This window comes from Diadema antillarum, unplaced genomic scaffold (assembly GCF_040938485.1).
Source record: "Diadema antillarum isolate AM-2024a unplaced genomic scaffold, OU_Dant_1.0 seq00000889_RagTag, whole genome shotgun sequence".
Taxonomy (NCBI): Eukaryota; Metazoa; Echinodermata; class Echinoidea; order Diadematoida; family Diadematidae; genus Diadema; species Diadema antillarum.
Genome location: NW_027271753.1, coordinates 915,751 through 1,163,068, shown reverse-complemented (window position 1 = coordinate 1,163,068; position 247,318 = coordinate 915,751). Strand labels below are relative to the sequence as shown.

At 36.6% G+C, this 247,318-nt stretch overlaps 3 protein-coding genes and 2 non-coding genes across 6 annotated transcripts; 3 read left to right on the top strand and 2 right to left on the bottom strand.

The window, feature by feature from the left end:
* Nucleotides 1-7,236: 7,236 nt before the first annotated feature.
* On the bottom strand, nucleotides 7,237-137,313 carry LOC139740857 (uncharacterized). 2 transcript variants are annotated; one of them, XM_071651437.1, is made up of 12 exons: nucleotides 135,578-137,313; nucleotides 100,389-100,445; nucleotides 64,012-64,277; nucleotides 60,966-61,048; nucleotides 59,570-59,659; nucleotides 48,342-48,531; nucleotides 28,833-28,945; nucleotides 25,854-26,047; nucleotides 24,906-25,012; nucleotides 15,371-15,515; nucleotides 13,153-13,277; nucleotides 7,237-9,308 (listed from the first exon to the last, which is right to left on the bottom strand). In XM_071651437.1, exons 1-12 carry the CDS (start codon nucleotides 135,691-135,693, stop codon nucleotides 7,921-7,923), a joined length of 2,874 nt encoding a protein of 957 aa, XP_071507538.1. In that variant the 5' UTR covers nucleotides 135,694-137,313; the 3' UTR covers nucleotides 7,237-7,920. The 2 variants fall into 2 exon arrangements, with proteins under 2 accessions (XP_071507538.1, XP_071507539.1); XM_071651438.1 differs by lacking the exon at nucleotides 135,578-137,313 and adding an exon at nucleotides 100,975-101,271.
* Nucleotides 137,314-170,613: 33,300 nt separating this feature from the next.
* On the top strand, nucleotides 170,614-171,093 carry LOC139740891 (uncharacterized). The gene has a single exon (XM_071651476.1). It carries the CDS (start codon nucleotides 170,614-170,616, stop codon nucleotides 171,091-171,093), a length of 480 nt encoding a protein of 159 aa, XP_071507577.1.
* A 9,935-nt stretch (nucleotides 171,094-181,028) lies between these two features.
* Trnam-cau (transfer RNA methionine (anticodon CAU)) lies at nucleotides 181,029-181,101 on the top strand. Its single transcript has one exon. It is a non-coding gene; the product is annotated as a tRNA-Met (tRNA).
* A 3,449-nt stretch (nucleotides 181,102-184,550) lies between these two features.
* Nucleotides 184,551-184,623, top strand: Trnam-cau (transfer RNA methionine (anticodon CAU)). The gene has a single exon. It is a non-coding gene; the product is annotated as a tRNA-Met (tRNA).
* An 8,649-nt stretch (nucleotides 184,624-193,272) lies between these two features.
* On the bottom strand, nucleotides 193,273-246,833 carry LOC139740855 (uncharacterized). The gene is made up of 11 exons (XM_071651436.1): nucleotides 246,678-246,833; nucleotides 230,714-231,083; nucleotides 225,055-225,177; nucleotides 219,392-219,619; nucleotides 213,169-213,329; nucleotides 212,126-212,285; nucleotides 204,598-204,794; nucleotides 203,459-203,633; nucleotides 201,655-201,873; nucleotides 196,375-199,155; nucleotides 193,273-195,334 (listed from the first exon to the last, which is right to left on the bottom strand). Exons 2-11 carry the CDS (start codon nucleotides 230,993-230,995, stop codon nucleotides 194,924-194,926), a joined length of 4,737 nt encoding a protein of 1,578 aa, XP_071507537.1. The 5' UTR covers nucleotides 230,996-231,083; nucleotides 246,678-246,833; the 3' UTR covers nucleotides 193,273-194,923.
* Nucleotides 246,834-247,318: the final 485 nt, after the last annotated feature.

Sequence of the window (247,318 nt, the reverse complement as noted above, 5' to 3'; positions counted from 1 at the left end):
TATCAATTTACTTTTGTCTCAGCAAACTATACACACTCCTTTGATCCTCTCCTTCCAAGCGAAAACACAATGGTCTAACATTCTCAATATTCCCCTCAAATAGAAGCATGATATAAAAGTATCAGCATTTAGAATATCATGCCAAAAAATGGGGGAAAAAAGAAGGAACCTCACATGCTACATTTTCACAAGAATTTCAGTTTAATGCTACGGGCAAACCCTTACCTACTACATAACCCTAAAGGGAATCACACACTGGTCTCTCAACAGTTACAGAGTAATTCTGCATACTGCAACTCTGATGACACTGATTCAAAATGTATTCTTGATGAGACAAAAACAACTGAGATATGCAGACAAAATCATGGAAATTTCAGTTTATAACAAAGTAACTTTGGCACCCAAGTAGAGACTTGAGACCATGAAAATCATTGAAAAGGATAAAGGAATATGAGATGAGAATTAACCTCCTTTATTATCCTATATTTTGTTTCTTTTGATTGTCGTTCTGCTGCCATCCCCCCCCCCCCAAAAAAAAGAGTGGTTCATATACCTTTTGGTTTAAGTGACAGTACAACAGTCATTGGTGTAGCTATTAGCTCAATATACCAACAAATTCAAATTCAACAATTATGATTGTGATATCATCAAATACTTAAGTGCAGTTAAAAAAGATGAAATGGCAGCCTTATGTGAATCTAATTTAGTCTGTGTTCTTTGACATTCAGCATGATGTAAAACACATTCAAATGAGATGAGGTACATACATGTCTATTTTAATAATCACATCCTCAAATTGGCAACAACCACTTGACATTATCACTCTTTCATTCAAAATATCATCCGAGGACCAGAAGGGCGATTGTTCCTCTTTGGAGCCAACTTCTTGAGCCCCTTCTGATCATAATCATGTACACACAATGTCAAGCAAAATGGTAGATGTTTGTGTATGTGGTAAGCAAGTATTTCAGACGCACTCATATTTCAGGAACAGTTCTGGTAAACTTATAAACAAGGCATCACACCTTTTCAAGTTCAGATACTTAAAAATGCAAATATACACTGCTCTCTTGTGACAAATGGTGTATAGCCACACCAAGCTACTTCTCTACAGTGAATAAATGAAAATCTGACAGGCAAGGGCAATTAACTGATCCAGGGTTGCCCCTGACCTCTAATAAAATCCCTTACTTTTATTACCTCATGAACAAAATGGGTTAAAAAGCAAATTTGTCTAAAATGAATACAATCAATTCATTTGTTATTTCAGTGTCTGATATTTCTTTCATATGCCATCCAGCAGCTTAATATCCCCCTTGACACAAAGTCACTGCCATACATGGTAGAAACTTTTACTGTGACTTCAATGGTTCAAAATGATCATTTCTGAATCCACTCATAACTAACACTATGCATTTTTTGTTTGTATTTGATAACCCTTTTCCATCTCATGGAAACAACAGAAAATTTGAAAACAATTTGAATGCTCCCATCTTTTTGAGGTTTCCATTATGTTACAGGTACAATTCCATTTCAGTCTTACTCACAGCAAAGTTTGATAGGATCAGTTCAGCAATTGACTATCATCACATATTCAGACCTTAGCATTGAAGATCGCATTTCAGCGCAATATGTTCATTCATTCAAGTGTATGGCACAATATGCCTAGCTGATACAGTTTGCTAACTATATTGCTACATTATGTTGAAACACAAGACTGTAAAATACAGCCTCATTAATGAAGAGGAAAAAGAATTCAGTCACAAACAAAAGTTACATGCAAAATAACAACAGTTTCAGCAGAAGGAGACAGTTCAAACAGCTATATGATCTTTGACAGTTTGATTTAAAACCTATGACATGAGTAATGTACAGAGAAACTACAAAAAATGAAGTCACCTTCACAAACACACACAAAATCTTGACATGAAAGTCGCTAAGAATAGAAATGAGACTGGTATTAGATATACTGCCTTCTACTCACACACTGTTCCTAAGAAGCGGCATTAGGAGGGTTTGATAGGGGACAGCATGGTATTCATAACTCAAATATCACTGTCAGAAGTGGAAACGATATTGTGATGTTTCATTGATGAAATAATATATCACATCAACAAACATATCATTTCTGAATATACTTCTAAATAATATAACAAAAGTCATTCAATGTTGGAAAAGTGAAAAACAAAAATTGATGTATCCAAGTGCTAGAAATGATAGCCCAGCTGATGTTTGATAAACAGTTACCATGGCAAGACATTATGAGTTTAAACTATTAGACATAAATTAGGCTTAAAGTAGGCATAAAACTGATCATGCCAGTAATTCAAATTTGTCATACTTTTTAGTTAACAGAAAGGTGCATCTTGTATAACATCATCTACAATTCATTGTTGAATTATTGCATTTAGAATAAAAAGAAAAAAAGCACCTAAATCTTGAAACAGGCCATAGATTTAGATGAATCAAATGTTAACATGGAAATAGTGTCGTAGCAAAGGCTGCTTTGAGCAAAATTAAAATAATCAAAGCAGTAATTGAAGAAAGTTAAGACAATTCAGTGATCAGTAAATCATCTGATCTGGTGTCCTATATTAACTATGAGAAAACCATCTGCACCATGAGATCATTGAATTTCCTGAAGAGAAATTTTCATTCATTCCACAATCAAAAGACAAAACACACTATTTCTTTTAAATTATGCAACTTAACTGTTCTCTAAAGAGGGTATTTCCAGCAAGGGTGACAACTTTTTCTTTCTTCTGTGAAACATTATGAGACAACCAGGTCCCTGATTCAAAGAATAATCAAACATTTAAATGAATAATGAGTCCTATCAGTAATTTAACTCTTTGTGGGCCATGGTGGAAACCCCCTGTGTGCCACATTATTCTGAGAATGCAACATAGGCATGCTTTGAGAAAACATTCAATTTTCAATCTTTTTAAATATTTTGGTTATGGTGGAAATGTAAAGAGTATGAAGTTGTAGAGAAAATACCAGATTTGCTTTGATATAAATTCTATGCCAAATCTTTCATTATTTTTTTATTTCAAATGACCAGTAGCTATTGTCAAGGCATGACTTTTGCACACAAAATAATGCCAGAAACTTAGAAATCACTCGCAAATCGAATAGGTAACACTGTTTGATTTTCAATCACCACATGATGCAAGCTACATGTGACTGGAATGGAGTCACAAACGATGCTTTCATTGCACTGTGGCATTTGGCAATTTATCGATTGGTTTGGGTAGGTTTGTGCTTTTGAGCAAAATATGTGAACTTGGCAAGCCGTCGACTGAGTCAGGCGTGCGACCATGACACACAAAGAGTCAATGAACAAAAATCAAATTCTGATATCTCGATGACCTAGCTTGGAAAAAGGTTATGTTGGTAAGTTTTTGAGCTAAATAAGTTATACATATTTATTGGATTCTATCGGGTCATATCATTCTAGGATAATTTTTTTTTTAAATTATAACACCATGAAAAACCTCAACTGGCTCTTGGTTCGAAAACAAAAATGCAGTGGAGTATGCAATGGACAGTTTGTCATGAATGTATAGAATCACTCCATATTGCACAAAATATACAAGTGGGTAGAATAACACACTGGGAAGAAAAACACACCAACAACCATTAATTACCATGGTAACAAATTAACTCAAAGAGGAAAGACAGAATACTGTAAAAAAGTCTTTGGTCGAATGGAAATGAAATTCTTTAAACACAAAGATTCCCCAAAATACATAGGAACAGACAGTGCGAGAAGCGCAATGATGAAATTTTTCGATATAAACTTGAATGCATAAGCAGAATACACAAACACACATTTTTGTTCCGTCGCTGCGTAAATGTATGTGCATTGTTACAATAGAATATCTATGAAGAGACTGGTGTCCAAGCATGTTTCTCGATATCTCAATGGTCATGCTTCTAAATCCTTCACCATGAAGATATCTTATCATGGTAAGAAGACAATGACACCATTAACTGCCTCCTTTTCTTTTGGGACATTGAAAAGAATTATCATTTTCAAAAGGAAAATATTCTGTGTGTGATAATTTATCTTGTGTTAGTACGCTTTGCTCGATGAACAAGACGTACCATACTTTGCCTCATCTGAGTATGGCACAACAGAACCAAATACATACATTTTGCAATAATTGAGACAAAAGTAGCAATTCTGAGCAATAAACACAGCAAACGTAAGGTTGACTATTTATACTGACATTCTAGAAATGGACTCCTTATGTTAACCCATTGAGAACGAGTTGATTTTGATACAACATTTCCCATGGGCACCTCGCAAAGTATACTCGGGACTAGTCTTTAATGGGTTAAAGAAATACCTGTGGATGTGTTGAGAGTATATCATCAGTTTAGAGATAGAAGGGCTTAAGCTCAGCAGTGTTTGAATGGCATTAATGTCTGTCTGTCTCTAAAGTGACAGTACAGCAATTGTCAATAGTGCCAAGAACAAAAGTCCCCCAAAAAACATAAAAACAGTGAAATGAAATGTCATACGACATTTTGGTAAATAATTGCCAAATTTAGATTCATACTTCCTTACCCATTTTCTTCTCTGATTACAAGTCATACAGAAGATAAAATATCTGCAGGAAGCCGCTACTAAGCCTTTGAGCAGGCATTCCAACCAGGAAACTCGCTGTAATACACACAGCCTCTGGCAAAATGTGCCACACAGAGCAAAGTGAAAGAGCGCCACCTAGAGTGGACTGTATGCGCAACAAAATAAGAGCCAAGTGAAAAATTATTCAAGCAGACTTTAAAAGCTAGACTATCTGTCATACATAGTCAGTCAAGTTGCTGCAAAACTCAGTTCTTCTAAAGGGCAAAGCTATGCAAATATACAGGTATCAAATATGATAATTGAATCATGAAACTGAATGACTTTTGACTGACAGTGAAAAATAAGGCCGAAATTTTCATTTATGCAGCTTGTTAACATAGGCAATAGCACCTGCCCTTCATTATTATTTCTTTTGTTTCGGGCTTAAATTCTTGCCTGAGAATGAAAGAAAAAATAAAATCATATCTTAGGCAGCTGCTCAGCTACATGCATCAGTTTTTCAATCTCTGATTCCCATGGCGATAGATTCTATTGGCAGTCTTGTGGGCCTATTCATCTGTCGTTTCTCTCAATACTATTTTGAAATTATAGGTACACCACATTTAAATTAGAGGAGTGGTTTCAAAATTGTCGCCATCAACGCTGTACCGATGATATCTTATGAATAATAAATGGACGTAAAAGCAGTGACGATTCTCTAAATCCACAGCCTAGTCACATGTCACATGACCTTCGAGGGTCTTTAAACAATACAATGTATACAATGGAGTATTTTGAAACGCACATAGATATTTCAGGTTGTGAGATTAGAATCAAAATAGAACGCTCACAATATCCCAAATTCATTACTCCATAAACTTGAAATAGGAATAAGTAGAGGGATAGGGGAGGAAGGGTCTGGACAGAAAGAGAGAGAGAGAGAGAGAGAGAGAAAAGAATGTTACAATGACCTCTAGTCCATCAATGCAGAGCCCCTATGTCTGGCAGTATGAATAGTGCCCTCTAGTGGCAGGGAAGGCAAAATGCATCAATAAAACATATGTGACCGTGCACCTCAAAACGAACATAAAGTCGCACACACTGATTTTGCGTGAGGACTGATAATAAGTGAAATGGGTCAACCTAGCCGAACTTGACTTTTTCATATTTTCTGAAAGAGCAGGTCTTCTTTTACATTATGCTAAAATTTGGTATCATAAAACGGGCAGGAAAATGTGTTTTTTAGCAGTTTATCTCGAACATTTTTGATAGAATAGTGTGATTAGGTGTGTCTTCAGAATCCCTTTTTCATTTCTGAAAAACCTTGTCCACACTCTTCACTTTCAACTCTAATAACTTTTGCAAGGATAGTGTATACTGCTTTGAAAGTTGGCATTAATTACGGACAGAATGTGTTAATGAGACATGCTTAATTTCAGTTTAATCTGATAGTCCCTTCATTGTTGCTACTCCAGTGGTTTACTTCCTGTTTTTTGTCCCATTCATCGCACAGCCAGCACGGTTTGGTAAAGATTAAGCGCTTGAATAGACACTGTACTTCAGAGCCTCTTTTCTCAGTTCACACTTTTCCCGAGTTTGTGCTTTCTTTCCAATATTTAGATAGGTTAGGAGAGTCCATTTGATTTGAGTTATACATCATTTTAAAGCTTAAAGTCTGCTCTTTCAGAATATGGTCTTAACTAAAAATTAATGTCTGGCGACTTTTTGTTTGTTTTGAGGTGCAGGGTCACATATTGGCACGAATAGAATTACATTTCTGTTTTTGTGGGGATTTTTTTTTTCAACCACATTTTTTTTTTAGTTACAGTGCTTTACATAACAATTTTTCTACAGTTCATAGGTTAGCTTGTTTTATCTAATATTAAGAGAAAGAGAGAGAGAGAAAAAAAAAAGAAAAGAATTGCTAGTTAAAGAAAAAACAAACAAACAAACAATAATCATAAGAGCAATTCCTTAAGCTCAATGAATAACAATGTGCAGTCTATGAGTGCTTAGGGTACTATGCAATATCTTTTCCTTCAATTTTGTGCATAGATTATTACATGTCATTTCCTGACAGAGAGCAGATGCAATAAACAATGCTTGCCAATGACATCAGTGGCACAAACACCACTTTATAAAGCTAGAATCTTTTAAGGTTTCATACTGGGTCAAATTCAGTCGTCTTTCCCTGGTTAAAATTTTGTAGATAAGAGCATATTGTTTGTACATACTCTACTGTCACCCCAAAATATTCACTTTTTTTATGCCATACCTCTGTGGAGCAAAAAAATTCATGGAAATTTTTCCAATGTGAAATATTTGTTTCCTATACTAAGGGACATCAACTGCATTGAAGCATTCCGAGGCCTGAAAAGTCATAATTTTGGTGGGAAAACAGTATTTTTACCTTTCTTGCAGTAGACATGTGTAGTGATACAACTTGAGAAAAACAGTATTTTCCATAAACCTACAGTATTTTTAGAAAAAAAAAAAATGTACAAAATACTGCCAAAACAAAACAGTTGGCATGTCTGAATATTTGAGATGAAAAAAAAAAGGCGAGTATCACACACCAACTGTAACAGACAAGGGAAAAACTGAGATATCATCTTTCCCCCATGCAAATCTTTCTGCAATATTCTATTTCACACTGTAAGAACATCTTATGTCATTTATCATTCAAGTCAAAACTGAGAGCTCTTTATATTCATGTCTTTTATCTATTGAAAGAACTGAAGATTGACGATGACTAATGAATGGCCAGTCAAATGATTGACAACATGTCACTACAGTCCCTGGTTTTAGCGCTGATCAAAAAAGGACAAATCTAATTTTACAGTGCTGAGAAACTTAAGAACAAATGTTTTTTATGAGCAGGGTTTGGGACAAAAATAACCACTACCTATCATATTTTCTCCCAAATTTGATGACATTCATTATATATGTACCTTGGCTCTTTATTTTTTCTTCACAATAATAACTCCAAATGATTTTCACTCATCACAGCTGTTTAGAGTGATTTATGAATGAGACAAAATTGATATTATTAGGTTTACTGTAAACTAAAATTATTTAGAAATCAAACAGTGTTCCAAAAGCATGCTAAATTGTGCAACAGACTTCAAAATCCAGTTGTGAGTCCGTGGGAGGTAATCACGATATGAATGTAGCAGTGACTCGTTGGCACCATTTCAGAACAGAAACGATGACACAAGATGAATTCTTTAGTCCCATTTCCGAATCTCTTTAAATTGTGTTGTAATACTGCTTTGACTTGAATAGCTTGTGAACACACACATACACATATATAGAGAGCCTTGTTTTTCATTACCAATCACTGCCTATACTGACGTCGTCTTAGATTTTTCCTGAACTGACTTGTCTCCGTTCAGACTCAACTGTCCGTCTGTGATATTGTATTGCAGTCGCGATGTGGGAAAATACGAGGCATTGGCTGCCGACATGCCTGTGTGCATGATGGGAAACCCCGTCACACCGTTGTACGACAGGTCCATGGGTATTTCGGGGGCAGCGTGATAGTTCTTGTACATGGAGGCAGCCTCTCCGTAGCCTGCAGCTGCGGCTGCCTGGTACGCCCTCGTGGTGAGATTGACAGCAGCGCCGTAGTGCTGCAAGTTGTTGTACTGTCCGTAGTTGGCGTAGGCCGCCATTCCGGCGTACGGTGAGGAGACAGATCCAAGCATGCGGGTATGAGAGTTGTACAGGCTTGGCTCCTGTTTGACCATGTTGCGCATTGAGTCCAAACTTTCCATCGACGGGCTCTGGGTAAGAGGGGATGGGATGGGGTACACCGTCTCGTGTTTATTGGAGGAGGGGGTGACAAAGCGGCTCCCCGTTGAGGGGACATCGGTGGTATAAAGGGGGGCGATACTGTCAGTGTTTGTTGGCCTGGCTTTGGGTGATGTTAATGAGCTGACTGGAGGCAGTGAGAATTGATTCTTAGCAGAGTCTGAGAGAGGAGGCGTGAGGAGGGACTCGGGGGTTTTGGGACTGGGAGTAGTGAACACCCCTTTGGCTACTGAAGTTAGAGAGCTAGCCATGCCGAGTCGCGAGTGACTGCTGTCTGGTGATGGGATCATTCCATTGTGATCAGGGGGGAGTTCTCTGTTGGGAGGATTCTCCCAACCAGCTGATGACACCCTGATGATATCCTCTCCGTCGTGCTTATCCGTGTGTCTGACACTGAGAGCTAGTAATGAGGATGAGGCTTGTAAACGGTTGCTAGGAGACACCGGTGCTACCGATTGATGCAGTCCTGGTTTGTTGGTGGTCATCTCCCTCGAAGATTTCTCACAAATCTTTAATCTCTCCTGATTCCCTTTATGAAAGCTGTCTGACTCACCATAGTCCCTCTTTTCTCCTAGGACAGTTAGAGTCTTTTCACTGGGACTGTCGGCCCGGATGATGACCTGCTTAGGGCTCGTTGCTATGACAGGTTTGGTCTTTTGACCTTCCACTCTTGCCTGAGCTCTCCTCTTGCTCTCTCTTCCTCCTGCATCTGATCTACTTTCCATGTTGCCATGGTTACCTGAAGACTCATTACGCACGATCTGAGCCCCTCGCTGCTTTTTGTTTTTCCTCCGTTCTGGGCTCTGGGTCCTCTTTCTGGACTTACTGGATCCCAGAGTTTCATGACCTTTATGGTTGTTATTGTTGTTGTCACCTTCTTCTGCAAGGCTAGGATCTGCTATGCCATCCCTTTCATCTCCTGAGAAAAAACAACAACAACAAAATGTCAACACTTTTAGCATGAGTTCATCTGCAGGTGTGGTTGTAGAAAATCAGTACAATGTTTTTAAATTTTAAATCAAATTACATGTCTCAGTAAGAAATCAAAACTGCATTCATTCTGTTGGGTTTCATTCTTACACATAATCATGAGATTAGTTGAAAAAAAATGAAAATACATTTTCTCTGGCACTCAAGATATGATACAGAGTTTATAATGCAATCACAGTATTTGCATCTTATCATAACTCTTCAGTAAAGAGTGATTTATGCCAAATTATATATAATTCTCCAGAAAATATTGGCAATCAGCTAGCAACTAATTCTGGCTTGCAGCCTTTCTAGAGCTCCATGTATAAGAATATCGGTTTAGACAGGGTCGATTTGATTGATATAGAATGTTGGCAAGATGGTTCTAGGCTGACACATGTTACAATCAATTTCATTCACAACTTAACTCAGATGGTGATGATGTTAACCTCAAATGCTGCATTCAAACATATAATAGATTCACATCTTGTGAAGAAAGGCACAACAAATATTACAATATCACAATGAAGAGGGGTTCTTTACAGAGAGATTTTCAAATAAGACATAATATCATACTTCTTTTTTCTTTTGTGTCATATCTTTAAGTATTCTTTTGAACATTAATGTTTTCATACAAAAAGTGAAGAAACATACCTCTTGGTGCTCTAGAAACTTTGTAATGATTGACATGATCTAGCTTCAGCTCTTTCAAAGCCATGCGCAAGATTATCACGTAAAATAACCATGGGAACTTAAAGGACAAGTTCACCTTCATAAACATAAGGATTGAGAGAATGTAGCAATATTAGTAGAACACATCATTGAAAGTTTGAGGAAAATCAGACAATCCGTTCAAAAGTTATGAATTTTTGAAGTTTTTGTGCAGTACCCGCTGGATGAGAAGACTACTGCAGTGTATGAATAACTTAGATGTCACATGCGTACAACTATATAAAGAAAATATAAAGAGAATTTCACAAAATTCCATCTGTTGAAAAAAGTATACATTCCCCTGACTTGTTACCGACAAATGTTATGGGTAATATTATTCCCCCTGCCTTTAGAAAGAGGCAAGTCAAGTGCTCTTTTATTATGCGAAAAAAGTGAAAATATGTTGAATTTTCTTTTACATTTTCTTTATACTGTTGTACGCATATGACTCACAAGCTGTAGTAGTCTCCTCATCCAGCGGTTCCAACACAAAAATTTAAAAAAATCATAACTTTTGTATCGATTGTCCACTTTTCCTCAAACTTTCACTGATGTGTTCTGCTAATATTGTTCATGACGAGAACACCTCGTCTAAATTGAACTCACCGTTTTGAATGTTTACACAAGAGAAGCTGCTATCCTAATCCTATTAGGATTTAACTGCCATACCCAGCATTACCAACGGTTAGCTCTCTCATGACAGAGACCCCCCCCCCCCCCCTCCTTTGTTTTTATCTCAGTCTGGCAAGTGTAAAATGACTGCATGCATGGGTGCACGCACACATCAGAGTGCTTTGCCGGACATTGCTGTTGCTATGTTGTCATGAGTATTCTCTCTGCCATTTCTACATGCAGGGGAGGTTGGAAGGGACTTCCCCACCTCTCAGAATATGATTTCTTCATACAATTCAGGTTTTAGACCTTGCAATCCCCTAAAACAGTGTTGAATCAATCCCTAGACTAGAGTGGTAAAGAACTCTTGCAGAGAAAAAAAAAATTCCTGCACAAATAAAGATTGCACTTTCTTTAATACGTAATAAAAAAAAATCGTGCAGCTTGTGTTTGGTAGAAAATTAACACAAAATTACGATGCCCACATCACAATCATGCAACAAGAAGTAATTTGGTCATCAGCAATGCATTTCCACTGCCGCAAATGTATAAGTGTCTTTGATGTAGACTACACATCTACAAACTGGTGCTGAAATAATCCTCAAACCCGAGTTGGAGGAGGAGTTGCACGTCTAAAATCTCTCCTAACTCGGGTCTGGGGATTATTTCGACAGCGTTTTCTAGATAAGGGTAGTCTGAATTCCAGACCCTTTGCCAATTAGATCAATTTTGCCACTCGTGTATGGATTCAAAGGAGTACTTTCTTCTGTTACAGGTCAATGTTTGTACAAGGGATTAACTGTGTAGATAAGAAGCTTGGCTGGTGAGACAAAACGGTGTCGAAAACCCTAGCTAAGCATTGTTTTACTCGGGTTGCTTTAGGCCGCGTTCATGCGAATTTCGTAGCCAGAATCACAAACATGAATCATGATTCAAAACGGCGTTTCAAATCACGGTCTCAGCGGAAGAGCGTTCATGCGGGCTTTCGCAATGCTGATTCTGGCTCAGCTCATCATTTGCCATTGCGCAGCGCACTGCGCAGTTTGACCTTGTCTCTGCAACTCGAGCCAGACCTCCTTATTCCAGCTGTACAGGCCTTTACGTTTTTATTTCGGTGAATACTTTCCGATTAGCTGTGGCATTCAGGCTCTGCCCACAGATCGAGGAACAGATCGAGGAATAATCCTAATTCTTCGTCTCTCCAATTGTTTCCCTTGGTAGACACAGCGCTGCAGCTATTACTTTTATCAACTCAATCGGAGAGTAATTATATGTATTATTATGTTAAACAGTTAACGTTAGATACTAGCATAGAATCGGTGTTGATGTAAACAAACAAGTGCAAGTATGGTACCAAAACACATGATTCATAAGACGTACACAAGCGCGCGAACAGAACTAGAAGCTGTGCATGGGATACCCCATGAGACACGCATGCGCACAGCGCACAATGACGTCATAGAATCATGATTGAAATCACGGTTGCGTTCATGCGGTTTCTGCGATCGTGATTCTGGCAGAATCATGATTCAAAACGCCCTTTTTTCAGCGTTTCAGATCGGCGTTTTGAAACGCGTTTAAATGGAAAAATCGCATGAACGCAACGCAACTAAACACGTTTAGCGACTAAACGTGTTTAGAAACGCAATTCTAGTTTCGCATGAACGCAGCCTTAGACGGACTGTATTCCTAATGTGCATTTTCTCAATCCTTATGTTTATGAAGGTGAACTTGTCCTTTAAGACGCCAGTAGCATAAGGGTTGAATGGAAGAATTATACTCTATTCTTAAAATGACTTTATGAAGAAAGTAAAATTAAACGGCCAGAATGGTAGATGTCTCATTAACCCATCGGAAAACTAGTGGTGAGAATACTCAGGCAGATGTGTATGGGAAATGTGCGTTATAGCAAAATCAGCTGGTTTCTATGGGTTAAGTTGGATATAATGTTAGAAAGTTTTGACTTTCAGACTTTGGCTTTCATGAAAGAGTGATAGAAGTAACACTCACATATGAAAATTATCAAGTTGATGACATTGATCTGTAACACTTCCATTGATTTGTACATTAAAAAAGAATGATATAGAAACTGTAATAACATCTCTCCAGAAAGAAGGCTTTATTGCTAAATCATTAGTACTGTAGAATATAGTTCCTTCAGAGATGTAAACATATAGTTTCATGTTAGATCTGCACAGAAAAGGGAAATATAATTATATTAATATTAATATAATTCCTCATGCAAGTAACTATACGACAAATGACAGGCCATTACCCATCTCATTTGCATATGTTATGTTATTGTGACAGATATCACTGTTTTGTGCACCTATAACAAACTTTCTAATTCATGTTTCCATTTTATGTCTAATTTTATGTATTGTCACTATTCTGTATGCCTGATTCTGATATATTCACATCAATCATCTTGAGTGGAATTTTCCTTTCAGACCAGAGAAAGATGGACAAACCTGAGCCGTGCCGTGGAGAGGTTTTTGGTCTCGGCGTGGCTGAATTGAGGAGAAGGAGACCATCTTCAGAGGGCAGATTGGTCACCTGACTAATGTCCATGATCACATTGTCGAACTCCACACGGCTGAAGGAAACAAGAGAAATCAGGGGCAAACTTGAATTTCTATGTCTTTTTCATGGCTCAAAACCCACAAAAAGGCACAGATTAGGATTCTCTATGATAAACCAAAATATGTCATTTTGGTTGACCGACTCAAATTTTTAAAGTTTGTCTTACCTGGGAGAGTAATCTTTTCTCTACCTGCTGTCAAAATTTGCCAGCTTAAGACAAAACTGAAATTAAAATTTCAATCATTTTTCTTTACCATGTTTTAGGGGATGGGCACTGCTTTACAGAGAAATTGGCCTAAGTGACCCTAATCTTTCAATTTTCTCTTCTCCATTTTCTATGAAACTGCACCTCCTACCTCTCTCTTCTTTCCATCAGTTTTTGAATGCTTAAAGATGATTCAACTTTAACAAGCTATATATCATTTTAAAGCGTATCGTAGAGCTTGCTCTTTTAAAGTACAAAGATTCCCGATCATTTGCTGAGAGAGATGGATGCACTCGTGTCTGGAATGGGGTGGAATTGACCTGCCACCCTTACAATCAGACCCAGTAACACTCCCGCAGCCTTGGGGGAAAAGTGGAAATTAATTTTGGCCTTCTTTTTCTGGGTTTTGAGCTGGGTGGTCATATTTGTCCTGTTATATGCAATTTGCACTGATTTATTCAAACTTTTGCCATGTAAGTCATTTAAAAGGAGAGCTTGGTTTCCTTCAATTTCAACTCATATGAGACAAACCTCACTAGGTACAGTTTTGTCTAGATATAGAAATTCAAATAGAATTATAACAGCTAGGAGGCACCTGCTGCCTAATGTCTTGAATCTCCTTATGTTTACAGAAATCAAAATGACTTTAGATTCATACAAGACATCCATATATCTCACATATTAATACTACTTGAAATCAATTTGGAGAAGGTGGTCGTCAAGTGATGCTGAAATCAGTGAATTACCCATGCACTACCTATTGAAATACATGTGGAAAATATTGACATTTTGTGCGAATGAAAGGCAAGTCTTGCAGAGGAAGCACAGGCAAGCAAGAAGAAAGAACAAAAAGTTTCTCGTGAATTATTCAAATTTCCACGACTGTTTGCCAAGTCCTTGACCAAGGTTCTTGACCAAGGTCCTTGACCTTATGGAGGGGACTAGAGCAGCCAGCCTGAGACACATTCATCCGAGGAGTGAGGTAGCACAGAATAGGCAGACACGTGTTATTCTATAGACCACAGAACAGTGAAACATTCGGCAGGAAACATACATAATATACCTCTGTTTTTTTTCAGAAATGGGAGCAAGGGGGGGGGGGGCATATTATCTGAAAATGATGGCCTGGTGTTAAATCATGTTGCCTTGGTAGGTTGAAAGTCAACATCTGAACTTAGGCACTGATTTTTTTCAGTTGTCAATGGGAAGGACAGTACTGTAATATCAGATAAATAAATAACAGATGAATGAAAGTCAAACTGACAACTTGTACCACTTTGAATCATGTTTTTTTTTTTCTTTGATGGAAATGAATAAACTATTGAATTGAATATTAATCATTCAACCTGCTACCAACATATATCAACTCTTTATATGCAAAGGTACTTAGTTTAACTTGCCAGGCTGCTTGTTCTGTGCAGAAGAACCACATTATATTGTTCTAACAGTATTCACCTGACAAATTTTGGTACATTAACACATTGAAGTCTAGTCCTGAGTATACTCAGGTAGGTGTCCTTTTGAAATATGTATTATAGCAAAATCAGCTTGTTTGCAAGGATTAAAAACAAAACCCAGTTTCCTTCATATTTTTATATGATACATAGAAAGGGAAGAGATTTTGAGGAATACAGAATCATACATTATATATAATATATACTTTATACATAATATAGCTATAATATACTATCTATATAAGTTTTGGCTTGAATATATCTTTCTCCTTACAGGCAAAAATGAGAGAAATATATATTATATATAATATATGCTTTGTACATAATATAACTATAATATACTATCTATATAAGTTTTGGCTTGAATATATCTTTCTCCTTACTGGTAAAGATGAGAGAAATATATAAATCTGTATATGACAGGTAGAGATTCAAGGACAACTTTACCTGATCACCTGATTGATGAAGATGAAGGAGCTATCGGTCGAGTTCTTGGCATAGCAGAGTGTAGCTGTCGTCTGCAGCCAGATGTAACCTCCTGCTTTCAGCATCCAGCGGAAGTACCTGGTGATCGTCTGTCCTTTGCTCAACACTGAGGGAGAGAATAATAGGCACGGGGGTAGGGTGGTATTCAAAGTATATTATCTATATATTTATAGAGAACACTGGCAAGTGAAATTTGAATGACTGGAGCTCAAATTTGATATGACATGAGGTTGATTAGAAGAAATGAAAGAAAATGCTCATAGGTGTTTCTTTCCTTGTGAATACATCAACTATCATGTGACTGCCCAGCTCAAAACTCATAAAAAGTTGCATATTAGGGTTCACTGTAGTGGACCTAAGTATGTCCTTTGGCTTGAATGACTCAAATTTTGTTAGTTTGTTGTCACTGGGAGAGTAATTTTTCTCTACCTACTCTTAAAATTTGGTGTCTTAAAGCAAAACCAGAACTGAGATAACAGCAGGGGCTTTTTTTCACCATTTTTTTTTTTTTTTTTTGGACAGGCGATGCTTTCACTAGGGAAATAGAAAATGTCTTCACATATACTTCTGCACAGCATGTCTTAAGTGACTCTAATCTTAAAATTCTTTTTCTCCCTTTTCTATGAAACTGCACCTCCTAAACTCCCACTTATTTCAATCACTTTTTGGATTAGTTTGGATGGTTCAATTTTAACATTTCATGCATTATTTCAAAGCTTAGAGCTTACTCTTTTAAACATTTTAGAAAAGTTGAAATTCATTGCAGCCTACTTTCTGTGGATTTTGAGCTGAGCGGTCACATATATTGATGTTACACACTCACTCACTTGCATTGTAGAAGGCAACAATGGTGATGATAGTCATTAAAATGATCTTTCTCTCTTAAAATATTTACATAAAATTTGATTAAAACTGCCAGAATGTTACAGCAGCCATGAACTGCGGAAATGAACCAGACATTTCTCCTCAAAAAATCCTCATCATTGACTAATGAACCAAAATAGTGCTCATTATTCTTTAAAATGAAATGAAACGTACCAGTCTAATTGAGGCAAAGCTAGCTCCAAACACTGATCTTTAATTTACGTGTTTTTTGTCATGCTGGTACTCTAGATTCTTAGACTGAAAACAACAGAGATATGAAAAGGAATTCCAATCAAATGATACATGGGAAATAAACTCTATTGGAAAAAGAAAAGGGCAAAACAAGGCAGGAAATTTGATATTTCTTCTCATATCAAAATGTTTACATCCATCATGTAACTTCTTCCTGTTTGAATTCAAAAGTACACGAACTTGTTACCTCCGCCAAGGGAGGAGGTTATGTTTTCATTACAGTTTGTTTGTTTGTTGGTTAGTTGGTTTGTTTGTCTTTGTGCAAAATAACTCAAAAAGTCGCCAACGGATTTGGATGAAACTTGCAGAAAGGGTTGAGAATGACACAAGAAACAAATGACTACATTTTGGTTGCAATCCAGAAATTGTTACAGATTTTATGAAGAATTTTCCACATTTTGGCAGGTATGGTCAATTTTTTAGGTTTTCATACGCACACTAAAGTGCACAGTCAGACTGCAGCACTCAATAATTCAACTCGTATGCAAGCCCGTTCTAGGCTTGCATACGTAATGAGCTGCGGAAGGGGATTTTGTCCTTGGGCTTTCGGCAACAAAAATACACCCTGTATTCACAAATTTGGTATCAAATCCAAGGAAAATATGTAAGCTATCGTCACGTGTTACTCAAATTACTGTAAATGAAAAATATCATGGCGTAATTTGAGCTTGAAAAATGATGAAAAAAGTAATTCGTGTAGTGCACGTTCAAGACATCAAAAGAATACCAAATTCACCTTGCGTCTCAATGAAAATGCATTATTTGGTAGCCCATCTCTTAATCTTTGTATCCATGTAAATATCTTGACAATTTGTTGCTTAATCCGGTCAGGAACCAGTAAAATATACATCAATGTCAGTGCTGGTCAGCTTGAAACCATGCAATCTCAAGAGTAAGCTCTCTCATTGGACAGCGCTAGCATTCAGCGCTTGCATTACGTCATTACGCTGCTACGCTTTCATGCTACGTGCGTGCAGAGCGCATGCTTGCATAGGCACGTGTGTAGATTTCTGTGCTTTGGACAGAAGCTAGAAGCTAGAAGCTAGAAGCTTGGTACAGCACGGGCGAATGCAAGCACTGTCCAATGAGAGAGCTCTTTCGCGCCACTGTACACTTTGTGTGGAGCATATTTCCGGCTTAGGAGTGAATTTTACAGACATTTCAAAACGGAAAAACTAGTATAAATCATGCTTGCGCCTCCTTGACTCCAATATATGATGAGCATCTAAGTTTCCTCTCTACGAAAAAGCCAAAATCAGAAACAACTGTTTCCTAATCCTGTCAGGAACCAAAAACGAACTTTAGATAACAAAATCTTCCATGAAAGGCAGGTGAAATTTACGTAAATTCAACTGATTATAACGTCATGACAAGAACCGATATTACACGCAAATTTGGTATCAAAATAAAAATCAAAGTCTGGGGAATAACTTATCATGACTTGTAACCATAATGAATGCATGTAAAAGTCGTTGCACTGTGAAAACCAAAGCCCTGTCAAACTCTCGCAAAATCTCGCACTCAAGAGACACCTTCGGAACGCAAAGATCGTCAACGAGAGTGCTGAATAAATCTTGCTGGATCGGCTCATTAGCATACGTGCTGCGGACTGACTGTGCATGCTCTAGTTTCTGCTAGGGCAAGGCGCGCCGCGCAGCTGAGGGTTGATGACGTAACGAAACGCTTCTATATTGGGAAATTGGGCCATTTTCAGTATGCATACATATGGGTGGAAATCATTGATCTCTATGGAAGAACAAGATCATTGGTGAAAAGTAGCTGCTTGGTGAGGTCTTCGCTCTGAGAGTGTTTCTCTAGTTTGATATGCAAAATTTCTTGGTTCTCAAAAAGCATGTTACTGAGGAATTTTAATTGGACTAGTGCAAGCTTCTTATCTCCAACACAATTGACTTTTCTAACCTTCCAAACTATTTTTTTCTTCAAAAGTGTGTTTATTTGAGACAGCTGCATTTCTCATTGTTTTTGAATAATTTTGAAACAAAATGGGACACAATAAATCACTGTTAAATCAAAAATCTAGAAATTTTAGAAATACTAAGTGAAGAAATGTCTGACACGTTTATCAGTTTTTATATTGAGATAAGTCACTTGTACTTACTTGATAAGAAAATAAAGGTACTGCTTTTAGTACGGTTCTGTATGCAGTGTATCAGGATTGTCACATCATGTTAATAACTTCTGCAACACATGCTTACAATCTTTGAAGCTGTCTTACGACAGAAATTAACGATAAACAATGATGACAGTCATAACTTGTCTTCTTACAACAGGCTTCATGACTGAAAATAAAATGAAGCCACTGTACAATATCAAAATTTGTGATGAAAGAAAATGATATTGATTTTTTTCACTTGAAAACTGAAGTTATCACTAATTGTGAGGATATTTGGACATGATGTTGAAGAATATGTCTCCTTGAAGACTTTTGTTCAGTCTGATCTGGAGGGTGTTTCATAAAGCTGTTCTTAAAGTTACGAATGACTTAAGAACGACTGGTGATCAGTTCTGATGCGCTGTACTTATCAGAATTTCAATAATTCAGCACAAGAACTGATCACCAGTCATTCTTAAGTCATTCATAACTTTAAGAAAAGCTTTATGAAACACCACCTGATCTGTTCTTTATAGGCATGAGATATTATCTGCAAGTCCTCAAAAAAAGTGTATTTTGCTTTCATGTAAAGCATACTACAGACGTCTCGGTTACAATATTCCCCATCCACAATGAGGTTTGGATTTCAATGATTTATTTTTTCACCCACATTTGCACCATGACCTTGTGAAGAGTACCAAACAATACTTATTCTCTTGTCTACTGTTGCATCATCCATGGTAATCTATATCGCAGTTTTGCAGTTTGTAGCTTCCGTTTCCCCTACCATGTCATTTAGAGTCGCCATGGAGTCATTTTGTGACCCTACATCAATGTAGCGGTTCCTGTGACTCAGAAGAGTGTGACAAAGCAGCGGCACTCATCGCCCCTCAGGAGCTGAATTCCTCTTTCCTCACCCCAGGATTCAGCCGCATTAATGTTGCCATTAGGTCCAATCATAACAAAATTTGCCAGAAGTGTGCATCATTCTGACTTTCCTGCTTAAAAGTAGCCCCAATCAACTCTTGCCTGCTTATCTCAAAGCCCATGCTTCTTGTTTTGCACAATTTAGAGCCATTATGATTTAGACAAGGCCTGACTTTTACAATGGTATCCCTGCCACTTTGTATCCAAGCAGAAGCTTGTAGAGAACCTCATTGTTAGAGTGTGATGTCACTTGGGGAATCCCCCAGGGAGCAATACTATCTGAGAGATGGCAGTCACAGGAACTGTCCTTCAGTTTGGGTGTGCCAGGGACAGGGTTGGGAATGAGGAGTGGCTGATGTTTTTCTTCGCTTCAGAACCAGAAGGGTATTGCTGCAAAACTGTGATTTCCTGCAAATTGTGTCTGATGTCTGGCTGGCTTACACATGGCATGCATTAGTGCCCTTTTCGCATGACAAGATTTTGATATTTTTGAATGTTGTGCACCAAGCGATGGAACATTTTGTCTTTACATCCTTCAGCTTAATACCATGCCCTGAAGGTCATCAACTGAAACGTAAGGAAGTACCCATTTGTTATTTTATTGCAGCCAAACTCCAAATTCCTCGGCCCCAAAGGGGACCACAACGGGCCAATATTAAGTGACAGTCATGACCATCTCCTGTTTATGAAGACACATAATCTACAAACTTGACTCTATCATATTAGCACTGGGAAAAGAGGGAACCTGATAACGATGACAAATTATTTTGCCAACATTGGCCCTCACAGAAACATGATGAATTCATAACACCATCAATGAGTAAAAGTTTAAAACTCATCTAGGATTTTCTTGTTACACAAATTGAGATCTGATAGTTGGAAAGTATAGAAGAAGAATTCTGAAATCAATTAAGTTATAATTGCATATTCCTTTTTGTTGGTCAAAAGGGACAGGGTGACTTTACAAATAACGTAAAGGGGGAGTGTTGAGGTTCCTTCATGAACACCCATAGATTCTCATTCCCGCAGCAATGATTCAAATAAAGTTATGTTAATGCCTAGATGCATTTCTCATTATGTGATGGAAATATGAAAACGCAATTATCTGCAAATATACTGTAAACAAAAAATGTTAGTGTGAATTTTGCGAGAGCCAAGATTGGCACAATCAAAATGAATGCATAAGTTCTCGTCTACGCTTTACGCATTGAATGTCAGTGGCAATTCAGTGGCAATCAAAAAAGGCTATACCTTTTTGCTTTAGAGTAATATAATTACACATCTATATATTATTGTGTATAATAGGTGTCCTACATTAAAGTTCCTGTGTACCTTTGGGAGCAGTGATTTAAAAAATGTTCAAGATATCACATTTGATGCATATGTGTAAAAATATCCTACCATATAAAATTTTTGCAATAAAGCCCAAAATATAAGGAGATATGTGTTTTTCTCAATAAACCGTAACTGTAGATGGTTTTGTCTAGAAACATCTTTATCATAACTATTGTTCACATTTTGTGTATTTAACAACACTTAACATTGATTATACAGATTCAAATTTTTACAGTGGTTTTTCTATCCCAAACTCACATTTTAGAACTATTATAAAGCACTAATGCTGGGTTTCTGTTTCATCTGCAAATGGTAAATTATGCCTTTAACATACATATATTGCATCCATATAATAATCAACCTATAATCTTCTCTGCCAGCTAACATGAGTGCCTCTGCAAAACAACAATTGGCAGGACATATAATATGTTTAGTATAAGTGATAAGTAACACATTTATATTAAAGAACGTTTTTGTTTCTTGAATACATCCTCTATTGATGCTGTTTGTGTACCTGACATAAGAATCTAAAGAGGACACTCTAATATACCTTAAACAGGTATATAATATTAAACAGACACTTACTGGACAGGTGTCTGGATATGTTAACTACTGCTATTTCATGACAAATACTCCAAAATCTCTCCCTGAGAAAAAATAATTGCATCATCACATTTGTCCCAAGCTTAACCTCTCCTGCTTCTTAACCCGTTGAGGACGGACTGATTTTGCTACAACACGCATTTCCCATAGACACCTGCCCGACTTGGGCTCGTCCTCAACGGGTTAAAGTAGACTTAAACTCAGTTTTATCCTCTATTCCCAGGTCTTTTGTTTTTTCTCATGTCTTGTTGCAATCATTATATGACTTTACCACTGAAGATTTATTTCAAAAGACAGACTCATAAAAATGATATACTTGGCCTTTTATGACAGCAATATTTGTTAACTTATACACACTTCTACAAAGGTCACACAGCATGCAGTACACCTTCTGGGTACACCTGAATAATACACTCAAGCGACCATTAAATCAAATTTCCCTCTCCTGACACTGAAATCAACCCATTTGTAGCTCTTCTGAATCCACCAGCTAATCCAGGCATCTACCCATGTGTGACATACAGCTGTAACATGTGTTAATATTTGAATTCATCTTAATCTAAAAACACTTCAGATTTTAAAGCCAATAATTTCTACGTTTCAATTTCTCACAAGAATGCATGTTGGACCGTTAAGGCAGTTTAAATCATCTTTCCAATTTTTCTTTCCCCTTTTGTTTAAAGCTTTTCAAGGCCTAGGATAAATCACTTACACAGACAGTCCAGAATGCCCTGATGGTTACTATTCTTGATATCAAACAAATTAATCGAAGCAGTACATATCTACTTTTATCTGCTGTTACTACAACCACAGGAAAGTTTGTTACAAGCTTCTTGTGCTACTTTACTGAGCATAAATCAAACATCAATTGAATTGTAAAACACACACATACACACACAGAAAGAACAAAAAAGAACTAAAAATCTGGTTTATAGGCAGAAATAAACTGCAAATGCAATAATCTATCCATCTTTCATCTTAATGATTAATTGAATTGTTCGTGAAATTATTTTTTCTTCGAAAATGTAATCATACCCAAATCTTTATATTACTGCTGTATTCTCATTCGTATATCGTTTTTTTTAAGAGTTGCAAAAATAAATTGAATTGAATTGAATTGAATTGATTTGATTTGAATTGAATTGAACTTAGATCCCTCTGTTGAAATGTGTTTAAATTCCTTGGACTACATATACCTCTGTAAATTCAGTTTGCACCAGAATAAGAGGGAGGTCAAATCTATGACTGAAATATTGATTTTTTTTTTCTCAAAGAAAAGTTTCAAAAGAAAGTTTGTCTTCCTTACAATATCTGTTTATTCTCAGAGGAACGTAATGATGTCATCATGGTATGATGGTAAAAAGCCTGTTTGTCAAAACTACTCCAGTTACAACCTGTCTACAGCAACCACCTGCCCATAGCAACCACATGGTAATCTTCCAAAAACACGTAGGTAAGAACCTGTATGTGTATGGCCACCACCTGCTTTACACAACTAGCAACCACAGATTTGGTTTCCGCTAGACAACTTTACACAATGACCCCTTCAGTGCGAGTGTAGCAATGCAACCAGCTGCAGTTGAAAGCTTTGATGGTCTTTGAATCAACTGAAACGCAACGCTGAAACTTATTCATGGCTCATGAAATCAGTGATCATTTCAAGAGGGAGGGCAATAAGTATATATAAATAACTTTGCATACTTATCACACATAAAAAAGCATGTCAGTGCATAGTTGAATATATACTGCATATGCAGTTGACCTGCTTTAGTGGCCACCTGTTTTGTACGGCCACTAAAAAAATTCCCCCATGAGAAAAGTCACATCAAAGACCCTGTCAGAGGGTTTTATCATCCCCTCCCCTTCCCCCTCTCTTTCTCTCTCTCTCTCTTTCTAACCCTTATTCCATGAGCATCATGTTGGACCCCCTTGGTTTTCTTCACTGCATTAATGTTATTCATTATCAGTTGCCAAACAGTCAACCTTTGTTCTTATTCTTGGCAATCGTTCTGTATGCAAAGATTAATGCATGTGATTATATTACAGTTGTATATGTATGATGATAACTGTTGAAAATAGTCATATTACTCTTATTTTGTACAATGTTAATGAGATTGCAGAGAATTGATGTACTTGTAAAGAAAATGGCATGCTGAGAATAAATGAAGAGTTTGTTTGCAAAAACCGATAAGTCCATATTTGCCAAATGGAGACATTTGCCATTAAAGGTCAAGAAAAATAAAGAGAATAATAAGAAAATTTTTGCTTCTTTTGACCATAACTTCAAAAATGTACCTTTATATGTAGTGACCGATATATCATTTAAAAGGTATCATTTTGTACTTTATGATAGAGACCGTACTTCAAAATCTTCAAAAATGGACTTTATCGGTTTTTGCGAACAAACTCTTCAAATCAAATCAAATTATATCAAATCTATTGCGACCACCTGTCTATGACAGTTTTCTGTCTCCCTCGCTATAGACAGGTTTGACAGTAGCACTGTCTTGGTGTATGTGTAATCGTTATGGGACACTGGAAATATCACGAATGCTACCCCTATTGAACCAGTCTACAATAACCACCTGCCTACTAGAACCACATCTTGTGTTTTCATTGAGCAATCATTATCAAAATAGACAGTTTTGACTATGTTTGATATGCATTTAATGTCTTGCTATGTTAGACCTGCTGCAGTGAATTAAAGTAAACTTTTCTTTAAGTTATTACCAGATGCCATGCAAATAAGAGTTGGTTTTGTTTTATTTTATTTTTCTTTTCTTTTATCCAAGAAGAATCCAATCTCAGGTCTCTTTATTCATTTAAACATAAACTTAAACTAGTTTTTCTGAATTCATATCTATAGCTATTCTTCAATCCTCCTCGATATTCTCTGTTCATGCTTCACATTACTGACATTATCGATTATGTAACATGTGCCTCGCTCGTGATTTCTGTATTATCTCCTGAACCTCCTTTGTACACATTTGGTATCTCTGCTATTGTACACTGCATCTGACTTGTACCTCGCTCGGGTGATCACGCAACACTCAAGAAGTCTGTGCCGCGGACATTGTTTTCATTGTTTTCTTTTTTCTTTTTCTTTTTACTTTTGGCGTTTATATTTCTCCAATTCAGAAATTGTCATTCCTTTAATTACATACCCAAGTAAGAAATAATCTCACATCCGCATCTGGGAATCTACACCCTACAAGCAATGCTTCTATGTAGATTCCTCATATTTCACATGTTTTATTGTCTTATAAGCTGTACGTGACAATTCATCCAGGCTTTTGTATTGTGATGTTTATGTTTTATGTATTTGTTGAAATGTGGAATATGGAACAATTAAAAAAAAAAAAAAAAAAAAAAAAAAGGGAATAACTTCCATGAGTGACTTACGGTCCTGGTGACTACTCCTAATGTGGCTGATGTCCTGAGCATGGAGGAAACCGTAGAAACTCTTCCCGATTACAGAGTCTGCTGAATGGTCCAGGAACTCACTGATCCTATACGGATGGAAACAATGTCACGAAGAATAAAGTCACTGATGAAATAGATCTTTGTCCACTCAAACTGCTAAATATATCATATTCACTTCACACATCTCATCACAATGCATACACAGGGTTCTAGAAATGACTATTTGTTTCATATGGGCTTGAAATTCAAACACAATTTTTTTCTTCTCTCTATGATATCATATCAAAGCTAGCTATTGCATAGCTCCAGCAGTTACAGAGTAATTATTTTGAGCAATTTCCTTATTTCTCTGAAAAGCCTGTAACAAGGCACATTCTTTAACAAGCTGATTACATTGTTTCCAAGATACACTGAAACTAACACCACACTGCATCCACAATGAAACCTCAATGTATTTCCTTTTACATGAAAACAAACATGAGTTTATTCAATGTTACATGTATGTGACAACAGTTTTTATGGCAGAGTTCAACTTCTATCATCAAATTCTATTTTTGTCAAGCCACCTGTCTTAATATATTGTGGAACCTGGTATATCTATGAGAGGAGATATGTATGACTGGTAGAGATAAGGGTATAAATAAGTGATGGTGCAGGTAGTTTCGTCTCCTAGCACAATATGTTGAATATGAAATGACAATGGTATGATATTACATTACTTGCTTAAATGACATATGACACTTTTATAGATTTTGATAATGCAGTAATTACTGTTTTTATTGATGGAATTCCTATTGAATATTTATGAATTACAGCTAGACAGACAGACAGCTAGACAGCTAGACAGACAGACAGACAGACACACAGACAGACAGACACACACACACACACACGCACACACACACAATCAAGAGGCAGGTGTCTTACTTGGCTTCACAGAAGGTGATTGTCAGGTCCAGATCCACCTTGCACATAAACATGGTAGGGTCCAGCCGCACCTCACTGATGGTGGGCGGGGGCAGTGAGTAACCCATGGCAACGAAGCCCATGACGGTTGGTGTGTGGTGGTTGTACTGTGAAACAACCAGCTCCGGCCTCATCGCTCCAGTAACCTGAATCACCTGGAATCAAAAAAACAAACAAACAAACAGACAAACAAAAACAAAAACAGTAAAAGGACAAAGTTACATCTTTTGCGGACAGTATAGTACTCAGATACTTCATTTAGAATTCATTCATTGTTGATAATTATGTGAGGGGATGATATACATTGTACCTGCTATCATCAAACATTAGTTTAAATCTTGCATTGTTTTTTGACATGCAACTTATCACATTACTAATATCACATACAGACATCATTGCCAAGAAATATGCAAAATAAGGCATTTTGTTTGGAATATGGAAACTGAAACAGTCGTTAAAGAGTCAAGAGTTTGAGAATGAATGATATAAAGAAGGCCTATGTGAGTATTGTGGTATTCTGCAATACCTTGCTCGCTATTTTTGAATGCTATGTCTCCAGCACTCTAGACTCATCTTTCTGTCACAGTTTATTTTCTAACACCTCCATTTGGAATTGGCGAGCCTTCTTATTATTATTTGACAGATTGTTGTATATATAGTAGGCCTATTGCAAATAATGCCACCTGAAAGCTTAAAGTCTGAAAAACAGAAATATACTGGAATAAGACATTCATGTTTTGCAACTTTATCATGCCTTGATGATGTGACAAGTCTCATACTTTATCAAGTTTTTAAAAAAAAGAGAGAAATCTTCAAATCTTCTTGCCAAGCAAATATATGCGTCATGCTGAGTAATACCAAAATACTACTAAGTTTGAAGGTACACACTTAGGCCCGAAGTCACGAAGGTGGTACAATTGAAACCATGGTTTATGAAAATTTCTTCTTCGTAAATACGATTGACAAATTGCGTACGCCAACAGACGTCTAGTAGCAAACACGCATTGGTACGCACATGTCAAAGGTACGCCTATTTCACGCTTTATTGTACCATGGTCTACGTTTATACCACCTTCGTGAATTCAGGCCTTTATGTCCCGTCAATGGATGAGCTCACACAAGGGAGGTTTTTCTCTGTCTACTATTAGGAATACACATTATGTTGTGGACCTGAGGCATTAGAGCTTTAGATATTTGTAACGTGACTGTTAAGATGATGCTACTTAAAGGACAAGTTCACCTTCATAGACATGTGGGTTGAGTGAATGCAGCAATATTAGTAGAACACATCAGTGAGAGTTTGAAGAAAATCGGACAATCCGTTAAAAAGTTATGACTTTTGGAAGTTTCTGCTCAGTCACGGCTGGATGAAAAGACTACTACAGCTTGTGATGTCACATGAGTACAACGATATAAAGAAAGAATAAAGAAAATTCAACATATTTCCATTTTTCTCGTGTAACAAAAGAACACTTGACTTCTCTCTTTCAGAATGCAGGGGGAATAATATTACCCTTAACATACGTCAGTAGCAAGTCGAAGAAATGTGCACTTTATTCGAAAAGTAAAGTTTTGTGAAATTCTCTTTTAATTTTCCTTGTATAGTTGTACGCATGTGACATCATACACTGTAGTAGTCTTCTCTTCCAGCAGTGACTGTGCAGATACTTAAAATATTCGTAACTTTTGAACGGATTGTCCAATTTTCCTCAAACTTTCACTGATGTGTTCTACTAATATTGCTGCATTCTCTCAATCCTTATGTATATGAAGGTGGACTTGTCCTTTAAGCGAAATTATAGTGTTCTGCACATGCATGTGTTTATATTGTATAACCTGGCTGCATCTTCTAAGCGTTCGTGTTGCAAATGTAAAGCTTGCTATTTATAAAAAAAGGGGGGGGGGAAGAGAGAAGCTCAACTTGGTTTTATGCCAATGAAATTTCCGCCCACGATGTTATCTATTCCAAATGTTTTGGATACTCTAAAAGATTTTTTTTTTAATCATCCCTTTCAACTTTTAACCTCAAATAAAAGTCTTGAAAAATATAATTTGTGCTCTGATGGTTTCCTGTCAGGGGAAAATCATGATGACTTTATCACATATCCTGAAAAGTGTACGGAAATAAAAACTCACACAGCATTTGGGAAGGAGTCAGAACAAAAGGAATGGTGCAGTGTAGTTTGTATGGTAATGTGAGCCAACTTTACTCACTGTGATTGTAACTGCTTCCAGAACTTTCATTCATTCTGAACAAAGGGATTGACTTGGCCATAAACCCTAACTAACCGTAGCTTACCCTAACCCTAAACCTAGCTTTCAGCAAAGTCCTTACAGTTCACCAGGTTGGACTATCACACTTACTGTTTGTTAGTTGGGTTAAACTATTTATCTCTACTGTGTTTGATTTCAATATTCCTTATGTGAGGAGAAAAAAAAGCACCACAGTGAAAATGGTCATAATTGACACAGGAAGTGCAAGGATGAGGGCAAGAAGGATTTAACTTTGAACATGACTGTACTGCCCATGTAACCTTCAGGCTCTAAAATGGTTCTATACAGATTGTGCACTTTCGTTGTCCTTATACTTCACCTTTTCAATACTTCTCTGAAAAAAAGAAAGAAATGTGAATGACCTCATAAGTAGTGCTGGTATGCAGTCTTGCCTAGTCTCGTTCGTTCAGTAATTAGATATCATCGGGTGAGATTGATGAGGACAACTTAACGCCCTTCTCATTCTCAACCGACGATATTATTGTCTATGAGGGGACCACGAACTACAAGCTCTGCATTTTAGCAGTCCTGTCCATTTCTAATCAATGTTGACTTTTTTTTTAATGTAGTCATGTAAGAGCAACAAGGGTATAGATTTCATGTCTGTCTATCCTACAGAGAGATGAGACCTTCTGGTTGTAACATAACTCTTATGGGTGACTCTACCTTGTAACCTGAAGACTTGAAATGGACACCTCTCTTGGTCAGAGTGGACTTCATGCGGATCAGAAATGACCTCTCCATCTTTCCAGACGTTGCCGTCATGTTGAGGGCGACGTCTGAATGAGTGTAATAGACAAAACAAAAGAAAGAAATTAGATTTCATGTCTTCTGAAATGATTACATCAATAAATGATACTAGAAATACTGCACGATGTTTGTACGGTTCACACCCAAGTGAGAAAATCCACTTACCATTTATATAAGCTCTGGTGTTGTATATGATCACACCTGTCATCAACACAGACAAATGTCAGCATGATACAATAACAAGTGTTTGAGATTTATAGCAGATACTGGCATATCTGTAATACCATGCTGCAGCAAAGTAGATTAACAGTTTGAGTTCTGCATATTGACCGATTCGGGTTCGTTGAGGGCAGCAGACATTTCATGGCACTGGGCGCAGCCATAGTGGGTGTCTCAGCCGACCCCCCCTGCTCTCCTCCACCCCGGGCAACATGTTTATCACGCACTTGTAACAAAGGTTCGCGCACTAAGCAAGCATTCGCGCACTCAGTACGAGACGCGCATTGGCTAAAGCAGTTTTTCATTCTGCGCGCGTGCTAATGTAGGGAGAGGGGTGGGAGGTGGGAAGGGGGGGTCGGCTGAGACACCGAGTAATGGCGCTGCCCATGCCAAAAATACACATAGCGCGTCACAGAATCGGTCAATAGATTCTTCAACTTTCATATTTTTGGTTTGATGAATGAAAAATGAACTATAAATTTCCAAGAATTCAACATGATGTGATGGAGAAGTCTGTTTTAAGCTCAATAAAGGGTGAAATCTCACATCACTTTTCATTTCACTTCATTTATTAGGTTTCCACACAAATCATACAATGTTGTGTTTACAACATCCATCAATGACCATGTAAAGTGACACATAAACTAAAAGTTATAAGTTCAGTATATACAAAAGCATTTACATAGCACAAAATAAAATGAAATTATTCTCAAGGGTACATTCATGACGGATAAATAAAATTGTGTGAGGAGGGAACCTACATAGAAGCAGATGCTTGTAGGAGTAGGTTCCCCGAAAGAAAATCAACACAGGCTGTTACACTCACGCACACACACACACACACACACACACACACACACACAAACACACGGAACAAGGAGAAGAGAATGAGAAAGAGGAAGAGGACAAAACACCAACTAGACCGTCATAGAGACATAAATGATGGTACCTGCAGCTGCAAGAGGAAAGAACAATGAAAGAAAAGAATTAAAAATAAAACCATGTTTGGACCTGTTCTACAATCATGCCAAATAATCTATACCTGTATCTATCACTGAAGACCAGTCCAGAGAATACCCAGGCAGATGACTATAGGGAAAATGTGTTCTAACATTATCAAATTGTCCTCAACAGATTAATGATAATCGTATTTGCATATTGTCCATGCATGATATTATGTCAATGCTTAATAAGATTTTGATAGGTATTGTTGCCATGATTTTTACTGAATTCCAGCCAACACCTTTGTGAGTTAAGATTCATCAACACACAAGGCAATCATAGGGATGATTACAACAAATAATGATAAAATTATTGTAATGTTATTATACAAAATAAGACATAATCATTATGAAAGTGATGTCAAATGCATATATACAATTGTATTACTGGTCCATCCCATTGGCATCAAAGAAATGCCAAGTTTGTCAAGAAAAGATGGAAATATTTCAAATGTGTATATATAACATTTCTCTTCATGACTCTTTAAACGTCAAGTCACTGCTTAGGTAAGGGCAATTATTCTTGCATAAAAAAAGGATATATCACTATCAGACTGACACCTTGTAATAAAGAAGACAGTCTGTCTTGAAGACTAACTGCTCTATAGATGAATTCATCTCCCTTGTCACGGAGTACAGGTCTGTTTGTGTATCATTCCAATGAATGATCAATTCTTTCTTTGAATAAAGTGAGCAGTATTTCTCATCACCTTCCAGGTGAATTCGTTGGCCTGAATATCACATCCAGACCACAGTTATTTTAGGCAAGCAGCCGTGCACCTTCTCCAACACATTGCAGGGGCGGATCCAGGAAATCCTTAAACAGGGGGCACCTTTACAAAATTAAAGGGGGGGGGGGGAGCACACACATCCCTCCCCCATTTTTTTCTTTTTATTTCTTTTGTTTTTACAACAAAATAAAGCTGGGGGGGGGGGGGGGGGCACCCGGTGCGGTAGTCCCTGGATCCAACACTGCATTCTTTCCCTCCTACCATTCTTAAACAAACTCCCCGAATCCCACCCATCATCACAGGAATTTTCCATCCCACCTAATCCAATTAATGGCTACATTAGGGTGTTGCCCAGCTGTAGGAGGTTATACCATTAGACATCATTTATACATGAAGAAGACATTTCATTTTTCTTCATTGGCATAACATATCTGTGTCATGACCCCTCAAAAGTGCATTGCTATCATAAACGGTCACCATGCCAATACAGTATTAACCTCATTCTAATTCTACCCTTTATTCTATCTTTCTCCATATCTACCTCTCTTTACATATACACATATATATATACATATAAATACACATGTATATGATATATATATACACACACACATTTGACATAAAAGTTACATAATCATAATCACATGATTGTGTCATACTGTCTTTGAACTGTCTGATCTGTGAACACACAGCTGTGCAATGGTGCATTACATTATTAATTAAATCAAGATTCCATGATATCATTTATCTTAAAAGTCATTAATATGTCTTTTATACTAGCTGGCATAAAAGAGTGGAACAAAAATACGTGGTCACATTTAAGCTGAAGTCACCTGAATATAAGTATAAGCTTAACCCGTTGAGGACGAGTCCAGAGTATACTCGGGCAGGTGTCTATGGGAAATGCATGATAGAGCAAGATAAGTCTGTCCTCAGTGGGTTAACTAACTAATGGTGAGAAGAATACCTCCATGACCTGAAATTAACAGGGGTAAGCATAATATTCATTGTGAAACCAGCATCCATAGCCATAACTGCGGGGGTATCACGCACAATGGATAAGACTTTCAACATTAAAACATTCCGTGTGTGAGTCCTGAATGGGGCTAACGTCCTTGTACAGCATGTTTTTACCCACAATGCACTTCTAGACCCTGGTGTAAAGATGGGTACCAGCCAATCCTGGGGTAGCAATATAGTCATGTCCTTCAGGAAGAGAAGTATTAACCCATTGAGGACAGGCTGATTTTGCTTTAACATGCATTTCCCATACACACCTGCCCAAGTATACTAAGGACTCATCTTCAACGGGTTAACACTGCAGCAGCTACCCTGGGTGAATGAGACCATAATATCTTTTATCATTAAGAACTATCTGAAGAAAAAAATCAAGAAGTCATCTGCAAGAAGTTTATAGAAAGTTTTTATTACTTTTTTAAAGTAAAATCGTGACCCTGTGAGTGAGTTGACCCAGTTCTGAAGGTGGAGTTTTACTGTTCTAACTTAAATCAATTTTGGTGCAGGGGGCTGATCACATTAAAGTGAGGATGATATACCAGCACAAATACCTTACGAATCATTGCGGGATAAATGCTCACGTACTGTGACGTTGATAATGTGTAGTTTGCTTCCATTGAACCAGTTTATTTATGGAAATAACAATAAACTTTCACTCACCATTCACTCTATCATTTTCAAACATTTGAAGTTCTCTCTTAATCTTTTAATACTCTGTTTGAAATTTCTACAGGTATCAAATGAAAGCCAATCATATAACACAAAACAATTGCTGACCCACCTTTAGATGCACTCTCAAGAATGGGAAGTTAATGACTCACCATTAATAGAAGGGATAAACTTAAAAGAAAAGAATTAAAGGCTAAAATATGACAACCTCATATGTGAAGTAATCCTTGGACTTTGAGTTTGAAATAAAATCTAAAACTCATTAACCACTAAGTCTAGAAATTGTACATAGTGTTCAATAGAATTCAGAGGCTGTATTATCTTTTCTATACAATATAAAGCCATCCAGCTAAAAAAAAAAATCAGTTATCATTTATATTTTGACCTTCATATGTTAGTACATAGAAGTTAGTCCAGCATAATGTACATTAACCCCAAAATTTAGATTTTGGCATAAATTCTAATATATTGCTTGCTTGAAGAATTTTCGGGGCAAAGTTGTCTCTCATTAAAGTGTTCTCAAAGATTATTTTTGTCTTGGAAGATAATGCACATTGGAAACAGAAAATAACCTGACATCCGTAATATGTACCCTTTTACCTTGTAAAAGCCCAAATGCTGTTTTTCTTTTGTGCTGATATATTTCTGCAGTCATGAACACAAATGAATAGTTATTGGACAATTCACACATATTACTGCTCCAATTATTTCCTCATTGCCAGGTTTACAGTGTAGAGAAGAGCTTCTGTGATTTTCTTCCTTCACCAAAAACAAACAAATGATGAAAATGTCATGAATGACTTTAACATTGTTTCACATTGTCTTAAACAGCTAATATTTCTAGTTTGCACGCTAAGACCATTTTCATATCTCATTAAGATAGTAGTAATGTTCTTTTTACTGGAAATCCTTTTAATACATAGGAGCTCTAGTTGTTTTTATGTGTGTGTGTGTGGATTATACATTTAATGCAATGTAAAGAATGCCACCATATTCAACTGATTTCATTATCGAATGAAATATATCATAAATTTTTATTTGCTTTCTTATTTCAGGAAGGACTTTATTTCTTTGCTTTCAGTAAAGGATGCAGTATTTGATATTTTACAACATTTACAGCATAAAGTTCATTAATTACAGAAGACAGAAAGAGGCCATGTAGTAAGGTACAGAAATGATGAATAATAACTGAAAAAATATATGAATAGACTTAAGATAATCTTGAAATATAAGGAATTAGAGAGTACAGTAAATAACAGTACAACAGCAATAATACCTGCAGAAAGTGCAGATGGCTTTCATATCAAGATGGCCGCCATATTGAATGATAATGTTTTATTGATATGATTATACAGTCAAACCTGTCTTAGTGGCCACCTGTCTATTGCCGCCAACTTCAGTACACAGCCATTAAACACAATTTCCCCTGAGAGAAAAGCCATGTTGAAGTACCCTGTCTATAGTGACCACCTGGCTCAAATGACCACTTTTTTTTTTCATCTCCCTTGGGTGGCCGCTATAGACAGGTTTGACTGTATTTATACAGTACATAATCGTGTTCATATATCTGATATACCTCTGATGATAAAATAGGGCTTCATGATCAGCTGTCAGTGAACAAATCACTGTGAAAGCAAAAATACAAAGCTGTGACATCTACCCAAACAGAATGACCTGTTAGTGTCTAAACAATAAAGAAATTAAGAGAGCAATAAATGAATAATTTCATATCTATTATGTTCTTAGTTGAAAACTCAAAATGCCCATCTGGCAATTAAATGTGACCTTCTTCCTCAGGGATATATGGATGAAGAACTTTGCAGGCAGCAACCTTCTTGCATGACCTGAATCCAGGTGACTTGTAATTCAATAATGAGTTTCTCATGTCTCATAACAAAGTTATTCCTCAGAACTTTCTTTGGACAAAATAACAAGATATTCAAGTATGATGATTAATCCAGCATCTCGGCCAGAAATGTGACTTTAGCAAAGAAGGCGATATTAATGACCATGTTTGCTACAGACATTAACATTAAATACTCTGTAGGACTAAGCAAGATCAATTCATTTATGAGGAGTATTTGTATCAAAATTTTGATTGCCAGAATCTATGTTATGTGTATTCAACAGTTCGTCTTCAGTTTCATCTTTTGGGGGTTAATAATTGTATTGTAGTATCATCTGTTCATCTACCATATTGACAATATCTCTAGACTTCAGTATCATCTTGCAAACAGGTTCTAATTTGAATGAACCCAGCACTGTTCCATGAGGCTCTTTTTAAGATTATTACTGAATGAAATGCTTTGAGTCACTATACGCAGTCAGAGCTATGTGAATAGGTTTCAATCAAGCACTTCACAAAAAGACCACTTAAAAATGACCACTTAAAAAATGACCACTAACCACTGTATGAGCGCCAATCACATGATTCTAAAAGAAAAGGGGTCACAAACAAATTACTTGTAAGGTGTAGACTGCTGCATACCGCATGGGCTTCTTTCATACCACACACCACTTACACGATGTACTCCAAATACACCACCAATATATCCCTATATAACATCAACAAACCTATTTAATCTTTCACCCATTCATCCATTGATGGTTTTCCTTAATTCCGATACACATAGATTCATTTTGTTGAGCAAGAACCATAAAGGGAAAAAAAAAAAGCCATCAAGAAGCTTGCTTCATACAATGTCATGATGCTGTTCATCTCAACCACACACCAGCACTGTCTCCCAGGCAGTACATCTGAGATGTGGGGGTTCCTATTGGTCACACTCTAATAACTCATCTCTACCAGGCCAGAGACAGACAGACAGACAGACAGACAGGGATAGGAGTGTAAGAAAGAGACAGTGAGAGGATGAAAGAGGGGCAAGCCCTGGTAATATATCCATAGCACCCGGCATGACTCCCCTGGTGGTCATTTGTGTTAGTCCCTCCCTCCCCCGTGTCATTATCCCATCCTACCAACCTCCCACTCTTAATCAACATGCAAACAAAAATCCACACCCCTAGAAATTAATCTATCACTTCACCTCCTCAACCTCATATGAAGAGCTTTTTTTTTCTTTAGCATCTCCCTCACACATCCTTTTATCTCTTTATTTTCCTCCCTCCTGTGGACACACTGTGCCTTTCCTGTTTTGTACAATCACACATAATTGGAATACTATTATCAGAGTAAGAATAATGCAATTTGGCATAGCTCTACGAGGTACAAGGATATCAATGAGTGGAAAAAAAAAAATGTGTGCAGTTAAATGTAAGTCATCTGAAATGAAATTATGTTTGTTTTTGTTGATTTTTTTTAGGGGGAGGTTTAGTACACTGGAAATTCTGGAAGGAAAAAAAAGTATTTTATAAGAATCAAAGTGCCACTTCACTAACTTCACCTAGAAACAACACTAAAAAAGAAATGGTAGTGTAAAACATTTAGTGTAAAATATTTTCTCGGCATTAAATTTTTGCGAATTGGAGCCAACAGCCTTCTTCGCGGCATGAAATTTTCGCGAGTTACCTCTAACATTCAATGCGTATAGTGTAGACAAGAACTTTCACATGCATTTTAATTTCGCAAATCTTGGCTCTCGTGAAATTCGCCAAATTAAAATGCACGCGAGCATTCCTCATTTTACAGTATGTGAAACATGATAGCACTTTTGGCATTTCCAATATCTATTCCAACAAAATGATACACTGTAAGTACTCAAGCTATTGAGGCACAATCATCCTTTTCATTAAGTACTGTATAACTTCACACAATTTACTGTAAAAAGAGGAATCTTTGCATGCATTTTAATTTCGCGAATTTCGCAAGAGCCAAGATTTGCGAAATTAAAATGCACATGAAAGTTCTTGTCTACACTATAAGCATTGAATGTTAAATTAAATTTCATGCCGCAAAAAAGGCTGTCTGCTCCAATTCGTGAAAATTTCATGCCGCAAAAATATCATATTTTACAGTATTGTCAGATGTTGCTCTAGTTACATGAAATTAGTTTTACAACTTAATGTGAATTTCTATTGCAAAGATGAAACCCTGTTCCTATGTTTCACATAAACTGCTCAATGTTTTACATGAACTCTCTATGTACTTTATACCTAAAAATTTTGTGAATAAGGGCAAATATATATTAACAGGCTTGTTTTGTCTGAATTTCAAGCACATAAAATAAATATATAAATAGATTTAGATGAAAGGAGGGTGATTCAACTGTATTACACTTCTGTGTTATGATCTCACAGCTACAACTTGGGACCTCACATGCTTACTGCAGTTATGTATAGAATTACCATTTTATGTCTAAAATGCCTTTGATGATTTATGTCAATATTAGCTGAACAGAGGCAAAAGCACTTTGACAGTGAAAAACAAAATCTGTTTAAGCTCACCAAAGAGAGTTCCTTTGATGTCTGTATGTAAAGGGTCTAGAAAGTTCATTTTCATTAACAGAATGCAAAATATAGAGAGTTCCCCATCTTATGTAACATATAGTCCATGCTTCATTACCAAATCCATCACATTAGAATTAGGTAAACATCAATGTATGAGCAAAATAGGACCAGAGACTCCAACCCCAAGCACCTTCTGATCTGGAGATTCTCTCGCCTGAAACCCCTAGCAAACGGGAGACTCCCACTTGACATGCTTGATGTGCGCAAAGCGCACATCACGAGCGCAAAGTCCCTTGCGGTCTAGGGTTCTAGATGCTCTCTCGCACTATTTAAGGCTTATTTTTCAACATACAATGAAATTAAGTATTAAAGAAATCATTTCAAGCGGGACAAATCAAATCTCAAGCGTGAGAAAGGGAGATTCTGCAAAAATGGGCTTTCGGCGGGAGATCTCCCGTCAAAAGCGGGAGATCTCCCGTCAAAAGCGGGAGAGTTGGAGTCTCTGTAGGACTCAAATTAAAGAGAAGATTTTTTTCTACTGTATGTAATACTAGAAGATGAAGAGCAGTTTTGTGATAACACAATACAAATTCAAACTACAGAAATTGTAGATTCTGGGAGTCAACAGATTAAAGCAGGATCCACCCTTATCATATCAGCAGATTGTGTGAATACAGAAAGAGTGGAGGACACATAAGCAAAATTTGAGGAAAATTGGACTACCAAAGTTTTGATTAAATCAATGTGACATCATCATAGAATAAGAAAGCAACATCAAATCGTGATGTCATACTAGAAGAATGATACAAAGCAACTACAAAAAGTTTTCCAAGAAATGTGATTTTTTTTTTTTAAAGTACACATTCCCTGGACTTACTTTTGATGTATGGTAAGGGTTATGTTACACCCCCTACCTTCTAAAGGAGATCCGTACTCTTTCATTTTGCTGATAAAAGGGATATTTGTGGAATTCTCTTCATTTTTGTTTATATTTGTCTACTACTTTGACATAAGCAAACTGTTTTTTCTTTTTCTTTTCCTTTTTTTCTTTATATGTGTGAATGAGAGTGTAGTTCTATTTATCTGTTTAGGTATATGTGTGTGTGTGTGTGTATGCAGGAATGTTGGGTAGTGGCACAACAGTGTGTGTGCATGTGTGTGTATGTGTGTGTGTATGTGTGTCTTTACACGATATGAAAATGGGCATAAAACAGGGACGTCCACTGTCTGTGTTACTCTATATATATGTAAATGTACTAGTATGTATTACCCAAAAAAAATGCAAAACTCAAATTCGACAAACCAAGAGCAAGGTGATTTTGCCAACATTTTGACAAAATTGGAAAATTGAAAACAGAAGATTAAGAATATCTGAGGAAGGCTTGTTTTGCTGAACAAAGTAGCTTGATGCAATAATGATCAAAACTCATGCACAATGCAGATGAAATTCCAATTTTCTCCAGATAAAATCATATGTATTCCCCCTCCCCACATTTTAGAGGAAGAAGTCCGTATGTCTCTTTGAATCTTATATGTGGCAACATAGATGGAAGACTGGGGGGACAATTTAAACTCCAACGACTATGTTTGTTCCAAAGTGATAATGAAATGGCATCAAGTCTTCAATTCATCATTTTTACAAGATTGGCATGACTGTCTGTGAGTATATGGGTGAAAAAAAAAACCCAACAACAAACAAACACCTGATGTGGGCAAGGAAGAGTTTGACACAGGGCCGGGGTGGGCATATATTTATGAATGGTAGTCAGTCCGGATGGAGAAGAATGAAATTAATGTATCCAGGTGTAAGTAGGCAGGTTATCAAAGAATAATGAAATCCAACTCATGAAATTGAGGAAAAGAAATCTGGTCATAGCGGTGACAGGTGTTATACATCATGCCTCTTCTTTCTATCTAACACCAGGCTCCATTATGATGATTGAATTTGGTTTGCGCCTCATAACATGGTCCAGTGCAATCATTTGACAGCCTGTCTCTGATGTCATTCATCCAAAAGTAACAAAATAAATGCAGAATTGCACCTACCTTTTATGATTCAAGTAACCAAATGCACCAAATGTAGGATTCATTGAAAATGGGGTGTTTTTTTCACAGATATCTAAGATTATAAAAATCATAGCTTCAGGTTGATTCAATCTCTAATTCCACCATATTCTCCACTTCTGGTAAGTGACAGAGAAAAATATGCATAATTTGATGATAGGGAATTACGTATCTATTGCTGGAAGTTACTGGTTGGATGACCAAGAAAGAAAGAAAGAATAGAAACAACACAATAGTATGCCCTCTGTGCACACCAACCTCAACTTTGATGACACATACTTTGCCACACATACATAACTTTGGCATATGACACATCTTTGGCATAGAGATTGTTATACTATTAACAAGTTGAGGACAAGCCCTGAGTATTCTCGGGCAGGTGTCTTTGGGAAATGCATATTGTAGCAAAATCAGCCCGTCCTCAATGGATTAAAAGGCTACTGACATGCACTGTGGCTTGATTCCACCAAATTAAACCTGTTTCATTTTGCTCTTCTTATCTGATGTTTTATGTTGCTATTCTCGGTAAATGTTTGATTGTCATTTTGGAAACAAATATCTGCTTAGGAGGCACATCTATAATGCAAATAATGAAAGAAAAATATAGTTGCTGATTTCAAATGAAGACAAAAATGATTATTATGATGACAAACACACACACACACACACACAAACACACATGTGATGAATGATAATAAAATGAAAATTGTATTTAACTTCCATCATATGTCCTCATCAATCTTGGGGTATGTCCAGTTGATCTGCATAAGAAGCATCCCAAATGCAGCATTATTTTTCATTTATCAAAATATATTTATTCATGCCTATTAATGAAAAGAAATACTATTTCCACACAGACAGGAAATTATTCAGTCTATGATTTGAAAAGACCAACAAGCCCTTCTTTGTTCATTCAAACTTCCTCAATGTGGATTACTGATGCACCTCAACAAAAGAGATAGATTTGGAAGAAGACATAAGGCATTAACTGCCTTGTAAGAAAAAAATTTAGAACTTTTTTTTTTTTTCAATAGAAAAGTTAGTTTGGGTAATTTTTGTATCCATAAGAATCAATACAGAAACAGAATGTAACTTTTAGTGGTATCAGGATTTGACAAAGAGACAATTGGGGAACACTCTGTTATCTGTTCTAGCATTTACTCAAACGTCAATTTTTTTTGTTAGTTTTTTTTTTTGGTCATACATGTGTCATCATACACTTCCTGCAAACAAGTATTTTCTGTACATTGTATAATGACTGCAGTTCACCACAATTTGATCAACTAGAAAGTTTTTGCCAATATCGATTCTTGGTTGCTGCAAAAACTCAATAAATGCTAATCAAATTCACCACAACTTTACTGCATTTGGTTCTCCTCCCCTCACCCCCTAATATTCTTTCCCTTTTTGTAAGCAAGGATGTGGTATGGCATTAGCCATGTTCGATTTTTCATGCGGATAAAACCTTATTCAATAATTTCAAGCACGTATCAGTCGTTATGTCTCCCCAGAGTGTCACAAGGCGGTAGTCTGGAGGTGGCTGGGACTCTCAGTTCGGGAGTTATCAAAGCCGCTGCCACGGTGTCATCCTTCATCCCTCCAAGCAGGACTAAAATCTGAATTGTCACTTTTGACTTATAACTGAAAGTGATCTGGGTGGAAGGAAAGAATAGAGGGTATTCATATTCGGTTTCTCCCAAAAGTGCAAAATATTCACCCATTTCTTCAGAGCTGTCTCTATAGTGAAAACATGAAGGATCATATGGATCCTAGTTTGAAAGTGGCAAAATAAAAGACAGAATACACTCAGATGCTTTCAAATTTCTTAGATTCTCTGAAACTTTGAGTGCATCTTTAACCAACAAATGTCTTTTTCCAGTAAGTTCTGCATTGCTTGAATTCTGCTTTTCCCTAACATACATCTGGTATGACAACAATAATGCCTGGAATCCAATTCAGAACTGTGTACGTTCACATGATATGCCAGAATTAACTAAAATGCAGAATGCACACTAAGTCCTCTACAACAAAAGAAATTATCATGTTATTATTGTGATATCTAGCTGATAAATAGATTTTATTTAGGAGAATACATAAAAACTGAAACAAAAGGACAAAAATATATGTACTTGGGAAAGAGAGAAAGAGTTAGAGTCAAATTCTTGACCTGTGACAGTAGTATGTGCCAATCATGAATTGAACCTTGAACCTTCGGCTTGACAGAGGAGAAGAATCATCCCCCCGTCGTGCTCAAGCTTGGTCGCCCTGTCACGACAGCAACACTATCTACAATGTGAATAAGATGAAAATCTCTGAAGTGTCAACTCCAGGAGGAGAACTATAGCCATGAGACTTGTGGAGGAGAGAGTCGGCAGATGGAGAGGGATGGGAGGAACGGCGCGGTCTCCGTTTCCCCCGGAGACCAAACCACAGAGGTGCTTTTGGATGCATTCACGACTTCAACCAGACTCACCGGGACTGAGGGACAGTGTGAAGAGGTGAGAAGGGGAAGAGAAGACAAACAGAAGATAACAGGAAGATCGGGAGGGAGAGAGAGAGGGAGAGTGAGAAGGAGGAGAGATGAGTGCGTCACCGGAGTGGTGCTGGCCAGCGTGAAAGACCGCCCAATATAAATTCATGAACGCTTTACAGCGTGGTTCCTCAAGTACCGTACAAATACCCATCCCATCTCACCGCTAATTACTACACTCTAGTACGGCCCACTCATGATGGCTGCAACGAGAGAAGGATAGGGAGTGAGTGAAAGAAAAGAAGAGAGGAAGATGGGGAGAAGGAGACTGAGATTCTGAGACAGGAAGGTCTGAAGAGACGGAGAGGGTAGAGAGAGAGAGACGATATCGGAGATGAAGGTTAGCCACAAAGAAAAAAAAATATGAAGCTGTAGCTCTGCCCAGCCAGGGATGCTTGACAAGACAAGATTGCACTCCAGCGCACATCTTGAGTTGGCGGGCGAAGCTGGCATCGCGGCCGAGTAGCATGTCAACACGCGGCCAGCCTCCTGCCAGTGAAGTCTGTTTGCCGTGGAAGAGACGGCCGCTCCTGAGCAGTTTGCTTACGACTATTTTCTCTCGTGGTGTTGGTTCTGGAAGCACGCTACCAGGGAATTGGCAGGCGTTTACACAGCAAATTGACCTGAAAGCATTGCATGCAAAAGCCAACTAGTAAAGAAATGAAAGAGGTGTCAGAATAAGGAGGCTGGATGTGTATTTATCTCTGTTAGACATTTTGTGAATGATACAAAGAACACTCATCTCAAACATGACATGCTCACTTGTGGTGGTGCAGCACCCCCAACAAGACTTTCTGTTGACACAGGATCATCTTTTGAGGTGAATGACAAAGCAGCAATCCGTTAAATGTTAATTACTACTCATTTGCCCTTTTATGGAGTGATGCAATTTGAGGCAGACAGACAGACAGTCCTCCAGCTGCCTGGCTGCCTGCAGTCACCAGAGACATGGCAGTACTCATTGGATGTGGTGGGTGCTTTAATGGGCAAACACACGATCACTCTCAATATCAGATGACATGATAAAACTGATTGCATCACTTAGCTTGAAAAAAAGGTTTCTATCTTAACTCAAATGATCAACATCAAGTTAGATTGTGTCTTGAAATGTTAAGCATATCATATCACATTAATATTACTTATATCTTCTTTATTATTATTATTATTATTATTATTATTATTATTATTATTATTATTATTATTACCATTGTTATTACTACTATTACTACTACCACTACTATTATTATTATTATTATTATTATCAGTGTTATTATTACCATTACCATTTCAAAGAGCCTGTTGTGATTTCCAGGATTTGATTCTCACATTTTATATTTGAATGAAATTTACAGTATAACTCAGTTAGAGAAGTGAAGTAAATCAACTTACACGAGCAAAAGTGTGTACAAAACATCTACAAACTTAATTTCTATTTTATGACTGCTGGGCCTTGTTTTATGAAGAGTTATAATCTATTATATAGTTGATTTCTATTATAAGTTTATGACAGCCTGTGTGGTAAGGGAATTTACAATCAATTTTATCTTTCGATAAAATGGGGCCCAGATTTGTGATATTGTTCAGTGGAAGTGTGTTGTAAGAATATGAAATGCGCTCAAAGAGCAGCTTGGAAATAAACTCAAAAGAAGCTCTAGATAATTGTGAGCATACACCCCCTTCAATCTCCGTAATGCATGATCTTATTTTGCATTTCTCTTTTTACATCAAACCAAAATAACACAGCATGCCCATATAGACATTTGAATATACACTGTAAAAGAGAAGCACATGCCTAAAATGAGTGAAGTACATGTATATATCAAAATTATTTTCATTCCTCATAGTAGGCTACATCTGACACCATAAGATGAAGAGCCATATTTTGTCACGATAAGTCCAAATATTCATGTGTTCCGACTGCATACTTCTTTTCCCCTACTACAACTGAAGAGTTTGTTTGCAAAAACCGATAAGTCCATATTTGCCAAGTGCAGATATTTGCGATTAAAGATGAAGAAAAATAAAGAGAATAATAAGAAAATTTTTGCTTCTTTTGACCATAACTTCAATAATATATCTTTATATGTAGTGACCAATATATCATTTAAAAGGTATTATTTTGTACTTTATGACAGAGACCGTACTTCAAAATCTTCAAAAATGGACTTATCGGTTTTTGCAAACAAACTCTTCAACTATTCATTACCTTTTCTTTAAACTGACAAGTTCTATTTGCAGCACATAAACCATAGTACCAGCATATAAATTTTCACACAAAGATTTGATACTATTCAAATCACATACGTACTGCATACGCTGAATATTTTGCACGGTTTTTATTTTCGCGAATTTTGGGAGTCAGGTGGTATTTGCGAAATTAAAGACACACGAAGATATTGACTCTGATCACACTATGAATGTGATGTACGCGTATACATTTCTCCATTCAGTAAACGACTCCACGGTCGCGAATTTAACCACTTGCGAAATCGTCGGGCAGTTCCGATTCGCAAAAATTTAGACTCGCTAAATATGTGGCATATACAGTACGCATTAATATTGTGAGAGATATTTCATCTTCAGAATTGCTCAAATCACCTCAGTCATGGCAGCCAAAGGAGAGGAATTCTCAACACCACACCTCTCGGAGTAAATTCCAAAGTCTGAAGGCATTGAATAATAACAATTGTAGGGGTGGGGGTGGGGTAGGTGAAGTGGCAATACTTTCCTGATTACCCTACCAAACTGTAATAGTAATAATGTTTGAATTTGTTTGTATTTTTGTATTTGAGTATTTGAGGTTGATTTGTAGTGTAGGTTATTTCATTGTTTGTACAATTGTTTTGATGTTCATGACATTTAATCTGTACATGCAATGTAATGTGAGCAGGGCCTCTTGGTAGAATAGTTAACCAACTGACAGGGCTACCCTGCTAAAAGAATACTGAAATAAATATATAAATAAATGATGATGCTGAAGACCCCATTCCTAAGAAATATGAATCATATATACAACAGATTAAAAAAAATGCATCCATGAAACATTTGCTGAGATTTCATAAATGGATGATAAATCATTACGTTTCTAAAATGAGCGAGATAAAGTGTTGAAGGGTCAAAATATCAAATGATACCACCGTGCTTTCAATTATTTGTCAAAATTGGGGCAAAAAAGTTCAGACACAACCTTGTTTCAGATACACTCAATTTCCCTCGTTACCTGCAAACATGTTGATACATTTCCCACCCCATAATTGCTCCCATTTTGATCAAATCGTCACCCCCACCCGGCTTTCTGATATTCATGTATTCCTCTTCATGAAGCCATCATCAGGAATGGATGTTCCCTTTCTAGAGTAACACTCGGAAGACACCCAAACTTTTTAACAAATTTTTATGGTAATGAAGGGCTCCAAATTCTGGAGGTGGAGAAGGCGTCCCGCTGCATTAAGGGGAGGAGGAGCGAGGGCCGTTGAGAGATGGGGGTACAAGAAGGCAGCAAAGCAAACGAGTGTTTAGGAGCAGTCTGAACCCGCTTGTGATTTTCTCCTGCCCTTTGTTGACACATGCATCCAAAAAACCTCAAGTTTGCCTGCAAAGCCTTTATTGATTTCTCTCGCAACCGGTACACATCCGAAATTGTCGGCTGGAAAATGCATGTTTGAAACACATCGAAGTGCAGTACACATATTTGATCTTGGAGCAGAGGAACGATTTGTTTGGCAGTCTCAACAGATTAAAGGGAGAAGGACTCAATGAGAGACAGTGGAGGGAGGTAGCACAAGAGAAAACTACACAGAATGTGAGCGAGGCTCATGAATTTTTCATCAGCATATCGTATTCTCTGGTGAAGATGTGCTCAGTCCCTCTTGTCCGTGCAATCTTACGCATCTTGAGTTTCCGGCGGACCTTTTTCTGCACAGCTCGACCTTGACGAGCTAATTTGTCCTAGACATTTGAGAGATCTCAAAAATTGGACAATTTGCTGGTCACACTTTTTCTTTCAAATATCACCACTGAATTATCAGATTTTCTTAAAGCGAAATGCAAAGACAGGTTAAATCAATATTCAAATATTGACTATTAAAATTGGGAAAACACTAGGAGAGGAAATTGTACCCTAGACATTTGCATGGCACAGTTATTGCACTTTTCTCTGCAGAAACAGGTGGATTTTGCTCAAGATATAAGCAGTTCAAAGTCTTTTATCCTACTTACAGTGCCTGTGGCTACCAGCTCTACCCAAAACACCAGTAGGGAAGGGTTGGCCACAGACAAGTATAAATGAGGGATGGAATGCCTCAGGCGGTCTTTTCTCAATACCGAGGATTATCAACAAAGAAATGTGGCGCACAGCTAAAACCACAATGGGCATCCTTCAGCACCATAGGCAGCAATACTGGAGTTTGAGTCAATGTTTACTACGGTGGCAACAATTGTTACACTCGAACAACTGCATTTGAACAGTTTAACCCATTTAAGACTGGTCCTACATTTTCTCAGGCAGGTGTCTATGGGAAATGAGCATCGTAACAAATTCAACTCATCCTCAACGGGTTAAGATAGGAGTGTAAGTGAAATCACAGACTGGAACAAATCTTTGAAATAGAACCTGACCTCGAAATAGATTTCAGCTCGCAGAAGACAAACAATTTCCTCTATCACAATGACAGAAATAAGATAAATACCATGATGATATTGACCCATAGTGATGGTCCAATAAGTGTGCATGTGCTATGATGTGCAAAGATGATTTTAAAAAGGAAACTATGGAAGGGCAGTTACACATGTCCAGCACTGTGAATGTTACTGTAAAAGTGGATATTTTCGCGCGATTAATTTTTCGCGCTTGGCCGGGTAAGAATGGTTGTGCGTGTTTTTAATTCCGCGCAATCAAGACATCAAGTACTGGGAGATATGGCACGCAAAAATTTTCGCGTGTTTTTATTTACGCGCTAGTTTCTGGTTGCGCGAAATGCGCGAAAATTTCAACACCCCGAAAATGTCCACTTTTACAGTAACTAATATATCTATATTCATTACTGTTAAACTAGTAAAGACAGGTGTTCTAAAACAGAAAACTGAATAAAACAGAAAACTGAAAGTTTAAGCTGAACACAAACAGATGAGATACACTATACATAGAAGTCAGTGACAAAAGAGTATGTAGGAATTAGTTTGTTGAGATGAATGAAAGAGATTTAGATTAGACAATCAGGTAAAATTGACGCACTATGAAAGAATAAAAACCCTCTAGGCACTTTAGGAAGGAAATAGTATGTGTGATATACATTTACCACAAGTTTGCTAAGGGTTAGCATGACTTGGAAAGAGCAACTTCAGGTGAATTCAGAATAAATGATGAAATTCACTAAAGTCCCCATCTACTCATATCAGCATGGACACATCCATTGTACATCATGAAACGGCTGTGTAAGCTTATTATAACACAACTACTGTCATAGGCTGTAGACATTTTGCGCTTGTTGGTAGACGCTCGATTTGTCTTGCATTCATTAATAATCTAAAACTAATTGACTGCACTGTAAAAGATCACATTCCAATCTTTTTCACTACCTTTACAGGTTAAACCACTCCTACATTTTCTGCTAGCTTTATCGTTACACCATGCGTATAGCATTACTACAATATGAATTATAATGGATATGACCACAGAATTTAACCATAATGACAATGATTATCAAAATTGATTCAACAATAACAATCACAATGATGATGGACCACCTTTATTTAGATGTTTTTTAGGAATGGGAAAACAGGAATCATTTCTGATGCTTCCACTGTAATTTTCTCATTTTTTAAATAGATGCAAATTTGCTGAATGGGATTCAAAATGAATGTTCAATATGTTTCACATAGAAGCATAAAGTACCTCAGTATTCTTAAATTTTACTGCTATGCTGTGAGGAAAAATTAGTTTATTTACGTTATCGTTACTCTATCTTCTATCTTCATCCTTGCTTATTCAATGTTTCTTTATTCATAAAACTGTGGTATTCAGTTTCTTTCCCTATGTATGGTTTTTCAAGTTTTTTCTTTAGACTGTTACCATATAACCCTTTATGAGCTTCTTATTCTGTTTTTGCAATTTATGCTTCCCTTTGCAAATTCCGTTCATCTTTTGCACATGTCCCATTGCTTCTCTTCCCCCAATTTGTCTATTTTTCTTTGTATTTTCTTCTAGTAGTCTCCTGATTTTTTTTTCTCTGCTACCCTTTTTTATTAGTAATCTTATTTCATAAAAATCTTCATTTCTTTTGTCTACTCTTTATATCCTGTCACACACATTCTTACAGATTTTTTTTTCTCATTTCCATTTACATGTCCTAATTAGCATACTTGTGTTCACCTTTTCTTCTCTATCCATCTTTCCTCTCTGATATCTTCTCTTTGTACATTCTTTCCCCACTTCTCTCTTTTCTCATATTCTTCAGTTGCATTCTTTTTTTATTGCATGGCATTCATAAATCATGTCCTGTGACTGTTCCCTTCTTTTATTAGAGTATATCCATTTTAGTGTACTTACATATCTATATTTCATCAATGATATTACTCAGTGGAAAAAAAGGTGAAAATTACATCTATATTGATAACAGAATAACTAAAAATTATGGTATCATCTAATCATGCCTTTAGTTTCTGGTAAGAAAATGGAGAAAGAAGGCACACTCTCAGGTTATTAAGCATGCAATCATGCATCCTCATTTTCTTCTCAGCACAAGAGAGAGACGGGGGGATGATGGAGGGGAAACCAGCCGTTACTTACCCTGTGGCGAGGAGGAAGCAGTGATACCGGGGCTGCCAGCAGCCGAGCTGTTTGAATTGCCGTCGGCATTGGTACTGGACGGAGATGATGCTGGTTTACTCGGCGGCAGCTTCATGCCAAGCTGGTCAGCTAGCTCCATGTGATCCCCCGGGTGAACATAGTCAAAGATGGAGCAACCTGTTAGCTCCACCTGGGTGGGAAGTGAGTAGCAATGGGTTAATTTGATGATACCACACTAACTCTTACAATGTATCCTCAGAAAATGGGTGCTGTATTAACCCTTGGGATACCACATACAAAGTTTTTAATCTGATCTGGTATTCACACACACACTCCCACAACCACCATGCTCTCATATACACTAAAATGAGGAATGTTCACATGCATTTTAATTTCGTGAGACCAAGATTCATGACATCAAAATGCACATGAAAGTTCTTGTCTAAACTATATCGTCTTGTTATGAATTGTCTTGTTATGAATATCAAAAAAACGAAAGTTATGTTAATTGGATCGAAAGGGAGGATAAAGAAGAATAAGTTGCATATTGTGTATAAAGGTTGTAGTATTGGACATGTTGATTCATTCAAATATTTAGGTGTGATTATTGATAGTAATCTCAGATGGGATAAGCATATCAATGCAGTATTTAGTAAGATTTCTCGGATAATTGGATACATTCGTAGAATTAAATATTATTTGCCTGAAAGTATAATGCATTTGTTATATAATAGTTTGATATTGCCACGAATAGATTATTGTACTGTTGTTTGGGGTAGAAGTGCACATTGTCATTTGGATAAACTCCAAAAACTTCAAAATCGGTACGCAAGAATCGTTCTGAAAGCCAGTATATTAATGCCACATAAGCAAATACTCTCCAAATTACAATGGCAATCAATACATCAACGAGTTCAGTATCAGAGTTGCATATACTTGTATAAGATAATCAATGGGATGAGCCCACGTTTTCTCAGACAATTAATTGTTGTAAGACACACACCATTTCATACACGATATGCCATTAATTGTCCCTTATTTATGATTGTCCCCAAAACAGATTATTTTAAGAACTCTTTTCATCATCAAGCTTCAAATATGTGGAATAATTTGCCAAATTTTATTCGAAATGCGCAGTCATTGTCTGTTTTCAAAAAAATATGCAGGGAACTCAGCATGATTGAACAGTTATGAAAGTATGCATATGGAAAATCTATTAAAATCAACTGAGATTTTATGTTATTTTGTGTTATATATATCACTAAGTTAATTAAGTTTGTGTAGTTTTTTTTTTTTGGTATGAAGTAATGATAATGAAGACCGAAATTTGATGATATTGTATGATATTGATTGTAAGGGGGGGGGGGGTAGGTGAAGTGGCAATACTTTCTGATTGCCCTATCAAGCTGTTATTAAGCTGTAATTGTATTAATGTTTGAGTTTGTTTATATATTTGTTTTGGTGTAGTGGTTGATTTGTAGTATAAGTTATTTCATTGTTTGTACTCTGTTTTGATGTTCATGACATTTTTATCTGTACATAATGTGAGCAGGGCCCCTTGGTAGAACAGTTAACCAACTGAAAGGGCTACCCTGCTAAAAGAATATTGAAATAAATAAATAAATAAATAAATATATGCATTGAATGCCAGAGGCAATTGGAGAAAATTGCATGCCAGGAAAAAAGGCCATTGGCTGCAATTTGCGAAAATTTCATGCTGCGATAAGATCTTGCTTTTCAGTACTTAGGCAAGTAAACATTAATGGACTTGAGTGCGTTATTATTATTATTTTTTTTTTATGCCAATACTAAATTGTGAGACTAAAAAGGAAAAATAATCTGTGTAAGAGCTCACTGTATGGCATCATCACAAGAATTGGTATTGTCATAAATGGAAAACTCTTTCTGCTACTGACTGCATTGTTACTTTGTCGGCCATTGTTCAATGTAGTAAGTATGTTGAGTAGGATTGAAACTCTTGGCTATACCAATGAATGCTGATGAAAATAACTTGATATATTTAATCAAATTCTGAAATCTCCGTCTACATGATGTATTTATATGATGATTCAGCTAAATGTTCTAAGAATAAACTATGTTGTCATATTTACCATGTTCATAGCTGCTTCACTCATTACAAACAATACTCAACTCTCAGTCCGAAATTTCCAATTACAGCTAAATTGGATGAAAGTATGTCAGAATAACGATTGAAAGGTGTTGTCAGGAAAAGGAATTCGCTTACTATGTGCTTGATAAGTTATCTTTTAAGGAAATTTCAAAAACATATAAAAGACCAACCATTCAGTCATGAAATGCTCAAACACTACTTTGCCAAAAGGTCCTTAAGGGCTAAATAACTAAGCTGTAGTCTTGCATTGCAAGAATTATCAGAAATTTTCAGCATAAGGAAAGTACTTATTAACCCATTGAGGATGAGCAGATTTAGCTATAAAACAGATTTCCCATTGACACCAGCCTGAGTGTGCTCAGGACTAGTCTTTAACAAGTTAAAACAGTCACTAATATTGCTCCATTTTTGCATTTGCTGTTGAATAGTGGTTGAACAAATTTCAATGTAAATAATGTGAAGAAAAGAACTTGTCTTCCTTCTTCAACATCTTCTAAAGAAAGCAACCGTTGTGCAATCAAATGTGGCATTTTCATCTGTACCTGAAGTACACTGTATCTTTGTAATGCAGTAGATATGAATGCCTTCTAAAGTGCCAATTTCCTTTGAAATGCTAATTATTTCTCAATTCAGTATGAAGCACTTGTAAATCTAGCCCCAAAATAGTTTGGGTTATTAAAAGACAGACTTTTAACAAGAAAACAAATATGGGAATTTCACCTGTCCAAGACTGATGTTCATGATTGGTCCAAAATAATTTGGACTGGTGCAGCTCACATAGATATTAAACTTTTTCTTTTTTTACTGCACAGGTATTCACGAATTGATGTAGAAATAAATTTTCATTTCTGTGACTAGAAAGTCTGAAGAATAGAGGAGACACCTTCTTTTTTTGTGTCAGGGTAGACATAGCCAAGACATTTTTTTTTTAAACCTCTTTTCTATTACTTAAATCTCTTCATTTATGTACCATTATACTACAAGTACGATAATTTTCCATTCTTACAGTGAAACAGCGCCACTCTGATGGAAGATTAAATATCATTAGTCAAAGATCTAAACAGAGTGTTAGCATTAACATTACAAAGCAGATACATGGCACTAGATAAATTTCCTAATTTAGCTTAGAGCTGGATCTTAACATTTCTGGTAACATAAATGGGAGAGCTGTCACAAGGATTTCAGTGCCAGGGCTTTGCAGACTTGAACTGGGGCATTCATCGGTGGAGGCATCCCTAAGATACTGGGAGCAGCCTCCCAAAGGATGTTAAACCCACCCCTCATGACAGCGACCACAATGAAGGGACAGGACCATCGACTGCTGCATTATGGATTTGGACATGTGCCTACTCAAAGAGACATCGAATGGGAACCATAGTCAGATTAATAAGAAAACACACAATGATTTATGGTAATGATGTTCCATTAGACACCACAGATCTTTAATGGCCTACAAGTCTGTGGGGGCAGTCTGCACAGCAGGGCTTTGTCCTGGCGATAGTGCAGAAGAATGTACCACGGGGTCAGCAGACTATATGTACTCCAAAATCCCGTAGGACTCCGTTGAATTTTTCACAAATGATCATTAGTCATGATATAACCTCAACCTAAATGCTTAATCCCCTGTCAAAAGGTGTTAAGTTCACACCCCTCCCCCTTGTCGAACTTGGAGTACAAATTGTAATGAATGATGAGAATCTATAAGTGCCTCTTTCTGAAGATTTTCTTAGTTTAAAATATTTGCTAAATAAGACTCCCTTGCCAATATCTTTGCAGTTAATGAGCGAGCAAGTTTGCTACCTGCATACCAAATGAAGCAGACATAAATTTCTTCCAAAGTACAGAAAAGTACAGTCTGCCTGCAGGGGATTTTGAACAGCAATGCCCTTTATATCAGAGTGAAACAAACTTTCACATTTACATTTTCAACCAATCTCTTAACACACCATTCTTTAACATTTATCTAAACTTCAGTATAATCTCACATTATGGATTCACAACTTTGATGATATTATTCTCCGTGTGTGTTTCTTAGTTGGGTGTTTGTTATTTTTTGTTTCAGTCAAAAATTTCAGCAAAGATGTATTAATGCTCAATTTTTTTTTCATTGCTGATCAGAATATTTACTCTGTGACAATATAATGCAAAGACAAAATGGAACAGTGGTGGGCAAAGCACTTTGTTCAGCTTTTTTTCTTTTTTTTTCTGTCACATGGTGGGATGGGGATATGTTGACTTCTCAATTACAACGAGAAAAAAAAAATCAGTGCTTTTTGCTACATTAAGACATGAGTTTGAATGATTCAGCCCTACAGAAACATGCATTGGTTCTCTCTCACACAAAGAGAATATGCCTTAATAGCAAAAATCCGACAATAAAAACCATTTTTTAACAGCAATTTGTCTGCAAATATCCATATACAATCAGACCATGTTACAGAAAAGCAAACTTAATTTCTGTACAGACAGACAGGCAGTTTTTGCAAACAAGTGATCACCAATGAAGGAGATTATATTGTGACTATCAAACTATATTTGAAGATATTTAAAAACTTTCAGTCTCAGAGTAAAACATCTGTTCCACCAAGAGCATATCAGACAGCAGAGTTTGCTAATAATCTATATTTTTAAAAATTTTCTTATGAGAAATTACATTTTGTCACATATACAAATCAATTATGCAATCAATCAATTATCATAATACTGTAAAAGTGGAAATTTTCGCGATGTTGAAATTTTCACTCATTTCGGGCAACCAGAAACTAGCGTGAAAATAAAGGCACATGAATATTTTTGCCTGCCATATGTTCTAGTAGTTGAGGTCTTGATTCCGTGGAATCAAAAAGATGCAAAACTTTTCTTACCCCGCTCAGCGCGAAAAATTAGTCGTGCGAAAATATCCACCTTTACAGTAATCAATTGGATAGAGGAAAATCTGACTCCATTAAGCATGAGGAAACTTTTATCAAAGAGGAAATGCAGTATGCAGGGAGTAAAAGTTGAATATTCTCCGCTAATGATGGCGAGCACAAAAAAATTGCAGGCATCAGGACATAGTGAAAGATAATCTGATGCATACTTATCAAACCAAGTGTAAAAGAATATGAACTTTGAGTGATGTTCTTTGTGAATACAAATAAACAAGCCATAGAGAAAAAGACGGCACCCAAATTTATCAATGTATTTCTTGGTTAGCAACTAAAATGGAGAGACCTTATTCTTTTCAACCTGCACTTTTCTTTGACCTATTCATTCCGCCATTCTCCTTGGACACAAGAAACAAGGGATGAGGGGTTCTTTTTCTCCCAAGGCGACTTGAAGTCAGGGGAAAGGGGTGACAAAATCCAATGAATTTTCCTCCTCACTTTCTGATGCTTGCTCGATTGAACGAAAAGTCAGAAAGAAAGGAAGCAAAAGAGAGAGAGAGAGAAAAAAAGTATTTTATTTTCTTCCAACATGGGAGGCCATAAAAATGGGCAAGAGAATTCCCCTGGCCCACATCCCCATCAACTAAGAGACATAATACTCTCATCTAGCACACAAACAGAACCGCCCCCTCTCCACAACCCGTGATGGTAATTAGGTATCAATTCATTATGTCTTCCGCTCACACAAATGATGCTCATACATCCCTCCTCCATCCCAGCCACTATTTTTTTTTCTGTTCTCAATTGTCCAGGGTGCCTTCTAGAAAAAAAAGGGGAGCATCACAATTATGGGCTATATTGTGGTGATAATGGGCTTTTGATTCATGGAATTTTGTATGGATTCGGCTTCACATCATTAAGTTCAAATTACCTAGCTATGAAAGCATGTTTTACAAACAGGAGGTAACAAGGCATGCAGTTGGGACGAAATCTTTGCAGAGAAAGAGGAAAAATTAGCATGAGAAGGTACTTAACACTGATTTACTGTCATGTTAGCTGTGAGAAAATAAATACTACTCGGTGAAATAAACCTTCTGTCTCTCTAAGAATATAATAGTACCGCCCAGTGTACTTTTCCAAACAAGACTTGACACAGAATATGGATAATTATTCTCAAATTGGAAGAAGGTGACACAAAGTGGGATTAGTGCCTCAAGTCATGAGCAGTCTGGACCGAGAGCCATCTAAACCAATTCTCTGACAGAAGAAGATTTTTCTAATCTCCTTTAAGTAGTTCAGTTCATTAAATGGCTCAGCTCTTTGTATATGAAAGAGAGAATCCTGTGCGTGGCTCATTACCCTAATGTGTGGATTGAGGACATCATAACTTGGGATCTTTTAGCTAAGCAATGTAACTTATCACATAACAATTATGACACAAATGGCAAGATTTGTGACAGCCTTACATTATGTGTCCAACACACTGCCTTCTTTTATCAAAAAGTAATGGCCTGTATATCACTGCAGTCATGTTTGGGGTAATTAAAAGGATATCTACCTCAAATATATAATACACGGGTTTAATAAATGCAGAAATGTTAGAGCACATCAATTTGGTCAGAGGAAAAATTGACAATATGTTCAAAAGTTATGAATTTTAACAGTTTTGCTTGGATCAAAGACACATCATTTGTGGATAAGAAGAGTACAATGATCCGTAATGTCACTGCAAAGGAACAATACAAAGAAACTACAAAGAAAATTCAACTTATTTTCTCTTTTCTAGCATTTGGAAGAGTACTTGACTAACTTTCTTCAGAAATTAGTGGGAATAATATCACCCTTACCATTATGTCAGTTACAAATGGTGCAAATGTTTACTTTTCATTTAACAAGATAAAGTTTGTGAAATTCTCTTCATATTATCTTCACAAACTTACTGAAGCTTTAAATAGATTTGGGCTAAAATCCCTTTTAATTGACATTAACCTAGCACAAAGTGAAAGAGGTGAGCAAGCAAGCTACCATAGTTTCTGAAATGCTACAGCAATCCAATTTTGGATCTTACTTAATTCACGTGGACTGGACCATTGCAGGTAGCTTTGAATGAAATGACGTACTAGTCCTAATAAGTTCATTGGTGCATATTTCCATAAAGCCTGCGGCATAACTGAATTCACTCAAGCTCATCTACTAATGGAAATAATTGGACATTGAACTAGTATGATTTTCCTTAATCTGTACCTCTCTGTCATCAGTTTCCATTCTTTTTTTTGAAAAATAAATCATGCATTACCTCAGAAACACACCCTCTACAAATGCTTTTCCACTTGAATGAATATTCACAGAAAGCATTTGTCAAACAATTTCATATCGTACTAGCACTAGTCTAGCATTTGTTTTTGACAATTTTTATCTTATGTAAGGTCTCATATTTGATCAGAAGCGGATAAAAAAAATCTTCTTACATTTATTTTTTATTTATTTATTTATCTATTTTTATCTGTTTTGTTGTTGTTGTTGTTGTTGTTTTTTTTTTTGGGGGGGGGGGCAGGGTAAGAATGGTCTTCTTTCTGGTAGATTGAGAGAGGTGGATGGGGAATGGAAATGCCCCTTGGTGTAAGGCACCAACCTCAAGCAACCTCAACCGGCTCACAGGCACAAGGGATGATAAACGAGGCTGGCCCATCAATATGGAGGAGGGGATAATTCTTGTTTCAATTCAGCTCAGCCCCCATCCCCTTCTCCTCCAGGGAATCGGCCGGATGGGGGAAGCAAGGAGCGCTCCTCCTCCCTGACAGGGTCATCGTGTTTCCATGGTTCCCAAAGGACCGTGATGCTGAGTTGCATTTTCACACCTATTGTAAGCCAATTATTCAATTGACCAATTGCTACAGTCCGGATGAGGAGAAAGGTCAGAAATCTCGATCAAAGGTACCCCAGTGATCAGAACCTTGCTCACACTTCAAAATTATGGCATTTACCAGCTGGCACAAAGAGTGAATATTGAATGCATCAAAATATGAAAGGTACTTGACTTCATTCACAATGCACTGTGGGGGTTAAACAGAAGACCTGACTCTGGCATACTAACCACTCGAGTAAACTGAATCATGATGCTGTAAAACCTCATTGTGCAAAGCAGGTCGTTACACAGGTCAACTCTTGTAATAAACCACAGGTTTTCCAAGGCGGTCACTAAATTGCTTTTCTTTCCTTGCTCAGGATTTATTTTGGAATCACAGATAAGACACTGTTTAACTATTGGTGACATTCTTACAAATTTTATGTTGACAGGGAGCATGCTCTTAATAGGCTTGTTAACGTATTGAGTGTCATCCATGCTTTCAATAATTTATAAAGATTTAACATTTATTTCGCCATGACAGGAAATACTGCCTATGGGTTGCCTATGGCAACCACGAATTAGGTTTCAGGTTATCATTCCAAAGGCTCTTTATTCCAAAGGGTTGCTAATCCAAAAATGAAATAAGGTTCATTATTCTGAAGGTTCATTTATCCAAAATTCAATAAGGTTCATTATTCCGAAGGTTCATTTATCTGAAAATTAAATAACGTTCGTAATTCCGAAGGTTCATCATTACCCACCGTCTTTGCATTTTTGGTAGACAAACCTTATTTTATTTTTGGACAATCAAACCTTTGGATTAACTAACCCTATTTCAATTTCAGATCAACGAACACCTAGGTACAGGGAATTTGTGTATTTTGGAACAAAAAACCTTTGAAATAATAAACTATACTTCATTTTTTAATTAACGAACCATCGGAATAAAGAACATCAACCCACGGATTACGATGTCAGTTCTTAGGTAAAGAACTGAGAGGCGTCATGGACATCATTAAACTTTAGCATCTATAGCAGGGCTTGACACTAACGGTGGCCCGGGGCCACCAAAAATGAAAGTCGGGCCACCAAATTTCAAAAAAGGGCAAATTTGGTGGTCCGCCTCGTGCCACCAAAATTTTTTGAAAAGTGTCATTTATCTATGTTAAGATGTTGCATCCCATGTGCCTGTCAATGAATATTCATACTTAGTCTTACCACCGATTCAGCAGTCAAATTTGTTTAAAGGATGGATGAAAAGGACTGAATGAGTGCCTGAGAGTGAGTGTTGCGAGTTTGTTGAGGTTTATTTATGAGTAGACATGTCCAGCTTCCAATTCTTACTATGATAAAACGTAAATATTTGACTATCAAAAAAAAAAGGAATTTTAATGTTTTTTATTGTTTTTGGGGGGCCACCAAATTTTTCTCTCGGGCCACCAAAAATTTGAAATTGATGATTCTGGTGGCCCCATCGGGCCATCAAATAAAAAAGTTAGTGTGGAGCCCTGTCTATAGCATTCATGTTTACCTGTGACTCAAATTAATTCTTTTCTCATCCATGTATCTGTTCACAGCAGCACACAAGTCAACCCTCGTGATGTGTTTTGTTTGTACTACCTTAGTAAAAAGTTCTCATGACTAAAGTTATGAAGAAGTACTTCAGATATGATGCCGATTATATTATAATATATGATTATATTATGATATAATATCTCAGTATATTGTGCTGGGATAGGACTGTATCTACCCCCTGGTAATATCTTTGCACTTATAAATGAGAAGGAGATATGCAAGACTTGAATCTATGTAGCTTCGAGGAAGACCAAATCAACTTGATCAGCCTCTGTATGTAGTTCATCTATTATGGACAGTAAAAGGCTTTTATACCATCTAATGCATATGCTGAAATTGTCGCATTGGTTTTATTTCACATGAATTTTGCTAATAGGTTCTCAATCATAATAATCACAACATACAAAAATTTTGACAAAAGTGAAAACAAAAATTTGCCCGACACGCACTGTCCCAGCCCCAGCACAGCAGCACTGCAATATCAAATGACTACCAGGAGTAGTGTACTGATGCCATAGACACATCAATAGCAGTCCCTGGAATAGTCTAATATACTAGTAGTAAAGGATAGCACATTTCAACAATGGTTGAACAAAACAAATTTGTTTGAGAAGTTACACTTTCTTCATATCATTTGTGCTTTTTTTTTTTACAATTATCATGATGAGAACATCACACAGCATGAAATTAACAACTCACAAATATTTCTCATCAACTGCCATTAGATCTCAGTTTAAGATATTGACAGGTACTCAAGAATTGCTTCAATTTCTGAGTCTACATCCATTGGCAATCTGAGATAAAATCATCAACTATTATCTTAATGCAAATCATATTCATATATCTATAAAAGTAAAATACACAGTATTTGCACTTGTCACTGCTGGCCATGCAGTCTATAAAAAAAATGAAAAGAATATTTTGTGGAGTTAAGTTGATTTAATTTTCTAATGTGGAGGTATGATGAATTTGATTTTGTACATGCTGATGCCATCCTCCAGTGAATGTACTGACAACGCAAGAGACTGAAAGTGACCTTCACAGTGACATATGAGTAGTGATCAAGTTTAGTACATTGTTCGAAACTATTCAAATTAATGAATTATTGCATTGAGTTGTTTTTATTGCAACTGATTGACATATTACCCTTCATTGATGTAAATAAGCAACAATTACTCAGCCTTTTGATAGAAGCCATGATAACAAACAAAACCATGGGCATACATTCATTAGTTCAGATCCGACGCGAGTATATATGCCCATGATTTTTTATCATGGCTACTACTTAAACACTGAGTAAATGGTGCTTATTTATGTCGATGAAGAGCACTTGGTCAATCAGTTGCATTAATACAAACAAATTACCTCCGCCAAGGAAGTTACATTTTTTTTCAGTGTTTGTTTGTTTGCCTGTTTACAAAATAACTCAAAAAGTTGTGAGCGGATTGTCATAAAACTTTTGGGAGAAGTTGATAATGATACAAGAAACAGGTGATTAAATTTTGGTAGTGATGCAGAAATTTATGTGAAGTTTTTGAAGAATTTTGTATATTTTACCATATAGGGTCAATGCACTTGGGAGTTCAAGCTGTGCATATTTGAGGTTTGCATATTATGCATATTAAAGCATGTGCTCTGCGCAAGGAACCATGCAGCAGGAGGCTGACGAAGTAAACACTTCTTAGCTTTTTTCGTTTTTTTTAAAGCTATCATTGGGAAATTGGGCGATTTTTTATCATGCGTGTATGGGTAGAAATGAGCTGCTTGGCGGAGGTCTGCACTCTCGGAGTGCTTTTCTAGTTCTTACCTGTGAAAGTCCCAAATAGATTGACACTGTCTCGGAGATGTAAAGAAAGCGACCGTCTCTGAACAACACAAACAGAAAGCCATCAAGACTCTGCAATATTCAGAAATGAAGAAATAATGTTATTTACATAGGGAAACAATCCATTCCTTATCATTTAAACACTCTTCTATAATTCAGTCTTATAATTGTTTATTCTGCTATCCTAAACAGCTCTAAGTCAACATATCTTTTTATTCTGTTATCAGTCTATTGTACATATAATTTTAGTTATGTTTGAATGTACCAGAGTATGTCTCATTGTTTTAAAGGGGATGGCTAGTAACTGATCAGTGGGAATCAGTGGGAATGCTGAGGGATGATTGTTCAAATCCTTGTGGGATTCATTTAAGAGTACATTATATATCTATTCTTGTGTTAAAATTATTTGCTTCAGAATGGTCTCATATTCAAGTAATGTGCAGTTTAATGTTTCCAGGTAAGCGTCCCTGGTCAGTGACGGGGCATTAATCTGCACATTACTTGAATATGAGACCGTTCTGAAGCAAATCATTTTCACACAACAGTAGATATACAATGAACTCTTGAATGAATCCCACAAGGATTGGAACAATCATCTTCCAGCATTCCCACTGATTCCCACTGATCAGTTACTAGCCATCCCCTTTAAAGAATGACTGGATTTCATCTGTGATGTGTTCAATGCAGAAAGCATTGAATAAATTTCAATTTCAATTTCAACCTAGACCAGACAGAGATGGTGTGGAACTGTTACCTTAAAGAAATTGATTTGTTAACTGCTGCTGTTGAAAAAATACACCACTGCAATTGCCAACATATGCCTTGAATGCCCAAATTTCCATTATTTACTCAAAATTCAAACTAATCAAACTAATTCAAATTAAAATTTGTCAAATCATGGATGTAAATCTGACTGCATCCACTTGATTTTGATATGAGATAAAATGACGATCACAGGAGATAAAAATTGTTTGTTGCTTAAGAGAAAAAAAAAATGACTAATGAATGTGCAGGATGATTGTAGCACAACCTCACTGCTCTCTGTAGATGACTAGATATCATATTCACAAAAGAGACAGATGTAATAATTCTGTGGAACAGACAAGAAAGATGAAGCAGTCACGTTTGTCAACCTGAATGTTCATATATTATTGACTCTGTAAAATCTGGAGTTCTTATTGACTTTAGGTTAGTTATGATACAAGATTTACAATCACTGGGTTGCAAGAGATAACAATTATTTTTATAAAACAAATGCAGCATGTTTGAAATACCAGGGTTGGATGTGATTCACTTGTCATCCAATTGGACTTCATCTAGCCTCCAATCAAGTCTTGTCACTGTGTCTCTGTACCTGCCAAAATATCCCTTTACTCACCTGTAATATGTGGCTACCGAGGTGGTGTTCATAGACTTCTCTGGCTATGGCATTAACCCCTGACTGGACATGAGCGTAGCGTCCTGCAAGAAGAAGAAGAAAAAAAAACCCACTAATTTATCAAGACTTTGTATACAAATGTAGAAGCAGAACAATAATGAGACAAACTAAGGAATTATTTGAAAGGAGGCAGGGTCTTCAAGGAGTTGAATCGTAGAAAATGTTCGAAGGATAAGATTGCTCTGAACTTTAATACTCCATTTTTTGACAGTGGACTTTTGATCCCTGTCATCATAGGTAACGAAGGCAATAGTACATTGGCAAGCACTTGATGATTCTCTGGAAATATAAAAGTACTTGAAACACATTAAAAACACTTAATGGTTCCTTCAAATCTCTTTTATTGAAATGGAAATTCATGACAGTGTACTAAAGATGAAGTAAAAAAAAGCATTGAATATAATCAAGTAGTCTTTTACATTTTTGTTTCAAGTTGTTTTGATATTTAATTTGAATCAACTTGTACAACCAAGTATTATTCAAAAACTAAGCACTCTGTCTTGTTCGATTAAATGAAATATATGCTCCTTTACTTGATGATTTAATGAAATACATACTCTTTCAAGTGATAATAAAGTTCTTGTCAAATCAATGTATTGTTAAACCTTCTTTCAGGACTGTACATTGTAGTTATTTAAGATGTTCTTGCACAAATGTGTAAGAGCACACAAAATCCACTCTCAATACAAAATGTCTTTCTGCACTGAAGTGAGCTTCAAACAGTGTGAGTGAAAAGGCACTGACAGAGGTGTTAATCTAATCAGTAGGCTCATATCCTAGTCTATTATCCCTCACCACTCCATTCAGGGAGGGTGTTAGACTCCCTGTCTAAGGCACAGCGAATAAAAAACTCAAGTGTTTCTGTAATTAACAATGTAAGAGATGTAGATTCCATACGCCAACTGCTGAATGACTGAGCTAGGAATGTCTGAATGTAGTCCCTGCTTCTGGTGACTTCAGACTAATGAAATGTCACACACAGGTGGTAGACAGATTATCTGTTCATTTTTGTCTTTGTCTATCACTGCAAGGTACATGAACTAAAGTCTCCTTGTTTCAATTTCAGACGCTGGTTCACACTTATAATATATTTCGTGTGTTCATCTAATTGTGCACTTTGCAGATTATCATGTGATATTCTCCTCTCTTTCTGTGTGATAATATGCCAGCAAGGATGTCTTCTTGGAACCATGATTGATGCTGATTCGATGCCTTCTTGGAAACATGATTGATGCTGAAATAATGAATAATCACAAGTGTCTTTCACCAAGTGTCACACTCAGACAGTATTTATAGGTACATTATGCCATAAACATATGTCACACTGAATACCAAAAAATGGGGAAATAATGGGTAATTTTGGATATTGTGGTGGCAAAAGCACTTCCTTCAAGCATCAAACCACAGTAATGACCTTTGACCTATACTTGATCATGGAATGTAAGCCACATTGTCTGAGTATGATGGCCTGTATAGTCTGATTGGTAACCTCCACATTTCCATTTTAATCTGCCTGTAAATCAGCTTCACTAAAGACAAATGGCTTAATATCAATTTTAGATTTATTCTACATTTTCAAAAATCCAATTCTGAAATAAAAATTTGCAAATATACTATTGCTTTCATTGAAGTAATCATATAAAAACATATCTAGTTCATTGTTTAATTTACACTTTCTTGTGACTAGGAAAAGCAGATGTCAATAATACATTATGTTTAATTTCATAATCTTACTAGAAATTGATGGAAAATTAAAAAGAATTAATATGAAAGAAATCATATCAGGTCCTCTATATTCATGGTTAGACATGGCAGGATTCAAATGAGTAAATTTGATTGATTGATTGATTTGATTTGATTTGATTTGATTTGATTTGATTTGATTTGATATCATTGATATGATATGATTTGATTTGATGGTTTCATATAGTGGCACAAATTGTCAAAGCTAAAAATATTCATGCTCTTTTAGTGTCTATACAGTTTTTGCGCTGAAGCTTCTCCTATTGTATGCTTTAGTTGAAGCTACATTAAGTTCCATCAATACTGTAATCCTTTTATGTTTACAATACTAATGAGCATTAACATAAAAATAATGATGATAATGATAATTATAATGATAATAATGATAATAATAATAATAACAATGATAACAATAATAATAGTGATAATAATGATAATGATGATGGCAATCATGAAGATGATGATGTTGATCAAATTCATATAACTCCTTTCAGTTGTTCATTTTGACTACTGATTATAATATACAATTACCTACTGATTATGATATACAATTACCTACTGATTATAATATACAATTACCTACTGATTACATTTATAATACATTTTTTCTATTCATAGTTGTAATTCTATCTGAAAGAGAAACATCCGTTATCAACACAAAATGACAAATACAGAAATGATAATAACAATCTGGCAATATAATAAAAGCAATAATTATTATCAAACCTACAATTCTATGGTGATATCAAAGATTAAAGAAGGTTTTCATACATCAAGACAAATGCCACCAGCTTACAAACAATGAGAAAATACATAAAATGCATTTTATCAAATTTTTGTCAATACAGTAAGTTTACCATTTCACTGTTTTCTTAATTTGTTGGCAATGAAGTGAAATCAACTTGAACAACTTGAACCTGAACCAGGATAAATTGATACCACAGCAAGTAAGAAAAGCAAGAAAAGAAAATATGTGTAGAAAATGAAAATTAGTACATCATAATATGATGTTATAATTTCTATTCCATAATGTTATCATCACAACTGTTTGAAAGACATGAACAGAAATTGTCAGATTATTTTGATAAATGATCTCAGGTGAAGAGAGACAATTACTGCTGAAAGCCAAAAGAGAATTCACATTCATTCTTTAATTATTTCCATTTCTGCTTGGGTGGAGGAGAAGAAATGAAATGTAAGTGTATCAAACTTGATTGAGTGATGTCTCAATTGTAATATTCACCTTGAAGTACTGGGAGGTGTCTGGAAGAATTGGTAGGGGTGGGGACAGTGTCTGGGTAATTGTGCCACGGTGGGTCACCCTGGATACAAAAGTGGCGCATGTGAAGGTAGCTGATGGTCAGTCGGATTATCGAGGCCTTGTCGAGCTGGCTTGTGATGGCCGCTGGGAGGGGTAGCAGCTTGGCCAGCTCGTAGAACTCATAGTTCTCCTTCCCGCGGCGCGACCGGGCGGCATCCCGTGAGCGCTCTTTGCGGATGGCAGCAATTCTGTGGGCATGATAGGGTGGCACATAAAAAGAAAAAAATCTGTTAGTCGCAGCTACTGGTAGAATGGCATGGTTGTGACTATTAAGATTATGCATGGTATATAATTCATGAACTTATGAACATATCACAGGTTTGTTGTGCTTGCTACAGAGTCACTAAAGAATGAGTGTTTGTGCATAATTGCACATCTCATATGTGATAATGTGCCAAGATTGAAGGTAATTTGTAAAAAAGAGCTCTTTTTTTCATAAGTACTGCAGCCTTACATAACAAAATCAGATATACATACATATATGATGGATTACATTGTATACGTTCAGAACTGTCAATCAACAGACAATAGAAGCTGTGTCTTTTACTATTTATGACCTCATCTCACTGGTCAAAATGATGAGGTTTTTTTGGAGAAAAAATGACACTTTTCAAAAATTGTCAGCATCCCACAGAGCAATTGTAAAAGCCACAATGAGATGCAAATACTGCTACACTATCTGGTTCTAGCGTCAAAGGGCCCCCCAGACGCGACCCGCTCTCAAGTAGTCGGCCCCTTCATTTGGAATGCAATGAGGAGAATAGGTCCCTACAGACTTAACACTCCTTTATCGCCCAGTCTCATTATATTTCTTCTCATTTGAACTCTACCATATCTAGAGAAGAAATGAGCAGGCAGCAAAAAGACAGGAAAAGACGGAAACCTGGCACTCCTTTACCAGAAGTCGCCCGCTTCCAATCGTCATAGCGATGGAGAGGGGATGGGGGAGCTCGAGCAACGGCTCTTCTGCTGCTCCCAGGTGTACTTCAGTGCTTTAACCCATAAAAGAGGCTTCCCTTCTTCTTTCCTTTGTAGGACAGACTTGTCAGCTATATCCTTCCCTAAGTTAGCAACTTCTTCCCAGCAAAGTCTGTTTCTTCTTTTCCATCTTCCCAAAAAGACTCCACAGAGCTCTGCGAGGAATATTTTCATGTAGGAGCTCATTTTTTCCCCTCAAAGGAGGTTGCATTAATACAGCCTCTCTCAAATTACAAAGGAATTGGTTGCTTTAAAAACTGTCCTTGATGATCAGCACATCCTTTTCTAAGAACATTTAAAAACAGGAAAACCTGCAAAGAACTTCATTCCATCCGGACAATTATTATTTCCGATATAGAAGCACTAGTATTTCAAACAAATAGGACAAGATTCTATACATTCTTTAAGATGTTACACAGGCCTTTTCCCATTTTCTTCTATTCTAAAAAAAAAATACTCACATCCCAAAATAAGTAACACAGAAATGAGTTTTCACATGCTTACTAAAAAATAATTACTTCCGAGATGCCACTGTAAATGCACAGGTATGACACTAAAAACAGGAGGAAATCCAAAAAGCTTTTACGTCAAGGATACATATTTATAATAAAAAAAAACATGCTACTATAGTGTCCTGCATTGCAATAAAGGTATTTAAAGGCACCAATATTCACACATTTATTTTCACAAATTAAAAAGGTGTGAATGTTATGATACTTCAACTCCAGATGACATTGCATCCCCTAAATCTTCCAAGTTTTTCTCAAGTATCCCCTTGATAGACAATAAGATTTGAATTAAGTACAACCAAGTCTACTCTTAAGCTAAATCATAACAGTTTTCAGTCATCATTTAGCTGTGTTTATCGTTTAATGTAATGATTCCATATTTGACAAGATATTGATCAAAAAGTAATTACCACATTACCAATGGTTACACAAGCAAAGATATTACCTGTTAAATGCACGGCACTTAAGAATATTATATTGCATTTGACACTAGAATTTCATCTCCTGAAATTTTTCAATATGAGCAGAAAATGATGTTCATTCTTTACAGAAAGATACTCTACCACTCAGTATGATTTCATAGGGGAAAAAACAACTCTGATTTGCAATTTTCATGCACAAAAATGAAATCAATACATATATTGCTAAATCTTTAGTCAATTTTCATTATGAGTGAAATAAAGCTTATTCTTGGCTATGTACATTTCAGAATCACCACTCACTCTACGAGACAAAATTCTTCTTTTATGGAATACCAACTGTGTCATCATATGCCTTGAATTCTGATCAATATTATTGACACATTTTCGTTCTTTGTACAGATACATTATTTTCACATATATGAAATGACATCGTTTCACAATAACATTTGATATGAAGAAAGCACACACTGTTAGACTTGATACCCCCAAGACAAAAAAAATGCATACACTGAAAAATGGATTGTAATGGTAATAATTCATTCGGCGTAGTACACAACTTGCTTATGAATCAAAGAATGTTCTTTTTTTTTTGTAGATTCTCAAGACCAAAACTTTTTTTTTTCAGGTATCCTTCTCTGTCTCACAAACAAATATTTATTCATGAAGGTTTTCACATAGGTATATGAATTTATTCTGTACAGGCCAAACCAGGACCAAGAAATATCCACTGAATCATGATTTGATGGGGCAAAAGTATGTAACCATCTGCGGGTGCAATACAAACAGTATGTTTTGCAATATTTTTTTCTCAAAGGATTAATATTCTGGCCCGCTTTAAAAACAAAATAATAAATGTCACAAGAAAATTGAAGGTTATCAAGTAATACTGCTCAAATAAAATGAAAGGTGTAGAGTTTATGTAACAAAGTACAGAGCAACCTGTGTGTTGAACTTTCCTTGCCCGCTCCCCATCGTCTTCCAATATCTGACAAATCTAAATCGCAATTTCTCCAAGTCCAGAAACTGTTGAGGAGAATGAATCAAGGAGGTTGCTCCTAAGACAATAGTCAAACAAATTGAACTATATACCAGAAATCTTAATCAATGTTTTCACAAATTTATGCAAACATTAACCTTTGCCTTTGAAATGGGGTTATTAATATAATTTCCTAGTCAATGAATAAAACCATCCCGAGGAGGACTTTAATACTTTCAGCCAAATTAGCCTGCATATTTATAGGCTTTGTGTTGCCATGCTTCATACATTTAATCTTATGTTTGAACAATGCCGATGCCCAGGACTCCAGAATCAATGAGAGAGCGATGGCTGGTATCGGGGGGAAAGGGTGTTTGATGCCTATACATACTTACATGCCTACACATGGCATGCAGGGAGGGAAAAAAAATCTCAAAGAGTGGTGGAGATACAGATCCCTCCTACTTTATCTCATTGAGAGGATGAAATACTTAATTTGGAAGATTTGCCAAGAAATGTCACATGTTCTTTTCTGTGCCTCCTTCTCCCGACTTCATCCAATAGTACCAGGTGCACTTTCCCTTAAGATGTTGTCCTTTCTTTCATTTTCTGCATCTCTTCTGTATCTCTCCTCAAGAAAGAACCTTTCCATTTCTCTCTTCCCCTCACTTCGACCGGTGTCTGGCCGAAGCTATTCACCAGAATTACACACAATTGCTGAGTCACTATAGGAGTGCTGTAGCCTTGCTATGGAGATGGGGACAAGACAATTGCCGGGGTGTATCTGGGTATAATAGGGCGGGATAAATGACGGATCTTAAGATCCTTTCTAACCCAGGCTAGGATTGCTCTTTGATCATTAGACCAGCATCTTTGCCCTACCTTATTGATGCCACTCGATAACAAGATGCTTAGAGTATCTTCTCCACATATTTCTTCATCTGTTAAATTCTAAAATTGCTGACTCAGTCAACCAACCTGACTGAATCTACATCTATTATATAGTACAAAGTGAAAAAAACCCAAAACATTACACAGGTATTGGCATTTGTGAAATTTGATAGACTAGATGTCACAAGTATTTGTAAAATCTTAATATTGTTAGTTAATTGATAAGAACAATGAAAATATACACATAATTTCAGCCAGCTCGTAGGCATCATTACTCAGTGACAATAATAAACTTAAGAAAACAACAACACATAGAATGATGTCCATAATGTATTCATATGAATGATGACTTGAATGGTGCACAAATTTTGATTGATCATATGATTCATTCCACTTTCACCATCTGCTTCTATCAAATGCACAAGACACAATTTAAAGGCTGTTCAAGAGATTATCTCACTCACAAGATACTTATTATCAATGTCCCTCAAAGGGTGTGAACGAAAACTCTGAAATCCCTGCATTCTATATTCCAATCTAAGTGCAAGGCCAGTATTAGTTCATTTGGAGGTTTATCTTTAACCATCCCTGAATCTTGGGGATTTAGACAATCTGATCAAAGACAGTAAAACATGAGACATTGATACATAGATACACTCACTTCAGATCCGATGTCTATTCCATCTTAAAATTTTGCAGTTAAAACATGATAACTTACTACTAATAATATAGCCTTAGTTTGGTGAATATTCTTACACACTTTTTCACAAAATTCAAAAGTTGTCTACAGTATTGTCTATTGTTGGCACTACTCTTTCAGAGGCCCGTTTTATTATGTCTGTTTTACCATCACCGAATTTAACATGTACAATGTATGTTTGAAGAAGGCCACGTTTGATAGACATCATGGTCATGGATTTCAGCACCAGACAAGATTTGAACTTGGGGCCTCCTGTAAGGTCTAGGGATTACTAAACATATACCACAATTTTTCTTATGCAGTGAACCCATTTAATGACAGCACAGAATTAAGAATAAATAGTCTTATTCACCAATGAAGATTTTAGTCTATGATAGGATGTCAGTCATACGCATGGATATGATTCTTCAATCGTTATGAAAGCCAGTTAAAGCCAACAAGCATCAGCTTTCTTAACTTTCATGTGTTTGGATTCTTTAGATTATATAAACTTTAATAAGCTGTATGTTGTGTCTTTAACTTTATTTGTCAAATATTACAACAGAAACAATGAAAAAGCCAACCATACTATGTGCATGAAAGTATTGAGAAAATGAATATGGTCTTTAAATTCAGATGCAGTCAAGCATGTGGCAGGAAAATTCCAAAGGCAGAAAAAGTAGACATGTGAGCAATGTTTTTAATTGCATTAATACCATGAGGCAATTATCATCACAATGCATGCACACAGACATTCATTTTTCACCTGCACAAGAACTTGTTAAAAGGTATAACCTGGGATTTATTTGGAGTATACTCCCTGCAATTCAACATGATGTAACCTACATTAATTTCCTCTAACCTCACAGCTCAAATTTCTGATAAATCCCAAAAAGTGTGTTTCTGAGGGGTTTTTTTTTCCTCAAGTCATAACATCTTAAGACTCTTCAATTCAACTCCAAATTCTCATAGCTTTTTACCTACATTACCCCATTTTGGATTTTATCAAGCTCTTCAAATTTATCGGGATGACACGGTGGCAGGTTATGTATGCATATCAACATTTTCAACCATGCATCATTAGAAATCATGATTCACATCATCTTTGCGTATTTCTTCAAAAGTATTCTTCCTTTCTTTGCATGTACACAAACAAGACATAACAACCTGAAATTGAAATATTGAATGTAATAACAACTTAGCACATACACACATACATCGCTACAATAAAAAACTAAAAATTTTGCCCAACACCATAAAGAATAATATTCTACATAAAAGTTGCCCCCCCCCCAAAAAAAAGAAGCTATTTAGTTTTTGTGAAACAAGTATATGCCAGACTAAAGCCAATGAAATTTTGTTTTGAATGGTCGAGTAATTTCATTCACGATATCATATATTTTTGGTTTCTTTGGAAATCAGGTATGACTTTTAAAACTGCAAGATAAAACTATTGAAAGCAATCCACACTTGAAGAAACCAACAATGACTATTGACATGGGACTTTTTTTATGGGGGGATGGGGGAATGCAGAAATCTTAAGATACGATAGTAACTGAAATAAATAACTAAATAGACAATTACTTTGTGTATGGTAGTTCCTTCTCTAGATTTCAGCCATTCCATCATAACATGATATCTTCAATTATGTTTTTGGAATTTACCACTGATTTCTTGCAAATAATCATATGGTTTTTTTCAATATTTGTACACATAACCAATGATTCTTGACTAACTACTAAAAGTACCTTCAAGGAGTGGTGAAGAAAAACATATAAAGGAGTATATCCACTATGAATCAAGCTCACACAACCAAACTTAATGTAATCCTAGAAGAAATTTTCAAAGTGTGCCAACCAGTTCAGATGTTTACTGCTTTTAATGCCTGGACAAAAGTGGATTGATGAATGTCACACCTGACAAATGTGGTCCTTCTGCCATTTCTACAATCAGTCACAATCGAGGCACTTAAGAAATATGGTTTCCCATTCAAACCACACTCAATCAGATCAATTTCCACTGCACCACTTGACCATAAAAAAGTCAGGACATGAGGACAGAGTGAATAGATAGCTAACCTGCAGATTTTAAAAAGGCAGTCTTGCGCATGCAGGAATCAACTTGCATTTTCATTACCATTCTTGCCAGATTTTTTTTTTTCCCTTCTCATCTTCTCTGTCACATTTTCCGCCATCTCTGACACGGGCACTTACGGATCATTGGAGATTGAAGGAGTGATGTGTGGTCTGACCGATGCTTGTGGCATAGTCTTCAATCAGGGAGCTTAATTTGCTCTCCCACCCTGATTGATATGATATCGTGGAGTGGATAAACTTTTTCACGCTCATGTAAGCGTCGATGGAGACGGATCACTTTGTAAGACATCCCTGATAAGGCGTCTTTTCCAACACAAGAGGATTTATCTACAATGAGTATTGTAATGCGTTTGTGACTTGACTCCAAAGTGAGGAGAACTGCTATTTGCACATGTAAATTTCAGCATTGCATACATCAATCACACAAAGTGATGAAGAAATTGGAAAATTTTACACGAGGTGTGGGATTGCGTCAATGAAGGCAAGCTAAAATAAAATCAATTTCAGTAAAATGTGGTTGAGGTATTATATGTACTGATCTTTTTGTTTTGTTTTTCAGTCTGGTGTCATTGGTTGATTCAGAGGGCATTAAAGTTGTACTGATATGGGAGATGGAGGAAATTGACCATGACAGTGAGTTACTGCCAAAAGCCTCGAGCTTTTAGTATTTCTAAGACCATATCATATTAACTTCCATATTGAATGCATTGATGAATCAAATGGAGAGGACCTAATATTTTCGAGGAAGAAGTGTGGTTCAAAAGAGGGCAGGCTCCTAGCAATTAAAGATAATTCAATATTGAAGATGAAATTCGGGCAACTTCCAAGAATTTAAAGTAAGTTCCTTATTCAAGTAATAGGTCCACTACTAGCTGAGGAGGGTAAATGGAATATTTGAATACACAAAATCTGTTGAAGTTTTAATCTTAATAGTTATCATTATTATAGGGGACCTATTGATGATGAAACATACCTCAAATTTAAAACATAGAAAAAAATACATAAATTTGGCATTGCAATCATCACCATTGACCCTTTAAGTGTATTGGCACATAGGAACATTTTCAAATGTAATTTATTCAATTATGAAAATTGTAAACTTTATATTCTTACATTTCCAGGTTGGTTTTGTAGACAGGTGATATATTTGGAGAAATGATTTTAAAGTTTGAAGTACAGGTAACTATTTAAAAAAAATCAGTTTTATACCATCTTATTGTAAAAAGAAGAAGAAGATATCAATAAACTTGCATCTAGTGTCTGGTCTGATTTGAAATAGTTGTGAACAAAATAATCAGTATGATTTCATCAAAATGAAAACTTGTTTTAACATTTCCTGGGATTCACACACTAATCTTTGTGAACAATTTCAAATGAGGGAGATTATAGGTTCTCTAAATAATCATAGCTACCAATCAAATTTCACTTGAAATATGTCATATGCAAAGGAATATGAAAATTGCATTGTGTAACATATAGACAAAACTATAATGATAATACAATACAAGACTATTCTTTGCAGGCAAACCTCTTTTTTTTACAGAGAAGTCATTATTAGAAAAATTATATATATATTTGACAATATTAACATTAATTTTACAATGATAGCTACAAAATTGCATCCAACATTAGCCAACATATTAGGCATTCTGATTGGAAATTACTAAGGTGCAAATGACATGACATAGGATATGGATTTCATAGTAAGGTGCACATGTCATAGAAAATGAATACAAGGAGTGTATGAACAAGAAACAGGTGGAAACTCACACGCTGGTATCAAGAGCTGGGGAGAAGAGAGCCCTGGGGATATCACAGTATAGACAGTCCATGATCCTTACTACCAGCAGACGCTAGATGTCGCACGGACCAACCTCTGCCTACAACAACCTTCAAGCACAAACTCAGAAGTGTGGCCCCCTTTATGTATGAGACTGATAAGATCTCTCATTTCATGACTAGTGTGGAAGAGGATGCCCTTTTTTATATCCGAGGGAAGGGAAACTCTATCAAGACTCCAGCCTAGCTTGCCCCGCCAATAATGCATCCATTACAATGCAATAGGAGGTTCATTAAAAATGCAAACCATGCCGAGATACGAACCCAAAACAGACTCTGCGTGATAGATGCCCCTTTCGGCGGAGCCTGACGTCTTATTTTGGACAAAACACTCCCCGGAGACTACGAATCTTCTTTGATATGTCTCAGAAATAAAGGAAGACTATTTAATATGCAGATAGTTTTGCGAGGGAAAACCATTTACGCTGGACATAGGATTAATAGCCAGTAGGGAGGGAATCTTCCAAACCTTATGGCAAATCATTACTTTGTTCCTAATCGGGTCGGTAACAATTGAGGTGTAACCGATTCTAACGAAACTAGATGCTTACCGGCGCCCCCCTACGTTGTAAAGGACCGCCTATCTTACTGGTCCTGCGTCACTGTGGGATTCCTGAGAGACATGCCTCCAATACAGATTTGACGCTGCCTCGGTGGCGCTACATGCATATTGATTTGGGATGGTGTCGCGAAGAGTATTGCGCGGGGAGGGAAGTGGTGATGGGGGTAATGTCACTATGTATGGAGTTGACACCAGTACGACGATATTCTCAACACCACCTCATCATTGCCCAATACCCAGAGGTGAGCGCTTGATGCGCTACAAAATTAACCATTACTGTAATCAGGTAATTATGCTAATTAAAACGAGCTTGGGGCCAAACTTCTTGGGGGATGGTATTTGGCCACTTTCATATTTTCTCAGCCTATATCTTTGTAACCTTAAGCCTACTTGCACCGAGGGTATCACCATTCAGATGAAGGGTTGTATTTCATTGCACTGGGAATTAACTTCACATTTCATCCTCTAAATCTGCATACCTCATTTTTTTTATACTCTCAGTTCTTAATCATACCTTTTTTTCTTGCATCTAATCATATCATAGTATAGAAATATGATTCATTTATTCAGTTTGTATTGCATATTATGTTGTCTTATAGTGACTTCAAGGATATATGTATATATATATATATATATATAAAGAATATATAATCAGTCATGAATTCCTTCATTGTACTTAAAAGACAAAAACACAAATTAACATGAAGCAAAGGATTTGGAGAATTTCACTAACTTATCCTATTCCACTGGTGGGAAAAAGTGTTTTGCATAAGTTGCTACAAGACCACAACTTACAAGTCAAACAATCATCTCAACAAACTTTTACTAAGCATAGAGAAAGAATGAAGCAGTTACGAACAGTGGGTTCTGATTATCCCCCTCCCCCCCCCCCATTCATACACTGCCAAAATAATGACAACTGTTCAATCCTTCCAATAGGAAAGGTTTCCATATAAATATATATATACATTTATTTCTGAAGACAGCAATATGTCAAAGTTTAAAGCATAATGCATGATGGATAATAGTTACTACAGCTCATCCTTGCTTTTAATTGGCTCAGGTTAGATGTTGAAGATAAAATGACGGTCAGTTCTATAATTCTATTAAGTGGTAAACGTACCAAATAAGATATCACAAATTACTGCACGAGCTGGAATTTTTGCGTACAGATATTTTCGCGAATTGCTACTTGGAGGACATTTTCGCGTGTTGTTAATTTCGCGGTTGCGAGGGTCTAACTGAACTTACTTATTTGCGTGTTGTTATTTTCGCGTGTTGTTATTTTCATGGTTCAAAGGCGATTCGCGAAAATAAAACCACCTCAAAAATTTCAGCTCGTACAGTACCAAATGAAATGTGCAAATATCATTCAGTCATTGAATGCATCATACAATCCACATATTAAGTGAAAAAATTGTACTCATTGTAATATTTACATGACACAAGCATTTTGACAATATTCAGTCATCTGTATTTGTCTCAGACACATTTTTATAATCAAAATAGGTATATTTTTCAACTCAGCTTTTTCAATTTAATTGGTGAAGCTAGCATACAGCTTAAGTGAAAGCTGTTCATTGTGTGTGTGTGTGTGTGTGTGTGTGTGTGTGTGTGTGTGTGTGTGTGTGTGTGTGTGTGTGTAAACACACAGCTTCATATCCTTACCCAAACCCCATTACACCTTGCACCTACCTACTGTATATGGTGTTTTGTACTCATACTTGGTTTTGAGCTTACACCAGATTTCTTGCAGAAATGTGAAATGGAAAAATTTTTTGACTGACTGAGTAAAAATACAATGGCAAACTTCATGATTCAAACATTTTATGTGTTTTGCTTTTGTTTGTTTTTTGTTGCTGTTGTTTGTGTTTTGCATTTGTTTGGTTTTTTTCTGTTTTGTGAGTTTGTTCGTCTGCTTGTTTTTGCTTTTAACACATTTGCCATGCACTGTGTAGTTGTATTTTACAAAAATGACATTTTTCATGTCAAATGGAAGATGCAGATTACAGAAAAGATGGCCTAAAAATTATTCCTGATGTCTGCACACTCAAAGTATCTCCCTGTTATCACAGAAAGACATCTTACTTTAGCAGATATACTGATCCAACTACGGTAGCATCCTTTTAGCCAGTCATATCTCCACTATCCCTTTTCAACCTATGATTCTTGACATTGCACACTTACAAACAACTTTGTCACCCTGTGAGCAAGTTGAGCTCTGCTGAGGTTTTGTGTTGTTATTGTTGTTGTTGTCATTATTGTTCTGTGTGGCCGTGTGTATATAATTTTGGTCACATTTTCCTGGCATGCATGGCAAAATGTAGTGTCTTTGCCATAAATTTGCTATGTTGTACATTTTATATGTTTGCCTTTTAAAATCATAGTAAGTTCTGTTTACAGTATAAGCATCATATATCAATGAGCAAATGTACAATGGTATATAGATGAATTTGATATGAATATATTCTATTGGCATAACAAATTGGTGCTTTCATTGTTTTGTTCCCAGTGCGCCACATCTTACAAGTTTGGCTTTTTAGTGGAACACTGTTTTCTGTCGTGATGAATACTTACAAGTACTTCTTTTTTTTTTGTTACCATGACAAAGTGTGCACTGTTTTTTTTTTAATGACATCATTCGTGCATATACTTTATATTGTATTAAAAAAATATTTCCTTATCAGATGAATGAAAGACAAATCAACAACTTGTATTGCTTTGAATCATGTTTTCTTGTTCTTTTTTCTTGATGAAAATAAACAAACTATTGAACTATTGAATCGAAAAAAAATTGATCATCTATACTCCAGTGTCATTGGATACAGCCAACAGCAAGATATTTCTTAGTATTGGTATCTATTGCTGAGGCATAATGATGGGTGATCTTGGGGTCTCGTGAGGGAAAACATATTAAAGTTGGTGGCTTAATTTGCATTTTCTTCAATCTAATTTCATCATTTTTTTTTCTCTCATCACATCACCTATCACACGTAAAATGTGTTTGAAGAAGTATGTTAATGCAACCAACTTTCTTTAATTTTCATCTCACTCTCTCCCATCTTACATATCTCTCCTCCCCACATCCCCATTAGATGGGTGCCGTAGCAACGCATCATGCGTGTTTGCATTTGTGCTCACCAGAGAGCACAATATGCTACATTTCCCCCCGATTCGGTTACGCGCCCTGATCAATGCAGCCTCCACTGCCGAACACTATTGCGTTTCGTTTCACGACGAGCTGCGACTCGCATCGAGTGTATTATTGATTTTGTGGCGTTGCGGTCATGGACTCAGAGGCAGGGGTTTCTCGGTCAGAGAATTCATTCTTGTGGTTTTGTTCTCCGGGCGATGGAGGTTTCTGACCTTCACCTTTCAAGAGACTCATGACATGATGAAGCAAAATGAAACAAGATAAAAAATGGATTGGTGGCAAAAAAAGGCCTGGGAACAGAATGTTGACCAGTGAGTGATTACACAACGAGATGTACTCGATGATTAATGCAGAGATGACTGGGAGACAGAAGGGAATATCTACCAGTAAGAATTTTTTATTGCATTAAATTTGGATGAAGGAAGATAGTGAAGACGTGAATGTGTGTATCAAATGTGTGTGAAGCTGATAACAATGTACAGCTGTGGTATGAAAATCACCATTTATTTGTAAGTAGCAACATATTGTGGTGAAGTCATCAAGACAAATAAAAAAGAAAATACTGTATCTTTTTTCTTTCATTAAACTAAAAATCCTGAAAATGATCTTGGATTTCTCAGGGTGCATAATTCTTTTTGTATCTTTAATACCTTTCTTTGAATACCTTAATATCTTTTCATATCAAGTGTGTGTTTTGTATCAATTTATCTTTATATGAAGAGAATTTGTTTCTAAGTGCCAAGAGAATGCAACTGTAGATGTTTCTTTTCCTGTTTCTCTCCATTAGTGAGAATGGGTAAGAGTATCAAATCATCCATTATGTTGTTATTTCCTTTCTTTGTAATTCACTTTGTGTTTGTTGAAACACCTTTTGGTGACTATGGTATTCTATGTGTATTGTTCTTCTAGTTTGTACATTCCAATTGATGTTCATTATATCACATTTTATGTATTATTTGTATCCTTTTAATGATTATGTGGAAATAAAGTTGAATTAAATTGAATTGAATATAATCACATATTATCTAACTTTGATAAACTTCCAGGCAAGACACAAACTTTATGAAACCAAGAATACAAAAGCATACCTTGTTGCCTGCCCAGCAGAGGGGTCCTTGCATGAAATTTCAACTCAATTTTGGTTTGTGACATAATCAGATACAGTTTTCAAAACTCTTTCATATGATGTAGGGCCCCTAGTAATTATAATTTTTTTTTTTTGTGATTTTCACACATGAAAACCTTAAGTCCTTCTGTTGGGCTGATGACAACCTGTATATTTCCATCATTCAAGTCATTCAACGTCGCCGTTGTGCTGGTACTGTACTGTAGATACAGGTAAGTCTAAAAAAAGGGTCATTACACTCTTAGTGTTACTAACCTTTCAACATGAATGTGCATTGAAAATCATTAACAATAGGAAGAATTCAAACCCTATTGACGAAATACCAATGATGCATGTCTAGTCATGAAATACAATTCATGAATATATAATTTTCTTCCAAACACACTTTTTTTTTCACAGCATTTCCAAACGTGGCACAAACACAGTGAGAAATGCAGCTTGTCGCTGAAGTTGATGATTTCTTTTTTCTCACGGGAGCAGAAAAGCCCCTATTGTGTGACATGATTTCAATAGAGGTGTTGTCTGATGTCAGTATGAACAATTCACAAGGACACACACACAAAAAATGCCCCCAGAGAGAAAAACCATGCTAAAGACCCTGTCCATATCGGCCTACTGTCTATAATGGCCACTTTTTCTGTCTCCCTTGGGTGGTCACTATAGACAGGTTTGACTGTAGGCCTACATACGTAGAGGCATCATTCCAGGATGAAAAACCCTGGCTAGTTACTTGCCATCAAAGTTCAAATTGTAGAGTAAATATTTTGTATAACCTTTTTGATTTTCCTTTTTATTATCTGGAGATGAACAACAAAATCTAATCAATATATGAAATCATGAAATTGTCTATCCTTTCTTGTGAACCAATCCTTTTTTTTGTGACTGCACCCTTTTGGGAAAAAATTGTTATAGTCATAGCCATTAACCAAAATCAAAGAGTGCAAATCTATTATTACTGAAGTTAAACCAAGCAGTTCATTGTTAAATATTGAAACATGAACTCCTCAAACCCAAGGGTAGTTACAACAGTGCAACATGCACGACGTTGTGAATACATATGAGTGTGTCCTGCAGCTCCAATAATCACAAACTCGATTCTGAGCATTATATGTTTTTAAAATTGGTTTAGAACTATCAGCTGGTAAAACTTGGTACTTCAATAGAATGGGGCTGCTCTTCAATCAGATATGCAGACGGCCGTGTGTATTTCAGTGATTGCTTGGGTTTGTGCCACGTGTACAGCTAGCTGCACTGCACAGAGCAATTGGTAATCTGCTGTAAGATAACACATGCAGTGTAGAACATATTTACGCTTTTTGCTGCACACTTTTTGCATTCTCATGCATTAGCGAAAAAATTAAGAGAGCACACGTAACTCACCTCAGTGCTTGTGATTGGCTACATTTCTAAACCCATTTTGCAAAAGGTACTAACGTGAGTGTGGATGCACTGTATGCCAATGACAACTAAGCTCTTATCAAATGATGGGTGCATTGTGAAATTGTACACGAAGTGCATGTACACAGTACAAAAAGGACTGAGCCATGTACACTCAGAAAGACAATCGAGCCAATAAAATACTATTTTATTGAATACAAATTCACATCAACACAGAATAAAAATAAATATGAAAAGCCTGCATATCAAAATACTAACAGACAGGAAAGGGGGACTGGGGAATAAACAGATAGCTAGCTCTGTGACTGATGAATAGGGTAAAGATTAGGCGCTCACTCAGCTGTTTGGAGTATGTGGTGCTAACATACACACATGATCACACTAGCAGCCACCCAGTGTGCAATATTCAAAGCTTGATAATAATACGGGCATTTTTATTGAAAGAAAACAATATTGAATATGAGCCGGTGTAGCCCGGGGGCACCCTCTGCTCAGCCATGCTGCCATTATTACATGTTATGCGGGCCTACACCAATTCAGGGCCATGTCAAAAAATTAAAGCCTAATTTAGCCCTGTGAGAAACAACCATCGAAGAAGACAGCCTCTTGTCTAGACGCACAAAGCTGCATATGATTCTAATTTTTTGCTCATTAAGCTTTCGAAGGGAGATTCTCAAGACAGAAAGAGGAAAACAGACATGGTTACACTGCTTCCTATGATGAAGCGAGAAGAATTCACCTCTAAACTGGTCTTGAATATGCTGAATAACATTTTACTAGTAATAATCAAAGACACACACAAGCAGCAAATGTTGGTAGCACTGACTCACAATGTTTGGTAGCATCAGTGTATATGTTGCTTGCTGCCAAAGATATTGCATGCATATTAAATCAATACTTTTTCATCACAAACAATTCTTGGACAGTGATCCCTTTGCTCCTAGCAAACCCACTTTGGCCCTTCACAATACGAAATAGAAAAAACATTACGTTGGTGATCATGCAGGCTAGCTATATAGATAAGCACAAGAAAGTTGCCAGTAAGACAATGTAGGAAAAAGACAAAGTGGGTCACATGACAAAATGTTCCCGACCTTTGACCCTTTGTCAGGCTGGATTATTTGCCATGGCGGCGCAGGGTTTGATGGGATCAGGGCTGCTGCGGTGAACTTTTAACCTGAATGTAGTCCACTAAAACCAGCTCTTCCCCAGGCAACACACATTTTAAGGCTGCGCTTACAAAGTCATGGAACTCACATGTTTCGTACCACCAGACTACACACTAAAATCTCCTATAATGTGTTGCACCCTTCCTAGTACCCTAGGACCATGATGGGTCTCAAAGTCCTTTGGCTTCGCAAACAATGAAAACAAAAGCAACCTATAAGTATATGAATATGAACCTGAGTATGGCCTATCAAAGTAAGATTGTGCTACTGAATGTTCATGATGTACACACAGACATCCAAATGAAGATATCTTTTATTGCATTTTGTTTGAAGTATAGAGATAACTCTGTTTATACCACAGAAGAGCACAGAAGACCTGATGCCTACGTGCTCTGAGCCATAATGAAAACACTTAATGAGCAAGCAGTAAATCAGTCTTCAAATCCTTATCTGTAACAAGGATGATTTTGGGTCATGGTTTGGACATTTCACCCACATTTCATTATCACCACTTTTGATTACTCCCTGATAAAGAGTTGAAACTAAGATGAGGTCATGTTAAGGATAAATATAATACTGTTTTGAGTTAGTTAATTTCTTTTAATGTCATAACAGCGAACATTTTTCAAACTGACATTCTATGGCATTATCTTAATAATACAGAATGATAGTAAATATGATAATATTAATAATGATGAATACAGCACTTAAAATGTGCCATTAAATCTAGTGACCTATTAGAAAAGGATATCAATATCAAAATTGAAGTTACAATGATTTCATAAATAAGACAATAGTACAATAGCGCATAATAGTGACTTAAATTTTTTATACGATATTTTCATTCAACAAATCCTACTCAGTGAAAAATATAGGACTTTTTTTTATCTTCCTCACCTTTCTCAATAAGGCTGCTAGTCATAACAATTTACATCTTACAAGCAATTCTTGTACGTAAATTCCTAATGGTTCACATATTAATTCTCTTATTTGTTGCATTTGAAAGTTTTACACTTTTAATTCTTGATATGTTCATGATTTGATAGTAATAATATGAACAACGTAGAGTGCTCGCGACCAAAATGTTTCTAAGCACTTTACAATTAACTAAAGAAACAAACATACAAATCAACCATAATTACACAATATTGTTCTTCAAACTGCAACTACTTACTTACTTGTAAAATATTGAATATGGGATGAAATAAAATTAAAATTTTTTGCTTACAACAGTATCCTCGTATTTGTTTTCAGTTTATATGTTTATAATATACTGCACAATTTTGTGTTACACAAAACTATTGTCAGATAAGATATTTAGATACTCTGGGAAAAATGAGAAACACCAAAAAAAAAAATATGATCTCAAATTCAATGTCAATATGGAAAACTTTACCACAGCAGAGTATGAATAAACAAGGGTGATCACTGGAGTAACTATTCCTTTTTGATTGAAAAGATTTAAACACCGGCAACTTTTGGTGGTGCTCCTCTGTGTGTTAAGGTGACAGTCAAACCATGACAATCCGCATGAAAAATATTTTTGAAGTTGAAATGATCACGAAGTAGATGAGGAAACATAGGTTGGAGTGAGATTGCATAACAGATTATGAATATCTGCTGTCCTTATTCATGAGGCCTTCAGACTTACTGATTTCAAAGTTTGTTAGTTAAGATATTTGTCTGTACTTTCTTGGGTACAGAGAAATAATCGCTCAATACCCTCATGAAGCAGGATATTAGTTTTGAATAATTTGATTTGACATTGTAAACACTTTTATTTGTAATATTGTGTCAGAAAAGGAATTTACTAGAAATGTTTTGTGTCAGTCAATGGAGAAATTTGATTTAATGACATCATACATTGTTTTTGTAAGCTACATACTGTACATTCATGCATACAGTTTATGTTTTGTGTTGAATGCTTATTTGTTATTTTGAATGTAATGTGCCAAATAAGTTTTTGTGATAATGTGATTTTAAAATGGACAAGATTTATTGTGAAACGCAAAGGGAACATTGATTTGTTATATTGTTAAATGCACTATAGAAGCTTAAAGGACAAATCCACCTTCATATACATGTGGATTGAGTGAATGCAACAATATTAGTAAAACACATCAGTGAAAGTTTGGGGAAAATCGGACAATCCGTTCAAAAGCTATGAATTTTTAAAATATCTGCGCAGTCACTGCTGGATGAGAGAAGACTACTACAGTGTATGATGTCATGTGTGTACAATGATATAAAGAAAATAAAAAGAGAATTTCACTAAACTTCACTTTTTGGATAACGTGCACATGCATTCCTTCGACTTGTTACTGACATATGTTAAGGGTAATATTATTCCCCCTGCCTTGTGAAAGAGAGAAGTCAAGTGTTCTGTTTTTTATGCGAGAAAAGTGAAAATATGTTGAATTTTCTTTATTCTTGCTTTATATCGTTGTACACATGTGGCATCACAAGCTATACTAGTCTTCTCATCCAGCCTTGAGTGAGCAGAAAATTCAAAAATTAATTACTTTTGAACGGATTGTCTGATTTTGCTCAAACTCTCACTGATGTGTTCTACTAATATTGCTGCATTCACTCAACCCACATGTCTATGAAGGTGAACTTGTCCTTTAATCATTAATCGATTACATTGTATGTATGTGGCTGTGACTATTACTGTATGATGAAAACTTTAGTTCTATATCATTGTAATTTCATGGGTTTTTTTATGGAATGTCTGTCATTTTCTTACTTTTTTCTAGTAGAGCAAAGTTGAACATGAATTGGAATTGCATATAATTCCATTCAAATGAAATAGAACAGCAGCTGTACAAGAAGTTAAAACAGCCTCATGATATTCATGGAGTATATCATTAATCAATGATTGTATTGAGGACTATTATGATTGGTATATCACAGTCTTAACTCATATCCTATAATAGATCAGACCTTTGGGTAACTGTAGCATACTCTCAAACAGTCTGTAGTGACCATGAAGTTTTGTTTCATTCATCATATGCAATTGTTGTGATCAACTCTTGTAGGAAGGGGCGTAAAATGGATAAATCCTTAATCCCCCCCCCCCCCATCACAATGGTTTACAAAGTTCTGCTCAATTAACATACACTTCATGTCTTTCAATCTCATGGGTGTGTGTGGGGAGGGGAAAGGGGGAGCTAGGGCAGAGGGGGGGGGGGGTAAAACTTTGGAGAGGGGTAGGGGAAGGGTCATGACTACAGTTTTTTATCACAACTAAAGTGTCTACCCTTTAGCCTTATGGTGTTATACAAAGCTGTATGGTAACTTGACAATCTGCACAGTAAAACAAATTCCCTGTCTGCTGAAAGCAAACTGTTTGAGAAAGAGGAAAGAAATAATTTATCTCTCAGAGTTCCACTGGTGTTCTCCCCTAGCTGTTCCAGGAACTGGTGTGAAGACTCCTTACAGAAAAAATAAACAGCCATCAGCTACTGAAACCAGCCATACAAGCAACTCTGAAGGCACTGCCATTGCTTGACAATGATTAATCGCCTATTGTGAAACCTAGACACAACACACACAGGGCTAGACAAAGCCTTAGCCCTATCACCAGTCTACTACCATGACAACTGGTCCTTAAACTTGGAACCATTCACAGACTGTCTGCTTTTCCAGACCCGATATGACAGTTACATTCCAAGGAATAGACAGTGCAATGTGAAAACATTCTAATCAGCTGAAATTACTTCCATTCCAGGGTCTCCCTTTGTCAGTTCTATTGTCACTCTTTGACGATAAAACTTTTTGCAAGGGTCTCTGAAAATCATTGAGGTCTATTTATGGTACAACAAACCTCAATGCTCTAGACAGGGAGACTAGGTCAATATGACTGTAATAAGTAGGCCACAGATCTGGTTGGCCTTAAATGAACTCTGGGCATCATTTGGTTTGATGGATGTCTGCATGGCCAGCACAGACAAGACTATCCAAGCAGCAAAATACCTAGTTAAGCCTTTCATAGCCACTGCATGGAGACACCACTGGTTTATTGCATGTATTTGAGTTACTGGTGGCAAAGGAAGGGTTAACCAGCCCAGTCTGGTCCCTCTGGTCAAGAGATGTGACGCTTCCTCCTGCAAGAATGGAATGTGCTGGTGAATAAAACGGGAATACCCTATAGGTCTAGAAGAGAAGATTACCTGAATAATACAGATGGTTTTTAGTTTGTTTGATTTCAGCAAACTAGAACTCTACAGCTCACATGAACATATTTTGAAAACAGCATTTCTCAAAATATTTTTGTACAAGTTGAAGCACACTGAAATGGCACCAGTCCAACACAACAAATAGTGCAGAGTGGTACAAAGTAATCAGATATATACAACTTACTGGCACTTTTCTATCACTGCGTTCAGGCTTTAATTTGTCCATAGAAATATTGCCCTTTATTTGGCTTTAAAAGTATTTGAACTTATTTTCACTAGAACAGGACAAAATCATACAAAGATATATTTGCTAATAAATTTCAACATCCATTTTGCTAATCATATGATATGTTGCTTTCAATTCAAACATTCATGACTTCTCAAGACATCTTTCAAACATTGATATCGCACACTCAAACTGCTTACCAAAATTTAGTTTATTTCAGAGGATACATGCTGTATTTTAAGCATTGACAAACTATCACAAGCCATTGACCAAGTGTTTCTAGGAGCCATATTATGATTAAATGCATTCTGTCATACTCTAGATTGAGATTTGTAATGGAGGCGTAGTTCAGATGGGTGATCAACAAAACCAGGTCATCATTGCGATGGGTCGCCAACGAAACGGAGCAATTGCATTGGTAGTTAAGCCTGTCTTAACCATAGACAACCTAATTGTACATCATGTCAATGGCATATGGTTATGATGGGACGAAGAGAGTTAATGTGGGTGGAGAGATTACGTTGATGAGATGAGTAGTTATTGCTGATGGAACTCATCAATTCTGATTCGACATTCATCCATTTATTGGAATATATATATAAAGATATTCTTTAAAAGCAAAAGAACCATAAGAATAATAGGTATGTGGAAAAAGTAAAGAACATTCACATCTAGTGCATGGTTTAACCCGTTGAAGACTAGTCACCAGTGTACTTAGGCAGTTGTCTATGGGAAATGCATGCTACAGCAAAAATCAGCTTGTCCTCTATGGGTTTAAAAGCAGTCCAAAATCACATTTCATCACCAGAAATTTATATGATACTGCTGTATTCAAATGCTCAGTAATAGGTATAGAATACATGTCTTACAGCAAATTTGATATCACAGAAATGCTTAAAATCCACCTCTACGTTGGTTACTTTTTTTAATACAGTAGCGTCATTATCAAGCAATAAATAAAATACAAAGTCCTGTCTGAAATATATTTGTCCTACCTCAATACTTTCCATCTGATTAAAAATAAAAGAATATAGAATATAGAACACCTAGAGCTACTGTGTTGTAGTTTTGATTGATAGCTTAAAGACAATTTGAATTTTACTCAAACTACACTTGAAATCTCTGTTGTGTATCCTCTTTTCCAGTCCCTTATAATGGAAAAGAAATGAAAAAAAGGGACAATATGCCACACAGGGAAGTATGTTCAAATTCAGCCTAACTTTGGCAATAAAAAGGACAAATCATTTCTTCAATGAGTACTTTTTGCTCTTATTATGTGGAAAAATGTAATTTCATGTATGTGTCATGCAAATAGTTTGCTCTTGTGACTTTTTGCTGCGGGACTATTTTATTCCAAAACAAAGGAAAATATGCTTGAAAAAATGCATGATGTTTGCAAATTGGATCTCATTGCCACTGTGGAGAGTTAATATAGTTTAGAAGAAAGTTTTGATGAAATGAACAGAAACATAAATAGATTTATGATAAGAATCAAATGAAGAAATGTCAAGGAATAATATAAAAAGATATTGATATTGGGAGCTTTGACAGTAATAGCTGCTTTTGCCGTCACTCTAGCCATTTAGCCAGATAGGAATGATGACTTGATTGGCTCATCCGTCATGATTCCACCTCCAGACTGTGAAGAGAGCCTTGAGATGTCCTATCTGCCAGGTTTAGCCAATTGTCGTCTGCTCGTTACAGTGCGGCTTCACTTCTTGTCACCCAAGGATTATGAGATCACTTGGCATGGTGCGATGTGTAAAACAAAACACCAAAGTCTCCTACGAAAGGTGAATGAAACTTACACACATGCAACACTAGCAGCTGTTGGCAGTTTATAACATGGATCATGCAACATTAATGATTATTGATGGATAAGGCAACATGACAGTTCAACAGTGCCTATCATTCAATTCTTCTCCACAGTTCATGGACTAAAGTGAGTAATTTCATTAATGCCATGGTCTGTTATTTGCAAATGGTGAGAAAGGGTTATAGATCCAAAAGCCAACCTTCATATACGGCACCCTTCCTGCATGCATTTTCCTGATGTAACCTCACATATCTCTACATGACAATTTATCTGTCACAATGTTTCTGTATGTATGTGTATAAGAATCACATTTCTATCAAAGAAAAGTAACATTTTGTGAATGTGTTTTCGACATTTTCCAACTTTGATTTCATCAGATGGTCATTCACTATCAGTACATAGACATGACTTGGGCTGAGGATTTTTGCAACATCCCCCACCCCACCCACCCCCCCCCCCAAACTTACCAATAAAGTTGAAAATGACAAAGATCACAAAAATAATGAAATTTGACCAATATATCACATTTTCTAGAGATCAATGTTCCCCACCTTTTGAATGTCAATGTGCAAGCTGCTACTGTACTCTTTATAAAAAATATATATATTTTTTAATTTTGAGTTTGAAGCATGTCATGACTGTGAAAAACAATGCTATTTATATCAAACAAAAAGTGCAATGACTCATGAAGAATGTCAAGTTGTTTGAGATGACATGTCAACTTTCAAAGCCACATAATGCCAAAAAAGAATGCCTGTTTCCTCAAACTTAGTGTCAAAGGATACCTGTGTCACGAGATTTCTTCTAATAATCAGGATTTCATGTCTGGTTCCTATAGGACTGGATTAAATCCAGCCCCGACCCCCTTCCCTTCTCCATTTTTGTCTTGTCGTCAAGAACATGTTTAGATGCACAATGGGTATTCTTTAGAAAATGAAAAAAGTACATCCATTTATTTTGAATATTCCTTGGACAATGTGCTATACACTTGGTATACTTTCAAAATTGTAAATGTTTTCATGAACCAATGATATTTGTGGTAACTACATATGCAAATTAAAGCTAATGACCTCACAAGTATCCCATCAACATGCACAGAAGTCTTTACTAAAACTTCTTTTCTTTTTGACATTAAATACAATAATAATATTAATAATAATAATAATAATAATAGTAAAAATAATGATAATAATAACAGTAACAATAATGATAATAATAATAATAATAATAATAGTAAAAATAATGATAATAATAACAGTAACAATAATGATAATAATAATAATAATAATAATAATAATAATAATAATAATAATAATAATAATAATAATAATAATAATAATAATATGTTGTACAGGCTTCACATGAAATCTTTTATTTACTTTCCAAATATGACCCATAGGTAAAATGGGTTGTTGAATTATTATTCCAAACATGATTTGTTCATCTCTCTCTGTACCAGCTATTGAAAAATTTTAGAATTGCATAACTCTTAAATTCAATGTCACATTTTGATGAAACTTCTTCCATTCTGGAATTGTACTTTTTAACCTTTAGTCTTCTTACAAAGACATTGGTTCAAGATTGCTATGGGGAATATAAGTTTTATGATTAACAGATACAGCTTTAATGAACAGCTTATCCTACACTGATTACAATATAGAGCATTGTCATAGCCAATGAGTCAGAGTGTTTTTTGTATGTTCCTAGACAGGGATTTGCACCTTGATCTGATACAGCAATGTCTTACAACCAGGTGTCATGTGCCTGTAAAGCTGTTAATGATTAGCTAGCAATTTTGAAGATCTGATTATTGCCACATTGTTGAAACATGTCAAAGTCACATCATCCATTTTTAAAATCTCAGTCCTTTTTCATGTTCATGTATAAAGTCCATCAGTCCACTCCAGAAGGAGCTCATACAGACATTAATGTTGATTTAGTCTGTCATTTACTTTGAGCAATATGTAAACAACTCAATGATACAGATACCAACTCCTTTCTATCAACCCATAAAAACATAAACATATAAGCCTCACTTACAAGGACTTGTATGTATGAAGTTACATTTTACTATACATGTTTATTACAAATATATATCAATTAAATCAAGTATCAAGCAGCACACATACAAAAGGTTACGATGTAGGGAAATATTTCCCCTCAACTGTTTTTTTTTTCCTCAGTAATTTGGAACCAAGATTTGTTAGAGGGGAGAGCTGCATAATTTGAGGGTAGGAATAGTGATCTAGCCATGTCCCTCCACGACTGAAATACAAGCTGCCTAGAGTGGGCGGGGACCAGTGCTGTCTTACACTGCCTGGAGCTGGGTAATATTTCTCCAGCTTTTTCAGGGAAATCACCCTTTTCTGATATGTAATATGATCATGGGAAGATTCAATCAAAAGACAGGGCAGCTTCATACTTGTTTAATAATAGATTAAGCACTTGCAATCTTTTGACCTTTTTTTTTGTGTTCTGTCACTGGCATTAGACATTTTTTTCCTTCACATGGTTAGTATGAAGAGTATAATTCCAAAGACAATCAGCATATATATAACTGATGGTATTGTCTGCTTTGTGAATATGGATAAATATTAAGCATAATTTCTATCAGAAATATTTTAATGGAATAGCAAATGATTCATACATGATTTGTTAGATAGGAAGCCTAGAGAAACTAACAGTGGAGAGAGTGTATGATGGCACTTTGATATTCAAGTGGTATCTGAAGTCTGTATCTGTCTTGCTGTATATGTGATTAATTCCAGGCAGTTGTGTACAAACAACTGAAAAGAGATTTGGGTCAACAGCCAAATAAACATTTGCTGGGAGATGCTCACATCAGTAAATACAGCTTGTCACTCGCTGCCATGAACCTTTGATTCTTTAAAGGAAAAGAGTCCCTTCACACTTCTCTGGTCACATACCAACCATATCACACAGACAGACAGTATCCCACAGTAAAAGCATGATTGATAATTACACCGAGGAGAGAATGCAGGGATAGGCATAGAAGTCTCAAAGTGGCATAAGGCATAATCTTTCTCTTCCACTCCCTCACTTGACTCCTCTCCTCATTAAGATTAGAATCCCAAGATGAGTCACAAGCGACGATCTCATCTTCAATGGCCGAGGATCCACCAGACATTTATGGCTAATGTAAATTAAGAGGGTAATTCCCTGTCATAGACATGACAATTTCTGCTGTGTATGAGAACGCTCCTCCTCATACTCTCCCTGACTGACAAGTCAGTCATTCTGTTCAAGAATCCTTCAAAACCAAACAATTTGTTCTGGAGACATTATCCTCGAATCCTACCCCCCCCCCCCCCCCACTACCACTACCACTACCACCACCACCATCACCATCATCATCCAATGAGATGATCATGTAAATTTGCACATCCCAGAAAAAGAGAGTTTATGTTTGTTTGTTTGTTTGGCAATGAAACCATGTCCTCAAATTTCAGCATTTATTCTATTAAAATGTTAATATCTGTTGGATTATATGTCATTTAATTACAGTTGACTTAAAAGGGAATGATACAGAAAAATCTATGTGGATTGACTGAATGCAGCAATATTAGGATAATACATCACTGAAGTTTGAAGAAAATCAGACAATCCATTCAAAAGTTATGAAGATTTAAAATTTTGATGCTGCCATGGCTGGATGAGAAGACCACAACAGTTTGTGATGGTTCTGAAAGATGGCAATATATTTAAAAAAATGTCAAGAGAATTCCAGAAAGTTTTGATTTGTATGAAAAGTACACATTTCCTCAACTTGTTAATGACATAATATGTCATGAACATAATCATGTTCAGTGATATATTACTTCCCATGCTTTCTGAAAGATGTAATAAGTCAAGTACTCTTTAATTATGCTAGAAAAATTAAAACCATGTCAAAATCTCTCTACATTTTCTTTATGTTGGCCTGCAGTGACATCATGAACAAGTGTAGTCTTCTCATACAGCAATGGCAGCACCATAACTTTTACAAATTCATAACTTTTGAGTGGATTATCCTATTTTCCTCAAACTTAACTGATGTGTGAACTACTAATTTGATTTGATTTGATTTGATTTGATTTATTTCTGCATTTCTCACAGAGTATAAACAATATAACTATTTTCCATTATATATACACATTATATCCAACACAAAATGAATATAAATATAGTCATAATGTACCAATAATGAAATATTGTATAGGTGAATCATAATCATACAAAAACAATTGGAAAATCATTGATTATTCAATAGAGTTAATGCATACAAAATGCAGGAGACCATCATCCTAAGTTAAAGCTTGAGTTTGATGGCGGCCTTTGGAAAAGCATATGGCTTATACTACTTTACAAATCATTTAATATATATCAAATTGTGTAACCAAATAGTGTAGCTACAAAATGCATAATTTCGCTGCACTGACGGTATCCACATATATTTGGGTGAGCTATCATTCCTCCTTAACATTCTCAATGTATAACAGAGATTAAAGCATGGGTTGTGTAATCAAATACCAAAAAAAAATATATTTTGGACAGTAATTACTGAAACATGTGATTAGATTACTGAATCCAAATCTACTGCTCAACAAAATGAATGTTCATATATATATATATATATATATATATATATATATATATATATATATAAACTAGTTTTTCACGTTTCCAAAATCACCAAGCATGTCATCATAAATATTACTTTTAAAAGAAAACAGACATAAAACAAGACATTGCCTGTTCACAAGTGCAAAAGGCTTTAACTCTACTGTAACATGTCAATTACACCCTTCTGCCTCTCAACTGGTATAAATCGTATACTACAGTGAAAAAAAAATATCATTAACTGGGGTTAGGATTTTGGAAAGGAAACATTACTCTAAAACTTGACAATTGATCCAAGCTTTGAAATTAATTTCTTTCATAAGTAAACCCTCATTTTGCCTTATTCTAAGATTCTATCAGGACAAATGAAGGCAAAAGCACTCTTAGCTTGTATACCCAGCTGATCAACGTGAACCCATACTTTTGTTTTGTAGCTAATTTTTTTGCATGTTTTTAGAAAAAAAATTATGTTAGCTAATTAGACATGACTAAGGATGCTACAAAGAATGTCAATAGTTGCCATCTTGGTTTCAAAAAGTGGTATCTTTTAAGTTTTCTTTCATTTCAACTTAGACATTCCTTTTTCCTTTTTTACCAATATTCTCTGTCCTAGACAAAACAGGAAAATAAAAGTCACTTGTCATACTGAAACTACGTCAAAACAAATCTTAATGGCATGAAAACCTCAACCTAACCTACACTCTGTAAGAAAAAAAGAGAAAAAAAAGAGGAAAACTCAAACAGAGACAGTGCATAGTGTTGAGTTCAATTTGAAGTTACTGTGGAGGTGGAGCAATTGAGATTACAAGTTAATCTAGGGGTCTCACCAGAGACATTATGCTGGGCGATACAGACACTGCTAGTCACACATGACTACCCAGAGATATCTTGAAGTCAAAGCCATTTTCAAATCCAGACAGATCTTGCAAGTTTGCCACATATGGGGTCAGCTAGATTGACACTTGCCCCAGTCACAAATCATTTCTGGTGCTGAAACACCAGAAAAACCACTTCATCTCACGATTGAAACGTCAGGCCAGGGACCCAGGGTTCGTTAATCCGCCTTTCGCTACCCCCGTAGTGTAAGACCCTAGTGGCAGTGGGTCCTCGGTATCGTGGGAGCGAGGGCGGTTCAGTTTCGCTGGCCTCCCCCTTGTATGCAGGCGGTTTTATGCAGGGAAGCCCAGATGCAGCTCAGTGAGGGGAGAGAAAGATATCAACTGGGCCTTTGAGGAGTATATTTGTCCGAGGTGCATGAAATCAGCCACATGGCACATAGGTCATAGATATAGGACACATGACAATGGACATGGATACTGTTTAAAGATATCACATGACTTAATGTTCTACTTGACATGGTTCAAAATTGACTGCCAATACCTATCTACTTGAAACATTTAACTCCATGGTTATCAGCAAGTTTTTGCAAAAGAAATGGTGAGAAGAAAAAAAAATCATGTACCTAAGAAAATACCATTGTGAGAAAACAAATTTTCCCCAACTCTATATATAGTTGATTTAAGCATATGTATTTTGTTAGTAATATACCAATAAGATTTAATCAAAAGTTTAATGACTTTAGCTCTATTGAAAACATAATGAAGATATGTGTGGAGAATAAAGTGAGGGCAAGAGAAAGAGATGGATTTAAGGACCAAACAGATTGGTGTTAACCCATTGAAGACTAGCATGACTAGTCTGGGGTATACTCAGGCAGGCGTCTATGGGAAATGCACATTAGAGCAAAATCAGCTTATCCTCAACTGCTTAAAGAGGGTATCCAACTCATCATCAAGTAAGAAGTTTGCTTGCTGACTACAGAGTCATATCAAACAAACATAATAGTGTAGAAAATTAATGTGTGCCATGTTTTATATAAGTATGGTCCAAGCATCTTTCTGGAATAACAATAAATAATGAATAATGAATAAACGCATGCTAATATTTTTCCACGAAATGTGCAAATTCCTTTCAGATTTGACATACCATGACACTTATCCAATATACATAGCTCTTTCTATTTTGTTTTATGTCTGATGATAATGATAAAATCTAAATTCCATATCAAAATAAGTACATTTTGCACTGCAGCTACAGCAGACTTGAAACTGATCAGGGAGTGTGACGACATGTCATATAAATGCCTAAATATATCCATGTGATATGTCACAGGTTTTGATAATGAATGTAGCAATACAGCTTTCCAGGTTTCACAAACAGATTGATTCCTTGTGGTCAATATTTGGTTATTTTCTTGCCAAACATTATTCAAACATAGTTGGGAATTACAAGTCTTCTCTTTGAATGTTATCCTCTTAAGTAAACTTCCCACAGTGTGGGAGGAAACATATCTGTAGTGAGTGCCACTGCAGTACCAACTGGTACATCACACTGAAAAAAAATCCCAGCTCCAACATTGAAATATGTAACAAGTGTTGACTAAAGTCCAGTTGACTTGTCTGTCACAATGAAAAAAAAAATCAGATAAGCTATATATAGTAAATTCAGCAAAGTGGAAGACAGTTTTTTAGGGTTTGCTCACTCATACTTCAGGACACTTGATTATGATACATTTCACCCTCAAACAATTTAAGATAATTTACTTCCAGGTGGCAACAAATAGGGGCATCTTTACATTCAATCTGATAAAAAAATTCTACTCATAGCTTGAGAAGACTAACATCTTAAACACTTAAAACCTTAAATTATAAAAAGTCTGATAAAACATCAAAGAGACATTTTGTTTTGACAGTGGTGGCCAAATAATTCTGTTTTCTGTGAGATTAGCAGTGAGAGAAGCTTTACAGAACAGAAGAGGCTTTCAAACATTTTTTTTTTAATTGCTGCATTCAACATAATTATGAATTTCCTGTATCAAGACAGGAAGCAGTATACCGTCATCTACTCATACACATTCCAAATTTGTATCATACAGACCACTTCAGTCTAAAGAGTGAAAATCTGAGTTAGAAAATTCAGAGAAATTCATTATCATACACCATACAGGTGAATTGTGTACTGATTTATTATGGAAAAAAAAAAGATAAAAAGAGAACACTTGCAATTTAGTACAAGAGTATTCATAATGGAACAGAAACTTATCCTTAGTGTTTCTCTTCCCAATTAGCTGTGGACCAAAACCTAAATTTTATTTCCTCTCATTAACCCATCCATATCAAACATGGCCAAAAAAAGAGAAAAGATACATACATTTGCTTTCCTTAAAGGAATGGCATAGTTTTGGTTTAGATGGGGCTTCAGATTTTAATTATTTTGTGAGATATTGAGAAATCACTTATGAAATACAAAAGAGCATACAATTTTAAGAGGAATTCAAAGTTTATTTGATTACAAAAAAAGATCAGTTTTGAAATGGCTGAACCAAAAACATAATTAAAGTTGGGCCCAACTTTTCTTGGAACCACTTTGTTTTTGGATAAGTATCTCATCCTTTTCAAAACTAATTTTTATCAAATGAACATTTACTTTCTTGTAGAATGACATGCTCTTTTTTTCATAAGTGGTTTCTCATCATCTCACACAAAAGTTTAAAATAGGAAGCCCCACCTCGACCAGAACTATACCTACCATCCCTTAGACTTTCATCTTCTTATCCTACATGTAGTCTGTCCGACCAAATAAACATCTGACACCAGTCCAGTGTCTGAAGTCACATTAACTCGTTAAGGAATTTGGTGTGACCTGTTAAAGTCTATAAACGTTCTACACAAATTGTTACAACCCTAAAAACAGGCTCACACTGGTACACATGGGTTCAGTGAAAATTGCTTCTCAAATCTTCAGCCTGCACAAATTTCTGTTCTGTCAACAAAATCAGATAACTACATGGAATGCTACCTTTTTTATGAGAATACAACAGAAACAAATCCTATGTAAATCATTTAGATGTCATATTTATACTGATATTACAATGGCTAATATCTTTATTGTGTATAATGAAAAGATATTATGTGAAAATACTAATACAGACAACAAGGCCAGGGATGTACCAAGCTTTTATTATAATCAAAGAAGTTATACATGTCAAGAGGTGTGCTGGTCCAATTGATGATAGACCAGAAATAACAGATAACTATCCAGCATGAAAATTATACTTATAATATTTCTCCTTAGTGGAATGAGGTCCAAAACTAGCACAAGTGTTGTTTTTCTTTCATTTCCCTTTGTGACTGCTGAGTACCCTTTAAAAGGTCCGTGCTTCAGTACTTGTGAAAACTTACTTCAATGACAACATAGATTGTAATACATCACTGGATAGCACCTCTTTTTATTTTGTGGTATCATACCCTGATATCAAAACAGATCTCTTTCATCATTTCCTTTCTGCTGCATTGGGTTTTGTATATAATTATTTATAGGCTTTTCAAGCCTTATCTGTGTTTATCTAGGCTGAATTATCACTATATCACTGCCTCCTACACACATTTAGCTATCAAAGGATTTCTATTCCGGAATGGGTGCTCAGACATAAACTCCTCGCTCAATTAACTTTTTTAATTAATCTTATAGAATCTTAGACAAAGAACTACATCAAACCTTTTCTCATTTGTACATGTTACATGTTGAATAAATAAAAACACACCCCTTCTGATGTGTGCATGCTGGATTACTTTTAACAGCTAACCTTGTGGTTGCTGTTTTGAATGTCAATGATCATACCACATCACAACAAATTTTTCAAGAAGTATGGAATGTGCCTCTCTCATGAGGGATATGTATTATAGGTATTCACAAATCCAGTTGATTTTTCAAAATTAGATACTTGACTCTCAGAAATTAGATACTTACAACTGAGTTCATACACATGAAATATGATTCATTTGAACATTTTCATAACAGGATCATTTACATATTTTGAAATTAAGGATATCCACTATATCATGCATAATAAATCTTGAACTGATTAAAAACTGAAAGAAATTGACATTTTGTGTCTCCTATATATGATTCTTACTGTGTGTTTGTTTGTTTGTTTGTTTGTTTGTTTGTTTGTTTGTTTGTTTGTTGTTTTTTTTTTTTTGGGGGGGGGGTGTAGAATTCAAGCTGAGCCAGGGAAAGAACTGTTTTGATATCTTATACCACAAATCTTTATCATCGATGATTTTATGAGATAAGTATACTGATGTTCACATTAGCTTTTCCTACCCTGTAGTGGTGACTTTGTGACTGAAATGCAGACATGTGCTGCTCCATACTGATGAAGAATGTTGATACTCGTTGCATAAGTAAGAAAGCTGTTAAGCCCATAGCACATAACACAGTGTGTTGTTGCTTGGGTATCCTGCAACCCCTCTACTTTACATTGACTTGTGTGCCAACAGGAAACTTGAAGAATTAGGTCATGGAATACCCAATCTGCTTCCTCCCATACTCATTCCCTGAGTCATGTACCTAAAATACCTGGTCTGCTGGAATTACTGGGAAACAATGCTCCACCATGCTCACAACATTGTTTTTAAGGCACATTCTTTCCCCTTTTCTGAGACTCTAGAATCTAAAGCAAACATCATCAAATTATGACAACCATTGCCATTAACTAATGATGATAGTTACCATGCTGAGTTTTTTAGCCCTGGGGAAAGATCAAAGATATGAAAATGGAAGTACATTACAGTCTCTTCTGTAGTAAGTTATTGTAACACACCTGCATGTAAAGTGTCCCTCGTATAGGACATAAAATGGAGGTCCCGTGTGTATGAGAGAGTATAACTCATGCGCGTAAAAGATCCCGCTTCATTCATTCATCGCAAAGAGCAGGGGTTTAACCCGGTAAAGTGGTCCCACCTCACATCCAACTGGACCCCATGGAAGACCAGCTTAACGTAGCTGAATATGGGCTATCCAGCTATCTCTCAGATGGAAAATGAACAAACAAACAAACAAACAAACAAATCTTCTTCTCAAATGAACTATACCTTCACTGAAATGGATAGTAAGGAAAGAATAGGCATCTTCATACATGTCTTCAATTTGATATCAAGCCCCATTTTTTTCCTCTTCTGCATGTCAGTATGTGCAAGCTTTTACATATCTTACATTGCAGTTAGGTTCGTAGACTCTTTCTTTATGAAGACCCTTTTTCTTTCTACGGCAGATCTGAAATGAACTGAAAATGACAAAAATTCAGGTTTGTGATTTAGTTGTTTCTTTGATAAGCAAAAGTATCTATGCTTTGATAAATCATCCTTTTGACATTATCATACAAAGTGCTTAATTACTGCATGTAAAATTCCATAGTCTAAATCTTATTTAACTCTTCCAGCATATATAATATCTTTTAACAATGCCAAAGATATGTAATTTTGCAACCAGAGAATCAGTTTCTAGTTCTGTCCAAGCTACCATTCAGCATTATTTCTACATCTTGCTTGCTATTCACCTTATGTGTGTCACTTTTATGTTCACCCAATAGAAGGATTTGTTGAGGAATAATCATAAAAGTCTGTGCAAATGAGATGCTGAGATGAAAACTGCAGAAAGGAAGACTAAAAAAGGAGCAAAAGCACTGAAGAAAACAACTGCAAATAATGTATGCGACTTTTCATTCACATGGTTGTCTCACATTGAACTAAAAAAAAAAGGACCAGTGTAGATATTTATGACGTATATGACAAAAGGAAACATGCCATGTGTACAATACAGTAGATGTCTCAGCACTGCAAACTGCAGACAGACGTAGAGCCTACACTGTGAATATGTCATGTTGCACAGAATGCTGTCGAGAGCACATAGGTCACAGAACAGTGACCTCGTGAAACTGACTTGAATCAGACTACTGGTATCAACAAATTTCTCGGCGCTTACCCCGGAAGAGAAGACATCTTGGATGTCAGAGGGGCGTGTGCAATGGATTCGACGCAAGTCGCTCCAAGCATATAATATAGTATTTTTGCCACAGACCTGATTTGATTGAGAGACTGTTGAAATACATAAGCTTGGCTTACATTGTTATCCGACACATTGAGAGATTCTCACAACTTTTTTGGATACATTGGAAAATTTTTTAACAAATCAAAGGAAGACAAATCAAACCATCATGGAACTTTCAAAACTCTGGGCAAACTAATACACCATACCATATAGGCTGCAATTTTTTCTGATAACACCAGGCCTATAACTTTGCCCATATTCCATTATTTCTGAAAAGTACTGAACCAGTAAATATGCAGCATGGCACAGCAGTCATTTGAAAGTGATGTGAGAGACACCCAAGGTACTTAAGAAAACAAACTCTGAAGAAATGCATAGCTTGTTATCTCTACCTCACTAAATCATGTTATGAAAGTAGCTTTGCATTAGACTGGAAATAAAAATGCCCCAGTAAAATTGAAAAGAACAGCTACCACAGTATTTTTATGTTTAATATATCATTTTATATCTTTTTCATCATACCAGTATTTACACTCATCTGACACTTTCCTGGATATATTTCCTTTGGTAGTCACTATAATAGGTTAAGTATTAGATTAGGTTTAGCATCAATTTATGACCATGAAGTTTCACATTAGTATGATTATTATTATCATTATTGCTCCTATATAGTGCATAATACCTTTGGCAAGGTCTCTATGCACTTTAAAGGGGAAAAAGATAAACAGGACAAGATATTTACAGAAACAATAAAATACTGCATAAATCATCATCTAACAATCATTTTAAGCTTTTAAAAACATTTTGAACTTATTGATGGAACTTGCATGTTTTATATCGCTTGGGATGCTGTTCCAGAGTTCTGGAGCAGCATGCCTGAAACTACGTTTACCATAGTAGTTTGTTGAAATGGAGGGTATCATTAATCCATAGTGCACGGAATTAATGAAGAAAATGATTTGATCTTATGAATATGTGCATTTATCTTATGTTTATCCATGGAAAATATCAAATGTGGATAGAAACCAGAGAAATGCTGAATGATGAGCTACAGTAAAGTGAATAGGCAAATAAATCATGAGTATAATGACCTGTTTCAGAGAGCACTTGTTAAATGAAGTCACAAACCTACCAAGTGGTACATATAGACATATTCACATCCTAATATAATGCTAAAAACATACATAAATATAACACAAATAATATTGACGAAATGTTATATTTTTGCAATGCTTAGGGTGTGAGAATTGATACTTCTTCATCCACATTGAAAACAGTAGGACTTCAATCCACATTGAAAACAGTAGGATCTCAGCAAACATTTCTTGGAAATATTCCGATGATATCACTTTCAATATCTTACAGCCATGATACTAGTTAACATCTATGTTTGATTGTTGAGTGCACATGACACAGAAAAAAAAAAACCCAACTATGATACCACTGTTTTCTAAGATATATTACATCATGCAAAATGATACAAAACAACTTAAAAACTCAATAATAAACCACATGGCAAAGTATTCAGGTTGAGTGATACTTCAACAATCACCATCTTTAAGAATATAAGTTTCTGATAAATGCTTATCAGTATGTTTATTAATGATGGGGTTATACTTTGATAAAGATAAATATAGAATTTGGTTAAAATTTGTTTCATTTTGTGAGGCAGCTTGTGAAAAGTGATGTGATTGACAGCAGTCAAACAGAGCTCTGTCTTATTGTGCTCTTCTTGACAAACCTGCCTTATGTGGCAAACTAAGATGGTGGAGCTTTAATCTGTCAGAAAACCATCAATGGTTTTGACAATATTTCTGTTGCAAAACTCACTTGGCACTTCTAAGATCCATTCACTTCTCCCATCCCCCCCCCCAAAAAAAAAAAACACTCAAACTCAAAATGCACTCATTGATAGATGAACATTAATGAATTTAAACATTCCTTGGTTCAAATAGTTCAGTCTACTTTGAAGATTGGTGGGAAAGTGTAACTATACAGGTAGAGGAAGATTTTGCATTATTTCAATCTTATCTGCCCCTTTCTTTAGAATTATTCTGTATAACTGCAACTATATAACAACTTCATGACAACATTAACATAAAGTCAGCCTGTAAAATATCTGCAAGCCTCATACTTTGATAAAGCTAGAAAGAATTAATAGACTTTACAGAGGTATTTCATAATTTTTCTTTCCTCTCTCTTCCCTTTCTCTCTCTCTCTCTCTCTATATATATAGATGTATATGAATTATTATATATACATATATATGAAATATATTACTCAAAAATCATAAAAATAAGAAAAACAAATAATTGGTTTAATTTCATACTTTTGCACATGAGATCTGTAATCATTATACAACAATTCTAATCAAAATGGAAGTAGTAGAAGTAGTGAAAAAGAGTTGGTTGTTGCTATGATACCTGGAGTTATTTCAAAGTTCTTTATTTTACTTATTTTCACATGAATGGGGTTAGGGCCTTCAACGAATTTGTACTGAAGAGGTAAAGGAGACAGTTTGGTGACAAGGAATGAAATCCAGAGACGTGCGCGTCGGGTTCATAGCAGTACATCTCAAGACGCTGACAAGTAGCAGAAATCAAGGCTGCCTTTTTCACATTTCAGCTGATTTGAAGAGGCTGCTAATATCAATTTTGAGTAGTTTGTTACACTGTGGACTGTGCATACTGTCTTATGACACGATACAAAATGAAGGCAATGAAAACTGAATCACAAATTTCGGTGAATATTTTGGTGTTTCTCACTCACCTCGCATTCTTCTCACTCCACGACTCGATGTCGTACCCGGGATCAGCTTGAGAAATGCTGCAAAGTGAATGAGAAAAACGCAAGACAGGAAGGTTAGTGACAAGGACGTGTTTTAGTGCTTTTGTGAAGGCATATGAAGTGGGTCTATGATGATGAGCCTCTTCTAACGAGACAGCCGCCTGGGAATAGGGGTTTGTATTTACAGGCACGTATGAAAACATTTTCAGGGGACATAGTACGCGAAGACGCGACCCGAGTACGTGTCGAAATCTCGTGTCGCATGCGGATGATTAGCCAGGGCGACCGCCCGCGCCGTTGTCTACCTGTGGCCCGTTCTTTCCAGCCACTGCTAAAATCACTGCGACGTTTGATCACGTACGAAATGAGATGTCTTCGGTTGAGGAGTAGAGTGGGGGAGGGAGAGAGACGGAGAAAGGAAATTATGAATGGGATGGTTTGGAGGTAGGTGTATGGTCATGCACATTCGATATTACACAGCTTGCACGTGTCGGCTAGATGCAGACGACACAATTACGTGCACGAATGCTAGATTTTAGAATGTGGATACGGGACTTGGCAGCCGTACCTTGCCGGCGCCACGGGGTGAAGTAGGGTGAAATTCAACAGCGAGTGCGTAGTCATCGGGGCTCTCTCTCGCCTTTCCTCGTCCAACAAAAATTGTTTTGATTACGGTTGCCGGCTCGAATCGGTGAAGAAGGCGTGTTGGACATTCTGTTGTCGGATGCAAAAAGGATAACGAGGCCAGTGCTTACGATCGCCGATGGTATCGGGGCTCGCAAACTCCTTGGTATATCTCTGCGAGCCCGCCAACCTAAACGTCAGATGTCAAAGCGCAGAATATATTCCCGATTGCCCGTATACCGTTGTAGCACCGTAGTATGTGCACATGTGTATTGTTATCAATATATTGCGCTACGTTGGTCTGCTGGGCAACATTGAACACATGCATCCATGTGTCGCATACGTTTAGATTTGAACGTGACGTCACGCACCAGACCATGCCTTCGCGTGACCTTAACCGTGACCCGACGCACAGAAATTCGGATGGTTTGACAGGGTCCCAGTCTACATTCTCATCATCCATGTTATTTAGCTGTAACATAACTTCCATGTCCGCTCACATGCACGAAATAAGCATGTTGGGGCTCTACATCATACTGGTAGTGGTGCATGGTGCACATAATCACAATCTGCGTGGAATCTCGGTCAATGTCATCACCGTAAGGTGAACACACAGAACAGAAGGTAGACGAGACAGATTTTAAGACTGCCATGGGGAATTATTTTAAAGATAGTGATTAGCTGGATGTCATCGCAGAAATTGTCTGCAGTGGAGTCGTCATTGGTTCAATTTACTGCATATAATACATGAAGGGGGGTAAATAAAACAAAAATATGTACAGTAATATAGAAAATAAGGTCAACCAGAGATGGCTCAAAATTAGATATTTTTTACAGGACACAAATTCTATAGAAATGTTTGCTGTAAATATACTTGAAAACGCTATGTATAGACAATGTATCAATACATAAATCAGTCATTTCACACAGGACAAGCAGGTTGTATGATTCGTTGTTTTATTTATGTGTAACAGATTTGAACCATGTGTGAAAGATACAAGAGAGTTCGGTTTAGAAGAATGAAATGCATGAGGGGAAAAGTGAGAGAAATCAGAGAAAACTAAAAAAAAAGATAAAGAGTATGAAGCGGAAGAAGAAGAAGAGAAGGAGAACGGAGTGATGCAGAGAAGGAAAAAATGAGAAAGAAAACTAAGTATATGACAATGACAGCACAACATATGATTTGTTGGGGATTTCCCCTAGAATTGCTGTACAGTATACTCATGTACATAGTCGTAAGAGTTGAAAAACAAGGCATAGGGGAGATCTAACAGCACTGATATTTTGTTTTGCTTTGTTTTTTATTATGTTGATTGAAGAAACAAATCCTGCAAAATGACATGTCTATAAGGGTTTCATGGTTGAGCAAGATGCTTACATCATGTAGAAAGTTGGAACAATTTCATTAAAAAAAAATATCACGGTGAAACTTCATTTCATTTGTCTGTTACACAGCTTTTTACATCGCAGTGGCCTTTAGACCCGTATTACATGCATAAAGTTTCACAATTTTTGTGTACTCTGATATCAATCATGACTCAAGAGCTATCTAGATATGTGGTGAAAAGACCGACAATTGGCTCCTTATATTAGCTGTGAAGCTTAACACACTCGACAACTTCCATGTTTTATAGAATGTCTATAATTTTAAAACTCTACTATAACAGAGCTTTCTAATTTCTTGCATCTCGCTTCTAGAATCAGCTCCATGCACTAACAGGTGTTTTCCACACCCCCACCAGTGATGATACCAGAAGACATACACAATAATTGCCTTTCCTTCCACACTGTTCTCTTTAAATCGCTCTGGAACCAATATCGATGAATACACGTACCAGTCAGTATAGGCCTTTATTTCAAAGTCATTTTGTTTTATAATGGCATTATCAATATGTATGTTTGTTTTGGCAACAAAAATGATAATGAAAGATATCTTCTGTATATCATCTAAGGTTCCTTAAAACTCGTCTTATGAATTTATGGATTGCTGAGATGACTGACGAATGGCTCCACCTCGCTACAGCGTTTATGCTGGTACAGTGCACTCCCGTTATAGCGAGGTTCTCGGGACCGGTGGATTTTTTTTCGTTATATCGAAATTTCGTTATAGCCGAACAGTAAAGTATACGTATATGTATGTAGATGATAATCTTTTGACCTGATTTTTTACTTCGTTATAACGAGCATTTCGTTATAACCGTGTTCGTTATAACTAGAGCCCACTAGCCAGAAAATCACCAAAGTCTACTGTTATTACAACAGCTTTTTGATCCCCTATGTTATCATACTTTCAACGTGAACTGACACAAACGCTTAGCTAGTTTGGATTGCCTAAACACTGCAATCGGCTGCATTCTATAGTCAGTGGTTACCATGGAAACACGCAAACAGTCCTATCAGAATTTGAGTGTATCACTCTCCTTGCCAGCTAGAAATGCACCGATCTACTGTTCTCCATACAGACAACAGAGTTTTCAACTCGACATCTGAGGATCACATGACATGTCCCAATTTTAGACCGTGGTGGAAATGATAAAAGGGAATAAGTGCCTATGACTGCCAGTTCTGCTATCCGATGGGGTAATAAAAACATATGGACGAACATCGGTCATTCAGTTGTCTCTCGTCATAATGATTGATAGCCTTGAGAACTTGATTTTCACACTGACATAAGATAGGTGACGATATGCAGTAATTTGGCAGTCACTTTACACTTCCAAGGGAATTGATAGGTCGTCACTCCGACTGCCATTTTTATTTGGGACCCATTTACGGATCAAAAGGATGACAACATGTACTGCGAAGAAGGAAATTATTAACCTGCTTAGAGTGTTATTCCTCCGTGTTCAAGTTGCCTTTTACAAAGAATAAAATCAGGCAAACAGAATTGTTAAGATTTCATCAAAATCAGACTTAAAAAGAATGTCATTGTATTTTTTTTTAGTATTAGGCCTATTATGTTTTCACGAAATAGGAGTATAACCACATACAGTAGTCATGTCTATAATTTAGAGGGGGCATTCTTTTCACCGTCTCACCAGTGTTCCATTGTATACTGTACAAAAATCTTCACTATCTTTTATATATGAAAGCACTAAAAGTAATTGTATATTTCGCTTCAAGTTACTGAAGTCTTGTGATAATCTAGCAAAAATTATACCTTTAGATGGAGAGTGGCTGTAGGCCTATCGCTAACGAACCAAATACATAATTGTTATCATCATCATCATTTTTATTTTATTTATCTTTATATTTATTTATTCATTTATTTTTATTCATTCATTTTTATTCATTTATTCATTTTTTTTTATTTTTTTTTTTTGCTCAGCAAAACATTTGGAGAGTTGTTTTGGTAATGACATCGTCGCCCTTCACTTTATTTTTTGAAATCATTTAAAACTTGAAAATGTCATACTTCATGTCCGACTCCGATGAAACGTCTATATTCTCTTTTGTCTGATTTTACTCTATCTTTTCAAATCAACTTAATAGGCCTACCTGGTGTGGAATGGCACTTTTTGTGATAGTGGACAATATCTCAAATCACTTTAAACCTTCATGCACCTGCCTATACCAAGCTATCACGCATCAACCCACCCTTCCGTAGAGATTTTAGACCAAATGTGCGGAGAGCCAATCCAAGTGCTTTACTTTGGAATTTCGCCTGACATGCTCTGTCTCCCACTACTCCTGATGCAACGGAACAGAAATAGAGATTTCAACAGGAGCCTATCTTCTGACATTGATGTAATGCAAAAGCGACAGCGACTTTTACCGCATGTATAACAATCCCTAAAATGAAACAAAACAAAACAAAACAAAAAAATTGAAAAATCCCTATGGTTCAACACGAGTGGTGGGAGCAGGGCCGATCGAATCCAGTTCGTAAAGTCCACGTGTTGTAGTTAGTATATTGGCCAAAAGTATCTTGACATCAAATTCCCAACAGAATGTATATCCTAGTAGACAAGAGTACGTGACTGCCACTCCCGGGCTTAACCGAAAAAGCCCCCCCCCCCCCCCCCCCCCCCAAAAAAAAAAAAAAAAGTTTATCTTTTCTTTTAAGGGGATGGAAGTAGGCCTAAAGTCTAATTGATTGGCTGGTTGGTTAGCGATAGCTCATTGCAGTGTAAGTAATTTTTCAATGTAAGAAATCACCGTCTTTTCCACGTCATGTAAGACTTTATCCTACATAATTATCTTCTCTCTCTCTCTCTCTTTTCTTTTCTTTTTTTTTCTCTATTGGCTCGCCACTATTGGATAAGCAGTTTTCAGCAGCTTTTTTTCTACACTTTTTTTTTTTTTGGTGACAAATATTATTAAAAAAAGTATTTCCATACAGCGAACGAAGGATAGCATCCGATTAGCTGCAAACAGGGAAGTTTTCCTGTGAAACTTTAGTTCCTTTTCCAAGCATACACCGTTAATAGAGTAGTAAGTGAAAGAAGAAGTTAAAATGTGATCATAACTTAAATGACAGTCGCTAAGAGCAGGAAGTGACTCCATTTCTAAGTGAAGAGTGCTAAGCTACTTGCACTACTCGCAACAAGAGCGAATTGCGTTCTCGTGTTGGTAAGTGTGCGTCGAATTGCTGCCGCCATTTCGCGCTCTTCTTTCTACAGGACGGCGCGGCGAGGCCGGTGAAAGCCCGCCGACCTTCGTTCGCGGGAAGCAAGACCGTGGAAGGCACGTCGCTTCCCTTCATTCACTAGGAGATCATGTTACGCCGTAGAACACAGCTGGAAACGCATTAGGTACTACGCATTGAAATCAATTATTTGCTATTGCTCCTTGATGGCAGTAGCCTACTTGACTTTGACTCTGCTTGTGCATCGGTATTTGCGTGTGTGTGTGCCTGTGTGTGTGTGTATGTGCGCGAAACGTGCGTGCCTGTACATCACGCATGATTCGCGAAATGCTTCTCTGTGAGTTTTTTTTTCTTCATTTCTCCTCCCCTTTCAAAATGTTAGTATTTATGCCACAAAGAAACTTTCATTGCCATCTATTCCTGTTATCATGATTATTTCCTTGATAATCATTATTACTTCAACTTGTTCTTTTATTTTCTTTTAAGTAATCATAATCATCATTCTACTATCATTCCCTTTTGCGGATGACTCCTCCTGTTGAAGGCCTTTAAATCATTATTATTCCTCGATCACGGAGATATTTTTTTTTCCACTCCACAGATTTCGCATTGGAAACTGACTTTATTATTCGTTTTCTTTGTACTTTTCATATGATTTCTTTGTTGATTGAGATTATAGTAGTATTAGTCAAGTATATTTTGTTAATGATCATGATTTATAACCTGTTCGTGACAACATGTATAGGGCCTAGCGCCAAAACATGCGTGCGGGTAGATGGTTTCCCCATTGACTATAAGCAAAGAGGGGCCATACAAAGTGGGAGAGTTATTACAACCAAACATGAGCTATAAGCATCGTTATAAATAAATGGTCACGTGATGTTTTCTTAACTTGTGCTTTCCAAGAAGAAAGGAAGCAGTTTTATTTTATCTTTTTACATTAAAGTTCAATACTGATGTTTTTGAAAAGTACATAAAATTCACTGATACTCTTACAATATACTGAATTATCATGGTATACTTTGTTGTTAAAATCAGTGGTTTATGAACAATGATCATAAACTAACGGCTTTACCTCGTAAACATGATGCAAGTATGCTGTGTATTCCAAATCATTGTATTGTTCCTTATTCTGAATTACGTTTGATCTATTTGTAAGTTGGAATAGAAAGGAATTGCCTTGCATGATAATTTGTAATATTTCTCTCGACATTTCACATAGTTACCTTCCTCATTTCAATATTCAGTCATGTACATTGATATTTATCTATAATGATAATTTTTAAGTTAAAAGCAAAACCTTTTGTTTTTGAAGGATCTTGATAATAATTTGAAGGATTTCAATAATAATTTGATTCAGGTGCGAGTTTCTTCACTTTGTCTCCCTCTACAAATTAAATTTGTTAAGATCGCAACTGCTGATCTGTAAATTAACAAACATGTCGGCCTTCACCCCTCTGAAAAATATCTTTCTTTCATTTATTAATTTGATTATTTGTATCTGCCGACATTTTATGCACATATAAACCCTGAGAATGTCAGAACGTGCTTCACTGTGTTGACTTATTATGTGCTCTGGTGGACCTATAGTATACCAGGATAAATGTGAATGTTTTATTGACTTCAGAGTTAAAAAAAAAAACCCGATAATGGTTCAAGCATCTGAATTTGCAATATATGCAAGTAGATTAAGGTTAGTAGACTGAAATGAATATGATTTGGATTCAAAGTGACTGTTATCATTATAGTTTTCCATTTTCTTGAGCGGTCTTCTCAAACGCAAATTAAGCATGCATAGGTAATTTACCTAGTAGAATAAGTTTTGTAGAGGTTATCGTTTAAGACATGTTTTAGAATACTATTTATGAGCACTTCCTAAATTCTTGTTTTTATTTTGTTGTATTTGTATTTGTGGTTCTAATGTGAACAGCTCCCAGTGGGAGAACAGTACTCAGATCACTGAAGTGGCTACCCTGTATATACGACTAAATGATAATGATGATAATCATAACAGTATCATAAGATCAAACAAACAATGCCGAAATTTCGTTAAAATTGGAACAAGTACTGGAAAAGTTATGGAAACTTCGTTCGTGATATACAGCATAGCAATGAACTGAAGATGACATCACCTTACACCTCTCATATTAGTCTGTGAACTATAACATAATGAAAATAAAGTTAATTCCATCAATTTCATTTCCCTCACTTGTCAGAAGTCATTAACTACAGGTATACTTAAATACAACGCTGTTTTTCTGATATACAATAATTTATTTTGGAGGATCCGTGGGGGGGGGGGGGGAGTATTATTCTTTAAAAAAAGAAGATAAGATCTCGTAAATGTCAGTGGGAGATCAGTAAAACTCTTTTGCATGCGTCATATTAAATCAAAATGAATATAAAGATAAATTTACGTGATTAGATGTGATTTTAGGTGACAAAACTGCTTTGATGTTTTAAGCTCTTTAATTCCACCGTGAATAAACATTTTGGGACATTATCTTCAACCCGCGTTCTGATAGTCTTCGATCAAGACGCTGTCAGTTTCAGTCCTCATTGAATAGAAGACTTCCAATGCACGCAGTTTTCACATGCCGCTCGGCTCGGGGCACGCGTACTCTCAGAGGACAGACTTTGCATCTTGACGGCTGTCGTAGCCGAAAACGCCTTGATGAAACGCTAAAGCACTTTCATCTACTAGGTAAGTATTTGTCTACGCGTTCATTGAATCATAACGTTGTTTTGATGTCTGCGACAAATATATCTAAAACTGCGGGAGGTCATTCATACGTTTACGACTTTATAGCACTCTACACCCAAACAGAACTTTTTTTTCTTTTGTCAAGAATGCATTCATGCATTCATGATTCCTTTTTTCGGTCGGCGCTGAATCTAATATTTCTAACGCAAGACATATCAATCAAACAGAGAACAAAAACATGTCACAACAATTGGATTAAAAGAAAATTGACCCTCAAGAAAGAATTCAATTCCGCGAAGCGACCATAAATTGAAAGGAACAGATTAGTAAAACATGAGCAAAATATGACAAAAGAGAGTTAGAAACAACACAGTGTTAAACTTAGTCGTCTGTTTACTTGAAATATCGAAAGGAGCTCATCATGATCTTTAGAAGGTCTGATACTTCTCGTTTGCTACGTGAGCAGAATTATCTTACTCCGCATTTCCTTAATATAAATCTCTCTGCAAAACATAATGTGAACATATTGAATGAAGTTGATTTCATCGTATCAATTGATGAAGAAAATCCCTGCTGTCGTTTTTGTTCGCATTAAGAAAAAGTGACGTCAGAGGAAGTGACGTCATGGACTGATGCCAATTACAGCTGTAAACAAAGGTTTCAATAGGACCTCGTGCAACATGACTTCGTGACACTGTTCCCTTCATTTATAATTTTCTCTCCCCCTTAATTTGAGTTTGATGTTCTGTGAATCGATGTGATATGTTCACTGGTATCTATAGATCTATAAGAGGGCTCTAAGTATCGATAATGTATTGTATGTTTGTGGTATTGTATCGTATGACAAGCAGATGTTACAACGCCCTAATGACTGGTCCTGTATCATTACATTACTGTAATGTGATATGTAGGTCTATACGTACACTGTATGTATGTATGTATGTGTGTATGTATGTACGTATATACGGCGAGTTGATCTGGCAGGACTTAGTTGTAGTATTGGGAGGTTGCTACCACCACCCTACCCCCCCCCCCCTCTCTCTCTCTATCTCTCCTTAATCTTCTGTTCCACGAGTATATGTTCGACCCCTTGTTTTCTGGTATTAATGCTATAAAATTGTATCATCGGTTACCCAACAGTTAAGCTTTAAGCTTATTGTTGGCAACCTTTCTCTGTGGAAACTGATATAACGCATGTAATTATATTGTAGATACTGTATGTGTCATGAAAATTGTTGAGGTTGTACAAAATAACCACATTGTGTCGTATCATGTATATGTTATAACGCTTGATGGTATTGCTTAGAGTATGGAACAGCATAGCAATGCCATACGGAGAATAAATAAGTCAAATCAAGTCAGAATTAAGTCAAAAAAAGTATAAGAAATGAATCAATTTGCGAAGTGAATTAACCTTCAACGCATGGGGATCACACTTCCAATTAACAAAGAGTAAATACGTTGGCATGAATTAGGGTGCAAATGAGAAAATTGTACTTTCTCACTAAAATAGAAAAGTATTGATACATTAACTTTTTATTCCTATGGCATAATAGGCCCAATACACCTCTTGGTCAATCCATGTCCAATGCACATGGATGATAGAATATATACTGTGATCATTGACATTGGCATCATACCCCCCCCCCCCAAAAAAAAAAAAAGGAGAAGAAAGAAATAACTGTGGTTCAACAACATCTGTTGTAGTCTAAATTTTTGTCTTTGTGTGGGCGGACTGTTCTGCATGCTTAATTTCTTATTTTCGTTCCGGTGGTTCTTTCTCATAGCTAATTCTGGATTGAATGCTAGTGGGCTACAATAGGCATGCAAGCTGGTGCCAAGTTTAGAATCATTCAACCATTCACCTCTCTACCATCATGTCGATGATCCTAAAACCCTCATGAAGGGACATGGCCCCCCCCCCCTTTTCTCTCCCTTCTGTCTGTTTCTCTTCGCCTATCACAGACGAATTGCAGAGAAGAAAACCACGCACACGCTTACCAGTAGACCAGTGTGCGCTCAAATGCACATTAACTCATCTGCAATCACCACAACGACCGCAACTGTGACCACACTGAGTTTTTGACTGTTCCTATGCTCTTTAAATCTATCTTACGATTAAGAAATGTATTCATGACCTAAACATTTGCAAGCTTGTCATGATCTACTGGAATTACAGTGTATAATTTATGGGGTTTTCCATCATATGACAATTAATTAATCAACCATCATATGACAATTAATCATATTTAATTAATTAATTAATTTAGCCAATTTACTCACATTTTCTCTGGACTTTCTGTCATCATCATCCATTTTCACAAAGTATTTATCGATTTTTATCGAAAGGGAAATTATTCATAATGTATATATCAAACTTGAGTCGTATGGACTCTATACAGAGGTGGAACACCGACATCAGCTATATCAAAAGGGAATGACATGAAAGGCCATTCTTCAATTTGCTTTGTGATACCCAATTATATCGATTTTGATATTCTAGAGATTCAGATATTCTAACGAGTGTATATTTTATGAAATGTAGAGTAGGGCCTACTCTAAAATGCTGTATGTGCGTGGTATTTAACTCACCGAAACAATGCACAAAATATATAAATGCAATTTGGGATAACAGCTCCTCTTAAAGGGAATGTTTGTAGAACATTACAGCAATCGACTCACTCACCATCAAAATAATGTTGACTTCATAATAACTCCTAACAATCTTAGTCTCTTCGTAGTCATATAAATCAAATCAAATCAAAATTAAATCAAATTAATCTGAAATCAGTGACTGTTCTCTTAATTGATACAGGGTATTTCACTAAATTTACAAATCTGATTTAAAATACTGAATGAAAAGATGCAATATTACCATTTTTTAATATAAAAAAACCTTTCAGTCCACTCAAAGTAAGTCAATAACATTTCTTTGCGCGTACACGTCCTGCATGCATATGAGTTTTTAGTTAAACGTACGGAATTAGGAGCAGTGTCGGTCACGGAAGACCCCCCCCCCCCCCCCCCACCACCATCCCCCAACCCACTCGGTCAATTGATTCTGCTAATAATTGAAAGGAGGAATTTGGCCACAAAACTCCCGCCGATCTCTTTGTCAATCTAAAGTGGATGGGATTAATGAAGGATCTCGTGTAAGACCAATCTAAGTTGATTTGTCTCATTAATATTGCATGCATCGCCACGCGCGAATCGCCAGTTTTTTGGCGGTTCACAAGAGATCCCCTAGTCGTCTGCTTTGGTTTTTATGTCTTGGATACTGAAAATCTAAATTATTCCATCCTTTCCGTGAATGGCGATTTAAATTGATTCCGAATATTTAAACTTTAGGAGATAGATACTTTTGTTGTTTGTGTGTGAGTTTGCTTGTTTGTCTGTTAAATGAGTCCGCAAAAAGGGTGGAATATTTGAAAATGGACAGAAACATATCGTCGGGCAAAGAAAATAAAGTTCCATAAAAATATAATATGCAGATTATGTTTGATATTAACATAATCATATCTGTTCTGTGACATTGATGCGTTCAATTTTTAAAAAGTCGATTTTACCCTATAATGACGCATATAATCATGTTACATAAGTATGTACAGCTTTATGTAACGAAAATCGTTGAAATTGTACAAAATAATCATACTGTGTGATGTCATAATTTGTTTGTGCAATGTTAATGAAATTGCTGAACGTTGATGTAATTGTATCGCACTGCCATACACAGATAAATCTAAGCAATTCAGATCGCATCAAAATGAAAATCAGTTTAAAATATGCATGAAGATACGTTTGTATCAATGTTTAATTTGTGAGTGTATAAAGTGCATTGTGCGTTGGCTTTAATATGTAGGCCTACCATGAAAAGCCATACAAGTGCCTTATTGAAAGTAAAGTTGATACAAAGCATTGTCAGAGGCCAAAAAAATCATAAATTGACTCTACTCATTTTCGCGGTAATGAGTACTGAAATTCAAAATGTAATCTGAATTTCAGCTTACTCTGAAGGTGAATTTGAAATCGATTCCTCCCCCTTGGAAGGTTGCAGCGTTAACAACTTCATTGAGTCTTCTCCATGGTCCAATGTATGCCTAGTCTAAATCGTGACTTTTCCGTCGATGCTGGGAGTGCGTGAAGGCGGCGGAACGCCGAGACTGACGGTCGATGGCACGGTTCGGCACGTCAGCTCGCTGGACGGCACGAGCGTCCGTCTGTTTTTTCTTAACCTACGTGTGGCTCCTTGACCCTTTTCTCTCTCTTAAAGCTTACTGAAATAGGACTTCTCACAATGGCACACTTACCATCGTCGTGTAAACAACGCACATTAATGTGTGCATGTATTTTTTTTTTTCGTTTTACCATGAGCGTTTAGACAGATGCACCGCAGGGTATATACCACCCTCCGTCTGAAACCATACATACGTACAGATAATATGACTGGAAGTGATATAGGAGAGTTATCTTTGACACAAATTAATGAAATGAAACTTTGTTGTTGAGACATTTGTGCGCATGTTCGTGTGTACATGTCTGTGTTTGGCGTGTGCATCCTAATTTGGGGCTTGACTAACATTTCGGTGATATTTCATGCGGTAAAATAGATTAACGTTTGGGAGGTGTCTGTCCACGTCTACATTCGTCAGGTGTCGTGGATGAATAAACCTGCGACCGCGATCTATACGTGAGGCAAAGCCTGCCAAGCAGCACATGAACATTAATTTTTGTATGTTGTGTGGGAAAAAAACAGGATTAATTTCCGGCAGGGATTAGCTGTGAAGGATGAGCGACAGTCTACTTATACCGGCCTGAAGAGAAAAGACAAGTGTCTATCTGGACACAGGTCCACCTCAGAGCGGGCGTCGGGAAATCAACCTATGGATGTTCAATTGTGGCAATGATCTAAAGAACTGACTTGCAAGACATGGGAAGTTCACTCATTAGTTTTCAAAATACGTTGAAACAAAAGCACTACGTGACGTTTTGTTTCGTGATCTTGATTTGTTACATCCCCATTCTCTTATTTGTTTCTAAATCTTTTTTTGTCTGTGCCACTGACACTATTGTTGACGAGATGATAAGGCTGACACCAAACGCGTGTCTGGCTATGATGTTATGTGCCACATGTAAACAATCTGTTTCCGCTGACATTCAACCCATCAAGGGTGAATGACTCCTAGCTTACGCTACAAGGTGAGACAAACACTGTCTCGCCATTGATCTATTCATAGAAGACTTGGGAGGTAGTGATTCTTATCTATTATGTACTGAATTATCCTTGAAATAGAACGTTTTTCATGCTATACTCTCTTATTTCCAGTCATCATACTGTTAAACACACAAAACTAGCCGTTGAAATAACTACAGTGATTCACAGTCATTATTGAGCCACTCTTAATGAGGTTGCGCTCTGTTCCTTTCACAATTCGTAATATCACTCTGCGCATCAAACCATGGGCCAACGTAAAACATCTCACTACACTTCTCACAACCCGTGGCGCACGGTCGCCTGCTTTGGCTGTTTGAGCGACCCGCCACTAAAGTGAATAATGGATCAATAGCGACCTCTTTAGATTTACTGCACTAACTTCTCAAGCCAGAAATGGTATTCTCCATCCATGTGGGCAAGATGTAAGAAAACAGACAGGAACAGCGTCATCTCCCACTTCCCCCAAAAATCGTTTTCCCATTGCAGACAATATGTGACACAGAATTGTTCTATTGATATACTTTCAGCCATAATATTGATAAAACATGCTGTTGAGCGTGGTTTGAAGTGTGTATACGAGTCCTTAGGTAGTCGTTGGTGAATATTTGAAATGAAAAACACACACCAGTTCATACAGTACAAATTGATTTGGAGTGCAGTAGTTAATGTCCGTGATGAAAGTGTATTTTTCAATTAATAATATATTATATATTAATAATTAGTATTTGCCTTCGCTAACTTTAAGTTTAGCTTTATTTTGCGGAACAATTTTTTTCAGTCTACATAAGAGTTGTTTGTTTTTTAACGAAAAAAAGCACGACAATAAGTGCTTCACATCCCTTGAGTCAAATAAAACTGCATTTCATGAACTGAAAAAGTCAATTATATCCATTATCAGTAGTATAGTAGTATTACTAGTATCAGGATTACTTTTAAAACTCATAACTGTTGATATTATGACGTTCCAATTGCTGTTATAATTTGCTGTAATTCAATACTTTTGGAGAAGATTCTGGTGTAAAGAGATCACTGTATGATATAAGGGAAAGTCACCACAGATTTATAGGAAAAAAAAGTTTCCTGAATAGAACCAGAAAAATTAGGGTAACAGAATAGCGACAGTTTTACCTAAATCTTGTTAGAATAAGAAAGTAAAGAAAATCGACAACTCCATGATACAATCACGAAATCATTATGATTTCTATGCGGGGTTATATATAGAAACACTTACAATAATTGTATCAGGAGTATATGTAATAGGATTGGAAGTTTGCTTGATGGAAAAAGAGAATTATTATCTTGTAGTTCAGAGCATTATGAAGAATCGCCAATTGTGTTTGATTGATCGCAGTTTCTTAAAGGAAAAAAATCATAACTTGCTCAGTTTTGATTGAAATTTGCTTAAAGTTTCACAGTCCTGTTCTTCTATTTTTTTTCTGCTTTCTATTTACACAGTCTTAATTTTCAGGGTGGACTTTCCCTTTAAATGAAGTCCGACTGGGGATGAAACATGAAGACTGCAGAAAGCAGAGAAGCTATCCATGAAACATTAATGATTATTCAATGCTTTCCCGCCAACTCCACATCCGTTCTCCTCGCATAGATAATGACACAGACCTCCTCCTTTAGTGCGTCATAATTTTTGGTCACACGTTTGTCTATTACCATGATTCAGATTTACTTTCCCTCCCTCCTATTCTCCTCCACCCTTTCTTCATCACACGCCCCGTCATTCCGCTGAAAATTTCAAGAGACACGCTAAATTTAAAATTTCCATGCTGGATAAATGAGAACAAAATGCCAATTGTAATGAAGGTATCATCATCTATATAAAGAATGACATTGTTTCTAATAACTACAACAACAGCTGTTGTCAAGTACTCACTAAGGTCATGGACAATCAAGTAGTTATATTATCGATTTCATCCATACTTGCCTTGCACTTTAAATCACGCTTAACAGGAAATATTAATGATGCATGCACAAACGAATACAATATGCGATGGCAATGTGTTATAGGAAACATACCATACTAGTTCATTATAATTTAATCCTTTTTAGTAACCCACTGCAGTTTACTTTCCATTCTAAAGGAAAAATGAGCAAATAAGAAATTGGGCTGCAACCCTATTAACAAAAACCAATTTTCCCCAAGTTCAAATTCTACAGTGCAGCCATGAGCCTCTCATCGGTAAAAAGTGCTTCTTTTATGGAATCATTACGTTTTCGCAAGTTTGCATAATGCCAAATTATTGCGATCAGCCAAACCTAATTGATTTCAATTTGCGCTTTGCGAGCAGTTTTTATTTTTCTATTTGCATAGGCTAGCCGCTTATGCTGTGCCCGCCGGCTATTGCAGTCATAAATATGCATGAGGTCCTAACTCGCTGCATCAATGGGACGGAATAAATTGTCTCAACCTTAATTGGTCATAATCCTGCTATCATTAAGCCTGCAAACGCAAAGAGTTAATGTAAGAACGAACACTCACCCTTATATACCATCTATGTATAATGATAATAATAATTAGTCATATATGTATATAGGTCCTATATGTGAGATATGATGAAGGAGAAGATGGTGCGTATAATAATAAAAGCGCGTAATTATCATTCCTCTTACTGTTCCTCCTTTTTACAAAGAAAATAGATAGCACGAGTTATATATATATATATATTCATAATATTGACAACAGAATTGAAATGACACCAGTGGACGTCATGCATTAGCCCTTTAATAAGCTTTCAGATCTCGGCCCCTAGTCATGTTTATGAGTGTGAGCTCCCTGTTACGATTATATACATGTATGTATAATATAATATTATATATATATATATATATATATATATATATATGATATATACTGATGTATTCACTGTATGCATCTACACGAATGTAAATCTTATCACCTATTGTTGCTATGAGGAAACATGAGTAAATATGGAAATTGGACTGTACATAAATATCTCGCGATAAAATATCGATATTAAATGAAGTGATGTTCACATAATACAACCGAGTGAGATTGTCCTTTTTCTATTATAGAAAAAATGCTAGACTACGTTGTTTTCGCGACCGCAGGCAGCACACGGAGACACAACTGTTGTCATGCTATTTCAAGAAATGTTCTATATTCTCGACTTCTGTATACTCGACCCAACAATAAAGTATAAATTCTGTATTGTTCAAAGTCTATGTAATAGTATCATTGCCACACTCCTTATCCTTCATTAAAAAAAGAAAATCTCCCATGTGCAGTACACTGGATTTAGAATACGCCATTTAATACTAACAGTATAATGCCAACAGCTGGGGGATATTTTCAACACTTATATCTTTTTTTTTTTCATTGAAATTGGGTCTTGTTAAAAGAAAATATTGAAGAAAACACACCTATTCTTGTATTGCAGGCAGCTGTCCGGACTCGTGTTTTCCTCCATTAATGTTTATGACTTTTCTCATTAATATTTCCCTCCAAAAAGATCCAAATTGTGGAAGCGAATGTAATACCTTCTTCCGACACTAATTATGATTTCCCTGAGCGTGTTGAGATGTATTACAGTTGATAATCTTCGAAGCGGACTGATAACTTAGTGACGAGAACGTTACACTACAAAAAGTACGGTGTTAAATAGTGAACACCGAGCTGGTGTTAAATTTTCGGTGCTCATTTATGGTGTTAAATTAACACCCCCGGGTGTCATTTCCAAATTTTAATCTGTTTTTTGAAGAGTTTCTTAGTAACTGCACTTCTTGTTGATTTTTAATTTAAACAAGACGATCAAGAATTTTACATTAAAATACTAGATTTTGAAAAAATGTGAAAATAAATTTACACCAAAGTAACACCAGCTGGTGTGGTCTCTTATTGAAGCTGGACGGGTGTTAAACCATTGATATTAACACCAACAAATATCAAATCAACACCATGTGGTGTCATTTTGGAATTAACACCAGCACAGTGTCAAAATAACACCAGGTACAGTGTCAAATTAACACCACGAAGTGTCAGGTGAACACTTTTCAACACCATCACAGTGCATTTCTAACACCTGTGGGTGTGGTCCTTTATTGAAGTTTGATCGGTGTTAGATTTAACACCCGTGGTGTTAAATCTAACACCGATGTTTTTACAGTGTACTCTATAACTCCCATCATAGGCCATGTTTTTTTATCCACTCATGGTGCTGAACGGGTGCTGTGATAATCACAGATTTATTCCTGCATACTTTGATACGTTGCAATGTTTAAATCCTGATTTCATATACGGAATTTCACTGTTCTACACACACACAAAACTAGACAAAACAAAACAAAACGCTACTACATTGCAAGGTAAAATCAAATTGTTCGATGTACAGTATTTTTGTTTTGTATTCAAACTATCATTTTCAAATTATCAAACACGCTTTTCTTTTTTGTTACTCCTCCCTGATTGCATGCAGTGTCACTACGAGATAGTGTTTCAATATTACTCTCTAGCACCAATACAGTTAGTCGGAAACAAGCAAGAAGCAGCAATATACATAGTGTTGGTGCATATTCGGTATAATTAAACAAATCGTCCTTATTTGATTTTTGTCTTGACGAATGAAAATTTCAGATATGCCTTGCCAGCCTAGATGGTTCGGAATATACGAACAGTAGATATTCACACAAGGCTGAGCATGATGTACAGATAAGACAGAACGTCATTAAAAGGGTGGTAGTAGTTTATCACACATTTCATAACGTGATGTTACATTTCTTATAGCATAAAAAGGAAACGTTTACATGACAAGTAATAATACTCATCTCAAGATTTGTCTGTAATGTAGCTTTACCGATTTTTTTTTTCATTAAAGTAATGTTAGACATGCTTTTAATCTTATCTTGATTATTTCCTAACCGCTTTTTAGTTAGCGGTTAATATAAATCCGAGCTGGCACGTGAAAAAACAAACAAGCAAACAAACAAACGAAGATTAAAAATATCGACTACAGAGAAACGTTATCAAAAAAGCATTTGATCTCCTGACTCTGACTCCTGTTATACTGCTTTCCCCGTAACATAGTATATAAAAGAACTCAGAACACACTAGCGAGTTGTGTTAACTACGCGATTTGCTCTAGAGTTCCTACCCAAACAATACCCATTCTAAACTTTGACTAAAATACATAAAGATATTAAAATACAAAAATAGTTGGTCATCACACACTTTTTCAAAGTTCGTAGTTTGCTTTTTTTTTACCCCCAAAAGACACATTTGATTTTATCACTAGCAAAACTATTGAATGTTTTTGCGTTCTCAAATTTGTTGAGAGGTTATTCATTTTGTTGTACCATTCTAAACTTGAGAGAATTGATTGATACTGATAAAGGTCTTATTTACATGTGCTGTTGAAGAAATTGACAACTAAGTAATCCTTTATTCCTCTATATTTCTTTAAATATATATATTTCATCTTATTGCATTAAATGCAATCATCGCGATAAGGACCTCAGCAACTTCTGAATGTTCTGTAACAATTGAAAAGTACAAGTAAGCGATTGACGAGACTTACATCACAAACAAAAGTGTTTATTCACTGCACTAGGGATGCAAGAAATTATCATGTAGGTCGCTAAATATACTAACTATTGAACGGGCAAAATCAACTATTATTTCATTCAAGTCATTGGAACTCCAAGTGTTTGTGACATTCTTTACCTTTAAGTAGATATGTCATCTAACACTGGTTACAAGGAGTTCTATTTAAAACAAAAACAAGAACACACAAACAATGTGTACCTAATTATCATGAGAGTTGTTATCTTTCCATATTTTGCGTCATATAAAATCATGACAAACGAGACAGACCCACGACATATGCTGCGTTTGCAGCAAAGTAGACCTAGGATACATGCTGCGTTTGTAGCCTAGTGCAAGGTGTGCCAAGACAACCCATGTGTCATATAACATAGAGGAACCATATGGCACATAAAGAATAGAAATTATATTAACAACAGTGAAACTTTATAATGCGTGATTGTTCAGCATCAGACATTTTATGGTGTTTAAAGAGAGGGGATCAATAAAAAAAAGGATATGTTATTGTGTAAATCAAGTCTTTAATAGCTTTGTAAAACAGACAATGGTAATGATTGTACTTGAGCTAGCAATATTTTGAGGACTTTACGAGGAACACAAAAACAGATTTCGTCAAATCAGTATAGTCATCGTTTGTAATTTGTACTCATTTCTTTATGTTTGTGTACAACTACATGTTAGGAGATTATGGACTTATCCTAACATCAACAAAATTACTCTTAGAATTCCTAAGGTGGATGAGATCATCATAACACATATCTATACCGAAAAATATAATATGCGACTATCAACGCATATTTTCACCAGAAATATAGGTTCAGTATTTGTAGAAAACCAAAAGTTCTTTCATGAAAAGATACACTTGTTGTTCAACAGCTAACAACTGTTTATATTTCTTTTGATACCAAGTCATTAAATATCGCAAAACACAGATTCAAACAATTCTTAGCACCCCTTCCACCTCACAATTTAATTCACCCAATGTGAGGCATGGTAAGACTACTGAGAATCCGTATGCTATTCTCACACTGCGTGATCTCTTTTGTACTTGCTAAGATGTCTTTTGATAAAACGATTGCCGCTTGTTCCTTTGCCTTTTAAAGAATTATATAGATTTTGGGCGTGCACTTGATCATGATGATTCAAACTCAAGTGGGAAATAAGGATTTGCGTTTTTAACAAGTACTTACTTCTTGATAAAGGCATTGCTGAGATTGGGTTCATACTGAGGCAGACTCGATGACTAGAAAAAACATGATTAAGAGAACGAGATATGGATTTCAGTTTTAAGAACAGCAGGAAAATGAAATGAATCTCCGAAAGAATTGCGAGAAACATTGTGTTGATTTCAAAACGGATATTGATTCAACGGAAATATCAAATCCTAGTCTTTCTTACCCGGCGAACAGACCTCTCTATAAGCTGTAATCATGAGAACATCGTGTGATATTATGCGTGCTTTGCCTCAGTTTTTGCAGAAATAATTTCCTTGACGTGAGACAAAAATACTCGGCAGGCATCATTAGACACGAAGGGTATTATCTTAAGTCTATCGTTTGTCACCTCGGCAAACTTGCAATTCCAACAAATTCTAGCTTTTTGCAGGTTTCCTTCGTATTTTTCTTTGCTCTTTTACATCGATAACATCAGCATATTATGATAGTTAACATGGTTAAAATGCATTTACTGGGTTTTTTTTAGAGAGATTAAAAAATTGTGTCTCTTTGTGCCATTGTGCATGGTATTCTTGTGAGTTTGTGTGTGTGTCGCTGCAATTTTTTGGTTATTTTTTAGAAATATGAAAATAAACTTAACTGCATACTAAACTGAAACAAAAGGACGAATGAAGATCCAAAATTGTAAAATTTCAGCAACTTGAAGTAGTTGTTTCAATTAAAACTTGTTGTCTAATCAAACATAACATTCAAAATGCAACGCTTTCTATAATGAGCGGGTATGTATCTAAAAATTCTTTCTTCGAACAGATTTTAGTCTTAGTTTAGCATTATCGCATTATCAGCGCGGTAATTTCTCGTTTTAGTGGTATATCCAGAAAAGCAGAAAGGGCACATTTCCAACACCTGTTACATGAAAGAAGATCTGTTTCCTCGAGAGGGTTTTCTAATTTCAAGATGCATCACAACATTAATGTAAAAGTGAATCAGTAAACGGTCACTTTAATGATAGATTTTCCAAGTAATGAAATGATTTCTAAATCATCTAAATGGGAAAAATCCTCTTCACAGTTTGCCTATTGTTCATCTCTTATTTTTCTTTTTAATTTTTTCTTCTTTACATAAATAAATACCATCAACCATCCACACACACACATACAAACATAAACGCACAAATATATATATATATATATATATATATATATTATATATATATGTATATATGATTGCCCAGATACATTTGTAGTAGGCCCCGAGTATTTGTCGTTCTGTCTTTTTTGTAAGTGCATGGCATGAAAGAGTTTGATGACAGTAACTTCGCTGCTCATGTAAGTTAAACTTACTCGAACTGAGACCCAAGACACAGCTAAAGCTTATAAAATGGTTGAAAATGGTCAAAAAGACGATCTTTGTCAGTTGTGCTGAAAACTGTGTGAAGTATAAATCCTGATCAGTGCATACATAAGATGAACCTTCATAGCCCTTGCCAACGAAACTATGAAAAATGTCTTTGTACTACATGAGTTTGTATACTTATGCATACATATATGTATAATATATATATATATATATATATATATATATATATATATATATATATTATATAGTTAAAATTATTCATACCCCTGGGAAATTTCTTACAAGTAAAGGATTTCTTACAAGTAAAGGATGGAGTGACAGTGATTGGGTGTTATATCTCAACATTTCTATTGTTATGCAAATGAGGTGAAACTGGAATCAATGTCAATTTATAGAGGACGAATAAGAGTAAAAAGTTAACACCCAATCACAATCACTCCATCCTTCACTTGTAAGAAATCTGCTCAAAACTAATAATTTCACAGGGGTATGAATCATTTTGTTGTTAACTAGATATATATATATATATATATATATATATATATAGTGACAGTAAAGGACTTAACAACAACATGGCGGGGCGGTGCAGGACAGTTAATACATTGGTAGCAAAACTTGCACATAGACGTGGCTGATGTTGGGTTGCACCCCTTTAATCAAGCTTTCGGGCGAAATGCCCTTCTTCAGGATCTACACAGTCAATGACAACAACGTATAAACAAAATCAACCTAGATGTAAAATCATACCAAACTTAACTAACCTTCAATATTATACATTCCAAAATATACTCAACATATCAATAAATACAAAACATGCAAAATTACTACACATTTTTAACAAAAAACAAACGAACATACTATTACTAAATACAATCTCGGAACAAAACTTACTATATTGGTGCTGAGTACACAGACAACATCACAAGACCGTACTCAGCATCAATACAGTGATTTTTGTTCCGAGATTGTATTTAGTAATAGCATCTTCGTTTGTTTTTTTTTTTTGTTAAAAAATGTGTTGTAATATTGTATGTCTTGTATTTATTGATATGTTGAGTATATTTGGAATGTATGATATTAAAGGTTAATTAAGTTTAGTATGATTTTACATGTAGGTTGATTTTGTTTATACGTTGTTGTCATTGACTGTGTAGATCCTGAAGAAGGGCATTTCGCCCGAAAGCATGATCATAGGGGTGCAACCCAACATCAGCCACGTCTATGTGCAAGTTTTGCTGCCAATATATATATATATATATATATATATATATATATATATATTGTATTTCTTTGAAGGTTACACGTGAACAGCTGTGTTAGAAGGCTGTACCAATATTTATCTTCATGTTGGCTTCGTCAAATCAACGTAAGTTTTTTTTTGTTTTTTTTTTGTTCGTGAGTACTTGCATGTATAGGGGCCTATACGCTTGTATGTTTATAGCTGTTATTACCAATATGTATGTTCTCTTATAATGCAAGATCAACTTATTTCAATCTATATTTTTTGTTAGTGGAGAAATGAGCAAAGAAAATGGGATTCCATCGGGATACATAAGATGAACCTTCATAGCCCTTGCCAACGAAACTATGAAATATGTTTTTGTACTACATGAGTTTGTTTACTTATGCATATATGCATATGTATATATATATATATATATATATATATATATACATATATGCATATTAATATTTCTTTTATATGTACATATATATACATATATTCTATATATTTTGTTACAGTTATAGTTTGTGTCTTCTGTATTTAACTACATTTATTCCCTTCTGCAGTTAATGAACTTCATGTTGTAAAATGTGAAATATCAATTACTGCATAATTTGCTGAAAGTACAGAAGTAAAGTTCTTCCTGAAATAAGTCTATCAAGTCAGTAGGCCTACGTGTGTTTTCTTAGTCATTAATGATTTTCTTCTTACTTAGATTCCATTAACTATAACTGAGAACGCAGACTTTAGTATTTCGATTGTCTTTAAGTATAAGCTTGACCTTTAAAACTTTTAGTTTATACGATCTGAATCATGGCAGTTACACCTTACACAATTTTGAAAACTAATTGATCATAAATCTCACTAGTATGCGAAAACTGAGGACACATGGAAGCATAAATCACATTGTAATTAGGTGTTTTAGATTCGCATGCTAAGTACATAATATACTACTAATCATTTAACTACAGTCAAATGGGCATAACCACCTAACCCACAGTACGTCTTTTTGTACAGTTTATCGTGTTCAAGACGTGTTAACCTTCATCCCTCAATAGAATTTCTGTATCTGCGTATCGTGTCGATATATTGAACGACAAAGAAAAAATATTGCACATTCTTCGAATGATAGGTATGTCTGGAATGTCATGATTATCAACGGTCTTGAAATTTCGACTGTTGGCCAATTGTCCGTATTTTCACACCGTTAATAGACATCTTTAGTCACACTCCGAAAGAGTCTCTCTGAAAAGATATGTAAGAGAACATACATTTAAAAGCCAGTACATTTTAATTGACTTTATGAAACACAATATCGCTAAATCGTGAAATCAGAGAAACAAGGGAGTTGCCTATTTTGTTTAGCTTTCAGTTAAAATCAATGCTTCTTACTAACACTGCAAGTGATGTTTAATTTTGCCCTAAATGCCGTCATCCGAAACGTTGTATTTAAAGCTCTACTGTATAGGACAGTCACACTTCATGTTTTCTGACTCTCCTTATAGCCAGAGATTAAGGCGATATATATACCACTGCGTAGATCCTTTTATTCACACCATAACAACCATTCCCCTTCAAGAAAAGTTTAACCAAGTTTATGACCAGCACATAAGGGTTATTCGCCGTGTTATGATAAACTGTTTAAAGTCTTTTAACATACATACATTGCAAACTTAAGATTAATGTATATAAAGAAGACTATCTACGGAATTATGTAGCGCCTGTGAATATGGTGCTCTTGAACTCTATTGTGCTATCATTGTATTTCTATTACTTAAACATAAAAATCAAATAATACAACCACTTTGTTGTCGACAGACAGGAAATGGTTTGCTAAATGTACACATGCTTTCCTAACATTCAATATTTTGAAATCAAAACGCTTCATTGAAAACTGCCAATTTTGAGCGTCAGCTTGCTCCAGGTTGTATTCTATCTCAGTCTGAGGGATTTATTGATATGATGCACAAAGTTTCATCCTCATAAGACCTAGAGTGCATTATGACGATGATGGAGTGCAGATGTCCTTAATGGCCTCTCGAAAAAAAAAGAAACATTGGCTTCCTCTTCACTGGCTATCCGACCCCTTTCGTTTTCCAAAAGGCGAACATTTCATAAAAACTAATCGCGGCGTCATTGGCAGTTGACAAAACATTTATTCAATAAGATAAAGATATATTTCCATCAAGGTTCTGCTCAATTCATGTATGATTATTTTTGATATTTCAGATGTTTTCATTACTGCGGGGATGGAGGGCACAGCTTCTGTCTTCTTTCTCTTGTATGGTGCCATTAAAACAATATTGATAATGCCAGCACTGGATGTAGAATACCACCAAAATAACGATTAAGTGTGAGAAAAATGAGTGAGTCTTTTAAAAGTTTCTTATGTGGGGTGAAGCTGGAATTTCTTTTACTTTCGATAATCGTGTTTCCCAAACCGAATGTGTCTAACTTTATGCATACATAATACTTCGAGACGTTACATTGAGAGGATTCAAACGAGCACTGGTACAATGTAACGTCACCGAAATTGAATTATTTGATTTGAATTCTTAATGTAAATTTAATAAGGTGAAAATAACTGAACTGTATGTATAAATACCAATAACTGCGAACATACACGCTTTCCCTTTCGTGGTATCTCTAAAGAAGGATTTAATTCTGAGACATAATTCTAAAGTGCAATATTTTCTCCTGGAACAAGTGGTTTAGTGACAAATAACCAATTATGGCAATTTTACTCCTTCTCAAATGTGGGAAGGCGTGAAGAATACTCTAATATGGCATCTTACAGACTATCAATTGAAAACAAGTCCATCAGCTCGTTCGACCCGCAGTGAAGCTCGATAAGCCAGTATGACACCGTCCATTGACGCGGGCTAAGAACCCGGCAGTTTCCCGCTCAAGTGGACTCGGGCACACGCTTTTCAAGCGTGCTCAGAATATGCAACAAGTTATGAGACTTCGAGTCAATGATATTCCCACTTTAAACACTTTTTCTGCCTGTTTGTCGTCTGTTGAACGAACTGTGGGAGAGAAATGGTCAAATAATCTTTCTATCTTATTATTTCAGTCATAATATATTGCATTCGTTTTACCTGACGGAGTTACAACTTATGAATCATGCTTCACAAGTGGAAGAGATCTCACATGTATTCCTGCATTGTAGATGACGCTTGTCTTCAATCAGATTTGGGACATCCACTCTTCACTATTATACGAATTCCAAAAGAAATAAAAGGATAGATAAAGACCTACAAAGTTAAACCCAGTATACTCGAGGAAAGTGAATATTAGGAGACAGCAACTACTTATAGATATAATTCAAATAAGATCACAGAAAAAAGTGACAATTTAAATTGTGGATCTACTTTTAATTCCTGTGCTTCTCCAGATAACTTTTTTTTAAAACTCACATTTAGAAATGTCAAGTGACCTTGTATCTATTAATTGCTCAAATACAAATCCTTTAAGATGGCCGTGATTAATCCTTTGAAGAGTTTCCATGATAACTCTGTAAAGATCAACATAAGTTAGAGAAAATAAAGTAGTTGTATTTTCAAGATGGCAATTTGTTAATATTACCAGGTTCCGATCGATTTAGGTAGTGGACAACAATATCAATAAATAAGAGAATAAATAGATAAATAAGTAAATAAGTAAGTAAATTAATGAATAAATAAATAAATAAGTAAATAAATAAATAAATAGATAAATAAATAAATAGATATGTATATATATACATGTCTTAATATTAGACTCAGTTTTATGAATGTTTCTCGTGGATAGTGTCCCTAGATTTCTGCACAGGGTACTTCATGAAAAAAAACAACTCATGGTTTGCAACATGCCACTTTGCCACTTTGAGCCAAGAATTCATGTCAGAATTTGGAGACTCTTTGCACGACGGCTTATCATAGAGCAAGCAAGAGAGCTGCTATCCCCGTTCCCCTAACAAGCCTATTCCAGCGACTTGGGCCTAAGTTTATTTTGGTTACTTGGCACGTCTCTGTATTTGTATATAATCACACGAAGCGGGATCTTTTAGCCACATAAAATCCGAAACTTGGGATTCATGTAGTATTTTCTGACTGAACAAAGTTTTGACACATTTGTGCAACAGGTGGATGTAGATATAGATTCTTTATCACACTCTACGAACTTGTCTCGAATGTCGTTCCTATTGATGAAGTTCACACGTTAACGGCCACATGGCCCCGTGTGAGACTGCCGCTGTCTGCTCCTTAGTAGCGTGAAGGGGACAAGCTGGGGAATTTCAGGGGATATGCCTGTAAGGTTCTTTCTCGATATTTAAAACGACTGCGATTTAGGACTGTCTAAATTTGCTATTTTGCCTGAATTCTTCCTTTCCATCTCTCTCACTCTCTCTCTTTCTCTAAATTACAAAAATGTGTACTACATACGCATAACTACGAAAATATGTCTTTGCTATTGATACAAGCTTGTAACAAGATATAACTGCTAATTTCTTTTTTTTAATCCATATTTTCCTGTTGAAATAGTAGGCACTTCTATGGTTACATTGTGCAGTTCATTTGTGATTCACCTCACTAAAAAGGTTAGGCAGTTGATTTCTATTAATGGATATACTATTTTAGTTTATTGAAATTGTCATTCCAAGTTTGAAGGAAAGCGAATCTGTTAAGGAAGGTGGTGGTACATCGACCTTTTTTGTGTATTTATCTATTAAGTTTTCCACACAAATTTAATTTGTAGCATACAGCAACAGATGAATGAATATGGTAACAAAGACTTAAAACTTGCCTCCACACCGCTCCCTCGCTAAATTTAAGAAGTACGAGAGGAGATACAATGCATACAATAGTATGAATTATGTCTGATTTAATAGGTACATGAAAAGGATGATGGATAGAGATGGGGAGAAATTGAAGTATATTACAAGGCAAAGATATTCATCAGAAAGTGGTTGATGGTGGTCTGGAAAATCTTTAAAAAGTGGAAAGTAACGTCCAAGAAACGTTTTCTTTTCATGTTTCATAGAGTTAACTGGAAGCTGAAACTGTGCAAGCGATTTCGCTCCGAGATTACTGGGAGTAATGAGCTATTTCACCCGAGGAGTTTCGGGAGAGGAAACCTCAGTTAACACCAATAAAACCGGCGATTACCCCTCTTGAACATGCAACATTAGTTGCTCAACTTGTACAGTTGATCACTCAAGAAATCGCAGTATTCTATAATCCTTTTACCTTCTCTCTATCTACCCTTCTTTATGTGTATTTGTCTCTTCCTCTTACCCCCTCTCTTATATATATATATATATATATATATATATATATATATAAGAAGAAAGAGTCTCAAATACGCCACGGATCCAACGAGAATTTTGTTTTATTACAAAATTTTCGGTCTGCCTCAGACCGTCGTCAGTGTAAAGACAATGATAGGTTTTTGCAAACATGAATATATATATATATACGTATGTGATTGACAGTAAACATATATAATCAGTCTTTCGTATTTAACGTTGATCATTAGTTACCTATTTGACTTAATGTATTATAATTATAAAGATACAGACATCATATTTATGTGTAGGCCTACATGTTTATATCTATTGTACTATGGTAATGATCATTTGCAGAAAGAGTAAGAAAAAGAGAAAGTAATAGGGCAACATGAAGGGAAACTTAAATAAGGTGATGAAAAAAAAAAGGTCAAACATTCTACTCTATATCATATTATACTGTGCAGAGCTATGAATGATGAGAAAATATTTTCAACGAGCCTTGGATCTAGCAGGTCAACGTAAGGGGTCTGGAAGCCAGCAACCACTATTTACAAGACGAGATGTGTAGCTTCAGGTGCTGTCTTCGACTTAAAAAAAAATACAAGAAGAGGAAACGTGAATTGTTTCGATTGTGAGGTCATTTTTATTTCCTTCGCCCGCTTGACACAAAGCTTATGTCAATTCCTGGCTGCATATTCAGATGTGCAATTGATATCATTACGTATAATCAGGATATGTCATTTAGGACGAAAAACAAACAAGTATAATGAAATAATGAGAAGCAAGACTACGATGGTAAAGGTTTTCTGGTTCTGTGGAAGCTCCATTATACTTTTGTCAATCTCATTAACGAGATATTACAGAAATCTTATCCTGGAAAAAATGTGTTTTTTTCTTAGGAATGAAGTGCGTTGGCTAGTCTGATTGTTCACACTTTCATGTTGTGAAGAGAGAGGGGTCACAGGTTAAAAATACACAATATTTGTGAAATTACATTGAACCTATTACATGAACTACTTGTACAGATAAAATAATTGTTTATGGTCTACATCATCGATGAAAGGTACTATTGAAGCATAATCTATATGGAATTGGTATTGTTTTTGTATGCTTTGATATCTCTAATATTTTCTGGCAAATCACGAGTCTTTCACATGAAGGGAAGTCATCGTTTGCTTGTTTAAGAATAGATGTCCTACCAGAGACATGCGGTGGGCTGGGAATTCGAACGTGGGGGTTAACATCTAAAACAAACAAACATCACTACCCAGTACTTCTGTCTTACTACTGACAGATAAACATGGAGTTTCGCTGGTAATATTCTCTGCCCATTTCGATATATTCGATTTTCAGAGCAATTTTCATTATTGATACAAAATATGCCAAAAATATTGTTAGTTATTGTTACATGATATGCAAGGCTACCTTGCAGTATGTCCTATGTTCCTTTTCATTAACAACATGAACGATATCAATGTAAAGAGGTGTAGACTTTAAATCTTGTTTGCTAGATGTAAATGTCATTTATTAACTTTTAACGAAACATATCATTTAAACTAAATCAATTGAATGATTGTGCATGATTTATCTGCATACACTATGTATATATCATATATGTTATGTATCATAATATATGCGTGTGTGTATATATACATGCGTGTGTGTGTAAGCAAACGTGTGTTTAGATTGTGTGCACAATCATATTTTTTTAGATACTACAGAGAAAAAAATACACAAATGATTATGTACTATAAGAAATTACGATATGATTAACTTTTGCATAATGGACTGCGAAACACTAATCGATTTTATCATCATTAATGAAAACGAATAACACATGTTTCTCTACTGATAAATGAACTTATACCATGCGTTATTCAGTTGTATCTTGTCTTCATCATTTGACAGACTAAACTACCCAAGAACCGTTTCAGCTGTTTGTAGAAACGTGTAAACACCTATCAAGTTAATTGCTTGAAGTACGCAGGCTTATCATTCTTTCTTTAAATCTTGACAACGTTAGTCAAATATATGGAAACTAAAACAAAAAGATTTGCATTTGTATTCAATACGCAAGGTGGCAGAAAGTTATGATGTCTAATGGCTTTAAAGATTTGGGACATTGGATATGATAAACATTTCGTTCAACAATTTTTATTCATGGCGTGTAACGTGAGGCTACATAAGAGTAGGAGGTTACCAAAATAGAGTTGCTCTTGATTCTAATAGAATACTTGAGATATAGATTATATACTTTGATGCATATAGGCAGTCCCATATGAAGGAGGAGGCATCATAAGCACATCACACACATGTGTTTGGACCATTTTTGTGTGACCGATTTGGTCTTCGTAGAGTATCGCGTGGCTGCGGCCAGAGCGGGAGGCACGCCACGCTGAGGCCCCGATCATAGCCGGGATTATCTCTTCACGGCGTGTTATACATTGAGGCCTTACCCCCCTCCATTCGTCCTAGCAACTAGCCAAAATCGATCTAAAAGAGTATCAGATAGATTGTCGTAGTTGAGTGTTTCTTTCATAAATCGTAGCCATCAAGCCATGAGTGAGGACATTTTGCTTCCCAAACTATGTATCAAGTCAGTATTCAAACATCCCTTTCACCTCTTGTTTTGGTACTTAGGCCTACCAATCCTTATGTCTCTCTGGTAGTTCTGAAAACTCCAATGTTTCGTAAAAGTTTGATACAAGAAACATTGATAACACGTAGAGAGCTTCGATACCTGTGGACGAACTAACAAGATTGGATTCCCTTAAATACTTTTGCTTACCTTTGCTTACTTGGTAATAACTGGGTCACATTATCAGTCTTTGCGGTCACTGGTGACCACCACAATCAGTATGTTTACACTTAACCTGGATCATCCATCACTTTTGTATGAAAACATTCATTTTATGCACTGCGGTCAAACTTACAGCGGCGTAAAGTTACCACTGACTTTATGTCAACTGTCACTGAATTAAACAACAACAAAAACAAAACAAAACAAGCAAAGCATCTTACCTCTGTCGTCATTCTTCTTGAAGAGATGCATCGAAGATGAAACTCCAGTCGCTGGGTTGATATCAACATTACCAAATCCATGCAATTAACTAACAAGAAAACATTTTGTATCACACCCCAGCCAGGATTCGCATAATCGCGCTATTACCATCTTGATTAGCAGGTGGTGGTGCTAAGGCAACACTCTCATGCTATACGTGTGCCCAATTACGTGCCATCACTGATGAGGACGTGGTTCTTAGGAGTTAATTACATGTCAATTATGTTTATCATGGATGCAGTTCGACTTGTATTTCGTATATATATATATATATATATATATATATATATATATATACATGCATATAAATATGCTCTTATCCACATTCGTAATAATTATATCCATATACACTTTTATGACACACGATTATTTCTCTGGTATCCTAAGATTTGCTCTTAGTCTATGGTAACCCAATACAAAATGTTTTGTTTATTATTCATTACTTTAAAAACAACTTTAAAAACTCATTCAAAAAGTTGCTGTCTTTTCTCGTGTTAAGTTTGTGTGAGTGTGTTTACGTTCTGTGTGCGCGATTATTACTGGCATCTGCACACGCAGAGCTCGGTTGGAAACACCGCGACCAAAAGTGACCCGAAATTTTTCTCACCGACTTCACAATCCTAAGGATCACTAGTCATTTTGTCTCAGTTTTGGCTGATTAGCAATATGTCAGGACAAACTGTATTGTGAATCAAGAATTATCCAGATTTCATGGACGTGACTAGGTGTAAAGGGGTAGTATTCAACACTCTTCAGCGTCACAAATTCGTGGCTGATCCCGTCATGTACCCCATGATAGTCTTATCATTCTACGTGAAGATAAGTATTGGAAACTTCAAGAGGGTATTGTACAGACGTCAACTTGACTATTATGCAATGAAAAGACACTGCTCTGTTGGGAAGGCACTGCAGAGAAACCGTTCCCGCGTTAAATGGTTTGTCTGCCATTGACATTTCCTACAGCTCAAAGTCAGGAGGATGAAAATCTAGGTGACTGGAAGCTTTGAATTATATGCTAAACGGCAACAAAAACAACATACCTTCTGGTGTTGCCAGTTTAGGTATAAAAATCTTCATAATGATCATGCACACACACAAAACACACACCAACAACAACATATTGATCATAACTTCTTCTTTTTTTTCGATCTCTAAGTGAGTTTTTCTGCGTGACAGTCTATGTTGGTCATTATTTCTATGTATTTTTTACTCCTCAACAAGGCATTATGCGTGTGTGTGTGTGTGTGTGTGTGTGGAATGTAGCCTCTAACAGCAATGGCTTATTTGCAGTGTGGGCGATATACAGGGCTCTACATATCTTAAATATTTTGGGAAAATTTCTCAGAACTGTCATAAACATAATGATGATGATATATCAGTAAGTGATTAGAAGTTACAGAGCTTATTGAGCTTAATGTGGATAAGCACCGTTATCTATGTGCATGTATTAAAATTTGAATACATTTTGTTATTTACACTTATTCTAACTGTTTTGTTAAACCTCGTGACCATAAGTAATATGTGCAGCTTGTTCATATCAAAACTTGTTTTTCAAGAGATTTTACTAGACACTGTTAGAGCTGTGTACGTTCGCATCGTATACATGCTGAATCGTGCTAAAAGTTTCTAACCTAACAGCTGGGAGCAGACCGCGTAATAATAGGAAATTTCGTTCAAAATGAGGCCATCTTTTGAGGAAGACCAGCAATTTTTTCCTAATATACCAACCTATTATCATGTTTATATGTTAGTTTAAAAACTCTCCAAATATGTGACCACTCAATGTAGCAATGTATAGTTTTATTCTTTTAACGCTGATTAAGCTCCTCTGGATAAAATATTCGAAATGGATAAATAAATAAATGAATAAATAAATAAATAAATAAATAAATAAATAAATAAATAAATAAATCATTTTCAGTACTTGTCAAACTTTTATCACTAAGGAAAAGCATTTATGTATGCTATTTGTTAATCATCACACGTAAAAAAATTGTCATAGGTGCTCTTTACAGAAAGTTAGATCTTCTGGAGAAAGTTATCTTGTTCCCGTAGAGACTTAGTAAATCTTACAAACATTAACAAAGCGTTATGTCAAGGATGAAGTTCGGAGTTAGGCAGGTGAACGTACGTCACAGACAGTTTAGGAAGAATTTCGGTGTTTCGGATTATTAAAAGCAGGCAAACTATGCTTTCGTGTTATCTATTAGTTGTTTGTATACTACTAATTATTTGTAAATTACTAAGATTGATAAAAATTTCTCCACAGACTGGTTGTACATGCTACTGAGTAATGGATGCAGTGTATTTCCTCCCATAATATTCATGCCTGTTAAGTATGTGAGATGAAACAAATTAATATAATTCAGAGCAAAAACAGTCTAATTTCAAATTGTTTCGTATGTTTATATTTATGTTTATGTTAAGAATAACCGAAGAAATGGCAGCTGTGGTTTCTTCATTTAAATGGTAATACATATCGATCCATGTAACCACACCATCCAGCGCTTGGTATATAAGCTGAATGATTTATTGAGCACAACTCGAGAAACAAGATCGCGTATTACTTGTGGAGGGGCAATAAGGGAATATATTATGTCCTTCGTCACATAACTTGATGAAATAAAGTGTCTAATGAGAGTAGAAAAAGACGTAGCCACATGGAGCTGTTGCTGAGGTTCTGCAACTGCTGTGCAATCACAGTATACTAAAGATGATTTGTGTTTCAACACAGCCGTAGAGGGTTACCGGATACCGTATTCATTGTACTCGGACTATGCGCGTCTGTCCTGTAGCTTTGTGATATATAGTAATCAATACTGAGCGGTCTGCAAACTTTTTCCCCCAAATCAGTAGAAACAAGGTAAAAACAAGATGTCATTTCATCGCCTTAATGGAAAATAAAAAGAATGTGCCGTTAAGTTTGCTCTCCTTAGCAAAAGAGGTCGGTAACAGACTGTTCGAAGCCAGAAGTTGTCCATTGCAAGCGAGAACTGTGATCATAACGAAGCGTCATATTTTAAGTTGCTCTTACGTTTCTTCTCCTCAAACAGAAAATAATGATAATAAATCCCAGATCAGAGGGACATGGAAATAGCTGCTGTTTTAGTCATATCTATTTGATTTAAGAACACGCCAGATGAAAGTGAACAACCTATCTTTATTTCTACAAAATCAAGGATGACTTTTCTGTAGAGCACATTCCACTGTCAAGATAACTGGGATTAAAGTGGAGTATGCTTGAGGTAATGGAATCATCAAAATTTTATTCTAATTACCTCTGTAATAGTGTCAGGGCTTTGTTCAACAATTTATGCTTGAAGAATTAAACCCAAGTGAGAATGGAAATTTTGATGTCGATTACTGTGGATAAACTGAGCCTCATTTCCAACAGATATGGTTGTCTTGGTGGCTGTAAAAATGTGCCTAGTAAAAATACATTTCTCCCATCGAATTGGACCATCGCTCAATATCTAACATTCATGGCAATTACTAACACTTTAGAGGGGTTGCATACACATAATGATATATCTATACCAATACAGAGAGAATGATACAGAATAGTTGGTGTAACAGAAGGGGGTGAAATTATCGACTATATGAATAAATTATCACTGGTAGCGTGTTCGGCATACCGACACGGCCAACAAACTATCTAGACCCATGACTTCGAGTGAAAAGCAAGCAATTTGCACTACGTGCACGTGCATCATTTCTCCATCTTTTTTTCCCCTTTTTCCCTCGTCTTCTCGTATTTTCTTTTTTTCCCGCCAGTTTTTCCTTTTTCATTGCTAGATTGGCGTCACATTGAGGAGAGGCACGTGCAAGGGGGTTGCTCCGAGAAAAAGTTGCGTGTTTGGCCCGGGTGCTTGGCCACAAAGATGCCATCGGTTAAAAACTCCCTAACTTGGCTCCCGCTATCGCACGACTCTCGCACGCAGGGTGTGTGCCTCGCCGCCCCGGCGAGCTGGCCGGCAGACGTCCACGAATGAGTCCAAGGTGTTAACTCAACTTAACTATAGCAGTAGCTTTCCGTTTGGCGTCCAGTGTCGAGATGCCATAACTTATCTCTCTCCCGATATGCTAGCAGATATGATGAAAAACAATCTTTACGATTAATGTGTATATGGGAGAGAGATTTCCCTTATTACATTTAAACAGCTTGGTCATACTAACACTGGCAATACCCCCTGGGCAAAATTGATTAAAACTAAAGCACCCAGCAAAGTGTACCGGTACATAGTCAAACGCCCTCCCCGAGATTAAGGCGTCGGGCGTTTTGAATGGAGCTTTAGTGGCGTGAGCTTACTCACACATGCACTACCCATGTACCCCATTCATGGAACACGGAAACCAGAATAATTCACTCTTACGCTACTTACCAGTGCTGCTGCATGACCCATGCTCGTTGATCGTATCCTTGAGGCGGACAGGCACCGGGTGGCGAGCCGTAGACGTCCGCTAGGCCTGCTGCCCCCAGCTGATCGGCGTAAGGCATAGCCGTTGCCCAACCATGGTGGGTTGGGCCCGGCGGAACGCTGTAGGCCTGCGTGGTGAGTTCTTTAGTTCTCACTCCCTGAAGAAAAAGTATTTACCTTTATGATAAATGAAACAACTAGAGTAGAAGGCAGGAAAAACAAATCAAGGTGTTAATTATTGGGCGCTGGTTGACGCGAAAGTAATTAAAATTGCCACCATCGGGACGGTAAAATATACTGGTCTAAACAGCTGAAATCAGTATCCATCCATAGCCAGCTGAGAGGTCATATTTCAAACGATGTTTTGAAATGATTCGTTAAAGTGATTTTATCAGAGAAAGGCAACGTGGGTCAGGTTGATGACATGCTGAAGCGATTTATTCTTTAGGCGCACTCGGGTAATCCATTACGGTTTCAGTCCATAGCGTGTGCACATGTCAATCCTCAGTCCTTGTACACATATTGTCCAAACGGGCAGACGACATTCCCCGAAGTGATGTCAAATCCCGCCAAAAGTTACCAATTAAGCATTCAGTGAAGCAGAGCCACGCGAGTAGCCATTTATGCCTTCTATTCTTGGTCAACCCGTCCGGGAGACAAGGGAGAAAATCTTCCGTGCTCGGTCGATAAGCAATAACCGTGGCAACCATGAACGATCGAGGTCCCCCTCCTTCTTTCCCCTCTCCCTCCTCTCCTTCTTTCCCTCTGTTTCTCTCTCTCTCTCTCTTCCTCCCTCTCTCCCACTCCCACTCTCCCCTAATTGTGTATGCAAAGCCAAGTCTCACTATCTCTTTGCTATTTGCTGTGAATTACTCATCCTACTTCACTCCCCTACCATGCGGAATGGTCGACTCCTCGTTTGGATGTTCTCGTAAAATGTATAATTTCAGCTTTTTGCCGATTCTCTCCAGTGACAAGCTTTCCCTTGGCTTTCTACTATCTGTGAGTTGGTCTACCATATTCCTTGTAGTGAAAATAACGAAACCGTGGAATACCACCCTGGGGTGTTTAAATCATCTCGCAGGCACATTCGTGTTGCATGATTGAATGTTAGGACTTTGAAACATTGCCCTGAACTTCATGTTTACTGTGTTTCAGTATATCACCTAGGACGCGATAACGGAGTTTGGATGAAGACATGGAACAGTCGTGTATGGACAAACTTCACTCAGCTACACACGTGCACGCTCACACATCACCGGCATTTCCCTTGTCTGTGAAATATCAATAATGGAGCCTTAACTTTGTGGCCCGGCACCAGATCGAATTGGAATCATCTTCCTGCACATGTATTTCCTTAACAGAATAAGAGCGGCCTACCTTTCCTAGTTATGCTCCAAAGTTCAAAGTCGGTATGACGGCCAAACCTTGTGCACATTCATGTTAGCTTGGAGACATTAGTAGTGACAGAGGTCACAGCAGAGAGGGAGAGAGAGAAGGGGAGAGAAGGCGAGAGGAGTGGTGAGACAGAGAGCTATCATGGCGCGGCTGGTCTGCTATGTTCTGCGATCCGTTTCCTTGCCGCACATTCCGATTCATGACTGAGTGTTGTGCGCCCGTATCATGCATCGCTGTCTCACACGCTGCCATTGTACGGCGCTATGTCGTGCTGGGGAGAGGCGATTCAGGGTTCGATGCCTGCTAGGACAGTCAACACGCAGGGCAGTGAGGACCCAGAGACATCTTGGTTACATCCAAGGCAGGTTCATCCCTTTAGCAGTAGTGAGAATAACATGAACCGTAAGACACAGATGCGTTTTATGACCCGAGATTGTCTTTGCATTACTGTTGCTTGTCTTCTGTAGCGAGATTTGCACAAGTTTTCAAACAATGATATTGAATGGGTAACAAAACGACCCGTATTAAGCTGTATCACAGGCCAACTTGTAATGATTTCGCTGTTTTTTCTCTTTCAATCAAGGGAGGGGGATATCATTTACATCCTATAACAAAACAAGTCGTCCGTACCAAGGCAATTTTACTTTTGTGTTACTTCATTTTAGGCCCATGCTTATTTTAAACTATTGCAGCCTTTACATATTCAGTCTTAAAAAAATAAAACAACTCCCCTACTTCTCATTCATAAAAAGCGGGTTATATCAGCTAGGGAAGTTTGAGAAGAAAAGATTTCAGAAAAGGATAAGAAAACAATATCAGTAAATAAAAAAAAAATACTTCATCTCTGTAGCCTCAAATATGACCTGGTGGGATCTTGTCCTCCCCTTTCTAGACACACAAAGATTGAATGTCAATTAATATTTAATGACAAGTACATACGGTTAGAACTCTCATCATGAAGGCATTATTTGTAAAATAATAAGGTTCATCGCGATTATATTGATAGTATTTTATGAAAACGCAATATAAGTTAAGATGGCGAAATTATATTTATATTAGATTTAGCAGATATCGCCATAAATGTCACCTACAGGGTTGTCCATGTACAAATCAATTTCAGTGTTAGTAGTAGGAGGGGGTAGTAATTCCTAACATTAAGGTTCGATACCTATCATTAAGTCCTCACACTCATTCGCTCTTTCTTTGGCAAAATCAGATACATTTATATAATTTTTGTAACACGACATCTCACATCATACTGCGATGTTCATACCATGATTATGTAAATGTATTCTGTCACGTGGATTCAGTAAGCTTTGATTTTGGTTAAAGGTATACTTAAACGATGTAAAACATGCCATAACTAATGGACCTGAAATTGAATAAGTGACAGATGATGAGTTTTCCCCTCCCCTGTTTTCTTTTTGTCTATTTCTTTCTTAGTTAAGGGCGCAAACAATTACTGCAATTTTCTGTTAATGGTAGCTACTATGATAAGAGGAGTATCTTTTTGCCCTTTACCACTCTGGCTGAGTGCTCAAAGGGCACTAAAAGATTCTCACACAGCATATAAAGAGAAAGAGATGAAGGAAAAACATAAGAAAGAAAGAAAATTAAAGTTATAAATTAGTCATACAGTATGCTCCATAAAATAGGTGTGTTTTCACTGCTGTCTTGAAAGAATCAATTGAGGAGATAGGAAGAACATGTAAAGGAAGTTTGTTTCAGAGAGAGGATCCGATGTGAACAAAAGACCTGTCAGTTCAGTGCTTGATTGTTAAGGCTTTGTTGACTTATTCGAGCTCACACACACACACACACACACACACATATATATATATATATATATATATATATATATATATATATGCATATATATATAGGTATAGAAATAATGATATATATATATATATATGTATATATATAATGATATTTATATACATGCATGTATATGTACACTGTATATACGTAAACACAAACTCATACACGTACGTACACACACATATATATGTGTATGTATATATATATATATATATATATATATATATATCTATTTGTTTATTTATTTATTTGTTCATTAAATTTTTTATAATCATTTCCCTTCTTCCACTTCAACCACTCGACCTTCAACGATACCAAGGAAGGTAATACCACAGCGTCACCGAATGCAATGTATAGAGCGATACTTGTCACGTGACCTGTCGTCTTAATTAAGATAAAATAAAGCTATACTACTTGATTTTAGTCCAACCAAGACATTTTCCAAGATGGCTGCTACTGCATCTGAAGGTTGTGACCTCTTGAGAAACTATTCCGATTTTATCGACTTGTCATGAATAAAAGACACTGTACATAACACCAACATAGGCCTACAATTTTCAGTCCAGGCCCCATCCTCCTGAGCAACTAACATGAGCAACTCTGAAGTTATGTACAAACTACAGTATAAAGTCTTCCTTGTGTGTTTGTTGTGTGAATGTTGCATATTGATATATTTATTCCATTATTATTTATGCTGTAGTACATTTCGTGATGCATTGATCCATTGAGTTGCACTGGCAAGCTAGAGAGGCTATACTACACCCAGACACCAGCAGACTTTCTGTAAGACTACCGCTAATGTCTAACAGGAAGCCTGTTTGTATGGAATGAGTGTGGAACTGGAGAGCGTGTGAGGGAGAGACAAACAGACAGACAGACGGAGAATGGGAGGGACAGGGGGAGGTGAAGTTCATGACTCACGCCAGATAATGACAGCGAGTTCTTCCAGCGGAATAATGGAAGAGTCCCACTTTTAGCAAACACTCTGACTACACTGAGGATGTTTTCACTTAATTCGTCCTTGCCCACAACCAGGGCCTCTTTCTTTCTTTCTTTCTTTCTTTCTTTCTTTCTTTCTTTCTTTCTTTCTTCTTTCTTTCGGGGGGGGGGGGAGGGGGATGAGAAGAGGATGTTGAATGGATTTTTGAGGAAGATCGAGGTGACAATGATCAAACACAAAGCAAACAAAACAAGACAAAACAAGACGTCACAAACTATGTTGGTTTTTTTTTTCTTTTTAGAACTTCTTTTTGTGGCCGGAAGGGTTTGATACGAGCTGTAGCCAAAGTTGTAATAAAAAGGCTTGTCGTTGCTTGTCATCAGAGTGCAAAGAAAGTTTTCATCTGTAAATTTCTTTTGGTAAGAAAAACTTAAGATAAGAATTGAATCATGAATCTTAAGAGTGTTCATCTTGATTTAGGACTTTATGTAATAATATGTGCCATCACTATAGGTCGAAAAAATGTATAAAGCAAAATCAATAGCCAAACAAGAGTCCTCAAATTAGGTCACCTCTGAGATATGATGTCATCTTTGTTTTCAACGACTTTAACATTTATCATTTATTCCACTAAAGAATAATATATCAAAGAGTTACAGCAGTCCTTGTATCATTGTCAGCCACATACAGGCACAAAAATCTACAGTGATACATGGTTACGCATGCACTTTTGAAATTGTTGATCAACAATTTATGATTATTCAAAGACACGCTTAACCATATACATAGATGTTTTCCATTTTATTTCAGAATTACGTATGTGGTATAGTCTTTAGTTTCAAAAAAAAAAAAACTGCCCACAAATCTTCCATAGCTTTCTGGTCAACAAATATGGAATCATGAAGTTCTACTTGTGATGGTGGGTTATTACATGTAGATGGTGCTGCGTTTATCTCCCATTAAGACATAGTACCTGGAGTTTAGCTAAATATTATAGACAATTCTTTAAAGCAACAAACTTTCCATCTTATTTATATTTCAATACGGTGCACTCCCGTTATAACAACACGGATATAACGAAATTCCGGTTATAACGAAGTGAAAATTCAGACCGCAACATTATCCACTCTATGCATTTTTATTGTTTATTTGTTCTGTTATAACGACATTTCGATATAACGAAAGAAAACTGCCGGTCCCGAGGACTTAATTATAACGGGAATCCACTGTATAGGTACACATTCTATGTTATATTTATTCGTGTAGGACACGGTCGAAATGAAATGAGTTCAAATCAAATAGAAAACTATTTTCATACAATTAATTCCAAGCTCTTTTAAAAGGAGAATCAACATACACTCTTCTTGAATCAAATATGAAAGAAAACATTTTTCTTTTGCTACGTATTGGCACGTGATCTTCACGTGAAGAATTACAGCTACCTGTATTCACTGATACTTTGCTCGCTGCAATGTATAACTCACGAAGCAACTTCCGTAATACAATCATATTCACACACACACACACACACGCTTTTTTCTTTTTCAACACACACACACATACACACACACAGATGAATTATATATGGTATATATATATATATATATATATATATATATGTAATTATATATATGTATATATATATATATATATATATATATATATACATATATTTTACTCGCCAGCTATGAGGTGACGACGTTTGGTTAAAGTTTTCAAGAACACTTCGATGGAGTGGAAACAATCAAACAGAACATTCAAAATTTCTACAAAACAGAAACAAAAATGAGAAAATCCTTGAATATCAATCTTTTCATATGTTGACGCTCTTGACAATGATAGCATAAAAACCCATTCCTCATCCTTTCATACTTACTTTTTTAACCAAAAGAAGTGGAAAGTCAAACAAGAAAGATGGCTAGTATGGAAAACTGGGGCAACTCGCTTTAATTTTCCAATGTGAACAGGTCAGTTTGTCAGTCTATTTGAAGAGATCGCATCTCTAAACAAAATCTTAGGGCAGTTAATGCAACAAAACATCACCTTTGATGAACTTCAATTGGCAAAAGTGCCTCATTTTTGTAGCGCACTGTTATGAAAGTATTGCATGGATTTTGGAAAGAACTAAATTACTCATCTTTAGTGTGTCGACTTCTATATTTGAAAGCCCCATTGTGTTTGTTTATGTGCCAGTGGCAACAGTTGTATTTAGATTGTGCCTCCCCAGCGACCTGCAGGAACGGATTAGTTTAGTCATGTTATAGGACACAAAGTTACCAACCTTATGGCTGCAAAAATGTATCCATATACATTTTTGCCATTAGTCTTGCCAAGTGCTTGAACTTCGACGCACTCACTCACACACACACACACACACACACACACACACACACACACACACGCACGCACACGCACACAACAACAACAACAACAACCACACTAACAAGCGTATAAACAGACATGTAGGCATGGTAATCCACAAATAAAAACTTTATTCCAGGAACCGAATCAACAGCACGAACCTTAGCACGAGAGGTAGTGAGGGAATCTTAATTTAGAACACTGTATGCTGAACAATCCAAAAAAAAAAAAAAAAAAAGATGGGCGGCTACAACGAAAACTGGATTCAAATGAGACTTTGAATGTCTATCTGGTATAATACATGGTGATAGGGCACGGATAGATGTTTGCTTTCTTCTTTTTTTTAATCTCCCAACAATGTCCGATAGTGGAGGAATCTTTCATGGGAACGAATTCTGGAATGGTCCATTGGGCTTAGTGACTAATGATCTTAGCCGCAAAAGTTAGAGTAAGATGAATGTTTGCAGAATCAGATATGTATGCAACATATTAGTCTTTTTTATTTGTCATTTGTCATTGTCATTTGAAGGACAGTTGCTGCAGTACATATTACATTACAAACTTCTTTCATGTGCAATGATATTGACGGACTGATTAATCTAATCAAGAGATTGACTATAATTATATTAAAAAAGGTTAGAGAATCTTTATCTGGCAATGACATTTTTCACTGGACATAAAATTGCGGTCCATGACACCAGACAGACGGTAACTTCGTTCGAAGCTTTGCCTGTAACTAGTTAATATGTACGTAAGATTGTTTAATGGGTTCATCCCACGAGCTCGATACCCACGAGTCATACGGCCCACGAACTAGACATCTAGTAAAACAGGCCCACAACTAGCTGGATACAAATGTAAAACAGACCCAATGATCTAGACACTATAGGCAAATGGCCTACGAGCTTTACACTAGGCAGAAATGGTCCACGAGCTCGACATTACGTACAATAAGCCCCATGATATAATGTCGAGTTCATGGGCCTTTTTTTTTTGTGCCCTGTGTCGAACTCGTGGGCCTTTTTTGCCTAGTGTCTAGCTCATGGACCAAATAGCTTGTGGCCCTATTTCATTTGATGTCGAGCTCGTGGGCCTTGTTCACTTTGTGTCTAGCTCGTCAGCTTTATGACTCGTGGGCTGTTTGACTCGTGGGCGTAACTCGTGGCTGTCGAGCTCATGACGTGCACCCGTTTTACTAAAATTTTGACTATACTGTTACTTTACTTTTAATGTACATTCGACATATGTGTAATATACATACATGTGACGGTGACGGGGAACAGTCCTTTAGGGCATTAGTGGAAGTAAGGGTTTTCTACCTTTTTTTCTTAATTCCTTTCATTTGTTTGTTTTTGTGTGTGTGTTTTTGTTTGTTTGTTTGTTTGCTTGCTTGCTTGTTCTTTTTTTAGCTCAACTGACCCAAAGGCTCAAGTGAGCTATAGCGATCATTTCTCTTCCGGCGCCCGTCATCCTTAAAATTTGTCCTTTGTCAATTTGTCCTTAAAATCTTCAGCTTATTCTTGAAAACCCAATGACAGATTTTCATCAAACTGGGCAGATGGCATCCCTAGCGTAATAATATCTTAATTTTTCAAATGGGCATCATACCCCACTGATGGGGATCCCCAGAGGGCCTAAAGGCTCCAAAATTAAGGAAAGTCTTAAAGTCTTATAGAACTAGAAGTGATAGAGCATTGGTGGAGCTATGAGTTAGTACAGTCGTGTCTGCATTTTCAAGTTTGTTCATGGTAGATCAGGGGTGCCCCGCCCCTTGTGCCCCAGAGGACCAAAGTGGGCCCAATTTTTCACATATTCAGCTCCCTAAGGAAGCCCAAATGACCTATTTTCACCACACTTGGAAAGTATAATCCCCTGGGGTGATCGGACCTTAATTTGTTCGAAAGGACAGCATGCCCCATCCCCCGTGGGCTCCCAGGGGCCCAATCACCCCCAAATTAAGGAATCTTTTTTTTTTTTTTAATCTCTGGCGTTACTAGTATTGTCATCATATCATAGATGAATGAGATCGGCGAATCTTATTTGCGGAGACGTAATTTCGATTATTTTTTAATATCATTTAAATGTGATGTGCCGTGAACGTGAGCAAATTGTCTTTCTATCCAAACCACATGATTTGTTTCATTTCGATATACATCAGGAAATCCGTATCGTTAGATGATAAAACGTTGGTGCATTTTTGTTGTAATAGAGATGCTGTGCTCCCGTTTTGAATGTTCCATTCTATACCATGTTTTTGATTACCCGTTCATTTATTTAGACAATTAAAGTTTCATAGACAGAGTTTCTCTGTTGTTCTGAGCACTTATTTTTTGATTATCATAGTATCGGGAGCAGCTTGTACCGGGGGTGGCATCCTATAGTCGATGCCAACAAGAAGATATATTGGCAATCTCTTGTTTGTATCACTTTAAAGTGATGGCCTAAAAATCATTCAATACCTGCTTATGTTCAAATGGGAAGATGTATATTACTTGTCAGTGTGATACTTAAGTTGTTGCACTGTTAATTTTCAGGAATGAAAGAAATCATTTTGTTTCCTTCTATTTCTGATGCCAGGCTCTAAAATGGTCTAGATAATTCTTGATATTATTCCATTCATAATAAGTCAGATAAACCGATGGCAGTAGACACAACTCTATCATACTGTCATTGTGTTAGCATGTACGTAAAAATACTGAGGCAGAGACCAATATGTAAAAGTAAAAAACACCAAAATTTAGTAAAAGTCTACTTCTTATATCCGGTATGTGGAGTAGGTCATGAAAACTTCGGGGCTTCGTTTTTGTTTTTAAACCCAGGATATACGATGTTAGATTTGATATAGCCTACTGTAGTTAAAGATATATCGAAACTCACCACAGCATAATTTTGTGTTGTCGCTATACACCTGCTATACACGCCAAATTTTGGCAGAAAATTTCAAGGATTCAGTGAAGACATACACTTCACGTGCAAATATTATGATATAAATTTCGAGGGTATATTTACTTTTGAAAGTGATGGTCTCTCGCGTATGTCTCCAAATCTTTGTTCCAGAACTGTGGGTTTGCAAAATGTTTGTAAAAAGCATATTCATGCATGTAGCATTACGGTTGCAGTAAACGCTTGCGCAAACATGCAGCAAGGAGATTTTAGAAATAAGTGTAATTATTTGTTGTCCTTGAGTGAACACGCCAACTACCTGAGTCCATACAATAATATTCTTCTGGAAAAGAAATAGCTAACCACGAGGGGTAAAACGAAATAGATGTTACTAGAATATGAAGTGCGAAGGGTTGATATTGACTAGGGTTCGCAAAATACAAGGAAATATCATTTGAACATTACGTCAATCAAAGGTTATGCTCCGTTAGAGCTTGCAACGAACATTCACATGCCGGGGAAGAGACACTATTGGCATCGTAACAAACAGTGAATCAATCAAATGCTTTTGTCTTTCCATTTATGTGCGTAATACAACATTTTGTAAGAGAAAACATTCTTCCCTTTGCATCAGGTTAGAAGTATCAAAGATTATCAAAGAAACATCAGAGAAAAGGTACAACGTGTGAGAAATAGAACAATAATTAGTAAAGTTTGTAGGATTCAGTAAGAAATGCCTGCTATTAAAAAGTAGTGTCATATGCTCCAATACATAAAGCATGCCAATGCTTTATTGTATACTTTCAAGGGGGACGTACCGTAGTTTATGATATACATGTGAATTTAGTGAATCCAAAAATATTAGTAGAACACTTCAGTGAATTTTGAGGGAAATCGGATAATCCATTCTAAAGTTGTGAATTCTTAGTTTTGTTTAAATTTCTGAATTAGAGGTATACAACTACTCGCGATATCACAGTGGTGGTGGGATAAAAAGCATTTTATGAAGAAAATGCAATAAACTTTATATTTTGGATTGAAAAAAACACATTCCCTTGAATAACTGATATACATGGATGGTAGTACCATTCCCCCTGCACCCATTTTTCTAAGGAGGAAAGTTAAGTGCAATTCCATTATGCTAAGAAATTAAGATATACTAGTATGGAATTCGTCTTCACGTTTACCTGTACTTCAAGAGATAGAGAAAACTAATCATTTTGCATTGACCTGAAATACCTTACTATTACGTATTTTCATTTTTCGCATTTACTCTTCATAAGATGTCCAGTGGTATTTTTTATTTCTGTCTCGTCTATTCATGTAGATAGTAAACACTTAGGGAGTTGGATCGCAAAATGATTTAACTCCATTCCCATTAATTTTAGATATTCGTGATTAAACCTGCTAAAAATCAAAGAAAATGATTAGAAAATATGGGATATTCTTAATCAGAACTTGAATAATATTCTTGTTATGTAAGAACTGAGGTATCACTGAAATGGTATTTTTTGTCTATCTGATGATGAACAACTTTGAAATGTTTTTAAAAAGGCGTTTAATCCGTTTCGCTCTCAAACCCTTCACTTCTTTATATTTTTGTCACTTTAAGAATTGTACCATTTGCATAACATGATGCTGTTAATTATACTGGTTATTTTTCAGCCCTATTGTATACCGTTTGACCCCTCTTTGTTCTTTTTCTGTTCTCGTCCCAATCCCTTTTTTTCCCATTGTTATTCCTTTGCCTTTATTTCGTTTGTACTTGATTATTCAAATGATCATTATCCAATATAAGGTCTTTCTTACCTTAATGTCGTTCAGTTCATGTATTCAGCAATGTTCTGGCTGTCTCTGTATAGTTGACATGTATGTATAACTTGTCTTATTTGGACAGGCAGTCACCTGCATGTTGTGTCCATTCAGGACTGTGTTTATAGTCTTCATCATTGTATAGGGTAATGAGTCGATATTACTGGTTACTGGTTCGTGATAATTAGGTGAATTGGTGATTTGTCCCTTTTCAATTCGGGATACTTCCCAAATGTCATAAATTCAACAGATTTTATGTGAGCAGAATAAACGAACTGATTAATTTGAAGAGAGAAGACATTTACGTTTTGGAATGCGATTAAGTTATTATTTAGATTGCCATTGATATAATAGGTCATTTGTCTCACTTGTCGTTCAAAGTGTCCTCGATCAATAGTCAATTAATCAGCGGGATCTTTGTTTTAACGTGTCATGAATTTACGAGGGTTTCAATCCCAGCTGCCAACATGGCAGGTCACGATATGGATGTAACGTGGGATCAAAGGCTGATCTATCCAGATGCACGTCACGAACTCGACACACACGTGTCATACTGCCTACGAATCATACTGCCCACGAGTCATGTAGCACACGAGTCATACAGCTCACGTGGAGCTAAACACTAAGTTAACAAGTCCCATTAACTTGACATCGACTGAAATAGGCCCACGAGCTATACGGTCCACGAGCTAAACACTAGGCAAATATATTGCCCACGAAAATGACACAAAGGCAACAGAGGCCCACTGCCCACATAACATCACTGAGCTTAATGCATGTTTAGTGTCCAGCTCATTGACCCTTTTTGCCTAGTGTCAAGCTCATGGGCGTGCTTCAATTATTGTCTAGCTGGTGAGACCGTTTTTAGTTAGTGTCTAACTCGTGGGCTGTATGACTCGTGCATGGGTGTAAGACTCATGGACTCTTCCCCCCCCCCCCCCAATAGTAGGGCAGATATGTAACAAAAAGTGGTCGAAATGCTCACATCCGGCGGAAAGTATGAAATTTTGCATATAGGGGTATTTTGGGGCGCTGATATCAAATATTGCCGGATCCAAGAGATTTGACCACGGGGTCGGCCGCCATTTTGAATTCAAATATGGCCGCCATCACAAAACAAATTCAAAGATCCCTATCTTCAGTTCTGAATGACCTGTGGCACCAAAATTTGGTACACATGAGCGTTTTGACACATTGAATTTGATGACAGATTGATTCGGAGTGTCTGACCAACATCGAATGGCCGCCATTTTGAATTCCAATATGGCCGCCTCGACGAAATATTCAAAATCTCTATCTCGATTTCTAAGTGGTGAGTGACCCTGAAACTAGGTGTAAACAAGTATTTTAACATACTGAGTTAAACTATTAACTGATGTGATGTGTCTGACAAACGCAATGCCTGCTATTTTGAATTCCAATGTGGCTACGAAGACAAAAATCACGACTAACATTCACGGGCATGTCAAAAAGTGCAGCAAAAAGGAAGCATAATGCACCTTTCACTGACGTCACAATGTAAATACATCAGCGCGCACTCAATCAGTTACAAACGCGCGCTCAATCAGGTAGCCTAATTTACAAACCCGAGATAGAGATTTTCAACACTCCAACATGGCAAATGTGTATTAAATTCAAATTGGCTGCCGTGCAGCTTGTCAGACATATCAAATAAGTCTGTTATTGAAGTCAGCATATCTTCATGCTTTTATATATCAAATTCCAATGGCTAATGTCATTCAGAACTGAAGATAGGGATCTTTGACGGCGGCCATTTTGGAATTCAAAATGGCGGCCGACCCCGCGATCAGATCTCTTGGATCCGGCAATTTTTGAAATCAGCGCCTCAAAATACCCCTATATGCAAAATTTCATACTTTCCGCCGGATGTGAGCGTTTTTTTCACACATCTGCCCCACTACAATGACTTGCTCGTGGGCCGTATGACTCGTGGGTGTCGAGCTCGTGGGATGACCCAGGTCTATCCAGTGGGTCGTAGTCCGACGGATCAAATCAACAGCGGGAACCTCATTGCACTGCATGGGCGTTCTCAAGGTGCAGTTCCACATGTTCAAGATGTTCATAATTGAAAGATTAAAAATAAAAAATTAAGAGCTTTTATCAAAATGTAATTCAAATAACTTGAAAACATAAATTTTGACATGGTTTCACATGTGTGATTAGTGGCATTATAGCATTAGGAGCAAACCTCTTCGAAAATTAAAATCACAAATTATGATGCTGTCACCTCATAAGGTCGGAAAATAAATCCCGTAATACTAATATTTTTATATGTAGCATGAAATTAATGATAATGAATGTCATATCTTTCGCATCATTGTCACGTCATAACAATATCTAGAGCTTTGGACGGAAATGCGCATCGCAGCCATATTCCAACCTTTAATCAAGAGGTCTGATCAAAATAAAAAATTACATAAGAAGGGTCATTTCAACAATGAAGAACTGTAAGACTAAAATACATATCACTTCCCTCAATATCGCCATGTTTTCAGGGACAAAAGCGTTGTTGCATGAATAAACATATTGACTCGATAAACATCATAACACGTCATTTGGCGTGTAACTGCAGCCTCCTGGATCCCTAGGTCAAACGCCCACTATAATTATTCTTTGCATAGAAAGCACGCACCATTATGTAGCATTAATTAAGCAACAACAGACGATCAGTGAAGAATTGAGCTATGATATCTTGAGATATACAGATAAACCTGTCTATAGCAACCATTGTCTATAGCGGCCACCTGCCTTATGCGACCACTAAACACCCCCCCCCCCCCGAGAAAAGCCAGGTTAATGACCCTGTCTATAGCGACCACCTGTCTACAACGGCCACTTTTTTCGCCTCCCTTGGGTGCCCGGCGCCATAGACAGGTTTAACTGTAGCTATAAGTTCCTTCTACATTTATTAGTCTGTATCTTGCATGTAGCTCAAGCAACCGGAAAACTGTTCCCAATGAACTAATATTCTATGAATATGATGCTATAAAGTTCTTCTTTTAGCATGAAGCAGGTGCTAGTTGAATGGTTGTATTAGATAGTGTTTGTTATCGCGGAGCGCCCTCTGTGCTCTGTGCTAGTATCAGTTTCCACGTATTGTAATCATATATTTCGGATTTTAATCTGGTCTAGACATAGTTTGGTTCACTCGACAGATGACCAGTAACGACGGAAGTTGTGAGTACTCACAGAAATCCTTCGTCTTTGAGGAAATGATGATAATAATAATGATAATAATGATAATGATAATAGTAATAGTAATGATGATAATAATAATAATAATAATAGTAATAATAATAATAATAATGATAATAATGATAATAATAATAATAATAATATAGTAATAATAATAATAATAATACAACATTACATTTGTAATGCGCTTAATACAATGTTTTAAAGCGCAGGAAATGAATGTTGCAAGTGTGTTTGACGGACATGACTGCTGTTAAAGATCATTGAAGGACATTGAAATTCTATCACGAGTATATATTCAACATTCACCATAAAGGAAATGAAAGTTTAAAATGGTAGAAGTCTTATTTTAGTGTATGGTTCAGGCAACACATTGGGACATGCTATCGTTTTCCCGCGCCTCTCGAGGGAGGCGGGCTAGACTGATCTTCACTAATTAGCCTCTTAGCTCCCATCTATATCCCATCTCTCTCCGAAAGGAGCCTGACTTCCGTAAACGGTAACCCTATCCTCGTGATGCATGACGGGATTGAAGATGATTCACATGATCTCCTAATCTGCCCGAAAACGAGAAGAAAATAGTGAAAAGGGGCGACTAGTTCGTGTAAATGCTTGCAACCAATCAGCGAGTTAAAAGGCGTGATTTTTTAAAGTGAAGCTTCACCCCATATTTTAGACATTTAAAATAATGTCACCGACGCCTTTCGGGAACCCACACGTGAACTAGGGTTATTGCTATGCTCAGCTTAGAAAGAAAGGACTGGATAAAGAACATAAGATCAAAAGGTCGCAGACACTGAGTTCACTTAACAAGGCTGATGCAAAACGTGATCGTGTCATATCATGCTTTTCACAATGCTTTTTTTTTTCGTTCCTCGCAAATAAGCACGTAAGTTACTTGAAGTTGCGGCTAACCCGAAGGTTGCCCGGTTACGCTAGAGGGGTTGCTCAGTTCTCTTCAAAGCGAACTGACCTTGGCAGTGACATCCCATAATTGAAGTGATTCACACATTCTCGCAGACCTTTCATCCTTTTTTTCGCACACCTGGCATGCCATATTACACCCCATGATGTTAGAGAACAGTAAGAGGACTGGGTACACTGCCAAACGTTATCATCAGAGCTTTTCCCCATCAATATGAATTAGGATCAGTCTAAGATGAGACATTGAACCTGGATCTATACGCTACTTCATTCTTATCAAAATAATGTGCATGATGCTGAAAATCAGTTTCAAATTTTCTTCATTACCAGTATTGCTTATATTGCTTCGCCTAAGTATGAAAATCTAGCTTAATCAGAAATACAATGTATATATGCAGTAATGCAATAGTAGCAAAGTGAATATGTATCATTTTTATTGCAAATATGTCTTAAAACCACCAACCTTAAATCAAAGGAATGTTGGAGCTTCAATGAACTCGCTTTCCTAAGTACGTTGGTTCTCAGGAAACCTTTGAAAGTTCTTGTGTCTTAAGTGTCTCTTATTGGCTTGTCTAGCGATGGCGTCATAATAGCTCGTCGTCGTCTATAACGTACACCATGATTATAGCTCCACTTCCGCATACTTAATTTGTCTGTTTCAATTGTTTTGCCATTGTCGAGAAGAAATAAGTGGTATGATTCCAATGCCTGTTAGCTCAGTTTTCAATTTAAAATAAGTTATTAAATATTGTATTACTTCTTGGACTCATATTTTATCTATTATCTCGATCTCCATTGTGTTATGAGAACATGATGAGAAATAACATCGGTATTGAGAGAATGAATAGGCGAGTTTGCGTGTATCATTTTGCCGGAAGCTGTAATGTGGCGCATTTTTTGTTTGTTGTGTAGTTCGTTTTACATTTTGTTTTTGATGTTTTTGTTGTCGTTGTCGTTGTCACTTGATTATTAGCAACTATACCCCGGGAGTCATCAAAGAATGCAAGCATCTAATTGGCTGAATTAGTGTGTTCTAGGTGTGTGATTACTACACAGATTGCGGCTTCGTCAGCACGTTCAGAAATCTAAAAACTACAACTTTAGTCGACCTTACCGACAAGATATCATATTTTTCCTACATGCCGAGACCTTTTTTTTTCTGCTAAGGGCGGTCTCTAACATCCAATAAACCGTCGCCACTTCGTAGCTCTTGGTTAGTAAATCATGTTTTGGCATCTGGCGAGGAGGTTTGAATTCGAGGTTGAGCCATGCACTTCGGAGAGAAAAAATCTAATCTGCGATTAGCGAGGGGATTAGTGTAAGATTTCCCCTTCTGGAGTCCCAGACGCCGTATTATCGCGACTGTCATAGAATGTAGCTCATCATGCCAGCTATCAGCGAGCAATTCACCATGCACACGTTTAGCAACAACTGTCACTGTCATCATCTTACTAATTTGAGACGTATCTCTCCCGCCAAACACCGACAAGTCAGTCCCCCGAATGTGATCGGATCTATGATTGCATTAGCGATTTCAGTGAAAATATCGACAGGGGAAGGTCAAAGGTTGCACTGTTGAGGAGAAGAGATTTTTGGTTCCTCCCCTTCGATTCCATAAGGGCGGGAACTCAAAGCCGTGTGGAATTATGGCTTTTATAGTGGCTGAGATGATAAAATGCATTATATGTATGATGATTTAGAAAACAAATACAGTGTAACGTGGATACTATAGTCGAAGCGATATAAATGTACTGTGTACAAAGACCTCGTCACACTATCATACAGTACCACATTGTGACGTCATTTATGCATGTCTTCCAGTCGACAACATATTTGCATTAGTTTATGCGGTTTTATAAGGTACCCACTTATGATGTGCAATGACTTTATGGTCGCATAGGTACAATGATCATACTTCTGCCATTTTAAGATTCTATAGTTGAAATTTTGAATGATAAACGCTTAAAACATATTACTAACACATTCAATAAAAGGCTCGAGAGTCAATGGCAATAATGGAAGAGAAATTCAGAAATATTTGACTGTGATTAATGGGTGGTAATTTCCTTTTTCATGGCTTCAACTTTCAACTTGGTCAAAAAAAATGTCGTAAAAGGAAGACTGTACATGTATGATGCAGGACTGGTTGTAGCATGTCATTTTTGAGACATTTGATTTATCCTCTAAATTTTTCCACTACGATTTATTGTAAGGCATCGTAAATATGATAAATCTTCATGATCGCAGAACGCTAAAACTAAACATGGCTATTCTGTGAAACTTTCAGATATCAAAGGATTTTTTTTGCTCCATTTTCGATACTAAACAGTCTTCTCATTGTTCTATGGTTTGATATTAAAGCAACTAGAATGTCGTTTTTAGCATTGCCTTATTCTCTTCCTCTCTCTCTTCACATCTATCTATCTGTCTATCTATCTATCTATCTATCTATCTATCTATCCATCTATCTATCCATCCATCTATTTATCAATCATATATCTATCTATCTATCTATCTATCTATCTGTCATATATCTATCTGTCTATCTATCTATCTATCTATCTATCCATCCATCCATCTATCTATCTATCTATCTATCTATCTATCTATCATATATCTATCTGTCTATCTATCTATCTATCTATCTACCCATCTACCTATCTATCTATCTATCTATCCATATATCTATCTGTCTATCTATCCATCTGTCTATCTATCTATCTATCTATCTATCCATCTATCTATCTATCTATCTATCTATCTATCTATCTATCTATCTATATGTTTCCTTCTTTATCGAGCTTCCTCGCTCTTTTCTCTTTCTCTCATCTCTCTTTCTCTCTCTCTATCTCTCCAGAAGTTGTTAATCAGTAATTGTGACTCAAAAATAAGATGTGTCATGCTGAAATTGTGTACAGCTTTGTTTTTTGACAAACAAACAAACTTACAAACTTCTTGGAACAATGTAAACGCAGTGACAGACAACGACGTTTTGAATCAGAGCATTAGTGATAATATGGTATTTTTTACATAGTATGGTGGCTTCTTTGACAACATTAACAATTTGAAAATAGTCGAATCATCTCAGAAGTTTAACAAATAGGCCTAGTTTTTCACAACACTGGAAAGATTTAATTGCAGTGTAAACTTTCAAAACGTACTTGCCTATACGAAAGAAATGTTCTCTAACGAAAATGCATTAATGTCCATCTTTTAAATCTTTGCAAAACGTGAATGAATGAACTGGTCAAACTGATCATTAAGTCCATGCACTTCAACAAGGACACAGAACATGTATACCATAGGCTGAATCTATGCATGAATTCCGTGAGCTTTATCCACATTGTAGAATCGTCAGCGCTCCGCATCAGCATAATATCCATGTTTTTTTTTTTCTGAAAGCACATATTTATGCTCGTATGTATATTCTGTCATGATACATTCCAGAGGCTAATTCTAGACGACCTGACATGATTGGTACTGGATTTGAGTAATTAGGCTGTTAGCTCGGGAATTACGCTCAGGATTAAAACTGATTCATCGCTTTATGTCCGTCCTTTAACCCAGAACTTACGGGAAACCTTGTATACCGTGTGTTAACCCTATGGAGACTATACACTATTTAGGAGCCATAAGGATCACCTTGTAGGAAGAAATCAGAGTCATTAATTCCATTTCTTATTATGGGCACGTGTCATGGCGATTAGAAATCAGAAGAGAGCATTTAAAAGATTTATTCTAAGTAGCATGTATAAACACTCCCCGAAACACAATGTTTTATGCGTGAATTCCAAATCTTAGTGTTAGTTGTCTTTTTTTCACTCCTGTGATATCAATACCCTAGTTTGGTAACAGACTTTTATTTTAGTGACATGATCTGTCCCTTTAAATCAAGCGCAGCCAATCAGATAACGAACTAACCATACTCATGTTGTTAAGTATCACACGTGATACTCACCTTATCTGCTATCTTCTCTCTGTTTTTGATTTGATATGTCATTGACGTATGCATTTCATTAGTGCTATAAGAATTTTACATCTTTATTTTGTACATTAAGATGCTTCCTTTTCCATTATTGACCATGTCTTAGATGTGATGTTATTCTACACTTCATTCAGGTTCTGTTAACATAAACCATTAACGTATTTCCACCAAAAAAAAAATATATATAATTCAACACAAAAAATAACACAGAAATTTGTCGTTGTTGTTCTTTTATTTATGTATTCAGATAGAATACATACAATCTGCAAATAAGATACATACAATCTGCAAATAAGATTACATAGAAACGGGGAATTACCCATTTAGCAGTGGAGTATTTCTTTTTATGCGTTTATGACAATGTGATCACATCTCGGTGTTTCATAATATTGAGCACATTCTATTTTTCATTCTTTTAGCTGTTGTTGTTGTTGTTGTTAGCGATGTGATGATGATGACTGATCTCACAGACACATCTAACAGCATTTTGCCGCGAAAGTGACTGACGGAGGAAAAGTAAGACTTCAGTTTTTGGAAAGTGCAGTGACCTGCTGAAACTGTTTGCTGTGTGACTCATTACTTCTCGATCGTTCATGTATTCATCCAGTGTATGTCTGTATACATTTCCTGTCGTATGTGCCCTTGGTTAGAACCAAACCGTTGTATATGAATTTAAATCAGATTTAATCAGTCGAATGATAATAATTAAAAAAAAAAGGACTGGGAAGGTTGTATCAGCATGAGCTGAATGTTTGTCGCCATTTAATGTGTGGATTATAAACGCCAGAAGCTGAGAGTTGAGGCAAAGCAGGCTTTCATGCCGGAGAGAAGCGGCTTGGATAATATGACTCGCCGGCATCTGAAGTTGGTCTAGCAAGCGGCTTTCTTACCATGGGTGGGGTTGGTTGAGGGGTACGAAAGGGCGGAGAGACAGAGATCTGGTACAGCCTGTGTTTATGTGCTGTCTCTGGCGTCGAATATTTATGCCGTCTTCACTGATAACAACTATGTAGGAGAGCGCATTCACTCCAAAGACATACAATCTCAGGCTTTATTTTTTTGTGTTGGGCATATTTAAACAGCACGTTTTCTGTCTTTTTATTTCTTTTCATTTTTTCACGAGACGAACGCGTTTTGACCCAGGATCCGCGTACGTTACGCTGACCCTAACCCAGAAGGTCAGACAGAAGGGTCAAGTCAGAGTCACATTTTCGAACATGAATGATTAGGGAGAGAGAACATTCGTGTCACGTTACTCTGGTCGTTGCAGCCTGTTTAGTCTCGAACTTCCAGACAATTGTAATGAAATGTTATGTCCAGAAAGACATGTTTTCGAGACTAGGATCCAATACTATCGAAAGGTCGATGCTAGAATAGGTCCCCTTTGGTCAAATACTAGTATTATTGAGATCTTGGAGTCGTACTTCATCATAGAGGCAAGGATCACATTCACAGACGTTAAACGAAAGGGAGAAATAATGTGCGGGGAAAAATGTGATGTGTCTGGAATGAGAGTCGTCTTTATTAAATATTGTGAATGTTGTACGTGCACAGGAGGCGTGTGATTGGCACAGAGGCGATGAACTATGGTATCAGAGCAATACACACGCGTAAATCTACTCTCCTTTCCAAGCTGTTTATTCCTGTGCTGCTAGTAAGATTATTTTTTTGTCGTTTAGAAATCCTTCTTTTCTTCTTTTTGGCCCAATATCGCTGAATACCATGGTGTATTTATTTTCCATCGGTACCCTCTAAATCTTTCTTGATAGAACTTAATTCTGTTAGGGATATCTTTCGTTTGTTTCGATTCCATACAGCCACGTCTGACAGGAAAATGTTCATCAGAATAACGTAACAGATTTGAACATCTCCACTTATTACTGAAAAAAAAGATACGTTTAAAAGCAACCTTCTTGAAATGTATGATTCCAACAGTATATTTAAATCTCCATAGTTGGTCATTTAAAGTCAGAAGAGAGAGTAAGAGGGGAAAAAATAGAACTCAGATTAAAGAAGTCATGATGAGTCGTAACGTAACGTATATATTACTTCCCGAGTGGGGAAGTGATGAGTATAATGAAAGTATCTGTTCTGCATTAACTTCAAGAGTCATTATACGCCATCTACGGCCACTACGACTAAAACAGGATGCATTTTTTTGTTACCAGTAGTTTTACCTGGTGGGTATCAACAAATTTTATCGGTAATAAACAAAACACAGCGTAACAAAACATGCAAACTGACAAACTGAAATAAATGTGTTCATGGCATCCAAGAAATTTAATAAAATTAGCTTTAACAGTGAAAATCAACGTCATGTACTAATCTTTTATTCTATTAATCAAATGTATAATCAATATCTCTCATCACTCTCTATAGGTGCATGTACAGTGGTATCATTTCTTGACTACTTAGTATTTTGAAAATATGATATCCAAACACTAGAAATGTTAATGGATCCTTTAGCTATTCGACACCACGAGAGAAGTACAAACATCTGGAAATAGAATGTTATTGAAGACTGTTCGGTCATTTGTGCAATTGAAAAGATTGTCTCTCTATTAACAGCTGGTTATGGACCCCTTTTACCGAGGGATGTTATTTTCTGAAGATTAGTTATTACATTCGATTATATTCGTCAGGTGTACATAATCAGACGCTACAAAATGTATCAAACTGAACGCAGATCCGACCAATGAATATGTATTAGAGATAAAGGCATCTGCAGTGTATATCATAATATGCTTGTTGCTCACTGGTGAGATTAAAGTTTAGAAGGGACAGTGCTAAAAAGATTCAAAAGTCAGAATTGTTCAAACAAATCATCTCTTTCAATCTTTAACGATGATAATCGTGAATAGTTAACAGTATCAAGGATCGCTGCTGTTTAGATTAATATAAACAATGATACAAACGGTGAGTAGGCCTACACGTGTTATTGCATATTTACCAATTTGCTGAAATTGCGATCCATTGTTGAATGACATGGAATTATCACATACTGTACAATATAATCTTCTTTGATGACCAAAATGTCACATTTTAGAAACATAGCATAATATAATCAAGAGATGCGAAATATTTTGTTCTGTTGTAGCTCCGACATCCAGTCAGGTAAGTGTAATAATTTTATATCTATTATAGAGCTTACTGCTTTTCGCCATATGACTCTTTTTGATCAACTCGCTCTATCTTTCGGTCTCCCGTTATGTGCTGACTGACTCATATTTAATATTGTCTCTGATATTCATATTCATTTATTCATTTATGTATTACAGAATAATTTCATCCCCTCTTCTCATATCTCCTGTTATTCGTTTGAGTAATTCAAATCAACTCTCTTTCACTTTTCTTTCACAGAACACAAGGAAATAATTAATTATTTCGGTTGACATCGAGATGAAAATTTGAAATAATAAAAGGTAGTTTAGACAGTCTAGGTCTTTCAGTGGTTGGGTTATCTTTTTTTTTTAGGCTCCTCTTAGGCATCTCTCTCACAAGCTTCTGTTCAACTGCTTTTTCACTGCATGCTTGCATACATTGTTTATGTGTTTGCAGATTATGGTATATACGTGCGAATTTGTTCGTAAGTTCTTTTTATGTGAGTCTTGCATCATTATAATTTCGGATACGTCAACACTTCTATTGTTTGCTCAGTCAGTATTTGTCTATATGTCCACCTTCTTCGTTATATTGACTTACGAATGTATATATGCATAAGCGTATGTTTCTGGTGTTTTATGTTTATTTATTTGCTTGTTTCCATGTATGCGTGATGGGGTTTGTGAGAGTTTGTATATAGACGCCCGCTTTTATGCGTTATTTTCTACCTGTTATTCCTCCCTTCCGTTGCAACCCACCCCTCCCCCCCCCCCCGTAACAATCTAATCTTCAAGTTGGCATGGAACTTTCCCACGTGACATATAGAGCTTCGTGGTACCACCAAATGTTTTCAGGTTTTCCTCAGCAAGACAATAAATGCCCGCTGGTTTTATATCGGCAGTAAAACGTGTTATTTGTAACGATCTTTCTTTGGAGACTTGTGCTGGAGTTCAAGCACCCGCTTCTTACCCTAAAAGGACGATGCTGACAAACATACGATCTGCCGACCTTTTGGAACAGATATTCCAATATAATGTCTGCAAACTTCGTGGCTTATTCTGTGGGTGTGTGCCGACAATAAATTGCTATCGTACCCTCATGAGTACCAGCTGATGAAGAGATCTTCGCCAGAATGAAGGTCGGGGAAATGGAGGGTAATTGTCTATTTTGTATATTGTCTATATATATAATTGTCTATGCTCCAAGGTTAATGCTTGCTTATTCTACATCGTTTAGGGGAACTCAAGTCAAGATGCAGATGAGATGTAGGCTGGAGAAAAATTAGAACTACGGAAGATGTAATGGCTTTTGAATAATCTAGCTAGTATTCTGAAACATGGCACGGGAAACAAAAATACAAACAAAATCCTACCCTTGAAAAAAAAAAAACGACGTGGAAAGAGATAAATGATTTCTACACACTAAAGCAACTTCAAAACAAGCAAACAAATAACAAACCCAAACCTTATGCAATATGTGATACTTCTATTTCTTCTCAATCATTAATACATTCTTGATCAAATGCTTTTCTACTAGTAGTCCATGCCCCTTGCAATGCTTATTCCTTTGAATGTATGGTACTTACTGTATCCCCTGACGATAACAATTCTAGAACAAAACTGAACTAGTTTGTGTCTGTCAACTGCAAGATAATCACCTCTTGTCTCCTCTGACCAATATCAAAAATTGATTCTAACCTCCGTTTTAAAATAAAATAAAATGAGTTAGAAAAAAAAAAAAACTTTTCACGAAATATTAAGGTCTGGTGGGAAGTCCATAAATGTTTCTTTTTGACTTTCATTAAAGCTGACTGAAGCAATGACTGAAAATGATGCCAACAACCAAACACGCTTAGAAAAGAAATGTATGAACCTGTCTGTTGCATTTACTTGTTAATTCATGATAAATAACAATCCGCCAAGGGTTTTTAGTTTGGGTGACCGAATTATTGTCCGCAGTGAAATTTGGCGAGAGGTGGCGCTGTAAGAATTTCCCTTGCGGGCACATGAAGCTAACAATGGATGTTTTCTGTGCTGGCATTATTTGTGTGTATCCATGATAAGCAGTCAAAGAAATAATCGTTCCGTCGAAGTCAACGCCGCTATATAGAATAAGCGTTTGTAAAATTTTAGATAAAATTACTCTCAAATATTGAATGTAGTGAACTAGCGAAGTTTTGTATTTACCTCACCTGTCTTTATTTCGTATCTTTCCTTGCTAAGCGACCTAACAACACATACGCTATCAACTAAAGGCTTGAAAATCCCCCCCCCCCCCACAAAAAAAAAAAAAAAATCCGAAGTACTTTTAAACAGCATAGGCGCTTTCTTTCCGTGTAAATGACGTCACATTTGTAGATGGACAAGCTGCGCCTAATAGCACATCCCGAGCCAGCCTCGCCATAAACAAGCTCGAGTAAAACTTTTATAAATGCTCCTCTGCAAACCATGTTTCAAAACTTTGTTTCAAAACCTTGTATAAAAACCATGTTTCAAAACCGTCTTTCTCGGCACCAAAATCTCATAAACGCAGCCTCGGTCTGTTCCAAGATTTGTGTTAAGCGTAAATGAATTTGAAATGCAATAGAGTAATTGGTCATCTTTGATTGTGATTCTATTCAAGTCTCATGCCTTTGCACTTATGTCCCAAAATACTTTTTTATGGTACATGCATCACCCTCATTTGACATATCACCTTGACTATGAAATTCCATCTAAGTCTCCTATCTTTTCAAGTATGTCCCTCAACATGTTTTTATGACAGCGCCCTCAATTGAAATCCAGTGTTAGGCTCTTTCATAAATACACAGGTCCATCATGTGGCATAGCTACTCACAGCACATTTTCCTGTGTATTTATTCTTTACACTTGGATTCAGACAAAAATCTTGACCATGTTTGATTTCCGGCTAACCCAACTGGTATACAGCAGTAATGAAGTTTGCGATGAGGGCGGGGGGGGGGGGGGGGGTGGGGTGTGGTCAGTTAAAACGAAATGTTTGGTTTTTGCCACTTCAAAGTTGCTAGTGTATCTTGAATCTACGCCGAAATAATTGCAGTCTCTCGAATGGTAAGTGAAAGAAAGCTTAATACTGACGTTTCTAGGCGCATTAATCCGGAAAAAAATATTGAAGTAAATACAGCATTATGTACATAAAGTATGATATAACAATAACAACACAAATTAGGACTGAGTAGATATTAATTATATATTACTGCATATCCGAAAGGACTTATTGATGGGGCTTGATTAGGGTTCATTCTGTTGACAGATGGGAAACCTGCCAGTCTGTACCAGATAGATTTTACACCAAATTTACCATTAGAAAGTATTTACTGAAAATTTGAAATCTGCAGGACAAAGATGACTAGAATTTAAAGTTTGTATAATTTCATAGGCTTAGAACACTTTTTTTTCCATTATTCATCATACCAAAATCATAAATCTATCAAATGAGTCACCTTGGACTGTTGGATGTTTAAAGCCTGCGCGGCATCGATGATAATCATGATCTTGCATAATTTTATTTCACATATTTAAAAGCTTTAATTGCATATTAGTCCAAAATTATTTGCCTTTTGAGATCTTATTCAGGAAATTAAAAAAATATATATCGCTTTGCTACAATGATGCCGTTGAATGCAGACCTAGTAGTATATATCAAGTGATATCAAGTGATCCCTACACAGCTTATCAACTATTAACCCTCTGGTGTAGTCAATGCACATGTTATACCTTGGAGTTGTTGATGTTTATTTTGTAATAAACGAACCGAAATTAAAGCAGAAAAGCCCCTGTAAAATAGAGTTACCAAATTGCAGTTTATAAGCAATTTGATATTTTGTTCAAATGTTCAAATGTTTCTTTTATTGTTTTATGATTTAAATTTTCGGTTTTGATGAAATATGTACATCGTATTTTTAAATGGACAATGCTGTTCTGCAGAATAATGGATTTCATGCTTGATATCGTCTAAACTTCAAAGCCCATTTATTTAAAAAAAAGTGTTGATTCCGTAGTAATATAACATGTTTTTGGAAATAAAGTGGGCAAAACTCTGTATCATAGATAATCCTGGATGATATACCAACTACCTTAATATTCTTTTTTTCTGCAATGGCCAACATAGTTATAGGAAGTTGGGCGCTCTGCCGCGGTCGTCCACCGCGCTGCTGGCTGGTCGTTGTGCATACAAGTTGTCAGTCGTCCAGGGTCCTGTTTCATGAAGAGATTTTGATTTCTATCATAAGTCTATGGCAGCCTGTGTGGTGAGGAGATTTACAATCGATTACATCTTTTGATAAGACGGGGCCCAGGAATCAAATCTGAGGTCGCTGGTCGCGTTAAAGCAAGTGGCCACTGTAGACAGGTCATCATTTGCATTATTATCTTTGTGGAGGATGTCCATGTGGTCGCTATATATGGGTAGTTAGTTGTCACGGACAATGCGTCAATGATACACAGACACAAACTTACAATTCTTTATTTGTTTGATTTGATTTGATTCGATTTATTTGTATTTTTCACAAAATATATACAACGTAGCAAACAATTTTCCAGTACTAATCACATTACATCCAACACAAAATAAATATAAATATAATCATATATAATATATCAATAATGAAATATTGTATAGGTGAACTATAATCATACAAAAACATTTGGAAAATCATTGCTTATTCAATCGATTTAACACATAAAAAATGCAGGAGACCGTCATCTTAAGCTAAAGCTTGAGTTTGATGGCGGCCTCTGGATAAGCATTGTATGGCTTGAACTTGTTTACAAATCAATTAATACATATTAAATTGTATAACCGAGTAGGGTAGCTACAAAATGCATCAGTATGGTAAAAACTATGCCAGTACATTTCATTGGTCTTTTAACAATGTTTAAATCATTGGTCGTCGTCTAAGCGGTCATTCACTGATTGAAATGTCATGACTTCATTCTTTGCCTACGTGAGGGAAGCGATCCTCTAGTTTGGTTCTCTCTTCCTCCATGGCTGGTGTCAAGCTTTCGATTTCCCTGTTGACACTTCTCATCATTCCCATGACGAGGCAGTGTGACATACACGCCACGCCTGTTACCAGGCTATGAAACACATGTTACTGAACTTCCGTTTCCTATTATTGTCTTGCCTATTAGTTTCCCTCTGTCTTTAGAGATCTTATCAACATTCTTTACCCTCCCTGTGCCTCTCTCTTCCTGTCCCTCTTACACATATACACTCATTAACACACAATACGCACGCACGCACGCGCGCGCACGTTCGCTCTCTCTCTCTCTCTGTCCCCTTTTCCTTCTCTTCTTTTTGTTTTTGTTCTCAGGCAAGAGCAACGTTAAAGAGGTAAATAGTTGTGAAAGTTACATGTTGAGCCATACATTTTGTAGTTGTTTTTTTTTTTTTTGTTAAAACAAAACCAATTAGGGCCTAAACAGAGTTTGATAACTGAATCGTCATATCTTGTTTATTTCTTTTATTTCATTTTATTAGTCTATGTAATCTGTTACTGTCATTAAGTACTCTGAATGTATCTGAATCTGCATTTGTATCATTCTTATGTATCTAACTCTACAAAGGGGATCACTTGTCTCAAGCCTTTAGCTTTCGTTGTGAACTCCTCGACACACTTTACACTGTATATATTTCTATTATTATGATTATCAATAAATTGGATTGAATTGAATTAAATTAAATTGAATTGAATAGAATAGAATTGAATTGAATTGAATTGAATTGTTTCTTTAGCTGCGTGAAAGATGAAACTCGGAAATTCAGTTGGAGGGATGTCATGAGATCCATTGTGAAAGTATATCATTATATGTAAAGCGAAATAGTTCTGAAGAAATCCTATCAAAATTAGGCTTCGAATGAATAATGATAGGCCCTATGTTGAAGGAAGAACAAATAAGTATGAGAAGGCAACAAACGGGCTAGCAGATGTATTGATTGAATGTCTTTCATTTCATTTATTTATGACTACGTAATGATTTCTAAGATAGACCTGGAATGTATACCGAGCACCGCCATAGATAACATTTCTTTTCAATTTTGAAAGTAAGATGGAGGTAGGGAATTTTACAAAACATGACCGAATGTTTACGTGATTTCTGCAATCGATTGTCGAGCTCATGTAATATCATCGATTTTAGCAGTAAAGAGAATATCGATTTTAATGCAGAAATATCACATTAGATGTTCACTTCTGTAAATGGTAGGAAATATAATGTTGTGAAATTGATCTGATGACGATTGTGTATCGCCAATGACAATGGAACCGCTTCTCTCATTCCGGTCTTTTTTGCCTGAGGTGCCTTATGAGACTCAACTGCCTTTGATATACACACCAATACTGGGAGCAGCAAATCTGAAAACATGACAAATTTTGTGTGACAAAATTGCTGTCTATACTGAAGTGGACACTTGTGGACACGCATGTAACGCTGCTTTTAATGTAAGGCATACAATTATGTGTCGTTTTACTCTGGAGCAATGTGCAAAAATGGGAAAAATTAGATTACTAATCACAATCAACCTGACAAAACAAATTATGTTCTTCCTCTTGTAAAATACTTAGATTTCTCAAACAATGTCAAAGCATCGTCTTGTTTTCATCCAGGCTGGCGGGCCGTTAACGATCGCTCCGACACTGTACAGGCATGTTAACCTGGAAACATTGAACTGCACATTACTTAAATATGAGACCATTCTGAAGCAAATAATTTTCACACAACAATAGATATATAATGTACTCTTAAATGAATCCCACAAGAATTGGAACAATCATCCCTCAGCATTCCCACTGATTCCCACTGATCAGCTACTAGCCATCCCCTTTAACACGTGTCAAAGAAACATCGCACTAAAGAAAGCCAGTAACATAAATGCTCAGATATCATAATTTCGCACGGTGACAGGATAAGTATTTGAATTTACATTACGGCGTATCATAACTCTTTCTCTATGCCACAATGACTTATCGTGAATAACGCTCTAATGAATCGTGAGATTTCCTTCCTTAAATCATCAAGCTGTGTGATTGATTGATTGATTGACTGTTTCAGTGAGGAAGCCGTTTAATGAGTGAATTGTTGATTGAGGGCACTGAGGGGTAGTTGCATGGCTTCATTCACTAAAACACGGCACAAAATGCGTCACACAGTGATATAAATATAAAGAGGAATGTCTTCCAAATCACTGAATTGTGAATTGGGTCGAGGGCATGAGGGGCTTTTTTATTTTTATAGGAGGACGCTGATGACATATAGGGCATCATTATATCACACAAAAACTGGGATCATGCATATCAACAAACAATGTATGCAAAATAATACACCTGAAAGAATATGCATAATACCAATGTTAATCACCTGTTCCTTATGTATTACCGAAACGAAGTTATTCTGAAAAATTTGTTATAATCCGAAGGTGACTTTTCGGGTAATACTGCTATACACAAACATACAAACAAACACACAAACTGCAAAATTAAAAATAGACAACCTCCTTGACGGGGGTAATGTAGGTTTTACCGCCCAATTTCATCACATTTGCATTAGAATTAATGAAAAGGTGTTCAAATTCAAGCGATTTTAGTCACTGCTCTCCTCTAACGGTTCATTTTATTTTTTTTTTGAGTATTCAATTTAATTTCATGTCATTCCTTTTAGATCTTATTTCATTCAATTTAGAGGGAAGTTCATTCAATTTAACGACTCAAAGTTGGCATTCAATTTCGCGCCAGCTGGATAGACGTTCAAATTCGTGCCAAATACCAGTTTCAATTTCATTTAGAGGAACACAACTTCGCACTTTGAACGTTCGAATTCAATCAACATACAGTGTACATGGTGTACACAACTTCTAGGGGCCGTTTTTCACTGTCATACGATTGATACGTCCGATGATACAATTTCATTTTCATTTCCATGTCTCATTTAATTATCTTATCTTGTACTTTTTGCTGATGACTCTAACCTATCTCGACAGACTGTCCGGTCTCCAGAAAAAAGCTCTTCGAATAATTTGTCATGTATCTTGGAGAGCCCACACCGATGTTTTATTCTTTGAAAACAACATTTTAAAGATAACCGATATTTATTATTATTGTCTTGGCCAATTTATGTATAAACTCTCTAATAATTTGTTACCGTCTGTTTTCACAAGCATGTTTGCGACAAACCGCTCGTTCCATAAATATCCAACTCGTCACTCTGATGAATTCCATCTGCCTTTAACTAGAACTATGTTCACACAATCTATATTTACATTTGCTGGACAAAATATTGGAACAATCTTTCTAACAGTTTAAGGACATCCCTAAGTTTAAGTTCTTTTAAGAGTAATCTGAAGAAAAATATTTTGAACAGTTATAAGAATTCATCTAAATATCATGAAAATTAATGTTTTGAACATTAATTTTATGAAATTAAAAAACTATATTGACTTTTTATTGGTTGCAAAGAAGTGTAAAATCCAACCTTATATTCTGTTGAAATCACAGCTAAGCGGCTCCATCCATCCACTACCTCTTGTCTTCTTCTATTTTTTTTGTCTTTTATCTTCTCTCCACGTAATAAGTTTCTTTCTTTCTCTCTCTCTCTCTCACACACAACGCACACACACACACACACACACACACACACACAACACACACACACACACACACACACACACACATACTCTCTCTCTCTCTCTCTCTCTCCCTCTATTTCTCTCTCCCTCTCTGTCTCTCCTCTCTCTTCCGGCATGACAGCGAGTTAGTGTAGGGATTTGTTCAGGGTTTTTGTTTCGGATAAGTTAGCTTAGTAATAGGTTTTTTTGTCTTAGTTTCTTTGTTTCATCCATTTTCAACGTATATCAGTCAATCGACCATATAATTTCTTGTATTACGTGAGGGGGGAATGCACCCTACAAGCTCAGCTTTTTAGCATTCCTTTATTTTGTATTATGATGAAATTTATGTACTTGTATTCAATTTCTGTAATACATTTATATGTTTTTGTTGGAAATGAAAAACAAATGAATGAATGAAATATGAATGAATTGTATTGGATGTATTTCTTTCCTGTCGACCTTTCTGTCACTTTCAATTCATCCCTAACAGTATGGATGTAACATTTAGGAAATAGCCATACCTCAGAATTTTAAATCTTAGGGGTCCTATACGTCCAAATCCATATTGATCCATTTTGATTCCATTCCTTAGTTCCCCGTGTCCATATCATAAGTTGCCGCAATCGGATCAGCTGTAGATAGATCTATTTCACCAAAGGGTTATATCGCCAGTTTTGCTGGTTGTCAAGGTCATGCTTCATCCAGTAATTCTGTCCGTATTCGAGATGTTCACGCTTACTCTGTAATGTATAGCAGCGGCTAAAATCGTGTATGAATAAAGTGTAAACGTATGGGTTTGAAAGGGGTTATACGAGTTATTAGCTATATAGTATGAGTCGAAAATCACATTTCAAGGTATATTAAGTTTGCATATTCAAACAGCTGAGTTACTACAAAGAATAAAAGCAAAAACGAAAAAGACTGCCCGTACTTTGTAATTGTTTCCCTTATGATGAATTTGAATTCCTTAACGCTCTCCAGGGCGGTGCTGATGCGAATTTGAATGCGTTGCACTCGCATTTTTTGATTTGAATGCCCTTTTTACACCCTTGTGTGAGAAACTCATGAAATCCCATGCTGATGAAATTAAATTGAATGAACTAGTTATCTTTTTGAATGTCGATCTCGGCGATCATTCAAATTCACTCTAACTTGAATGACCTCATCGTTAAATCGAATGCAAATCTGATGAAATTGGGCGGAAAAATCTATAATGAGGAAAAAAAACACAAATTGTCTATATACATTCTCATTCATGGCAGCCGCTCTACCGTTCTTTAAAATTTATAACGCATATTACAAGACAGATGTATAACAGATTGATACTTAAACAGTGGCCCCCAAATATCTGATTGATGCGACGATTCATTTTTGTTTAGCTACACAATAAAACATGACTGTAAACGCAAAACTACAAAAATAAAGTTCTCGGGACATTTAAGAAAAATAAAAAGTTCGTCATGATTGGACGATGTCACATCTTGTTTGGAGTATATCGAAATATTCATGATAACTGTACGGTTACGTCGCATCATTCCTTTAAGGTTTGTAGACGCATGACTCAGTCTTCTGAAGTAATTAGCGCACTCATCGTTACGCCCGTCCAGGTTCAAGATCGAGGAAATGTGATTGAGTTATCTGCGCTAATTTCGCTAATTAGCCATAATTTGTCCCTGGATGTGGTCTCACTTCTTTCTCTCTGGATTAGGGAAGGGTCGAGGACACCGTGAGAGTTAAGAGTCCACGAGATGGAGAGTGAACAAGACAAAACAAATGGGAGTAAGGGGGAAACACTTAATGGATGCTAATTTCTTTTTTTTTAAATTAGTCTCACATGGAGCTTACTAAAATAATAATCAAGATGGATGCAATTGTCAGTCCGATTTCATATTATGATAGATTTGAAAGATCATAGTTATAAAGGTTAGTTGTAGTTGTGCAGTTATGCTGTGTCACAATAACAAGGCAGTCATTTATAAGGTACAGGTGCACAGTTGGTATGTATGTGGGCATCATGGCCTAGGATTTCTTCTTGCATGTGGTATCGTATGCCCCATGCAGTATCCTGGATCTTAATACCAAATAAAGACTTGGTCGGAATTTGATGCGTGTATTATAGTAATCAGTAATGTCATCCACCATTTTGAAGTTTAATGCGACTTCGAAATGTCATCTGTTCAATAATTGCTTGTTTGGTTCGTTCCGTCTGTAAATCTTAAAATTCGCACGATTTATGAACGTATTATCCACCAACTTTAACTGGACATCACATTTTTCAGTTAAATTTATTTCCTGCGATCCGCTTGAGAGAAATACAGCCTTTCTGACTTGTTTTTATATGAAAAATCAATGTGAATATCTGTATCAGGACGATTTGTGAACATCACACGGGCATTTACCTACTTTCACGTATACAATGTAGGTCCCTATCGACATGTAATTCAATATCTAACATGAGAAATGTAACAAAACTTGTCGTTTTGTTTTGTTTTTGTACTGAGAAGGCAGCCAGGATAACGTTAACATAAAGTAAAATTTGCATAAAGTAGTCTGTCATTCATCTTGGCATATGACAGAGTGTACAGGAAACAAAACGTTGAACACTGCCCTATACCAACTGCCAGCATCGAGTAACATGTGCTTGTGTGCATCCAGGACATTGTGACGTCATCTCTAAAGAAATTGAGAAGACTACAGCGATGAATGGAGACATGCCAAATGATACATCTCAAGAAATCACTCCAACATCCGCTGAAATCACTACCGGGTTTACCCGGGGTAGGGTACTTGCGTGCGGTGTCATAAAGCAAATAAGACGTGATGTGATCAGCTGGTCGTAATAGACAGCCGAGCTCTGTGGATATGTCAAGTGCGTTGTTGTCAGTTTGGCGCGGAAGTCTCACCTTCGTAAATCGTATTAGCGCAACTCAAGAACGTGTAATTGAAGATGGCGTGGCTAAAAATAAACCAAACTGTAAATAGGCCATGGTGGTCTCAAGCAAGCGTACCAGTCTTCAACGAAACCTGTCGACCTTAAACTTAGGCCATGATTTGCCAAATATATCTTGCTCCTGTACACGTCACAAGTGGAAAAGGCGAAATGAATGAAATCAACAACAGCATGAAAGACCGAAGAAAGTACAAGATATAAAAGAGCAGGAATCTTAACTGAATCACTGGGCAGTATGCCAGGTAAAGGCGGGTTTGCCAGACAAAGTCCGCACCCGAGCGATATGAGTATTAGATTAAAGAAAAACATAGCGACTAACTGCGCACACGCCCGAGTTCGTGCTAATTAGGCGGGGAAGGGGAGCAGTAAATGATCTCTCGTGAGGGGGCGGTATAAATTCGCTGCCATATGTGCGGAGTGACCAGAGTTGCTCTGCAGGTGGAATCTTGGCAAATGGTAGCGAAAGACATCCGCGGTGATTCCTTAGAAGAAAGACACCTCATGGTCGAAACAAACGCGAACCTGCTTCAAGTTGCTTTTGATCACTACAGCTGCAACGGTTGACTCATTTGCCATTGAACACATCCGTAAATCCCCGCCACCAAAACACAGGAAGATTAGCTTTTCACCTCTTTCCTCGCGATCCAGTGATTCGAAGCATTCTGTAAAACTCACAGACACGCCAGCATCTCTGTTGATGAAATAGTGTTACTCTAAGAACTGTCGATTTACTTCTCAGTCGTCCGTCACAGAAGTCATGACTTAATCCTCGGCAAATGCAGATCTGAAGACCTGAGAGTGGCAGCTTCAATCCTAAAAGGACATTTGGATCCAGAGCCTGACTTCAGACTGGGAAATTGTCGCACACAGAGAGGACAGGGAAAGTGAGCTATTTACCATTTCTGCTTCACCATAATACATATTTCTGTGACCTGTAAGAAAATTTCGTTCGTAGAAGCAGCTACTTGGGCAGGGGTTGTTCGACGATGCCTGTGCAGCCGAGACAGATTCAGATGCGATGTCGCTTACCACAAATCGGCATCGACCGGGAGGCCATGATCTTACAGCACAGTACACAGCAGCCACCCGAGTACGCCACCTTCAGAGAGATGAAACACATGGCGGGAAAAGTGGCTGTGCTTCGGGAAAAAACCTGGGAGCTCTATACCAAGCAGATGACCATTGAGAAGAGTTTCACCGTCACCGGGAACACCTTCTCGCAGCTAAAGACGCGAGTGAACACCTGCCGGTCAGTCAGTCTCAAGCTGAAGCGGGAAAACAGCGGCATCGAGCGGGAAGTCGGCGAACTCCGAGGAGGCATGAGCAACCTGGCCAGACGAGCAGACGACCTCAACAAACGGCTGGACGAGATCAATCGTCTGCTTCTCGGCCGGAAGTCCAGGGACGCCGGAGAGCGACAACATCGCTGGGAGAAAGGGAGACCATTTCCTATTGCATACAAGTAATAATCTTTGCTATATGAGAATACTGCACATTCTTGAACAAACAAAAAATATGAATCATGCGACTTTCGTGAATTTTTTCTGTTACTGCAAGCCAGATGACTCTCCGATGGGGCACATTGGAAATCGCTCTACGTTCTTAAAGGGTCGCTCAGACAAAACTTACTGAACAATCATGTGCAATGGAAGTACCAAGGAACTGAGGCATTGGCTTCTAGTCTTACCAAGTATGTACGCGTCTGGGTGTCTTTGGCATTAAACGTCCGTCTCTTGATGCTTCTATTAAAGACCATCGACTCTCTTTGCGATAGTTATCTCCTACAACAACATCATGCTTCACTTTGCAGCTGAACATAAACAACACCAACCGCAGATTGCGTAAGGCAATATCATTAATGTGTATGTATTACATATCTGAGACATCAGCAGAATCTACGAGGAAAGTTTTGGGTTATCATAGAAAAGCTTCGGTTACCAATAATATAACCATTCTGAGCACTTAGGAAAACATACCTTGATCTGCTATGTGCCTGAACCCCCAAATGGATAACCTCCAGACATTATAACCATGACGGAGGGGGAGGGGTAGGGGGGGGGGGGGGAGTCTGTACGAATCGGTTGTTATCCGTTGTATGTGACTTTTGTTTTGTCCACGTGAGATACTTGGAGCTAAAATGGTACTAGTGTAACATTGGCGGATGGTAAGACATTTTCTTTCTCTTTCTATGAACGCATGATCTTCCAAATAAATATTTTGTTCTTTGAAGTAATCGATTTATGTGCAAGATGCATTCAATTAAACCTTGCGATCGAAATAAAAAGCAAAAATAAATCAAATCAAACCAAACCAAAATTAATGTTTCTTGAAATGATATGTAAGTTTCCTGTTGAATGTAGTACAGTGTGATGAATATACAAATCATGTTTTACTCAAAATGGTGTTGTTGTTTTTTTAAATAAATGCAGCTAATACCTTGTAATACATGTCAAGATTATGTGGGAGTCGTGTTCGATGCATATCGTGTACTATTAATGATTGGGATGGTGGGGCTAATACGGTTATATTTACCTATAGGGTAACCTCTTGAATGCAGGCATATGTTTGTCAGCATGCAACCAGGCACATTACATTCTACTGGTAAAGAGAGGATCTAGTAAATGATGAACACTGTTGAAAAATCATAGTTTTGAAATTTCCTCCCCCTTGTTTCCTTGTTTTAATGTCGTGCCAAATTAACCCCATACTCGGTGACAATGAGGAACCATTGATTTTACCTTAAAGGGATCGTAGTTTTGGTTGAGACCTAATTTCAGGTTTCTAACATTTTTTGGTGAGATAATGATAAACCTCTTAACCATTAAATATGAAAGAGCATGAATTATGAGGAATTCAACGTTTATTTGCTGAAAATTGGTTTTGAAATGGCTGAGATATCCCAAAAAGAGTGATTCTAATAAAGTGTGGGACCTACACTTTATTACGATCGCTTTGTTTTACTTTGTTTTTGGATGTGTCAGTCATTCCAAACCCGATTTTCATCAAATAAACTTTAAATTCCTCTTAAAATGGTATGCTCTGTACTATATCATAAGTGTTTTCTTGGTATCTCGCAAAAAGTTAAAAGCCCAATTCTCATCTCCACCAATAATGTACCATCCCTTTAAATAAGATTTGCCCTGCAGATATGACAAAGTTCAGCACCTGTTCGGAGTAATGTCAATTTGATGTAAAAATCTCAAACAGGGTATAGTTTTCCTTCTTCACCCCTATCACTCACCCTTTCACTCACTTCAAAAACTCCCCCCCCCCCCCCCCCCGGAAAGTACAATGTACAAAGTTATGTGATAGGTGTATAGAACATTGGTGTTAGGCCTATTCATAATTTTGTGTATGATTTTGTGTACGTACTCAATGTTACTTGTATGTGTGTGCCACTGTTTGATTTGTTTAGAAACGTCTGTCAATGTATTTCATTAAATGACACAGATTTCCTGTATTTGATACTTCAATTCTTCTGGAGACATTGGTTTTCATTGATTTTCTATCTGCAATTTTTTCGGCAGTTTGAAAAATTGAAAAATCCTTCTCCGTTTAGCGTGTCCTTGCAACGGTGAAAGTTTCACATTTAGCGAAAGATATTGTTTAAACGTCGAATTTTCCTGGTCTCTGCAGCCATAAAATGTTGTACTATTCCACGTGCTTTTTATTGCATATGTCTTATAATCTCCTGGAGATAAAATCGAAGATATTAGGCCAAAGTGTTAGCTTATATCAGCAGTGTTAGTTTATATCAGCAGTGATGTGATGCGCTCCAATTTTCACTGTTTTTAGTCACGTGAGTATAGAATGAGCCATCTTAGGTCAAGAGACAGACGACACTTTGCAAAGCGCGGGCTTGTTCATCGTTGATGCAAAGGTTTTCTTTTTCTTTGCCCTTTTCTCTCTTTTTTTTTTTTGATAATCCTCTAGCGATCCCGAACTTGCCCTAGTGTAACCCCAGAGTGATATTTCAGATGATTTTCACTCGTTGAGTGAAGTCTCCCATTGACGTCATAGCATGACGACATAGACTTTTATTTCAAATCAAACGCAATGGATTTGCAAAATCAGCATTTCACGCCTTTCAGAAATTAGATCAACGTTACCAGGAAATTCTGTTAAGCTGTGGAAGGGACATAGATTTAGATCGATGAAAGCGGTACCTCATAAGGTTATAGGTCTGTAACGCGCGAATGTCATCGTTGTATAGTATTCTTGACAATTCCAAAGCATTTTCACACAGCACACACACGCATTCATGCCGTTCAAACATACTACCCAGACATAGATTAATTTCATTTCGATACTAGTGATGAGAGAAATCAATCGATTATCTGGCATCATATCAGTGATATGTATATATTACGTATTTACATATTGTACATATTATATATATATATATATATATATATATATATATACATATATTGAAACAAGGAAGGAAATGCTGACCAGAAACAATTGTAATAATAAATAGCGAAAGTTTTCGCTATATATATATATATATATATATATATGCATGTATAAACACGTAACAGATTATTATACGTATGCATATCTTATACGTATATAATTACATATTTATATGCATATATATGTATATATATACATATAAATACGTAACAGATTATTCGTATATATATGTATATTATATATATGTATATATATATATATATATATATGTGTGTGTGTGTGTGTGTGTGTGTGTTTCATGTAACTTTTTTCATGTAAATCATAATGTCACACTCAATTCTTATTTTGTAACACCCTAATTCCTTCTTTCCAACTTACGTAGTCCTCATAGAACACTTCTTTATTTGCATTGTTACAAACCTCACCAAAAGTCAGTCTTCCCTCTACCTTGATGAATTTAATCTCAGAGAATCACTCGAATCAATCTAATCACTGTCGCTGAATTGCGCCATGATAGAAGCTCAGCCTTAATGAATCTGATATAAACGGATTTTAGGGGGTGTTTCATCAACGTTAGTCAGCGCTCAGCGCTGACTTACGTTGATGAAACACCCTCCAGGACCCATGCATTTCTAGCATCTCATGATAGTTTGTAACAATATCTGTGAAGCATAGTGGCCTTTGATAATAAAGAGAGTATTAAAGCCATGTAACGTGCAAACACAGAGAGAATGTACCGATATGAGAATCCCAAACGTAAGTATGGCTTCAGTATCAAAGTCACTTCATTCAAGCCTTTAAAAAGTTTCAGTCAAATCAAAAGGATGCTGCATTGAGAACATAAGGTCTGTTCAAGGCTATCAATGTGGGATTTGACCTTTGAACTGCCATAGTTCAATACCAACTTTTATTCATCAAACATCACTGAATCTGCGTTGTTAAAGCTCCTCCTCCACCTATATCAAAATCAAAATAAAAGCATGACATCTTGACAGGGATGTAGCTGTCCAAACCATAGCGAGCTGTTTTTATGCAGTGTTTGTGCAAAACCGGAAGTGATCATTACTACCATCATAGAGAGATCTGAGTGGCAGCAGCACACCACTGGTGTGCCAAAGTAATGATCGTATTTTTGCCGGACGTATAAATCGGTTTGATCTTTAACATGTTTGGCATGTGACACCCATCGTACTAAACTTAGTGAATAGTTTCAGTGAGTTAATGTGACCATAAATAAAAAGGAGAAAACTGACAGAGTAGATATGACATCAGGTAGGCATCCATAATCATATCCAGGGTTAGATTTCCAGATAGTAGATATACTGTAATCAACGAAGACAGCGAGCTTCACAATTTTAGATGCGGCGACTCTTTGTGCAACATACAAGAAGAATAAGGTGGATGATTGCCGAGCTTGTCTATATGAGACTAAACCACAAATACCACTCGGTGTATTTTTGGGATTTTTGTTCGGATTACCGGAATAAAAATATCCCCCAAATACACCGATGTGAATGAATATATCAACAATAAAGACCGATTCTGAGGTTGTTCCACAGTGTTATGAACCTGATTGGAAATTGGCAGCACGCTATCCCTAAATGGCAACATAGTGGAATAATATTCGTCTGAAAGATCAGACCAGTATTAAACACGAAATGGTTTGAGATAGTAACCTTCACTCGTAAAACATTGTTGGAATTGAAACGCCATAGGCAAACACTGCACTGATGACCCATGTCGACACAACACCATTCTCTGGTGTTCATATACACCACGGCTGCACGAAAACTCATTACTATCTGCTCTCAGGTCGACGGGAAGGTTTATTTTTAATATTTTAATTAAGCATCGCATTTCTGGCTTTGGATGACACGAGAACTACTTTAAGAGCAGTTTGACCACGAAATTAACAGTTGCTCCTCTTCAGTCAATATCCCTCTACAGGTCAAATGTTGCGGATGTGTGGTTTCGCCTGAAGAGGTCATATCCTGTAAAGGGTCACCGCAAATACAAGTAACAAGTTCGATATGTTGTCCTTGGCACACACCATATTAACTTTCTGGTTGAAGGCCATTACTTCCGAATATGGCTAGCATGGTGACTGCTAAATTGACATGAGACAACACCACTGCTGATCTTATAGTGTACTTTGCAATTAATCTACACAACAACGTATATGTAAAAGCATGTGTGTTGTGTCCTGTCGAGGATAAACACAACTTTTCCGCCACATAGCAAATAGCTGGAGTAGGCCTATGTATGGAGATAATGTATAGATACATACATGTACGTACAGATACATATTCATATCATACAGAATAGAGAGAAAGAGAGATAGAGAAAGGGATATAAATTGATGTAGAAATAGGGTGAGAGAAAAATGAAAGATTTAAAAACCAACTTATTGGTATCAGATTTCATAAAGCGCAATAAGCAAGTACAGGCTTATCTGTCACTCCGCGGTATCGTAAATGTCTCTGTAGGAGAAGCGGGAGCTAATGCATGGCAGCAACCATTTTTAGACAAATATCTGAATACCTAACTCGCCTGGGGTGTACCTTTAATCATCACATGACAAATATCGAAGTGACCGCGTGAAATGAAATTTCCTACCCCAATGAAAAGAGGTTAAAAAGCAGCCATGATCTGCCCCTGATTGGTGCAAGGCCTCTGATCACCTCGCACCCCCATAACCGTGCCCCATCGATGGACGCTGCGGCGCTGCTGCGGGGAAACATCAGAGTGAGATGTGTGGAGTCCGACCTGCGGTTTGTCAGCACCAGGTGCGTGTTGTAGGAGGGCAGCAGGTGAGTTAGTGACGTCATCTTTTGGTTACACGAGGGACACAGGTTTGAATGTGACAGAGCGAGAAAAGGCTGCTTGGTTGGTCCAGCTCCAACCCACTTTTTCTTGTCCACTGTTTACCAGTTGGGAACATACAGTTGTCTGACATAATTATGAATAAACTTTAACCTATACACATCACATCATTGGATACATTCGTGAACACACACAAGGGCATCGGTGAAACCAATGATTTGCTTAAAAAGTTTTTGTTCTTATAATGTACTAATACGTGATATAAAAGCATGTAAAGCAGTTTTAAGCAGTTTTCAAAATGTTCATATTTTATCAATTTGACTGTTAACACACTTTCGAGGAGTTAGATGTTTCATAATTTATAATAATGATAATAATACTATACATTTGTGAAGCGCATAATAAGCACATGCTTCTCTGTGTGCTGTACAATTCAGATACAAAATACACACAAACAAATGACGAACAAGTATAGCAATCAACATAAAAGATACAATAATTAACAAAAGGGGTAATAAATGTTTATCTTAATCAAGGAAGACGGAAAGGTGGGTTTTAAGAATGGATTTGAAATTTGCAAAATTGGGTGCACGTCGAATGTCTTGTGGGAGATTGTTCCAAAGATTAGGTCCAGCAACTGCAAAAGATCTGCCCCAGTATGCAATTTTTCCGTGACGAATGTATGAGAGTGATCCTAAGAAGCATGAATAAAGGGACCATTTATATTCATCTGTTTTTATTCTTTACCCCACGCTGTTTGTACACAGATCACACACAGTGGAAAATAACGATGATATAATGAATAGATCAATATTTGGATTGTAACTTACAAAATCATTATAGTACCAATTCAAAGGTCCTCTAGTTTCTTTCTTGGTATAAAATTTTGAATGGCGTACAACATTTCATTTCGCTTTTTATTCTGTACACAATATGCATATGCATTGTATTATGGTATCCCCAAGACATGGAAATGACTTAAACCCTCATCAATACAGTGTTGCACGTTCAGTTCCAATTTCATCTTACGCTGTACTCACAGTCTACATCCGGGTTTCTGCAAGATATAAAGTTAATGAATTATTGATGATGATGAAAGATGTGTTTTATTATTTTCTTATGTTGTGTAATGTTGATAAATACGGGTTTTTTTTCGTAGTAGCTCACATGTTATTGGAATACTATTAATGTGCATGTACTTTATTGTATATTACAGTGTATGTATGGGTATATATGTATATATACAGTATATATATATATATATATATATATATATATATATATGTACTGTAAGTATGTAGGCATGATGATATTCATTGAATTGATCAATTTGATTGATAGGGTTTAAACTGATATGTAATGATGAGGCTGGTGAGAAGGTATGGATTTTGTTTTTGAAAATATGTAGATAAAAAATGATAATGATATTGATTGGATATTTTTAATCAATTGATTGGATTGATTGAAAATGTGGTATGGTTTAGGAAAGTTTGGAGGGATGTATAGATTGAGCTGGAGGTTGTATGGAAGGTTTTGGATTAGCGTAGCTGATGATGTTTATGTAAATTATGATTAATGAAATTTGTTGAGAAGGGAGAGGAGATTGAATTACATTAGAGTGAGAATTTTTTGTTTGTGTATTTCATTTCATCCTTTGATTATGGATGAATAATTTGCAGGATTTTGTATACTGTGCCAGAAATATACGGAAACAAATCACCCATATCAGTTTTTGTTGTATTTACAGTTAAAGATAAAGATATATTAATAGGTTGAATGTTTGAAAATTGATGATCATATACAATGTTTTTCTGTATTATAATGTTGACAAAAAGATGCCTTTATGATGTCTAATATGTCTTGTGAATGTTGTCAATGTAATTGTGTATTGTACATTTTTCTGTTTTGTAAAAAGCATGTGAACAAAACAAATATCCATTATATGGACAATAAAGACTGAAATGAATGAATGAATGAATGAATGGCATGTGTGTGTGTGTGTGTGTGTGTGTGTATTAATGATTGTTTGTCAGTATGGATGACAGGATCGAAAGCCGCTACCAAACACATTCATTGTTAACGAAAACGGTGGATGAAATAAAATGTATGACACCTTTTCACCGTCTACAGGAGACAAGACATCGTCCTCAATTATTATAGACCGACTACTGGTAATGGCGAATTCAACTTCTGCGGATTCCCCGTTCTTTCCATGCATAAATATTGATATCAATGCCTGTACTTGGGATTCGATTTGCATGAAAAGCAACAACAACAACAACAACAACATAAACAACAACAACAACAACAACAAAAACAAACAATATTAACGAACAGTTGGACTTACGAACCTTTTTTTTTTTCCATTTTCGGATTAAGGAATAGTTGTCACGCAACTCATTATGTTATATGTGTCGGAACATGTCTATTGCAAACCCAACGGACGTTTGGCATAAATGTAGCTAAAGCTTAGCCCACAGGAATCTCACCATGGACACAGGGTACAGATTCTCTTAGCTATTGGCAATCTGAGAGAAATCACGTTCGAAATAGCGCCATCATCAAAATTGAAGGCATGAACAGGGGATGTCTGCCGATATATCACCGAACAAGAATTCGACGTGCTACACGTCATGTGCATTAGAAATATCTGTGCTGACACAAACATGCGCTCATCCGACAGTGTCGCGGGTGTCAAAAGTGAATAAACATAAAATGCACTAGGTAAAATTACTTAATATCTCTAATTATTTATTTATTTATTTATTTATTCATTTATTTATTTCTAATCTTTTGTCAGGGTAGTCCATTCACCAATAAATAGTGGTCTTCCATGGAGCCCTGAATAATATTGATGAACATATGTACATTAAATAGCAAAACGTATATACAGAAGATGACATATACAGTGTAGATACATACCAGCATACTGTACATTGCAAAGTAACATAAAAAAGTACATGCCACAGCAAGAGTTCACCAGAATGCCGAAATAACAATTAAAACGCTATTATACAGGAATGATAAAGCCCAGAATGAATACACATACGGAAGAAAGAGGTGGTGCCTGACAGTTCAAGCTAATACCACAATGACCCGTATCTTGATTGTCTCAACTTGAGAGATTCCAAATGTTATTAAACCTAGATTAATAGGGTGTAATTGTTTCACTATAGAAATAATTGGAAACGCGTCAGAGGATGAATGTAGGAGGCTGCTATTAAGGTGGAATATTAGATGACTACTAGGATTTTTTTTTTTGATTACCCATTGCGGTGGCGGATCCAGAGGGGGGCGCATCGGGCGCGCGCCCCTTCTTTATTTTTTTGTTAAAACAAAAGACATAAAAAGAAAAATGTGGGGGGGGGGTGCGTGCGCCCCCTTTAAATTTGTAAAGGCGCCTCCCCTTTACAGAATTCCTGGATCCGCCCCTGCATTGTATATTGTGCGCTTTTGAAGATGTATGTTAATTTTTTTTTTTCTGCTGAAATAACCGGCTCTTTCACGAGAGATATTATTTCGTTTTAATAACATTCTGGTTGAACTATCCAAGCTTGTTAGCAACAACAAGGATGGTTCCTTCGCAACACGCAGAGATGCCAAGTTTTAAAAATGTTTATGAGTAAGATTTTCATGACTCGGCGTCGCGGATCGGCGCGTGCGCATGCGCGAAAGCAAGGGAGCGAAGCGACCGAGCGCGGAGTGGGTGTGTGTGGGGGGGGGGGGAGGGGGGGGGGGGGTGTCCCCCTCCCACGGTAGGGAGCAATTTTAATCTTTAGCTCTTAATGGTGCGATCTGGTGCATACTTAAGTGACTATTTTTTTACTTATTTTAAAAGACAAAGGGGAAATATACCTTCAATTGCAACTATCACATAATCCTTTGAGCTGTATGTCCCGATGCGTGAGAAAAATGGGTGCCATGCGTGAGATCGTGAGACGGACCCCAAATGCGTGGGTCTCACGCAGAATGCGTGAGACTTGGTAGCTCTGAACACGTAAAATCAATATCATATTGGCGAAATGTCTCAAGCAACGAGCCATCCAAAATTGAAAAAACAAAACAAAACAAAAACGTCAACAGAAAGTTCCACGTTCACAGGGAAAGACTGGCAGATGTCAACAGAACTCCCTCGAATACAGAGCTGGTATAGCATACAGCAGCCTCGTTGGCGCAGTCGGCAGCGCGTCAGTCTCATAATCTGAAGGTCGTGAGTTCGAGCCTCACACGGGGCAGGTTGCTAATTTCCTTTTTTTTTCCTTTGCCGCCAATTTAGACAGAGTTTGAATGCAAAAACAGATAATCCCAATTTTCAAAGTAAAGTCATCATCAAGTAGAGAAAAATACAGGCAAGAAATGTTCTTTTAATAAATCATTAAAGTTGCCACACACATTTTAATCATTTTCTATATCTTTTCAGCGGCTTTACTATCCATCTCAATTACCTAAAATGAATAAAAATTCTGAGTTTATATCTGTTTTTGCATTTAAACTCTTCATATAATCTATGTATGAATTGTTATGAAATTAATGCAGAATTTCATAACAATATTAGATAATGACATGTGCTTTACACACAGTGACAGATCGCTATGCCCTTTGACTTTAAAAAAAATCCACTTTTTTGTTGTCTTTTTTTAGAGAGAGAGAGCTATTATGATAGCTCATTGGACACAGAAGAAACAAGCAAACAAACCAGTAAGAAACAAGTGCTAAACCCCAAGATTCCTTTTGTACTATAATCGATAATCAACTTGGTTGTGATGTATGGAGTAGAATCATACAAACAAGTCAAGTAGTGTTCGTATAAAATGAGACCTAAATCTCTTCAATTTTTGTTCCCTTTCTTTTTGCGATATCTATGTAATATGAACCTATTTTGTGCAATTATGTCACAATATCAATCATTCAGGATACTCTTATCGACTAAGGGTCTTTCAATGTGTTAAAAAACGATAGATAGAAGAATAGATTGATGATTTACTGATGTAATACATGTACACTCATAAAGAAAAGAAAGTAAACACTTCTTCAAGTTTATATTTCTCATAGAATTTTTGGCTAAATGTTAATGTATTATATACCATATGAAAGGTAATTTAATTGGCTATCAACTTTGTAAATCAAATAAATGGGAAAATTTACGCATGAGTGAACACCTTTGTTTTTCTCTTCCAAGGCAGAAAAATAAAAATTGCAAAAAAAAATGAACAAGTTAAATGAAAGAAAAATTTGTAGAGGGAGACAAATTGAAGGAACTCACACCTGAATGAACAAGTTGTCATTCATACGTAAATGCTCTTCCTTGTAACAATAAGAACAAAAGACAAATGAAACAAAGTAAAAACATTAATTCAGTTGCAAAAATATACTTATGATCTTTATGATATCTTTGAAGCCCAAAAGATCAATAAAGGAGGAATTTTCTGTCAAATCCAAATTCAAATGAAATGAGAGAAGAAGCAATATTAACAAAAATGGTAGCAGTTTAAAATGATTTCGCAAATTTGGAAAATTGTAGATTATTTTTGGTTCTTGAATTTGTCTCATGAATTCTTAAATTACTTAATTGAATGAATGAAATAAAGATATTCTGTTCATTTAATCATCTTTGTGCCCTTACTCCCTATGTCATTGGAAGTTTGAGTTGAGAGAAAACTCTTATTTTCTCCCCTTAAGTTTCCCACTTTGATTTTGTTTGAGGTCATAAGAGATAAAGAGAACAAAAACTTACTTTTGCTATGTCGTTCATGTCTCTCATTGTGTTAAACTGGTCTTTTGTTATCATTGTTATCTTAAAGGGCATTTGCAAATGAAAGACATTTATGTCGATTTTTTCAATTTTTACTTTTGTGCCATGGAGGACAAAAACAAAATGTGTTCACTCAAGTTTCGCTTTATATTGGCCTACTAGGTTGATAGCCAATTAAATTACCTTTAATATGCTATTTTATAATACATTGATTTTCATCAAAATCGTCTATGAAAATTATGAACTGGAAATCAATGTTTACTTTCTTTTTTTACTGAGTTGTATATGGAAATGCAACTCTTTCCATTGCACTTGAATAAAGCGGAAATATTTCTTTTTGTTGTTGTTGCTAATGATTTGCAACTACAACCCCCCTTCAGATTTTTTTTTTTTCAATGCCTTTGCTAGGTCATCAGAACTGGATAATGATTTCATGCCGAGGATGTACAAGAAACTGTTTCTGCTTCCACGGACAAAAACAAACAAACAAAGGTTATTGTTTAGGTCTAAGGTTGAAAAGGAGATAACCATGAAATATATTTGAAAGATAAAGATAGATATTATGTGAATACTCAGTATTATGTTATGAATGGACCGGGGTGGGGGTGCGAGAGGGTGAACGTTTTGTGTTTTTTTTTTTTGTTTTTTGTTTTTGTTTGTTTTTTGGGGGGTACTTTCTTGTATTAGTGTGCATTTTTGTTATTTTGATCAATGTATTGTACTTTGGTTTTATTTGTTTGATATGCTTGTTATTGTACAATGTATGGTGATGTATATGTGATTTTATCAGGCACGGACCAGTTGAAGAACAGCCATTGGCTGAAGCAGGTTCCGTGCTAAAAAAAAATAAATAAATAAACTGAACTGAACTGAACTGAACTGAACTGAACTGAACTGAACTGAACTGAACTGAACAAACAAACAATCAAACAAACACGCACTCAATGGCACCAGACTATTTCTTAGAATTGCAAAAGGAAAATATTTGTCCAATTTTCATATCTTTCTTTATGATAAGAAATTACTAATGGCATCTTAGCTCTTTCTAAGTTTTTAACCGCTAAGCAAAATTCAAAACAAATCGCATGCATTCTGTACACTAAGATAAAACTGAGAAAAACAAGTCAATCTTATTGGGGGGAGGGGGGCTCTTACTTCTTTTAATAAAGATAATTTCTAACTTACAAGAGAGTGTTTCTCATCGTGTCTCTTTACCATCAATTCTCACGATTCTCAAAAAATATCCAACAAAACCCTACGATTATATTGTAATCAAGGAGCGCTCTTTATAATTCGTCAAAATAGGATTACTTCATTTCATTTACTCACTCATTTATTCATATTTATTTCTGATTAGGCAAAGTTGATTAACACAAACCCAATGATTATGTACAAAGTCCAGCCACTGATATCAAATAATGAGAGAATAGCGCCCCCAGTGAGCAACAAAGTGTTCTCGACGGGTTGTCTTCCGTGCGTTGTCTTTTCTAAGAAGTTGTCACATCGCATAAAACAAACACTAGCAGTATGTAATAAAACTCAAGTAGTGAACTTCGCGAAAAATCATGGGTCATTCTAATACCACAAATAACACAGATGAACGCTGATAATTTTATCTGATTGTCTCTCTATCCATTCACTACTTTTAAGAGAATAGATGGGAATTAAGGGTACCAAAAGAGTTATTTTAACCCTTTGTGTGGAAGATACAAGTCACTGTATCGTTCTGAAAGTTTTCAGAGTGTTTTTATGGATTCGTGCTATACATATCATCAGCAGAAACAGCCTATAGGAGCTTCTAGTAGAATGTGCCAAACACACAAAGCGGTGCTATTCGCCTCTGTTTACAGCTGGTAAACATTAAGCGGATGTATGTAAATTATGCGAACGGGTCACCGACCTATCCGCTATTAGCTTCCCTATTCCTCAGCAGCCTCGTTGGCGCAGTCGGCAGCGCGTCAGTCTCATAATCTGAAGGTCGTGAGTTCGAGCCTCACACGGGGCAGGTTGCTTATCTCATTTTTTTCTTCTTTTTTTTTCCAAAATATTGTTTATCATGTCATCTCTCTCTCTCTTTCTCTTTACCAATTATATATGTACGATATATATATATATATATATATATATATATATATATATATATATATATAAAATACATAAATATACACACACACACACACACAACACACATACACACACACACACACATATATATATATATATACATATATATATATATATATATATATATGTATATATATAACATTTGATAATTAATGCGGAATAAATGATAGTTTGGGGGAATTTTGATAAAAAGCATGAAAATATTGAGACAAAATACAAATATTGCCCTTTTTGAAAAATTATGCATTAATATGGGCTCAATGCAGAATTGAACTGACAAGAGCACAAAATGGATCTTATACCACTAAATTCTGTATGCTACTGAGAAAATACAACTTTTTTTTTTTGAAAAAGCAGATATACCTAAATTCCCCCTTACTTGTTTTCTATGCACATCCAATATCATACACCCATTTTTTGCAAAACTGCCAATCTCCCCTAAATTGTATTGATGGTACAGTCCTCAATCTATACACACTATGCCATCTGTGCCCTACTGTGGAGTAGTCTGAAGGCCCCAGATCAATGATAAGGCTTTGAAAAACATTGTCTTGACTTTAAGGGGAATAAAAGATTTCCCCTTTGGAACCAATTCTACTTATAAATTCAATTATACTTATATGTATAATATACTGTATATATTATATATATATATATAATTGTATAGACATAATGTATGAAAAAAATGCTCATTGTTCACATGCTATCGAAAAATTTCTACAAATTGCTAATAAAGATTGTACAGATGTAAGGATTACAGGGACTAGTACATTGTATTTTCAATTTTATGGTACAAGTCAGTGGAGGACATTAGTAAAGAGTATACTGTACTTAAAAGTATTTACAGTACCATTTCTCATTGATTCGTATGTAGTTTACATATAGCAATGCACTACAAGCACAATGGAAGCACTCATTTTCTCTCACTGTGCTAGTCCTTACAGCACTGTTTATTTTTATTAAAAGTTTTGATATCTGATATCAAATATCAAAATTCTTTATTGAAAACAAATATATGTAGTGCTTTAAGTTAAGATTCATGCAGTGCATGTCATGTTTGGGCAGTTGACTACTGGATATGACAAAATGCAAATGACTTTAATATTTGATTGAGAAAAGTAGAATCGTGGTCACAGTTTGTGTCACATCTAAGTCAATATGTTGATTGCTCTCTCTCTCCTATATGACTCCCTTTCTCTCCCTCCCCCTCCCTCTCCGACTCTCTCTCTCTCTCACACACACTCTGCCTCTAACAAACTTTCCCCATTCCTTTGTTTGTACTTTCACTTTCATTTTCCTGTTACTTCTCTTTTTTTTTTCTCTTTCCTGTCCACAATGTTTCCTTGGTAATCTGAACACCTTTGATATTCAAATGCTACATAAACTACTTTGAGTACTTAGCACTGCTTAGAGCTACAGTATTAAGCCAGTTAGCATAGGTCTGGCATATACACTGTACAGGGAGTATTCCAATTCAACTTTTTTTTTATCATAACACACGTACCAACCTGATCATTACTACATTACATCATGCTGTATCATACATATGTGTCCAGAGAATCATATCATTCTTCTTTAAAAACTCCCCTTGAAAAATAATTTTAGCAAAAGATGATCATCTTACTATTCAATCTGTTTTAGCACGTTAAGTTAAATCATTTGAATGAAGTCCATATCTCATAGGATCAGTGGTGTAGTTCTGTTTGTGTACTTTCTGTTTGGTACATATTCAACATTTCCTTATACAGTGGACTCCCATTATAACCAAGTCCTCGGAACCGCCAGTTTTCTTTCGTTATATCAAAATTTTGTTATAACCGAACAAATAAACAATAAAAAACATAGAGCAGATAATACTGCGGTCTGAATATTTACTTCATTGTAACCGGAATTTCATCATAACCATGTTCGTTATAATGAAAGTGCACTGTACATCACTTTTTTGGTCCTTTTCATAAAGACTGATCATAAGATTGAATATGAGACTCGATTCACTGAGTCACACTTGATAAATCGAGCATAAGATCAATTGTAAGTCTTTATCAAATGGGCCCAAGGATATCAGTCATGACTAATGCACAATACATGCCACAGATAAAACACACACACAGCGATGATATCAATTTTTTCAGAATTTATTCTCCAGAACTCTTGACTGGTTGGTTTGGTTGGTCGAGATAACCAAAATAGTCCGTCACAGAAATTGCACCTTACAAAAAATAATAATGATAATAATAATACCTATTTCATTATGTCATACAGCATATACACTTTACAGAACCCTTTTTCTTTACACTTTACACTTTACATCCTATATAACTTAGATAATTTACAATTGTACATCATAACCCTTGCACATACAAGTAATACTTTTACAGCCTTATTCTTCTGTTTTTACACTTTGAGCCTTATGGTACAAACCCGACTTATCATGAGCTGTTAATTCTGCTTAATACACAATGTAATCTTAATACTGCCTTACACAAATACTGCTTAATCTGCAATGGCAATCTTGTGGCTACAATGACATGCAATGATAATGAGTTCAGCTATCAATTACAGCAGTGGTCAATTAGACCACAAGGTGGGTGTCAGTTGACAATTCTTCTTCAGGCCTATCTTTGTGCTTCCAGCCATCCTCACAGCTACCCAAACATATCAAATCTTGCCTGATTGAAACTGACAGATTTTTACTCAATTCACTCACATATTTAGGGAATAGGTGCACAGTCAAAATACTCGGCACTTCTGGCCTAGTCACAGATTCAATTTATGTAGAGTGTATGGATAAAGTTACCATAAAATCAAAACATCTCTCAAGAGGTTAAAATCTCATACTGTATTTCTGTACAGATGCCTACATTGAAACCACTTACTCATTGTTTTAAAAGGTCTCAGTGTCCAACACTTTTCACAAAATTCTTTTCAAGAACACAAATGAGGTAGTCCTTACACTGGTCACTCTTTTCAAGATTGTTAAGAAATCAAAATTTCATGAAAAAAAATAAAATCCAAAGGATTAAGCAAGATGGTTCTAACAAACAATGCCTCTGGACCAGAGTTGATACTGCAGGCTGCATGCATGATAAGTTTTGAGCCACAAGATGATGTAATCCATTACAGTTCACTAATCGCCTTAATCCTTCACTCGTAACCTTAGACTTATACTCGATGCTGACAATAACTTACCCGTATTATATCATAAGACAAAATATACCCAATAAACAAAACTTGGCTTACTACGCCCATTGCATACAAATATCATTCATACATAAAGTGGTACAATAGCTGCCTAGAAGTAAAAATACTTCAGAATTCTTACAAAACAAACCCTCTTTGGACAAGAACGTGCATATTCTATAATTGCTTACATCCTGGCAAAACATTGATACTGTTGCACAAGTTTACTAACTGATCGTACATTTCATGTCTACCTTTACATCTAAAACAACACCCTGCTGTACAATATAAACTATATTCCTCACCTAACTCTTGGCATTAAAATACATAAAAGTGGAAATAGAAGAGCAATCAGCATGCAGACACATTTGAGCATGTCTTGATATTAAACCAGAGACGTACATTTTTCAGCCAATTCTTCCCATTATTTGTCTGCATACTTGAAGACAATGCTATTTATTGCTATCAATCTAGCACCACTTTTGCCCTTTTACTTTCAGCACATAAAGAACTACGAAACCTACTGCCTACCCATCTAGTGTACATCCTTTGGAGAGTTACTTCAATACTGACCTGCACTTTTAAATTTGGCACAACGATTCTGCATTGGTATTGAGTCCATTCATGCAGCTGCAAATATGTAGATAAGGATATTACTTTCTCTGGGCATGTTTTATTTAAGACCTTTGGCAGCAATGTAAGCAATGTCCTTGTGGCAAGTTCTGCAAACAATCCACTCATGGAAGGGACTGCTATTTGGCCAATCAAAAACAGGAATAATACAATAATTTGCACAGAATTCAGAGAGAAAAACTTACCCTACATGAGAGAGAAAGTTGGCCAACATATACATAAATGCATTCATTCTACACCTATTCTTACCAGTAGTTGTCTACCCCAAATAAATCTCTATTTCTCTCAAATAGTATCCATATATCTTACATGTATCTACATTACAAAACTTATGTGCTACAATACCTGAAATGACTGATGATATATCTTAACACCCCTTACTTAATGACATCCCAACTTAAAACTTCACCCTCAATCATAAGAGTGATAAAATGTCATACTACTTAGCTAGATAAACACAAATTTACTTTAATGTGTGCATGATATTTCTGACAGGCTATTCTCGTTGCTGGAGGTAGGGAGAGAGAAAAAGACAGGTAATGATTTCAAGCAATGATTTACAACATGATGCAATCAGAACAACGAAAATCACATAATATGGAATGGAGATCTTCTTTTTTCTTTTATAAAAGGTGTCAGTTAAAGTTCTGGAAAACTTTACAAAGATGTGTGACCTGCTCTCCCACTGGTCAACTGTCCACTGGACCACATACCGGTGCAGTGACCATAAGAAGGTGGACCTTGAGATGAGGCCATAGATTACATTTCACAGAATAAAGTGTTTACTTGATCTTCTGTATATTCCATCTATAAGGAAAGTTCATTCCTTGACAACAGTTTGCAGACTAAATCTGTTACAATCATGACAAACACATACAATTCTACAGAGGAAACAAGCTCCACCAATGACAAGTTTTCACAAATTATTAAGTTATTCTGAACAGAATACTAGAACAATGAATTGATGTTGATAAAAGAATACCAATAGCCACCTAACATAAATGTTACAATGAGATTTTCCATAACATGAAATTCAACTCAACAAAATATGACACAAATGAAGAAGTGAGATTGACCGAGCTGGATATTTTGGTGACTGACGACAGGACATGACCTTAATCTTATCAACGGAAAGCATATCAAGATATTGCTGCAGAGGTTAGTTTGCTATTGAATTTTCGTACACATACACAAAGACATCTTCTGCTCAAGATCACACACAGGTCACAAGCAACACGTGAAATTTCATGCATTTCACACACACACATCACACTAACCTATTCCACAAAGGGATGCTGATGCAGATGGATTTATAACATGCAAAGGATGAATTTTAGAAAAAATGGACTCAACAAGGTTCTTACTACATTGATAATACAGGTTTGTTCCTTTTCATAAATAAAAACAGCATGATAAATTCCTCTGTATTTCATTGTACTTCCTGGAGAACACTAAAGGGCAGAGGCAAGTCTATAATTTCTATGCGACTACACGGTATCACCAAGAAGTTGGTAGCAATCACCAGTAGAGGAATCTAAAACAAATGTCATTTTCACAGAATTTGCATGTAAGAGAGTGACAAAATGAGCATGGGAAAGAGAGAAAAGAGGAGTTGATATAAATTTAGCAGCAGTAACACTCTGAGCATTACCCTATTTCCTGGTCTCACAAACACAATAGGTACATTGGCGCACATACAAAAGCAGCATCCATCAAAATAAAATTTGAAAGAACATGGATCAAATTCTCTGTGGTTCTAACAAATGCATTTAATAGAGTAATACTTGAAATATACTGCTATTTCTGTTTTAGGAAATAATTTCAATATGGCAATAATAATAATTATGAAGATGATAATCATAGTAATAATAAATATAATAATAATAATAATAATAATAATAATAATAATAATAATAATAATAATAATAATAATAATAATAATAATAATAATAATAAATAAATAAACAAATAAACAAATAAATAAATTATAGTGTAAAGGAGGGGAGATACAGGAAGTTGTGTACGATGAAGACCAAGCAGCAAAGAATAGAAGGAACAACTTGGGCAGGAATGGTGGTGCAAGGAAGGTATTAAAAAGAATGAAGCTTAGGAGGAGGAAATATGACATAAAAAATCAACCAGTGTTTACTGAAAATGTGACTGTACATCATGCAAGAAGCAGTCTGCTAGCCTTACTCAACATGAACATAATGATATGAAAATATAAGCGTTAGATAAGGATCAGATTAATAGATGAATAAGGCACTAATACTAATTACAAGCATTACATTAATATCAGCATTACATTGATATGAGCATTGTATTAGCTGAACAGCATTATAATGGGGGCTACTGGTGAATACTGAATACAAGGAAATACTCTAGTCATGGTGTTATATGAGCATGAAAAACAGTGTCTGGGAGGAAGCAGGGCAGGAACTATCTATGAGGAAATTCTTTTCAGTGAATGTGAATGTTTACACAGAAGTCTAATATCAATCTTATGTTTCCTGTGCAAACACTGACCTCATTACTGCTGTGAAAGTGAAAGTTGATGTGTTGCTATGGTGTTATAGAAGTATACAGATGGGCACAAAAGGATGAAGGGAGGTATGTAATATATTAAAGATGTAAAGTGTGCAGGAATAAAGTCCAGTTGTACTATGACCTGGACAAAAAACAAACAGACAAGAAGTTATCTAGGTGGGTAATGAAAAGACAGTATTAATGATTTAGGAGAAAATGGGGTAAGGCTAGATTTAAAAAGAAATGAACAAAAGGACCAAATGCAATCATGATGATGCATATTCAAAGTAGCAGACTGCTTCTTAAAATGTATTGCACACAGAATGATGTAACAACCATGATTGAGGATTACATATAGAAAAGAGAAAACAAGGTAAATGAGTGAGGAAAGATCAGACAAAACAGGAAGAAAGAAGCAAAGGAAAGAAGTATTAAAAAAAGAGATGCCAGGATAATTGGCAAAACTCTTTCACCAGTGAAATATGCACACCCTCATCAGGTACAGACAAAAGTTGAGGAATAAGGACTCAACAGGATAGGTATTACAGTGAAATTTATTGCCACGAAATGGAGAGCATTAAACACACAATGAGCAAGCTGAGATGACAGACAGCAGACACAAGACATTACAAAGATAGATTGTAGGTTGGGAAGGGATGGGGATGGGGAAGGGATGGGGGTGGGGGAGGGCTGGGAGAGGGGAGAGAGAGAGAGAGAGGCTGCACAGGTTGCACACAGGAAGTGGAGGTACAGGATGTTTGAAACAGGAAACTAGTGTAGGACAGGTACTAGTAGAGGAAGGACATGAAGAAAAGAAAATGAACACAGAAGGGAATAATAATAATAATAATAATAATAATAATAATAATAATAATAATAATAATAATAATAATAATAATAATAATAATAATAATAATAACAATAATAATAATGATAATAATAATAATAAGGTAATAAACATAATAAAAGTTACCAAATAGTTACAATAATAACCTTACAAAAATGCTGATAATATATGAATGATAAATTTCATGAATAGAGGAATTTTAAAATCAAGAAAAGCTTGGAAGATATAATATAATCTTTCATCTTTTGAAGAGACAGCTAATGAATTGCTACAAAAACAAGTCTTGCAACACTTGCCAAGTCAAACAAAAGTTTGATAAAAGTAAAAGGACAATTGGCTGCTCTCAGTGAAGGAATAACAAAAATTGGTTGTTTCCTCGTGAAAGAAAGACCAGGAAGTAGGATCAGTGTTATCTCAAATTATCAGCATGACCGAGACAGGAAATGACCACTCTAACCTCTAACCCTTGCTTTATTGACCTAAGACAGGGTTGGGGGGGGGGGGGGTGGGGGTAACATAATCATGATAACAGATGATCTGCAAAATTCTACTGGCAAAGCCATAATCTTTTATCACTCCTTAAGGTCATATGTGTGGGTAATATGATATATAAAAACTGTATGAATTGTATCTCTTTCTACATGGATTAGACATGGCACCCAACCCCTACAAATCTAGCTTAGGTTTGCTTTCCTTCCATTGTTTATGCATGAAGTTGGCACTTGGAAATATTTCTCTAGAACATTACTTACATAAAGACTGGTTTAGTTGAGACTTCAACTAGACAAAAACAACCACTTGGCTCATTTACCCTTTGACACAATTTCCCAAGGGCTACAGTGAGAGTTGGAATAATACAAAGCATCCTAGCATAATATTATACCGATATAGTTTCAAGCCAATTGCAAACTTGAAGCTTTACTGATCTACTGACTCATCTCATTTGATGCTGACATGCTAGGAAACAAAGTTTAAACTTTAGCTGTAAGTTTAGACATCATTTTAGTTTGAAATCAAATTTGATAAGAAAATATTTTAGAAAACTGCCTCGTTTTCCTCCCCCTCCCCCAAACTTTAGCAAATATGTCTTGCACTAAAAACATGCAGTACTTTGTCTTCTGCAATCTGGGTAGTGCACTAGCCTTCCTGTACTGCCTGTCCTTTGCAGACACATTATGAAAGCTAACCAAATTTACTGGAAACAAAAACAGAAAGTGGCAATAACATGATGAAAGGCAAGAAATATATTGCATCCCAATACAGCATCACACACAGACAGACAGACATGCACACATACACATACATGCTCAAAGCAACCTATTTGTCTGCCCACCCCCCCCCCCAAAAAAAAATAGATAAAAACACATGATTATCAGTCACCTGTTACACATGGCATAGTAAAAGCAATGCATACTCGCACACACAGAGATCATAAACAGACATTGTAAGTCATCCAAGTGCATCATATTTACATTCTTGGTATAATTACACAGCTGTATACATTTGTACAAAATGGTACATTACCATTGTTAAACAATTTACAATGTGTTTACAGTATGTACAAGCACTATTTACTACAGGATCAGCATACACATTTCACTTGTATACAGAGAACATCAATCATGGCAGAAGGTAGTAACTAAAGATAAGTAAAGAGATAAAGACAACGAAATTTCACCAGAGGAATATCTACATCCAGCTCGGTTCTTACAATCAGCCATTAAACATGCAGAACATATGTGAACTTGCCATCCATGCCACAAATGTATTATAAGAGACACACAGACTTCCATACATAGGCCACTGATAATTACAGAACATGTCACATACCATCACTTTTTAACTCAAATAACTTAAAAAGGAGTATACATTCACACATTATGCTGGTATTGCTACATAACAATACAGAGAAAGCCAAATACAATGTTACACAGTCACTGTATACTGGTAGGAAGGTTTCATATTGCAGTCTGCTTCCTTTTTCAAGTTGCTTTTAAATCAACAAATAGATATAATGCAGCCCACATGGCTTATATTTTAATTTTCACCAGCAAGGAGAAATTACAAAGCCTTAGAACTTTTCAATTTTCTCTTCAACTTGTCATTGGCGCTACAAGAATATCAAAAACTCCTTCAGTGAGCAAGGTGATTTAGCACTGTCTTTGTGACAATCTTTTTCCTCTAGAATTATGGCAATGGAAGAGAAATTTTGCATTGCCAAACAAACAAAAAAAATCCAACAAAACAAGAGACTTTTCCTCTGCCATTGCATTGTAGCAAATTCCATACACCTGGCAGTCAACAGCATATTTTGAGAAAATAAAAACAGCAGCTGGTTACATTACATTGTCCTTCAGACATAGCTCAGGACTTCATAAATTCTAAATGTTAACAAAGCTTTCATTTGTGCCTTTTTGAACGAGTTGTCAGATAACATTATGGATTAATCAAAAGCTTCTATAAATCAATCCAAAATATATTTATTTTCATGGCAATCTAGGAATTATGTTTGGCAAGGCATCCAGTGACAAGCTCAAAGATTGCAGCAAAATGAAGAGCATGATATTCACAAATCAGTCATGCTAAAAAAGATGCAAGCTTGGGAAAGCTGAGACATATTAAGTACACAGAACGATGGTCCATGATTAATACAAACCTGTAAGTAAAACACAACTCCAGTTTAATGGAAGGTGACCGATATTATAGAGTACGCAGCAGTTACCTTCCATTAAGAAGCTGGAGGCATATGCTATTTGTCTGTTCTTGAAATGCATGTATAGATCCTTGTCATATGTCACAGCCCTGATGTGGGGAAACACATTCAAATGTATTCCAAAAATATTTCATTGGCTACATCCAGTTATGATACCAACAATTTTTGCCTTTTTTCTAATACACACTATGACAAGGATCTACACATCCAAGCCAAGGAGACCAATAGAATTGATTTCTGACTGTCCAGTGAGTCTACTGACCCACAATGCATTGCAAAGTCCTACACCGGTGGTGAACCATGGACATAGTTTTTAACTGGACCCCATCTGGAAGAGTCTAGCATAAGATTGTCCATCAGGTAGAGGTGGCAGTCACCATTGGTATGGACAACTACAGAGGGCAGTACAATGATGAGGATGACGCACAAGAAGAGGAGCAGGTGGATTGTGAGGGCCACACCCAACGACCGTCTCAAAACCGACTTACTCTGCACTATGGGAATCTCGTACTGCTCACAAGCATCCTTCACATAGGTTACAGGCCTCACAGTCTCCGCCGCATATCTCGGCAGGGCTGAGGGAGGGGCATCCGTCTCATCTTTTGCTGGTGGACCGAACTCCCCAGGGTTGGGTCTGGTATACCGGGAGACCGCTTCCTGCTGGGTGCCTGGCTCCGTTAACGATGTGATTTCCTGGTTAGGAGAATAAATGGAGGAAATTGGAAATGAGATTAAAATCAAACACCTGTTTAAATACTGCAGAGGATGCTTTGATGATTCCAGCAAATTCTGAGTAGGCCTGCATTAAAACAATGAATGCATCCTTTGAGCAAATTACTTTTGCTATACTGGGTATATAATTAAATATCTGTGCTAGCAATGCATAAAAAAAAAAGATGATACTCTTTCACTTGAATTCAAATTACATGTACCAATAAACTGGTGTTGTGAAGTGTTTATTGCATTCATGAAGAGTATCTGTATGGAGTTATATGTATTTATAACAAAATGATGTCCTCCTTTGAATGCAATGAAAAAAAAAATACTGTTACCCCAGAAATATTTGAGGCATGATATTTTCACGAATTGGAGCAAAAAGCCTTTCATGCAACATGGAAATTTTGCAAATTTTAGCAGATGACCTTTATTGCGACATTACATTTTCGCTAATTGGCATTCAATACATAGTGGTGTAGACAAGATTTTCCCATGTATTTTAATTTCAGGAATCTTGGCTCCTCGCAAAATTCACACAAATTCTACGTAAATTAAAATTTCCGGTTTTACAGTATTTTACTTACATGTATTTTTCATGAATGGAGTTTGTTAAAAAAGATCAGCGAGAACAGAAGTAAATACATTTGTTTTTACTATTGTTCCTGTAAATGCTATCCTTGTCCAAGAATCTTATCAGTGGAGCAAAGAATATTCACACGCAGCATTTTTCTCCAAACTACCAATGGCTAAATGACAAACCTTCTATAACATGAGCGCTGTAGTTCACAGAATAAATATGCTATTGTATGAAAACATAGTTGTATGATGTATACACTCTTGCATCTCATGTTCTGGAAAGGGTGCACTAAATATTCATTATGCAGATGCATACACGATGCATGTATGTTTGCATGTATGTTTGTATGCATGTATATTGCATACATGTACATCTATGTATTTTAATATGAAAAGGATAAAATGACAAATCTTGTTCTCCATAGAACCAATAAACTTACCTCTATGATGGGGGTCATGTGGCCATCTTCAGAGTATAAGTAATCAGGTGAGATGGTGATTGGAGTGCAGCCCTGCGTCTCTGTATCTCTCATCTTTCCATTCTTGTCCATCCACAGGACAATGACGTCCTTCCAGCTGCCCACCTGGTCTTCCCGGAGGTCGTCGACGTCCAGGTTCCCACCACTCTTCAGTTCTTCCACCAGATGGTTAGTGGCCTCCATGAGCTGGTCAGTGTCATTGGAGGCCTGGGAGTTGAGGTCCCACTTGGACTCCAGCTCCTCAGTGGGCACCAGGAGATCACTGACTGTCTCTTCCAGCTCTGCAATGTCAGCCTTCAAGGCCAGCTCCTCTGGGGTGTCCTTGGCAGCTGGTGGTACTGACCACAGGTAGCACTGCTTGTGTTTTTTGCTACTCAGGTACTGGTCAAGATTTCCCTCAGAGCACGCCTCAGCCAACTGTGAAATGTAGCTCATGTAGCCAGACTTGTTCGCTGATTCATCATTCTCATCTACAACAGTGCATGGACTGTCTGTTTCAGTGATTTTACTGGCATCCATGCTGGATTTTTCATCATCCACGCTCATCAAGGAGTGGAATCCAGTGTCACAGCTGCCTGTAACACTCCCCTCTGTTCCGTCATTTTGGGCCGAGGACTCTGTGGAGGTGGATCCCGACTTTCGCTTGTTTCGCTTGTGTTTCTTTGACTTCTTGCTTCGTTCCATGGCTTGGTCGTCTTCCTGTAATGCCTTGGACAAAGTATGTTTCACCGCAGCCTGTATACTAGCAAGTTCCTTGCACTCACAACTATCACAGTGTGCCGTAGTACTGGCGGGCCACGTGAAATTGAAACTACCAGTACAAGTGTTCCACAGTGAATGGTCGTTAGAGAGTGAATCACTCAATGTAATGGCGCTGCAGCTCTCTACTTCCTGTAAGCTAAGCTCAGCTGAATCCTCTGATTGGCTGTAATAGTTCACTTCCTGATTGGCATGTGTTTGTTCGCTGGCTGTGGTTGATTCCTCCACTGAGGTTGACTGATCATCGTCGGTTGGAACCATCTTGCGTACAATGCTAGAAACAATATCAAAACTGTCAGAGAGTTGGTGGGGGGTTGAGAATTTTGCTTCCCTGATTGCTTCTGTGAAACTATCAAAACGTGATTTTTTATTGTGACTTCTGCTCTTTTCTTCTGGAGCAATTTGATGAACCAGCTCTGTTACAAAGTCAAGAGATTCATACATGTGAGTAAGACTGATGTCCGTTATTTCCAGTAAGTTGTCTTTCTCCTCAACTTTCCTCTGAGTGGCATCATTAGACCACTGGGAATGTGTTCTTTGTCCCAGGCTCTTCCTTCGGTGGGAAACGGCAGGAATGCTGTTCTCAGTTTGTCTGTCCTCACTGAGAGAATCGTCGGTGGATACATGGACGAGGGATGGAATCAGGTTGGTGGACTTGAGGTAGGCTCCTAACTCTGGTGCTGAGGACAGACTCCTGAGGGATGAGAATAGTGAGTTGGTTGAAGACTCCTCAGAGATCGGTGGGCTAAACTGATGGCTGTCCAGGGGCCAAGTAGAAAGCAGTGGTGATGATGATACAGATGAAGACTCATAATCTGCGGAAGCAAAAATGGAGTCCTCTGGGCAGAGTTCTGGGAGATCATCAATAGTTTCATTCTTCTCCTCCTCCTCCTCTTCCTCCTCTCCACCCAGACTGCTATCAGTTTGCTTGCTGCTCTCAGACCTATCAGGGGTGTTCATGTAGTCCATTTCTAATGAATCTGGACATTCAGCAACATCTTCCATTGACCCAATCATCCATCCAGCATAATCATCATTGAATTCTTGGGTCTCTTCCATGAAGACACAGTCTGGAAGAGCAACATCATGGGCGGAGTCCTCAACCAAGAAGCAGTCATCATCCAGGTCGCCATCATATTCATCTCCGATGTCATCATCTGATGCCAGACACTCCAGGGCTTCTTCTGCCTCCTCAGACAAGAAGTCTGAACCGACAGATCCCAAGCGGCCATGGTGCTCCTCTATATTTGAGATAGCTTTTGCATAAGCATTGCACATTATTTCCAGGGACATCCTCTCTTCTTCTCCAGTATTCTCTCCATCTTCCTCCTCCTCAATTCCCCTCTCAGCCTGCACCTGCCTGAGGGCAGCCCGCATCCTATCCAGCTCCTCTGCTTTCAGCATGTGGTCTTCCCTGGGTGACATGGACCAGAACTCCAGAGCTTCGGCAGCCTTGGACGTCTTCTCATCCTCAGCCATTTCTGCCTCCACCTCCTGGATCCGGTCCTCTTCCAGCTGGAGGTAGGCATCCAGCATCTCATCCGTCAGCTCCATGATGTCTGGTGTCTCACTCAGCGGCAAGGCCAAGTCATCATCAAGCTCACCCTCCTCTTCTTCCTCCTCATACTTCAGTGGAAGATGATCATCAAATGCAAAGTCTTCTGCTGACACCTCTGAAGCATCACTAATGCTGAATGCGTCATTCTCTGAGAAAGCTTCCCTAGCGATCAGAATGTCCTCATACTCAATGCTCCGGCCATGATCGTGGGTGCGGTTGCCATAGCCATCGACAACATCGTCATCTTTGGCTCCGGAAGGGCAAAATATTGGTGGACTGGGGTCATTGCACTTTTCTGTAGGAATCCAACTTGGCAGACTGGGCTCTTCAACACTAATCTCTTCCAAACTTTCTTCCATGATGAAGGGCAGATCCGGTGTCTGAGGCCTCTGCTCTTCATCTGACATATTTCCAGATACTGCAACCTGTGCAACATAAGATGATACATTTTATATACACTCATTGAAATACTGCAGTCCTGTCTATGCAATGAAAAAAGAGATATAGCACAGAACAGGGAAATTTGAGTTTCACTATTCAAGCATGCTTTAATATCATATTTCATCACACCTCCTTCGGTGTTTTTGGTTTTGCTGCCTCACATTTCAAACTACATATTCCTGGGATTCCCAAGCAAGAGTCATAGAAGTAACTTCAAACCAATTATTATACGCTCATATTAGCAATAATTGTTGCGTAGTCAAGAAATGCTGCCAGCATCAACTCTAATAATCTAATTCAAATATAGCTCATAGTGTGCCCATGATAAGAACTTGTTCAAAAATGTCAAAACAGGATTTCCCTTTTATTAAGTGATTAGCAGTGACAGTCCTCCATAGGACTAGAAATCCTTCAAAATCATCCCCACAGAATATCTACGAAATAGCAAAGGAATTATGACAGAGTGATTACAACTTTATTACAAAAGAGGGAAAAGAATGAAAAGGGATGTGTATTTTTCTATGTACTAAGAAGGAAGAGGTTTTCAAAAGGGTATAATGACACACATACTGGTCCATAAAATTGAAGGAGCATGTATAAACTCAACTTCTTGAGTGTAACACTGACAAACTCTATAAGACTATGTGAAGACAGTACTGTTGTCAGTCAAAGAATGACACAACATCACAGGCATATTTTGATAATAATGAATATGGATCAAACCAACTACATTGTAGGTTTAAAAGTATTCTATCAGTGTTTCCTGGAGTAGGTGGTCAAGTTTGGAACACAACAGGAGTTTATGCTGAACAAATCAACCCTCTGTTGCCCATCAAATGATAAAAACTAAGTTAAGCTATGATATTCTCCTATAGCTCACTAACAAGAGACCAGATGCATACCCTATTCAAGTCAGATGTCATAAAAGAACCCCAAAGCCCTCCCACCCCCCACCCCCGCCACCACCACATACAAAGCCAGGATTAACCAGGATTTCCTTTTCCCTTTGCCACAATGTCTTTTCAATCTATACTCAGCCAGGAGGACTTCAATGGAATACATTTAACTATTCCTAATAACAGTCCATAATAATAATAATGGAGTCTTGTAATGCGCCATGTCTGTCACACAGTGGCACTCCTGGCGCAGGAAGGTAAGACCTCCTCCCACATTGCTTCATTCAGGAAGAGATCCCAATTAAAAGAAAGCACAGTTACTGAAATAAAAAGGTCTGTGCCTTTTTTTATTAGGGCTTTCTGCGGGTGTTGGTTTGAATAATTACAGTATATTTAGCAACCAGCTTGTACATGTGAGTGAATTTACTGTCCTTCTTTACAATTTGATCAGATTATACAACAAAGGGCTTGAAGGAAAATTTTCATTTCTGATGAGTTTAAGTGGTTTTTAAGAGTTGGCAGCACAGGAATAGATCTAAATAATCCACTGATGTAAAGTGGTTCTAGCTCAAATAGTTTTCAGGACAGCTACAAGAATAATACAATCCTAGAAGCTGTATATTAATTTTTGACATTGTTGTACAGGCTTTTTCCTGGTAGTTCCACACATTTAGCATTTATATATATGTACATATTGGTCTCGTCTTTTAAGCTACTTGAACTTCAGAACACATTCGTGCAACAGACACTCAAAAGATGCCCTCTACTTTTTTCCACGTGTAAAATGAAATGAGTAAAATCATAATCATTTTGTATCAGATCAACAGTCAAGATTGGCTTGTTTACATTAAAATCTAGATGATATCACCTTCCAGTGAGTAAATACAGACGAAATTCTATAATAGCAAAGGAAGAACTAAATTCACTTTATAAATACTTAAAGCATTTCGCAGCTGTTCGATCAAGCAAAGCATAAGGACATTGGTAAATGATTATGACCTCTATCATTATACTAAAGCTGATCTTTCCAACTAATCTCATCTGCTTTCATGACAGGGCGCCCTCATTAGTAAAGTTCTGTGAGGACCTCAACTGATACATGTCTTAATATTCTGTGGGCCTCACAGATTATGACTACCAGCATAAAATTTTGATGAACAAAAAAAGTCATACACAAACCAGACCTGTAAAAAAAAGTATCAATAAAAGTGAACTGTTTAAATTTTTGAAAAATGCTATCAATCTGCCTTTACTATTACATGTATTTCTCTAAGTGTCAGTTCTAAGAACAGAATTTTGATGGAGGTCACTTTCAACAAGTATCATACCAACAATTGCTAATCATCAATCAGTTTACAAGCAAACATCGTGACATAGATTCTGAGTCAAGAATGAAATCTAGAAAGCTGATAAAAGTGTCCAGAATGTCAACAGGAACAACAGGAACAACTTATGCTATGTAGTCATGCATAAAATGTGAAAATATTAGTAAAACTGGCCAACAGCTATTAAAGTAAAACATAGCGATGGTTATTAAAAGAAACTACTTTTTCCGGAGGAATGTAAACTGCATTAACAGTGTCATACCTTCATGGACTCCATTCTCTCCCTTGTGTGTGCCAGGATTTCTTGGGATTGCATGCGGACATTTTGCCAGCGTCTTTCGACGTTGATGGCACCAAGCTGCAGGGTCTCCCGTTCCCTCTGGTGGGAGCTGAGGTAGAGATCGTCCTCTTGGAGGAGACTACACAGCTCCAGCACGACTCCAACCCCCTGACTGTGACTCTCAATCTCCTCACACAGCTCCTGGTGGTGGAGGGATGGAAAGACATTCACAAAGTCAGCATCATTTTCCTAGCACTCTATTTAACACTGCTTCAAAAAAAAGTTCTCCAAAGATGTTTGGACCCCAATCTTAGGATATCAGGGCCATATATGTTCATAAAAGCAGACATAGCATTTATAAGGTTTGGGTTTAAGCAATGAGTTCGTCGAGAAACTAAGTTTGATCAAAATGGTTGAAAGTGCACTGCCCTTTGAATACACATATATGAGCCTCTCTTCTGTCCTGTAAATAAAATCTTAATTACCAGGAAATGAGAAGCTAAGTGCTAGGATCATGAATGTCAAACACACCAACAAACATATTGGTACGTCATTATCATCATTACTGCCAAATCGCCTTACAAAGGTGCTCTGAAAATACAATTGGCACAGAGTTTTGCCCACAGCAACTTTGCTGATCTGCATATTTTGTGAGAATCACATGATAACTACTTGCATTGAATGTTTTAGCAGAGACACTAACTTTAATGTTGTTTTTTTTTTTTAATCCAATGAATTCTCTACTTCCTAACATATGTTCAATTGGATATTAAATTAGCTCACCAGGATCAGCCACATCAGAATTGTATGATGATCAACTGAATTCCTTCCTAGCTGACATATGATTTGCCATTATGAACAATATGATGATTATACTTATCATTTTTCTACCACTCTTTAAAATTAGCATTCTTTAGGCTAATAGCTTTGTCAGGGCCAAACAAGTGATTAGAGCCCTATAGTCTGAGACAGTATTTAGACCCCGTTTAGAGTGCGGGGCTGGGCCGAGCCGCGGCCAAGCCCAGCCTCAATTGCGAGGCCGGGCCCCGCAACTTTGTCTGTTTACACTGCCGGGCTCGGCCGCGCTTTTGATTCAAACCTTTCAATATGTTGTCGTAGTGGCGCTCTGCTTGTAAACAAATGTAATTTGGTATTGTCTGGTTTTCAGACCCTTTGCCAAATGAATTCCGCTCGTTCGGGCAAAGGCCTTTGCCGAAGGAAAAAATCCTTTGCAGGACAAAACCACCTTTTATACTATACTAGTTTTCGACGTTGAGGGGGTTAATATCCTGAACAGCGAAATAGTACAGGCAGAGGGTTTGAAAGCAAGACTAAAATTGGCCGCACATTAGGCCCAGTTTACATTTACACTGAGAAAAGGCCGGGCTCCGGCCACCTCCAGAGCGAGGCCAAATGTGAGGCCAATTTTGGCCTCGCATTTGGCCTTTTGCGCGTTTACACTGAAGCGGGGCTGGGCCGAGCCACGGCCGAGCCGCGGCCGAGCCTTGCACTGTAAACGGGGTCTAGCTCATATACTGTGCGTGTAGAGACCACAGTATATTGTCATATTATGCTGATTAATGGACCTCTTGAAATATCAAAGGAAGGCTAATATACAGTAGACTCAAATAATGGATAATATGAATGTTTAATAAGAGTCAAAGGAAGGAATCAAATCAAATCATACTACGAAATGGCACATAGTGGCCCTACAAGAGGGTCTTTTCACCCTTTTTTTTTTTACATGTATGCATTTGATTTCACAATGCGATATGTATAGACTGACCTCTAAGGACTGGAGTCTGTTTTCCAGCTGGCAAAGTTGTGGAGCCTCACTGCCCTCAGTCTCAAACAGTCTGCCCTCGATGTGGGTCAGCCATGTCTTGAGCTGACCAATAGCCTCGTCCACCTCGATGGCCATACTCATGGCCTGCTCGGAACTACTGAAGGCATTTGGGCTCCTGGTAAATAGCAGACAGTCACAACCAATCAAATAGCATTTTTATCAAGGACACATCATAATCTTTGCTTGTAAGAGCACAAGACCCGTATAGACTCAATTTCGTCCATCAACTACTGTATACGCCTTATATTTCGCGAGTCTAAATTTCCGCGAATCTGGAATTCCCAACGATTTCGTGAGTGGTTAATTTCGCGATCGTGGAGTCCTGTACTGAACGGAAAAATGTACATGCGTACATCACATCAACATCGGGATCAGAGTCAATATTTTCGTGTGTCTTTATTTTCGCGAATAGCACCTGACTCGCGAAATTTGCGAAAATAAACGCCTCACGAAATATTCGGCGTATACAGTACTCAGCCCTGACATCATTTTACTCTAAAAGAACTAAGATTTTCCTACTCCTTGACTGAAGGACTGCTGTCACGTAAGTGATTGAGTCATAACATTGTTAAAAACTAGAGGGGCATCAGCACAAGCAATCAGAAGCTATATTAGGTGTTACATCATTTAATGCAATTTCCTTATGCTCAAAAAATACGATCTAAATCTGATGTCAATTATAGAATACAGATATGATTTACATAAATCTATTGACATTTCATGATTATACTGGTCTCATACAATTTGAACATAAACTGTAAATATGACTGAAGATGAACATTTCATCATCTATTGGGTTTCTTTTTCTGTAAACATTAAACTGGGAACACTTTCTGTATTACCGGTATTGCTTGTGACTCATGAACTGCTCTAAATTCATTCTTGTATTCAATTTGATGACCCTTGTGAAAGTTATTTAATGATACTCATATTAGTTTGAAATGACAAGAGGGAAATCGATACCTGAGAAGGAATGGGAATGTCTTCTGCATTTAAAATCAAGAGTGATAAAATAATAAAGAGAAAGTGAGATACTGTCATTAGGGCAACACATTGAGTATTCTCCCCTCAGCACTCACCTTGTGCTGCTAGACTTGCGTGCCAGGAGTGGGCTCGGTGCAATGTGCTGCTGAAGGGCCTGCCACTGTTGGTTGAGAGCACCCAGTTTGGCACCTACCTCTTCCACCAGGCTGGGTTTGGAGGCCATGAGCTGGAGTCCTTTCCTCTGCAGCTTACTGCGACTCACCTCACGTAGCTGCATCTCCTGCTCATAGCCCTGGATGGAGGAGGAAGAGGGAGAAAGGAAACGGGGGCATATCTAATTAATTTCTCCCACCAAAGTTGACTATCTTGCCCATGGCATATTGCACTATTTGGAGGATACGGCATGACTGTCTTCTGCCTTACTAACCAATGAGAACCATCCCCCTAAAGCTTTACACTCCTGTTGCCATAGATCCTCAGCCAATCTCCGTTGCCTACATTCCATCTCTCTTGGAAGGCGAGGGTGATGACAGCTTCCCTCTTCCATGGCAGCTTTTCTCGCTTCCTCTGACTAAATCTCAATCCGATGACTATTCTCTCTGGTATCTCCCCCTTGTCGTTTCACCTGCTATCAAATTTCTGCTGCCTCTTAAATCCAAGTCATGAGCAAAAATCTAAACTAGAAAACAGCAAGAAAACTATGCCAGACTTACAGCACATACAGTAATACTCCGCATGGCAATATACGTTCCCACTGAAAGTTGATGTTATTACAAACAAGAAGTGTGGGACTTACATGTATGACACTATTTCAACTGACAAACCTTGAACTGGATATAAAATTTAGAACACAAATACGTTCAATGCCATAAAGCACACGTGCAGATTACATCTTATCTACTGAGACACGTCCTTTGGAACCTTTGACTGGAAAATCTGTTAGTGAACTGAAATAACTTCCAAAGGAAGGAAAAATGGAAAGGGTCATGTCAACACTATACACACAATGAACAATGTAGAGGAACCACACTGAATTCTACTCTACAATCTCCTGATCCAGAATACTGAGATAGACGTCAAGATATCACAGAATACAAAGATACATCATGCCATGACAAGCTTTGCTAGTATCAAAGTCTAGCCCAATGACACCTGCTCCATTCACATCACCTTTCTATCACACGATCTGCATCATATCTGGGTCAATCCCTGATTCAAAGGAGTGAAATATTATACTCCTTTTGAAATCTTCACATATCGGTGCACTCGTGAGCAGTTCCTTCAGGGGGATTGACATAAGTTACCTACAATTTGAAGACACTGACAATTTGAAGTATACTGCAGGTATATATAGACAGCAATCGTGGGGAGGGGGGGGGGATCATGTGAACTGCAAAAGTGTCTACCTCAACATGGTAACAGGATAGATCACTTGGTCTCATTTGTCTTAATCTTGCATTTGATAATATGAGTCATTGTGACAGTCCAGTGTATGCACAGTGACTGGAGTATCAAAACTAAACAACAATACTCTCAAGTTTCCACAGTTTCACATCTCATACCTTGACAGTTTTTATTACTGTATATAAATGTCTAACTGTTAGTTTTAAACTAGAAATGAAGGGGGAAAAAATCAGCCAAGCCAGACAAGAGTGAGCTGAGGTCAGACAGCTATTACCATGGGTCTGTTGTCAGGAAGACTGAACTACTTCCTGCATGGAACCGATCCATCACACACTTCCTTTCTTTCTCTATAGTACAAAACCTATGTCAATATCCTTTGATGTGCTAAAAACCTAATTTCTTCCATCAAACAAGTTTTCCCCCTGAAACTGGGTCATAGAGTTTATGTACATTTAAATAGAAATTTGACAAACATTCCTACAGCTTACGAAAACTGACATTATTTAACAATGGTACAGATGTTAGGACAGACTATTGTAAAGAAAACTTATCAAATCATTCCTCCTTAACTGAGACAGAATTGTTTTTTTTTAATTCTACAATGACTTTGTGCTGACAAATATCTCTAGGGCAAAGTGTTCACGACAACAACAAAGTCTGATTTGAGTTTTTTCTATCAACAGTCATCAATATTCCTCCCTGCACTACACATGCAATACATTGCCTGCAAACAAACTTAACACCCTGGGCATATAGTTAAGCGCTACAATGTAATTAAGAGTCCTGAGAATAATGATGGAAATCTAATACAGCATCATTACATTGTGATTAATATTTGTTGATGAAGTGTCTACAAGACACCAATGCAGAATGTGTACTCTTGTGTATCTCATCTCTATTGAAAGGATGGACTTTTTTTACAAAGCTATGACTAGAGAATAATAATAATGATAATAAACAGATGCTGTCTAACTAAAATAGTTGGGCCTAATGTGGGTATCAAGAGACACAAAAAAGGAAAACCAAAAATTTAATGAAACATCATTTGAAAGAAATAAGCTTGAATATTTGCCTATAAAGCATTCAAACAATGATTTAAAAAAATGTTACTAATAACATGTCTAGAACAAAGTTGTGCAATAACATATTTTAGTAACAAATATATAAGAAAATAGTTTAAAAAGTGTGCATCTCTTGAAGTGACTTCAAGACACACCACAATGTAGTTGCTGATCTTTAAGGGAATGGAAATAACTTCTGCTATGAAATTCAGTGTAAATGTCTGACTTTTTATTCAACCCATAAAGGATTTTATACTTTCGGTTGAGATGGAGATTCAGATTTTAACGTTTTGTGAGAAAATTAGAAACAACTTATGTAAAATATTAGAGAACATACAATTCTAAGAGGAATCAAAAATATATTAAATGAAAATTGGTTATGAAATGGGTGAGATATTCACATACAAAGTAAAACAAAGTGATCCTAATGAATGGTGGCACCCACATTTTTATTAGGACCACTTTGTTTTGTTTTGTTTTGTTTTGTTTTGTTTTGTACTAGAATATCTCAGTCATTTAAGGACCACTTTTTATCAAATAAACTTTGAATTCCTCTTAGAATCATATGCCCTTTAATATTTCACATCTTGTTTCTTAATATCGCAAAAGAATTAAAATCTGAATCGATATCTCAACCAATCCCCATCTCAACTGAAACTACACACCCCTTTAGTCTCAGGATAATACTGCTACAGATATTATCACCTTGTTATTGTGAAATTAGCATCACTGCATTTCATATTTTATGATGGGGAAAGATTTGATGAAGCTGGTTGAGATCATTAAATTTGCACAAAATCATAAAGAAATAGGCACAACCTTGTTATTGTGAAAGAGGAATAGGATTATGAATGGTTACAAATCCTGCAATACATGAGACTTATGAAAATTCTGCAAACGAAACAAACACACATACAAAGTGTTAAAATGAGAGGGTTTTTTTTTGTACTTTACGAAATGCTAGCTATAAAGACTTTAACTTGAATGAACTAGACTTGAAATCATCACTGAAATGAGTTAGGTGATGAGGAAGAGCTAAAAAGTATCAGGCGCAAATGTCATCTTTGAAACTTTGCACTCATAATCAAAGCAGTGCCTTTAGAAGAGTGTGCTGCTTTTAGAAAAAAAAAATAATTAGACCCTTTTCTATGTCAATTAGGTATGGTAACTGTATTTTTAGCAAGAAAACTTAGAGGTGAACAAAATAAAATCATGCCACTAGATGTTTTATGGGGCATCTTTACCTTCAAATGTAGCTTTTATATAAAATGCAGCAGCACACCACAAACATGTGGCTTCTTAGACTTGCTGAGTTAAATCAGTTTACAAGAACTAAATTTAGAAAGATGCCACTTTGAGTTATTTCTAGATCAGCCCTCCTGTAGGAGAATGATGGAGGCCATGTTGAATTACAAGGTACTTCACTGTGTGTCTTTCTCCTTACAGTACAAACCACCCATCCCCGCCCCTAGGATAATATATCATGACTGACATTAATGGCTTGTAGGAAAATGTCACATTCATTACTAAAGGGTCTCTAGCTCCATCTCAGTGCATGCTAAAATGTCATTATGCTAATCCTCCTTTTTTTTTTTCTAAGCACCTCCGGTAATTCTTAGCATCAATCTTTCTCTGAGAGCCAGCCTCTTGGATATTCTTCTATCATTACATACACGCTAGTTGGTTCTGAGTCAAAACTCTGTACTTCTTAATAAAACTCCTGCCCACCAATGACCAACACTACCCAGCTGAACTGCCATGATTCTGACCAAACACAGAAAAACACAAAAACTTACCCCACTTCTATCCATCACTCCTTAGTGCCTGTTATCTGACCATCCTCCATTATACCGGTAAGTCCCAACATTGTGTCAGACCTGAATGTAACCCTACCAGGTGCAGCCAGGGAAACCTAGATCTTGACTGTTTAACAATTCAAGTACTGGACCAATGTGAAGGCAGGGGTTGCTGCTTTACACCTATGTGGCAGGGCAAGCGAGGCTTCCTGCCTGCGTGCATCCACCCCAAGGCAAGTCTAAATTAAGGGGGTAGAGATCTCTAACATATGAGGCAACGGTTGAAGTCGTAAAGGTTAACTGCCTAACCATACAGCCAGATGTGATGGTAGATGTATATAAAGGGAAGGGTAATAAAGCAGATCTGAGCTGGCATTACAGCATTTGCATGTACCAGTAATCCAGCAATGTGTGATTTTAAACCCATTTTCAACTTGAGGTTTCAATTTCTACAGAAAGATATTCTGGAAAAGTAGACACTATGGTCAATCTTCGCAGGATCAGGCATAAGTAAACGAGGTGTGAAGTCATACAACATCATCTTCATCATTCAAAATGGATATATTCTCCCTTGTTGTTATAACACCGCACTAAAGAATAATTCTAAACAATGGTTCAAGTTTATTTCTGCAATTTTTGTTGGTCAGCAAAAAGCAAATATGGATGACTTTGAACAGCCATGTCACAAGGTCTGACTCTGAAGACTAACAATGCCACATGGCTTTGCAGTTGGCATTGAATGGCTACAGTGGAATGTCAACCAAGCAGTGCCGGTGAAGTGAACATATGACCTCACACACATGGAATGCATATGTTTGAATTCATATTAAAGGGCATCACTATGCATACGGAACTATCTACACTAATTGAGATATGTATGAGATATGCCATATCTGTGGTGCTCAGGAAAGCTAGCATAAGAGAGGAAATATTAATAAAAAATCTTGTAGTCTCTTTACTCTCTGTTTAGAACAGGAATGAAAGGAAGTATAGATTTAAGGAAAGTTAGAACTAACCCATGATCCAACGCGAGATTACATTTTAAAGGTATTGTTTACCACTGGGAGCAGTGATTTTAAAAATGATCAAGTTTATCACATTTGATGCATATGTGTAAGTCAGTTGTAAAACAAAACATCCTACCATATATTAATTTTGCAATAAAGCCTAAAATACAAGGAGATACATGTATCACTACTTTTTCTCATTAAACCATAACTGTAGACGGTTTATTCAAGATACAATTTCATTATAACTATTGTTCACATTTTGAATATATAACATTGATTATACCAATTAATATTTTTATACCAGTTGTTTCCATCCCTACATGTAACTCACATTTCAGAACTATTTTGAAGTACTAAAGCTGTGTTTTTGTTTCATCTGCAAATGGTAATAATCCCTTTAAGTCTACAGTGACATAATAAAGAGTATGAAACTTTTTTTTTCATTTCTCTCTCTTTCTTTTTAAACCATTTCAAGTACAAAGGATACATTATCCATTAGTGTGATTCCTACATGCATTTTCATGATGTTTCCTAACTCTATACATGTCCACTGAATCTGGGGCATATCTTTTCAATCTTAATTCAGTGCCACTTTTACTGTCCATTTTTTTTCCAGGATTCCATATTTCAGTGAGTGGGCACAGGATTATACTCTGCCAGAGAGATATCTATCTTCCTAGAATTTAATCATCAAAATAAATATTGCTATCAGGCTATAAAACATCACTCTGTGATATTCAGTTTGTCAACTCAATGGCAAGTGGAGAGCTTTTAGCCCACATACAAACTCGTAATCTGAGAACAAGATGACCACTTAAAACTCTGTCGCAAGGAGAAAGTATTCCCTCTCGCAGTATCTGTATTACCAATTTAAATGTCAAGGCCACCACACCAAGAGCTACTTGGATTATGCATTAGAAACAGTGGACGCTCAGCAAGGCCTTCCAGAGTGCCACTTCACACTTTAAAGATAATCTGACGATTGAAAACTAGATGGGCAGCTTTCATACTGAATTCTTGCAAAGACATTTCCATGATGTTAAACCAAATATATAGATGTAATTTACTTCTTAACCCGTTGAGGACGAGTCCCGAGTATACTCGGGCAGGTGTCTATGGGAAATGCGTGTTGTAGCAAAATCAAACCGTCCTCAACGGGTTAAAAACAAAAAAGTGACAAGTACAATATAATTCAAAACAATATGAGAACAATGTGATATCATGTGCCCTTATTCAATCTTACGCAGCCTGTGAACATAATGTGGTATCTAAACGTAATTCAACAAATATGAATAATATGCATGAAGCATTTCAATTTCGTAACTGAAACATTACATGGAACTGTTCTGTAGCAAAAAGGCCATAGTACTTGTTCCTTCCCATAAAGAGTGAACTGTGGGTTCACAGGAAGATGTCCAAAATTTAATTAGTCCTTACCTCATCCTTTTCAAATGGTAGGAACTATATGATTCCATTTTTCAGACAAAGTAGCACTTTACCCATCACTGAATTTTATCAGAAAATGATGCACTTTTTGATTTGACTTTCTCTTCTTCTTTTACTCAAATAGGGTAAAACATGAGATAGAGAATGATGATGACACACACTTTCATCATTTGCATTTTGTGTCATTATTCACTGCTACTTATTGATTTTCAAAAACATAATAATCATCATTTCTTAGAACTATACAAAAAGCAGCTGAAACAAAATTGTAATAATGCAAATAGTGCATTTGCAATGTGTATTTGCAGTGAGAGTGAACTGTATAATCAGACGAGTTTTGAATGTCGATATATTCTAAGTGAGACACTGCAAAATTTGATTAAATTGATTTTAGCTTTGCGCTGGCATACACAGATTGCTAGGGGGAATTCCTTCACAGAATCTAAACAATTTCACAAAAGCTATAAAAATGTGGTCTATTATTCTGTTTCTGTTTTGTTTTGTTGGATTCTTTGTTGGCTTTATGCTTCTGTTTTATTTTGCATGGATTTATTTCATTACTTTGTTGTGGTCTAGCTTGTTTATCCTTGGGTTTGTTTCAGTTTTGTTTTGCTTTCTTTTGTTTTTAAAAGGGAGTTGCCCAAAACTGAGACAAGCAACCAACCAATAGGTTGATTATACAACCAAGTTGGTATGGGCAAAGTTATATTTCCCTACTAATGCAGTATGTGTTTTGGAGGCTTGCTAACAGCATTACACTAAGTTGAGAATTGAAAATATTCATCAGCTTGCAGGCTAGGATTGCATGCAGCGAAGGATTAGAGCTCAGACTAATTAGATTACAGAAACCAGTGTACGACTAGGAGCTGTGTGTCATTACGAAGAATGAGGGCGCTATATCTCTACCTTGCACATGTGCTGCTTGTGGTGCTCCGAGACCCGCATGTCGGCACTGTCTGATACGGCAAGGTGCATGTCATCCAGCCAATCAGAGAGCTCGTTGTAAAGTACTTCAAACTCCGGCGATGAGCTGCATGATGGTGGGTTGCTTGTTGCAGGAGAAAACCTGTGAGAAATCATAACATTTACTTTCAGGGATCTGTCTTTTCAAACACAGAGAATATTTTCATTATCACTTTGTCAATGTTCAAATAAAATGTTCAACAACTGTTCTTTTTCTTCTTCTGGTTGCCTGCTTTAGGTTAATGTAAATGTGTGTGAGATGTGATCATTTACAGCCATACAAAACTAGCTATTCATGTATGACCAGTTTAAATCTATCAATGCTGAATAAACTATACAATAATGAGAACAAGGGTAGGAAAAAGTTTCAGCATAAATTTAGTATGCATGATATTATCTGATTTCAGGCTTGCCTGACAAATACTGTATACAACAGGCTCAGGCTGAATCATGAAAATTGGATTTCCAATCAAGGTTGCCAAAATTTAGCAATACAACATCTGTGGTTGCCTACGGCTACAAGGCAAAAACTAACTTCTGATTTACTGTTTAAGGAGAGAAAGCTGAACAAAAAAGAAGAAGAAGTAATTCAATTTAAATCTTAAAGGGGATGGCTAGTAACCGATCAGTGGGAATTAGTGGGAATGCTGAGGGATGATTGTTCCAATCCTTGTGGGATTCATTTAAGAGTACATTATATATCTACTGTTGTGTGAAAATTATTTGCTGCAGAACGGTCTCATATTCAAGTAATGTGCAGATTAATGCCCCGTCACTGACCAGGGACGCTTACCTGGAAACATTAAACTGTACATTACTTGAATTTGAGGCCATTCTGAACCAAATAGTTTTCACACAAGAATAGATATATAATGTACTCTTAAATGAATCCCACAAGGATTGGAACAATCATCCCTCAGCAATCCCACTGATTCCCACTGATCAGTTACTACCCATCCCCTTTGAGAACCACTGCTGTATCTCACCTGCTTGACTGCACTGATTGTTCCTTGCTATTAAAATTTGAGTTGTTGGTCTGTGAGATGGACACGGTGACCGGTGAACTTCGACCCTGATTCCGTCTGAGCTTCATCCTCATGAACTCAATGGCATCCCGAGTCTCTTCTACAAGCAAGTCATCTGAGTTCTGTGAACAAAAAATAAAAACAAAGACATGAAATCAGAAAGATGAGTTGCATTTTTTTTTTCCCAATTTGGGGTAAAATCTTGTCAACTGAAACAGATTAAAAAAACCCACTTAATTGTAAGTTTAGTTTGTACATCTTTTAACCATATGTGGATGTTGTACCATGACATCATTATCTTCATGGAGCAGGTGACACTCAAAGGATATGATTACTTTCCACAGGATAAAAAGAATGAATAATCACATGACATGAGTAAAAATTTCTTTCAGGATGTACTATTTAAAGGTATTGAAGACAAAACAATGAAAATGATTTGGATAACATGACACATTGTATGCGTGAGTGTCATGACCAGCCTTAAGATATTTCTGAACATATGCTACAACACATATTATGAGAATCCTCCTCATTATGCAATAAACGCACATAATATCAGTCGCTTAGGCCAAAAATGTGACGAATTCTCACTAATTCATGAATCTAACTCATATTTCATTCTTCGCCAGAAGCAGAAGGCTTTGGCAATAATCAGAATGAGAAAAACACACCGCTCAGCAGACAAACAAGAAAAAAACAGAAGTGCAGTAATTTCCTCTCCTCATAAGCCACAGGCATGCATAATATCCCACATGACAGAATGGATAACGCGCTGAGCAATGTGACATACATGTACAGTACATTGTACACGAGTCTTATCCTTTCAATACAAACAAAAAAAGAATGTTAGTGCATATTAATATTGTTCATACTGTGCATGATCTTGCTGGGTACTGCTTAATCATTAATGTTTGTAGAAAAAGGAGGCTTCAGGAAATGTCAAACATGATATGCCTAATTGATCAATTCAAGGAAACCCAACACAGGTCTTCTGAAAGGGGCTAGGATATGTTTCTATAAGGCAAAATGGCAATGTATTCTTCATACACATGAAGGAAGCTTACACCATTCACACTGCTGGCTCTAGGCTGTCAAACACACTATCGCAATCAAATAATTGTATTAAATAGCTGGCTAAATTGCCAATTGAGCTGGTGGCTGTCACACGAAATGAAGGCAAATTTGTCACCTGAGACCAAATTACCGGCTGGCTTTCACTATTACACTGCCTCTGCTGTAACTCATTTGTATCAAATATCTCCCCTACACAGGGAATGGGTGTGAGAAAATCAAAGTCTATTGTTCACTGTTGGAGAGCATTGTGTATCATAACACATGATGATGAATCCACAACAGAATGCAACCACACACATGTACAATGTACATAGCATTTAAACCAATAATCATACCCATATTTTCAACTATATCATATCATGACATCATATCAGAATTAAACAACATATATCAATTGTTTTGTGAACATCTTGTGGATTCAAAGGATCTAAATACAGACTTGTTAATAGTGGACTCCTATCGAGCTAATGGTTTTCAACTGGTTGCATGATGTATGCATCTCTCTCTTTCAGTGGTATAAGGTTCAAAGTCAGTTACAAGGATTTCAAATATTGTCTAGAATTAAAGTATATGCTATGCTAATCAGCAATGGATTGCATTCATGTTACACAGACATGTTAAGACATGTCAATGTTGATCTCAGTAGAAGTTATCACTCTTCATAGTGCTCTAAAACTTCATATACTCACATTCAAATCACACAACACCTGCAGCATGACCACTGAGCAAATTTTGGTAAAAGTAAATATCTTCAGGAAACAAGGTACTTAGCTTTAAATTTGTCCTCAAACTGGTAATCTTCTGAAATTATCATTATATGTCAGTACATATACGATGTACTTTGTACAGCGATATAAGTAACTTATAAAGATTGTAAAAGAGGAACAGAAAGGACAAGAATAATGCTACGAATCATTATTATACAGGTAGATTAAACATTCAATAAACTCAAAGTACATCTGTGAATGCCTAAATGTCTAATATAAATCCTTACCAGTCTCCTAGCAAAGGATATATAAGCATTTGTGGAGGTGCAGGTTACAGTTTGCGAATGTCATGAGATTTTGATACTGAGCTCCTCCTTTAAATGTCAGCTCTCATCTCCTTGGATGAGAAGACAGTGAGATGTCGGAGAATGATGCAGGAAGACCTGCTGTGCTCATAATACACTGGTTGCCAGGACACAACGGTCAAGGAAGGGGGCGGGAAGGCATCCACATAAAAAACAGATGCTGGTATGATAACCCGGCAAGCATCTACAACTCCATGGCTTCCTGCCCCCGGCATCTCTAACCCACGATTTCAAGATGGTGGAATATTTCTATCTTCTGTGCCCTGTCTAAGTCAATAATGCAAATGGTGCAGCTGTTTACATGTAGGTGTAGAGACTTTCTTCTGGATTCAGTCAAGACAAGAACTGTATCAGAATGTCATCAATAAACCAGCTCTGCGATATATCACTTGTTTTAAGTCTAATTCCACTCCATGCCAAATTTGGCTTCGATAGAAAAAATATAATTCTTAAGAGTATTAAGTAGAATGACAGAAAGTCATGGACTAAAAATCTGTTTTCTTCAAACAGTGATACTGACCATGACTACAAGGTGAGGCTACGGTATGTCATCGAAGAACATGTCTTCCATTTATCTATCATCTTCATGAAATTTGTTTTACTGTTATGATAAAGATTTTCTATCATAATATAAGTATGCAACAATAACCAAGCAATAATGCCTTTTAGGAAAGAGTTGAAGTGGAAAAATTATCTTATGTTGAGGCCTTCACAATGCTGAAACACAGATTTATCTTTACGTTCATTTTGCTTTGCACTTTATAGAATCAAATCTTTCAGATAACATCCATTTGCATTTCCGATTCATTCTCATCTATGATACACCATGATCTTGCTGTCAACTCTATATCTCTAGAAAAAGAAATGCACATATACTGTACTGAACATTTAAAATTGGACAACTTAAAAAAAATGAGTGTGCCTACTTTGTACATGCAATATATCTCACATTTGATAAATGCATGAGTACAGCTGTATATCCTTGATTTTAACGATGTCTAAATTATTGAAGAAATTAAAAGCCTTCAAATCTGTTATGTATTACATGTATGCTCTCTTTCTCCATGTTTTAGCTAGACTATCAAATACAGACTGTTAATCACAGTCTGATAAATATCAATTAGAGACTAGCGGACAGGAAGTTCCTCACACCGACTGACGTCAAAACCTCTTGTCCTCTTTTCCAGGTGCCCCTAATCTCTACTGCAACGTGTCTGCACATACTATTAGGCTTTGTAAGACTAATTAGTATAAAAATTTAGCATCTAAAACGTAGATTGTCTTCTGTATGTAGAATCCATTGTAACAATTTGTTCTATATCATTTGGTAGAAATGCACCAATTACATACTATACACACACTGATTCCAAATCTTACTGTAATCACTGTGTATGATTATGCTGTTGTTGTTTTTAGAGAAAAGAAGAGAGAGAAAAATGGGGCCCTGATGATGTTATACACACAGTAGATATCAAACCTTCCTTATGCTTATACAAACAAACTATAATAATCTTCATCTTACTGTTGTGTATAAGACACACAGTAAGTCTTTACTACACAGTGTATGAGTGTTTACAAATTACAATCTTAGTATATACACTTGTACACAGGGTAAATCTAAATCTTACTCAGTGTACATGTACGTATAACATACACACCTGTAGTAAATATCAGTCTTACTATCATGCCCAAGGAATAATAGGACAGAATGTATTTGAAATTGCAAATCTTGCTAAAAAAACTATTAACACTGATTAGGTATGAAGGCCAATATATCATACGTGCATTTTTGCTTTTATCATCAATTTAAAGTGACTTAATTTTTGTTTTGTCAAGATATTTCTTCAACCCATCCTTAAGGTAAATGGCTCTCCAGAAGAAGACAGTATTTTGACCTTCAAAAGGGGGGATTGGTACTCACAGGACATATATGAGACTATAATACATAGTGTGACTACAATAGAGAATATTTATGCAGGAATAGCTGGAGGAAGTATGGTTGGGTATTAGGCAGGCATGGCAAGGCATAGATCAAGCGAGACGGCAGCGAGGCTCGTTTGCAATTCATTGTCGAGACAGGCTGGGGGGGGGGGGGGTGGTCGGTATATGGCTAGGAAATGACTAGCTACACGTCCATTTGAGTGTACGGCCTTATGTATCACATGATGCATGTTTTTACAATCCCTTCATAATACAGCATAATACTCACTATGCCTCAGTCTTGGAACTTAATTATGATCTTTGGAATGGCCACTTTTCATGGCCTTCTAGTCCACAGAATTTGTCCTTCCTTTGTGTCACTCTTTTTTTAGCAGTTAATTATATAATTATCTAAAGCTGTTCAAATTAACTTGGATGGATGTCAGACTTAACATCCTTTGTAAATTGTCTCTTCCTCTGCTTCATTACTGATGAGACCAAAAGCTATCAAAATCTAGTTCAAAATTTATTAGCACTTGCTTTGGTCTTCAAATAATATCTTATGACACAAAATGAAATGATTGTTTAATAACTTTTTGAGGATTTCATTTTGCCATTTTCAGATAGGCCTACCTTGATGAAAAATCCTGCTCAAGTAAAATTACAAGTTGCATTCCACAACCACTGCAGATGCTGTAGATATGAATGCGCAATAAATGTACAGTTGCTATGTTAGTGTCTAGTCAATCATGCCAATAACATTCTTTAATGGATGACCACTTAGCAACAAACCATTAAATTTTATGATTTATTGCTTTTTTTGTTTACTTTAATGGGCCTTCTGAGGTTACTGTCATATATTCAAAAAAGTGCAGCGATATTTTGGCATCACCCTGTACAGAGAGTAAGCACAATCTATGGCTATTATAGGCTAGCCAGGTTTCCCACTGACATCAAAATCTGCTGGTATACAAGGAAATACACACACTCTCCCCTTCCAATCCTCGGTGCCAATTTATGACACTGAAAGCTATTTTAGTGAGCTGGAGCCTCATGTGTCCCACAGTTCCCTGCAAATTGACACAAGCTATGAGTCTGACACATCCAACACATGTGTGCCTCAAGGAGTATTCATCAATATCCATGAAGCTATTTTGATATGCAGAAAAAGGTTGCCTAGCAACAGACACTGGTGAGAGTTGAGGGTCACAGAGAAGAGTAAGTCCTCCACAAAGTTTGGTACAGGATGCAAACTAGACAGACAAGAGACGATCACAAAGAGGTATAAAATATTCCTCTTGGATAGCAAACCTTATTCTCCTCATCCTCAAAACCATGTATCATAATACTGCTCCATGTAGCTTGTGTGATAAACCTCAGACTTTTAACCCGTTCCGTACGGGAACCTGGTGGCCTGTTATCAAGTCTACATAGGGGTTTCAGAATTCAGTATGGAACGGGTTAATACACCACTACTTGTGAGTATGCCTACTACTACATGACAGCATAACAAAGTATGAGCTCTGCCAGTATTACTGCATTTTGTAGTTAATTAAGTTAACTTTTATAAATTTCAATCTCACTTGAAGAAGAAATCCACTCCAAAATTTCATCAATTTCAGAAGAAATTTCTTTTAGAGTTTATTTATTTTTGGGGTGTATTTCCTCTTTAAAGTGAGTTTAAATAACATCTCCACATCTGAAATAATGCGAAGTACAAGGCAGTATGCTTGCTTTAGGTGAAGCAATGATCTGTCATCTCAAATCACTGGAATGTGCCTTAATACACACAACCTCCTCAATGAACAGCTTTTTCAAAAATGTGACTCTTTTGACATTATAGAATCAGATTTGTGGGCACTATCTTTTTAATTCTCAATTCAGCAGATTGACCTATCCACTTTGATGATGAAGCATACAATTGTCTCACAATACCTGTTATGCTCTTTGAAAGGTTAGGCCTACATGATGATATGAATGTTGAAGTACATCTATGTCTGTGCCAAGAGAACTAAAATTTGAACATGCAATTATCTCAGGTGACATGCAAGTACCTCCTGGATGACAGGTTGAATAATAAAATGGGGTGAGACTCGCCCCCTTGGGATGAATACATACCCCCTGGAGTCCTGTTGAAATGCTGGTTTCTACCACTGAGAGTGCCTCCTGGATCTGTCGGGACTGAATGTCTAGACTTCGCTCCAACTGATTCCATTGGGCCACCACACTCTCTAGTCTTGGTCCCAGACTGCGGGCCACATTTGGCGACTGGTCCGCAATATCCTGGCCCTGAAACACGATCCGCTCTGTTTGGTTCTTGTGGGTCTGAACCTCCAGTGAAAAAGCCTGGAAGAATAATTGGTAATCATTGAACTTGACATTAAAATTTCAACTTGATCATGCCTTTCTTGGATAATTGCTTGGGTCTAAATCTCAGTTTCATGTTTTCCCTCCTATAATAGGGATCTAGCAAATATGAAAGAACTGCAATTTTTTTTTCACCAACATTGATTCAACATACAGTGTACAAGTAGAAGTTCTTGTCAAATGCTCAAATGGTATGTGTAATATGGTGTACAAATTCATGTACCACACAGACAATATAGCTTTCAAACATCAGACAGAGTCAAACTACAAATTGTACATATTCAGGGATGATATTGAGGTTTGTTAAAAAAAATGGAAATCAGCATTTTCAGGTGATTTTGATATATTGAAAAATCAAAATGTGTATAAACTTGAGCAAAAAACAAAAAACAAAACAAAACAAAACTCTGAAATCAGATTTAACTCTAGATACAGAATATCATGCCTGATATTGTAGATGTAGATAGAGGAAATATCTGCCCATTTCAGGAGTGTACTGAGTGCGCCTGGTAAAACGTATTTCTTCAAGTTGGTCTTACTTTCACTCAGATTGCAGAGATCATGTATAATTGATGAATATAATCTCAGCAAAAATCAGACCTTAGCTCTCTCCTCTCTCTCGCCCTTGCCTGAGGCACTGTGCACCATGACAACCATTGTTGTTCGTGAAACATAAACATTGTATTGTAAGAATTATTCTCTTGCATGCATATATTTTTACCCATACATCATACAGGTAAATATAGATGCAACAGACGACTAGTTTGATCAATATTTGCTGAGTGTGTCCGTGAGTTCATCAGCACTATTGTCCTTTTCGTCCTCTCTTAACGACTCAGGATCCTGAGTAAATTTATCCCAATCTCCCTCCAATCCAAAGTTGACTGTACTAATACATCATAATGAATTGCTCTACATCTAAGAAATTAAAACTGCCCTGGACTTAATCCATCATAGAACAAATTTACTCCAGGAGGAATTCAAGTGTGCCAAGTTTGCTTGCACAAGGGATGTACTGCAGGCATCCTAAATGTCAAGCATCCTAAACCTGTTTCATATACAATGTACTGTATGTAATGTGCAGCAACACTCCAAAGTAACAGTCACTACAGCATTCATTCAATTGTATAATGCTGTGCATACAGCACTGAATGCACTGATTGAAACAAGTTCCAATATTATTTTATGTAATTTTTTTTTTTTTTTGTGGGGGGTTTTATTTCAAGGAATTCCATGAGTCGGGTGCTTTTTGCAAATTCTAATAATAACATGTAAAAATGTTATAAAAGGGATAGTACGTTGTTTTAGTTGAGATGGGGATTCAGCTTTTTAACTTTTTGCAAGACATTAAGAAATAACTTAAATGAAATTCTAAAGACCATACAATTCTAAGAGGAATTAAAAGTTTATTTGATGACAATTGGTTTTAAAATAGCTGAGATATCCACAAACAAAGAGATCCTAATGAAAGGTGGGACCCACCTTTTTCTATGACAACTTTGTTTAACTTAGTTTTTTGATGTACAGTGTAAGCCATTTTAAAACTTTTTCATCAGATAAACTTTTAATTCCTCTTAGAATTGTATGCTCTTTAATATTTCATATGAGTGGTTTCTAATCATTTCGCAAAAAGTTTACACCTGCATTTCCATTTGTAATTCAACCAAAACTATACCATCCCTTTAACTTGGATCTCGACATGACTGGAACGTGCATGCATACATTTTTCTGTTCATTACTGCACTCCACATCCGCAATTTTAACCACACGCTATTGTTGGGAAGTCCTGATTCGCCAATAATTGAACTCACTAAATATATGGCATGCGTACAGTATATTACTCTGTCACTTCATTCATGAATAAGGTCTCTACATTACCAGTATGCAAAACCTTATAACATTTACTTTAATATCACTTGTTTTAAGCTGATAAAATTGACCAAGAATCAAGCATTATTTTGCCACTTGTTCACAATCTCTCTCAGATTGTACACGAATGTCTCAGACAGTTTTCCTACATTGTATACTTTACAATTTTGTACATGTATCAAGCCCTATGACTGAACAAATTGTGCTCTCAGTGAGCTACGCAATACTGTGAGTGTTCATGTACAACATAAAAAGTACACTGTTTACACTCAGCAAAATATACTTGACAAGTGACTACTACAGTGTAAGTAAAATAAAGAGCATACATGTACATTCATTGTTCAGTATTAAATATCTACCAGTATTATGTTAATAGTGTCTGTATGTAACGTATAGTGTATACAGTTTTATGTACAAATGTAGCAACTCTCCACACACTAGATCCATTCTCATTCTCATTGTACGGGTAGCAGATGCTTCTACATCAACTCCCATCACCCTCTGAACAAGGCACTGATGGGTTTGCAGTTAAATCAGCCATAGACAATAGACGTGATTAGTGGCTAGCTGACATCACTCTTTCATCATCACCCCATGACGTACAGACACTGACTCACAAGTGGTTTAGGCAGACTCAATTTCCCTCCCCCATAATTTCTCTCTCATTCAATTATTTAGAGTGGACTGTCCCACTAGTCTGTGTGCCGCTAACGAGAAACATACCATTCCAAGGTTTATATGCTAGTCCTTTTAAAAATACTGACCCAAAGACATCAAAAAGAAACATTACAATAATTCTGAAGTACACTGTATCTTGCAAACCATCACAGAATGAGTGCTGTATACAAATAATAGTGGTGATGATAAACAAGGATTTCTAGTAATCTGCCTCTTAAGTTCCAAAGACAATACTCGTTAACCCGTTGAGGACAAGGTGATTTTGCTATAACACACAATTCCCATACACACCTGCCCGAGTATGATCAGGACTGGTCTTTATGGGTTAAGACTTCTATACAGTGTAGCCTTGGATTCATTATTTCTACAAACATTTAATATTGGCCCAGTCAGTTAAGTTGCATTGTACATGAAATCAAAGTATGTTTCGACAGGCTTAATGACTGCAACAACAATTCTATATCTTTTCCTGAACAGTGAAATACAAAGTTAGTTTTGATACAAAACACAAGCACTTAATTCAGACACCACCATCAATGCTAAAGTGTGCTTGTACTGTCTCTTTCTCAATATAGGGCCTACAGATAGAGGTTTGACATTGATGATTCAATTAAAAGAAATAATGGAGCCATCAAGATCTCAAGTTTAATGACACCCCCACCATACATACCCATCAGCAGAATGGCATGCAAAAAAATTATAATAATAAATCAAAGCATTAGGTACTGCTGAGATTATGTGACATTCAGCAGTTGAAAAAATATTGAAAGAGGAAGTTTATCTTGTGACTCTATGAGAGACTATGCATGTGAAATGGAGCACTGAGTCCTCCAGCTGCCTGAGTTTGAAGTCTTGTGCGACCATGACGATAGCATCATTGCGGATCAGTGGCCATGGCTTTCATTGGTAGGGAGGAACAGGGTAGGGTATGCCACACAGCCAGATTCAATTTTGCAGATAAATTCACGGGAAGCTACTCTCACAGTCATTCCTATTCAAGGTCACTAATTTCATCCTTTTTTTAATTTTCACGCTCATCAGCTGCACAGTTGTTTAATTACACATCCTGTTTGCCTCACCCTCTGGGGGGGAAAAACCCTCAAAATACATACATCACTATTAGTTTGCTGAGATGCATGAAATGAATCGACACCACACCTGTAACAAATGTCTCTCGCACACATATAAAATCACTGTCGCACACTTGATATAATGAAAGGTTTTAATGTTAGTCCTGTGAGATAAGAATCATTTTCTGCTTCTATTTTTTACTGTAAGACATGAGTCACGGGTAAACTGGGGAAAGGGAATTTTGTTTCAAACACTCCTAGGGGAACAAATTTAGCATGGATGATTGTACAGCTAAATATAATCAAACATGAGGCCCTCAGTTCAGTGCAATTAACATGCTTAAACTGGCAGAAACAAAAAGAAACACATTTTGTGGCTTGTCATTAAAAGAATAAATATATCTTGGAAAGAAAAAAAATTCCCAGGTCAGTCTGATTTCACTGGGCTGCATCGATCTAAATGTATCATGTAGATGTACATCGTAAATGTGTATGATACTACGTTCTGCAGCCACATTTTCTTTAATAATTAGACCAGGCTTGCTTAATCCATGTAGCAGACATGGTTTCAGACATGGCTATAATTTCTTGATTCCTTTTTGATTTTCACATATATGTAGTTTTAGACTACTTCCTACAATAAAAAGTCATGGAAATGTTAAGATATCATATCAAAAACATCCAGAAGCATTATACATTCATATCTATAGAATATCAATTTTTGCAGATAGCATTACAGATGAAATAACATGACCCAACTTTTCACAATTATTTGGGATTTTCTTCACAATAACATTTAAGAGAACTGAAAAGCCTGACAAACATGTCAGTCTTTAATGGTAAGTATAATTAAAGGATATCGTTATAAAAAAACCTTTCATAAATTTCACTCAATACAGAAACAGTTGAACTATATATTTTTTTTCATCTAGGCCCCACTCATTCAAAAAGATGTACATGTAGGTAAGTAATGTTCTCTGTCCATCCCTGTAAAATATATAATGATTGATACATTCTATTACTCTCATTTTTTTTTTCTTTTTTTTTTTTGGGGGGGGATAAATATTAGAAACTTCATGTCTCATCACAAAATATTAGCTTTTATAAAGCTCATTTGGATCATATGCAATCACAGTGAAAAGTTTCTACATGAGAGACATGTGATCAAATTCTTTTGATCTCCAAGCAGTCTAACAGTGTGATGCTTGAGCCAATCAATGGAACGATTATTTTCCCTCTGGACTGTACTATTCCTATCTCACAGTGCCACTGTCCTTGACTGGCTGGGTGTATTATCAACAAATCCCCACAGATAGTAAGTTTCAAAAGGAAATCCCTTCTAAAGCAGATTTCAAATACACATGCCACCAATCAGCTCTGGTGACTTCCCTAATGTCCACTCTAAAAACTGACCACACTTGATTGGAATCTTCTTAGATTAATGAACCTCTAGGTATATGAAATTTGGGTGTTTCAGAAGAATGAACCTTCTGAATAACAAATGTCATTTCATTTTTGGATTAATATGAAATTCATTACCCCAGTATAATGAATATCATTCATATTTTCAATACCATAATCTTACACCAAATATTGTCAATTCTTATAATTCAAAGGGATACTTTTCCAAGAAAATGAATAAAGGTATCAATAAGACTATATCAATACCATAACTTGTGATACAGCATCATAACATCAAAATGTTCATAGAATGAATTCACAAGAAGACATTGATATAGTAAACTGTGCAGATAAAAGTAGGGAGACACATGTACAAATGTACCATGGTTAGCTTACCAAATGTCTCTCAAGCTGTACCCTAATGCTTGGTATGCTGTGAGACGGTGCCTTCCAGCAGTCTGTAAACTGGACAGCTTCTGTCAGCCATGATGTCACAGAGTCAAGCTCTGTAGTGAATACCTGAGGAGAGAAACAAATGGGTTAATCATTCTATTGCATCTCAGACTTCTATTAAACAATGTGTGTAGTAGTACACTAGGAAAGGATAAGTGTGGCAAATGGCTTGTCAATCTACTCTCTTGTAATGTCACTATAGATGCATACAGCTGTACCACCACCACCACCACCATTACTACTACTTCTACTACTACCACTACTACTACTACTACTACTACAACCTACTACTACTACTACTACTACTACTACTACTACTACTACCACTACTACAGTACTACTTACCACTATTACTGGTAAAAGCAACACTGCAAATGGTAATAACGGCAAAATAATTACAATTATCATCATCATTCTCCTATTACAAGCAGTATGATCATCATAGTCATTATCACATCATTACTGTCACCACTATCATCATTGGTATTATTATCATTGTTATACTGGTGAATCTACAATGTAGGTGTACATGTACATGTATTCTGTTTTTAAAACTTATAAAAACATGGCATTCTATCATATAACACAGAATGAATATAATCGCTGGGACCTAATTTACAAATGAAGTGAAAGATGATCGGAGCCAAAATTATTTTCATCACATTGTAGACCTGGCTGGCCATGTGTTTGAGCATTACAATCTTTGTGGCCTCATGCAACAACAGCAACAACAAAAGTTCAGGGACAACTGTTAACCATGATCTACATCCTACAATGTATGAGGGAACTGTATTGAACAGAGAAAAGAATATAGATGAACAATGGAAAGTCTGAGTGAAATTGAATATCCACTTTAAAATTTTTCGATTAATTTCATCTCCACAAAATCTTTAACAAAATGTCCTACGGTATCAAATGCAATCTATCCCCATCATTTTCTTAAATTGCCCTCAGGCAAATTACTCCCTATTTATTTAAGACACAGTGAAATTTCACCACCATCACATTTTTGTTTTATATGAAACATATCATATCATCCTCACTTAGTGTACAACACTGGTCAATATCTCCATGTCCACACTACAGGCAACTTATGAAGTAAATTATTAAAAAAGAAGTTCCCGGACATTAATTTCTTGTCCATTGTAAACAATAATTTTGCTTCATCTTTTATTTTCTACTATAGAGCAGAGGAGGAATGAATATACATGTAATCTAAGCAATGCCAAGATTACAAGATTATTGAAGTTACTGCATACTGGACTGGTGGTTTCAGAAAGGTTATACTTTTAAAATTTATTCTTTCTGTCAAATTTTCATGGAACTTCAATATTAGTTATCTTTTGCAAATGTCTCCTCCTTGTGCAAAAAACAAAAAAATGAAAAAAAAAACCCCAAAACAACCCTCAACTTTTTGTGTGCCACATGTATTTCCAGCCAACTGATAGTAAAAGGCTTGCCAACTTTGCATACATTGTACAGTTTACTGTTCAAATGCACAAGCCTAGCAAATTTGCTCATTAATATTGCTAATTGTGTTTCTGGCTTATAGAGTTACTTGACTTTGAAAAAGAAAAAGAAAAGTTTTCAAAAACACTCATGAATTGAATGTTTGATGTGCACAGAATGCAAAAATAATAATAACAATTTTAACATGATTTTGCTACTGTAATTCACTTTCAAGTTTGATATTCACTGACTCTGATGACTCATCAATCTGTTGACTACACTCTATAGAACACACATATTTTTTTAATATGTAATTTTCCCCCACTTTATAGAGACTTAGTTTCTATAGCTTGGTGGGAAAGATAGAATGATAGGATTATGGAGTAAGTATTCACTTCCTCAAACTCTTGTTAGTCACAGTTTGGTCCCACAGTCTGCATTTAGATAGTCTGTTTTCAAGATACATTGAACTTTTAAAGGAAAGTGATTCAAATGTATGACGTCATACAATGCTGACTTTGGAGAGAGTCTACAGGAATGCAGGACAATGCATTCCTTCCTGTACATGAATACATGTAGCCTACATAAAATGAAGCGTGTGAAGCAGTATCAATGACGCCAGCTGGAACACAATGTAAACAGAAACGGCGCAATATGTAGGCCTATTTACACATGACAATGAGGAAACGGACACTGCAGCATTTCTTCTCAATTCTATCATTCCCACTGGAAACTCGACAACGTTATACACTTCCAGTAGACAAAATGTAGGGTTCTACAAAGTACTGACAGAGTTAAACAATAAGAATTTAATAAAGAGAAAGTCCAGAGAAAAATGAGAGCTTAATATCAGAGGTTACCAGGAATTATTTACATAGGCCTAATGCAAAAAGATGACATTTCAACTTGCCAGGTACACTTTTTTAAGCCTTTCAGAAAGATAATTTGCTCCAGTCACAATACGTGTTGTACTGTCTCAGGTTGGAATGTGATGTGTACAAACTATCAAAATATGAAACCTTCAAATTTTTTCAAGGATGAATAAGAAGGAAATCTTGTCTGATAGTACGAATGTTCGGATGATATTAGCATGTGTGGTATTCTAAGAAGCAGTCCAAATGTCATTATATAAATAGTTAGGCCTAAACATCTTACCTTTTTACCTTGTACACTCAATGACCAATATCACAATTGTTCTAGAACATGCATAATGTTAATGTTGACTGAGTTCTTCTTTTTTAAATGATAGGGAAACATGCCTTCAAAGCAGGGCACTGGATGAAAGATAATTTTGTTCTTATGAGAAAAAAAAAAGCTATAATCATTCATAGCTTGTATCTTGACTATTAACAAAAAGTGAATGAAGAGTGGTATACACACAAAGTGTAGCAGCTTTGTTAACATGCAGAATAACCATTCTGAGATGAATAAATACTGTGGCTTTATGAAGGCAATTCTTCACATCTGTATCTCATTCAAATTTTCATTGAACTGCTACTTCGAGTCACCCACATTTATTGTAAGCCACTATGTACATGTATCTTATGATCAAGTGAAATAAAAAAGACTTTTCATCCGGGACTGTTGCTTCTTGTTAAAAAAAATGACAACAAATCATCAAGAGAGAATTGATATGGGAGCAATTGGCGTGATAAAAAAAGATGCACAAGACAAGCTACAGAATCAATATTTGATCATTCACAGAAAAATAAATAAATAAAAGGACTGCTGAAAACTCCAGCCAATAGTGTCTTTGACTCGTTCCTGTACAGAAAGCATTGCATTTATATTTTATTAACATTCAGTAAAAGAATGTGACCTAGTAAATACAATAAAGCTTTTTCCATTTCAATTACCTGCCAGTAGGATTCTAAAGCTGAGTAGAAGCAAGAATTCATGTCCTCTACAGTCTTGCTGTTCATTGCTGAGGCTTCGTAGCCAAAACATTCTGCCATTTTCACCCTCCCACATACGCCAACATCAAGCATTGTTCACCAAAAGAGCACAAAACATCCAGAATTGATATAAATCCATTTGGTAAAAATCCATGAGTAATGCAACATGGCTTCCACAGCACTTTCAACTCATTTCCAGCAGTGCATTCCTGAACAACTTTTCATAGTCAACAGAAACTTCGCTAATGGCACAAAACTATGCCAGCAGTAGCAAGAGTAAAGCACGCACAAAGAGAGTAGCTAGGCTAGTTTCATTTCACTGGCTTTGTACACCTCCCACACTTTGAGCACTTTCCCAGACTCAAGTATACACACATGTACACTGAGTAGGAACTTCCTATATTCATGGCTATCATAACCACTGCTCTCGCACCACTCAGGAATGTTACTTCAGAGGGAGTACTTCACTCGCTCACTTTTTTTTAGCAGACTTGATGCATGGCCCGAGAGGAAACGAACAAAGTTTGTGGAATTATTGCAGCGTACAGAGCTCATGAAGTACAATGTACACTCGATATCTGCTGCAAGCTTTCCCGGGAAGAACTCATAATTGCTGTATCCTCTCGCTAAACGCAGTCTACTGACCATCCGCTTTGATGACAGAGTTTTCATGGTTTCTGTGAATCACTGTGTACACCAAAGTCTTGCCTTTCTCCTTCCTTGTTTAACCAATGATTGGAATGTTAAGTGATTTACTTTGGGGATGAGCCAGCTAAATGGTTGACATAAACCATTAAAGCTACAAAATCACCCCTTGAGCCTAGTATACTAACTTAAATGAAACTTCAGTTGAGGACTGCTCATCTAGTACTAGTATGAGATTTCCAAAACAGATTTGAAACCATCCCTTTGTCCCTACAAAAAAAAAAAACCCACAAGACCCACACCAATAGACACATAACAAAATGATTCATTCCAAAGACTTTATTTTAATGCAGATGTATTGCTACATTGTATCTTTTATAATCACCATCCACTCGTGGTCTGTATCATTTGACCCTCACACATGAATCGGTGATGTGATTATCGAAATCACGGCAGGGTACAGGAGACATAATTTCTCCTTTATTTCTCATCAAAGAAGGGGGTAAAAATAAAGTTGCCAGAAATAATTCAGTGACAGGAGGAAACTGCTAGGACAAACATTTTCACTTCCAAAACAAACTGTTGGCTGTTTTTGTCTCAGGCTCACATCATATGGAAATCTACACTTCCCACTTCCTGCACTTAAATATTATGATATATCAGGGTTGCTTGTTAATCTCTCACTGGTCTTTCGATGTTTTTGTTTTTTCTTTTGATACTCTCTGCTCAAGATACAAATCTAAACCATTTCCACATTCAACTTTCACAAAATGTGAAATCAGTATATCATTTATCCTAAAGAAGACACATATATCCTAGCAGTTCTTTGAGAAAATTTCATCGTTAGCCCCTCTTGCTGCTAACTGTCAGCTGGGAGACAAGGGCAGGCATGTGTCTTCTCAGCATGAAATCAATAGTCACAGCGAGACACTCTGTTTGAATCGCTGAAATAACTTTGTTGTGACACGGACTTTCTCTCTCGGATAATCACAGCCATCTTATTGATTTGTTTGGACTATCAGCAGGCAATCAGTTTAACTTTCACAGTTCAGATTCTCTTCTTCGAAACTAAATAGTGACTAATCTCATTTCATCTGCTGCCTTGCAGTAAGATCCCAGATTTTCAATGCTTGACTTCCACTAAAAGGAGGTTCTTTGAGCTGATGAATATCTGGAGACAGATCACTCAATGAGCCTTTTTCTGAATAAAACCCCATTTCCAGCCGAGCGGAAATGAGGAAAAAGCATCAGGTCTGGCTTTCCTCCTTAGTACTCTTTTGGAAACAAGAGGTAGATGTACATAGGCACCTACCTTGCTACTTTGTCAACCAACAAGCACTAAAAATGAAATATGCTGTATTAGGCATCAAATTATTAACATGAATTCATAAGCACAATCATAATATAGAAATACAGGGAGGGGCACATGAACAATATTCGATATGTGAAGTCAAAACACACATACAATACATAAACTTCTGCTCAAACAATCATGTTACCACACACACACACACACACACACACACACACACACACACACACACACACACACACACACACACACACACAGTGCACATAAAGGTCAAGCAAGTGCCAAGTAATTGACCCCTTACCTCCCAAATATGGTGGTCAACATTGCTGGGAATTGGTAAGTTGCCATGACAACCTTGGCTACTCCCATTCCTGCCCGATTTGGAGGCCAAGTTGGGTGTTGACCTCTTCTGACCTTTCCCCTGCTGAGACTGTTCCATTCGCTTTGGAGGGGAGTCCTGCTTCTTCTTTTTCTTGCTCTTCATCTTTGGTAAGGATGGCTGTCTGGACTTGAACCTTCCCCCTTCCTTGCTGTGTGATGTTGGTGAGAGTAAAGATTGCCAAAATTCCATGGAGGCAAACATGATGTCATGGTACGTCAAAACTCCCGCGATGCAATGTACGCTGATGTGTTGTGAAGGATTCGATGTTCAATGATCAGCTCAGATCACACTGTAAAACAAACAGATAAATTATAAATGTGATAACTTTCTTTTTGGGAACTATTTCAATTCCTCAATCTGCAGCATGCATACATGCCACTTTAAGTTTCAAATTATTTTACATGAAAAATTTTTGGTCAAATTTCCCTTTTTTGCCTTGGAGTTTATTGCATCATTTTGCAATTAATTATCCCCCCCCCCCCTCAAAAAAAAAATAACATGAACCAAAAATTTGTACTGTGTGCAGTAACAGCAGAATAATGGATGTTGCATATAAAATATGACCAAATATTTGAGTTGCTTCAGTTAATTTTATGACAATGGACAAGGGCTCTGTTCCTCAGGCTCGCTAAAGATATCACTCTATTCAATAGGCACCACGCTTAAGAATAATGTGTCGTAAAATCTTTATTCCATAAAATTGAGAGCTCTGGTCTTTTCATTTGATAATCCCTATTTACATCAATTGAGCCCAGTCAGCATGAAACTTTGAAAGCCAGGTTGCCAAAGCCTACCAACCATCACTGATCTGACAGTGCCTGCACTAGCTGGTATCGTCTGTTGTCCAGGTGACTCCCAATAAAATGAAGTCCTCGACACCGGTAGTGCTACTTCGTTATATCCAAATTTAGGAAATTTTGCACAGTAGGCATGAGAGATAATAATTTTGGGACCTGAATTTTTACTTCATCGTCACAAAATTTCATTATAATCTTGTTTACTGCAACAATGTATCCAGTGTTCCATACATGGCACGTATGGGTACAATAATTACAGCTTGCACTATTTACAAGTAGCAGAGAGATATGAATCAACCAATTACAAGTATCTCATTTGTCACCATGGTAACTCGAATACTTGTAACTTGCAGTAATCACAAACCTCACTGTAGAATTAACAGGCCCCCTCATGGCTCACATGAAACCATGGTGGTACACTGTACAAATGTAACCTGCACTGTACTACATGTACATGTACGTTGTACTGTATGATGGCAGACATTCAAAAGGTTGTAATCTGGTCAGCTTAAGAACCTTACATCCATAATCCATACATTCGCCAGTGAGGCTTAGACTGACTCTTGACAAATAGCCAACAGATTTCATTTTTTTCCCCACCCTTTTACCACGTCACAGATAATGAGATGACACGTCAAGCTATTCTGAGCCTGACAGCCTGGCTCTAATCAACTCAGACAATGAGGGCAAGCTGTCTGCCACTCCCTCATCAGGATGCAAAAATTATCTAAAATGAACCACATACTTTCCTTTTATTCCACTCTTTTCTACATCTCTGTGACCTCAATTTCATTACCATGTATCAGATCCTGATCTATTGTGCTACTTCCTCAAATCAAATGTTAAGTCTTTTGTACATGCTGATGCAAATACATAACTTCTCTGCTCCCAGTATGTTTCCCCCCCCCCCTTTTTTTTTTTTTTAAAAGAGGCAAATCTTTATCATAAAATATTGGCACTAATAGATCCTTGGCTTCAGGCTTGATATTGACTACATTTGTAACACTCAGTACCTGCAGTGTAAAAAATACAATCATTTGCTTAATTGGTATGCTCTATCTGTCTATACCATGCTTCTCCCCCCCCCCCCCCATCTTTCCTTCTCTCTCCATCTACAGTATCTCTGATCTGTCTTTATCTATCATCCACCCTCACACACTCACCCACTCGCACACACATTTATACATAGGCACACTGTGATAATGATGCATCACAGTACACACTTTACACACAAAGCTACAGACTAAAACCTTCCTATCCCTCACACCCAATTCACACAAGCGAAGTCCAGCGATCTCAGGATTGTGTTTATCAAATGCAAACTGGCAGAGTGTGATTAGGCAGAGATGATGCAATAAGCCTCTAATTGGGATCTATTGTGACTGTCAGTAATCAAACTTGATTCAATGTGTTAAACTGCTTTGGGCAATATCCCTGTATAGCAAAGCAGGATTACAATACCTGTTTTGGGATTGGGGAAACCAACAAATGGTAAAGATGGTAAATCACAGTCTACATCACAGCTGCTAAAAATACTACAACAAAACTGTTGGCTTGCAATCTGTACCGGTAATCATAGTGATTTCCACTGATGGAAAAAAAAAAACTACCCAATTTTTTGTCATGGTAATAGTGATAAGTTTTGATATTCAATGAGAAATCCACAGCTGCAACCTCTGTAGATCTACATTGTATTGATATACTAATATACAGTAAAACACATACTTGTACATTGTATTCTGTAGGTTTAAATTCATCTTTACATTGAAAATGGTAAATTTGAACATATCCAGCCTACCAAAACAAATTTCAGAAAAAAAATCTAATACAATTATTTTCATCTATATCACATACAAATTGTACTGTTTATTTGTTGAAGAAGAAATATACTGAATATTGTAAAAACATGCCCTGTACATCCCATACAGAGCATGAACTCTAGTTCTAAGCTCTTTTGCCTTTAAGATCTTTTGCTCTACTGTAGCTTTTGGGAAAAGGGGCATTTAAATGAAGGGGAGTGATAAACATCTACAGTAATAAAGCACTAGATTACATATTGTAGGTCAGACACTGTAATTGCACACACATATTGTTCATTACCACAAAATGCAAGACGTTGGTCTTAAATGCACTTGTACATTTTGCATGTTATCTGAAGAAGAGCATGCATGAGATGCAGTATTGTGGCTTTATTGCACTGCACTGTTACCCCATATTTGGCAGAGCTGAAAACCCATGCCTTTGATCATACATCAAATAAATTGGCTACCATATTTCTCATGGATCTCTGATTAAATGCCTTAGAGCCATGTAACTTGACTGCACAGAACAATCTCAGCAAATGTCAGGAGGCATCCTGCTTTATTACAAAGCTGGAGATCTTCATAGTACACTCCATTTAATTTCCAAAGGACTAAAGCTTCATAAGCTGGCAAGTGGCATGTTGAATGCAAGTGAGTACAGCACAAAATGTTCACTAATGTGTGTTTTTATTCATTGTTGCCCCCACCCCCACCCCCGGTAATATCCGGCTGTGATTGTGGAAACTCATATTCATGGCAAGCGTATGCATTCTACTGTAGATAATCCAAAACATGTGCACATTGACCCTCAGGATATTAAGGTACACTTTATTGAACTATAATGATGAGTTTTTATAACAGTAAAAGAGCCAATTAGTCATTTTATATATGTACTACAGTCATAATGCATTTTAAAACAATAATTCAAAGGAAAGGTTGCCACTTTTTTCGAAAAAAAAATAAACAGGGGAGCAAGAATCAAATCAAATGTGCTTTCATACATCAATGCTATTCGTGGTGTTGTGTCTAGTCTGGTGTGGCTGTGAGCCTTAGGGTTTTCTCCTTAAAGGACAAGTCCACCTTCATATACATAACTTTGAGGATTGAGGGAATGCAGCAATATTAGTAGAACACATCAGTGAAAGTTTGAGGAAAATTGGACAATCCGTTCAAAAGTTACGAATATTTTAAGTATCTGCGCAGTCACTGCTGGAAGAGAAGACTACTACAGTGTATGATGTCATATGCGTACAACTATATAAGGAAAATAAAAAGAGAATTTCACAAAACTTTACTTTTTGAATAAAGTGCACATTTCTTCGACTTGCTACTGACGTATGTTAAGGGTAATATTATTCCCCCTGCCTTCTGAAAGAGAGAAGTCGAGTGTTCTTTTGTTATGCGAGAAAAATGGAAATATGTTGAATTTTCTTTATTCTTTCTTTATATCGTTGTACTCATGTGACATCACAAGCTATAGTAGTCTTTTCATCCAGCCGTGACTGAGTAGAAACTTCAAAAATTCATAACTATTGAACGGATTGTCCGATTTTGCTCAAACTCTCACTGATGTGTTCTACTATTGCTGCATTCACTCAACCCACATGTCTATGAAGGTGAACTTGTCCTTTAAAGGGGAAGGCTAGTAACTGATCAGTGGGAATCAGTGGAAATGCTGGGAGATGATTGTTCCAATCCTTATGGGATTCATTCAAGAGTTCATTGTATATCTATTGGTGTGTGAAAATGATTTGCTTCAGAATGGTCTCATATTCAAGTAATGTGCAGTTTAATGCTTCCAGGTTAGCGTCCCTGGTCAGTGACGGAGCATTAATCTGCACATTACTTGAATATGAGACCGTTCTGAAGCAAATCATTTTCACACAACAATAGATATACAGTGAACTCTTGAATGAATCCCATAAGGATTGGAACAATCTTCTCCCAGCATTTCCACTGATTCCCACTGATCAGTTACTAGCCTTCCCCTTTAAACATGATCTACCTTCTCTTGCTTTAAAAGTACAGACTATTGTTTGTCAATATTTATCTATGACTGATTATTTGTCATTGAGCCACCTTTCCATTCAACAAATAGCATGCTGTTGTAGCACAACTCATTCTGATTGTGTTGTGCTAGTGCAATAGATGAAATAATACAAATACTGTATCATAATTCTCACAAATGATGCATTATGTACAATCTAATCAGTCAGACATTCTGACAACCCTCAGCACTAAACTTAACATCCGCTTGCCTAAGACCACTGCTATGTGATTCCTGCCGGCATTTTTCAGAAGCCAGCATCTTTGAAACCAGCCTTACTTCCTGTATGATAAGAGGGAAATGCTAACCACCAAATATGAAAGCCTCCCATTCAACTGAATTCTGGAATGGCAATCCATTATTATCTGTTGTGATTGGTTGATGGTTTCTAAGGAAGTATGAAGATAACGCTGGTGAGATTGATACAGGAAGTAGTCTACAGCTGCAAACTCCTTTGTTATAGTGTGATAAAGTTACTCATTCCATAATGCTCGGTTTACTGCTTGGTATAGTCCGCAGACCAAATGAAAATAGTTTGGTAGGTTCTTTCATTTTTAGATAAACAGTTGGATATTTCTAGTGAATTATCATATACAGCAAAATAAATTCCAACGTTTAGAATAGATTTGAAGTAGAGAAAGTGGCATTGATGCACATGTTACAAATGAAGGAAACTGTAACTTATCAACCTGCTAACTATGAACTCTAAATAAACTGTTAAAATAAACATGATAACATGAAACAATTTTATGTAAAATATATACATGTGAACCATCTACTTTGGAACAAAATTCAGGTCTGCGAGCAATTCTTGTCAATTGAATCATTATTTTCATGGCAGTGTTGGCATGCATCTTTGCTGATGATTTGATTAGAATGGAGACTGGGAAATAGTGTCCTTAAAAAAAAAATCAAAGAGTATATGAAATAAATCATACACTCTATAACTGCTTATTGTTTAGCAGAGTCAGGAAGCAGATGTTTTTCTACAGTAGCCATGGCGAAATGCACTGACGACCGAGTATGCTTTACTGTGACAAGCTATGTACTACATTGCAAGTAAGTTCTTTCCCTATAACACTAAGCAAAGTAAAATTCATGTCATTATTATGATATACAAATGACTGGACCCTAGTCAAACAATACAAATTGTACATGTCTAATATGAGCCAACAAATATATCTTAAAATGGACTCCTTGTAAAAAGCAAGATACATGTATCTTAGAAATCAAACTCATTTTACATTATTCTCATAAGTACATTGGAAATATCTTACAACAGTGCAGTGTTGCAAAATATAGAGTATATTGTACATGTTTACAATACAAGATTACCAATAATGAATGCATCACTTCTTGCAGTATTTGTTTGCAACCTATACATACAACAGAAGCACACACCCTTACACTTTACACAAAATTATTAAAAAGCCTTGCCTGACACACACTGATGAATTAGTCACATGTTTATGTCTCCATTCTAGCAAGAGTGGACCCATAACTCACAGTTTCTGCAAGAAGGGCATACTATATGTATAGTAGCTTGTGCATCAATTACACAGGTACTTTTACCAGCACACTAATTAACACTTCTACAGATTGTATGTGTAGACTACGTAAGCCTACATTGTACATACATGTATTAGCTCTCTGGGATAATAATGAAAAGCTCTGAAACAATGAACCCTTTGATCATATGGTCGGAATAAAGATGAAGTTACCATAAATTAATATCAAAGCACACACTTGAAGTTTACGAGCAGGATGTACATGTAACAAACCTGGCATCAAGAAGCACAAGGGAAATCAAGTGATTCAGATGATGGTATAAATCTGAGGATGGGTTGCTACCGGCAACCTCGATTAGAAGACACACACTTCCAGATACAGCATGAATTCTGAGAGGCTGGTATAGGAGATGTGCACTAGCTCACGTAGCAAGAACTAATCCAGGCTCCTCAGACACTCAACCTTCGATGGCATCATTAATATCCAACCCAGATAGTCTGACCCTTCCACAGATGCAGCGCAGATGGATGGCAAAATGCAACAATTGGCCACTGAGGGCGCTACACAGGAATTTATCATCTGGAGTTTGATACAACAATGATTTAAATGTACAGGCATGGAACAGCAAAGTCCAGCCGCTTTAATTGATCCACAATATGGTACTTGCTATGACTAATGTTACTCTACAGGGAATGTTAAATTTAATGAATAGCAATAGCTGATTATATCGTCGGCCTTAAATGCCAAAAGGGCCTTAAAGAACTTCCCCTGTTATGCCAAAAGGGCACTAATAGTGTACAAAGTCTATAGCATTAAGGGCCTTTTGGCATAACAGTGGAAGTAGTTTAAGGCCCTTTTGGCATAAGACCGACGATATGCTGAATAGACATAATGACACAAAGGAAGATTAATGAATGTGTCCAATTCTGGGATTTCTGTTTTACTCAACATCAGAATCAGGATAAAAAGTAAAACAATGCATTTGTAACCTATTCTGCTGTCAATGGTATTTGATTGATGCACACAGTACTCATTAGCTCATTGAACATGCCCTGTTTAGCCACACTGAATAGACAAATGCCCTTGAAGCCATTTCTTGGTACATAAACAGAGCATATTGATTTGGGGGGTTTCAAGACAATGAACGGTCCATCTTTGATATTGATTAAAGCTGCAAGTATTGCATTTCTCCCCTGTTGAGATAAATGCTTGCCTAACCCATTCTGCCAATGAGATTGAAAGATTGCACAATTCATCATATTTTATTGACACAAAGTGTAAACATTCAACACATCTGAACTCCTTGGATTAGTGTGTAATCATGACAGCCGTATTAGAGAAATACCTTTAGTGTTAACCTTCTAATGTCAACTAGCACCAAAGTGCTCAAAACTCATACAACTGCACCCTTTTCTTGACCGAAGCAGCCATGGTATTTGGATTTAGAGTGTGAATGTTTGGTGCATACACACACTGGTACCCCTTTACACTCTACGCCTGCCTCATGCCGAGCAAAGAACAGACAATCACAAATCTCACACAAAGGCCTAAAATCCTGCTCTCTGAGAATTGCTACAAAACACTCCTTTCAGAACAGATTCTTTATCAGAAGCAGAGGGAGAGAGAGAGAGAGAGAGAGAGAGATAATTCAGTAATCTTTACAATGAGTAATCCCGAGATGAAGCCGTAAGTTCAAAGGAATTCGGCAAAGAATATTGTGCTCTTTGTGATTTGTCAAATGGGAGGAGGAAGAAGACTTGGAAGAATGATTGAGAATGGATGGCGTGTATTTGTGCACACATTCATTGTCACAATTTCAAATAATCACAAACTGACAAGTGCTTTATGTTCTGAGTTTTTAACAGACTCAGTGATGTCAAAATGGTGCAACCAAGTTGAGAACCTGAGCAGATGGAGTTCAATGGGACTTTGGACAATGAATTTATGGTACATTTATGACCTATTCGGTTTTGAAGCACTTTAAAATATCCCAGTCAACTCTTCCTATGCCAGGGGCATTAGACAGTGTGTACAAAGCTAAAAGGTTTACTGTGCCAATCAGCACTCATCATGCTTAGGTATTTCTATTTAAGTACTTGTATACAAATTGGCAAGTCTCAAAAACATTCAGTAATATAAAAGAGCATGTACATGTATAATGTATTCAAAGCAAAGCAATGTTAATATGTCCTGTAGCCTGAGTGTGCAGTTAAATTATAGACAAAATAGGAAAGTCTTATGAAAACATGGCCTGGGAATGGTCAACATTCAGATTCTTTGCTTGAAATTCAGAATGGTTGGGAGGTCTGAGTATAAACTGTAGACTGAAGAACACAATAAATGTAAATCGAGCTACAATATAAGTATTCTTTGAGAAACTTCTCACAATCCTATTTCCCTCGGGAACTGCCCTATTGTGTATCAAAAGTGCATGACCCACACTTGTTAGGAGGTGCGAGTAACACCCTATAAAAACATTCTACCCAGGTATAAAATGCAAAACAATGAATCAAAAGTTTCTTTCATTCACTGCTAAGAAAGCAATCACGACCAAATAAAACTGAATTCCCATGCCCAGAAAGTCTCTATTTTGGGGACTGCCATTGTTACAGTCTAAAACCCTTAGTCCAAAATCAATACATTCAGGGACAAACACTTAGCCTACAGTAGGACCACCAACCTGAGGACCTCTGTAAATTTACAATTGCTCTGCAAACTTAATAAAAAAATGCAGCAAATGTTTACATTTTGGCTGAACCTGTGAAGGACCAGTTGGGAAAGATTCCTTGGGCAGCTACTTTAACCTATTTCGTACACTCCCATGGATTCTGCTTATCGTTCATCACATGCCTATAGGCCATGGGTTAATCTAGTGCAGTCTCTTGGCAGGTTCGTTTTTCCAAGTTCAATTTGGCACACAGAATAAAGAATCAGGTTAAAGAAAATAGACAGTGTTGTATGGATGTCACATTTACATTGGATCACTTGATTACAGTTCACTGTATAATGAATGTTCTCATAGTTTACCTTTCCCAACATGTTCATGCATGCCACAGAACTCGGTCTTTGCAATGTCAACATAATATTGACGTTAAGTCAAGGGCCTACAGTTGGATGGAATATTTCTCTGAAGGAAAGCACAGAGAAACATCCCTAGATACATACATGTACTAGGTGTTACAAAAAACATTTCCCACTTTTGATCCTTAATAGTTTGAAATCAGATAACACTGTCATTGATATGAGTAATAGCTAAATAGTGTAAAATTTAGTTGGAGGCGATTTGTTTCAATGAGAGCATGAATCAGTTTCGTTAAATCCATGATTAATTACAATACAGGTACTTACAGTTTGTATGTAATGCAAGAAGAGCTACAACTTGTAGATGCACAACATACAATTTAATGTACATGTACATGTATGGGAAGCATTATCTATTCTTCATAATGACACAATTTACAAATAGTAATGCTCTTCAATCATCATTGGTAATATACATTGTAGTTGACCTTGTTACTTGTTATCAGAGTTATTTCACTAATTACATGCGATTTAAGGACTGGTAGAATGACATGTAGCAACGATAACAAATAAATAAACATAAATTGCTGATTAGTTATGACAAAATTAATTCCTATTGTTGGCCTTCTAACTGCTTTGTGTGGAGAGCCAAAAACATTTAACTCCTTCTGAAAATACTGCATGCTTCCAACATTTTTCCTTTAATCTATATAACATGTTCTGCAAATTCCCATTGATATGCTCTACATACAGAGATAGAAATTAGACATCTTTAGCATTTCTGTCTAACTGGTAACACTTTCTCTTTTTTATTCTGAAAGGAAACCTGTGAAGAATAATGGAATTAAATTTGCTGGGCATGGCTGAAGTGGAAAACAAATGGAAGCGAAGGACAAACTGAGCTGTTCACATATTGACCTGAAGCACCAATCGATCTATAATTACAGAGAGTGGTAGGAACACCAGCCCGGCTTGCCAAGTTCAAACACAGGGCAGAACACAATATGGTTTAATCAAACAGAGGAAATTCCCTTCTGGGGAGCTCAGCCAATAGCCAGATGATCCAATGCACTTCAAATTTCAAAACCTGCCGTACCTCTGTTCAGCTTACCCATTGACCTGTGCTACAAGTGGAATGTGTAATTGTGTTCTTTTTCTTTTTCATTTTGAAACCATTGACTTCGTTTCTTGTTACCAAATACATTAATATTAGCAGCAGTGAATAATGCCTGCGGTGCTATTTCAAATAAAGCTCCTTTTTGCCTCTAACTCATTCCTGAATCAGATGACTGCCGTTAAATAGAGGCACAAGAATACACAACCTCAAAATAATGAGTTGCCGGAAATAACCGAAGCAGTGAACCAACATGAATCCAAGGCCATATTTGGGGGTTGCAAGTGCAGTTATTGCTCTATCAAAATCTATTTCTGAGAGAATGAATATTGCCATCCCTGAATGGTGTCGGTTATAACACCAGTATTGTGAATTTGGTATACACAGACACACTGGTAATATTAACTACCAGTAGAACTGCGCACCGTTTTTCATGTCTGATGAGTTCAAATTCAAGTATCATAAATACTCGGCCTGACATGGAACAAAATCACCACGTGATATAATACAGTTTAAGTAATAAATTACAGGTTGTACAGTATATTGCATACAGTTGTTATAAAATACAGTTTGCATCTACACGTAGTCAACATCAGTTACCTAGTACAACATAAAATCATCTTTAGTTTGATGGGAAAGACAGGAAATCAGCCTAAAAAAATTGAAGGATTAGATTAAAATATCTTTGAGGAGAAAAAGTCAAAGGGTGCCGAGTCATTTGTGCAAAATCTTTTTTTGTGTGTGCATTCAGTCACAGCATTTTCTTAAAATCAGACATGAACATCACTGTAATGAGTCATTTTTACACCTGTAAAATCAATAGAACAGAAAAACTGTGCATGTGTATCCTATATCAGGGCTCGACACTAACGGTGGCCCGGTGGCCCGGGGCCACCAAAAATGAAAGTCGGGCCACCAAATTTCAAAAAAGGGCAAATTTGGTGGCCCGCCTCGGGCCACCAAATTTTTTTGAAAAGTATGTCAATAAATTCGTAACTTTTTGCGCCGGAAATTAGCACTTAAATTTGTTTAAAGGATGGATGAAAAGGACTGAATAAGTGCTTGAGAGTGAGTGTTGCCAGTTTGTTGAAGTTTATTTATGAGTAGATATGTCCAACTTCTAATTCTTACTATCATAAAACTTAAATATTTGACTCATTAAAAAAAAAAGGACTTTTAATGTTTTTTATTGTTTTTTTCGGGACACCAAATTTTTCTCTCGGGCCACAAAAAATTTGAAATTTAGGATTTTGGTGGCCCCATCGGACCACCAAACAAAAAAGTTAGTGTCGAGCCATGTATATGATGAAGCCTGTTACTGCCACAATGAACATTATTTTGGCAGTAACTGGGAAAACCAATGGAAGTACAAATGGCAAAATAATGTTTGAACCTCAGTTGTGACTATCCAGCTACAAGCACAAAATGCACTGTACAGTGTTGTCAATCCTGGTATGCTTGAATGTACATTTTGTACACTCCAGTCATGTACCATGTAAGTGTACATGTACATTAAGAAAAAAAAATCTACAAGGGCTATGGTATGAAGATCATGAACCTACAGTAGGGCAAGTCCAAGATAAGGTCCCCTCAGAAGGCAAAATTTCATCTTTGCTTAATATTGACATGTTTGGTATCATTTTGAAGCTTATGAGTTGAAGTTTTGATTTCCATGGAGGAAAAAAGTATATTACGTAAATTTATGCAAATTTCAAGGGCTTCATTTGCATAAATGTGAAACACAGCGTTACGTATGGGACATTTATAAAAATTCATATTAATTCAAAGGAAAGCAAATGATATTTGATTAATATGTGGACATAAGAAGTTCATCAAATAGTTTAACTTGGTATGAAAATTTAGGGATTATGCAAATGATTATGCAAATTAGCTCGTGTCCTATCATGAGATGTCCCATACGTAACAAATTGAGGTCATTTTTTTAGGTTTTTTCTGAAATTGCTAAGGTTATATTAATGCCCTTTTGGAAAGTTCTAATTTATTGTTTAGAGAAATTAAATACCATAGAAAAAAGAAAAAACAGTAAAAGGAATATTTTTTATTAGGCATTGAAATAATGTTACGTATGGGACAAATGCGTTACGTATGGGACATCCTCATACATAATGCATGTAAATGCATGTAGCTAGCTGGGAAGGTCTCTCAGTACACAAATGGTCAATCATCCTGAAGAAAGCATCCCAACATTGTGGCTACATTTTGAGTTATAGACACTTTAAACAATACATGTACTTGACTGAACAATTTTCAGAAAGGGGGAGGGGAAAATGGCAAAATACAGAACGAAAAATCAGCATTAAAGGGATGGTATAGTTTTTTTTAGAAATGGGGATTCAGTTTTCAACATTTAATGAGATGATTGGAAACCAATTATATGAATTACTAAAGAGCATACAATCCTAAGACTAGAGGAATTCAAAGTTTAGTGATGGAGATCCAATTTGAAATGGTTGTAATATAAATATTTTAAAAAAATATAAAGTAAAATGATTTTTTTTTAATTGCAAGTGATACACAAATTGTCCTTATTCAGGTTTCAATAATAGCCACGACAAAATTCATGGGTATACATACTGAGGTGTGACTCGAATCAACGACCTGACTGCTAGACAGACATCATATCTACTCGATCACTGGGGTTCCACGCAGCAGGTATTGCTTATTTATAAAAATTAATATTTCTTGTGTCAAATTGTGTTTTATTGAAACGAAATGGCAAACTGCCCTTCATCAATGGAAGTAAACACTTTAAACTAGTCAATTTTTCAGTAGTAACTATCCTGATAAAAATAGGGCATACATACTCAGGTTGCTCATAAAAATATAGAATATGATTAAATATGATTATGATGGTAAATCTTTGGGGAATATTGTTCCCTTGTCAATCTGGATCAGTATTTGAGTAGTTTCAACTGATTCATTTCAATAATTATGCAAAAATTTGTTTATGGGTATTTTGCAAAATTACTTTGCAAAATACCCATAAACATGTCTCTCCACACACTAAACGAATGGGGGACAAAGGGCATGCATACTCAGGTTGGTCATAAAAATATAAAAATATAATTGAATATGATTATGATGGTGAATATTTGGGGAATATTGTTTCCTTGACAATCTGGATCAGTATTTGAGTAGTTTCAACTGATTTTACTTCAATAATTATGCAAAATACCCATAAACATGGTTCTTCACACACTAAATGAATGGGGGACAAACTGTCCCATACGTAACTGTCCCATACGTAACACGTCATGTCTGTCTTTAATTAGAACCTGTAATTAGAGCTTTTCGCCTAATGACACGAAACTTACCTGTGATAATCTTGAGTGTTGTGACTTTCATCACAGTGAGTTACAAGTTGTAGAATGAAATACTTTCAGAGAGTTTTGAGGTTGAAAAAAATGTTCAAAAAAACAAAATTTTTCTGGTCCCATACGTAACGGCACATATTTTTTCTTCTAGAATATAATTGTGAAGGTCATTTTTCTCCATTTTTTGCATGATTATACTTCTCCTAGATATCAATCACCATGATAAAGTTTAATATGATCAAAAGCCATTAACACTATTTTTCAGGTCATAAAAGTCTCTGAATGTCCCATACGTAACGCGCGTGTTATCTTGGACTTGCCCAGTAGCAAAGATGCACAAGGGATCTTGCATACACCAGTAATTATCACACATGGCAGGAGCCTTATGCCTCACTTTAAATCATGAAAAAAAACTTTGTAAAGATGAGGAAGAGGAAGTGAGAAGGAAGAGAAAGTGAGGAGGAGGAGGAAGAAGAGAAGGGAGATTGAGCAAAGAAGAAAGGGAGAATTCATTTGCTATATAGACCTACACTGCATCCTCAGCTTCACGTTGGTGCTTTCAGCGTTGTGGTCAATGACATGAAAAAATCAATAATATATATCTGTGGTTAAAAAATTCTTATCCACAAAAATACAAAATATCAACAAATTTCAGCATCTGTCAGCATTTCAGATATATTGTTATTGTAGTACAACCAGTAAAAATGATAACTTTTGCAGATTGATTTTTCACACTGGGCCAATTTCAGGGAAATTCCCAAATTAGTGTATTCACATGTTTTCATTTAAATGAAAGCATTCGATACATAAATTGTACCTTTTCTTTTTGGAACAAAAATGAAAGTTTCTGCTAGCAAAATACAACTGTTTTAAAGTCTATCAAAGACGTCTGTCAAAGACATTTTAAGTTCAGAGTTTAAGGATCAATACTTGAATATTGAGTCTAAAATTAATTCATTAAATTCTCGTCTATTCAGAGTTCCCACGTTGAAAACAGTAATACAATTTCATAGCATGGTAATTATACTTGCACTTCCATTTCAAAACATTCTGATCAACCACATGCAATGCAACATGGTACTACCCTGGCACAATGCTTGAGTCCTACAATTTGTACCAAATTGGATTATAAATCATGCGGCTATTACCATTTCTTTGTGTATTGTGTTTAATATGATACTACTTGTACCTATTCATGTGTTTTTGTTTTTTTTTCAATGAAAATATACAATACATTTATACTACCCTGCAGATACAATAAGACGTGATCAGGCTAGGCTTGAATATCAACTGCTCTTGAATGTACTGCAATTTTCATTTTCATTTAGGGCATGAGCAGGAATTTATGGAATAATTTGCATAACATCAGACAGTAATGTCACATTTTAAGTTCAATACAGCTACTGGGTATTGTACACCACATGTACATTGTAAGTTGTTTTCTAGGTACACAGCATTTGGCCAGATTATTTCACAATGTTTATAAATTTTGTAACTTTCCTAATGATGACCATCGAGTACATATTTTGGCCTGATCAACCCAAGATCAAGACAATGAAGATCTCACTTTTTTGTTAGAGTGCCTCTACAGATGTCAGAAATATCCTGGTGTGTTTGCTGTTGTTAAAAAAACAACAGCAACAAACTAAACACTTGTATGAAAATTCAAGAGCACATACAGTTTTTATACAAGTACTGCGAAGATAGTGCAAAATGTATTGGTGTTGTCAGTCACAACTGAACTGAAGATGAATGCATGCATGCTCCTTAGAAAACTGTACCGGTTTTACTTGGCCATGAGAGATTTGTGCTTTAAAATCATTACCGATTTCAGACAAGATGTTGAGTTCGAATTCTTCAAAATAGCACAATAATTTGGATATTGTTTTAAGAAAATGATGAGGGGCAGAAAATAGTGAAGCAACGAGCAGAAACCCTATCAAACATGAACAGACATGGTCAGTGAAGTAGATTCTCCCTGTGTACGAGATTGTCAAAAGGGCACGGCAAAGCCGCAGATAGTATACAGTACAACAGCAACCCACTGCGGCAAGACAGGTGGGGTTACTGGCTGGTGTCGTGTAACAACGGAACCCGCCTAAACCACTCCGTGCGTAGTGGAGCTACCAGCTGGTACACTACCCACCGACCCTCCACACACCTCCACGCCATGTGTGCGCCAATAGGTTTTTGACGCCATCCATCCATGTATATTCTAGTCACCTCATCACACACATTCTCTGAAAAATTCATCCTACCTTTTGAAAAAACGGTGGTTTTGTCAAGCGATGAAAAATCGATGAATAAGACTGTCTTTTTACGTCCAATGCTGAAGATTGAGAATTCTATACTACTAGAGATCACAAAAATTGTGCCAATGAAGCTAGTCGGCGCTTCCGGTGATGCTGCCGATACTGTAGTCTATTCGTGCTGTCAATGCGAGTGAGTGTGTGGAAGAGATGAATGTAGTAGTAAGGCTGTTGGCCGGTGAGTGCGTACCGCTCGTTGTACAGCTGTGATGCAGACTCGCCGATGGTTGGTTGGCCCCCGCTCGCTCGCTCGTGGGTACCGCCGTACTTCCGAGTTATTTAAATACTTTGAACAATAAATTTGAATTTCAGGCTTTGAAAGCTATCTTTTTCTATATTTTTCAAGGCTCTGCCCCTTTCTCACCCCGTTGTCATTGTACAAAAATGACATAAGCGGCAGTTGGTGATGTCTGACAATTTTACATAATCGGAGTCAGAACATTTTTTTTCTTGTTGTTTCCATGCATCCCCAGAAACAGATCCCTTCTCTCCCTTGTGTGAATGATTAATATAGACTGAGGAAATATGACATTTCTTATATCATAATCTGCTCATATTGACAGTTGTTTCAGGTATGGATTTTAACATAA

What these genes read in the sequence shown, in the direction of transcription:
- LOC139740855 (XM_071651436.1), bottom strand. Translation starts at nt 230,995, where the DNA reads ATGTTTGCCTCCATGGAATTTTGGCAATCTTTACTCTCACCAACATCA. An exon ending in CAATCAGTGCAGTCAAGCAG is followed by an intron (nt 212,286 to 213,168) that starts GTGAGATACAGC and finishes GATTTCTCACAG; the next exon opens with GTTTTCTCCTGCAACAAGCA. An exon ending in AGAGAATGGAGTCCATGAAG is followed by an intron (nt 199,156 to 201,654) that starts GTATGACACTGT and finishes TATGTTGCACAG; the next exon opens with GTTGCAGTATCTGGAAATAT.
- LOC139740891 (XM_071651476.1), top strand. Translation starts at nt 170,614, where the DNA reads ATGCCTGTGCAGCCGAGACAGATTCAGATGCGATGTCGCTTACCACAA.
- LOC139740857 (XM_071651437.1), bottom strand. Translation starts at nt 135,693, where the DNA reads ATGCCTTACGCCGATCAGCTGGGGGCAGCAGGCCTAGCGGACGTCTAC. An exon ending in ACACCTCCCAGTACTTCAAG is followed by an intron (nt 61,049 to 64,011) that starts GTGAATATTACA and finishes TTCTTCTTGCAG; the next exon opens with GACGCTACGCTCATGTCCAG. An exon ending in TCTATTTGGGACTTTCACAG is followed by an intron (nt 48,532 to 59,569) that starts GTAAGAACTAGA and finishes CTTCCCACCCAG; the next exon opens with GTGGAGCTAACAGGTTGCTC.